We start from the raw sequence: 288,358 nt of genomic DNA, 5'->3' as shown, positions 1-288,358 counted from the left end.
CCATATCTAACTGTTCGTTCCTTTTTATATATTATTGGATAGGAAAAAGCTTCAATAGTAGATAACCATAGTGGAATTTTAAATAATATTGCTTTTTTTATCTTCTCCCAGTTTAGAAACAATGCTTCTCGAATATAATGTCTTCTAAAATACACCTGCGTTTTACTTCCCTTATACCAGAAGAAGGCATGCCACCGTAACAGCAGGTCATGTCCTTCTAAATTCAAAAGTCTAGTATTCCTTAGTATTATTCACTCCTTTACCCACATCAGACTTGTTGCTTGGTAGTATAATTCCCAATTGGGCAAAGCAAATCCTCCTCTTATTCTTGCATCTTGTAACAATTTAAGTTTTATTCTCGCTTTCTTCCCCTGTCAAATGTATCTTAGCACTATTTTGTTTAAATCATCAAAAAATTCTTTCCCTAATCTGATTGGAATTGTCTGGAATAAGTATAAGATTCTAGGCAATACATTCATATTAATTGTAGATATTCTCCCAATCAGTGATAATTGTAAATTTTCCCATTTTATCAAGTCTGTCGCAATCTGTTGTTTAAGTTTGAGATAATTGTCCTCCTTAAGTGTGCTACATCTTGGTGTTATATGGTGCTAAATACTTGGTGCTAAATACTTAACCTTGTTTGTGACCTGGATCCCCCAAACTTCCTCCAATTCTTTCTTTCGTTCTTACTAATAATATCTTTGTTTTATCTTTATTTATTTTCAAACCCGCTACTTTCTCATACTCTTCTATCTTTTCTATCAGTTTAGGTGCAGACTCCAATGGATCCTCTAATATAAATACCAAGTCATCTGCAAAATCTTGTAATTTATACTCTTCTTTTTTAATTTTCATTCCTTTTATTTCTTTTTCTTCTCTGATGTTCCTATTCAGCACTCCCAGTGTTAACACAAACAACAGAGGTGACAGTGGACAGCCTTGTCTGGTCCCTTTTCTTATATCTATAAAGTCTGTTAACTCTCCATTTATCATAATCTTTGCAGTTTGTTTATGATATATCGTTTCTATGGCTTGAGTAAATTTTTTACCAAAGCCCATTTGATCCAATTGTAACAGCATAAAACGCCAATTCACATTATCAAAGGCTTTTTGTGCATCTAAAAATATCAGAGCCATTTGTTTTTCAGGATGTGCCTCATAGTATTCCAGTGTATCTAAAATTATTCTTATATTATCTTTAATCTGTCTCTTCGGCAGAAATCCATTTTGATCAGGATGAATAAAATTGTTTAAATATCTTTTCAGTCTTTCTGCCAGAATTGAAGCAAAAATTTTATAATCTGAATTTAATAGAGATATAGGTCTGTAATTTTTAACTTGCTGTGGGTCTGTGTCCTCCTTCGGTACAAGTGTAATATATGCTTCTGACCATGTTTTGGGTATTCTCTTCTTTGTCATAACTTCATTCATAATTTCTAATAAGTGAAGATTCAATGTTTTTCTGGAATGTCTTTTTAAAATTCCACTGGTAAACCGTCCAGGCCTGGTGCTTTCCCAATGTTTTGCTTTTTTAAAGCTTCTGTTAATTCCATCATTGTTATATTACTTTCTAACATTGTTTCAATATCTTTGGGTATCTGGGGCAAATTTGCTTCCTGAAAGTATTGTTGAATTCTTTCCCCCTGAACATTCTCTTGATAGTACAGTTTTCCATAGTAATCTTGAATATTTTTGTTCTTCTCCACATTTCCATAGCATACATGTCCTTGTTCATTTATCAATTGATTTATTCTTCTCGAGTCTCTTTCCTTTCCAAATTTATATGCTAGCCATCTGCCTGGTTTATTTGCATCTTCAAAATAGTTCTGCTTAGCATTTCTAATTTTTTGTGCTATTTCTTCTTTTTCCATTAGCGCCATTTTATGCTTAGTTATGTCCATTTTAATTATAATGTCCTTTTTTTGTGGAAATTTCTGTAGTTCTTTTTCCAACTTCTTGTAGTTGTCTTCCAATATTTTAAAGATCTTTTTTGTTTTATTCTGTTCCCCTTGTATATCCATTATCAAACCTCTTGTATAAGCCTTCATCATGTCCCAGAGGTTCTGTAATGATGTATCCTCTTTTATGTTTTTTTTTTAAAGAAAAAAGTCAATTCTCTCTCAATTTTCTGTTTAAAGTCTTTTTCCTTTAATATCGTATTATTTAAAGTCCATCTAGATCTCCTTTTTTGTCCTTTCCATACAAGTGTTGTTGGATTGTGATCTGACTGGGGACTTGCTTCTATTTCAATGTGTTACATGTTAGAAAGCAATTCTGTTGACATCCATATCATATCTATTCTAGACCATGATGCATGTCCATTTGAATAAAAGGTATATTGTTTATTTTCCGCATTTCTCTCTCTCCATGCATCTTTTAAGTTTATCTCATCTACCATTCAAAAGAAGGATTTTGGCAATGTCTTTCTAGCTTTCTTTGCTGTTTTTTGTGTTTTATAGTCCAGTTTGTCATTTATTGTTCCATTAAAATCTCCCATCAGACAGATATTAGCATAGTCCAGTTCAATTATTTTCTTATGTAATTTCCTGTAAAAATCTTCTTATCATTTGGGGCATAAATTGCTATTAAAAGTGTCTTTAGATTATTGTCCATTATCTCCACCATCAAAATCCTTCCATCATCTTTATATATTTGTTCCGCAGGGTTTGTATCTGTAATGTATACCACTCCTCTCTTTTTACAGTGTGTCAACGCTGTAAATAATTTCCTTAATTTTTGTTGTTTCAATATATAATCATGTTGTTTTTTAATATGTACTTCTTGTAGGCAGATTATATCACATTTTAATTTCTCTAACTTATGAAATATTTTTCTTCTTTTAATAGCTGAGTTAAGCCCATTTATATTAATTGTAATCAGTTTTTTCTCATCCATTTTAGACTTTTTAAGAAGGATTTGTTGCTCTAGTAGATCTTGGTTCTCATTGCTCTCTGGGTAAACCACCTACGGCTCCTTCTTCTTTTTCAATTATTGCTGTACATTCCTCTTGAAATTCAATTAACGACTCTTCTCTTCTTGTATCTTCCTCCCTTCCTCTAAAATATTCTAGATAGAATAACTCCGCTTTTTCAACTGTATCAATTCTGTGTCTTTGTTCCTGCCAGGTAAACACGAGACCTTTGGGTATCAGCCATCTGTAATTTATTCCTCTCTTAAGTAACTCTTTGGTCAAAAATAAATATTCACTTCTTATCTCCTTCACTCTTCTGGGTACCTGTTTCCTTACCACTATTTCTTTATCTTTGTATTTAGTGTCTTTTCTCTTGCCGCCTGCAGTATTTGTGATTTAATTATTTTCTTAGTAAATCTGATATGAAGAACTCTTGGCAGTTTATTTCTCATCGCATATCTTGTATAAACATGAAAAACCTCATCCATTCCATCCATCATCTTCTCTTTAGTTACCTCTAATGCTTCTGCCAGAATTTCTGTCATTATTTCAGCAAGGTTTTCACCCTTTTCTTCTATATTTTGAAATCTAAGATAGAATTCTGATCTATCAATTTCCCATCCCAGTGATTGCAGATTTCTGCCCTTATCTCTTTCCACTTCACTCAATTGGGTATCCTTATCTCCAATCTTCCTATCTTTTTGTACAGCTTGTTCTTCAATTTTTTAAATTCTGTCCTTGTATTGCATCATAATCTGTTGAATATTTTCAATTTTTTGATCTGTCTTTTCAGTTCTTTGCTCAATGTTCTCCGTTCTCTTTTCAATATTATCCATTTTTACTTGTATCTTTTGAATTCCTTGCATAATCATCCGCAGTGTCACTTCTTTCTCCTTCTCTTGTTGTAACATCATCTGTATTGATCGTTGTCCTGCAGATGGTGAGGAGAAAGAAGTCAGAATTGAAGAATCTGAGGCTGGTATTTTTCTACTCATCTTAAAGTACAATAGAAAAATTGAAAAGAAAAAGCAAGTGGAGCCAATTGCCACTCCAGTTAAAAATAATAATAATAATTAAATAAAAGCAAAATATAAAAATAAAAAAGGGAAGGGAAAAATCTTCAGGCACTTGAATACCTTAATCCAATTGGTTCCAATTATGTAGGAAAAAGGAAATATATATATATATATATATATATATATATATATATATATATATATATATATATATATATATATATACATACATATATAAAATGGAAAAAGGATGAAAAATAAAAAAATGGAAAAATTTAAAATGCCAGAAATCTGTATATTCCTCTTGCTAAAGAGGTAAAACAAAGGGGGGAGTGGGGGAGGAAATAGTCTTATTCTTGCATCAAAGGACTCAAGTCCAAATATAAAAATCCAACTGGGGTGGGGGGAAATAGAAAAAAAAGGGAAGAGAAAATGCAATTTTGTCAATAAGCAAAGCACTGCCACTATATGTTCAAGGCTCTTTACTAAATCAAAAAAACAAAATTTCCAGTTCTCTTTTCAAGGTCACTTCAATCTTCTTTCTTCAATTTCAAATCCAGACTCCCGCTATCAGTAGTTCCACAGAAGAGCACCTGCAAATAATATACATGCTCTTCCCACTATCTTTTCAATGAAAAGCATGGAGTCCTTGAATGTAAGAGCAAATGTATCAACAAGAAAGAAAGGAAAACAATGTATCCAAGCCTCCAGGTGGTAGCGCTACTTATTTCCCTTCCCCTTCCCCTCTAATATTAAAATCAGGAATAAAAAAAATTAAAAGAATCTAAAATTATTAAAAAGAAAAAACAAGAGAAAAAAACTTTTCCAAAGAGTTATTTTGAAGGGAAAAAATAAAAATTTAAAAGGAAGGACCAGTCTTTTAACTTTTTTAAAAGTTAAAAAGTTTTAACAAAATCGAAAGTTCCAATAAGAAGAAAGAAAAGGTTTAATTTGTGCTTAATCTCACTGCTTAAGCACTTTTATCTTCACTTTTAAATTTAATTTTTAGTCTTTTAGGGTGTTCTCTCCAGAAAAAAATAAGTAGAAAATTATCTCACCAAACTGACAGGCTTTCTTTCCAGCTTTCTTCTGTTCTGGAGCTGTCCCAGCTTCAGCAGCTTTGATGGCTGCCTCTCCACTGCGGGAAAAGGGGACTTATCCTGGATCTACCAGGAACTTTGTGATGTCCCTGGGATCGACAGGATGTGCCTTCCTCAGTCACCGTCTCTACAGGATGGTTTAGGTCCGTTGGGACTGTCCTGAAATGGAGATATCAGCAGCGATCTTAGAGCTTAAAGATCGCATGCTGTACCGCTGTGACGCAAGCTCTGCCCTCCTCCAGCAGCCGTTTCTAATGGGAGGGGGGCTCCCATTACAAATGGGTGCTGGGCAAGCAGAGAAAGCAGGATTCAACCTGGCTTGCAGAGAAGCAAACCTGGTTGAATCCTGCTTTTCTCTGCTTGTCCAGCAGCTGTTTCTAATGGGGGGCTCTCATTAGAAACCCTGCCCAGCCCCTTCCAGGAGTCTCCACGAGGCCCGTCTGGCTACCAGGTAAGTATAGGATAGCCTCCTGGGAGCAAAAATGGGGAGTTGAGGGGGTCCGGCACCCCCCTGTTTTTGCTCCCAAGAGGCTCCAGGGAGGCTTGCTAGGCTGAAAATGGGGTGTGTGTGGGGTTCAGCACTGCCCCTACCCCATTTTGCTCCCAAGAGGCTCCAGGGAGGCTTGCTAGGCCAAAAACGCCACCCCCACCCCTTTTTTGCTCCCAAGACGCTCCAGGGAATCTTGCTAGGCCCCGTTTTGGGCCTAGGAGGCTTTCCTGCTGCCTCCAGGAGCATCCAGCCATCCAGTATGTAATATTCAGTGTTTAGCAAAAAGAACTTTGGAGCTAATATAGTATTGATTACTGCCTTGGGAATGTTCTGGGTAAACAAAACTATGCAGTCTCCTAAAACGGTTGGAGCCAATCTTCTTTCCTTCTTCCATATCCTCCTCTTCAAAACTTGTAAGTTGCTCTGCTTTTTCATGCCAGGTTTAGTGTGGTAAGTTCAGAGTGGGTTCTGTAGAGAACAGCTTATCTTTAGGTCTCATTCATTTGCTCAATTTCAGAGCATACATTACACAATTTTCAAAGCATAATTATTCAGCAGTTTGCCTAGCTGCTGCTTCATTATTTCTATTGCTGTCACAACCGTTATGGAGCATCCAATGGCCTTTTAAGTTTGACAAGCAAAAAACACAGTAAATATTTCTCACAAATATTTTCCCTCTTCCAATTTGTGGTTTGATGTTTAACATACAAAATTATGTGCTGTGTTACTATTCAGGCAGTTTGCAAACTTGTATTTTTTTGTTATTGGAAGGCAACTCTTTAATTTGAAGATGGTGGTAAATTTGATAATGAAATGGCAAGTAGAAAGGCTCACTTCTACTTGCCATTTAGAAAAGATTAGAAAGAATGAGAAAGTTAACCTTTGCTTTGTTTCCAATCTCCTTTTCTTGACTTGGAATTGTGTTAAAATATGCCATATATGTTAAATAAAATTCATTCTGTTTAAGTACAAGTATGCAAAAAGTTTCAAGATTAATCCAAGATGTTTAATGGCTTTAAATATCTGGCTGTTATACTAAGGTTTAAGTCTGAGGTCTTCAAACTTGGCAACTTGTGGACTTCAACTCCCAGAATTCTCCAGCCAGCATAGCTTAGTTTGGGGACCCCTGGTTTAAGTAGAAAATAGAGATGCTTTCTTTCTTTCTTTCTTTCTTTCTTTCTTTCTTTCTTTCTTTCTTTCTTTCTTTCTTCTTTCTTTCTTTCTCTTAAAAGGAAAAAAAAGAAAGAGGGAGGGATGGGAGAAAGAAAGAAAGAAAAAAAGAAAGAAAGAAAGAAAGAAAGAAAGAAAGAAAGAAAGAAAGAAAGAAAGAAAGGGAGAAAGAAAGGGAGGGAAGAGGGAAGGGAAAGTAATGTGAATTAGATATGGATGGACAGGTGGATAGAGGGAGGGAGGGAGGGAAAGAAAAAGGAGAGGAAGGAAGGACCACAAACTCTGGCACTAGACGCAGCTTCAGAAGATGCTTTGAAACAGCACCGCAATCCAGGGCTGAAAAGGACCTCAGAGGTCATCTGGTCCAACCTTGCACCAAGAGCATTGTTAAAGTGAGTACCACCCAGTCATGTGACCCCCAAGCCATGCTCAGCCAGACACATGACCACAAACCACTCCCAGCCAGCAAGCCACGCCCAGCCAGTCACATGACCAGTAAGCCATAAGCACAAATTAGGCCACTCCCACAGAACCAGTTGTTAAAATTTGAATCCCAGCCCTGGTTGAGACTCTAAAAAGAATGAAGAAAAGAGCAGCAAAGATGAAAACATATAAAGAACGGTTGCTGGAATTGGGTATGTCTAATTTAATGAAAAGAACTAGGGAGGACATGATAGAAGTGTTCTGATATCTCAAGGGTTGCCACAAAGTCAAGCTATTCTTCAAAGCACTAAAGGCAGGACAAGAAGCAATGGATGGAAACTAATCGAGGAAAGAAACAATCTAGAACTAAGAAGAAATTTCCTAACAGTTAGAACAATTAATCAGTGGAACAAGTTTCCTCCAGAAATTGTGAATGCTTCAACACTGAATGTTTTTAAGAAGAGATTGGATAATCATTTGTCTGAAATGGTATAGGGTTTCCTGACTAAGCGGGGTTAGACTAGAAAACCTCCAAGGTCCCCTTCAACGTTCTAATTCTAATTCTGGAATGTTATTAATGTCTAGGACTTCACACTGCCATTTCCTATAAAAGAAAAAAAGATTTCTATAAAAGAAATCTTTTATAGCCATTTCCTATAAAAGAAAAAAAGATGGGAGACTGAGCAGTGTTTATGAAACATCTTTGATAATTAATCTTTCTACCCCCCTTCAAATATCTGATATATAATTGCATGATGTCTTGATGTAACCTACTGTCACTACACAAATAGCTTACACACATCCCACATGATAGTCAAATCTCATAAAAATCTTTTTACATATATAATATTGCTATGTTAAGTATTAAGTATTAAGGAATGAGAGACCAAACCAGAGCATTCACAAGTAAAGGCTTTATTCAACAGAATAAAAGGGCTGTCATGTCTGCATACTAACAAGCAGACATGCTCCAGCGAACAGCGGCTGGCTCGACCTAGCAGCCGGCTTTTATAGCCGACTATCGAAGGAGCCAGCCAATGGGAGCTGTAAACGCCCCCGCAATATAGATGGACTTGATTGGGAACTTTGGTCAGTTCCAAAGGACATAACACCCCTTTCCCCCAGATGCGAACATGAATAGTCCTTTAAATATGCAGGGGTCTGTGCGGCGCCCGGACCAGCGCAGTTCGGGTGAGTCACTGAGTGGATCAGAGTTCCCGGGAATCAGGACTGGTGGGTACTGGAGAGCGGGGTTGCTCTGGAACCTGATCAGGCGCCTGTGAATAGTCTCTGCCTCCGGGTTGGGTTGCCGTATAGTCATTGTCCGGCAACCCGGTGGCACGCTGGTCGGCAAAGCTGGCGTCTCCGTGAGACGGTCCCGGTCTACCGTCTGTCCTCGCCGGCTCGGTGGTGACAGGCCACTCAGATGGTCCCCGATCGGATTCTGGTGTGGCGACTGGAGATCTACAGGAGTCCATGGTTCAGCATTGGCATGCCCACTCTGGCGCTTCCTTATCTGGTCCAGATGTCTGTGCCAGACTCGCCCGTCCTCCAGTTGAACTTGGTACGACTCGACCGGTGATGGCCACGACTCTTCCAGGTACCCATAGCGGATCGCCGGCGTAGTTCCTGACAAACACTGGGTCCTGCAACACAAAATCTCTGACCCTGCTGTCAGACCCGATAGGAGGAGTGTCAGGGCAATAATGGGGATGCAGCCTGTCTAACACCGTTTCTCAGGCGTCTGCCCATTAGGAGCTCGGCAGGCGACTTGTTTGTAACCGTACAGGGGTCGTCGTGTTGGCTCAAGAGAAAGCGAGAGCTTTAGAGTGCCAGTCCTCTTGATTGAATCTGGCCAACGCTCCTTTGTTGACCTAACGGCTCTCTCTGCCAACCCATTGCTGGCAGGATGAAAGGGGGCGTTAAGATGTGCCGGATGCCCAGGTTGGTGACATACCCGCTGAACTCTGTAGACGTAAATTGGGGGCCATTGTCCGAGACTAAAGTGTCAGGCAGCCCGTGTTACAAATAAACGGGTCAGGGCTTGGGCAACTGCCCGGGTGGTGGTCGTCAGGTAGAAGGGCCACATCGATCCACTTGGAAAACGAATCCACGACCACCAAGAAGGTCTTGCCGTGCATTGGCCCGGCTAAGTCAATGTGCAGCCATGACCACGGTGCGTTGGGCACTCTCCCACTTGGTTGGGGTGGTAACTGGTGGTGCTGGCCTGGATTCCTGACAGGGTCGCAAGAGCTTACCCATTTGGCGATCTCGGCGTCCATACCCGCCACCAGACGAATTTCGAGCTAACACCTTCATCCGACGATGCCTGGGTGACCTTCATGCAGCGCCTTCAGGACAGGTGTGCGCAGGAGCTTGGGATGACGACTCTGGTTCCCCACAACAGGCAGCCCTGTAAACTGGAAAACTCTAGCTGGTGGGTTTTAAATGGTGTGAATTCGGTTGTGAAATTAGTGACCGCCACCCCCTCCGTACCCAGTCCAGAACCTGGGCGATTGTTTTGTCTTTTTGGAGTGGAAGGCGATGTCGCCTGAGGTGACAGGTAGTTTGAGCCGCTGACATCGAAGATGGCGTGGACCAGAGCCGGGTCCTCTACAGGGTTGGCAGCGGGCAGTGGCTGAGGGCGTCGGGCGTGGCTTAGGTTTTTTCCCGGCCGGTGAACGAGTGTGTACGAGTAGGCTGCCAGGAATAAGGTCCACCTTGTCATCCTGGGTGACAAGACTTGGGGTGTTTGTTTGTCCTCTGATAGTAGCCCCAGAAGTGGCTTGTGATCAGTGACGAGTTCACTTAGACCAAAAAGAAATTCATGGAATTTCTTAACTGCAGCAACTGCGGCTAGAGCCTCTTTATCAATTTGGCTGTAGTTACGCTCGGTTGGTGACAAGGTTCTGGAAAAGAAAGCGATTGGTGCCTCGGAGCCGTTAGTAGTCTGTGTCTTAAGACAGCCCCGATCCCGAAGGGGGATGCGTCTGCTGCTAAGACTAAAGGGAGGCGCTGGTCGAATTGGATTAGGACAGCGTCTGAGGTGAGCAGCGATTTGACTGCTTTAAAGGCATAATCCTCTTTGGGTCCCCAATGCCATGGTGCATTTTTGTCTAGAAGTCTGTGTAACGGTTCGGCTACTGACGCTTTGTGGGGTAGGAACCTAAGCGTAGAAATTTATAAGCTTAGGAAGCCTGTAATTCAGCCTTTGTGGAAGGTGTGGGAGTGCCTCGTGAATTGCTTTGACTTTAGATTCTACCGGGTGGATGCCAGAGGCGTCTATTCTATACCCAAGAAAGTCCACCTGTTTAGTGGCGATGGCACACTTCTCTTTTTAGTTTGAGGCCATGCTGTCTGAACTTGTCTAAAACCGCCTGACTCTTGGAAAAGTTGGGGCCTGTCCCTGGCTGAGACCAATATGTCATCAAAATAAGGAACCACGCCAGGAGGCCTGGAGTATACGTTCCATTAATGATTGAAAAAATGCCTGGGGCAACACTAACGCCAAACTGGGACGCCTGCACCTGAATGCCCCTCTGTGAGTGACAATAGTTTGTAAATCGCCATTTGACTGTCAACAGGAAACTGCTGATAAGCCTGAGACATATCCAATTTGGCAAAATGGTGCCAGGCTCAAATGTGTGGAGTAAGTGCTGGATTACCGGGACTGGGTAAGCGCTAACCTGTAGGTAGCAGTTAATTGTGGTCTTATAATCAGAACAAATTCCTTAAACTGCCATCCTTCTTAAGGGTGTGACAATTGGGGTTTCCCATTTAGCAAAATCCGTGGGCTCAATCACCCCTGTTTAAGTAATTTGTCCAGTTCCGCGTCCAGTTTAGGGCGTAGCGCAAAATGGTACTCTCTACGCGGTTTTAAACGGATGGGAACTGCTTGGGGATCCACTGAAAAAGAAATGGGTGTGCCATTGTAACACCCTAATTCATTGCTGAACACATCAGCGTAGTCTGCAACAGGGAGTCGATGTCTGAAGTTGAGACAGCATGGACTCCGTTAAGCTAAGACCGAGATAGGGAACCAATCCAACCCCAACAGACTAGGGAGGGCACCATCAACAACCACTAAAGGCAGATGGCCTTTAAAGGATTTGAATTTAATGAGGAACTTGCCTTTTCCGAGTACTGGAATATTCTTCCCTGATAGTCCTCAAGGTGAGGCGGCTCTTCTGGAGCTGGTTCCTAGACAGGCTGGGCCGGATTTTCTTAAGAGTGTTCCACGAGATGATCGAGAGCGCTGACCCGGTATCGGCCTCCATGAGACAAGGTTTACCTTCTAAATGAATAGAAAGTGTGATTTTATTAGGTGTCAGGAAAGTGTGATTAGCTTGATAGCAAGTATAACAGTTTCTACTTGCCTTGGTGGCTCCGGAGGAGAGTAAGAGGACGCAGACCTTTGTGATGCCACGTAAGTCGCCGCTGGCAGGCTCTGGCAATGTGACCTTTTTTGTTGCAGTTGTTGCAGGTGGCGCTTGAATCTGCATGCCGTCCGGGCATGGGGACCCCCGCAGGACAGGCATAACAGGATGTGCTTTGTGCAATGCTGTTCCCGTGCTTTGCCCCCTACCTGTGATTTCCTCAAAGGTTTGAGACAATGAACTCCGAATGTTCAATGGGGTCTCTTCACTCACCGCTTCTTCGGAGTGAACAGTGGCAGAGCTGGGTTTGGGGGTAGTCCTTGGATTTCAGCGTGGCTGACTGGGTTGCTAGTTCCGCTGCTAAGGCTTCTTCAACCGCTTGGGGAGAGGTTGAGATCTTTTCTGGCTAGCAAACGCCTGTAGTTAGTTTTAAGTCTTTGACTCTACATACGAGTTGATCGAGTAACATGTCGCCCAGGTAATTTTTGAACTCGCAGTGGGGAGGGCTGCTGTCCTCAGGGCGGCCAAGTATTGATTTATGGATTCCCCATCGGCTTGCTTCCTCATCCGGAAGGCAAAACGCCGCGCGATCTCGCGAAGGTTTTGGGGAGTAATGATTTGAGAGCGCTTTCCAGCAGCTCTGGCCATGGAACGCCTTGATTTCTCGTGGAGCAAGGAGGGCTGTTGCGGTATCGAAAACTGCAGCTCCACAGTAGCTGAGGAAATATGACTTAATTCGGTGTTCCGCTGGCGTCAGCCAGACCGATGGCATCAATATAGTGATTGAACCGGCTTCTGTGAGTCCCACTTCTTTCATCCGGTTTAAAAGGCGGAAATGCTGGGTTAGCGTTCATATTGGCGCCTCAGACAAGGGTAGACTGCCCTCTCTCTCTGGGTATACGAGGCCCAATACGTGCTCACGTGAGTGCAGGCGGCTGTGGCTGCAGCGGTTCACCTGGCTCAATGACTTCAGCTCTTTGTTAGTGAGCGTTAGAGGCTCTAGCTGTAACGCGCTGTGACTATCAGCAATCTTTTTGAATCTCGCTCCCGGAAACGTTGGCGGATGTACTGACAGAGATTCAAATTTCTCAAGCGCCTTCTGGGCGCGTGCGCTGGCGGCTGACACAGCGCCGGCTTCGCTTTGGTTTCAATTCAAACGACAGCAGTTTGAATTCGCGCCTTTTTCCGAGCGCGGGCGTGCTGTAGCTTCAGCGCCTGACTTCACTCTCTCTCTCTGTAGCTTTCAGTGCGAGCGGCTACAGACGCTTCACTTTCACTCAGCTAACTAGCGAACTGACCGAGCTCTCTGCCTATGCGGCTGCAGTTCAGTTGCTATCGTGATTTCAGCTTCAATGGAATGCTTCTGGGTTAGCTCGATCCCACCCTCGCGCCAGTATTAAGTATTAAGGAATGAGAGACCAAACCAGAGCATTCACAAGTAAAGGCTTTATTCAACAGAATAAAGGGCTGTCGCGTCTGCATACTAACAAGCAGACATGCTCCAGCGAACAGCAGCTGGTTCGACCTAGTAGCCGGCTTTTATAGCCGACTGTCGAAGGAGCCAGCCAATGGGAGCTGTAAACGCCCGCAATATAGATGGACTTGATTGGGAACTTTGGTCAGTTCCAAGGACATAACATTAAGCATTACTCGGGAATAATGACAATTGTGTTGGAAAATCAACCCTACAAATGAGAAGGTGGTAGTTAGCCATTTGTTTTCTACATGTATCATGATTTACAGGCAAAAAATCTCAGACTGAATCCTCAGCATCTCCAGCTGGAGCTTAAAACTGCATCCAACTGTTTGCTAATCAATAACCTGGAAGGCAGCAGCAAACAGGCATGACTTCCATTCATGGGCTGGCAAAGATGGATTAGTCCCAGTTTTGCTTACCATCCTCTCATTTTTTAAAAGATAACTAATGGGACAGCTACTTTCATGCATACATAATTAAGGGTGTCCATTTTGTCAATATTACACCTTTTGGCAACACATTGATTCTTGTTCCAAAGAGATAAACAAGACTGCCAAAAACAAATTTCCCCTAATTCATTAAGGTGGTGTCCAAAATGAGCCAGCTACACAAGTTCCTCAAATCCTGGGTAATTGCTACTTATCTCTGTAGGCCAGAATTGGAATCTTTTAATGACTAAGGTGACACGGAATGATTTTTGAGAAGAGAAAAACCTGACTAGATAACTATGACAATAAGCTATTAGGTAGAGGTAGGATTTTTTTTTTGCTCCTCATGCAGGGGTAGTATACTTTTTTATTGTGGTTTTTTTTTAAAAAAAAACTACATAAGGCCAGTAGCATAGTGATTTATAACTGTTTTACAGGCCTTCTTTCCCTCAAAAGACATTCAATTTATTAAAGCCTATAGATACCACAAACTGAATTACAATCTGTGGTAGGTAGGAAGGATTTTGACAACTACATGCAGCATTAGAATCACAGCTAATATACTGTTGAAGTAGACAATCTTGGGCTGTTTGGACAATGATGTAACAGGCTATAGCATATCTTCCTTGGTGCTTATTTTTAAAATCTGCTTTTAGGAGACTCTACTTAAGAGGACTAGGTAGATGACATATATGACTTGTCTTTCCATCAGCAGATTTTATTAAGATTAGGCAGATTCAATATGTAGCATTGTATTAATCCAGGCAGATAATAGAGCTACTATCTTCAATTACAGGGATCCTTTGTTTCCAACCAAATAGGCATTAAGATACCTTATCACCAATGACACCACTTTAATCATGATTTCATACATATTGCCTTCTGGTTGTTTGGTACCTGCTGCTAGATTTAATTTCTTTGGGGTTTTTTTTGTTTCAGCATTTTATCTCTTTCTGTGCTTGTCATCTGTTTATTTACTCTTACATTATCAACCAATCTCAGCTGCACAAATTAGATTATTGTAATGACTGCAGTTTGATTGCATTTGATTACATTTTGATGTCAGCTGAATTTAATTCTAGTGAATTTAATTTTGATTCTTCATTGGCTTAATCCTGAATCTCGTTCTTGTTTTTAAAACCCAAATTAGACTTTGAGAAACCTGTTTAAAAGAGTTTCCTGCATTAATCTTGTAAAAACCTTATTGATTGTTAACATTGATATAATGACTCTAAGGTTAAGGGTCTTTATCCAATTACTTTTATGTGTTCACATTTCTTTCATGTTTATTGATGAAACTGAAATTTATGCATCTCTCTCCATATTTTTGCTTTGTATATTTAAGTAATAAGAGTTAGACTAAATAATGAATTTATATATAGCCTAATCAGGGTTTTTTTTTCTTTTACTTCCTAGAGGTTATGATTGTATTGAAGATATCCAGTTCATTGCTTAAACAATGGCTATTTATCATTGTATCACATAATCTGTTCAAGAAGTTGGCAAGCTATACAATGAGAGAAATGTTATCATTCTTTTAGTTTCTTGCAAATATGAATTGAAGGCAGATTATGGTAAAATGTTCATCTCCATGCAACTAATTGCTACAAACATCTGAATCGCAATATTATTTAGATTCAGGCTATTTTAACAATGACATGGCATATGGTCATATGTAACTGACCACATCTCTCTTCAGATTTGTGGCAGAACCATAAGCCAGACTTTTGGAACAGTGAGATCAGTAACATTGTGTAGAAAAATTGCCCTAGCTCTGAAATTATTCAGATAATTTTACATAGTAATTGATCTCTTGGAAGCAACTGATAGAAACCTCTTTGAAACAAGGATCCTAAGCATGTTTATACCATCACTGAATAATAATGTAATGCCCTTACATAGCTGCATTTCAATTAGTCCATAGTTTAGTATCTGTCACTTCTTCCAATTATATCTATTTCATTGTTTAGGTAATGGAGTATTGTATAAGAACTAGCAATTTTAAGCTTTTTCTAAAATGTCTCTTCTGTCTTAATGTGTATTTCATTATCAGGGTTAGCTGATTGGAACCAAGTGTACACACAAACACACATGTTCATTGAAGTAAATGCTCCAACACTGGAAATTTTAAATAATATGTTGGATAACCATTTGTCTGAAGTGATGTAGGGTTTCCTGCCTAGGCAGGGGGTAGGGGACTAGAAGACCTCCAAGGTCCCTTCCAACTGTTATTCTATGAATGTGACTGTTATACTATTTTAATAATAATAAAACATGTAGGCTTGCTTCCATTTATCTTTGATTATTAGCTGAGTACATTCACATTTTTGCAGAAATCATAATTTCTAATTCAGATAATAAGCATGTCTTAATCCAGTTATTTCTTAACAGTTTAGTACCAAGCTACACTATTTAATTATAAGAAGTTGCATCGATTACAAAAAGAAAAAGATATTGAAATTGCAAGAGGGAATATTAATAGAAAACATAGCTATTCAAACAGAGTCAGTTTGATCTAGTAATTAACTAGAAAGCGGGAGAATGTGAGTTCCAGTCTCATATTAGCCATGAACGTCAGATGAGTGATCTTGGGCAAGTTATTCTCCCTCAGCCCAATTCATCTAGTAGTTCCAATTGTTACAGTCTCAAAGTTTAACTCATATTCTTGTTAATCTCAGACTCAGATTTATATAAATCTGATCTAAATCTAAATTTATAATACATTAGTATCTTCATTTAATTATTCAACTTGACAGGCATCATAGAATTAGTCGATTTGACAGGCATAGGATGGATAGATAGAAACTCCGAGGAAACAGCAGTTGCTTTTGTGTTGTGTAATGTATTAATGGCAACAAATTGATTTTCCTTTTGCATAAATTTGGTGGTTCACTGGTATTTTTAATAGTACTTGATAATTCTATAATTACATTTTCAGAAAATTTATTATTTAATGTATTTTATTGTTATTGTATTTATTTTTATCCTGCCTTTATTATTATTATAAATAACCCAAGGCATACTTAGTATTCTTTCCTCCTCCTATTTCCCCAACAACAACAAGGTGAGATGTATTGGCCTGAAAGAGAGTGACTAGGCCAGTATATGGCCAGCTTTCATGCCTGAGATGGGACTAGGATTCAGTCTCCTAGTCCCAGTCTCCTCTAGCCTATTGCTTTAACACTACTAAATAAAGCTGGCTGTCAAAATATATTTGCCTGATTAGATTAATAGACCAATCTGTATCTGTCTGAATACAGATATTGAAAGAATGGAGCTGCTTATGTTGATCACATAATTCGTTGTGTCAATTGCACATCACTCATTATAGTCTTCAAATGTTAAATCTGAGATGTGAAGGAAAGTTATCCAATATTATCTTGAAATCAACCCAAGTGAACTTTTTTCCCAGTCTAAGAATGTACTTGTTTAATTAAAGATCCATATTACATGGAAAGCTGTATTGAAATGAACAGCTGTATTGAAATTGAACCTATTGGGCCTAAGGAGATGGACAGTGTTCCATATTAACATGCTTGGAATACCCTCTTCTGATTGGCCCAGAGATGCTGCACAGTGATTGGTTAAACTAACCGGCTCGGATTGGTTCACAAAGGATCGCCCGCGATTGGCCCGGCCGATCGCAGGAGATTCAAAGAGCCGTCATTGGTTGCAAGCCGCTAGCAATCCCTATAAGAAGGGTTGCCGCAGCTCGCAGGTCTAGCACAGATCTATACATTGAAATAAAGAGCTGAAAAGTCACACTGGTCTCCAGTCTCTTTTTCCCGCGATCTAACACTGGCGATGAAGGTGGGATTCTGAGACAAAGGAGACCAGACGAACACATGGCAACCAGGACTGACCAACCGATGAGATGGCCAGCAGCAACTTGCCACCAAGCAGCACCATTTGACCAAACCGCAGAGGACTGGGAATCGTATATCAATCGGTTCCTCATGTTCCTTGAAAGCAACAACCTGCAGGACACAACTGACCAGAGGAAGAGAGCTGTGTTCCTGACACATTGCGGGCCCACAGTGTTCAAAATGGCCAAGGCATTGGCCAAGCCTCGGGACGTGAAATAGATGGCATGGCCAGACCTGGACCAGCTATTACGGAACCATTATGCACCGGCCGTCCCCAACCTCATCCAGAGGCACGAGTTTTATAAACAGGACCAGAAAGAAGGGGAAAGCATCGGAGACTTCGTAGCAGCTCTGAGGAACATCGGAGGTGCGTGTGGGTTCTCCAATATGGACGAGGCCATGAGGGACTGCGTGGTTCTCGGACTAAGAGACCTCACACTCTAGAGCCAGTTGATGACCCGACCAGACATCACGGTCACCGAAGCCATCGCTGAGGCCACCGCAGCCGACGCCATGAAGAAATCAGCAGCCACAATGCAGCAAATGAACGTGGTTGCCTGGCAAACACCAACGGAAGCAAGCCCACCCCCGGAAAAGAGATCGGAAGTAAGCCAAAAAGCCATCTACACGACCACGCACCAAGAGGACATCGATTCCCTTTCCGAGACTGAGGAGGAGGAGGAAGAAATCCACAGACTCCAATCAGAAGAGGCAGACTGGAGCAGAGAGGTCGTAAGTCAGGGTTTCAGTGCACCGGGTGCGGAGAAGACCACCCCCGTTCAGAGTGCCAGTTCCTAGACACCATTTGCCGGCACTGTGAAAAATGGGGACACATCGCTAAGGTCTGCTGAAATAAAAAGCATTACAGCCCAAGGCGACGTGAGAGCACACACCCCCAGGACTAGAGACAGGCACGCAGAAAGCCGTTGGAGCCACGACGGCAGAAGCAAGCGGCTCAGCGAAAACCGCTGGAAGGAAGAAACCCACCAGATGGTCACCATCGGGCACTTGAGTGCAACCGATGCCCAAAAGGTACACATGCAGGTTGGCATTGAGGGCCAGCAGTGTAACATGGAGGTGGATTCCGGATCCTACCTATCTATGGTATCCTGGGACACCATAAAGCGTCTAGTACCCAGCATATGCAGACGGGAGCTAGAAAACCAAAGGCTGACCCTAAAGGACTACCGGGGAACAGGATCCCCGTAGTCGGAATCGGACACTTTCACATAACTTTTAAAGGACACGCAGAAATACTGTCATGGCACTTGCCTTATGGTACCTTAATTTGCCTTATGTGAGATTCCATCTCTTCTGACCTTCCAGAAGTTCTTTAAAACAGGGGAGTTAAATCAGGCCTGAGATCACAAAGGAACAGGACTTTGATCACTCATTGTTTATAATCTAAAGTTCTTTCTTAGACTTTTATAATGATATTTTTAATACTTTTTAAATATTTTAAAATTTCTTTTCTATGATTATCTGCACGCTGTCATGCCATATGAGATGAACAGCCATATAATCAGACATTAAAAATGAATGAATGAATGACAATGAATGACAGACTGAATGAATGAATGAATGAATTAATTAATTAATTAATTAATTATTCCCTTTGAACTTTTTTATTCAGTGCAAGGATGTCAGAAAAAGGAAGGGACTAAACAAAAGATAGTAGGAAGTGAATTACAACCTCTCTTTGATCTATCCCAAACTTGTCATACTTTCAGCTAAATGACTAAATAAAGTATAATGTGTGCATATTATTGCAAGAACCAATTAGAATAGAATCATTCAAATTCCCAGTTACCAAGAAGATTCAAAATTATGATTGCCACTTCACTTCAGTTGATTGCCTTGAGACAAGTATTCTTGTCCAATTCAAGACATCATACGGATATTTCCTTTGAGAAAGATAAATCAAAGAGAAGTTTGTAGTCACAGTTGCTGCTCAGTGAAGTGAAGTGGATCCCATTGAGAGAAGAGAGGTGAAGCCCACTATAGCTCCCATTTTCCATCATTTAAGGAAAAAAGATCAAGAATATATGGGCTTCTCTGATGCCATACACCTGGCTTCTGGCAATAAAAGTAGGATAATGGATATTTTATACAAGACACAGAATCTCCATGGGAGGCAATTCCTCAGGAAAAAGCAGTTTCAAAGAAGCCGTATCAAGACTCACTTTTTTTTTTTTTGCTAGAATAGCAGATGGCAGCCATGTCTATGATGTTTTGCTTATGGTCACTCATGCCCTTGTACCTGTATTCTGATTTACTGCAATGCATTCTACATAGGGCTGTCCTTGAAAAGTATTCACAAGCTTCAACTGGTGCAAAAAGCAACTGCATTGGTAATAAACAGATTTTTAACACATGTAATTCTAGTGCATGAGCTGCATTGGTTGCCAATATGTTTCTGGGTCTAGTTTAAGATGCTGCTTTTCATCTTTAAAGCCGTTAATGGTTTGGCACTGTATTATCTGAGGGACCATCTTCTTCCAGGTGGTTATACCATCCAGTTCAGGTCAGCAGATTGTACATGTTATGGGTCCCATTAGACAAGGAATGTCAGCTGGTAGAAGCTGGAAGATGTATCTTATTTCCCCTAGCCCTGGAATATTCTTCAGAGACCAAGATGATCCAGAGCCTGCTGGCCTTCTATAGACCATGAAGTCCTGTGGTCCCAAGTTTGTTAAGGATTCTGTATTAATATCTATGTCAATAGTTTTACTCAGCAACAATGCATTTTAATTGCTTAATGATTGTATGTACAGTCCATATTATGGAGATGGGAAGCTATAGTTTAGTTTACTTTATTGTCATTGCACCTCGTACAACAAAATCAAATACCATCTTCAGTGCAAATCATGACCATGACCATGAAAATAAACACAAACACACATCCATTACCTTTCACACATTGGATCGGAACCCCCCGACACCACACCAACACTCCACTATAGAATTCAAAAGAGCTACTGCCCTGGGATAGAAGCTGTTTTTCAGCCTATTTGTCCTTGTTTTTATTATTCTCTACTATATGACTTATATCAAAGTATATCTATGCATGCTGTATGGCTGTAGTATTATTATTATCCATCTCATCTTTTTTTAAAAAAACAACAAAGTTTTTATTTTTTACAACAAACATATGAACTGTTATAATGACGAGGCAGTCGAGTTGCTTGATCATGATCAACTGAATCATGATGAACTTTATTGGAGTCTAGTCTTGCATTTATACACATTTTCAGTAATCCTCAATCATTGGTTAACTTTGGTCACTGCTTAACTTTCGTTACTGTTTAGCATAGTAAATAACACAATTAATTATCTCTAGTTAAAGTCTAACATATGTTTACTTCCTCTCTCTAATCCTCCTTTACATTAGTGACTTTGTTTGCCTGAGTTGTAATTGCTTGTAAACATTCCTTATCTGAGGTTTGCCATCCAAGATAAGAACATTCCTGCAATTACAACTCTACAACGAACAAAACATAAAAACATAAAGCCCTCTTTCAATTCTATACATACAGTGTGTCAGTTGGTTACAATCTTTTTTTACCATTATTCACAAGTTATATAAATTCTCACCTTATCGATCTAGCTTGTGCTTGTATAATATCAATTATTAAACATTCATTTGACTATTTTTCCATCATTTCATACGAGATATTCTAATTTTCATTATGATTTAATCTTATACATTCATCCAATGGTTATATATTTTATATTGTATTCTATATCAATCTATTAACTTTTATTGTAAGGCTTACTAATATATTTCTTTACCATGTCTTTTTATCTAACCATTGATAAAATAAATCCCATATCATATAAAATTGTTTATCCTCTTGTTCTCTAATTTCAAATGTCAATTTACTCATTTCAGCACAGTCTGTGATTTTCTTAATAATTTCCTCCTGCATAGGTATTTTTTCATTTTTCCAATTCTTACCAAATACAATTGTAGCCGCTGTTAAAACATTTATAATAAAATATTTCAATTCTTTAAATATATTTCCAGTATAATTCCCAATAAAAATATCTCAGGTTTAAAGTATGTGTTGTTATATGTGTTATATCAGAGGAAGGCATGCCACCCTAACAGCAAGTCATGTCCTTCTAAATTCAAAAGTCTAGTATTCCTTAGTGTTATCCACTCCTTTACCCACATCAGACTTGTCTCTTGTTAGTATAATTCCCAATTGAGCAAAGCAAATCCTCCTCTTATTCTTGCATCTTGTAGCAATTTAAGTTTTATTCTTGCTTTCTTCCCCTGCCAAATGTATTTTAGCACTATTTTGTTTAAATCTTCAAAAAATTCTTTCCCTAATCTGATTGGAATTGTCTGGAATAAGTATAAGATTCTAGGCAGTACATTCATATTAATTGTAGATATTCTCCCAATCAGTGATAATTGTAAATTTTCCCATTTTATCAAGTCTGTCGCAATCTGTTGTTTAAGTTTGAGATAATTGTCCTCCTTAAGTGTGCTACATCTTGGTGTTATATGTATCCCTAAATACTTAACCTTGTTTGTGACCTGGATCCCCAAAACTTCCTTCAATTCTTTCTTTCGTCTTACTAATATGTTCTTTGCTAAAATCTTTGTTTTATCTTTATTTATTTTCAAACCCGCTACTTTCCCATACTCTTCTATCTTTTCTATCAGTTTAGATGCTGACTCCAATAGATCCTCCTAATATAAATACCAGGTCATCTGCAAAAGCTTGTAATTTATACTCCTCTTTTTTTTTCAATTTTCATTCCTTTTATTTCCTTTTCTTCTTTGATGTTCTATTCAGCACTTCCAGTGTTAACACAAACAACAGAGGCGACAGTGGACAGCCTTGTCTGGTCCCTTTTCTTATATCTATAAAGACTGTTAACTCTCCATTTTTCATAACCTTTGCAGTTTGTTTATGATAAATCGTTTCTATGGCTTGAGTAAACTTTTTACCAAAGCCCATTTGGTCCAATTGTAACAGCATAAAATTAGCATTATAATAGCATTAAAATCTCCCATGAGACAGATATTAGCATAGTCCAGTTCAATTATTTTCTTATGTAGTTTCCTGTAGAAATCTTCTTGATTATCATTTGGGGCATAAATTGCTATCAAAAGTATCTTTAGGTTATTGTCCATTCTCTCCACCATCAAAATCCTTCTATCATTATCTGTATATATTTGTTCCTCAGGGATTGTATCTCTAATGTATAACACCACTCCTCTCTTTTTACACGGTGTCAACGCTGTAAATAATTTCCTTAATTTTTGTTGTTTCAATATATAATCGTGTTATTTTTTAATATGTACTTCTTGTAGGCAGATTATATCAAATTTTAATTTCTCTAACTTGTGAAATATTTTTCTTCTTTTAATAGCTGAATTAAGCCCATTTATGTTAATTGTAATCAGAATCTGATCTATCAATTTCCCATCTCAATGATTGCAGATATCTGCCCTTATCTCTTTCCACTTCACTCAATCGAATATCCTTATCTCTTTGTACATCTTGTTCTTCAATTTTCTTAATTCTGCCCTCGTATTGCATCATAATCTGTTGAATATTTTCAATTTTTTGATCTGTCTTTTCAGTTCTTTGCTCAATGTTCTCCGTTCTCTTTTCAATATTATCTGTTTTTACTTGTATCTTTTCAATTCCTTGCATAATCATCCGCAGTGTCACTTCTTTCTCCTTCTCTTGTTGTAACATCATTTGTATTGATCGTTGTCCTCCAGATGGTGAGGAGAAAGAAGTCAGGATTGAAGAAGCTGAGGCTGGTATTTTTCTGCTTATCTTAGAGTACTTAATAAAAAATTGAGAAGAAAAAGCAAAAGCCATTCCAGTAAAAAAAAAAAGCAAAAAAAAGAGAAGGGAAAAAATATTCAGTAACTTGAATACCTTAATCCAATTTATTCCAATTATATAGAAAAAAGGGAAAAAAAGAAAAAAATATAAAATGGAAAAAGGATGAAAAAAAAAATATTAGGAAAAAATTTAAAATGTCAGAAATCTGTATATTCCCCTTGCTAAAAAGGTAAAACAAAGGGAGGAGTGGAGGGGAAAAGTAGTCTTATTCTTGCATCAAAGGGCTCAAGTCCAAATATAAAAATCCAACTGGAGGGGGGAATAGGAAAAAAAGGGGAAGAGAAAATGCAATTCTGTCAATAAGCAAAGCACTGCCACTATATGTTCGAGGCTCTTTACTAAATCAAAAAACAAAATTTCCAGTTTTCTTTTCAAGGTCACTTCAATCTTCTTTCTTCAATTTCAAATCCAGACTCCCGCTATCAGTAGTTCCACAGAAGAGCACCTGCAAAAAATCTACATGCTCTTCCCACTATCTTTTCAATGAAAAGCAGAGTCCTTGAATGTAAGAGCAAATATATCAACAAGAAAGAAAGAAAGGAAAACAATGTATCCAGGCCTCCAGGTGGCAGCACTAGTTATTTCCCTTTCCTTCCCCTTCCCTTCTAATATTAAAACCAGGAATAAAAAAAATTAAAAGAATCTTAAATTATTAAAGAGAAAAAACAAGAGAAAAAAAAACTTTTCCAAAAAGTTATTTTGAAGGGAAAAAATAAAAATTTAAAAGGAAAGACCAGTCCAGTTTAAAAATTGTAAAGTTTTTACAAAATCCAAAGTTCCAATAAAAAGAAAGAAAAAGCCTTCAAGTTTAATTTGTGCTTAATCTCGCTGCTTGAGCACTTTCATCTTCACTTTTAAATTTAATTTTTAGTCTTTTAGGGTGTTCTCTCCAGAAAAAAATAAGTAGAAAATTATCTCAGCAAACTGACAGGCTTTCTTTCCAGCTTTCTTCCGTTCTGGAGCTGTCCCAGCTTCAGCAGCTTTAATGGCTGCCTTTCCACTGCAGGAAAAAAGGGCTTCTCCTGGATCTACCAGGGACTTTGCGATGTCCCTGGGATCAACAGGATGTGCCCTCCTCAATCACCATCTCTAGGGGACAGTTTAGGTCCGTTGGGACCATCCTCCAATTGAGATATCAGCAGCGATCTTAGAGCTTAAAGATTGCATGCTGTACCGCCGTGACGCCAGCTCCGCCCTCCCTTATCCATCTCATCTTTAATATCATCTTTTATTGGTATCATAATGATACAATATTATTTATTATGATTGTTATTATTTGTTGCTTTGCATTACACTGAGTGATTTTGCACCAGAGACAAATTTCTTGTGTGTCAAATCACACTTATTCAATAAAGTATTCTTATTTTTATTCTTATTCTATTCAAATACTTGAGGTATATAGTAAAAGCAGTTCTACATTCTCAAAATCCCCTGGTTGGGTGTTATCTTTTATCTTCTAAAATCCAATGAAAAATGAGAGGAAAAAGAGAGAGAATATGCTATTTCATTTATTACTAAAGAAAGGGAATAATGTCCAGATAGGTTTTCCTCAAAACTTATTCCTGCAGGTTAGGAATAACTTTTTGAAAATAAGGAAAAATTGCAAAAATTGCAAAAGTTGCAAGACCTTCACTTGAAAGTTGATACATTGCAGAGGTTACAGTCATGCCTTTTCTTTTTAATTACTTCTCCTTTTCCCCTTTATCCACTTTGACAGTTTCCTTTCATGATAGTTCTATTTTTCCAGTTTCCTATAAGCTCATAATCTCCCATTCTTCTTTGGTCTGAGTCTCCTTTAGAAATCTATATTAATCAGATTATTTATGAAACAGTCTTAGTATCAACCTTGTAATCTTGCCTGATGATAGGTGATTTACACTCTCATATAAGGAAGCTGAATTGTATTATAAACACATATATACACACACACACAATTCCCTAACTATTATACATTGATAATATGTTTTCTAATTCTATTCTTTTATCTTAACTTTCTATCAGAATCCTTCTCTTAACAGCTAAACACTGTTACTCATATGCCAAGAATATTCAATGCTGTGACTTAAGGGATTTCCAGAATATGCTACATTCAACTTTTACCTTTGTTAGAATTTCTCTTAAGGTTATGTCTTTCTTCAATAGAATCCTTGTGGTGATTGTGTGAGAAGAACTTTATAAAAATGTGACTTCTTCCAAAGTGAGCAAGTACATTTTCCACTGATGTTAAGATATCCCTTAATAAATAAACAGGTTTGGTTTTGTAACTAATACTGATGCCTGAGTGCTGCTTCATAGAGGGATTCTTTATCACTTCTTAAGGGTGTTTTTTGTACATTTTAAATGAAAGGTGCCTGATGTTATGCAAGATGTCCCTGTGGGTCAGCCATAGGAGATCTGTTCCTTCTCTTCTGTCATGGGACTAAATCATTTAGCTGAAGTTTCAACGGATAACCCTTAAAAGTCTGCCTAACTAATCACCCAGTAATCTTGACTGTGTCTCTTTAATAAAGAAAAATATATAGCAAACTTACAAGGTGTGCCATAGTTCTTTATCAAAGAAATACCTGCATTATTCAAGTTACCTACATAGGTATGACTGCAGCCTGTTAAATTAAAATTGTCTCAGTGTTAAAGTTGCACTGCATTGCAAAAAGTCATGTTGATTTAAATTTAGAGCAATTAACATCAAATTGTGTGTCATAGAATGCAGTTACCATGCCTCTGAAATCATGGTTTAAGCTTGCTCCACCACATGCCTTATGATGTTACTTTTATCTAAGGCATTTATCCATCTTGTCTTTTGAGAAGGAAAGCTTTTTATAGCCATCTGATACATTGAGCTAATGCCTTGTAATAAAACGTGTTAATCTGAAAAGTGCAACAAACTCCTTCTGTTTTTGTTCTTTTAGCTGTTTGCTTATGATGACAATGGTCAACATAATTTTATTACAAATGGATATTGAGTTCTGAAGCAGAGATGGAAAAAATCTTTTTACATGAATTTACTGTGAGCAACTAGTACTTGCTTAGCAATAATTAATTCAACCACTCAAGATAATGATGGCATTGAAAAGGGAAGCTTCATATCCTCAAAATTGCAGCTATCAAAGAGACACCACAGTCATATAATCATTATTTGGGCATTTGGCAACAAACCTTGGATTTAGGATGGTTTCAACATCCTGTGGTCATGCAATCACCATTTGCAACTTCACACCCAGTTTCTCAAAAGCAAAGTACAACCAGAATTGACCTAATAAATTGGTACATCACATGACATTTCACCTTATAACTATAGCACTTAGCAACAGAGTTACTGATCCCTATTGTGGTTGGTAATTGAGGACTATTTGTATGTAATTCCTCAAACTCTGTTTGGACTACAGTATTTTTAAATATGAAGATCTGCACTATATAATTCATAACTTCATGAAATAAAAATAAAGCATACATAAAATAAAGATATGTTAGATATTCGTATTACAGGGAGTATGACTTCCAAAAAAACTTCTGCTAAGATAGTAGTAAATAAGTGTGTATGTTATGGGGAATATGCAAGAAAATAAATACAGTTATTTAACTGATACTTTTTGGAAAGTTCATGTAAAAAACAGCCTAAATAGATTTACAGTTGGGAAAATAAGGTTAGAGAAGAGTGAAATTGATGAATTTGTCCGCAGTATTTTGAATAGAAAGTAATATTATAATAACTGGAAATGCAATAAAATGCAGCAAAATAGTTGGATCAAAATAAAGAGGACTAAAGGCCAAGTGTATTTATAATTTTCTGCCCATTCCTAGAATTCAATTGTATTACCATTGAGCTGTGTATATTCTAATGTTGGAATAACCCAGTTTTCCTTTCTTTGATCAATGAAGTTATGCTTTTTTCCTAATATTACTGGGATTTCACATTAATTATTTTTATTCTTTTACAATCTGCTATGGCACATATTTATTTTAAATCCCAGAGGAAATTGCAAGTAGGTGATTAATAACCTGCCTTAGTATCCCTTTTGCCTTTTTTTGCTTTGTCAAGAAGTAATGTGACCTGCAGATGTTTGAACAACCAATACATTTTGTTAATGACAGCTACTGTTGGAACTTGCTCAAGGAAAGGCTGCTTATAAGCAGAACAAAAGGTATTCTTCATACTTTGTATTTATCTTTTTTTTTAAGTTTGGGCTGAAAATTTTGAGTAGTAATTCACATTGTTTTAGACAGCTTGGCAGAATTAGATTTGAGGAAATAAGAAGCTAATAGAAAAGTTCACCATGAGTTTGTGGTAGCAGTTGAATTGTGTTAAAGATTGCATGCTCATAAGTAAATCCATTCTTTTTTTTTAACAATTATAATGTATATCAGGATGTGTATTTATAATGTGTGTGTAATATTTGATATATACATACAGAGACACATAATGTCTTTGAGAAATTGAAATCTTAACCTCTGATCATCCAACAAGAAGAGATACAATATTTTAGAATATATCATATGAAAGGTTCATAGAAATACAGTAATTCTGTTTTAAACTTATATTTTGGAATATTTTTCTTTGGATGCAGCTTCAGTTATTTGATTCTAACAGCTACAGATTTAATTGCACCATCTTGTGCCAGAAGTTTCCAGACATTATGCAGTTAGGGATGGTTCAGGAAAAACATTTTTAATTTATGAAAAAAGAACGTAATCAAAATTATATCTAGTGAGTAGGAATGCATGTAGGAATGCATATTTCATGATACTCTCTTTCACACATTTACTCGCATTACTTTTCTGCTGCCTTTGATCTGGAAGCACAGATTTATAATTAGGAAGGGGAATTCAGCAATAGACTTAAACCTGCAAATCTCTTTTTCTCTGGCTCAGGATAATAATTTTCTGTGAACACGGGCAGATTTTCCCAGCCAGAATATCATAGAGGCATATTAGTTGCCTCAGTTTTGGTTTATCAGTTAATCACTTTAGCTTTGATCTCTCATGATCAAGAAAATCATTTTAGCCATGAGAGATTTTCATCCATTCCTGGTAGTTTTATTTTCTACATTTTTATATAATTTAGGATGGATTGAACACCCTTTTCAGTGGCTAAGTATTATTTTGCTTTCAGAATTATGTTACTATAATTGTGAGGTTCCTATGTTTTTAGTCTTCTGTAAAATTTATAGCACTATACTTCAGTTAAAGATATAAAAAGAGCTTATAATCAGTGTTATCCTTATAATCACAAGACTTTTAACACATATGGAATGATAATAAATAAAGCCAAGGCTAGATCCAGTATTGAACATTAACCAACCCATTGATGGCAATCAAGGTCACAGAATACAATTAGCAATACTAGGAATTGTTCCCTGTAAAGGAGAGCAATGTTTCAGTTTTACAGTGGACTAAGCTGTTTGGTTTTGGATTGAACATACGGAGTTTTTCAGCCAATGGATGCTTAGGCATCAGATCAAGTTGTACCAATATGTCAAGTTCTTTTTTTTTACTGGCTGGCTGGCTGGAACTTCTAAGAAACAACTAGGTACTTTACAGAGCACAGCTAGATAAATGTCTATACTGCATTAATAGAAATTTAAGTAAGTTGCTTGCTAACTGTAAGCATAAGCAATGAAGTCCCTTCTTATGCTCTTTGCATTTTAAATCTCTAACTACTCCTGCCAGTTCTTCCCACAATTTAACAAACACTTTGCTTTGCATTTTTTTTTATCATCTATAGATAACAGTTGGCTATTCATATATGAGACATTTTTTTTATCTTGGAAAATTTTAGCTTCCAATGTTTCACCCACACAATAGTACTGCTTTTTTCCTTGAGCAGTTGGCAAGGAATACATATATCTCAAATCTTCACAAATTTCCTAAACATGGCAGCACCACAGTCCTTAACAGTGCAGTAGAGTTAGCATATTCTGGTCTAGATTGCCCTGATATAGGTAGGCTACCAGTTGGAAAATATAGATACATGTTTTTCCCACTATCTACAGCTGTCTTCCCAAATTTCATGCCTTTCATATATATTAGACTGCAGTCATATTGGCTCTATTTAATAGACATTGTGCCAATTTAGAAAATGTGCATATCATACACAATGCAAAGTTGTCATTTTATCATTACAAATGATCACATAAAGAAACCACATAATCCTAGAAGATATGACTGCTTTAATGAATTGCAGACAGGTGCTGAACAACCTGTCCTGAATTAGATCTGAAGTATGCACTCTACACCATGGGTGTCAAACTGGATTGTGTCACATGACATGATGTGACATATCATGTTTTTTGCTTTTGTAGAGCTAGGGTGGAGGTGGCCTGCAGATGACACATCCTGCCCACAGGCCACCAGTTTGACACCCCTGCAATTTACACTATTTATCTCCCATTTGTGCACATAATTGGGAGAATTTAATACCTTTAATTTGGAGGTAAAAACACATCACTATTCAAGTTCTTTAGCTTAAGCAATTCATGTACCACTCTATTTTGTTCAACAAAGTTGCTTTTTCTCTACTACATTACATGTATTGACAAAAACACTGAGCTGCTTTCTGCAGTGAGGAAAGCAACATTAGTCCCTGGGGAATAACAGCAAACAAGGGGTGTCATGTTATTTTGACTAGTCTGGTATTTAATGACCTTTCAGATATATATTCTTTAAAGAGCAAAATAAACATAGTTGTCTATTTATGGGTTCCTTTAAGCTGCTTAAAAACCTAATTTGCTAATCCTGTCAGACTTGCATTACTGGCCCTTTTTTGTTTATCTAGACTAGTGTAATCAGTGTGTGTATATTTTTATTGTACTAATACTTGTAAGTAATAAATACAATCAGTTTATTGGGAAGTTTTTGCAAAGTATTTTGATTACACTTTCCCTTAACACTTGTGATTGGAACAATGACAGTGAAAGCACTTCAAAGGTTCACCGTATACCACATATTTGTTGTTCAAAGATTCATGTGGCTTCAGTTGGTTTGTTATGGTTTGCTTTACATACATACTTTAGGAATAGAGTATCATAGATCTCCATGGCAAATATAAACATTTATCTCCCATGATCTGTTCTTTGTCGTCAGAAAGAAACGAACTATTTTGAAAATGCGCATGAAATTGAGATCAGCTTAGTTTAGTAGTATTATGCCATATATAAATGAAATGCAATGTTTCTGAGTGTAGCAGAGACATTGTAGACAAAGAGTTGAGGAGTTGACTTACAAATAATAGAAAACAAACACTGCACTTTCCAACATTTCAAGAGTTTACTGACATTTATTCTTCCCAGTCCTTGACTTCTCAAAGACAGGGGTTGAAAATAGAAACAGACTCTTTAAAGCCTCAATAGTCAAAGAACTCCAAAATATCTATCCGAAGGAAATATATTGTTTTGTAGCAATAGTAGCAGTTTAAAACTTGTTCTATTATTCTCACACTAACAATCTCGATATATTCAGTTCTGAATATATAAGCAACTCCTGAGTTTAATAGTTTTGGCCTCTTCCTTCCTTCTGAGTAAGACTTCCCAACATCTGGAGTAAGCTTTCTTCTCTGCCTGGTCAATGAGTTAAGTTCTAGGAGGGTAGCATGGCTGCAGGAGATGGGACAGCCTGATATACCAGTCTGATAAGGTTAATCCTGAAGGCATCTACTCCAACTTCTTAAGTCTGCCATTCTTCAGAACAGACTTTATACTTAGTAAGCAGTGAGTCTGTAGACCAGAGGTCTCCAAACTTGGCAACTTTAAGACTTGTGGACTTCAACTCCCAGAATTTTAGCTGACTGGAGAATTCTGGGAGTTGAAGTCCACAAGTCTTAAAAGTTGCCAAGTTTGGGAACCCCTGCTGTAGACACTTACATTTTGGGCTTGTAACTACTCACTAGGAGACTGGTGTTTTCTTTTCTCTAGTCTAAAATGAGATTGTGTTATCTTGTATTAATTTTCATGGAGTTTAGATATATGCCATCCACATGCTAAAATGTTTTAAAAATTAGCCATTTTTTATCTTAAACATACAAATAGAGATGCTATAAAATTAAAAGTCATTCATTTTTAATTTTTCCATTAGAATTCCTAGAGCTGGAAAGAGCCGACCCTGTAATCAGTGCTGCAATCCAAGCTAATAGATGATAGACTCCCTAATAGATGATTAACTATCACTTGAACACATCAAATGAAAGAGAACCTATGACTTCTTTGGGCAATAAATTCCACTTGGAGAAACTGAAATAATGCCAACTGTCCATAATGAGCTTATTGATTATTTCAATATTTTATACACCAGTGGTTATATCAGGAGTTGTTGGATAATGTATTAATCAGCATATTGATAAGCAGTGGCTGCTTATTTAGTTATATCTCAAGATTTCATATAAAGGCACATATTTCTAATTATTTTAAAAGATAGGGATTAAAAATGAAAGCAAGCAGATATATGGATAAACTAGATTAGGTTAGAGACCATTATATTGAATTCTGAATGTAATTCTTATTGAGGTATACTCCTGAATTATTTAGATACTTGTAAAATTGATTTTGTGTAAACAATATTCTCAAAAACTGCCTGCTCTTTGCAGTGAACAGAAGTTATACAAAATGTATTGACCTATTGTTTGTGTGTTTTACTTTACTAGCATTTAGAGGTCTGTTTGGATAATTTTGTGTATATGAACTCCCACTGCACTATTCTGAGTGTTGGATATTGGTGGACACATGACTGATAAATTAATACCAGATTGTATAGGCATAAATAATCATTTTCTACTTTATAAGTCAATACAAGGCTTTTCTGACAAGCAAGACAAAGATAGCCTCTAACCATGGTTTTGGTTTTTGATCTGCTTCATTTGGTTAGTCAACATGTAAAACCAAGAAGTTTGCCTTGAATTAGATATAACTCTTCTGAATATATGCTATTTTGTGATTAAAAGCCAAGCAGCAAAAAATGTTTTGATTAAACTGAAATTGCTTTTTAATTCATTGATTTATGAGACCTATTGAGGGCATGTAATTTATAAAACCATACAGTCCATTTCTTATTTAACCATGATTACTTATTTAATTACATTTAAATAGTCCATATAAAGAAACGTATTTCTAATTATTTTAAAACATAGGGATATAGAAAGAAAGTAAGAGATATGTGGATAAACTAGATTAGATCAGAAGCTATTGTATATTGAATTCTAAATATGTGCTAATAAAATAGCTTCTAACTTGGTACTATACTGTGCTATATTTGATTAGGTATAATTTACCTTTCTATGACTAGTATGATCATTATTTTTTTAATTCTGTCTGGTCTTTCTAAAACCCTTCCTTAGTTTAACATCAGCATTTTGATGGGATTTGCTGGTTATGGTAACTAAAATGCCATTTTAAGAACTAAAAATTGTCTTCTTCTCTTGGATTTAAAGAGTTTTTCATATATCTTTCTGTTGACTCGTCTCTTTTCTTTGAGAGAAACCCAACACTTTATTCCAAAGAGAAAACATTGCTGTGATTTTCAAAGGAAAGTGCCTGTTTCTACCTTCTGGGCACAACTACAGGTATAAGAAGAATCAGCATAATTATGTTTTCCTGTCTTTCTTTTGTTCTGATATGTGGTGAATATCAGCTTTTATTTTTAGAAGAAGCCAGCTGCAACAAGCGTGCACTTGACTCATTTATACACAGATTATTTATGTTCTTTTGCCAGTTTTCCAAGAAAAACCTGCTTCATAGTTTAGTTCCTTTATGAAAATATTTTTCTGCCTTATTCAGTTCTTCTAGGATTTTAAATATTTTGAAATTCCAAGAATAATAAATCAAAGTAAAATCAATACAAAAAAAATCTAATAGGGAGTTGTAAATTAATATATAAGTATCTATAGAGTGAAAATTTCCTATATTTTTGTATAATACGTTATTCAGAAAGTCTTCTTTTTATCTAATGGCAGGAGGGAAGGAGAAGCCTGGCTGGCTTTCCTTTGGCATGGGGCTGGGGGGAGAAGAGACCAAATGCCCAGACCAAAAGAAGGCTGAGGAAGATGGGCTCCTAATAACCAGCCTGTTTGTGCAGGCGAGAGCTCCAGCTTTTCTGGACTTGACACCCGCCCCTTTAGCCTCCACACAGGGAGGGATCCTTCTCTGCTTGGAAGCGACAGGAGAAACCTGGAGCTTAGTCTCGAGGAGTCCTCTTCTTATGTGGAGGCTGAAGTGGGGGTGTTGCCTGGTTATTAGGAGCCTGTTGGCGATTCCAGCCCAGCCCTCCTTCCCTCACCAACTAACTCCAGACAGCCACACCTGGCAAAGGAGAGAGAGGTTTCTCTGACTTGGGGGAGATATGAGATGGCTCTGCTTTTCTTCCGTTTGAGGGGGAGTCCAGATCTTCCCAGCCTCCAGGCACCATGTGGCTTCTTAAATCCTCCCTCTTCCCCCCCGCAAGGATGAGAGAGGCCCCTCCTTTCCCTTCACTCTACCCCACAGTTATAATTAAATAAGCATTTCTATGTGTGTGTGTGTGTTTTTCTTAAGTTTTTGTGGGTATTTATGTATATGGTATTCAGCTTTGTTCGGGTATTTTCCCATGTCATTAGAAGCCTGTATAGAAGCCTGATGATGGCAGATGAGATTCTGCTGAAATGTTGCTACAACTTTAAAAGCACAACTCTAATGACGTGGGAAAATACCCGAACAAAGCTGAATACCATACATATATATATGAAAACATATGTTAAGAAAACATATATATGTATATATGTATATAATATAAATTTTAATATTAAATTTATATTTAATATAAAAAATAAAATGTTTATATTAAATATATTATCTTTTTAAAAAATTCATATTAGTGGTCCTCGGGATTTAAAATTATGAGTTTGGTGGTCCCAAAGGTCAAAAAGGTTGGAGACCCCTGATATAGGGTTGCCATGAAAGCAAAAAACAGAATAGCTTAGTAGGAAAAAGAATACTCTAATTTTCCAGTTGAAATAAATGTTTCGGTAGCACTCATTGCTGTAGTTACAGCAAAGATCTTTTTAAAAATAAACAAACTAATTTGAATAAATGCCAAAAGTAGATAGTTTTTTTTCATTTCTGACGGTGTCTGTTTTTTGGAATATGTCTTTGTTGCTCTACTTCCCTCACACATGTCAGCTTTGGAATTGCAATGGACTTTATCGTTACCTGAGAGTGGAGGGAATAAAATCATTTGGACTGTTACTGATTTATTCTCTAAGCAGGCCCACTTTACAGCCTGTAAAGGACTTCCATCTGCAAAAAAGCTTGCAAAACTGTTTGTGAAGCATATCTATAGACGACATGAAGTACTTCATAGAATAATATCAGACAGAGGGGAACAATTTGTCGCTAAATTCTGGAAGGAATTTTTAAAGTCTATTGAGCCCTCCCAAGGGTTATCCTCAGCATTCCATCTGGCTTGCAACAGAGCAGCAGAAAGGGCAAACATGGAACATTACATTAGATGCTATGTAAATTATCAACAGGAAAACTGGGCTGAATTATTACCATTTGCCGAGGTTGCTTATAATAATGCAGTACATAGCAGCACAGGATTGACTCCATTCCAAATCAACATTGGCATGGAATTTGTCCCTATGCCAGAATTATTTAGAGAACATCCTACACCCATGTCTGTAACAGAATGGATGAACTCATTAAAAAAAGGTTGGGAGAATATGAAAAAAGCTTTGGCTGAAGTTGCAAAGGATTACAAAAAGCAAGCGGACAAACATAGATCCCTCCAACCACCATTTAAAGTAAGAGACAAAGTATATTTGTCAAACAAATATCTTAGATTAAAACTTCCTAGCAAGAAGTTGGGACCTAAATTCTTAAGGTCCATTCCCTATTTCAAAAATAATCAATCCGGTCATGGTCCAACTGACTCTTTCCGGCTGTTGGGAAAAATTCACCCAGTGTTCCATAGTAGTTTATTAAAACCAGCTGGTACATCAGTGATAAGACCAATACCAATTGCTCCCCCAAGCCCTTTAATAATACAGGGTGAGACACATTATGAAATAAAAAAAAATCCTCGATTCTAGATTACACCAAGGACAGTTGCAATATTTGCTTTTATGGAAAGGTGCTACGTCAGATGCTACTTGGGTAAAAAGTTGGGATGTACATGCAGATAGATTGGTTAACCAAGTTCATGAGGAATTTCCCAACAAACCGAAAGATCCTCTTGGAGGGGAGAGAGGGGGTTAAGATGTAACATTAACCCCTGTTTGTATTTGTTTCTTATAATTTTTTTAGGAGGTGAATTTTTCAAAGGGGGACACCTGTAAGCTTTGGAATCCTTATTAAAAGCTGCCACACAGCTGCGGGGGATGGAAGGGGCTACTGTTGTTTGAGTAGCTTTCAGTAGACAAAATAGATATATAAAACCTTCAAGGTCATTCTCTATGGTGCATCAAGAATTGTAGCTGAAGGGTGATTGGTTCACTTGTTTTATGATGTGAGAAAAAAGGGATGGGTGTAGGTTGAGTCTTGTGGGAAGTCTGGGAGGAAACTTTAGTTTTGGAATTCCACAGACTGTTAGCTTTGAAATTCATCTGCTCAATATTTTTTAAAGAGAGTTGGAGGAGTTGAAAAGTTCAAGGTTATTCTGTATGGCGTATTAGGAAATTCCAGTGGCAGTTAATTGGTTCTCGTGATTTATGAAGTATAGAAGTGGGAGGAGAGAAGGTGGATTCTGTGTAATGCGCAAAAATTTTTCACTTTGGGAAATTGCCTTTGATATTCCAGATCTGTTTCTAAATAAATCAATTAAAGAGAAAATGTCTCGGAGTGATTGATATCATAGATACTTTCTGGATGCCTTACATATATTTCCCAAAGTCATTCATTCATTCATTTATTTATATATATATATATATATATATATATATATATATATATATATATATATATATATATATATATATATATATATATATTATTTTAAGACAAACATACACAGACAATACATAAAATTAAAAAAAAACATAAAACCATCTTCCATTTTGTACATACACTGTGTCAGTTGGTTTAAAATCTTTTGTGCAATCCTTTCATAATCATTGTTCACAATTTATATCAATCTCACATTTTCAAACTAACATGCTTATCTATTTATCAATTATTAATTATCCTGCTATTTATTTCATCAATATTATATTATGCTGTCATCCAATGGTTATATATGTCTACATTATATTTTGTATCTATTAAATTTCTATAACAAAATTATCTATTCTGTTACCTTACCATGTCTTTTTATCCAACCATTGATAACACAAATCGCATATCATATACAATTGCTTGTCTTCTTGTTCTCTAATTTCAAATGTCAGTTTACTCATTTCAGCACAGTCCATAATTTTTTAATAACTTCCTCCTGCATAGGTATTTTGTCATTTTTCCAGTTCTTCGCAAATACAATTCTAGCCACTGTTAAAACATTAACAATCAAATATTTCAATTCTTTATTGTATATGTCTGGTATGACTCCCAATAAAAAGATCTCTGGTTTAAAGTCTATATGTTGTTTTATCATTTTTTCCAACCATGCATGGATTTTAGTCCAATATTTCTTTGCATCTGAACATGTCCACCACATATGGTAATATGAACCAGGTATCTGATGACATTTCTAGCATTTATCCGTTGTATTAAACATTCTTGCAAGTCTCGTCGGGGGTAAGTAACACCTGTAAAACATATTATACAGTTGACATTGTCATTTTATAATTTTGAGACCACAATTTTTGCCATTTTTCTCAATCAATCCCATATCCAAAAATTTCCCCCCAAGCAATCATTGTTTCTTTAACTTGTTCCTCCAATTTAAATTCTAATAGATGTCCATAAAGTTTTTTAATTACCTTTTCATCAGTACCCATCAAAATTTTATCTAAATCAGTCAACTTATCATAAATACCTTCTGCTTTAGAGTCTTTATCAAACCTAGATTGGTTTTTTGCATATGAAAACCAATTCATTTTTACACCTTGTTCTTCCAATGCTTGCATAGATTTAAGTTCACCCTTTTCATTCAATATCTCACCATATCTAACTGCTTGTTCCTTTTTATATATTATTGGATAAGAAAAAGCTTCAATAGTTGATGTCCATGTTGGAATTTTTAAGTAATATTGTATTTTTATCTTCTCCCAGTTAAAAAAAAAAGCCTCTCGAATATAATGTCTTCTAAAATACCCCTGTGTTTTAGTTCCCTTATACCAGAGAAAGGCATGACAACCCCCAAATTATTCAACCCCCAGATTATTCCTCGAAGTCCATCAAGGGCAGATTTACATCAACAGTTCCAGAATTTAAAGGTGACAGTTTTGGTCTCACAGTCTGTTTGGACAGGTGGAAGCTTGAGACACCCATTTTCACTTACCCAAGTATCGTGAGGAACGAAGAGACTATACAGATGCCAGTTGGTGGAAGCCAGAAAGAAGCATCAACTGACAGAGGTATGTTGCAGCCCCCCCCCCCGTTAATCCCTTCATTTTCCAGAAGGAATTTTGCCCCCTGCAGAGAGTATCCCTCTAGGGTGGGGGTTTATCCAGAGCAGGGGTGGATTCAATGCCAATGGCAGCCAGCACAAACACAGCCCTGATCTGAAGGGGGGTTGCCCAGACAGCAGACAGCAGCCACTTCCCCTCCACCTGACCAGGGAACCAGGCCACACCCATCTTCCTCCTGGCAACCACAAATGCAGCCCCAACCGACAACGAGGCCACAGGGACCTCTATTCCAGAGAGGCACCACCCAGCCAGTATATAGGGGGCCTGCCCAGCCTACATACACCACCAGGCCAGTTTCTTTCATTCCAGTACAACCTACAGGGGCCTGGCCTGTGCCACCTCCGCAACCACAACCCAGGCCGGACCAAATACCCTTTAAGGCCATGTTTGATGGTCGCCATGAACATTTCAATTACTTCGTCACTCGAATCTGATCCCATATAGAACAATTTGGAGATCAATATGCCACAGAGTGCAATTTGGTTATGGCCATAACAAATGGGATGAATGAAGGAAATGCTTCAGACTGGGTGGCCCAACTAAACAACGAACAAGCCCCCAAATTATACGATGTAAACGGAGTTATTCAATTATTAAGACTCAGATTTGAAAATCCAGACAGGGTAGCAGAGAATGAAGAGAAGTTAATGGAAATGAGGCAAGGCAAGCAACCCTTGTCAGAATTCATTTGGGACTTTAGAAGGGTCACAAGCTACCTCATGGATTGGCCTGAAAGAATGACTTTACACTTTTTTAAAAAAGCCATTGATCCAGAAGTAAAGAAGGTCTGTGAAATTAGGGGAATCCCAGAGACCTTACAATCGTGGTATGTTGCATCACTCAGCTTAGATCGCAGCATCAACCCACACAGGAAACCCCTTCCGGCAGCCCCGACAAAGAGAATTATGATGAGGAGACTGCTGACCAGACCAGCCGAAACTGCTCGTACCCGACCCACCAGGGTGCTGAAATGTTACCAATGTGGCCAAGCCGGTCATAGGGCAGCAGACTGTCTGGCCCCTGCTCCTCTACCACAAGCTCCACAGTTGAAGCCTAATACAATTGTTAGAGATCAGAAGAATCAAGGAAGACCTCTGAGTAGGGGCAGGTTCACCAAACACAGCTGGAAAAGCCCCCTCTGCACAGATGGGAGTAAAGGACCATCGGGCTGACACGACGTCCCTGAGAACCCGACCTGCAAAGATGACTCAATGGTGAGTGATCCTATCATACTTTTTACAGTTAAGGTCAAGTTAGTACTACCAAACACAGAGGAGGCTGGGGAGTTAGAAGCTGTCATTGATACTGGCCGTTCTAGATGTTTTATCAGACTCCCCATCATTGAACAATTGGGCGTAAAGACTAACCTGCTAAAACGCCCAATCAGAATTGAGCAAGTGGATGGAAACTTAATTGGTGGGGGCAACCACACAAATGACAGAATTGATCAAGATGGAATTAGGGCCCCATCACGAACTCATACGCTTCATAGTGGCCCCCAAGATGTCAGAATCAATCATACTGGGACTTGCTTGGTTCGACAAATAGGCCCCAACGATCAAATGGGAAGATGGATTCAGAAAAATCCTCATTGAACTGGGCCCATTGCCGCCTCTTCCACCCACTACAAAGCCACCTGTCAGCTTGAACCCAGAGCCTGAGCCAACATCCATGGCATCCCACCTTCTCCCAGATAACCTCCAGGTACCCAACCAATACAAAGACTTGGCTGAAGCATTCAGTGAAGAAGAGTGTCATGTTTTTCCTCACCCTTGAGCCACTGATTGTGCCATAGAATTAGAGCCTGGGGCGAAATTATCAAAACCAAAGATGTATTCCATGATGCCTGCTGAAATGACTGAATTAAGGAAATACATTGACAGCAATTTGGAACAAGGTTTTATTGAGCCTGCCAAATCAAGATTAGTTGCCCCCATATTGTTCAAGGAGAAGAAAGATGGCGGGTTGATGTTGTGTGTTGACTTTAGAGGCATGAACACCGTATGCGTCAAAAACATGTAGCCTATTCCTCTTACCTATTCCTTACCTATACCTATTCCTCTTCGAACCACCTGTCGAAGGGCAAAGTATTTACCAAGCTAGATCTCAGGGAAGCTTACTACGGGTCCACATCAAAGAGGGAGATGAGTGGAAAACTGCTTTTAACTGCCCTCTGGGTAGTTTCCAATTCAAAGTCATGCCTTTTGGACTTCAGGGGGCTCCTGCAGTGTTTATGCAGCTCATCAATGAGGTGCTACATCCGCACCTTTACTGGGGGGTCCTTGTGTACCTGAATGACATTCTTATCTTCAGCAAAACCATGGAAGAACATGTTCAATTGCTCTGACAGGTTCAAGAAAAACTTCTAGCCACCAAATTATATGTGAAACTCTCAAAATGCAAATTCCACAAGGAGTTGCTGGACTACTTAGGCTACCGAATATCCTATCTGGGGATTAAAATGGACCCTGGAAAGGTGAAAGCAGTGCTGGACTGGCAACCCCCCAGAACCCCAAAACAACTTCAAAGTTTCTTGGGGTTTGCCAACTTCTATAGACAATTCATTCCATCCTTTGCTGAAGTTGCCCTCCCATTGACAGAGCTATTAAAAACGGGCCCATCACCCACCAAACTGAAGCCAAGTCAACTCCTGGCTTGGACTATGGACTGTCCGAAAGCTTTCAAGACCTGAAAATGCCTCTTCACAGCTGAGCCCATCCTCCAGCACCCAGACACAACTAAGCCTTTTATTGTCCAAACGGATGCAAGTGATGTAGCGGTGGCAGCTGTTTTGCTGCAAAAGGACTCTCAAAGCCGACTGATGCCTTGCGCTTATGTGTCTAAAAAGCTGACAGACACAGAGCTAAGGTGGGTGGTCTGGGAGAAAGAAACATTCACCATACAATGGGTTTTGTTGACTTGGAGGCATTTTCTAGAAGGGGCAGCAGAGGCCTTATGGACTGACCAGAGGCCATATGGACTGATATAAGAACCTTGAGGCCCCTAGGAGATTATCGCCCAAACAAGTCCGCTGGGCCCAATATTTCAAGTGATTCAATTTCAACATTAAATATATCCCTGGAGGGAAAAACGTACTGGTGGACGCTCTGTCCAGAAAACCTCAGTTTGACAGCCACCGAGAGGAAATAGTACAAGCCTTAATTTCAGAAGCTCAATCAGCAGGCCAAATGACCACTTGAGCCCAAGCCAACCGCAACCCCAAACACCTGGAAGATAAGCTGACTGCAGAATTGAAAATGGCCCTATTGACTGATCCTTGGTTCTGGGACCATCAAACTGAGTTGACAATGAATGATGGACTAGCTTGAAAAGGGACCAAGCTTTATGTACCCACAACCCTAAGACTACTGGTACTAAAGCATAGCCACGACTCCCGGCTGGGAGGCCACTTCGGATTCCTAAAAACCCTACATTTACTGAGAAGACAGTTCTGGTGCTCAAAAATGAAACCTGATGTCGAGGACTATGTAAAAAGTTGCCCAATTTGTGCCACAATGAAACACTGAACTGGAAAACCTCCTGGCCTCCTGCAACAAGTTGCTGAACCAAACCAACCTTGGGAAGAGATGGACTTTATCGCAATGGACTTTATTGTTGAATTACCTAAGAGCGAAGGGAATACGATCATTTGGACTATAATTGACTTATTCTCTAAACAGGCCCATTTTATAGCCTGCAAAGGATTTCCATCTGCGAAAAAACTTGCAAAGCTGTTCGTGAAACATATCTATAGACAACATGGAGTACCTTGTAGAATAATATCAGACAGAGGGGTACAATTTACCGCAAAATTTTGGAGGAAATTTCTGAAATCCATTGGTTCCTCTCAAGGGTTATCCTCAGCTTTCCATCCTGCTTGTAATGGAGCAGCAGAAAGAACTAATGCCATGATTGAACAATACGTTAGATGCTATGTAAATTAGCAACAAGAAAATTGGGCTGAGTTATTACCTTTTGCAGAGGTTGCTTACAATAATGTAGTACATAGCAGCATGGGATTGACTCCATTCCAAATCAACACTGGAATGGATTTTGTCCCAATGCCAGAGTTACCTAGACAACCTCCCTCATCCATGTCCCTAACAGAATGGATGAACTCATTAAAGAAAGGATGGGAAGATACAAAAAAAAAAGCTTTGACCGAAGCTGCAAAAAATTATAAAGAACAGGCAGATAAACAAAGATCACTTCAACTGCCTTTTAAAGTAGGGGACAAAGTATATTTGTTGACCAAGTATTTTAGGTTGAAACTGCCCAGTAAAAAGCTGGGTCCAAAATTCTTGGGTCAGTTCCCAATTTCAAAGATAATCAGTCCAGTCACTGTCCAATTAAGTTTTCCTTGAATATTGGGGAAAATTCATCCAGTATTCCATTGTAGTTTAGTAAAACCAGCTACTACACCAATGATAAGACCACCACCAATCGCTCCCCCTAAACTGTTAATGGTACAGGGGAAAACACATCATGAGATTCAAAAAATTCTCAATTCTAGGTTACACCATGGCCAATTGCAATATTTGGTCTTATGGAAAGGATACCCCCTCTCAGATGCTAGTTGGGTAAAGAGTTGGAATGTTCATGCTGATCAATTGGTTAACCAATTCCATAAGAATTTTTCACATAAACCTAAGTGTGGTGGTCTCTCATGAAAAGAAGACACTTCGCAAAGTTGTCTTGGGATGAGAGCCCAGAGAGAACTCCGAAACCCTCTTTTATTAGAAGCAATCTTGTTAACATAGCAATTTTGTTAATGTCCTATCACAAACGCATTACATCACACAACATGCACTGATCATTCGCATAAAGCATACAAGGCTGCAGAGTTTAAGTTTGCTACAGTTCTGGTTAAGAAATGGCAACAATTTGTCTTTGCTCCTTGCTTTGTGTTCCAGCCAACTACTAGAAGGTTCCGTTGTCCTAGCACGTACACAAAGAACAAAGAATCATAGTTCCCACATCTCCCCTGTTTTTCCTTTTTAAGAGACAGGGAGTGTTTTAGTCCCAACAACAGTCTTTGTCAGGCCCGTAGACAAGAGTGCTGTGCATGCTGATGTTATCCACGGCGTTCATGACTTCTTGTCCTCATCTGGGTCGTCACAGGTTGGCTCTCCTATCTCATTTTCGGATGGCAGTGGTTCATATGTGTTAGTTATTTGTTGATTCCAGAGAGCCATTACCTGCGCAGTGGCTTTTTTCTCAGCCAAGAAGGATAAACTGTTAGAAATAGTGCGTACAAAGATGGGTAATACACAAGGCAATACAACACATCCCGCAGCAATCATACCAATGAACGCTACAATAGCTTGCAAACCAGGCAATTTGGGGAACCAGGATCCAAACATGTCTCTAAAATCAAGACCTAAAAAACGATATTGTACCCCCTTAGATTCAGGTAAGTGAGTGTACAAGCAAATGGGATTACATTTGTCAGTGGTACATGAAGTAGAGCTTGATTTAACAGTGATATTAATATTTTGAGGGCCTCTTACTTGAGCGGAGTCAATAGGTGGGGTGTACCAGTAGTTGTAAACAGTGGTGGCCCCCACGTTAGTCCCAGACACCTTTTGAAAGAGATATTTCTTTTCCTGTAGATAAGATCTCTGCCAGCTGTGTGAGCTGCAGGTAACTCCTGCAGCGTCGTTAGGACCTTGACCTTTGCTGATGGCAAGGCAAGCATCAAAGCATACTGAGGTGTTGGTACCCCCCCGAGTGACATTATGGGTTATGTACCCATTTTTTGTTTGACTGGTAGAGAACATTCCTGCAAGATCAGAACTGGAGCCACCTTTGTATGCATAGACCTATAGGGATGCTGTAATGGGTCCCACTGCCTTGGGCTCATAGCACTGAATGCCTTCAGCCGTGTAACATCGCGCATATTGAGTGTTGTTATGCAGACAAGGGGAGACCGTCGTGGAGTTGCACTCAGGCTTCAAGGTATGATAGATCAGGTGGATTGGGTTTCGTTCCGCTGCGAGTAGTTTTGATGCAGGCGTCGCAGGAGGATGGGGTGGCTGTCGTATCAGCAGGAATGATGTGGAAACCCAGGAGGCAAATGATGAATGCAGCGGGCAGCTTCATGATGCTGATGTAGGCAAGGCTGGTTTGGGTAGAGAAGGCCTCACTTGTCATCCGGGGACCCAGGTGGTGGCGTTGTTGTAGGAAACAGCTGCGTACCCTCGTCCCCAGGTTATAAGTTCAGCTGGCCCATGCCATGTGGGATCTGGCAACTGTCGAAAGTAGACTGGAGGTCTAGGAGCATCCTTGGATGGAGAGCAAAAGTGTCGAGAGGCAGCAGAAGAAGCAGGTGTGCCAGACTCATTCAGGAAATTCAGTGTAAATAAGCACAAGTTAAGCTTGTTTTGCAGCATGGGTAGCCCTGAGGTGAGTTTCCCCATCGAGTTTGAACTTTGTCAAGAGCAGTCTTTAGGGTCAGATTGGCTTTCTACTATGGCCTGCCCTTGAGAATTGTATGGAATGCCAAATTTGTACAAAATGCCCCATTGTTTACAAAAGGTAGCAAAGTTGGTACTAGTATAGGCAGGGCCATTATCAGTTTTTAATTCCAAGGGCTTTCCCAGGCACGCAAATGACTGGATGCAGTGGTTAATGACATGTTTTGTGGTCTCTCCTCTTTGCAGGGAGGCCATGATGAACCCTGAGTATGTGTCCACTGAAACATGGATATATTTCCATGGTGCAAAAGGCACATACTGGGTTACATCCATTTGCCAAATTTGGCAGGCTTTTAAGCCTCTGGGATTTACTCCCATTGGCAGGACAGGGGCTTGCTTGCTGCAAGTAGGGCATTGTTGAATAATCACAGCAGCCTCTTGGGTGGTGATTTGGAATTCCTTCATAAGAGCCCTTTTATTTTGATGAAAATAGTTATGACTGTCCCAAGGGGTTAGGGGAGAAAGAGAGAAAGCGGATAGAATAGTAGCAGCGGATGCGGCTGTTAATTGCTGCAATGCAAGCAATTTATTTGCTGGCAATGGCCATTGATCAACCCAAACAGGAATGTCCGTGGTTAAGGTCAAGCGAAGGGGAAGAGGGTGAGTCATTCTAGCTGCAATTTAGCACCAAATTGAGAGAGCAAGTCCCTCCCCCACAAATTCGTGTGAAGGGGGAGGATGACGGGCTTTATTTGTGCAGTCCCTGTGAGGTTTTCAGAAGTCACAGGGAGCCAAAACTTACTGATGCGAGCCGTTTGAATCCCTCCTACACCTCTGACTGATGGGGAGGTCTCTGTTTCCCAGTCTGTAGGCCACTCGTCAGAGCGTATCACCGAGACGTCAGCACCAGAGTCCAGAAGACCGGTGAAGCGGCGACCCTTGATTAAAGCCAAGAGTCTGGGCTTAGTTTTGGTGATAGATCTAGTGAGGGCAAGCACATCAGAGGGAAGTTGCGGTACCATGATCATTTTTGTTATGACATCACCCTTTTGTAACTTCGTTGGAAGAGTGGATAGCACAGAAAGGTTAATGGCTGAGAGTTTTGAGGAAGGATAAAGCAGATCGGGAACCACAGAGATTCCTTTGAGGAGGGCATGAGGGTGAGATTGTATAAGAGCAGTTTTATCGGAGGAGAAGGAGGCAGAAGGAGAAGCTGTGCGCTGACCGAGAGTGGTAGATGGGGAAAGGATATGAGCACATCTTCTGCCACTGATAATTCATACACAGTGGATGGTATATGGGCAGCCTTGGGAGAGGGGCTAGCTGCCGGCCCCTCTACTCGTTTCCCGAGGGTTCAGTTTTTGATTGACATTGATTAGCCCAATGATAGCCTTTCTTACATTTCGGGCAGACTGTTTTGGTCAAACATCTCTACTGACAGAGGGCTTTGCTGCCCCCCCCAGGGGCTTCGACATTGTGATTTAAAATGGCCAGGCTTCCCACAATTGTAACAATTACCAGATGGCTTATTACCTCTGGTGATAGCTGCAGCCATCATTTGGAAGTGTATTGGTGTGTTCCCACCACCCTGCAGGCTTGTAGGAATTGGGCTAGAGTGGCATCTGGAGAATTAATCAAGGGAGTAAGCAAGGTTTTACAGTCTGCATTAGCGTTCTCATATGCCAATTTAAGAAGAATTTCCTGCCAAGCTGCCTCATTTGTAATTTGTCTTTGTAGGGCCGTTTGGAGGCGTTCAATAAAATTGGCATAGGGTTCATTGGAATTTTGTAGAATTTTTGCAAAAGATTGTGCGGAGGTATGAGGGTCATCCAAGCGAGAGAGAGCAAGCAGAGCGGCTTGTGCAGAAAGGTTAAGAGCATTAATAGGGCTATTATATTGAGCTGCGGGAGCAGCAAAGGCACCCTCTCCTGCCAGTTCATTTGCAGTAAGATTCGGATTTTGAGCTGCCAATAGGCGACAATGATGGAGAAACTCCGATTGCCATACAACAAATTGAGTCCCTGTTAGAGTCATATGAAAAAGGCTATGCCAATCAGCTGGGATCATTATATGGGCGTTAGCCATCATTCTAAATAATCCCATCGTAAATGGAGCCTGAATACCATACATTTGTACAGCTTGTTTGATATCCTTGATTGATTTAACAGGGATGGGTTCCCAGTGCGGGACGTTTTGTCCCTGCACGTTCTGCGCATAAACTAACGGGAATGCTGATGGGCAGTCAGAGTGATCTAACTTACCAGTTCTAACTCCTGCAGCGATGGCAGCAGGAACTGCACCCATAGGAGGGGGTAAGGCAGGAGAGGAAGGCACAGAAGGGAAAGCAAGAGAAGAAGAAGAGGGATTGGGTGAGGGGGGTCAGGAGAAGGGGAGGAGGTTTACCAACCTCATTTGCCTCCAAGGGGCAGTCGGTTTAAGAGACACAGGCGCCACAGCAGGGGCAAGAGTTGTACAGCAGGATTCACATAGGAGGGGGTCCAGAAAGGGGCCAAGTAGGGGTTGCTCTAGAGAGGAGAGAGACTCAAAAACCACCCTCCAAGCAATTAATATAGACGAAGGGGCCCTAGGACTTGCATGAAGGCATTTTCCAATCTCCTTCCATACTGTAGTTTTGATACTGCCTTTAGCCGGATAAAAGGGCAGTGTTGCCAAATGTATTCTAGGAGTTCCTCAATAGAGGTTTTTGGGAGGGGGCATGAAGGGAGCCCCCTTTTTAAAGGTAAAAATTTCATTTGGTCAATTCTCTGATTTCCTGAATGTGAGCTGCCTGCTCCTTAGAGAATCTACCACCCATACTCACGAGGGATCCGTTGTCGCCAGTGATTCAAGCGGATGAGGTGCACCAAGTCTATTCCAGACGATGAGAATGGGTGTGCCAAAGACATATCTCTTTTGAGTGGATCACGTCGGGGTCACCAGTTGTGGTGGTCTCTCATGAAAAGAAGACACTTCGCAAAGTTGTCTTGGGATGAGAGCCCAGAGAGAACTCCGAAACCCTCTTTTATTAGAAGCAATCTTGTTAACGTAGCAATTTTGTTAATGTCCTATCACAAATGCATTACATCACACAACATGCACTGATCATTCGCATAAAGCATACAAGGCTGCAGAGTTTAAGTTTGCTACAGTTCTGGTTAAGAAATGGCAACAATTTGTCTTTGCTCCTTGCTTTGTGTTCCAGCCAACTACCAGAAGGTTCCATTGTCCTAGCACGTACACAAAGAACAAAGAATCATAGTTCCCACACCTAAGGGTCCTCGTGGAGGGGGGAGCGGGTGTTAAGGACAATGTGTTAACTCCTCTGTTTTTTTTTTCTTTTAGGAGGAGGAGTTTTCAAGGGGGGACACCTGTCAGCTTTGAAATTCAGCTGCCACATTTTTTTAAGAGAGCTGGAGTAGTTGAAAAGTTCAAGGTTATTCTGTATGGCGTATTAGGAAATTCCAGTGGCAGTTAATTGGTTCTCGTGATTTAAGAAGTGTAGAAATGGGAGGAGAGAAGGGAGGAGAGAAGGTGGATTCTGTGTAACATGTGAAAAAATTTCACTTTGGGAAATTGCCTTTCACATGCCAGATCTGTTTCTAAATAAATCAATTGGAGAGAAAATGTCTCAGAGTGATATCATGGATATTTTTTGGATGCCTTACACAGACATGTCAAGTTTCTGTTTTAATAAAGCACTTTGAGATTATGGTTGTCTCGGAGTTACTGATTGGAATGCATAATTTCTGGAACCCAGACAACACACATGTATAGCAAGAGTTTTATAGGCATTTATTCAACCCCACCCCCAACCAGATCCTAAAAAAGCATTCCCAGTGTGTAGGTTCACGTTCTGAGCTCAGCACAGCCAAGTCCAACAGGCACACACAAAGTCCAGGAAAGCAGTCCACAAATTGAACAGGTCAGGATATATGACATGAGCACACAAGGCACAGAACTGGACACATTGGCAGCAATACTCAAATCCTTGGGGCCAGATTAAGTAGGCAATGCCAGTATAGCCTTCACGAGAGGCAAGATTGCTTCCTCACAAGTAGTCTGACTAGAATTGTGACTGTCTCTTCTCTGCCCTATGTGTCCTTGGGGGGAGGCGTAGATTCTACCTTCTCCTCATTGCTAATGGGTAGTAGCTGCTCCTGGTCCTCACCTGGTGCCTCCTGGCCAATTTACTGTAGTTGCCTTGCTCACCTTCAGCCAATCAACTCAGCTGAAGTTGCTCAGTTAGGTTGGCACTTTCCAAGTTCTGATCCAGGCTATCACTCGACTCTGCTTGACTCTGCTCTTTCCTCTGCTAACTCAAACTCATATTCCTCTTTTGAACTCACATCTAGAGGAGCGGTCCAGGGATGGATCCATAACAAAGTCAGTATGCCAAATTACATGCATTCATATTTTCATTAATGTCTTGTTTTGAATAGGAGCTAAGTTAAATCATAGCTGTCAAATTATTAAATAGGCAGTGGGAATAACAAAGGCTTCAGCTAACATTTATTTTTAAAAGAACAAATGGTTTCTGCAGCTGCCACTGACTAACAAAGCAGCGGGCTGACAGGCAACAGCTGATGCTGCTTGACAGCTCCCTTTTATACTCAGCTGTCAAGCGGCTCAGCCAATAGGAATGGTTTCCAGCTGGAAACGCAGACCAGAGGGAAAACTTTGGTTGAATGCAATACTCCTTTCTCCCAGAACGGAGCATGCATAATCTTTCAAGTAGGAGGGATGCTTTCGGAAACTCCCCAACCTAAACAGTTTGGCTTGGATTATCGAGGGAGGAGAATCTTCTGCTGGGCTCTTCTTCTCCAGAGGTGGTGATGAAGGAACCTTGGCCTCGAGCGACTCTGGACTTGGTGGGGACATCTCCAAAGATATGTCTGCCTCATGGGTCTTCTAGGCCTCATGTCGGCAGGCTAGAAAGTTTCTGGTTGGGTCTCCTTGGGCTAGTCACCTGTAGGAGTACTTCAATGCCCCCTTAGCTAGTCAATATGGCAACACCATATACAACTGTCTTGGAGTTGGACCCTATAGGATTTTGGGCCTATCGCCACCACTATTAGGCCTGGTACCCACTAGGGGTAACCAGCAAAATTTCTGGCATAGACAGGGTCATTTAAAATGAAGGGCCTGACCTGATTAGAGGAGGCTAAGGGCATGGCTGGTGAATAATTGGGATGCAGCCTGTCTAGGTTGGTTCACAAACTCCAGCCCATTAAAAGTTCTGCTGTGGTTAGTGACAGCACTTGGGATGGTATGCTGTATTAACAGGTACTTGGCCAGCTTGATATGCCAGTCAGTGGACCCCAATCTACCTAAGACTTCCTTAGCTGGCTGTCCATTCAATGCAGGGTGAAAGCGGGCTGTTAAGGCATGTCTGATTCCTTGAACATTTCAAACATAGTGGAAGTAAATTGGGGGCCGTTGTCAGACACTTAACAGGTCAGGTTGGCCATGGGTGGCAAACATGCATTACAAAGCCTTGATCATTACTTCAGAGGTTGTGGAAGGTATTAGTGCCAGTTCCAGCCACTTGGAGAAGGAGTCTACAACGACTAGGAAGGTCTGCCCTTGAAAAGGGCCTGCCAGGGCAATATGGATCCTTGACCAGGGAGTTCTAGAGTTTTTCCATTTCCCTGGGGTGGCAGCAAGAGGGGCTGGCCTGGTTGACTGGCAGGGCTGACAAGTGCCAAACCATTTGGATATTTGGGCATCCATAACAGGCCACCACACATAGCTGCATGCCAATGCCTTCATTCTAACTATTCCAGGTTTCCCATCATGTAAAACTTTGAAAACTACAATTTGCAGTCTTTGGGAAATGACTACTTCCACGGAGAAAACAACCCTGGAGGGAAGATAACTCTTCCTGGCAAATGTGAAATGGTAGGAATTCAGTAGCAAGAGGACCTTTTGGCCATCTCCTTCCTATCCAGTCAAGGACTTGTGAAATTACCTTATCCCTTGCAGGGTGGAGTCCTATATCAGCAGCTGTAAGAGGCAGATGGAAGTCATCTATCAGGAAGACCGAAGTTGTAGGTGCAGAATCTTCTGCTCAGGTGGACAATGGGCAGTGGTGAGATAAGGTGTAAGAATAAGCTGCTAAAAATAAAGCCCATCTGATCATTCAGGGGGATAAAATCCGAGGGGTTTGGCAATTTCCACAAAGGATTCCTAATAGAGGCTTATGGTCAGTAATTAAATCAAAATAATGACTGTAAAGAAATTTGTGGAATTTTTTCACAGATGCCACTGCTGCCAAAGCCTCTTTGTCGATCTAACTGTATTTTTGCTCAATCTGTGATAAGGTTCTTGAGAAAAAGGCAATGGGTGCTTCCTGACCATTAGGCAGTCTGTGGCTTAGGACAGCACCAATGCCAAAAGGGAAGCATTACATTCTAAAACTAATGGAAGGTCTTTGTTATATTGGATGAGAACATTGTCTGAAGTCAATAGGGTTTTGACAGCTTTAAAAGCAGAAGCTTCTTTGAGGCCCCATCTCCAAGGGGCTTGCTTGTCTAAAAGTCTATGCAGAACTTCTGCAACAGAAACTTTGTGAGATAAAAAGGAAGCATAGAAATTTAATAAACTAAGAAAGGATTGTAGCTCAGTTTTGTTTGTTGGTGTTGAAGCATTGTGGATGGCACGTATCTTTGATTTGATGGGATGGATGCCAGCAGCATCTATTTGATAACCGAAGAAGTCCACTTGGGTGGCAGCAATGGTGCACTTGTCTCTTTTGAGTTTGAGTCCTGCTCTTTGAAAACAAGTTAGTACTTTGCATACATGTTGTATTAATTGTGGTTTGTCAGTGGCTGATATGAGTATGTCATCAAAATAGGGGATGACTCCTGAGATGCCTTGCAGCAAATGTTCCATGAGGCATTGAAAAATTCCTGGGGCTAACTCCAAACTGTAGGTGCTTGCATTTAAAAGCACCTCTATGAGTGACTATGAATCTCGGCAGTAAGGTCATCAACAGGGAGCTATTGATAGGCTTGTGCCATATCCAGCTTAGTGAAAAGGGACCCTGGTCCTGAAGAGTGCAGCAAATGTTGAATGACAGAGACAGGGTAAGCACTAATTTGCATAAATTTATTAATCATACATTTATAGTCAGCACAAATTCTGATGGAGCCATCCTTTTTAAGAGGGTAATAATTGGGGTTTCCCATCTGGCGAAATCCACAAGTTCCAAAACTCCCTGAACTATTAGGTTATCGAGTTGTTCATCCAGTTTAGGGTGAATTGAAAAAGGCAGTCTGCGAGGTTTAAGGCAAGTGGGTGTAACTAGGGGATCCAGATTAAAAGAAATAGGGGTGCCCACATAACAACCCAGGCCATCACTGAAAACATCAGCAAAGTCACTAAACAAGGCATCAACCTCCTGGTCACTAATGGAGTTAATGCCTCCCACATATAGTTTTAGGGAGAGAAACCAATCTAAACCCAGCAAACTAGGAAGGGAACCATCCATTATGACTAAGGGCAAGCGTCCTTTAAAATTTTGAAATTGAATTGTAAACTTGCCTTTCCCAATGACTGGGATGGAACATCCCTAATAGTCTCGAAGGGATAGCTGGCATTCTTGAAGCCTTTTCTTGGCCATTTGTGTCAGGAGGCACTTCAGAGTGCTCCAGAACACAATGTATAGTGCAGATCCTGTGTCCACTTCCATTCTACAAGGCTTGCCTTCTATGGAAACAGTAACACATATTTTGTTAGAATGTTTAAGTGACTCAGGTAATAGGTAATAGGTAAAACAGTCTTCTATTGTTTTTGAAAATGTTGTGCTGGTTGGGAAGAAAGCTGGTTGAAGTTTCTTCCTGCACAACAGATTCTGGCTAGATGACCCTTTTTCTGGCATTTCAGGCAAATGGCATTTTGGAATCTGCATGTTGCCCTGAGGTGATTCCCGCCACAACTCAGGCAGATTGGCTGAGACAGTGGAGGTTTGTTTTCAGTAGACCAGTTTTTCTTCTGTGAGAGTCTAGGTTGCCTGAGGCAATTTATATCATCATCTTTGCCTAACAGTTCTTTTGGGAGAGCTTCTTCATACTGAATGTCTGCATTGTCTTTGCCAGTAAGGTTTCCCTGAATTTCTGCTGCTGAGAGCGTTGACAGCTCAGCGGCTTGAGCTTCTTCGATTGCCATTTTTAGCATAAGGTCGTCTTTAGCTAGGAGATGCCTCTGTAAACAGAGGTCTCTAATGCCACAGATTAGCTGGTCTAACAACATGTCATCCAGATCTCTAAACCCGTAATGAAGTTCAGCAGTTCTAAGTGTGGCCATGTCTATACTGATTGATTCTCCTTCAGCTTGGTTCTGTCTCTGGAAAGAATGCCATCTCACTATTCAGAAGGGCTTAGGAGTATAGTGGTGCTCAGGATTTCTTGAAGGTCATCCCAAGCCATGATTTTGACAGTCAGTAGAGCTAGCAATGCAGTGTTGGTGTCAAAGACAGCGGCTCTGCAAAAGCTTAAGAAATAAGCTTTTTTCCTGTGGCTGGATCGGCAGCATCTAGGAAACAGTTGAATCAGTTGATGTAGGGATGGAAGGGAGGGAATTATAGGGTTGTACTCATCTTCACTATTTACAGGTGCCAGAAATATTGAGTGACCTCAGCTCTGTGCTATATAGTAGCAATCAGCTTTTAAGATAGTGACTTCAGCTCAAGTGACTTGCAGCTCAGTTGCCTCAATTTGCTAATCCCATCCTCGCCGCCAGTATTAAATAGGTGGAGGAATAATGGAGGTGACATGAGTGAAGCTTCAGCTAACATTTATTTTTAAAAGAACAAATAGTTGCTGTGGCTACCACTAGCCAACAGAGTGGTGGGCTGACAGGCAACAGCTGATGCTACTTGACGGCTCCCTTTTATACTCAGCTGTCAAGCGGCTCAGCCAATAGGAATGGTCCACATTTCCTCTGGAAACGCGGACCAGAGGAAGAACTTTGGTTGAACACAACACAAATACTCCATGATGTTAAAGATACAGCTAGTGACTAGCTAATGTTTTTCTTCCTTAAAGTCAGTTTCCTAGAGAAAAATCAGCCTTATGCCTTTTTCTAGACAAAGGAAACCTTTGTGTTAACGGTGGATTTATAAATGTGGCCCTTCTGTTCTCATCTGAGGCCATCTGGGAAAATTGACATAAAGGCATCTAGCTTCATTCTCCCTTGTTTTGTTTCTCATGATACCTCCCCCACGTCATACAACATAAATGCTACTTACTTTTTAAAATAACATTATTTTCTGAATCTATTAAATGTCTTTCTTAGATGCAACATCCATAATCATATTTTTCCATTTAAAAATTCACATGTTCCATTTAAAAATTATCCTAGAAATTATTCTATTCATTTCAAATGTTATCCTTCTAGGATACATTTAATTAAAAGACTGCTTAATTTCATTTTATTGATAATCTTACTTTCTTCTGAAAGCCACAAAATGGCACATTTTTTCTCATTTGATTACTCAGCGGTTTTCTTAAACTGTGTTGGATTTCTGAAGTACCATAGTAGTTGGGATTAAAGAAATAAATTATGTTTTTAAGCCAGTAACTTGTGTTTTACCAATTTGGTAGTTATTTATGCAATTTCTAAAATTGCAACTTTGAAAGTTTTAGCCTAAAACACCAATAAAGAATTGTTTTATGTAATGTCAATGTAATTTCCTATTATGCTAAAAATGTTAATACAATACATTTCTAGTTAATTAATAATTGCAAGGATATTAAAAAGAATTTGTGGCAACAGCCTTGATTTTTTTTAGAAGCAATTTAGGAGTTAGTACATTAGTTCATGAAAACTTTGCTTGTCTATTATTGCCATGTTTGGGGCTAAAATCAATACAATTGTTAATACAACTCCAAATTGTGGTGGCTTAAGCCAAAAAAATTTGAACATAATATAGATTTGGATAAATGGCAAACACTATGGGAACGAAATAAAAAGATAACATTGCCCACATTGTATAAATAAAACTTATATAAAATGTTTTACAAGTGGCATCTCCCCCCCAGCAAGATTAGCTAAAATATATAAAAACCTGTCACCAAACTGTTGGAAATGTTCCAAGAACATGGAACATACATGGTGGTCTTGTAAGAAAACTCAGGAGTTTTGGCATAAGATCCAGATGTGGTTAGAGATGATTGGACAGAAAATAGATTATAAACCTGAATTATTTTTATTTGGGATTATGACTGAAAGAGGAGATTTATCTAATAGTACACATTATCATGGCCACAAGAATGACTTCTGTTCAATAATGGAAAGATAGAGAAATTTTTGACAAAGGTGAGGTGATAAAGAAGATATTGTTATGTACTAAAATCGATAGATTGACTCTGGAATTAGAAAATAAGGATGAGACAGAATACTACAAGATACAAAATAAATTTTACCAATGGTGGGAAAAGAAAGGAAGAATCCAGATTAAAAAGCAGGATTTGGAGAATGGGTAATTACGGATAGAAATGAATTGTACAAATGTATAAAATATGTATTATATATTATAACATATACAACAAAAAGGAATGTCAGGACAATCATACTGTGTCCAATGTTTTAATAATTAAATCAATCATGTATATGTATATATTAAAAAAACAACTCCAAATTAATCATTATATGTTAAATATGTGTGTCATTATATACCAGTATTTGGAATCTGTGGTTGTGGTCTTTTTATGCTTGAAATTAGCTGAAAAAAGTATTACACAGTGCTAGAAAGAGAAATCTATACCTAAACAAATGGCAACTTCAAATCTCAACAAATAAATGCTTTTTGTCTAACATATTGACAAGAAAAAAATCAGAAAATAAAATACAAGCTGAATAGTCAAGACCTTGTTGATGATCCAAACTCTGTCAAGGACCTTGGAATACTCATCTCTAAAGACCAAAGTGCTAGAGCCCACTGTAACTACATACCCTATAGAGTTGTAACTGCAGGAATGCTCTTATCTTGGATGGCAAACCTCAGATTAAGAATGTTTACAAGTAATTACAACTCGGGCAAACAAAATCACTAATGCAAAGAAGGATTAGAGAGAGGAAGTAAACATGTGTTAGACTTTAACTAGAGATAATTACTTGTATTAATTACTATGCTAAACAGTAACGAAAGCTGAGCAGAAACTAAAGTTAACCAATGTTAGAGGATTACTAAAAATGTGTATAAATGTAAGACTAGACTCCAATAAAGTTCATCATGATTCATTTGATCATGATCAAACACCTCGACTGCCTCATCATTACAACAATAGCCAAAAAGGCATTAAGAGTTGTTAATCTAATCCTACATAGCTTCTTCTCTGGTACTATCACACTACTAACTAGAGCATACAAAACATTTGCCAGATCAATACTCGAATACAGCTCATCAGTCTCATAGATTGCGGTGGAAGAATTGGGAAATAAATATTGTATGAAAGCCAGAAGGGACAGACACATCTGAAATACATCCAGGGGGAAAAAAAGATTATTGTGAAAAACGGTTTTACTAGCTGTACAATGTTCCTGGATTGTTTTATTTTCTACAGGCCTAAATTAATCATTAAGCCAAATAAGTAAGTATTTAGGGCAGGGGTGGGATTCAAATTTCTTAACAACTGGTTCTGTGGGCATGGCCTAATCTGTGGGTGTGGCTTGGTGGTCATGTGACTGGGATGGGAGTGGCTTGCTGATTGGGCATGGCTACGTGGCCATGTGACTGGGGTGGGTGTGGCTACATGGTCATGTGACGGGTGGGCGTGGCTACATGGTCATGTAATTGGCAACCCAAATTTAAGTGGTCCTCACTTAATGACCAAGTTCTCGCTTAGTGGCCAATTGGTTAGCAATTGCTTTTTGCCAGTTTCCAAGGCCTGGGGAGGCCCAGGCAAGGCCCAGGCAGGTGGCCATGTGGCTGGAAACCCAAATTTAAGTGGTCCTCACTTAATGACCAGATCCCTGCTTAGCAGCCAATTGCTTAGCAATTGCTTTTTGCCAGTTTCCAAGGCCTGGCAAACCCTGGAGAGGGCAAGGCGAGGCATGGGCAGCTACAGGGAAGGCTGCAGAGGGCTGGGCGAGGCCAACTCAACATCAAGTCTTTGCCATAATGATTAAGTATTAAAAAAGATATACCAAAACAAAAGGTAGTTTATTATGTCATGTGTTTAATGTTTAAATAATAAAAAGGTACACAAAACTATATTGTTACAACATTTTAAAATATTAATCAAAAACTATTACATAACAAAACTTTACAAGAAACAAAACTTATTTAAAGTACTCCCAAATTGCTTTTCTATTAACATCCTGAGTTACAGTTTTCTTGTGTTTAACACGAGCATCATCAGCTGTGTGATAATGTGCCCGTAACCACTTCTTTACTATAGGAACAGGGTCCCATTCTTGCACAGGTAAGCCAATTAGACTGATGGTCAAGAGGTTTGTAATATTGGAAAATGTAAGGTGACTTCTGCCTTCTGAACATATTATGCTCATCTGCGAGAAGCCCCTTTCTGCCTCTGCTGAACTGACTGCAATAGTTTTAATAATATCTCTAGCCTTTTTAATGTTTCAAGGAATTGTATAATTTTTAGAATCTTTTAGTACATTTTCTATGAAATCACGATAATCAATAATATTGATTTCATAATTGAAAAGTTGACCAAATGCAACCAATTGTCCTTCAGCTGCTCTCCATGGAACCACCACTTCTTCAATGTTCCACTAATCTGGCTCCAAATAATTTAGAAATTTTAATTGATCAATGTCTTTAAATTGGCAGCCTGTCTTGAAATGTTCACAATCCATCAATCTTTTCTTCAAATTAGTTACAATGCTTTGTATAAGTTTTTCACGAGGAAGTCCCACAAATTGATGATTTTGTATAAAATTTATATTTTTAAAGGTTTCTGAAGTAATTAATTCATCAACCTTATTTTCATATGCACCCTTTTCCTCTATAAGCATTTCAAATGATCTAATTGATCTTATCACAAGTTTTTCAGCCTTTATAATGTCTATGTTTCTCGCTTGCAATGCATTAGAAAGGAGAGATATTTCAGTTAGCACATCAACCATCAAGACCAAATCAGTGAGAAAATATGAGTTTTCAAGATGGGCAGCCATACTGGAGTATTTTTTATTTGAACAGAAAAACCGATGTAGCGCTGGATAAGCCTGCCACACAGCTAGGATTGATCTTAAACTATAGGCAGCCCATCTTGGTCCAAAAACTCTACCAATTTTTATAATTGCAATCTCATGTTGTTAGGAAATTTTGTTAAGTTCAATTAGGTTTTTATTCAATTGATGGAAAATAGAATATATTTTATCAATAAAAATTTGAAAATGATTGATTTGCTTTATTTCCCTAACAGAATCATCTAAAACAAGTTGCAGATGATGGTTTAAACAGTGCTATATTACAATATTTGGAAACTCTTTGGCTATCCTAGTGCTTACCCCAGATTTTCTCCCAAGCATAACACTGGTTCCATCAGAGCAAAATCCAATTAAATGTTTCTCCAGATAGTTTCTATTAAACCCACCTTTATTCAAACTTTCTATAACTGAACAACCTATCGTCTCTGCATCTTGTTTATCTAATTCTTCTAGTTCAAGGAAAATTGTTGGTGAGAAAGTTGGACCCTCAACTTTTAAGTACACTATAAGAGCTGCTTTGGAAGATATTGTTGAGGCTTCGTCAATTATCAGACAGATTTTGTGAGTTTTCTCAATAATTTTGGTAAATAAATGTTTCCTGATATCTTTTGCAATGAAATCTACTATTGCAACTGCAGTTCTACGTGAATGCAACCCTGTTCCCAAATCTACACCATTTCTTTTTTGTCACTCAATCTGATCTTCTATATATGAAAATGGTCTGCACGTTTGTGCCAGACTATAAACTGTAATAAACATTCTACATGTACTACCCAGATATTTCTCACTCATTTTCTCCATTCCTTAGCTTATGGCATCCTGCTCACATTGCTTTAACTTCTCTGTACAGATGTTGTGAGCCTTAGATGAATAATGTTCCTTCAATTTCTTTCTGAGGGAAGCTTGTTGGATTTCTTTACTCCTTCCTGATGATTCAATTTGGTAATTCTTCCACTCCTTAGCTCCATGGACACTTTTTTCTTCGGTTGAAATTTCAAATCTTCTGCAATACTTGCAACCTAATTTTTTCTGGGAAACGTCAAGTCCATCATATTTTTCCCTAAAATTATTGTATTGCTGCAGTGTCCAGCAGTTAGGAAGGTTCCCTTCAATGTCTGATTCAGCTCTTCCAGTACCTGATGATGTGCTGGCTCCTTCCTCTGGTCGTATTGTGGATGATGTGCTGGCTCCTCTTTTTTCGATGGATGATGTACTGGCTCTTTCCTCTGGTCCTGGTGTGGATGATGTGCTGGCTCTTTCCTCTGGTCATGGTGTGGATGATGTGCTGGGTCCGCTTTCTTCAATGGATAATGTGCTGGCTCTGCTTTCCTCAGACTCCAGTGGTTGTGGTTGTGACTCTTTTGGATCTCCTTTTGTTTTCTTGCCGAAGAAAGCAGACAAATTCATTTACCTTTTCATCTTGGCAATATGCTGCAAAAAAAATCAGCAGTGATTTGGACTCGATTGTTGTAAGTTGAGTGGTGAAGGCAGTGGCAAGCAAAGAAAGCAGGCGAGGAACAGAGATCAGTAATATTCAGTTACCTTTAAAAGTCCCTGACACTATAGCTAGTTAGTATTTAAAAGATGTTATGGAAGAGGAACAAGTTTCACTAGACAAGAATGAGATGGAATTGAAAGTGGATTTGAAAATGACAGTCTATAAAAAAGATGTTGTACTGTGATATTTTCATAATTACAATTGATTAATTGAAAAAGAAACACTTGAAATTGAAATACTATTAACAAACCAAGGGAGTTTGTTCTTTTGTGCCAGTAGTGGCACAAAAATCTTTCCTAGCCAAGACTACAGGAATATTCCCTGATGAGGTAGATTAAAGCCTGGCATCTTTTTTGTGAACTCATTTATATGTCTAAATATGTCTGGATATTCAGTGACCATTTTGCTTTCCATTGGGAATCAACATTAAAGATACTCTACAAGTGCCAAACAGGGCTTCCTGAATTTGCGTTTTCTGGCTGATAAATGAGAAAGTTGAGCATGCACTGGTAGGAGCATGCACTGGTAGGAATGAGTTGTTTATAATTTTTCTGTATTCTTTCATAATGAATCTTGGCTTCGTATAGCAGTGCTATATGACTCAAAACAGAAAGCCAGCCTGTCGTAGAAGTTTTAATACATTAGCTCAAACTCACAGCCCGTGGGCCAGATGCGTCATGCACTGGGCATGCCCATGCCCAGTTTAATAAAGGGGGGAAAATTGTGATATATCACGTGGTGATGCCATGACGCCATGAGTTTGACACTCCTTCATTAGCTTATAATCTTCATGACATCATTGAGTCTTGGATCTAATTTATTAGTATGGCAGCTGTTAAGCCATACGGAGGCATAGTAATATGCTGCTCAATAGACCAATCCTAGTATTGATAACCTGAGGGTGGCAGAGGAAGCTTTGCATTTAGTTTCACATAATTTCTGGAATATGTTGTTCCTAGTATTGATTTTTGTGACTGTATTCTCTAGGTGTATCTTATAGGAGAGAGATCCAATGTTATTCCAAGAATGGGGTTATAGGATGGGGCTATAGTAGGTTTGTATTTAAGTAGACCTTCAGGGCTTTAATGCTAGTTTGTTGTTAAGGGGGAAACATGTAGTTAACATTTTGCTGGTGTTAGGAATGAGCTTCTAGTCAGTGAAGAATTTTCCCAAGAATCTTTGACCAGAAGATTGTCTGCCATCTCCATGTTTAACAGATTTAACAGATAATCAGAGTTGGAAGGGACCTTGTAGGTCATCTACTCCAACCCCCTGCCCAAGTGGGAGACCCACACCATTTCTGACAATCTCTTCTTGAAAGTCTCAAGTGATGATGCTCCCACAACTTTGGAGGGCAAGCTGTTCCATTGGTTGATTGTTCTCACTGTCAGAAAGTTTATCTTTATCTCCAGGATAAATCTCTCCTTGTTCAGTTTCCATCCACTATTCTTTGTCTGGCCTACAGGCAGGGGTGGGATTCAAATTTTTTAACAACCGGTTCTGTGGGTGTGGCTCAGTTGGTGGGCGTGGCTTGGTGGTCATGTTATTGGCTGGCATGGCCAACTCAATATCACTTACATCGAGGCATGCATCTCCTCGCCTGGCCTCTCATGACCGTGAGGATGCTGCAACAGTTGTGTGAAAAATTGTCATAAATCACTTTTTTCAGTGCCATTGTAAGTTTGAATGGTCACTCCACACAAGCAAAGTACAAGCAAAGGTGGGAAAAAAAAACTCCAGAGAAGTTCCTGAAACAGGAAGTCTAGTCCTGCCAAGAATGTAATAAGGATTAACAGAGAGGCAGTTTCTGTAAGCAACACCAGAATGTTTCCTTCCTGTCTTCCTTACAGGATTAGGCCAGTAATTTCTTCTAACAACCAGTTCTCTGAACTGCTTAGAATGTTAACAACCGGTTCTAGCGAATAGGTGTGAACTGGTAGAATCCCACCCCTGCCTACAGACACTTTAAAAAATAGCTTGACCCTTACTCTCAGTGGCAGCCCCGCAGCTGTGTTTTTGTACTTTTATTGTGTATATTGTTGCCAGCACTTCTGATATGTTTAAGTTGAATAGTGAAGGTGTCATTTCAGAGCCTTGTGGGAGACCATTGTTTAATCTTCTTACCTTACTTTTGTTTTCCCTCATAATTATCACTTTGCATGTTATTCATTAGTTGAAATTTTAAAAGAGGATAATATGCAGATTAAACTCAATAAGGCAGATAAGGAGAGTTACAAAAATTCAAATGTGCCCTTAAATATTTCACTGCCACTTGGACTTTAGTCAAAATTTTTGTAATTGTCCTTTTTTATCTTGTTTACTTTAATCTGCATTGTTGAAAATACGGCTTTTGAATGATTAAACATTAAAAATTAAAAAGTATGCTTGAGACAATATAATAGGGGAATTGATATGAAAGTTTATTTTGCCTTATAACCTTTACCACAATGATTAAAAATAGCTTTCAAGTATTTTAATATCTGCAATTTTTCCTTATAACAGTTTTATTAAGAATGCATTCAAAGTATTGAAAATTTCTATTTTTTCATTGCTCTTTACAAATTTTTATTTATTTATTTATTTTATTTTTATTTGTCAATTGCTTACAACATAATAGGTATAAGTAAAAACAGAGTTATGAATACATGGATACATTTGAGAAAAAAAAGAAATAAAAGAAACAATAGGACAGACAGTAGGCATGTTGGTGCGCTTCTGCACATCCCCTACAGACCTCTTAGGAAAGGGGTGAGGTCAATAGTAGACAGTCTAAGGTTAAAGTGTTTGAGGTTTGGGGAAGAAACCACAGAGTCAGGTAGAGTATTCCAGACACTGACCACTCTGTTGCTGAAGTCGTATTTCCTGCAATCAGGTTTGGTGTGGTTAACCTTGAGTTTGTATCTATTGTTTGCTCTAGTGTTGTTATGGTTAAAGCTGAAGTACTCATTGACAGGTAGGACATTGCAATGTATGATTTTATATACTATACTTAGATTGGACCGAAGGCAGCGTAGTTCTAGGTTTTCTAGGTCTAGAATTTTGAGTCTGGTGGCATAAGGTATTCTGCAACGAGTAGAGGAGTGGAGAACTCTTCTTGTGAAATATTTCTGGATTTTCTCAACTGTGTTAATATCAGATATGTAATGTGGGTTCCAGACTGATGAGCTGTATTCGAATATTGGTCTAGCAAATGTTTTGTATGCTCTAGTTCTTAGTGTAATATTACCAGAAAAAACGCTACGTAAGATTAGGTTAACAACTCTTAACGACTTTTGGGCTATGTAGTTACAGTGGGCTCTAGCACTTAGGTCATTTGAACTGAGTACTCCAAGATTCTTGACAGAGTCTGGATCATCAATAAGGTCTTGACTATTCAGCCTGTATTTTATTTTCTGATTTTTTTTGCCAATATGTAAGACAGAGCATTTCTTTGTTGAGATTTGAAGTTGCCATTTGTTTGACCGTTCTGATACATAGTCAAGGTCTTTTTGAAGGGTAGCAATATTGTCTGTGGTGTTGAATAGCTTTACATCATCAGCGAAGAGAATGCAGTTGATCTTGATATGATCACAGAGGTCATTTATGTAGAGTATGAGAAGAGTTGGTCCTAGAACACTGCCTTGGGGCACACCACTTTTGTTGACAGGTACAGAATTTGATAGGACACTCCCAATTTTGACCATTTGTTGTCTGTTTGACAGGAATGCTTCTGTCCAGTTATGCAGTTGTCCAGAGATATTGTAAGATTTTAGTTTTAGGAGTAGTTTGTTGTGTACCACTGAATGAAAGGCTTTACAGAAGTCTATGTAGATTGCATCTGTTGCTTTGCCCTGATCGAGTTGTGTAGTCCATATGTTTTTGCAGTGTAAGAGTTGCAGATTACATGATATTTTTTCCCTGAAACCAAATTGTTTATTAGAGAGTAGATTGGTTGTTTCTAAGTGGAGGATGATGGATTGGTTAATAATTGATTCCATGACTTTACAGGTGAGGCAGCATAAAGAGATTGGTCTGTAATTTTCAACTAGGCTGGGGTCTCCCTTTTTGAAGATGGAGATGACCGTGGCTTGTGACCATAGTTTTGGCAAGGAGCTGGTCCTGAAAGATTTTTCAAAGATTATGCTTAGAGGTTCATCTATGGCAGTAGGTAGCTTTTATAAGAAGTAGGTACATATTCCGTCCAGTCCAATAGATAGGGATGGTTTTAGATTGTGCAGTTCTTTTTCAACAATGTCTTCTGTAAAATCGACATGTATTAGATCATTGTAGTTGTCTGTGGTTCAACTAGGAAATGGAAATGATCCATTGCTGTTTACAAATACTGAGCCAAAGAATGCATTAAAGAGATTGGCTTTAATAGTGTCATCGTTGCAGTTTTTACCATTAGGTCCTTTCAGGGGTGGGATGGATCTTGAATCATTTAGTTTGTTGTTTATAAAATTGTAGAAAGTGCAGGTGGAATTGGTGCATAGAAGGTTTTCTTCTTGTTTAATGTGATATTTGGTGCATTCAGTTTTTATCTGGTGGCATAAATTTTTGTATCAGCTTTTGAAGTTGGCAACGTGACCAGATTTGTTTTTCCACCAAAGTGATTTCTTTTTGGATTGAAGCTTCCTTATTGTTATGGGTAATTTGTTTTTTCTGGTTTTGGGAGTTGTTAATGGTACATATAGTTTGATGACTCTTTTGACTTCAAGTAAAAATATGTTGTAATGGTCTTCTATGGTATTGCATCCAGACAATAGAAATTGCCAATCAAGGGATGAGAGATCATTGTTCATAAGATCATAGTTGCCTTTTTTGAAGTGATAATTGGGGATTCCGTCATTGTGATTATTTTTGTGTGGACGTATGTTGAGACAAAAGTCAATCATGTTGTGGTCACTGTTGGAAAAGGGTTCTTTAATTTGTATTCCATAAATTGAATTCAAACTATTGCAGAAGAGAGGCAGTTGTTACGTCTAGTGTTGTTGGTTACTAGTTGTTCTAGTCCCAGATTTGTTACTGCACTTTAGAAGGTTGCATGTGTGGGTTCAGTTGTACATTTGTTAAGGGTCCAGTTAATATGAGGTAGATTGAAGTCACCAAGAAAGATAAAAGCGTGTGGGCAGGATGCTGCCCATGCTAGTAGTATATTTAGCTTGTTTGCATGTTCGATGTCAAAATCAGGGGCTCTGTAACATAGTAAGAACCGAAATGTGATATTTAAGGACAGTTCACAGACGATGGTCTCAGGAATAGCAAGCTCCTGGGTAACTTGGATGTTTTTTAGATGTAGGGACTTTTAATAAATAATTTGTTTATATTACTTTCTTCTATTTAATACATTTTACATTTTATAAATTGTAACCTTCTATATTAATGTAGTTGTAGGAAATGGCCCAGGAGAAAACTGAATTTTTAATCTCTTATTTATGTTTGTTGTAGGTCTAGAATAAGACAAATGCTTTATTGTGAAATAAATGTATTCTTGGATATTCTCCCCTGAAATGTTTAAATTATTGTTAATTCATATATTAACAAAATGAGAAATCTTTTTTCTTGTTATTAATTATTTTCTTCTAACATGAATGCTCTATATAGTCATTATTAAATAAAAGGATGTGGATGTTATATTTGAACTTTGGCTAGAAATCATTGTTTTATAATCCAGATAAATACAATTAATACCAAATGCAGTTGTTGTTTGATTGTTTAAATTTAGCTCTTTATTATAAAATTCTTGCAATTGAAGTTTGGAAGAAAACAGATAATGGAAAATGGCATGAAATAAGAACAAAAAGAATTTGAGAATATTTTTATCCATTACCATCTTTCAAAGGCATGACTAACCATAAAATATTCACCATTGCATTTAAATTAACTAAGGAATTAATTACTGCTTCAGTGTATATTCTTTATAATTATGACAAAATCTATATCTTTTAAATGGTTTTGGTTTCATGTGAAAATTTTCCACATTTTATATCATGTGTAATAATAGTATATGTGATTATTCAATCAGATACTTGAAAAAGCTTTCAATTTTCAAAGCTAAATTTAGCTAATTAATTAATTTGTAAAAATGAGAAGAAATACTAATAATTAACACCAAAATTATCTAAAGAATTAATGCATGTTAATTGCATATGGGCTCAATAATGAAGCATTAATTTAGAGTTAATTATGAAACATAATGAACTATGCAGTTAATCTGGATATATTATTATAAAAATGATATTTTTTAATTCAAAAGATATTAAGTTTCATTTAAAATATCACTGCAATATATTGGATAGCATCTTACCAAAATAGGATACAGTCCCTGAATTTTTCCCTAGTTTGGGCTTTTAATTGAGTTATAAAATGTATATTTGTTTTCTATTTGCCTTATACATTTTAATTTTAAAATTAAAAATAAAAGAGGAATAATTCCTCTTATTACTATTATTATTTTATTGTTTTTATTGTTTTATTATTCTGCAATAATCACCAGGGTGACCAATAAAATAAATTAATGATTATATACTCAGTATGCTTATGGAGCATCTCATGCCATCAGTTTATTATTTATACAACTTTCCCTCAACTTCATGACAGATATACTGTACTACAACTTTTGTCATAAGAAAGCTTGGGTAGCCAATGGAAAGCACCAAAGGAAGGCATTCTGACTAAATGGGAACCTTTAAAGGCATTCTGACTAAATGGGAACCTTTAAAGTATCGAAAAAGCTTGTTTTTAAAGCTTGTTTTTCTGAGAGTTTCCATGGAGTTTTCAGGGCTTCTAGATTTTTATGATCAGTCCAGATTTCAAAGGGGATTTGGTTTCCTTCTAGGAAATGTCTCCATGTGAGGACTGCCCATCACACAGCATTAGCCTCTTTCCCCCATCTTTGTTCGGTTCCTGTCAATTTCTTGGAAGTATAATCACATGGTTGTCCACATCCATTCTTTTGGAGTAGAACTGCTCCAACTGCGACATCGCTAGCGTCTACTTGGATGACAAATGGTTGTTCAGGTCTGGGTGTTTCAGGATTGGTTCTGCTGAGAACAGTTGTTAAAGTTTTTCAAATGCCACTTGGCATTCCATCATCCAGGGAAGGGGTTGCCTCGGTTTGGGTTTCTCCCCACCCCCTTTCATTTTTAACAAGTTCATGATGGGGAGGGCGATATTTGCAAAAGCTGGAATGAACTGGTGCTAAAAGTTTGCAAAACCCAGGAAGCTCTGCAGTTGTTTGCGACTATGGGGTGGTTTCCAATTGATGACAGCTTTTACTTTTTGTGGGTCCATCTCTATTCCCTCAATTTTTTCTTGATGGAATTCACATTTTGAGAGTTTTGCATATAGTTTGGCATTTAGGAGTTTTGTGAGTACTGCTTGGAGTAACTTGATGTGTTCTTCTTTTGTTTTGGTATAGATTAAAATATCATCGAGATAAACAAGGACTCCTTTGTACAAAAAAATCATGGAGAGTCTCATTAATTAATTGCATGAACACAGCAGGTGCTCCTTGTAGTCCAAAAGGGAGCACTTTAAATTGGAAGCATCCCAGTGGGGTGTTTATTTGATGTATATTGGCATCCCATGACACTATAAATTTTAGAACATATTTGATTCAATCAGTTGGCAAAACAATTCTATAGGGGTGTCCAAAAGAGCAGAGTCCACCCTATAATGATTTCCTGAATCTATGAGAAATTCACAGAAAAAAGTCAGTGGGTGTAAACTTTCAATCACTAATATGAACCCTAAGAGATGATAGTCAAGAAAACTTCCCACTAGTATAATTTATATATGCCTTGAGGACAGTTCAAAGTGTCAGAAGAATGAAGCATGAAAGGCAGCTATACTCACGTTTATTTGAATAAATTAGCATTTTATTACAGTCCAGACCAGATCATAAAAGTTAAAACAACTAAATATAATTTAAGAATATAATAAAACCTTATTAATTAAGTGAATAGCCTACTTATTTCATTATGAACAGAGTAAAGGTTTATGGCTTGCCACAGAATATAACAATTGTATATGTATTTAGGGGCACTTATATTTTGTGAGAATTCTAAATACCATTGGATCGGCAATTTCTATTCATTGGATGCAATACTGTAGAAGACAATTACAACATATTTTTATTTGAAGTCAAAAGAGTCATCAAACTATATGTGCCATTAACAACTCCCAAAACCAGAAAAAACAAATTACCCATAACAATAAGGAAGCTTCAATCCAAAAAGAAATCACTTTGGCGGAAAAACAAATCTGGTCACGTTGCCAACTTCAAAAGCCAATACAAAAATTTATGCCACCAGATAAAAAAATGAATGCACCAATTATCATATTAAACGAGAAGAAAACCTTCTATGCACCAATTCCACCTGCACTTTCTACAATTTTGTAAACAACAAACTAAATGATTCAAGATCCATCCTACCCCTGAAAGGACCTAATGGTAAAGACTGCAAAGACAACACTATTAAAGCCAACCTCTTTAACACATTCTTTGGCTCAGTATTCGTAAACAGCAATGGATCATGCCCAGTATTTCCTAGTCGAACCACAGACAACTACAATGATCTAATACATACCGATTTTACAGAACACATAGTTGAAAAAGCACTATGCAATCTAAAACCATCCCTATCTATTGGACAGGATGGAATATGTGCCTACTTTTTAAAAAAGCTATCCACTGCCATAGCTGAATCTCTAAGCAAAATCTTTGAAAAATCTTTCAGGACCAGCTCCTTGCCAAAACTATGGTCACAAGCCACGGTCATCCCCATCTTCAAAAAGGGAGACCCCAGCTTAGTTGAAAATTACAGAACAATCTCTTTATGCTGCGTCACCTATAAAGTCATGGAATTAATTATTAACCAATCCATCATCCTCCACTTAGAGACAAACAACCTACTCTCCAATAAACAATTTGGTTTCAGAAAAAAACTATCCTGTAATCTGCAACTCTTACACTGCAAAAACATATGGACTACACAGCTCAATCAGGGCAAAGCAACAGATGCAATCTACATAGACCTCTGCAAAGCCTTTCATCCAGTGGTACATGACAAACTACTCCTAAAACTAAAATCTTATGATATCTCTGGACAACTGCAAAAAACCAAAAATAAATAAATAAAAATAAATAAATAAAAATAAACAGCCAGGTAATCTATCAATTAAAAAATGGATTAGTTGGGCACAGAATGCTTTTTTAAAAAAAGGATTTTATTGCTTTTCTATTGTTTATATTTTGTTAGTGCTTAATAAACATCATTTTGTCTGGGTTATTTAATTGCTTAGCAATACAGATTACATTCTTAATCTCTGCCTCTTTTTTCCAACCACTGGTAAAATAAAGTCCATGTTTGATAATATTAGTTGTCTTCTTTTGTTTAACCTTCAATGTAAGTCTATCCATTTCTGCACAATCTAGTATCTTCCTAACTATTTCTTCGTCTCACAGTGTTTCTTTATTTTTCCAATATTATGCAAATATAATCCGCTGCTGTTAAGATGTGCCATATTAAATATATACTTTGCTTATCAAGTTTTTCTGATGTTGTAAGCATCCACACGACTAACCTGATTTTATGACCTTTTTGCAGTCGTCATTAAGTGAGCAACATAGTCATTAAGTGAGTCAGGGCATTCCTTTTTTCTGGAAACTGGCTGAAAATGTCAATTTCTGGCAAAAAAAAGTGTTGTAAATTGCATCCTATGATTGTGGAACACTGCAGCTGACTGTAAAGTTGAGTCTTTTGAAGTTTTTAAAGTCACCTCCCCCCTCCCCAAGTGGTACTAATGATCAAATTCTGGAGTTTCAACAGAGGCACATCCCCTAGTCACATGTCTGCATTTTAAAAATTCTGGAAATGGGTTGTAAGTTTCCTTTTGGGGAGTTCTATCATAATTTCAAACAGTCGCTAAGCAAGCAAATGTTTTCTGTTACACATCTTCATATCATTATGAAATCTCCTGGTAGCTCACTTTTTCAATATGAAACAGCAAGTAGAAAGTATTTTCTCATTAAACAATATAATTCCATTGCAGTTGTCTTCCTCCTTGAAAGTTATTTTGAAAGCAAACTATTTAATCAAATTGCATTAGCACTTAATGAAACAATGTAAGAGTATTTTCTTCTTTTATGGTACTAAGCAGTTGATCAGCCATTTTATTTCAGTCTCAGACCCATACAAGAAATAGCTCCTTAAGTTATTTGTAAGTAGTATAGAAAGTCTAGCTTAAGAAAACTGTAAATAAAAATTAAAATACAGTTATAAAACAATCTGGCTGGGGTTCATAAATGAAACCCCAAAGCAGTAATATATATCTTCTTCTCCTTCCTAGCATGTTCCCCCAGGTACAGGGTCTGCTTTTGGGATCATTGAATACCACTTTGCACGGTCAGCTATGTCTCCAGGACATAAGCCCACGGTTTACATATCTTTGTTGATGATGTCTTGCCACCTCAGTTTTGGATGTCTGTAAGGTCGCCGGCCATTGACTTCTACTTGGTAGGCAGTCTTGGCCACGGTGAAAGGTACTGCTCTTTGGACGTGTCCATACCAGCAGAGTTGGCCTTCTCTCATCTTTTCTATAATTGGTGCCACACCAAAATGTTGTTGAAAAATGTCATTTGTGATATGGTTAAGAAGGGAGATGCCCAACTGAATGTTTGCATTTCCATGGTATTGAGATAGCTTTTCGTCCCTGTTGTTGCTGTCCAGCATTCAGTGCCATACAGTGCAACAGGGCAGATGGTTGTCTTGTAAATCTTATATTTAAGACAGGTTGGCATTTGGCTGTCACATAACACACCAGTGAGTTTTCACCAATGCATTCAGGCCACATTGACCCATGCTTGCACCTCACCTTTGATGTCGCCATTGCCTTGGAGATGGGATCCCAGATACCGAAAAATGTCCATTTTCTTTAGTTTTTTCCCATTGATTTGAAGTGTTCTAGGGGTGGCAACAGTCTCTAAGTACTCAGTTTTCTTTTTTTAAAAAAAAACAAATTTTATTGATTTTACAAAACAATACACAAACGAAACATAAAATATAATGACATAAGAAATCTTTTTCTAAAAAAACCAATACATCTTATTTAAAGACAGAATTATTCCAAGTTATTACATTTCCATACAAACACAACTTAATATATATATTTACCTTATCTGTTCATCTTCATATCTTATCCCGAACTTCTCTTTATTACTTCCTTTCCTTCTATTTATTCAAATTATATCTCTTTAACTTTAGATTGTATACATTTTTTATATCCATCTGTCTTATACATTTTCATTATTCTCTTCCAATACAAAAACAAACAAGACATAAAACATAAAAACATAAAACATCTTTTCTGAAAGTTGCTTGATCCCGGGTTAAAACTCATCGTAGAGACACCACTTCAAAAATCATGTTCCTTTTATATATCATTACATATCTTATTACCGTTTTCCATTTTCTATATAGCTTCTTCCTTTTTTTTAACTCTCTTAGTTTTATTCTACTTATCTCATCTCAGTTCAAGTCATAATACTTATCATTCTTTGTCTGTTCTCAACTATCCATTCATTTTTTCTCTTTAAACAAAACCTCTCCTGTACACTAATTGGAGTATGATGCCTTTAACTCTTTCCCCTAACCTAATAATACTTAATATCACACATAACTTGTATTGGGATTCTGTTTAGCACATCCTAAAGTTATATTATATAGAGAGAAAAAGAAAAAAAAGAGAAAGAACAACAATAACAAAGAAACAAATTTATAAATATATAATATAGCTAGTACCCCTGTCAAAACCATTTTAATCATACATATTAATACTCATTTATATCTTAAACATTTTATTCTAAAAATGCCTATAATAACACAATCTTATGTACCTTACAGAATCCCTTTTTTCAATTAGATTTACCTATTGTCTCTAAATAAATTTTGTTTCTTTAAATCTTGCTTCCCATCGTTGAGACTTCTCACCCCTTCCTTTCTCCCTTGCTTATTCTTTTCCTTACCCTTTTTACCCCTTTGTCTCTCCACCTCCCTTTTCTTCTTCTGCTTTCCCACTTCCAGTTGTTTTCTAACCTTATATCCACCTTTCAACTCATTTTTATCTTTTTTGGTTGTTTTTTTAGGTTTTAAAATCCCTTTTTCCTTTTCCTCTTTCTTCTTCTCCCCAAATACGATCACATGTTCATCAAAAATAGTTTCTTCTTTGTCCCAATTATCCTGCTGCGCAATCAATTCTCCATAGGAACGCACCGCCATTTCTAGAGATTGAAAAATAATGTCCAAAGTATCTTTCCAGTCTTGTTCTTCCTTTTTATATTTTGGATATTCAGTTTTAGATTCATCCAAGGATGATGCCATTATAAAGAGGAAAAAATTTTCCCAAAACAACCACCCGAGTGTTTTTAAACAAAGAAAAAAAATTTCCCAAAAGATCCAAAGTCACCAAACAATCCAGATAGACTATTTCTTTTAGCACTTTTTCCCTTCTTCCATTTCTTTTTCTGGGGTTGCTATTAAATCACAAAATTCCAATTAAAATATGTCTTTTTGAAGTCTTATTAATGTTCAAATGGCTCTTTAAAATTCTAGGCAGTCTGCTCCTTATTTTCAACTTCTACTTCAATTTTTTTCCTCTCCCTTCCCACTCACAGCAAAAGAAAAATTTTTCTTTAAATATTTAGAAATCCATATCCCTTTGGCATTAGCATAGTCTTTAGCATTTAGCATACCTTCAATGCGGGTTTTCCGATTTCTCTCAAAGCTGTTCTATTTGGAAGGAGAGTGAAAAGAAAAAAAGTTTTCCCTTTAATATCCATTCGCTGCTTACTCAGTCTGGGAACAATGTGTCTTTAATAGGTGTTAAATACCAGGATACTTTCACTGTTCCTTTGTCCCGGTCAGCAAAATCACTTTCACTTCTTCACAAGCTCCTCCAGCACTTTCTTTTTCCAGCTGAGCTCTTCTATGTGGCGGCCATTACAGACCGCCGCTCAGCTGCCTTCGGAGAGGGAGATTTAGCCGGCTAGGGAAGAGAGATGCGATGTCTCTCGTCCCTGCCAGAACCCCCCAGTCTTCACCACCTTCTACAAAGGTGGCTTAGCCCCGAAGCCAAATGGCTCGGGGCACTCAGGCAGTGAACACAGGCAGGGACCACACACAGTCACGGATTCCTGCCTGCACCGAAGCGCCACAAGCCAGAAGTCCAAAGTACTCAGTTTTCTTGATGTTGAGGCAGAGGAGCCACGACGCCAAACTGGCAGGCCACTTTGGGTTCTTAAAGACTTTACACTTGGCTCAGAGGCAGTTCTGGTGGCCTGGCATAAAGAAAGATGTGGACAGTTATGTGAAAAATTGCACCATCTGTACCACAATGAAAAAATGACCAGGAAAACCCCCTGGACTGCTACAAACAGTAGCGGAGCCAACAAGGCCATGGGAGGAGATTTCAATGGATTTCATAGTGGAGTTGCCGAAAAGTGGGGGAACACACAGTGATCTGGACTATAATAGACATTTTCCAAACAGACGCATTTCATACCTTGCAGCGGACTACCCTTAACCCACCAGTTAGCCAAGCTATTCCTGAAGCACATCTACCGCCTGCATGGAGTACCACGGAGAATTATCTCAGACAGAGTGGTCCAATTCACAGCCAAATTTTGGAGGGAATTCCTGAGGTCTATTGGGTTATCCCAGGGTCTTAGCTCGGCCTTTCATCCGAGCACCAATGGAGGGGCATGGTAGAGCAGTATCTGAGGTGCTATGTTAATTATCAGCAGTCCAGTTGGGTGGACCTCCTGCCTTTCTCAGATGTTCACAGTAACACAGAACTAACCCCCTTCAAGGTGGTGAGTGGCATGGACTTTGTCCCAATGCCTGAGTATCCAAGGGACTCCCCTCCTCAGTCAGCCTGACCAATTGGATATCAACGCTGAAAGCAACTTGGGTGAATGTCAAACAAGCACTGGCAAAAGCAGCACAGACCTATAAGAGACTGGCAGACAAACACCAAGCTCCACAACAACCATTCCAATTGGGGGAGAAGGTCTTTCTCTATACCAAATATCTGGGGTTAAGACTCCCTAGCAAGAAATTGGCGTCAAAGTTCATGGGACCATTCCCCATAATAAAGATCATCAACCCAGTCATGGTGCAATTGAAATTGCCCCAATTGTTAGGGAAAATACACCCGGTATTCCATAGTAACCTATTAAAACCCGCGGTCGGATCAATACTGAGGCTCCTGCCTCGTGAGCCCCCAGATCCTGTGGTCAAAGGAGGCCAAACCCATTATGAAGTGCAGCGAATCCTCGATTCGAAGTGGCACAGGAGACAATTCCAATATTTAATCAAGTGGAAGGGCTACCACTTATCAGAGGCATCATGGGTAAAGAGTAGGAATGTCCAAGCTGATCTCTTTGTAGCAAGGTTCCGTGCAGAAAATCCAATTATGCATTCTGCCTATATTAACATTTTGTCAATAGCAAATGAAGAAAAGTACAAATTGTGAAAATGTTTCACAAGGAATTGCTAGCTAGCAGAAAATAACCTAACCTGCAATTTAGTGTAAATTGATAAAAACATAATTAATGAGAATTTGCAGGTGTCTAAAAACGCATCAGTGTGTTTTTAGTTTTGCTTCACATTAATTTCACCAAAGGGACTCTGGTACATGTTATTTTATTGAGCCTTCAAGTCAGAGTTGACTCCTCATGACTACCTGATCAAGGTCTCCTGGTTTCTGTCTTGTGTCTTTACCACTAGACTCAAATTCTTGGCTTACTCTGCAAAACTTTTAATAAAAAGACTGACAAAGAATTGCCATGAATTTTCATGAAGGTGATAGAATGTGTCTTTAATAAACAGAGGCAATTGTTTTTACATGGGGAAGAAAGACATTACTGTCAGCATTACCCCAACTGCCAATTGGACAAAGGGATCTCTTTCACAGTATATTGCTGGTTATACAACAAAAGCAGAGAAACACGAAGCAGCCAGAGCGAAATCAGAAATGCCTCTAATTCTGTTCTAAGTTTGCAAGTCCCAGTGCTTTGTAAATGCATTCTCCACTCCATTTTTCATTTCACTCTGTTCTGGCCACCGTTTGCTTTCTCTGTTTTCAGCCAGGAAACTGATTTCTATTTTGGCTATGATGTAAATGCATTTTGGTTTCCCCAGTGGACAGTCTAATAGGAGACACGTAGGTGTACAGAATGGAGCATGTAAGACAGTTTAAAAGCAGAACCTTGCCTTTATAGGAAAAGAACTTGGGAAAAGAATGTTTGCAAAAGACAGTTTTGCAAGGCAGATCTTATGCCTGTTTTATATCGTTGCATTTTTTAATTTTATTTTTAAAGGGAAGTTGCTTCAGTACGGGAGCGAGCACTTGCCTGCTACCTTGCCTTCCCTGCTTTATTCTGTAAGGCTGTTGGGAGTTTTTAAGCTGTGTGAGAATCCTGGGAGTTGGTGATGTCAGACGGATTGGGTCATTTGAAGGTTAGCAGCCTGGGAAGGGTTCATTGAAAGTTCACTCGCATATATTAAGCAATTCAATCTTTCATTCTCTGTGACACAAGTAGTAGGAAGTGAGCCGTTCGAAAGCAGAAGGATCTATTCAGCAGCAAAGGGGGATCTCAAGCTGATTTCAAAGCCTGTTTCGTCCGCAAAACTTCAAGGCTGCACGGGAAGCAAAAAAAATATCTTCGCTTCAGAACAAGGCAAAGTAGTTCGAAGGCTTCTGAAAGATTTGGGGCAACAGATTAATGGGAAATAGAATTTGGAATACTTCTTGTTTTCCCCTCCTCCCTTCATTCGACTGGATTGGCTGAGCAGCCTGGAAAATGGTAAATGATCATTTGGATCAATTACAGGCTTTTAGATGTGTTGTCTGTCATAATTCATGATTCTGGTCTGGGAAAAAGACCAACAGTTTTCGTGCCAAAAAAGGGGCAGAGTTTGATGGAGTTGGATGTACTTTTATATGTCATTTTCCCCCACACCTAGAGGAAGGCACTTTTGCAGACCTACTGAAGAGGGAATCATGTTTGACTGCATGGATGCCCTAGCAGTCAGCCCTGGTCAAATGCTGGATTTCTACACAGCAAGTCCATCTTCCTGCATGCTCCAGGAGAAGGCTCTGAAAGCCTGCTTCACTGGATTGACACAAACAGAGTGGCAACACCGGCACAGTGCTCAATGTAGGTCCTGCTATTGTTTTGTTGCACTTATTTGCTCTCTTTAAAAAATTGCATGCCAAAAACAGGAGAAAAATACTACCCAAAAGAGAACAGGGAAAATTAAAACAAGGTGTATTTTCCCCAAATCGATTTTTATGCAGATATATTGTGTATGCATACACATTTGGCTTTGCATTTTTTTAAAAAAAATACCACAACTTCAAGCACGTTTCACCTTCCAACCTTATTCCTCTAGTATATTTAAATAATTTGGTCATTAGATGTAAATGCAGTAATGCTTTTTATTAAATAAAATATCATGCAGTATACATGAAAAGCTGTTTCCTTTTCTGTATGTTTATTTGCATTTCATAGGCTTTAATTTTTATATATATATTTTAACTACGTTTTAGCATCTAAAATGGAGTATTTTGCAAAGCAGCAGTTTCTGGAAAGGTAAAATGAAAAGTTAAAGGGCTTCTGTAAATGTTTCTCTGACCAAGAAAAGAAAGAAGCAGCAGTATTTCTTTGCATTGAGGTGCTGCCACCTTTCTTTTCTTTTTTTTTACTTTGTTGCTCTAAAAAGTCCCTGTTTTTTTTCTAGAAAACTAACCCCTTGTGTTTTGCCATCAATTATCTCAGCACTGTCTTGTGTGTGAACAATTCAGTCTGGATAAGAAAAGCTATAGCTTGGTCCGGCAAAATTGTTTTCAAATGCCTATTATGTTATCAGATCTTCATCTAGTGTTAAAGGACATGGGTGTCAAAACATGGCATGCTTTTATAGTTTACTTTAAAGTTTGAGAAAGAGCAAGCAGTGCCAAAGTTCCAACACTGCACTGTCTGCAGGGGGAGGAAGACCCTTGAAGGATGATGCTTCATTGCTTTGACACTGATTTGGATAAATGATGACTATCTATCAAATTGTTTTAACATGCTCTTTGACACTTCAGTGGACCATTAACTAGAGAGTAAAGTTGACATTAGTGTGGTTCTTAGGCTTCTCAATTGCTTAAAACACACACGCTTTAAAAGGTACAATCTGCAAAGAAAGTAAACTGGTGTTTTTTCATATTTATAATATGAGCATTTTGATAACATGCTATAATCAGAAGTATTTTCATTGTGATTAGGTCATCATTGATAATCGCAAAAGAAAATGTGTCTCTGGGATAAAATATTGAGAATGCTTCAGGAATAAAGTTAAAAACAAGTGTAAAATTTAAAATCAACAGGCAATTGAAATAGTGAAGGAATTTCCAAGTATTTCCATGCTAGGTGGGGAGGTATTTAAACTGCATTAATTCAGCATTGCTGATTTAAAAAAGAATTGTATTTAACTCTGTCAGAACACCTTTGACATTTCTGTTCTTTTTTTAACAAGAATTTTATAATGTATAGTTTAGCTAAAATCATAGTATAAATATTTAAATGTTAAGGTGTTGCTTAGTGGAGCAAGAGCTTTTCTAGTGTCAATGTCTTAGAAAAAGCTAACATTGCAGAGTTCTACATAGATTGCTATGAAATAAATGTTTCCTTCTTTTAAAAAAGGCATGCCAGTTGATCCAGAGTAAGCTAAAACAGGCTTGTCCTGATCTGTGAATTGCAGGTTCTAAAATATGCCATTTAGTCGAAGCTGGTACAATGTTAATTAAATTACACTACTATACAGCAAAATGATTTCAAAATATACTTTCATGGATTGAAATTACTTTTCAATTTGCAAATTATGATTTTTAATTAGTGATATTTATAGCAATTATCGTATCCTGCAGTGTGTTTTATTTTATTCTGATATTTAACCTATTTATAATGATAAAAATATACTCTCCACATATTAAGCAGTAACTCCATTTGCAAATATTTTCTTTTGTTAACAAGAAACTACAGTTTTGCGTAATATATTGAGATAGACCCATTTTATAAGATAGAAAAAAAAAGGAACAGTCCAGTGCATTTTGTTTTGGGTATAATCATTATATTGTAATAGTTTATTTATTCCACAGTTTTTGATGCATCAATACTAGAAGTTGAATAAGTAGATAGTAACAGTAGTTATGATTTTTTAAAATTTAGTGCAAAAACACCAAGGAAAATATTGGCAGTTCTCTGCAATGCAAACTTACAAATAATTGAAATGTTACACCACAGTAATGCAGTATGTATTTGATAAATCCTAAAATCATATTTTTAAAGATTGAGTTGCCAATATTAAAATCATGTGTGTATGTGTCTCTGTGTTTGTGCACTTATTGTATATTGTTCTCAAATGTGCTAAAGTGTGAGTTTCCTTTCAAAATAAAACGAGTTTAAAATATATTCTAATCTTAGAGTCAGTATGCTAAAGTGAAATAAACAATTTCTGAGTCAATAATTTACAAATAACCTATTGTACTTTACCTGTAGCAAATTACTTAAAACAATTTTATAAAAATATAAAGGGCTTAGATAAAAACTTTGTATATATTTCTGATTTTTAAAATGACACAAAGTATAAATGAATAAAAACTATTTTATTTCTGATTATTCTTATAAGAAAAATGATAAACGAGCTTTTTCAATTGCTAATGCCCATTTTAGAATGCCCGTTTTATATTTTGTCATTGTTTTCAGAGAAAATATAATGGTATCAGCATTATTTTTTATTTAAATTAGATAATGAAATACATGTGTAATAACATATCCCTGTACATCTCTACTCAGAAGTAAGCCAAGTGAACTTAAATGTTACATACCTTAAGGGAACTGCATAGGATTGTAAGCTAATGATGTAATCTTGTTAATTCAGAAATAAGATTCACTATATTGAGTGAGATCTAATCCTTATGTGTGTTTAGGATTAAAATTTTGATCTCTTTTGCAATAGAATGTATGTATACTTGCTAATTTACACAAATTAACTTACAGCATAATAGTTTATAGATCTGCCTAAAATCTCTGAAAAAAATCTGGAATTGCATGACATTGCTAAAATATTGGCTATTATTAATGTTTAGATCTTACTGCATTCTTGCAGTAATCAGCTTCATAAAGTTCACAAACAACTGTTCTAAGAGAAACTCATTGTTTATTTTACGTATTTTTGGTCAGAATATAAAAACAAACATATTTAAGTATATGACATGACATCCACATTCCTAGGTATTGAATTTCAGCAGATGCTGTTGGAGGTTCTGCATTGCAACTAAAGAGAATATTCATTGTTATCTACGTTTATTTAAAGGTTCTAAGAAATTGCTGGTTACTAGAAAACTTATATTAAGAAGTTTTTATTTGCTGTAAATGGGTCTAAAATATACTTGCTAATTTATTATTTAATAGGGGTCCAAATTAATTTAGGGCCTTTGGAAAAACAGTGAATCTAACTTTCTGGATTTTTCCTGTGACATTTGACATTTCATTTAAATAAGACAACTTCTTTTTCAATATATTCTGCTTAAAAAAACAAAAAAAAAAGCTGGAGTTAATATATCTGAATTTGAAGAGGCAAGATAGCCTGATTATTGTTTATTCATAAACAGGAATTCAATTACTTTCATCTTGCCTGGAGAAAACATGAATTACCTCTGATTTTACCCAGTGTTATCTATCAAATCATTATAGTCCAGCTAATAAGATAAGATAGAGTCCATCTCAGATTGCGATAATATTTATATCATACAAACAATTATATTTTCAAAACTTCTAATTCATTGATTGTATTCATACATTGGTCATTTTTAACCATCTCTACTGAAAACTGTTTATTTGTGAACTTTTACCAGTTAAAAAGTGTTGCTGCTTCATTCATGTGTCTTGTGTCACTTCTTACAAAGTTGGCAAATTCAATTCATTCTTATGGCAACATGTTTGATCTCAAAGTAAAATGTCTGATGCTTAGCATCATTTCAACTTACTGTTAACTTCCACTAGCTGACAGAAAATAAAACTGATGCCAAGGACATTTTGGATCAAAGAGTCAGAATTAGTTGAATATAATTCTCCTTTTGCTCTGCATAGTACATTTGAATGACAAAAGTCTGAAAATAATCATATAAATATCTACTTTCTTTCCTTCCTTTCTGATTGATCTTGTCAAAAGAAAAAGTCTTGAAATAAGAACAGAAAGGGAAGGAAATTGAAAATATTACATTTGTTATTTTTTCAAAGCGCACATGGAATTAAATACATGGCATTTCAGGATTTTTTTGTCTTCCCAATTTTATGCTAATTATCATTGTGCATATATATTTGTGTATCCCAATTTAGCACTTTTGGAGAACTCTTCTGAGTATTTGATAGTTAACTAGATACATTCCCCCCATACAGTAGTAAGGAATCCAATCTTACAAACTTCAGCATTACATTTTGTCTTTTCTGTTCCATGTCCCTGCCATCAAGGGATATAACAGAAATGAAAAACAGCTTCCTGTGATCATAAGTGCATGCCAAACTATAGCACATATCATATGTATTGCTTCTGCCATTTCTGTAATGTTACTTCGGAGGTTTCTATATTCTGTAAAGATGGAACATTTGGAACTAGACAGTACAGTCACTTAGTTATTGTAATACAACTTTGGGTGCACCAATGTCAAATTAATGTTCATAAATTTCAAAACATGAATTTTTTTCAAGGATTTAAATGATTATAGACTGTTTTTGGGAAACCAAAATGTATTAATTAACAATTGAGAGGACTACTTTTGTGCCTTTGAAGCTATTGAAACTATTTAGGATTTTTTTGCATTTGTTTAAATCCAACAAAAAGCCTATGTCAGCATTTTTCATGCAAACAGAAAAATTCCCAGCAAGGCCAAATCATGCTTGAGAAAAAGGAAATGGGATATTGTACCACTATGGAATAGCACCTGGCATCATTAGGGCTAGGAATTGAAATTCATTTACTACTGGCAATATAATTGGGTTCCTCAAACCATTTGAAGCCTTGCAGTACTTTAAGAGGGCCCCGTGCCACAAATAAAGAGCAAGATAAAGAAGGGGAGAACAAGCAAAATGGTAAAAGAAGAACAAAGCTATAACATTTGTCTTTGGAAAAACAGTTTTGTTCAGTAAGAAAAACTATGTCAATGGTTAATCAAGCTGATAGGGACATCAAACCAACACCACCTAGAGTCATTTGCTGAGATGGGCAGCTACAGAAATCATTAAAAAAAACCCTTCATCTAATGCACCTGGCTATAGCTATTTGTTCTGTGATGAGAATGCCCCTGATTCAATCCTTTTTAGAAGCAACATGTTCTTAATTCATACAAAAGCTTCTGCGTTTCATTGCAATATATTGAATTGAAAGCAGAAGAGGAAGTGCAGCAATGTATTCCCAACAGAGACACATTCATGATTAGTATGATGCAAATGCCCAGCAAAAAGTTACTAGCCTGTGACCGGATAGGATGTTTTCCCAGTGGGCGTGTCCATTATAATTTTGCACTGCTGTCCAACACAAACTTTACAACTATGAAATATTTACAAGAGGAGATTGACTATTAGTTTACATATTTCTACAAGAAATATGGCTAAACTAAATTTAAATTTATTTAATTAAAATAAATTAAAATTTTAATATAGTCCTTGCTTTCTTGTTACTGTGCTTTTACATTAATCTTTTCCTAATAATTTTTAAAAGCCATCATACAACATAAACAAGGTATTCAATCTTGTTTTTAAAGCAGACACAAAAAGAAGGAATCACTGGATACTCTTTGAATTTTCCTGAGCATCTATGGTTTGAGTTTGCAGTTCCTAAGAATGCTTCCCTTTTTACAAAATGGGTTGTCCTTGCTTCTGATCAATATTGGCTGATAAAAACTTTATAAGGAATAACAGAGTAACAGAGTTGAAAGGGATCCTGAAGGTCTTCTAGTTCAACTCCTTACCTCCCCTCTCAATTTGTCTGCACCCTATACCAGTCCAGACAAGTGGCTGTGAAATCTCTTTTTAAAAATTTAATTATTTGATCTCATGGTCAGGAAATTTCTCCTTAGTTCTAGGTTGGATCTTTTCCTTGAAAAGTTTCTATCCCTTACTTCATGCCCTGCCCTCAGGTTCTTAGAAAGTAGGTCGATACCTATTTCATAACCCTTCAAATACTGAAGACTGCTATCATCTTACCCCTAATCCTTCTTTTTATTAGACTAGACATACTCAGTTGCAACCATTCATATGTTTTATCCCCCAGTCCGCTAATCATTTCTGTTGCTGTTCTCTACATGTTTTCTAGAGTTGTCAGCATCTTTTTTGTATTATGGGGACCAAAACTGGGCACAGTATACCAAGTGTGGTCTTACCAAAGGACCATAAAGTGATACTTTTGTTGGATTCAAGTCTGTCAAGATCTTTCTGGATCATGAGTCTTTCTCAAGTATTGACTGTTTTCTCCAGCTTGCAAATATGCTGTGCTCCCCTTTATGTCTATCCCTTTATGTAAATCATTTATGAAGATGTTGGAGTGCTGGGCCTAAGACTGAAGCTTGGAGTACTATATGCTTCCTTCCCTGTAGATCAGGGGTGTCAAACTCAATTTTATTGAGGGCTGATCGGGGCTATGGTCAGAGGCTTTGATCAGAGGCTTTGCATCTCGGGGTGGGGCTTGGGGGGCTGCTGGCATGTTTCTTCTTTACATTGGGTAAACCAAGCCGAAGCCATGCTGGCCCAATATTTCCTCAGTGCATTGGGTAGACAGGGCTGAAACCATGCTGGCCCGATGTTTCCCCTTCTCACCGGATACACCAGGCTGAAGCGACATGGACCGGACCCTACATTTTCCAGGATGGCCTCTTGGGCTGGATCTGGCCCATGGACCTTATATTTGACATCCCTGCAGTAGATGTAGTTCTGTTGAAGACTACGTGTTGACTGCGATTGATCAGCCAGCTATAAATCCATCTGGTGGAGATGCTGTCTATCCCACATTTTTCTATATTACCAAGAAGTAAATGGTGTATTTTATTTGTTGCTCATATGAGCACTCATATTTTTTTCCTGGAAAAAATATACTTGGAATTTCATTTTTAGCCAGAGAAACGTGGTATATTTGCAGTAAAAATACATGGAATTTTTATCCTTTATCACTGATAGAATATATTCATGGATATATACAGTGGGCATAATAAATAAAACTACAGCCTGTTAAAATGACAAGCTTTTGAGATATCAACAAATCAGATAAAAGACTTCAGATTTGTTTTCACTTTTAATACGGTGTAACATATAAGCTGTACATTTCAGTTGAAAAACAAACTAAAATCTAAGAAAAAAATAAATATAAAAAAATTAAAATAACATGCTTAAATTAATACTTTGTTAAAACACTGTTTGATTTTATTTACAACATTCAGGCTTATGAAGTAGGAGTCTGTCTGCATGACGCACCTTGCCTTGGGAATCTTCCTGGCAAAAGTGCTTCAAATCTGTCAGATTGCAAGGGCATATCATATGCATAGCCCTCTTCAGCTCACTCCATAGATTTTCCATAGGATTCACATCCAGGCTTTGGCTGGGGCATTCCAGCAAGAAAAATGATTTTTTTCATTGATCTTCTGGTGAAATCATTATTTTGATTTGGAGCTATACTTTGGGTCATTGTAATGTTGAAAGGTGAAATTCTTCTTTATCTTCAGTATTTTCATAGAAACCTGAAAGCTTTGTACAAATATTGACTATTTGTACAAAATATTGAGAATTGTTCATAATTCCCTTCACTTTCATAACACATTTTCCCATATACTTTTGTCAGGCTTAATCTAAGTTTTGGAAAATGTACCTGGGCTTGAATCTTTTCTTTGCATGACAAAGTTTTTCTCTTGCTATTCTACCTCATAGCCCAGATATAGGAAGAATATGGGAAATTATATAATCAGTACTTGGCCAAAAAGTTCTGCTAGTTTTTTCTTGTTTTTTCATCAATTTTGAGGGACATCCAATTCTTGTAATGCCACTGTTTTATCATATTTTCTCCAGTTTTGGTGACTGTCTTGAATGTATTCTATGATATATTCAGTGCCTTCGAAATGGTTTTGTATCCTCCAGACTGATAAATTCTTACAATGAGAATCTTTTGATGCTTTATAAGTTCTTTACAGATCATGGCTTTTCCTCTAAGAGGCAATTGTGTAAATATAAAAAAAATCCTACTATAACCGCTGAACTAGATGGGCTTGATCAGAATCACTTTAACAGGTATGTATTATTTATTTATTTATTTATTTTATTTGATTTGTCAATTGTTTACAAGATAATAAGTATAAGTGTATACATAGTTATGAATACATGAGATGGGTACATATAAGAAAAATAAAAGAAAAATAAAATAAACAATAGGACAGGGACGGTAGGCATGTTGATGCGCTTATGCACGCCCCCTAGAGACCTCTTAGGAAAGGGGTGAGGTCGATAGTAGACAGTCTAAGGTTAAAGTTTTTGGGGTTTGGGGAAGAAACTACAGAGTCGGGTAGACTATTCCAGACATTGATCACTCTGTTGCTGAAGTCGTATTTCCTGCAATCAAGCTTGGTGCGGTTAACCTTGAGTTTGTATCTGTTGTGTGCTCTTGTGTTGTTATGGTTGAAGCTGAAGTATTCATTGACAGGTAGGACATTGCAATGTATGATTTTATATACCATGCTTAAATCAGACCGAAGACGGCGTAATTCAAGGTTTTCTAGTTCTAGAATTTCAAGCCTGGTGGCATAAGGTATTCTACAACGAGTAGAGGAGTGGAGGACTCTTCTTGTGAAATATTCCTGGACTTTCTCAATTGTGCTAATATCAGATACGTAATGTGGCTTCCAGACTGATGAGCTGTATTCGAGTATTGGTCTAGCAAATGTTTTGTATGCTCTAATTAGTAGTGTGATATTACCAGAGAAAAAGCTACGTAAGATTAGGTTAACAACTCTTAATGCCTTTTTGGCTATGTAGTTGCAGTGGGCTCTAGCACTTAGATCATTAGAGGTGAGTATTCCAAGGTCCTTTACAGAGCTTGGATCATCAACAAGATCTTGACTATTCAGCTTGTATTTTATTTTCGGATTTTTTTGCCAATATGTAAGACAGAGCATTTATTTGTTGAGATTTGAAGTTGCCATTTGTTTGACCATTCTGATACAGTCAAGATCTTTTGAAGGGTAGCAGTATTGTCTGTGGTATTGAACAGCTTTACATCATCAGCGAAAAGAACGCAGTTGCTCTTAATATGATCACAGAGGTCATTTATGTAGAGTATGAAGAGAGTTGGTCCTAGAACACTGCCTTGGGGGACACCACTATTGACAGGTACAGAATTTGATAGGACGCTCCCAATTTTGACCATTTGTTGTCTGTTTGACAGGAATGCTTCTATCCAGTTATGCAGTTGTCCAGAGATACCATAGGATTTTATTTTTAGTTTGTCATGTACCACTGAATCAAAGGCTTTACAGAAGTCTATGTAGATTGCATCTATTGTTTTGCCCTAATCAAGTTGTGTAGTCCATATGTTTTTGCAGTGTAAGAGTTGCAGATTACAGGATAGTTTTTTTCTGAAACCAAATTGTTTATTGGAGAGTAGGTTGTTTGTCTCTAAGTGGAGGATTAACTACTACTTAACATCAGTTTGAATGTTGATTGGTTAAATTCATGTGAATTGGTTCAGAGTTGATTCCTAGTGGCTGAACCATTTGCCAGATTCCAAATTACAAGTCTGAGTTATTGCCAAATAGAGATGGTGCAATTTATGTAAGTGCTTGAGAAATTAAGTCTGAATATATCTTAAATTTGAGCCAACTTTCTTCCAAACTAGATTGTATTTCCTTGAAATATTAAAGAGTTTGGGGACTGAATTACCTTTGTTTCTTCATTAAAGTCGTAACTGTTAAAGGATGCTTTTCTTTGAGCCATTTCAGCTTCAAAAGATTTTTGAGGCTTAGTCTGTTGAAAAGCTTGAGGATATAATTAGCTAAAATGGAGGCAAGTTAGATTTAACTGCTGGTGTTCAGTTCAGTGCTGTTGCTATATGTTGTTGAAGAGAAGAATTTTTGAAAGCAAACGTAATTATTTTATGATGATCCTCCAAATGTCTTTATTGGATTTAATGAGAAGCTATTTCATATGGAAATATTCATTTTAATCAGTTTTTCCTTTCATTGCATCAGAACAATAACAAATAGATTTTAAAAAAGATTTCATGAATAATTACTTCACAGATACTTTTGATTATGCAAAAAGTTTAATTATCTAGGATTAGTATTGTAACAGGTCTACTCAAATATTATTTTCATGCATTATCTTAAATTCACAACGATTTAAGCATAATCTTTAGAAGCAAAAAAACCAAACCCATCTTCCTCATTTCTAAGGAGGAGAGGTATTTGTATGTGTGTGGTATTATACAGGTTTTGCTAATAGTTAGCATAAGTGTGCTTGTCTAGGAAGCTTCTACCAAGTATCAGCAACATTTTCATTTGCTTTGAAATTTCCTTGTTATTTCTGACCTAGAAGAGATTGTGCATGTCTCCATGTGTCAGTAGAGTGATTTTAACTTGCCTGAAGTACTGAAGGAAGTAAAGACTTTGTAGCTATAGATACAAGTATTAACTGTCAGAACATGAGGCCAGCACAACCACAAAAGACTGCTTATAAAAGCGGATTAGTTTATGTGCAAGTTTTTACAGGAGTAAAAACGTAGATTTATATAATTTAATCAACACAATTGAAATTAATTAAACTTAAAAATCATTTATACTATGAAATTAGAACTACTTAGATTAAATTCAAAAAAGAGTGTTAAAGTTAACCTGATTTTTTTGTCATTCTTTCCCAATCCGAGGATGTCTTTCTCAACACACTCAAACCACATGGCTTTTATTCATAGGGTCTGGAAATTTTGAAAGCATAATTTTTCTATCATCATCATCATCATCATCATCATCATCATCATCATCATCATCATCATTTTAATTAGCTCAGAAAAATAATTCCATCTTAGAATATCTATTTTTTCCTGATGTATTTGTTACAAATAAGTACTTTCCCTTTATTATAAGTAAATATTTTACAGAAAAGGATGGGTCTGGATATGTGAAAACTAACTAGCACAATTGTATTCATATTTAAAATTGTAAACTTTATTGTATTGCTGGCAAAACAAAAACCAAACCCAAAGCATAACTTTCATTCTTCATTTCTTTAAATGTATCCAACACTAATGACTATTGATTTTCAATTTTGCTACAATTACAAGTAAGTGAGATGAGTGGCAGATAAAAAGTAATAATCCATAGAATTCTGTTTCATGTGTTTCTGTAGTTCTTTGCATGATCAATAATAACTGTCCCACTGAAACTAACTGCTATATCAAATAACAGTAAATCAAAGGAATGTGCTTACAGATTATTTATTGAAGGGTTTAATTGTTCACTCTGGTCCAGCTTATTTGAGGAAACAGTAGAACGTTCGACAAACCAATTTGTAAATACTGAACTGTGATTCATACCTCCAGCTCACAAATTTTATATGCAGAGATCATAGGTAAATACCTCAACATTAAAAAAAAAACAGCTAGTCACGTGTCCTTGAAGCCCTGCAACAGCCATGAATCACTATGCTCAATATTAAATTGAATGTTCTTCCTTATAGTAAGATTTTATATGACACAGCTGATCAATGCATCAACAAACAAACATTCTGCAGAGAATAGGGGTGGGCAGGGATCATGAACAAAGACTGTTCAGAGAGGGCTACAAAGAATGAGAATTATGCAGAGGAATCATTAAGAGAGGCCATCTTGTTTATCAGACATCATGACATTCAAATGTAATTGCTCCATTACAGTTTCATGTTAAAGACTACCTCTATATTACATTGTAATATATTTTGTCCAGAGAACAACAGCTTCATAATTGTGATAACAATGGTGGTAAAAATAGTAGTAATAATAATAATAATACTAGTAGTAGTTTAGGCAATCATGAGGGATGGGAAGTATAATGAAAAACCTTCTAGCTCTAATTATAAAAGTTAGCATATCATTCAGTCTAATGAGTAAACTCAGTTACATTTTTTTCATCCTAAGAAAAATACAAGTTGCATCTCTTAGAATAATTCAAGCATAACTCACTTAAATAATTTTGCTGATTTCCTAATGACCTTTTCCAACTAGAACACATAGGAAGGTATATAAATCAATTAACACACATCAGTACATCTGGGATCCCAATAAATTGGGACACACTGCAGTTTTGAGACAGCGTGTTTCTAAGTTGGAAATAATTCTATAAGTCAGCGCATTAATTTTAAAATTTAACTGATGCAAAGTTTTAAGTTTAATTATAGCAACATAAAATTGAGAAGTAAAATGTTACATAAATATTACTTAAAAGGTTAATTATATTTCATATGATTATAACACTGGTGTTATAGCATGTTTTAGTCTGTTCACATGCTATTGGACAAATGTGTAATAAATTAAAGGTATTAAACCTCCCACATTCTCCTTAGAGCTGCTCGGAGCATCCAGAAGTGGGTGGTGCTTCAATCTCTGCACTGGTAGGCTGAGCTTAACTTTGAGGAACGCTCCTCCTCCTCCATGTGACTCCACCGTAGCGTTCCCCAGTTTTTTGCTCAGCCTCGCAGAGACAGGCTGTTTTATTAGTGGCTCCTGGCCGAAGCAAGAATTTTGGATTCCCTCAGCTCTCAATCAGCTTTAAATAAGCTTCTTTTCAGGTTGGATTTATCCTCTTCTCTAGCCCCGCGCAACTGTTTATTTGGGCCCCTTACCCCTCCAAGGGAAGCGCCCTTGCACCCCCAGAGGGAGGCAAACGGGAGGGCCACAGGTGCCTTTGCACCACCTCCCAAGGTCCAAATTTCCTTCCCTGCCTTATCTTCATGCCGTTCTTTATTGCGGTTTGATTTGCCTTTCGCTGTTGTCGTTTCGCTAATTCCCCCCCCACCGAACACCGTTCCTGCAGGAAAGGATGGTTCTTCCCTTCCCTGCCCCTCTCAGCTTTTAAAGCCTTGGCTCGCTCCCTGGGAGGGAAATTTGCCGCTGAGCGACCTGAGAATTGTTCGCTCTTTTGGTGGCTGCCATTTTGAGAGCCTCCTCGTGGCCAGATGCCATTTTTGTTTTCGCTTTCTTGCTGTGTGTGTAATTGGCTCAAGGATACAGGAGCCGTAGGCCTGTTTCAGAGCCATTCAAACCCATTTAGCCTGCTAGCACTGGGTTTGATCCTTCATTTGAGAATTGTTGACTATCCCACATCTTCTCAGCGGCGCAGTAATAGCTGCAGCAACCACCTAGTTCCGCCTGGGCTGAAGGCTCGTAGCAGCAGCAGCAACCACCCAGTTCCGCCTGGTCTGAAGGCTGCAGGCCCTAGTTTCTCCTTTATCTCGGGCCATAGGCATTCAAATCCGGCTGATTGGACTATTTGGTTAATTCTTTTTTGGCATCAGGCAGTTATTATTGGACCAAGGGGCCAATTTTGTGTTGCAAGATACCTACGTTATCACCCTTTCTGAGCAATTTTAGGGTGCTACGACTCAATTTTCTCACACATATATATTCATAGATAGATAGATAGATAGATAGATAGATAGATAGATAGATAGATAGATAGATAGATAGATAGATATTAAAAAAACAAACAAACAAGGGGGTCGTGGAATAATCAGGGCTCCCGGTCTTTCCGCAGATCGGCCCATGGGCATGCCAACTGCCTCAATCTTGATTCCTAATATATCATACAGTACTCATATTACTCACTGAAATGGCAAATGCTAACACCCCCAGAGCTCCTTCTTTGAAGGCAAAATCCAAAACCCATCATTTGCACAGACAAGCTAAGGAGACCTCCAAAGCCTCCCAGAGAGATGCCTTGAGACACCACAAGGCCCTGAAAAAAAAAAAGACACACCAAAGAGGCTCTTACAGTGCCTCCGGTCCTTCCGCCTTCTATTCCCTCTACTTCTGCTTCCCCCCCCCCTCTAGTTTTTCCCTCCTTATCCAGGTGCAGCTCGCCCTTGCAAGAACAACAGGCTCTGATTCCTGGAGAACCGGCTAGAAGGGCCTCTGAAGCCATCTTCACCCCTACAGCAGCCAGCCTCCGTCAAGAGGACTCAATCACAGACAAGGTTCCAGAGCGAGTAAGATCCTGGATGGAGCTGACTATCCGCCAAGGAATTGTGGCCGGACTCCAGCAAATAGCCAGGCCTGGTCACTACCTGGCGGTTGCTGATCACAAGGCTCAATCTGTAAGGTCCTTGCCCAGAGCGGGCCAACTCCATGGTCAGGTACTCTTCCAGAGGGATATCCCCCCTACAGATAGAGAGGAGGAGGAGGAGGAAGGGGAACTGGACCTGTTCAGGGAACATGTAAAGCTTGAGTTGGGGTCCAGGCAGTATATGAGACCCTTATCAGAGGCAGACCCTCTGGAAGGGGAGATGCCCAGGACGAAGGGCTTACACCCGACCGGCCCTCCTTCGTGTGCCTGTTCACATTTATTTAGGTCCCTCCTATTCAAGGCCAAGAATATCTCGAGCCTAGTCATGCAGTCACCATCTGACCCCCCTCCTACAGCTTCGGAGGGTCCAGATGACTCCATCTTCAAGCAGCCCGTGGTGGAGGCCGAGGTTATCCCTACCCCACCCACTTTCTCATTCTGGCATTAAACACTGGCCTCCTCAGCTGCCCTGTCTGGCCACGATAAGATGTTCTCCAATTGGACCCAGAATCCTCTAAATTACCGGTTATCCCTGAGGTTGGCAAGCCCATTGTGGGCCTAGTCACCTTCTCATCCACGAGTGGATTAGCCTCTGGATTAGGGTTTTGGATTAGCCTCTGCCCATAGGACCTTTACCAAGGTCCTCGCAGCGCTAGCAGCCCACCTCAGGATCCTTCCTGTGCATCTCCAGTATTACCTGGATGACATTCTCATTCTATCTCCCTCTGAACATCAAGCAGTGCAGGACACCCAAGTTATCCTAACTGCTCTCCAAGAACACAGCTTCCTCATTAACTGGAAAGAGAGCCAATTATCCCTATCCACCCAGTTAACCCACTTGGGGACGGTGACTGACACCCTGAAAAGGAAGGTTTTTTTCCGGTCCTCGGACAGACTGCTCAGTATCCAACAATCCGTCAGAGAGATCAGGCGACATAGGAGAACAACCCTCCTAGATTTGTCTAAATTATTAGGGAAAATGTTTCATGCCTTTTCCATTATCCCCTGGGCCCGCCTTCACTCCAGATCCCTCCAGTGGTTCCTGCTCCCGTACCAGAGATCCGGCAGAAGCAACTCAAAACACATGGTCAGGGTACCCCTAAGGGTCCTCACGTCCCTCCTCTGGTGGGACAGACCGGACATCAACAAAGGCCGCTTCTTCAAAGAGCCCCAAAGGCTCACTATCACCACAGATGCCAGTCTATTCGGATGGGGCGACCACCTGCAGTCACCCTCATCCCAGGGCAGATGGTCTGCAACAGAGCAATCATGCAGCATAAACTGACTGGAACTTCACACTGTCCATCTGGCCCTCCGCACTTTCCTAGTCCAGGTATGCGGACAACACATTCTCACTTTAGCAGATAATGTGACAGCCAAGCCCACATAAACAAACAGGGGGCACACAACCAATTTACTAATGAGGGACGCCAAGCGCCTTTGCCGCTGGGCAGTGAACAGTCTCCTTTCCATCAGGGCAGAACACATCTCTGGAGTATCAATTACTCAAGCAGACTGGTTTAGTAGTGCCATCATAGACCAGTCGGAGTGGCGCCTCCGTCCACCCCTGTTCAAGGAAACAGCATGAATATTCGGACAACCGGTGGTAGACTTATTTGCCTCCCCTCTCAATGCCCAGCTCCCGAGATTCCTCTCAGGATACTTTTCCCAGGGGGTGGAGAATTACAACACGTTACGCTGCCCCTGGCCCATAGGGCTCCTGTATGCATTCCCCCCCATTAGCACTGGTACCCAGGGTTATCCAGAAGTTGCTACACAAGACAGCGAAGCTACTCCTCGTGACTCCTTACTGGCCCACACAGCCATGGCTTGCAGATCTCCGCAGTCTATCAGTGGCAGCTCTAAGGAGAATGGGCGTTGGAACTTACCTGACACACATTTCTCTTCGAGCTGCGAGGAGCATCCAGCCCCACCCTAATCTTTCACCGTCTGGTGGGGTCTTGTTTCGGCCAATGAACCTTTAGCTAGTTAGGATGAGAGCACGAATTTTTTTCCTCTCGTCTTCGCAAAAACTGGGGAACGCTATGGTGGAGTCACATGGAGGAGGAGGAGTGTTCTTCAAAATTAAGCTCAGGCTACCAGTGCAGAGACTGAAGCACCACCCACTTCTGGATGCTCCTCGCAGTTCGAAGAGAAATGGTGTGTCAGGTAAGTACCAATGTCCATTTTCTCTGCTTTCAGCTAGGGCATAAAATGGAATAAATAATGTTACAGAATGAGTTCCTATAAAAGTACGTGAAGCACACTGTTATGGTCTGATAGGAACAAAACTTAATTTAAAATTTTATACAATACTTATTTGAAAATGAATACATATTCATTGGATTTCTCTTTGAAGCAGCCTGCCAAAAGTTAAAAAAAAAAGAATCAATCCTATAATGAAAAAGTCACTTGAGGGTGGGATAAATGCATAATCAATAGCTGAGGATCCATTTCTCAAGAAATATCTTTAGTAGTTTCCTATAAATGTAGAATACATTTAAAGCTTGGCATTATGAAGGTCCATATTGAGAAATGGTTAGGGTACATCCATTTCAATAAAGAGGGGGAAAAAACCATCCTTAAGAACCAGCGGAAACGGACCTGGAAGCCATTCCCTTCCTAGAGTTTGCATTTTTTATTTGCAGACCTGGACTCAATTGATCAAAATTATATTCACTGAGATACTAATAACAATGATTGACACTAAAAATTATTAAAAGCAACTGTATAAGGTTCTAATAAGATGTAATTGTAATATCTTTCCTTCTAGAAAATTATTCCCATGGGTACCGTCTGGTATTTTATTTCAAGTGTGTTGTTCTGTTAATGTATTCCCTATGGTAATTCTGTTGAATTGAATTAACAATAGTCCATATTATTGTGCTGATTGAGAGCTAAGGGAGAGAGAGCAAGGATTCATTCATTCAAAATGAGGGCTTCTTTAGAGCAGGGGTTGCCAACCTTTTGGACCTCAGGGACCACCAAACTCAATTTTAAATCCCAGGACCACTAACCTGTGGGTGTGGCCTAATTTGTGGGTGTAGCTTGGTCATGTGACTGGCTGGGCATGGCTTGTATGTAAATATTATAAATATTTATATAAATATTGATTTTTTTTATAAAAAACAACTTTTACCCAAAATCAGGCAAAGTAGGCAGGCAGATTGAGTTGCTCACAGAATCACAGATTCATTCAGAGATCTATCTATCTGCCATCAGCTAGCTTAATCTGTCACATAAAATTTGCTAGCAAGCAAACTCATAAAATTAACTCACAACACATCATGTATGTAAATACTGAATTTTTTTATAAAAAAAGAGCAACTTTTACCCAAAAGCAGGCAAAGCAGGCAGGCAGATTGAGTTGTTCACAGAATCATTCAGTGATCTATCTGCCATTGGCTAGCTCAGTCTGTCACGTAAAATTTGCTTGCCGTGAGTTTGCACTGAATAATAGAACCTTCAGTCCTAAGAGAGGTTCGGCTGTGTTTAAAAACAGAGCTGAAGATCTAAAGACTATCTAGAAAGCAAGAAATCCAACCATTTCCTGCTTCCTAGCTAAGCTAAATCTCCTGGCCCAGCAGAACAGCTGATGGTCAGAAAAATAGCAATTTAGCAGGCAAGTCTGCCGGATAAGGAGTGAGTGGGCAGAGAGGGTTCCCGCGTGGGCCATTTGGGCAGCGCAGTCTTGTGTTTCTGCGCAGCCTGGATTAATTACTTTGGAGGGGTGCTCTGGGGATGAGATTTCTCTGCAGCCCACCAACATTTTCTCACAGCCCACCAGTGGACTGCGGCCCACCAGTTGGTGACTGCTGCTTTAGAGTACCTAGAGTACCTGGGACACCAGTTCATTCTATGATCTATAAGAAATTGCAGCCATTTTCTAGATATAATTAGTCTGCTATAAACTTGTTCCAGTTTTCTGTCCTATGGGCAGTAGTGGGATTCTACCGGTTCTGTCCGGTTCTGTGGAACCCCTTGTTAACTTTCTAAGCAGTTTGGAGAACCGGTAGTTAGAAGCAATCTCCTTTTGTTTTTTCCCACCCTTATTACATTCTTGCCAGTATGCCTAGACTTCCTGTCTCCAGAGCTTCTGAGGCTTGACTTTCTTTTTTTAAAAAATAAATGTTATTGAATTTTTATTACATTAAAAACATAAAAAATATATCACTCAATTACAGCTATTTGTGGTGCTTATCATATAACAATCATTTGTGCAATATTTACAGGTATTAATTTGTGCATAATTACATTCTTATTCTATCTATTACTTATATTTAATAATTACCTATCCTTAATCTGTCTCTGATCTATCCAGCTATACCATTGTTCCCATACCTTATAAAATATTGAAGCTTCCCTATCTTTTAAACTAAGCATTAGTTTATCCATTTCAGCACAATTCATAACTTTTTGTATAACCAGTTCCTCTACAGGTGTATATGGCTGTTTCTAACATTGGGCAAAGGCAATCCTGGCAGCAGTCAATATGTGTAATAAGTATTTTGTGCTCTTTGCATATTTTTTTTGAAGATTCCCAATAGGAAGAGTTCTGGTTCTAGGTCTAATTGTTCATTGGTGATTTCCTGTAGCCAGTTTTGGATTTTGAGCCAGTATTTTCAAGCCTTTGGGCAGAACCACCACATATGATAATATGTTCCCTCTTTTTTTTTTACATTTCCAACATATGGAACTCATTTTAGGATACATTTTCGCTAATCTTGAAGGGGGATAAGTGCCACCTATAGAACATTTTATATGCATTTTCTTTGTATGCTGCTGATTTTGTTAATTTGTGATTTCTATTCCATACAGTCTCCCAGTCTGATAACTTTATGTTATGACTAATATTTTTACCCCATGTGATCATACATCCTTTCACTACTTTTTCTAAATCTACTTCTAGGAGATACTTGTAAATTTTGGTAATATTTTTTTTATCTGGGCCTAATAAGATTTTGTCTAATTGTTGAGGTTTCAAGTATATTTCGTACTCCTTTATGTCCTTTTTATATTAGCTTTCTATTTGAAGATAAGCCCACCAGTCTACTCTTAGCCCTTGTTCTTGGAGCTCCTGTATTGTTTTTAAGTTTCCGTGTGTATCCAATAAGTATTTATACTTTAACATTTTGTTCAGGTTTAATTATTTGGGTGGATCGTTGTTTCTATTGTAGATAGCCAGATTAGGATTTTTATATAGTGTTTTTTTTAAAACCTTGATCCAGTTGTATATCAGCGAATCTCTAATCAGATATCTGTGGAAATATTTTTGTTTAGTGGGTCCTGTGTCCCAAAGAAAGGCATGCCATCTTCTCTGAAGATCATGACCTTCTATAGCTAATATTCTTTTATTCTTTAAATTAATCCAATCTTTTAGCCAAACTAATGTTGCTGCACTATAATATAATTCCCAATTTGGAAATCCAAAGCTGCCTCTGCACTTCATATCTTGTAGTAGTTCCATTTTTATTCTGAGTTTTTTACGCTGCCAGATAAATGTTGCTGTCATTTTATTAAGATTATCAAAAAAGGTCTTTTCTAATTTAACTGGAATAGTTTGGAATAGATAAAAAATTTTTGGTAATATAGACCTTTTTATGGCTGCTATTCTTCCTAGTAATGACAGCTGCATTTTCATCCATAATTCTAAGACTTTTTTTGTTTGTTGTAATAGCTTATTATAATTATTCTCCTTTATCGCCTTACAATGTGCTGTCAGCCATATTCCCAAATATTTAATTTTTCTTGTTGTTTGGAGTCCGAGCACCCTTTCTAATTCTGCTATTTGTAGATCTGTTAAATATTTTACTAAAAGTTTCGTTTTCTGTCTATTAATTTTCAATCCTGCCACTGCTCCATATCTTTCTAGTTCCTTAATTAATATTTGCCCTTTTTCTATTGGGTCTTCCATAATAAAAGCCATATTGTCTGCAAAAGCTTGCAGTTTATATTCTTCATTTCTAGTTTTCAATCCTTTTATTTCAGGATTTTGCCTCGCTCTTAGTACTTAGTAATAGTACTTCTAATGATAATATGAAGAGCAGAAGGGACAGCGGACAGCTGTGTCGGACTCCTTTTTCTATATTTAAAGTTTGGGTATTCTCTCCATTTACTATGATATTTGCTTTTTGTACTGAATAAACTGCTGTTATAATATTCTCAAATTTGGTGCCAAAATTTATATCGTAAATTTGCTGAATCATAAATTGCCAATTAAGGTTGTCAAAAGCCTTTTGAGCATCCAAAAAACAAGGGCTACCTGTTTCCCCGGGTGGGCTTCATAATATTCCAGACTATCCATTATTATTATTAAATTGTTCCTAATTTGTCTATTTGGGAGAAATCCATTTTGATCTGGATGTATGTAATCGTTCAGAATTTTCTTTAATCTAGTAGCAATAATGGTAGTAACTATTTTATAATCTACATTCAGCAAGGAAATTGGTCTATAGTTTTGTATCATTCTGACATCTAAGTCTCCCTTCGGGATTAGCGAAATTAATGATTTTCTCCATGCGTCTGGCATTTAGCAGATAATAATATCTCATTATATAAATCCACTGTTATTCCCACTTGTTCTTCTATAGCTCTATAAAATTCTGCTGGGAAGCCATCAGGTCCTGGGGTTTTATTACTTTTCTGGGTTCTAATTGCTTGTTTTAATTCTGTCATAGATATGTCCTTCGTCAAAAATCTTTTATTTCATTGTTAATTTCTCAAGTTCTTTTTTTTCTTAGATATTCACTTATCTGATCTTCATCTACTCTCTCTTTCCCCCCATTATAATCTTTTTGATGATCTGCTACAGCGTTAAAATCCCCTATAATACAAATATATTGTAGACTTCAGTTCAGCATTCAGTGCCATCATTCCAGACACTCTTCTAAGTAAATTAAACCAACTAGCGGACGAACACACTTGTAAGTGGGTCATATACTTCCTAACAGACAGGAAGCAGCAGGTGAAGCTAGGTGGAATCACATCTGATACCTGTACAATCAGCACAGGGGCTCCCCAAGGTTGTGTGCTATTTCCACTTCTCTTCTCCCTATATACCAATGACTGCATCTCAAACAATCCATCTGTTAAAATACTGAAGTTTGCTGATGACACATCAGTGATTGGTCTCATTCGAGACAATGATGAATCTACATACAGATAGGAGGTTATACAACTTGCCTCATGGTATAACCAGAACAATCTGGAACTGAACACACTCAAAACCATAGAAATGGTGGTAGACTTTAGAAGAAACCCTCCCATACTATCACCTCTTACAATACTAGACAACACAGTATCAACAGTAGAGACCTTCAAATTTCTAGGTTCTACTATATCACATGACCTAAAATGGACACCTAACATCAAAAACATCATCAAAAAAGCACAACAAAGTATGTTCTTTCTGCGCCAACTCAGAAAGCTCAAACTGCCCAAGGAGCTGCTGATACAGTTCTACAGAGGAATTATTGAGTCTATCGTCTGCACCTCTATAACTGTCTGATTTGGTTCTACAACCCAACAGGACAGACACAGACTTCAGAGGATAATTAGGACTGCAGAAAAAACAATTACTACCCACCTACCTTCAATTGAGGACCTGTATATTGCAAGGGTCAAAAAGAGAGCTGTGAAAATATTTACAGACCCCTCACATCCCGGACATAAACTGTTTCAACTCCTTCCCTCCAAACGATGCTATAGAGCACTGCACACCAGAACAACTAGACACAAAAACAGTTTTTCCCCGAAAGCATCACTTTGCTAAACAAATAATTCCCTCAACACTGTTCAACTATTTACAAAGTGTACTACTATTACTGTTAATCTTCTCATCACTCCTTTTCACCCATCCCCTCCCAGTTGTGATTGTAGGACTGTAACTTTGTTGCCGTATCCTTATGATTTATGTTGACTATTTCCTACTATGATTTGATTGTTGATTGTAGCCTATGACTATCATTAAGTGTTGTACGTTATGATTCTTGATTCTTAACGAATGTATCTTTTCTTTATGTATACTGTGAGTGTTTACACCAAGACAAATTCCTTGTGTGTCCAATCACACTTGGCCAATAAAGTATTCTATTCTATTCTATTTTTCCTTTCCAGTTCAATGATTTTGGCATATATAGCATTATAGAATTCTTTTTTATTGGCATTAGGAGCGTAAATTACCACCAATAGAATTTTTTAAAATTTATCTGTATTTCTCTTGCCAGAACTCTTCCTTTGGGGTCTGCAAATATTAATTTTGCTTTTATCTCTTCTTTAATGTAAACTGCTATTCCATTCTTTTTTTCGTTATCTGCAGAAGCCATAAACACTGTCTCTAATTTTGGGCAGTCTAAATGTGTTTTTAAAATGTGTGTTTCCTGTAAACAAATAATGTCTGCATTTTGTTTTATCAACTTTGCCCGAATCCTTTGTCTTTTTATTTTTGAGTTTAAGCCATTTATATTAATGGATAACCTCTTTTTCCATAATTCTAGTTATATCTGTTTCTTTATCTCCTAATCGCTCTTGTTTCTGTTTACGTTATGTTTGTTAATTTAAAATCTTCCCTTTCTTATTGTTGCTGGATCATTTTTCTTACTTCTTGTTTTTCTTCTTTATTTTTCATTGGTCTTATTCTTCTTGAGAGTTTAAGTCTAATTAATTTTCGCTCTTTGCCTTGTAGTTACTCCAAGTTCTACTTGTGGTTGGTAATGTGCCTTAGTTTCTTCTTTTTCTTCTTGTTGCTGGTTGTTTTTCAAGTTTTCTGGGGTCTTCTGTCCCTTCTGTTGATGCTCTTGGTATTGGAATTGCTGGTCTGCTCTTCAGAGCCTACCAATCTTTCATAGAAATCTTGGGCTTTTTTTTTTAAATAAAGTTTTATTGAGTTTTAACAAAACAAATAAAACATCTTATTTGAGTACAGCATGGTTCCGGGTTATCACATTTCCATACAGACACAATTTCATATGCATATTCATCTTATGTATTCAACTTCATATCTTATTACTCTTTTTCTAACTTCTCACTATTTCTCCCTTTACTTCTCTTAATTTTCTTTTATGGTTATCTCATTTTCTTCTTATTCAATTGTATTTCTTTTACTTAAATTTCTATATCATTTTATTCATTGTACTTAGACTTTTGTCTGTCTTGTTTACAATTTCATATGTTCTCTTCAACATTCTTAAGAAGCAAAATTCCCCCTATGATTGCCAATCGAAGTGCAACACCTTTAAATCTTATTTTTATTATCATATGAAATCTCATTAAACATTGAATTTGTGCAACACCTTTAAATCATATTGTTATTATCATATGAAATTTCATTAAACATTGAATTTGTGCATTCAAAAATTATAACATTCAAATTTCTAATATCTACTTTATATCACGTGAGACCTCATCATTCAGACTCTGCTTGGTACTTCCCCTTGAAAATGTAAAAGAAAAATTCTAAAAACATAGCAAAAACAATATATATATATATATATATATATTTGTTTTCTGAGGTTCTCATGGTATTTGTATGTGGATCTTTGGTTGTTCGGGTTTTCTCCCGCGTAAGATTCAAAGTGTCTAGGCAACGTTTCGATGAAGTCTCATTCATCATCATCAGGCCTCTGTCTTTGGCTCTTGCTTTTCAGAGTGATGTGAGGTTGCAGCTGCTTTTTCTTTCTAACTGTCAGTGGGGTGGGATTTGAATGGGTGGGGGCTTGGCTGTGTTCTGATTGGGTGGGGTGTCTTCTCATTGGTGGGGGCCTGGCTGTGTTTTGATTGGTTGGGGGTTGGCCGTGTTCTGATTGGCTGGATTTCTTGCTGCCCGGCTTGAGTTCGAGGTCGCGCTGCATCTCCATAGTTGGTGTCGGCTTGCTTCATGTATGGCTCGGAGGGGTTTGGAGTGGGCAGTGGTGAGGTTGCAGGTATTCGTCTGTTCATGAGGCGGGTTTCCAAATGGCTGGGAGGCGGGAGGTGTCATCTCGTTTGTTCATGCTGTGTGGGCGTTTTCTATTTCTATGGCTTCTCTGATTATTCTGCTGTTGAAGTGTTCGGTTTTGGCAATAGTTCTGGTATTTTTAAAGTTAATTTTATGTCCTGTGGCTTTGAGGTGTTGGACCAGGGAAGAGGTCGTTTCTTCTTTTTGATTGAGTTCTTATGTTCTTCAATGCGTGCACTAATTCTTCTGTTAGTCTGTCCAATGTATGTGGCAGGGCAGGCAGTGCAGGGGATTTCGTATACTCCTTGGTTTTCTAATTCGACTCTGTCTTTGGGGTTTCTTAGGATGGTGGATATTTTTCTGTTTGTGCAGAATGCTGTTTTAATATTGTGTTTTTGGAGGATCTTGCTGATTCTGTCTGTAGTGCCTTTTATATATGGGAGGAGGGCTTTGCCGTTTTCTTGTTCTCTGTCTTGGATTTTGGTTGGGGTTTCTTTTTGGATTAGGTGGGTAATCTTGTGTCTTTGGAATCCATTGGCTGTAAGTACGTTGGTGAGGGTGTGTAGTTCGGCTTTTTGGTGTTGTTCATCGGCTAAGCATTTTGTTCTGGAGATGAGTGTTTTGGCTACGGAATTGATCTGTGCTGGGTGGTGGTGTGAGAGTGCATGTAGATAGCGGTTTGTATGTGTTTTCTTTTGGTAGATGGTGTGTCCTAGGGAGCCATTGGATCTTTTGTATACCAAGACATCTAGGAAGGGAAGTTGATTGTTGGTTTCTGTTTCCATGGTGAATTGTATCTTGGGGTGTAGGCTGTTGAGGTGTGTGAGGAACTTGTTTAGTTTTCTTTCCCATGTGGCCAGATTATGAAGGTGTCATCTACGTATCTGAGCCAGAGTTTGGGTTTGTGGTCGTATTTTTCTAGAGCTTGTGTTTCAAAGTGTTCCATGTAGAGGTTTGCGATGACAGGTGAGAGGGGTGATCCCATGGGTGCTCCTTCTATTTGTTTGTATTTTTGTCCATTGTAGGTGAAGTATGTATTGGATAGGCAGTGGTTGGTCAGATCTAGGATGTGCTTGGGGGTTGTATTTGTTTTGGATGGCTGTCAAGGCTTCTTTTATTGGTATTTGGGTGAAGAGGATATGACATGAAGCTTACTAGTAGGTCGCTGGGTTGTAAGTTTTGTTTCTTTATGATTTCGATGAACTGGAATGAGTTTCTTACATGTGAGTTGATGGATTCTGCATAGGGTTGTAGTTGTTTGGCGAGAAATTTGGCCAGGTTTTGTAGAGGTGAGCCTATGGAGCTGACTATTGGTCTGAGTGGGGTTCCTTCTTTGTGTATCTTGGGGAGACCATAAAGCTTGGGGCATCTGGATGATTTTTCTCTGGGTATGATTCTTTGCTGGATTTCTTCACTGATGGGGGAGGTTTTTATTTTGGATTTGGTAGTTTTTCTAGGTAGGTGGTGGGGTCTGTCTTTAGGGGTTTGTATGCGGGGTCTTGGAGTAGGTTGGTTAACTTGGTTTGGTAGTCAGATGTGTTCATAACCACTGTCGCGTTGCCTTTGTCTGCTGGTAGGATTATTATGCTGGTGTCTTCTTTCAGGTTAAGTAGTGCAGTTTGTTCTTCTTTGGATAAGTTGCTTTTGGGTGGTTTGCTAGTGCAGAGGATGTTGGTGATTTCAAGTCTGATTTTGTTAGCATCATCAGGGTTGGTTTTGGTCAGGCTGGTTTCAACTCCACATATGATGGTTTCTGTGGGGATGTGTTTGGGGGCGACAGCAAGTTGAATCCTTTTGAAAGGACCTTGGTTTCAGCTTCAGTGAGGATCTTGTCTGAGATGTTGTGCACTGTTTGTTTCATGTGTGGCTGTGGGGGGAGGAGTTGGTTTCTGGCGTTGTTGTAGTTTCTTGAGTTTGTTGGTGTGTGTGTTTGTCTTGAGGAGGTCTGTGTTTCGGCTCTCCAGACAGCAAGTTGTTTGGATTTGTCCCAAAGTAGGGGTGAATCTTGTTGCTGAGTTTCAGGTGGAGTGTGAGGAGATCTTTGTTGATTTGGTCTAGGAGAAACCTTTTTGTGTGAAGTTCATTTCTGATTAGGGCCAATTCTGTTCTTTTTAGGATGCGTTTGGTGGCTGCTGTGTTGGTGTGGAATTTCAGTTGGAAGCTTGTGGGAATTAAATTTTGATCTCGGCAGTTGCATAGGAATGCAAGGTCACATAAAATGGAAGCTCTTTGGACTTCAAGTTTTCATAAGTCCTGATCAGATGGTGGGTTTCCTCCCGTAGAGGTGTAATATTTGTTTTCTGAGGTTCTGGGTATTTGTATGTGGATCTTTGGTTGTTGGGTTTTCTCCGCGTAAGATTCAAAGTGTCTGAAAGCGTTTGATGAAGTCTCATTCATCATCATCAGGCCTCTGTCTTTGGCTCTTGCTTTTCAGAGTGATGTGAGGTTGCAGCTGCTTTTTCTTTCTAACTGTCAGTGGGGTGGGATTTGAATGGGTGGGGGCTTGGCTGTGTTCTGATTGGGTGGGGTGTCTTCTCATTGGTGGGGGCCTGGCTGTGTTTTGATTGGTTGGGGGTTGGCCGTGTTCTGATTGGCTGGATTTCTTGCTGCCCGGCTTGAGTTCGAGTCGCGCTGCATCTCCATAGTTGGTGTCGGCTTGCTTCATGTATGGCTCGGAGGGGTTTGGAGTGGGCAGTGGTGAGGTTGCAGGTATTCGTCTGTTCATGAGGGCGGGTTTCCAAATGGCTGGGAGGCGGGAGGTGTCATCTCGTTTGTTCATGCTGTGTGGGCGTTTTCTATTTCTATGGCTTCTCTGATTATTCTGCTGTTGAAGTGTTCGGTTTTGGCAATAGTTCTGGTATTTTTAAAGTTAATTTTATGTCCTGTGGCTTTGAGGTGTTGGACCAGGGAAGAGGTCGTTTCTTCTTTTTGATTGAGTTCTTATGTTCTTCAATGCGTGCACTAATTCTTCTGTTAGTCTGTCCAATGTATGTGGCAGGGCAGGCAGTGCAGGGATTTCGTATACTCCTTGGTTTTCTAATTCGACTCTGTCTTTGGGGTTTCTTAGGATGGTGGATATTTTTCTGTTTGTGCAGAATGCTGTTTTAATATTGTGTTTTGGAGGATCTTGCTGATTCTGTCTGTAGTGCCTTTTATATATGGGAGGAGGGCTTTGCCGTTTTCTTGTTCTCTGTCTTGGATTTTGGTTGGGGTTTCTTTTTGGATTAGGTGGGTAATCTTGTGTCTTTGGAATCCATTGGCTGTAAGTACGTTGGTGAGGGTGTGTAGTTCGGCTTTTTGGTGTTGTTCATCGGCTAAGCATTTTGTTCTGGAGATGAGTGTTTTGGCTACTGGAATTGATCTGTGCTGGGTGGTGGTGTGAGAGTGCATGTAGATAGCGGTTTGTATGTGTTTTCTTTTGGTAGATGGTGTGTCCTAGGGAGCCATTGGATCTTTTGTATACCAAGACATCTAGGAAGGAAGTTGATTGTTGGTTTCTGTTTCCATGGTGAATTGTATCTTGGGGTGTAGGCTGTTGAGGTGTGTGAGGAACTTGTTTAGTTTTTCTTTCCCATGTGGCCAGATTATGAAGGTGTCATCTACGTATCTGAGCCAGAGTTTGGGTTTGTGGTCGTATTTTTCTAGAGCTTGTGTTTCAAAGTGTTCCATGTAGAGGTTTGCGATGACAGGTGAGAGGGTGATCCCATGGGTGCTCCTTCTATTTGTTTGTATTTTTGTCCATTGTAGGTGAAGTATGTATTGGATAGGCAGTGGTTGGTCAGATCTAGGATGTGCTTGGGGGGTTGTATTTGTTTTGGATGGCTGTCAAGGCTTCTTTTATTGGTATTTGGGTGAAGAGGGATATGACATGAAGCTTACTAGTAGGTCGCTGGGTTGTAAGTTTTGTTTCTTTATGATTTCGATGAACTGGAATGAGTTTCTTACATGTGAGTTGATGGATTCTGCATAGGGTTGTAGTTGTTTGGCGAGAAATTTGGCCAGGTTTTGTAGAGGTGAGCCTATGGAGCTGACTATTGGTCTGAGTGGGGTTCCTTCTTTGTGTATCTTGGGGAGACCATAAAGCTTGGGGCATCTGGATGATTTTCTCTGGGTATGATTCTTTGCTGGATTTCTTCACTGATGGGGGAGGTTTTATTTTGGATTTGGTAGTTTTTCTAGGTAGGTGGTGGGGTCTGTCTTTAGGGGTTTGTATGCGGGGTCTTGGAGTAGGTTGGTTAACTTGGTTTGGTAGTCAGATGTGTTCATAACCACTGTCGCGTTGCCTTTGTCTGCTGGTAGGATTATTATGCTGGTGTCTTCTTTCAGGTTAAGTAGTGCAGTTTGTTCTTCTTTGGATAAGTTGCTTTTGGGTGGTTTGCTAGTGCAGAGGATGTTGGTGATTTCAAGTCTGATTTTGTTAGCATCATCAGGGTTGGTTTTGGTCAGGCTGGTTTCAACTCCACATATGATGGTTTCTGTGGGGATGTGTTTGGGGGCGACAGCAAAGTTGAATCCTTTTGAAAGGACCTTGGTTTCAGCTTCAGTGAGGATCTTGTCTGAGATGTTGTGCACTGTTTGTTTCATGTGTGGCTGTGGGGGGAGGAGTTGGTTTCTGGCGTTGTTGTAGTTTCTTGAGTTTGTTGGTGTGTGTGTTTGTCTTGAGGGAGGTCTGTGTTTCGGCTCTCCAGACAGCAAGTTGTTTGGTTGTCCCAAAGTAGGGGTGAATCTTGTTGCTGAGTTTCAGGTGGAGTGTGAGGAGATCTTTGTTGATTTGGTCTAGGAGAAACCTTTTTGTGTGAAGTTCATTTCTGATTAGGGCCAATTCTGTTCTTTTTAGGATGCGTTTGGTGGCTGCTGTGTTGGTGTGGAATTTCAGTTGGAAGCTTGTGGGAATTAAATTTTGATCTCGGCAGTTGCATAGGAATGCAAGGTCACATAAAATGGAAGCTCTTTGGACTTCAAGTTTTCATAAGTCCTGATCAGATGGTGGGTTTCCTCCCGTAGAGGTGTAATATTTGTTTTCTGAGGTTCATGGGTATTTGTATGTGGATCTTTGGTTGTTCGGGTTTTCTCCGCGTAAGATTCAAAGTGTCTGACAACGTTTCGATGAAGTCTCATTCATCATCATCAGGCCTCTGTCTTTGGCTCTTGCTTTTCAGAGTGATGTGAGGTTGCAGCTGCTTTTTCTTTCTAACTGTCAGTGGGGTGGGATTTGAATGGGTGGGGGCTTGGCTGTGTTCTGATTGGGTGGGGTGTCTTCTCATTGGTGGGGGCCTGGCTGTGTTTTGATTGGTTGGGGGTTGGCCGTGTTCTGATTGGCTGGATTTCTTGCTGCCCGGCTTCGAGTTCGAGTCGCGCTGCATCTCCATAGTTGGTGTCGGCTTGCTTCATGTATGGCTCGGAGGGGTTTGGAGTGGGCAGTGGTGAGGTTGCAGGTATTCGTCTGTTCATGAGGCGGGTTTCCAAATGGCTGGGAGGCGGGAGGTGTCATCTCGTTTGTTCATGCTGTGTGGGCGTTTTTCTATTTCTATGGCTTCTCTGATTATTCTGCTGTTGAAGTGTTCGGTTTTGGCAATAGTTCTGGTATTTTTAAAGTTAATTTTATGTCCTGTGGCTTTGAGGTGTTGGACCAGGGAAGAGGTCGTTTCTTCTTTTTGATTGAGTTCTTATGTTCTTCAATGCGTGCACTAATTCTTCTGTTAGTCTGTCCAATGTATGTGGCAGGGCAGGCAGTGCAGGGATTTCGTATACTCCTTGGTTTTCTAATTCGACTCTGTCTTTGGGGTTTCTTAGGATGGTGGATATTTTTCTGTTTGTGCAGAATGCTGTTTTAATATTGTGTTTTTGGAGGATCTTGCTGATTCTGTCTGTAGTGCCTTTTATATATGGGAGGAGGGCTTTGCCGTTTTCTTGTTCTCTGTCTTGGATTTTGGTTGGGGTTTCTTTTTGGATTAGGTGGGTAATCTTGTGTCTTTGGAATCCATTGGCTGTAAGTACGTTGGTGAGGGTGTGTAGTTCGGCTTTTTGGTGTTGTTCATCGGCTAAGCATTTTGTTCTGGAGATGAGTGTTTTGGCTACGGAATTGATCTGTGCTGGGTGGTGGTGTGAGAGTGCATGTAGATAGCGGTTTGTATGTGTTTTCTTTTGGTAGATGGTGTGTCCTAGGGAGCCATTGGATCTTTTGTATACCAAGACATCTAGGAAGGAAGTTGATTGTTGGTTTCTGTTTCCATGGTGAATTGTATCTTGGGGTGTAGGCTGTTGAGGTGTGTGAGGAACTTGTTTAGTTTTTCTTTCCCATGTGGCCAGATTATGAAGGTGTCATCTACGTATCTGAGCCAGAGTTTGGGTTTGTGGTCGTATTTTTCTAGAGCTTGTGTTTCAAAGTGTTCCATGTAGAGGTTTGCGATGACAGGTGAGAGGGTGATCCCATGGGTGCTCCTTCTATTTGTTTGTATTTTTGTCCATTGTAGGTGAAGTATGTATTGGATAGGCAGTGGTTGGTCAGATCTAGGATGTGCTTGGGGGGTTGTATTTGTTTTGGATGGCTGTCAAGGCTTCTTTTATTGGTATTTGGGTGAAGAGGGATATGACATCGAAGCTTACTAGTAGGTCGCTGGGTTGTAAGTTTTGTTTCTTTATGATTTCGATGAACTGGAATGAGTTTCTTACATGTGAGTTGATGGATTCTGCATAGGGTTGTAGTTGTTTGGCGAGAAATTTGGCCAGGTTTTGTAGAGGTGAGCCTATGGAGCTGACTATTGGTCTGAGTGGGGTTCCTTCTTTGTGTATCTTGGGGAGACCATAAAGCTTGGGGCATCTGGATGATTTTTCTCTGGGTATGATTCTTTGCTGGATTTCTTCACTGATGGGGAGGTTTTTATTTTGGATTTGGTAGTTTTTCTAGGTAGGTGGTGGGGTCTGTCTTTAGGGGTTTGTATGCGGGGTCTTGGAGTAGGTTGGTTAACTTGGTTTGGTAGTCAGATGTGTTCATAACCACTGTCGCGTTGCCTTTGTCTGCTGGTAGGATTATTATGCTGGTGTCTTCTTTCAGGTTAAGTAGTGCAGTTTGTTCTTCTTTGGATAAGTTGCTTTTGGGTGGTTTGCTAGTGCAGAGGATGTTGGTGATTTCAAGTCTGATTTTGTTAGCATCATCAGGGTTGGTTTTGGTCAGGCTGGTTTCAACTCCACATATGATGGTTTCTGTGGGGATGTGTTTGGGGCGACAGCAAAGTTGAATCCTTTTGAAAGGACCTTGGTTTCAGCTTCAGTGAGGATCTTGTCTGAGATGTTGTGCACTGTTTGTTTCATGTGTGGCTGTGGGGGGAGGAGTTGGTTTCTGGCGTTGTTGTAGTTTCTTGAGTTTGTTGGTGTGTGTGTTTGTCTTGAGGGAGGTCTGTGTTTCGGCTCTCCAGACAGCAAGTTGTTTGGTTTGTCCCAAAGTAGGGGTGAATCTTGTTGCTGAGTTTCAGGTGGAGTGTGAGGAGATCTTTGTTGATTTGGTCTAGGAGAAACCTTTTTGTGTGAAGTTCATTTCTGATTAGGGCCAATTCTGTTCTTTTTAGGATGCGTTTGGTGGCTGCTGTGTTGGTGTGGAATTTCAGTTGGAAGCTTGTGGGAATTAAATTTTGATCTCGGCAGTTGCATAGGAATGCAAGGTCACATAAAATGGAAGCTCTTTGGACTTCAAGTTTTCATAAGTCCTGATCAGATGGTGGGTTTCCTCCCGTAGAGGTGTAATATTTGTTTTCTGAGGTTCTCGCGGGTATTTGTATGTGGATCTTTGGTTGTTCGGGTTTTCTCCGCGTAAGATTCAAAGTGTCTAGGCAACGTTTCGATGAAGTCTCATTCATCATCATCAGGCCTCTGTCTTTGGCTCTTGCTTTTCAGAGTGATGTGAGGTTGCAGCTGCTTTTTCTTTCTAACTGTCAGTGGGGTGGGATTTGAATGGGTGGGGGCTTGGCTGTGTTCTGATTGGGTGGGGTGTCTTCTCATTGGTGGGGGCCTGGCTGTGTTTTGATTGGTTGGGGGTTGGCCGTGTTCTGATTGGCTGGATTTCTTGCTGCCCGGCTTGAGTTCGAGGTCGCGCTGCATCTCCATAGTTGGTGTCGGCTTGCTTCATGTATGGCTCGGAGGGGTTTGGAGTGGGCAGTGGTGAGGTTGCAGGTATTCGTCTGTTCATGAGGCGGGTTTCCAAATGGCTGGGAGGCGGGAGGTGTCATCTCGTTTGTTCATGCTGTGTGGGCGTTTTCTATTTCTATGGCTTCTCTGATTATTCTGCTGTTGAAGTGTTCGGTTTTGGCAATAGTTCTGGTATTTTTAAAGTTAATTTTATGTCCTGTGGCTTTGAGGTGTTGGACCAGGGAAGAGGTCGTTTCTTCTTTTTGATTGAGTTCTTATGTTCTTCAATGCGTGCACTAATTCTTCTGTTAGTCTGTCCAATGTATGTGGCAGGGCAGGCAGTGCAGGGGATTTCGTATACTCCTTGGTTTTCTAATTCGACTCTGTCTTTGGGGTTTCTTAGGATGGTGGATATTTTTCTGTTTGTGCAGAATGCTGTTTTAATATTGTGTTTTTGGAGGATCTTGCTGATTCTGTCTGTAGTGCCTTTTATATATGGGAGGAGGGCTTTGCCGTTTTCTTGTTCTCTGTCTTGGATTTTGGTTGGGGTTTCTTTTTGGATTAGGTGGGTAATCTTGTGTCTTTGGAATCCATTGGCTGTAAGTACGTTGGTGAGGGTGTGTAGTTCGGCTTTTTGGTGTTGTTCATCGGCTAAGCATTTTGTTCTGGAGATGAGTGTTTTGGCTACGGAATTGATCTGTGCTGGGTGGTGGTGTGAGAGTGCATGTAGATAGCGGTTTGTATGTGTTTTCTTTTGGTAGATGGTGTGTCCTAGGGAGCCATTGGATCTTTTGTATACCAAGACATCTAGGAAGGAAGTTGATTGTTGGTTTCTGTTTCCATGGTGAATTGTATCTTGGGGTGTAGGCTGTTGAGGTGTGTGAGGAACTTGTTTAGTTTTTCTTTCCCATGTGGCCAGATTATGAAGGTGTCATCTACGTATCTGAGCCAGAGTTTGGGTTTGTGGTCGTATTTTTCTAGAGCTTGTGTTTCAAAGTGTTCCATGTAGAGGTTTGCGATGACAGGTGAGAGGGTGATCCCATGGGTGCTCCTTCTATTTGTTTGTATTTTTGTCCATTGTAGGTGAAGTATGTATTGGATAGGCAGTGGTTGGTCAGATCTAGCACATCCTAGCGGGGTGGAAACCCACCATCTGATCAGGACTTTGGAAAACTTGAAGTCCAAGAGCTTCCATTTTATGTGACCTTGCATTCCTATGCAACTGCCGAGATCAAAATTTAATTCCCACAAGCTTCCAACTGAAATTCCACACCAACACAGCAGCCACCAAACGCATCCTAAAAGAACAGAATTGGCCCTAATCAGAAATGAACTTCACACAAAAAGGTTTCTCCTAGACCAAATCAACAAAGATCTCCTCACACTCCACCTGAAACTCAGCAACAAGATTCACCCCCTACTTTGGGACAAATCCAAACAACTTGCTGTCTGGAGAGCCGAAACACAGACCTCCCTCAAGACAAACACACACACCAACAAACTCAAGAAACTACAACAACGCCAGAAACCAACTCCTCCCCCCACAGCCACACATGAAACAAACAGTGCACAACATCTCAGACAAGATCCTCACTGAAGCTGAAACCAAGGTCCTTTCAAAAGGATTCAACTTTGCTGTCGCCCCAAACACATCCCCACAGAAACCATCATATGTGGAGTTGAAACCAGCCTGACCAAAACCAACCCTGATGATGCTAACAAAATCAGACTTGAAATCACCAACATCCTCTGCACTAGCAAACCACCCAAAAGCAACTTATCCAAAGAAGAACAAACTGCACTACTTAACCTGAAAGAAGACACCAGCATAATAATCCTACCAGCAGACAAAGGCAACGCGACAGTGGTTATGAACACATCTGACTACCAAACCAAGTTAACCAACCTACTCCAAGACCCCGCATACAAACCCCTAAAGACAGACCCCACCACCTACCTAGAAAAAACTACCAAATCCAAAATAAAAACCTCCCCATCAGTGAAGAAATCCAGCAAAGAATCATACCCAGAGAAAAATCATCCAGATGCCCCAAGCTTTATGGTCTCCCAAGATACACAAAGAAGGAACCCCACTCAGACCAATAGTCAGCTCCATAGGCTCACCTCTACAAAACCTGGCCAAATTTCTCGCCAAACAACTACAACCCTATGCAGAATCCATCAACTCACATGTAAGAAACTCATTCCAGTTCATCGAAATCATAAAGAAACAAAACTTACAACCCAGCGACCTACTAGTAAGCTTCGATGTCATATCCCTCTTCACCCAAATACCAATAAAAGAAGCCTTGACAGCCATCCAAAACAAATACAACCCCCAAGCACATCCTAGATCTGACCAACCACTGCCTATCCAATACATACTTCACCTACAATGGACAAAAATACAAACAAATAGAAGGAGCACCCATGGGATCACCCTCTCACCTGTCATCGCAAACCTCTACATGGAACACTTTGAAACACAAGCTCTAGAAAAATACGACCACAAACCCAAACTCTGGCTCAGATACGTAGATGACACCTTCATAATCTGGCCACATGGGAAAGAAAAACTAAACAAGTTCCTCACACACCTCAACAGCCTACACCCCAAGATACAATTCACCATGGAAACAGAAACCAACAATCAACTTCCCTTCCTAGATGTCTTGGTATACAAAAGATCCAATGGCTCCCTAGGACACACCATCTACCAAAAGAAAACACATACAAACCGCTATCTACATGCACTCTCACACCACCACCCAGCACAGATCAATTCCGTAGCCAAAACACTCATCTCCAGAACAAAATGCTTAGCCGATGAACAACACCAAAAGCCGAACTACACACCCTCACCAACGTACTTACAGCCAATGGATTCCAAAGACACAAGATTACCCACCTAATCCAAAAAGAAACCCCAACCAAAATCCAAGACAGAGAACAAGAAAACGGCAAAGCCCTCCTCCCATATATAAAAGGCACTACAGACAGAATCAGCAAGATCCTCCAAAAACACAATATTAAAACAGCATTCTGCACAAACAGAAAAATATCCACCATCCTAAGAAACCCCAAAGACAGAGTCGAATTAGAAAACCAAGGAGTATACGAAATCCCCTGCACTGCCTGCCCTGCCACATACATTGGACAGACTAACAGAAGAATTAGTGCACGCATTGAAGAACATAAGAACTCAATCAAAAAGAAGAAACGACCTCTTCCCTGGTCCAACACCTCAAAGCCACAGGACATAAAATTAACTTTAAAAATACCAGAACTATTGCCAAAACCGAACACTTCAACAGCAGAATAATCAGAGAAGCCATAGAAATAGAAAAACGCCCACACAGCATGAACAAACGAGATGACACCTCCCGCCTCCCAGCCATTTGGAAACCCGCCCTCATGAACAGACGAATACCTGCAACCTCACCACTGCCCACTCCAAACCCCTCCGAGCCATACATGAAGCAAGCCGACACCAACTATGGAGATGCAGCGCGACCTCGAACTCGAAGCCGGGCAGCAAGAAATCCAGCCAATCAGAACACGGCCAACCCCCAACCAATCAAAACACAGCCAGGCCCCCACCAATGAGAAGACACCCCCACCCAATCAGAACACAGCCAAGCCCCCACCCATTCAAATCCCACCCCACTGACAGTTAGAAAGAAAAAGCAGCTGCAACCTCACATCACTCTGAAAAGCAAGAGCCAAAGACAGAGGCCTGATGATGATGAATGAGACTTCATCGAAACGCTTGCCTAGACACTTTGAATCTTACGCGGGAGAAAACCCGAACAACCAAAGATCCACATACAAATACCCGCGAGAACCTCAGAAAACAAATATATATATATATATATATATATATATATATATATATATATATATATATATATATATATATATATATATATATATATATATATATATATATATTAGTGAACAAAATAGTTATTCAAATTCAATCTAGTACTGGTATGAGCCTTGTAAATCTTTCACGTTTCTTTTCAATATTTATCAATCTTTGAGAACAGTTAAAATGTTTCCCTCCTTCTTCATTATTACTTAACTGTTAATAAGCATACCATTTTATCTTATACATTATTTACTATTAATAAGCAAAATAATTATTTAAATTCATTCTAATAACTGGTATAAATTTCCTTATAAATCTTTCACATTTCTTTTCAATATTTTATCAATCTTTAGAAAAATTACAATGTTTCCCTCTCTTCTTTATTATTGCATTAATTATAAATAAACATACCATTACATAACAATACAATTTTACCTCATAGATTATTTACTTATTTCATTTCTAAATCATTACAGTATTCTACTGTCACAACACTATCTTTTGTACTTTTGCAGAATCCTCACTTTTAACTTAATTTGTGTTTTCTAGCTGAGCAAATACCTTTAATCCTAGTACGTTTCCTCTTCTTCTTTATTTCCTGTTTTTGTCCCTCATGAGTTCTTTCCCTTTCTATCTTCCCCCACTTTTTCTCATCCTTTTTTTTATACCCTTCTCTCTCTAATTTTCCCTTCTGTGGTTTTCTTTTCTGCTTCTCCTTGCTGTTATACTTCCTTTTCAAACTATTTTCTTTTTGGCTGTTCCTTTGATCTCAAACTTTTAACTCCTTTCCCCCTTTTTCCCTTATTATCACACTTTGCATTATTTGATCATTGAAAATGGCTTCTTCTTTGTCCTGCCCTTCTTCTTGCTCATGAAGCTTTTCCTTTTGCTTTTCATAGTTTGGGATCTCCATTTCAAGAAATTCAAATATGAAGCCAAAGGATCTTCCTCCTCTTTCTGCATCTTCTTTCTGTTTTTTAAGACTCATTTTCAATTCCTCCAGGAGTAATGCCATTTTAAACACTTTTCAACAACCACCCGATTGACTTTAAGTAAAAACAAAAAGAAAGAAAAACCAATGCCAAAAACTTTTTTTATATCACCAAATGATCCCAGACTGTTCCTTCTTGTTTCTTTCCTTTACTTTTCCTTTCTAAAATCTCCACTTTCTGTATCTTCTTTCTGTTTTTAAGACTCATCTTCAATTCCTCCAGGAGTGATGCCATTTTAAACACTTTTGAACAACCATCCGATTGACTTTAAGTAAAAACAGAAAAAGAGAAAGAAAAACTAATACCAACAACTTTTTAAATCACCAATTGATCCCAGACTGTTCCTTCTTGTTTCTTTCCTTTACTTTTCCTTTCTGTGGGTTTTTAAGAAGGCGGAGCCTCCTCGCCCGACAAGACGGTGAATCGCAACTCTCTGCTCGCGAGGCTTCTCGTCTGCTCTTTCGTCGGAGAGCCCCAATCATTTGATTAGGAGCTGAAACTGCCTTGGAGGGCAGCGGAGTAGAAGGAAACAGCAAGCCTGATTGTGGGGCCGCATCTCCCCCAGGCTTGGTTTGTTTTTTCCTCCGAAGGCGACTGCAGCGGTGGTCTAAATGGCCACCCTGAAGAAAACGACTCAGCTGGACTAAGATTTGTGCAGGAGGAAGAAAGAGGTGGATAACATCTGAACTGGGACAACTGGGCAATATAACTAAACAAAAGTACCCCGGGATTAAAGGTAACATAGAATTTTTAAGAAAAGAAAAGTGAGCGGCGAAATTACAAAGGGACAGAAAAAAAAAGAAAATATTTTTGACAGCTAAATGGGGCTTCGAACCAGGAAAGGAAGAAGCTAGAATTAAAGATTTAATAAAATTGGACTAAAATATTTTGGGAATAAACTGGACTTAAGATTGTCAAAGAATAATAATAACAGAGTTTACAAATTGGAGACTGGACTGTGCTGGAATATTGAGGTTCCAAAAACCTTAAATAAAAAAATAGGGGAAAAAGGTGAAGACTTTGTATAATGGAGAGTGTCACCTTTTGATAAAAATTTGGCTCAAATAAAAGGGAAAGCATCCTGTTTCTGAATGAACTGGTGTGGATATAACATTACAGAAATATTGAAACAAAGTAAGAATTTTAGAAAGTGAAAGCAGAACCAGAATAAAGGAAAAAACAAGGAAAGACTGTTTGTGGGACTGATCGACATTTTTTGTATAAACCCTGGACTGGAATAACAGAGAACCTTAAAAAACTGAAAGAAGAAAGAAGGAAAGTAAAAGTGGTTTCTTTTTGTGGACTTTAACGATCATAAAATATAAGAATGATGATATCTCTTCGGGAATTAAAAATGGAACTTAAAAATATGAGAGAATTACTACAGGAAAGAGGCGAATCACTTTGCTCTGTGCTAGAAAAAATGGAAATGGTGATTGAAGAACAAGAAAGATTTTCAGAGGAGGAGGAATCGACTCAAGAAGACATTTTAAATAGACAATTAACACAGAGAACGCTACAAAGAAGTGAGGAAAGAAGGAAAATTAAAAAGTTGAGATTTAAGAAGGCAATTAAAAGAGGGAATACCTGTGAAGTCAGGAAAGGCAGGAAGACTCAGCAGAAAAGGGGAAAGGAAGATATTAAGAAAGAGAGGGCTATAAACTGGAATGAGAAAAGATATGGGGAAAAGAGGGGGAGGAGAACCAGCAAGAAACAGGCATATGAAAGAAAGAAATACAGAACTAGTAAAATGTTGAAAAGAAATTGTTTTTTTAGAGATAATGGTTGATGAATTAAAAAGGGGTTCTGCAGGGTGACAAGAGGTAATAAGAATATTTTTGCAATTAAAAATATTTGGAAAATAGGATAATATAGATACTGATAACTCTTATTAAAGGGGGGGAAATATGCTGTGGAATCCAATTGAAAAGATGTAATGATTAATGGTTTATTGGGAATTAAGATGAGGGAATAAAGGTATATTCTAATCATTAAGGTGTCACACTCAAAATACTAAAAGGGGGAAACCTATACTTGTTCTTTTTCTTTGTGTGTGTGTGTGTTAAACTTGTATTAATCTAGAATCCATTAAAAAAAAAAGTGTAATGGAAAGGGAATATGACAGACTAAAGAACCAGCTAAATTAATAAGTTTAATATAGACTATTAAAAGCAAGGAGAGACATTGGTAACTTCATTATTACTATTATTAGGCAAATATATATTGTTTATTTTTATTTTTAAAATAAATATTAAAGGATTATATTTGAAATAATTGAAATGAAATAAAAAGATGTTTAGATTGAGATTAATGAAAGAATTTAGAATTAAACTTTATTATTATTATTACGCAAACACATTGTTTATCTTTATTTTCAAAAATAAATATTAAAGGATTATATTTGAAATAATTGAAATGAAACAAAAAGATGTTTCAATTGAGATTAATGAAAGAGGCTAGAATTAATGTGTTTGTTTCTCTCCTTACTGAAAATTTGGAATGGAAAAGGTAATAATAGAATTAAGTATGCATATATCAATGTATAATTGCTGTCATATTTGTATGTAAAGGTGATGACCCGGAAATATGTTGTCCACTAAAAAGAGATTTTTGTTTTTAATGTGAATAAAGTTTGTTAAAAAAAAAAAAAGACTCATCTTCAATTCCTCCAGGAGCGATGCCATTTTAAACACTTTTGAACAACCACCCGATTGACTTTAAGTAAAAACAGAAAAAGAAAGAAAAAACTAATGCCAACAACTTTTTTTTAAATCACCAATTGATCCCAGACTGTTCCTTCTTGTTTCTTTCCTTTACTTTTCCTTTCTGTGGGTTTTTAAGAAGGCGGAGCCTCCTCGCCGACCGACGGTAGATCGCAACTCTCTCATCTCATACCTTGGATAAATTTCAAAAGAAGCGATTCGATGGAAAATGCCTGTTTTTAGCTTGTTTATTTATTTCCTCTGTCTTCTGAGTCTAGAACAATATTCTTGAAAAACAAATATCAGTTTTGAAGAATATTGACCATAATTTTACTTAAAAGATTCCTTTGGTCTTTTTGCAAAAACAAAAAAAACAACCATCCAGTCAAAGAAAAGGCTTTTTTTTTTAAAAAAAAGAAAAGAATAACTTGAACTTAAAAATTTAAATAAATGGCAGAGTTTCAATGACTTTGCATGCACCATTATGATGTGGAGCTCTCATTGTCAGTATGTCAGCAGGTGATAAGGCACTCTGACTTTATCTTCTGACTACGAAAAATGGTATAGGTCGGTATTACAAAAGATACACTCCAATCACAGGATCAGGGTCAATATTCACATTAACTGTAGAGACTGCAATACATGATCCCAATAGTTAATGTTTTAGTATCACAATTGGAACACAGCCATTTCTAGATGAAAAGCGTTAGGAAAGACATTATCATTCAGCCCTGCAGAGCTTTCTAATAGGTAATGGAAAGCATTAGTACCATTACATTTTTAAAAAAGTTTAGGATGCATCCTGAAATACATTTCAAACAAGAATTTTCCATTTAAAAGTGTCATGTACTGTACTACAACTCAAAAGCTGAAGTGCAGTTAAATATGGACACAGAAGATTTGCAGATGCAGCTATACAATCTAAGACGTAGGGCCCTTCCATTTTGAAGGAAAAGAGCATCACTCATTATTAAATCAGTTGTTTTTGATACTGCTGATGCAAGTAGTCCTCATTATTCAAAGTTATGACTACTACAAAAAATGACTTGGCAGAGTTTCTTAAAACCAATCATAGTGTCCCCATGATCATATGATCAAAATTTAGACTCTTGACAGCTGGCATGCATTTATATAGCTGCAGTGTCCTGTGTTCATGTGATCATCATTTGTGATTTTTCCCAACCAAAAATGAAAGACAGATTCTCTTAACAAGCATGAAATTCCCTTAATTGTGATGACTTGCTTAGCAACATGTGGCCGTGACTTATGTAACCTCTATCTTGCTTAGTAACCAAAGTGCCAATTCCATTTGTGGTTATAAATCGAGGACTACCTGTACATATTTTGGAACATAATGTTCAGAATTTCCAGCCAACCAATTATATGAGAAATAATGTAATAGAAATATTTTCAAAACCACCCCTTTCTTCCCAAAGACTTCAAATATTTGAGTGTTTTTAATCATATATGAAAAGTAAAATGTTATCCTGAAAATAGTCCTGTCGTGTAAAATATTATCCTGAAATGGTCCATTGTTAAACATTTAACACTGTGTTCATATAAGAATAATTTTGACAATTGCCACAAATAGAACCATGTTGTGGGAGTTAGAGTTAGGGTTAGAAGCGATATATAGGTCTGTTTGCAGAAGGCTTCTTACAATAAATCCAACAAAGATTATATGTCAACTTAAAGACCAAGTTGCCTTAGCTTGTCTCTTTGGCTATCAATGCCCTTGAGTTAAGGAAATTCATACAGGAATCTACTTTGTGGTATAAACCTTTATAGGCTGGTGGCTATATTGTTAGATATATGGAAAATGTATTGTAACCTGCAGACTACAATAAGTAGAATAATCTTTATGATGATTTGTCTTTATGTTGTATAGAATAATCTTTATGGTGATTTGTCTTTATGTTGTATTCCTGTGGTTTTGAAAATTAGATAATATTTTCTCTTTCATAAAATGAAAATGCATAAAAACATAGCCAAAGAAAAATCAATGTAAGTATTTAATTTTCCAGATCTGCTTCTGCAATACAGATGAAGCCTAAATTAGTATTTAGGCTTCATTAAGCCTATCAGCCTAAATTAATATTTTTTCATCTTACTTTTGTTCTATCAATTAAACAGAGTAGAGAGCAATTAGCTTTTTAAAAAGAAGTATACATCTATTAAATAAAATCAGTATAGTAAATATGGGCCCAAATTAAAATGAAGTATTTCACAATATAATTGTTTTAAAGACAAAGCTGAATGTAAAAAGATAATAAACTCACTACTGCAGAAATATTTGAGAAAATAAAAAGGCTTGGCTGGACAATTATACTCCAGCTGAAACTGTTACCATTACAAATTTTCTTATTTAGCTCTCACAAATTTAAACTGGGATGAGTGAATTTTAAAAAATGAAGATGACAATGTCATGATGTCAACTCTGGTGCAGCAGTTGTTTTTCATGGGCCTTTAAAAAAATTGCAAAAATGTTTTTGTGGTTCATTTTATAGCAGCGATTGCGTTGGTTGATAATAATAGTTACTATTACTATTTAGCATATCTGGAGAACATTAAACTGAAGAATTAATGAAAAGGCATACAGAATATATCTGATTGTAGTTTTCTAAGTACTTTCCTGTGCTGAATCCTTTTGCTGCCTTTCCTGGCTTAATGCTTCCCAGATGTGTTGGGATGAGTGTGAGTTATAGTTCCTGCAGACTTAGAAGACCACCGGCTTGGAAATGTAATTGTAAAAAGATAATGGAATAAAAGTATATATCTTGAAGATTCTTTCTTGCCTTATTTTGTCTGGAAGGGGGAAAAAAGCTTGAAGAATGAAAAAAAATTAATCTTTATCATGCCAGTTTGTTTTCTTCGCTGTCCTCAGTGAACTGCACCTGTTCTAAAATATGTGTCAAGAATAGCAGGAAGCCATCCTTAAGCCAGCAAGAAAACTCAGCCAGAGCCTTCTGTGACCTGGTCACGTACAGTATACTCTGAGTGCAGGGTCGTGGCCAGGTTACCGGTCCAATCTGACAATCATCTGTGATCACATTTATTTTATTCCTGCTCTCACTATTTCTTCATATCTCTTTCCACTGTTACATTTTCATCTGGAATGTATATCCAAAATTTTTCTAAAGTGTATAACGAGCAAATCACATACTGTTTTGAATCTTTAAGGTATAGAATATCTTTGAATAAGCCATGAAAAGAAAAATAGAACACAAGCAAACAACTTAGCAAAGGCCTCTGTTCCAGAATAGGGATGTTTCGTCTTCTCTTTCACTGGAAGATAATTAAAAGCAGATTTTTTTGTCCCAGACTAGACATGAAAACTAAATAATACCTTACAAAGAAGAGTTTGGGACTTATAAATAACTTCTGCAATGAAGTACACATAGCAGCAGCAAAGAATTTGGTTCTAATTGTACTTTGGTTGAACTTTGGGTGTTTCTTTTTAACTTCTAATCTAAAGTATGTGAGATGTGCTCTTTGCATTTCTGCAATTTATTCACACATGGAGATGCACATATGTGTGCATATATCCCAACCCTCTTTCTGGTGCCAATAGAAATTAGGGTTAATAGAATGTTTTGACCAAATTCAACACTTTGCCATTCACTCTAATTAACTAAAATTGTTCCTTCTCTGGAAAAATTCAGATTAACAGAGTTGGAAGACCCTTTGTAGGTCATCTAGTCCAACCTCCGCCCAAGCAGGAGACCCTACATCATTTCTGACAAATGGCAGTCCAATCTCTTCTTGAAAATCTCAAGTGTGAAGCTCCCACAACTTCCGAAGGCAAGCCATTCCATTGATTGTTCTCACTGTCAGAAAATTTTCCTTATTTCCTAGTTAAATCTTGTTCAGTTTCCATCCATTATTCCTTGTCTGGCCTACAGGTGCTTTAGAAAATCGCTGGACCCCTATCTCTGTGTGGCAGCCCCTCAAATATTGTAACACTGCTATCATGTCTCACCTGATCCTTCTGTTCACCAGACTAGCCAAGCCCAGTTCCTATAACAGTTCTTCATACGTTTTAGTTTCCAGTCCCCTAATCATCCTGGGTTGCACTTCTCTGCACTTTTCCTAGAGCCTCTACATCTTTTTTATAGTGTGGTGCCCAAAAGTGTATGCAGTGTTTAGGCTTTATAGAGTGGTATTAGTACATCACTTGATCTTGATCATATCCCTCTGTTAATGCAACTTAGGATTGCATTGGCTTTTTTGGCTGCTGCTGCACACTGCTGGCTCATATTTTATTTATTTTTATTTGTCAATTGCTTACAAGATAATAGGTATAAGTAAAAACATAGTTATGAATTCATGGATACATATAAGAAAAATAAAAAAATAAAAAAGAAAGAATAGGACAGAGATGGTAGGCATGTTGGTGCGCTTATGCACCCCCCCCACAGACCTCTTAGGAAAGGGGTGAGGTCAATAGTAGACAATCTAAGGTTAAAGTTTTTGGGGTTTGGGGAAAAAAACCACAGAGTCCGATAGAGTATTCCAGACATTGACCAGCTCTGTTGCTGAAGTCGTATTTCCCGCAATCAAGTTTGGTGCAGTTAACCTTGAGTTTGTATCTATTGTTTGCTCTAGTTTATGGTTGAAGCTGAAGTATTCATTGACAGGTAGGACATTGCAATGTATGATGTTATATACTATACTTAGATCGGACCGAAGATGGCGTCGTTCTAAGTTTTCTAGGTCTAGAATTTCGAGTCTGGTGGCATAAGGTATTCTGCAACGAGTAGAGGAGTGGAGAACTCTTCTTGTGAAATATTTCTGGATTTTCTCAACTGTGTTAATATAAGATACGTAATGTGGGTTCCAGACTGATGAGCTGTACTTGAGTATTGGTCTAGCAAATATTTTATATGCTCTAGTTATTAGTGTAATATTACCAGAGAAAAAGCTATGTAAGATTAGGTTAACAACTCTTAATGCCTTTTTGGCTATGTAGTTACAGTGGGCTCTAGCACTTAGATAATTAGAGATGAGTACTCCAAGATCCTTGACAGAGTTTGGATCATCAACAAGGTCTGGACTATTCAGCTTGTATTTTATTTTCTGATTTTTTTTTGCCAATATGTAGGACAGAGCATTTATTTGTTGAGATTTGAAGTTGCCATTTGCTTGACCATTCTGATACATAGTCAAGGTCTTTTTGAAGGGTAGTGGTGTTGAATAGCTTTACATCATCAGCGAAGAGAATGCAGTTGATCTTGATATGATCACAGAGGTCATTTATGTAGAGTATGAGAAGAGTTGGTCCTAGAACACTGCCTTGGGGCACACCACTATTGTTGGCAGGTACTGATAGGATGCTCCCAATTTTGACCATTTGTTGTCTGTTTGACAGGAATGCTTCTATCCAGTTATGCAGTTGTCCAGAGATATCGTAAGAGTTTAGTTTTAGGAGTAGTTTGTCGTGTACCACTGAATCAAAGACTTTACAGAAGTCTATGTAGATTGTGTCTATTGCTTTGCCCTGATCGAATTGTGTAGTCCATATGTTTTTGCAGTGTAAGAGTTGCAGATTACATGATAGTTTTTTCCTAAAACCAAATTGTTTATTAGAGAGTAGGTTGGTTGTTTCTAAGTGGAGGATGATGGGTTGGTTAATAATTGATTCCATGACTTTACAGGTGACGCAGCATAAAGAGATTGGTCTGTAATAGGCTGGGGTCTCCCTTTTTGAAGATGGGGATGACTGTGGCTTGTGACCATAGTTTTGGCAAGGAGCTGGTCCTTCTGGGGGTGGGATGGACCTTGAGACTTTTAGTTCGTTGTTTATAAAATTGTAGAAAGCGCAAGTAGAATTGGTGCATAGGTTTTCTTCTTGTTTAATGTGATAATTGGTGCATTCAGTTTTTATCTGGTGGCATTAATTTTTGTATCGGCTTTTGAAGTTGGCAACATGACCAGATTTGTTTTTCCACCAAAGTGATTTTTTTTTGGATTGAAGCTTCCTTATTGTTATGGGTAATTTGTTTTTTTCTGGTTTTGGGAGTTGTTAATGGTACATATAGTTTGATGACTCTTTTGACTTCAAGTAAAAAAATGTTGTAATGGTCTTCTACAGTATTGCATCCAGAGAATAGAAATTGCCAATCAAGGGATGAGAGATCATTGTTTATAAGTTCATAGTTGCCTTTTTTGAAGTGATAATTGGGGATTCCGTCATTGTGATTATTTTTGTGTGGACGTATGTTGAGACAAAAGTCAATCATGTTGTGGTCACTGTTGGAAAAGAGTTCTTTAATTTTTATTCCGTAAATTGAATTCAAACTATTGCAGAAGATGAGATTGAGGCAATTGTTAAGTCTAGTGTTGTTGGTTACTAGTTGTTCTAGTCCCAGATTTGTTACTGCATTGTAGAAGGTTGCATGTGTGGGTTCAGTTGTACATACGTTAAGGGTCCAGTTAATATGAGGTAGATTGAAGTCACCAAGAAAGATAAAAGCATGTGGGCAGGATGCTGCCCATGTTCGTAGTGTGTTTAGCTTGTTTGCATGTTTGATGTCATAATCAGGGGCTCTGTAACATAGTAAGAACTGAAAAGTGATGTTTAAGGACAGTTCACAGATGATAGTCTCAGGAATAGCAAGCTCCTGGGTAACTTGGATGTTTTTTAGATGTAGGGACTTTTTATAAAACATAGCAACACCACCTCCTCTACGGATTTCATGATCTGATTGGTAAACATGATAGTCTCTTACTGTGTTAATGGAGTCAGGGAGAGATGTGTTGAGCCATGTTTCACAGACAAATATAATGTTGAATATAGCCATATTTAGTAAGAGGAGAAATTCAGGTAGTTTATTTACAAGGCTTCTTGCATTGAGTAGCTTGCATTTAAGGCCAGTTGTGGTTGGAATAGAGGTAGCTAGGGGGCGTGCATGCCTAGGTTTGAGTGATTGAGTGACTGGTTGTCCACTAAGACTTCAAGATCCCCAGTTACTGCTATTAAGCCTGGTTTCATCTAGTCTGTATGTGTACTTTTGGTTTTTCTTGCCTAAGTGTAGGACTTTACTTTTCTCTACATTGAATTTCATTTTGTTAGACAGGCCCCAGTGTTCAAGTCTGTCAAGTTCCATCTGGATCTTGAACTTATTTTCTAGGTTGTTAGCTATTCCTGCCAGCTTAGTATCATCTGCAAGTTTGGTAAATTCCCCTTCTATTCCCTCATCTAAGTCATTTATGAAGATATTGAAGAGTACTGGGCCTAAGATGGAACCTTGACACCCCACTGTTTACTTCCCTCCATGTAGACTTAGATCCATTAAGGACTAGTTGTTGAGTACAGGTTTTCAGCCAGTTGTGAATCCATCTGGAGGTGATGCTATCTATCCCACTTTTTTCTACCTTACCAAGAAGTATGTTGTGGGCTACTTTATCGAATGGCTTACTGAAGTCTAAATGTATTATGCCCACAGTATTTAGCTGGTCTACTAATTTAGCCACGATGTTGAAAAATGAAATAAGATTGGTTTGGCAGGATCTGTTTTTAACAAACCTGTGCTGACTGCTATTTATTACTTTACTTATTTCTGGATGTTGGCAGATCTGTTTTTTAAATTATCTTTTCCAGTAATTTCTCAGGGTGGTTTCCTGGGTCTGTTTTTTTTCCTCTCCTTTTTTGAAGATGGAACCACATCAGCTCTTTTCCAGTCATCTGGTAGTTCCCTGGTGCTTCAGGATTTTTGAAAGATGTGGTGTAGTGGTTCTGCCAACTCCTTTAGAACTCTGGGATGTAATCTGTCAGTTCCCAATGATTTGTGTTCATTGAGATCAGACAGGTGTTCTCTTACTATTTTTTTGCTTATTTTAACTTTTATTTCTAGTCTGTCTTTTACAGCTATGTTTTTGGTAGGTTGGTCTATAGTTTCTTTTTGCATGAAGACCTAGGCAAATAATTAGTTAAGCAGCTCTGCTTTCTCTCTGTTGCCTGTTACTTCCTTGCTGTCTTCTCTTTAGTGGACAGATAGAAGCGTCTGGTGGCGAGGTGTGACTGCCCATGGGGCACTCCTAATGGCTGATAGAAGCGACCTGGTGGTGAGATGAGTCTGCCCGCGGGCCACTCCTAACGGCCGTTAGAAGCAGCCTGGTGGTGAGGCGTGGCTGCCTGTGGGGCACCCCTGCCCTTCCCCCCCCCCCATTTCTCTTCACCTTGTGTTGTTCAAGCAATGTTAGAAATGGTGGGGAACGCATGCTTTAAATAGGCCCAACTTTGGGGGGCAGGACTTAATTTCACCTGCATGCATATAAAACAGTGCTGTGCCTTCCTATGCGGGGGGGCGTATTGTTGGAGAAACACGGTAGTATCCAGAACTTAGTGTTCCCACTTCCCTAGGGGCGCCCCAGAAAATGCCATTTGCTTTACAACTACTGATTCTTTGAAAGCTCAGCTGGTTTGAAAGAAGTGCATTACATTTCTGCATGTAGTATTGTTTTTAATCAGCCACAACATTAAAGTCCTTCAATTTACCAAAATATATGCACTGCAATGAAATTATGCCCTGTAAAGCCCAATTCACTTCCTTAAATATCTCATCTACCATTTGAGCTAAATATTTTTTTAAAAAATACTTTAAAAAATAATAATCAATTATTAAAAGTAAAAATTGTGGTATTGTTTGAATATAGTTCTCAGTGAATCAGACTGGAAATTGGAAAAAAGAAACCAATTAACGAGTAAAAAGCATTGCTTTTGATAGTTGTATAGCACTAGAATTGCTCAAATATAACAGCATTAGCCCATTAGGTATACATGTTACATTCTCAAACCTGAGAAATTTATATAAAGAATTATATTGGATCTCGATACAGATTGAGGCTTAACTCTGTAGGCTGAAAGTAAAAATGGGATTAATGTATATCAGCATGTCATTGTAAAATAATGCAATGTATATAATTTAAAATTTAATTAGTTTATTTGCAGAGTATGTAAGTATATGCATGGAATCACAAAGCTGGGGTCAGATCCCTGTATCACTTGCCCCAGTCTTAATAGAAGTTAAAAAATAAGGGAAATAAAATTGTATAAAAATGAAACAGCTCAGAAGGAAAATCATTTAACCCAGCCAAATTATGCACAATAGTGATCATCCTGGCTACGTATATCTTAAACATAGCTGAAAGACGTAAAGGCGAGCCTCCCACAGCCATCTACCCACTCTGTCATATCATATCTTTGGCTTGCCTGCAGCCTGCGTATCACATCTGGATTGCCTGCCTTGGTCTGCTGCTGGTACTGCGGCGTAAAGATGAGCTTCCTGCAGCCGCCTGTCTGCTCTGGCCCACTGACTCTCGGCTTTCCTATAGCTTGTGAAGCATGTCCGGGTCGCCTGTCTTCTCCCCATATCTCTGTCCGCTGCTTGGACAGGTAATCAACTCACATTCACTGTGCAGGCTGCAGCTGATGCCAGACAATGTTGGCCCCCGCACCCTTGCCGCCTCCGGTGCTGCCCATAACTACCCACACCGCCGGCTGATGACGATGTTAGTGGGCTTATTTGGGGGGGTAGGGCTTATATTAGGAGCATATTAAAAATCAGGTTAGGGCTTATTTTCTGGTTAGTCTTTCATATATCACTACATATTTACATTGATATATTTATCACTGTAGCCTATTGTGTAATGATAATATTTGGTCGTTTTCTTTCAGAAATAGGGGTGAAGTTTAAGAAATCCTTTTGGTTCAGTAACTCTTCAAATAAGTGCTATGGGTTTCTATTTTCCTGCAGTGGATAGAATTAAAGAACAGCTTATTTTACCCTTAGTTTTCTTTGAATCTTATCAATTTGAAAACTGTACTTACAGCTAGCTCTGTGTTTTTGTTTAATGATGTCAGCAGTTTGAAAACTCTAGTTGGAGGGCATTGAAATGTTATTTGGGACAGCAAATTTATTTATTTCTGTGCCTCCTACCGCTATCATAAAAATAGCTTTTGAGAGCAATACAGAAATTGAATAGCTTTCAGAAAAAAACATTTTATCTGGTTTTAGACTGATTTGGAGATAACGTGTGAATGAAATAAGAAGAACAAAATGCTTTGAGCTTCTCAAGGGCATTTGATGAATCTAATTTTAATTTAAAGGGACTAATAGATTATTGATCTAACTAGGAACACTCTCCTGCAATCTATTCTCAGAACACTTTGTGCCTATCTTACATAGCAACAAAAATTACTGTAGAGAATATTGTACTCCTACCTTTCTTTCATAAGGAAGTGTAATTGTAAAGCTTGGAGTTGGAGTTAGATATTTATATTTGAATTGGCTTGTTGATTGATAAATATGACCTTTTGTTGAAGCATGTGCTTCGTAATTTTCCTGTTCTCCCACCAATAAATATTATTTACTAAAAGCTAAAATAGTATCTTTGTATCTCCACAATAATAAGAATGGATTGTAACTATTTTTATAAGTAATTCAATTTCATATTGGGGTTTTCTTATTCACTACAAACAGAGCTGTCTAAACTTAATTGCTTTATTTAGTAATTTCTATATTACCAAGAATAAATATTGGAAGTTTTAGAATACATGCATCTACAGACAAATATCCAAAAATTCCTAACCCTAACCCTACAAAAAATGGAAGTGGTGTTTCCTATCATTTTGAGACAGGAAGCAAATGAAAATCATAACATAAGCTCTACAGTAGTTTTTTTTCTTTCTCCATCTGTGTCTAAGATAACAACAACCCATTACCCAACTTTCCCCAAAACACAGAAAAGTGAGAAATTCCAGCCATGCCATATATATAGTTCATTATACCCCTCCTTAGGTACAATTTTTTAAATATTTTCATTCACTTGCATCTTTTCCCTACCCATTCAGGTTCTCATAATATTAAATTTGTACATAATTGTTATTATCTTTACTGTGGGGAACAAAAAACTCTGATGCATTTCACAATTTAAAGAGTTAAAATTTTTGAAGAATAGAAATATGGGGTTAAGAAACATGGAAGATATTCCATATAATATATCTGAATCAGTAAGCTGTTTTTTTCTAGAAGAGTATTTTGCGCTTTTATTATCATGTCCTCCTTTCCTCCACTAATTCAAAGGCTGTCTCATTTCCCAATGTGCCAGAGAGAACTAGAAACTTTTGCCTAAGGATGTTTTATTTCATGCTTGAGTTTTACATCAATTTGTGATTATATCAATGTATAATGCAGAGATAAAATATGCTACAAGATATACCTAGTTCTCTTTCATATTTGCACGATACCTATTTGGCAAAATAAGTTTAAATGTTGCTTTTATTATGAAGTAGAAATAAAAAATAACCAGATAAAAATAGATGCTTTATATCTATAATAAATTAAGAGCTATAATAAATTAAAAGAGCTATAAAATCTACTAGAATATATATTGTGAAATATAGCTTAATTTTCCGCATTACATAGGATAGGCATATGATAGGATATGACATGCCCAAATATAAACAATATCATGCGATTAACATATTTAGATATTTGTACCTGTGTTTTAGAACTTGTGCTTTTCTGTAACATTATCTTTGAATTAATTGAGCTGTTTTTGCTAGAATAAATAATTATTAATGAAAAGGTTTTTCTATCTGTTTTGATAGGTTTTTAAAAAATGGTCTATTTACATGTTTTTCCTTTAAATTGCAGGAAAAGAAGTCCCAGAGGAGGAGATTACTTAGGGAAGACAGCTAAAATACATGGCTGACTTAATTATTTATGATTATTGAAGGCATTCTGTTTTCATATTTCTGTTCTGGAGTGGGTGAAAAATATCTGAATATTCTAATGTATGGTGCCTCTCTGAGTCTTTAACTTCTTAAGACAGATCATTCATTGGTATGGGGTGAAGAATGATCAATATGCCTATGATATCAAGTTTTACATCCCTATACTGGGTTGAATAGGAAATGCTGTGGAGGTTTTGATGTCATACCTGAAATTGTGAGGGACTGGATCGAATAAACAGGCTTAAAATGAATCCCAATGGGATAAAATAGGTGGTCATGGAACATCATTTCAGGATGTTCATCTTTAGTTCTTACTGGGATTTCACAACAACTGAAAGAGCATGTAGGCAATTTGGAATTCTCCCAGACTTCTCTTTGATCACTAGGTAGAAGCTGTAGTAGTAAGGAAATCTTTACTCAGTTTCAGATATTGCATGGGTTTTAGTTTCACCTACACTTGTAATTCATGCTTTCGTTTATTATTTGATTTGTTGCAATTCATTTTAGATGGTACTGCTGCCCTGAAACTATTTGGAAGTTGCAGCTGACTCAACATTCTCTCAGGAAGGACTTATTTACTAAAGTACCATCATTTGTTTGTTTTTTAATGCTGCCAGTTGGCTTCTGGTAGCAGTTCAAAGTATTGGTACCAAATAGTTGTTAGTCAAAAAAAAAATCCATTAGGCTTGGATCTTTATTAGCTTCAAGCACCTCTGATCTAGGTAGAATCAATCCATATTATGATCTGCTGTGGCTGTGAGGGTATGCTGGGGATTTCCCTCTTACTTTTCTATTCTTAGATTCATTGCTTTCAGCATCCTGCCTGAAGATCAGGTTGTCCCATTTCTTGGACCATTTTTCAAGAGAGAGAGAGAGAGAGAGGGAGGGAGGGAGGCAGGCAGGCAGGGAGTGGGAGGAAGAGGGAGAGAGAGAGAGAGGGTGGGAGGGAGAGAGGGAGGGAGGGAGAGAGGGAAAGAGAGAATAATAATAACAATAATAATAAATAAAATGGGAAATTAGGGAAAGAAAAAAGAAAGGGGAAAAAGGGGAAAATACAAGAGAAAATAAAAAAGGTGTGAACTTCCGACTCTCTTAGCACAGTACAAGATAAAACCACTCCAGCCTCAACGTTTCGCTTTTACACATTATTATATAACTAGCCATTTCTATAATGACAAATCTATCTCACCCGCAAAACCAAAGTTAAAAGTTTTTTTTTTCATTTCACAAAAATCAGGAATGATATGTAAATGAAAAACTTACTTAAATATATTCTCCTCTTTAAATAAATAATCAATTTAACCATTTCTGCTTTATCTTCCTTGGTGTGGAAATAATATATATTTATATTTGCACCTAATAATCTTTGTAAACTATTACCATTTATACTAAGAAGGTTCACTATATTTTTTTCAGATTCTTTGACCTTACAGGGAAAGATACTTCCCCCCCAATCCTTTTTAAGGATGGGGGAAACTTTTCTTTAAAGGTATTTCAAAACTTTCTACTATATCTTTTTCTTTTAATTTCTTTACACACATGCTTTAAAATTCAGTATTAAATTTAAATCCCTTGCTCCAAATTATCCTCATAGAATACTTTTTTCTTTTGTACTTTTTTCTTTCTTTTAAAACTCTAAAATAAACTTTAAACTAATACATCATTTTAACTTTCTCTTAACACAGATACTATCTCAAATACATTTTCAACAACATTTTGCATATTTTAGGGATTACTTTGGCACTAATAAAAAGTTACATTTTCAAATTTTAGATTAAGACTTTCTTTCCTTTACAAATATCGAGCAGATTAAAAATCCATCCTAATTCCAGTTAACTCTTCCAGTTTGTCTTCATGGAGTAAAATCTTTTTCTTCTCTGGAAAGTTTATCAAGTAGTTAGAAGCTTCCCTTTTTCTCAAGGGATTTCTGAACCTTGTTAATGTCCTTAAAGAAAAAGTTTCAAATTTGTCTTTTTAAAAGTTGCAAATTTTCTTGGCATTCTTCTTTCAATTGTGTTGAGAAATTTATATTTAAACCATCATTATAATAATTGGTGTCAGGTTTGTATTCCAAAGTTGCAATTCACTCCTCTGCATTTTCAGCTACTTGTGAAAATGGCTGAGTAGTTTGGTAATTTTCTACACATGTTTGCATCTCTGCAGTAGTTTGAGAACTTTTTTTTTAAATCATCCTTGGAGCACAGATGATCTACAAACTGGTGGATTTTATTTAGAAAATTTTCAAATACCTCTCTAATAATTTGTTCCTCCATCTTGACTCCCTTTTTGGTAAAAGAGATTTTTTTTATTAAGTCACTTAAAAATTTCTAGCCGTTCAGAAATCATAAAAATCAGAAAGTTTTAGCCACCCACAAGACCAAGCTACAAATTACTACAAATAATAAACTGTGACAAGCTCATAGTTAAAGACCATCTCTTTAACTTAGTAAAGATTGATAGTCCATGGGGACTTCCGGTTTGCAGGGCTTCGGCAGCAGGCAGGAATCCACGATCGTGCGCGGTTTCTGCCTGGGCTCGCCACTGGACTGCCCCGAGCCAGCTGGCTTCGGGGCTAAGCCACCCTGTAGAGGTGGTGAAGAGGGGGGAGATCACCAGCAGGGTCGAGGAGAGCCGCATCTCCTTCTCAGCTGGCCAAACTCCCTTTCCCGAAGGCAGTAAGAGCAGTGGTCAGAAATGGCCACCTCAAAGAAGCACTCAACCGGATAAGAAAGTGCAGGAGGAAGATAAGAAGTGAAAGTTTTGGCTGACCGGGATAAAAAGCAACAACTAAGGTATCCTGGAATTTAAATTTTATAAAAGATACATCGCTCCCAAAGAAGAGTCGGAAGCAGCGAAAGAAAGTGAAAGGGAAGGGGTTTTTTTTTCTTCACTTTCCTTCCTCACATTGACAATGAAGAGAGCTGAATGAGAAATCAGAAAAATCCGCTTTGGCACCAATAGGTAATTAAGCTGAAAATATAATTAATGCTAAAGGGACAATAAAGATTTCTGGACACTTAAAAATCCTTTTTTTTGCTATAAGTGGGAAGGGAGAGGAAAAGAATAAGGGCAGGATTTGGAAGGAGGAGACTGCCTGGAATTCAAAAGAATCTAAAGTTAAATCTCAACAAGACTTCTAAAAGATACATTTTAACTGGAACTTTGTAACTAAATAGTAACCCCAGGAAAAGAAAGTGAAAAAAGAAGAAAGTGTAAAAAGAAACAGCTTGTGTGTATTTGGATTGCTTGATGACTTTGGGATTTCTGGAAATTATATTTGAATGACTAAAAACAATTGGGTGGTTGTTTAAAAAATTCTACAATGGCATCACTTCTGGATGAACTGAAAATGGAATTTAAAAAATATAAAGAAGAGACACAAGAAGGGAAGGGCTCTTTTGGCTCCTTTTTTCAATTCTTAGAAATGGCGATCTGCGTCTACAAGAAACAACAAGAAGAGACTGTGCAACAAGAAGATTGGGACAAAGAAGAAGCCATCTTTAATGAACAAGTAACTCTGGGGAAGAAAGGGGAAAGGGGGGAAAGAGAATGGAGAAGTTAAGACTTAAAAAAACAGCCAAAAAAGGGAAAAATAAGGTGAAAAGTGGATATAACGTTGGAAAGCAACAGAAAAGGGGAATACAGAAGAGGGAAATGGAGGTAGAGACACGGGGGTAAAAAGGGGAGAGAGAAGAAGAAAGGGAAGAAGGAAGGGAAGAGAAGCTATAAAGATTTGGAGCAAGATGTAAAGAAACGACTTATTCAGAGATAATAGGTGAAAATTTAACTGAAAAGGGGATTCTGTAAAGGTACATAAGATTGCATTGTTATATTTGTAATAGAAATAATGTTCGAAAATTGGAAACAACATATGATTAATAAGTGGGATAAAATAGTGTAATTTAGTGAAACTTTTGTGAACAAAATAAATAAAATAAAATAAATGAGAGAATTGAATTAGGAAGGAATGGGAACTTTTTAATTACTCAATGTTTTATAAAATATAAGTGAAATGGGGGGGAATTAACTATGGAAAGTTTATAAGTGTTCCCATAGAAGTATGATACTTATTTGAAAAGTAATGTGTAAAATGTTAAGATTTAAATGAATATTAATATTAATGATAGAATTGAATTGGTATGGATTGTTGTTTTAATTATATTATATATTTATAATTTTTTTCTTTTCAAAAGACAGTGTGTAGTTTTAGAATGTACCAAGCAGAATCCGAACGGAAGTTATGTATTATATTACGTGTTATAAATTTAGGGGAAAGAGATAAAGGCGTCATACTCCAATCAGCGATTACAGGAGAAATTTTGTTTAATGAGAAAAGATAGTAGACAGTTGAAACAGGACAGACAAAAAATATAAGTACAATGATTTGAATTGAGATGAAATAAATGAAATAAAATTAAGAAAGTTAAAAGAGGGGAGAAGCTATATAGAAAATGTAGAATAGTAATAAGATATGGAATGGAATATAAAAATGAGCATGAACTTGAATTTGTGTCTGTATGAAGAGATGTAACCAGGGATCCTGCTGCTTTCAAAAAAGATGTTTTATGCTTTTATGTTTTATGTTTTGTTTGTTTATGTTTGTTTTTAAAAATCAATAAAAAAAATTTTTTAAAAAAGATTGATAGTCCGTAAAGTTGATTAAGAAATGAAAGGCACAACTTACTGTCGATTTGAAAGTAAATTTCAAAATGGTTATTTCTTCAACAGTGAATAGATTGCAGCCTCTCCCCCAGCTTTCAGCACAGTTGCTTCTGAAGCTACTTGCAAACCTCAGCTGTATCAGAGGATCTTAAGGGGTAATTCTAGGACTCTCCCTAAACCAGGAGAGTCATATAAACTGAAGGAATGCCAGTTCCTTCCATTAGTAGTTGAAGAGGTACAGCCCAGGGAAAAACCAAAGGTGGGATTCTACTGGTTCAGCCCCATCCTATAGAACTGGTTGTTATGGTTCCTGGTAGTTCGGAGAACCAGTAAAACGGGCCCCTGGCTGGCCCCGCCCCTCTCCTCCCACTTATCTGCTCCCTACCCAGTCAGTCCTTATCGCACATGTGCAACAAGCTGACTACATTCTAACCCCGTCCGCCCCGCTCCTCCTTATCTTGGCCATGCACCATTGCTGCCTGCAGTCTGCCTTCGCCCACCTGCCAGTGCTGTCTGCCTTCCACCATGGTCTTTCTAGGTAAGTGAGGCTCTGCTAGCCCCAGTTGCCTACATGCTGCTGCCGCCACCAGCCCCAGTTGAGTTCCGACTCCTGGGACAGCCTAGGCTGCCACCACTACACTACTGCTGCCGCCACTGCCCTTGCCACCACCGCCGTCACAAATCCCGGTTGAGTCCTGACTCCGAGGCTGGCCTATGCCGCCACCACTGTGCTGCCGCCATCCTCAACACTTGCGGCCTAGATAGCTGTTCCCATCCCTATCTGGCTTGCTTAGCCACAGGGGCTGCCCATGTGGCCTAGTAAGGTTACCCCCCCACCCCACTTGCCTAGCTTGCTTAGCCACAGGGGCTGCCCATGGCTGTTGCGGCCTAACAAGGTTTCCCCCAACCATCTCCAGCCTCCAGCTTATCTGGCTCACTGGTGACAGGAAGGCGAGCTAGGGCTGACCCGTCACCGCTCAGGTTCCCACCAGCCTGCATCTTGCCTCCCCGCCTGGATTCTCCACAGCTGCTTGGCCTTGTCTGCTAGGGGTGGGGATGGGCGACCAGGGAGCCCCTTTACCTGCCACCCCTTCCCTCTGCCGCCTGCTGGCCTGCGCACTTTGGCTGAATGTGGGCTGCATTTTGTGGGAAAGTCAAGCCTTGCAAGAGCAGATCTTCCTTGGCGGCCCACACTCAGCTAAAACGTTAAGCTGGGCGAGAGAAGGGCGGCTGACAGAGAGGTAATGCAGGCAGACGTGTGCTTTCTGGTTGCCTCCTGCATCCTCTCTGGCAGACATGAGCCCCAGCAGCTGCGGAGAAACTGAGCAGGGGACGAGATGTGGCCTGCCCACCTGCTGGCCCCCACCCTTTGTCCGAGTGCAAACCTGCAAAAAGCAGTGCAGCCCTTGCCAGCCAGGACGAGGTAATGGTACTGTTGCAGCAAGAGGGGGCGGGCAGCACAGGCGGGCTGAAGCAGCGATGGAGATGGCCGGAAGGTGCAGGAGCGCTGTGCCACTTGCATTTGCACAGCACTCCTGCACTTTCCAGCTTGTCTCTCCTAGCCTGACCTCTTCCTTGATGGCTGCAGGCAGTAGGGACTGCCTAGGGCAAAAAACGTACCATCTGGTAGTGGTGGGAGGGGGTGGAGTGTGCAAGTCTGTGCTCACCATCCAGTTCTGAGATCCAGAATGGGGCGTCAGTGTTAATGTCAGTTTCCTCGTCCTTCTTGGTGATCTGCTCTGCTGCCCTATCCCATGGCCCCACCCATCTTTGCCCAGGGAAAGCCCAGGAAAAGTGAGCAGAAACATAGCTCTTGCTGGGGCGAAAGAGCTGAGATCGAGGAAGGCACAGACAATAGAAGACAGAAGCTGCCGCTTTGAAAAGCACCGCTTTCTGTTGCCTTGCCTTCCAATTTCTGCTCTTTTGTCCCAGCGAGAGCTATGTTTCTGCTCACTTTCTTTTCCTGGGTAAGGGGGGCAGCAGGGGGATTGGGCGTTGAGGTGGGATTGGGCGTTGAACACACACTAACCACTACCTCAACGCCCAATCCCACCACCACCCAGCACAGATAAACTCCGTGGCTAAAACACTAATTACCAGAACCAAACGCCTGGCAGACAAGACACACATTAAGACTGAACTATGCACCCTGACTAAGGTACTGACAGCCAACGGCTTCCACAAAAGCAAAATCACTGGGTTGATCCACAAAAACACACTGAGACATAATAGAGACCCAGAAGATGAACAGACCTGTGGAACAGCTGTCCTGCCCTACAAAAGAGGTACTACAGACAAAATTAGTAAGAAACTGACAGACATCACATCAAGACTGCCTTCAAAACAGACAGAAAAATAGCAGCCATCCTTAGAAACTCCAAAGATAAAATCGACCTGGAAAACCAAGGCATATACAAAGTCCCCTGTGCATCATGCCCGGCCACATACATTGGACAGACCAATAGAAGAATAAGTACCCGCCTGGATGAACACAAAAATGCAGTCAAAAAGCTGGAACACACTTCCTCACTAGTCCAACACATGGAAGCCACAGGTCACAGCATCAACTTCAATGGCACCAAAACCCTAGCCACTATAGAAAACCCCAGCCACAGAATCATCAGAGAAGCCATAGAGATTGAAAAAAGACCAGGAAGCATGAATAGAAGAGATGATTCCACCAGACTGTCAATCATTTGGGAGCCTGCACTCACAAACAAAAAAATCTCCACACCACAAGCCAGGCAGACACCTGGGCACAGACAGATCTGTGAGGGTGTGAGAAGATGAGACACAACCACGGACCAGAAGCCGCACTGCAGCTGCATCACTACCCGCTTCAAACCCCTCCAACCCATATATGAAGCGAACTGACGCCCACCATGAAGATCCGGCACGAACGCGAAGCCAAACAGCAGGATCACAGCTCACCAGCTCAAATCCCCCAGCAACTAAGGGCACAACCAAGCCCCCAACTGAACAGAACACACCCCCAGCCATTCAGAGCACAGCCAACCCCCCAGCCAATCAGAGCACAGCCAGGCCCCCAAACAATGAGAACACACCCCCACCCAATCAGAACACAGCCAAGCCCCCACCCAATCAAGTCACACCCCCCACTAGCAGTTAAAAGGAAGAAGCAGCTGCAAGCTCACATTACTCTGAGAAGCACAGAGCTGAAGACACAAGCCTGAAGATGATGAATGAGACTTCATCGAAATGTTGCCTAGATACTTCCAATTTTACGTGGGAGAAAACCCGAATAACCAAAGATCCACATACAAATACCCGCGAAACCTCAGAAAACAGATTATATATATATATATATATATATATATATATATATATATATATATATATATATGTATATGTATATGTATATGTATATGTATATGTATATGTATATATATATATATATATATATATATATATATATATATATATATATATATATATATATATATAATATTAAATTTAAATTTAATATAAACACATTTTTATATTAAATATATTATCATTTTTAAAAAATGCATATTAGTTTTCCTTGGGATTTAAAAGTATGAGTTTGGTGGTCCCTGAGGTCCAAAAGGTTGGTGACCCCTGCTCTAGGAGACCAGCTGAGAAGAACGTAAGTTAACAAGCAACGTTGGAAGCATGTGTTTGTGTGTGTATATGTGTGTGTGTGTGTGCTTCAAGTGGGTCTTTTAGCTTTAGAAGAAGGGAAGGAAGGAAGAAGGGAATGGCAGAGAGAGGTGGGAAGAGAGAGGGAGGGAGGGAGAAAGAGGGTGAGAAAGAGAAGGAAAGGTGGAAGAGAAAGGGGGGATACAGAGAAAAAGAGATGGGAGAAAGAGAAGGAAAGAAAGAAGGAAGGAAGAGCCACAAAAGAAAGAAAGGGGAAAGAAAGAAAAAGGGAGAGAAAGGAAGGAAGGAGGAATGGAAGGAAGGGACAGAAAGAGAAAGAAAGAGGGAGAGAGGAGAAAGTTAATGAGATATATGGGTGGAGAGATAAATACATGGAAGGAGGGAGAGAGAGAAAAAAGGAGAGGAAGGAAGGACATAAACCCTGGCTTCAGAAGACTCCTTGAAGTAGCACAGCAATCCAGGGCTGGCCTGCAAGGGATCTCGGAGGTCATCTAGTCCAACTCCCTGCTCCAGCAAGAGATCCTTACAGAATCAAAGAATAGCAGGGTTAGAAGGGTGTGTCTGTGTGTGAAAACTCCAAAAACAGGTCAAGTAGCTCTGGGGAGATCAGTCATAAATTAGAACACTTGCTAAGAAACTGGCCATTAAGCAAGGACCATTTGTATTTGGTTTGCCAGTCACATGGCCATGCCCACCCAGACACATGGTCACCAAGCCATGCCCATCCAGTCGCGTGACCACCAAGCCATGCCCACCTAGTCACATGCCTACCAAGCCACGCCCACAGAACCGGTTGTTACAAAATTTGAATCCCACCCCTGGGAAAACACTTCAGGGATCCCAACCTGGGTATGAATTCAGTTGGCCATCTTCACCGGAAGTCCCAATTTTATTCCAGATTATTTTAAATTCTCAATCTTGAGATTTCCCACTTGGAATTTCCTGTGCATTTGAAGTGTAATCCAAGTGTAACCCTGCATATACTGTTTTTTTCCCCAATATCACTATGATGAGATAGGTGCTTCTGCTTGCTGGCAATTGTATGCTTATTAGGCACATAAAAAATAATATGCAACTGAAAGATTTTGCTTATCTTGCTTAGGAGCTCAATGTGATAGATCACAAATGATAATTCTAGGAGGAAAAGGTTACTTAAAGATACTGGTAACTCTGTAATGTAGTTTCTGGCCAAGATAACCCAAACAATTTTTTTAAAATCATCAAAATGCCCCACCTACTGGTAGTTATATACATATTGCAGTACTATAAATATAAAACTAATATATTTTCTCTCCTCTTTTGAGATATTTCTTTGCAATGTTGTTAGGATTTTTTCTTACATTATAAGACTCTTTCCTAACTTCTGTATCTTACAGGAAGAGTTTGTTCTCCAGAGAAAATTTTCTCTTGTTCTTTCTGTAATGGACTTGTCAGAGCCTGGAAAGAACATCATAGATTTGCAAATACTATACTTTCTGAACATCTGCACATTCCTCCTTTATCTAGAATCCCTCCCCCTACTGCATGATCAGGTAGTAAGCAAAATGATCAAGAAATCCGCACCCTAACTAAGATAAATTAGTGTTAAGGTAAATATATCAGATCACTCAATTTCTGTAATCTAAACCCTTTTTTCCCTTTCAATGTATCTGCTTAATAAAACAAGAGAATTTAGTTTTTTTGATGGTAAGCAGCTGCTTGGAGTTGACACCATTTTATAGTTTTATAGGCTTTTCTTTCCAGTTAAACCAGAATGTTGTCTTGTGTCCCTCATATCCAATAGATCTGATAGGTTATTCATTCAGACATGAAAAGCAGAGAGGACAAGGAGACAGAAACAAACCATCAAGTTTATAGCCTTTCAGACTTCAGAATAGCCTCTGACTTCAGGATTGTTTCTGTGCTACCATATGATAAAAAATAGCCATTCAGAGTGGCTTCTATATGCACTATATTTTGTAATATCTGTATTCACTCCTCATTAGTATTGTTTTTAAAAGTGTTATATTCCTTTTCTATTTTAGCAGAGAAATTTTGGCAAATTAAGGTGGAGGAAAAGAATGGTATAAACAATTTATTATATTTAACTTTTGTATATGAAAATTTTTATTCACTCAGATTCTTTGCAGAATTGTGATTAAATGAAAATTGATGGCAGCCATTATGTGATAGACATTTAAAAAGAAAAAGGTTTGTTGCACCATCAGATAGGCCATTTTGATTGGGTTTTTTTATTACATTGTAGATATCGCTGAATGGATGGGATCAGTGAATTGTTTGTTGAAAAGTTTGAGGTAGTCTGGGATTATATTGATTGAATGATATTCTGTGTGTGTGTGTGTGTGTGTGTGTGTGTGGTTATAGTGCTATAAATGTCGGCATACATAAAAAAGGAAACACTTCAGGTGTTCTCTGAATTACACAAGACAAATTCCTTGTGTGTCCAATCACGCTTGGTCAATAAAGAATTATTATCTTTCTATTATGTGTATTTTGAAGACTTGGAAAAGGACAGGCAGTTAATGAAAGTTTTAACTTGTCTCTGCTATTAGCACTGTACCACATCAATGTCAATAGTTAAATGCACTAAAATTCTCTCTCTCTTTCTCTCTCTCTCTCTCTCTCTCTTTCTCTCTCTCTCTCTCTCTTTCTCTCTTTTTAGTAATTGAAACTCAGAGCACCAGTTCTGAGGAGCTTGTTCCCAGTCCACCTTCCCCGCTTCCTCCCCCTCGTGTTTACAAGCCCTGTTTTGTTTGTCAGGACAAATCGTCTGGATATCACTATGGTGTCAGTGCTTGTGAGGGGTGTAAGGTGAGTGTCCAAACATCTGAGTTAAATGTTGCTGTTTGTATTCCTTTCATGGTGACAGAAGCCTAATAATATGATATGTCAAAATACACAATCATACTGAGGCAATGGGAGGGATTCAAGACAGAGAAAAAAGTCCAGTCTATAATAGTGAAGCCATTTAATAGTAATATAACATATGGCTAAAAGGATGAGAATTCTAGATTAAATGAATACATCATATGCTATAGATATTATTTTAAGTACTTTGGGAATAGAGAGTGTGGTCTTACAGTAGTTGGGACACTATATATATGCCATGTATGACAACAAACAAAACTGTGACCATAGAGAAGTTTGTAAATAGATAGTGGAGAAGAGGAAAAAGACATTTGAAGCAGACAGACCTTCTGTATAGATAGATTCCTATAGAATATTTGATAGTTATATTTTTACTTTTTACCTTTAATGAATGATCAACTTTAAAGAATATATTCTGCACTGCTGAAATGCTTATTCTTCCTAATAATCAAATTTTGTATGGCTTTTCACTTTTCTTTAAGCGTTTAATATTGTACTTCCATCCTGCTTATTATGGTGAACCACTGACATAATTAGTTAAATTGTTGCAGATCTAGTGCTGTTGAAATTATATAGACTCAGAGGCTCCTTAGGTCCTTTATGTCTTTATTTTGTGCAATACACAGAATTTGGCAGGACACATGAATAAATCCACAACTTGAAGTATTGTGACAGCTGAAAAAGAATTACTTAAAGTATCACGGTGCAGCCAGAATGGTTTACTGGCTTAAAAAAAATACTTTGAATATTACATGTGAAGGAAACTGATATCAAAGAATTGTGCTTTTATTTTCTTCAAATGTTACCTTTATAATATTGCTTTTCACTTTATTAATAGTTTTTCAATCCTAAATTGCATCTGTGTGTAGGTCTATTTGGTTATATGTATATTGACCCACAGTTCTTCAAGTTGATTTTAGCATCCACATGGACTAAATTATTATATTTGTGAACTTTTTTAAAAGTAAAGTTCTGATACGGATTTTAAAATATCCAATTGTTTCATTTTATAGATACCTCCCCCAGGTGAATTAATCTTCTTTAAAAAAAATCCTTAATAATCAGCTACATAATATTAAGAAATAGGAAATATAATTCATTCTTTTTTCATGCAATATCCTTCAGGTATCTGGGGGCAATCTTGCAACAGTTTTCCTCAAAAGTTATTTTTACTACAGTATAATCACATTTATCCTGAGACATGTATGTACATACATATGTATATACCATCATGTTTTTATCACTTTGATTTCACAAACTTTACCCTAATTTTATAATAATTAATTCTTGGTTAATGATCTAGATTTTTAGCTCTACTTATCTTAGATGCTTAATACAGTAGTTGAATTATGTATGCATCCATTCTAAATATCCAGGAGGAGGGAGTGGTGGGGGAACTGCATGAGGAAAGGCTTCCCCAACAAGCCAGCATGCTTACCACACATGATTGGAAACGGATTCCCTCATGCCTCCCTCATGCAAGACTGCTCCCCTGCTGCCTCCTCTTGCTCTTCAGAGATCTGTCAGAAGTTGAACTTGGGGGAAATTGCTTCCTGCAAACTTTCTCCTCCATGCTTCGTCATGCAGCAGCATCGTCCTCCACCTCCTGCTTTTCTGGAGGGGGCACAAGATAGGGAAATGCCAATTATGTCTGGATTGGGAGAAGAATGTCTTCTTTGGCATGCTATGCACACATACATACACACTATTCCGAGCTTGGAGATTTTTATCCGTACCTTACAAATTGCCAATCATGCTTGGGCTTGGGGGAAAAGGAAATGTGTACTTGTGTGTGTGTGTGTGTGTGTGTGTGTGTACACATGTGCTTGCTGCTAGTACTTTGGGGACATGAGGGATTTGTGGGGCAGCAAATTGTCTCCATATTGAGTTAACCGGTGCAACTTGTTCCATCCTAATCCAGCTGTCCCAAGTCAGCCACATGCATCTAAACCCACCCATCTTCCAATAAAAGAGACCATATATGTAGATTTGGATGTTTTATTGAAAGAACAGGATGGGCGAATATAAAATAAGTGGCGTTGAGTTTGCTGGTTAATATGACAATGATAAATAATAAAGATTGGTATTTGGTTCTGGTCGCTAGAAGGGGACAGAAAACAACAGCAGTATATATACAAATTATATGCTTGGGGGCATGACAATACCGATGCCTGCACTTCAAGAGAACACTCTATTAAAGTATTGAAAACCATACAGCAATTGTAGGCCTCATTCGCGACAGTGAGTCTGCATATAGATGGAAGGTTGAACAATTGGCCGTATGGTGCAGCTGTAACAATCTAGAGCTGAACATGTTTAAAACTGTAGAGATGAGATTGGACTTCAGAAGGAGCCTTTCTATTTTATCACCTCTCACTACATTCAACAGCATAGTATCAGGAGTGGAGTTCAGCGAAACCCAAAAACTTGGGTTTTGCTGAATACCTGATTTTCACAGTGCTGTCTAATGTCTATATGTATTAACACATGTAGTATGGGTGTAGTATTTTTTTCCTTCTTTATTCTCCCCTCATATTGGTATTATTGTTGTTAATCTTTAATCTTCAATTTGATTCATAGTCTGGGACTGGTAAAATGTTATTATTCTTCTGTTGCACTAAGAAGTTCTGAACTGGAGACAAATTCCTTGTGTGTCTAATCAAACTTTGACCAGGAGTGGGATTCTACCAGTTCGGACTGGTTCTATAGAACCGGTTGTTATGATACTGCACAATTTGGAGAACCGGCAAATCATGCCCCTGGCTGGCCCCACCCCTCTCTGCCAGCCCCTCCCCTCCCCACCCAGTCATCTCGCTTGCATAACATTGCGCACATGCCCAAGTTGACTGCATTCTTTCCCACCCAGTCACTCCTTAAGGTATTTCTTTTTTTCCCCTCCCGACCATCAGCTATTCCTATGATCAGTGCCAGGAGCAAAAATGCGCATCCAGGAGGCTCTCCTGAGACGTAGGAGGCCCCAAAATGGAGCACCGGGGGTTGCTGCATGCCCCCATGCTCAGTTTTTTTTCCTTCCTGAGCCCCAAGAAGCTTCCTGGGAGAAAAAATGCCTCCAGGAGGCTTCCCTTAGGCCCAGAAGGGGATGTGCTGCAAAAAAGAAAAAAAAGAAGCCATGCCCACCCAGTCACGTGGCCACACCTACCTAGCCATACCCACAGAACTGGTTGTTAAGAAATTTGAATCCCACCCCTGACTTTGACCAAAGAAAGTCTTTTAAAAAATGACATAAACATAAAAATGTTCCTATGATTATGATGGATCTTACATTGAGGAAAGTTCTCAAAACCTCACTTTGCTTGTTTACCTCAACCAACCTATGTGTAATATGCACTCTTTATACTTGCACTTGTTTTGCTTTTTTATCTACACTTTTATCTACATACAATTTATGTATAGATAACATCACGGAAAAAAACAGATCCTTGGCTTTGATTTTTGCAGAGAATTCTATTAGCTTTTCTCCTTGTCAGCCTTGTTGTTTTATTGATATACACCTGTAATTACTTTTAAAACCTAGTCTAATGTTTATTGTTTGACTACATATAAGGTTACCATTGCTCTCTTACTCTTTATCACCAAATCCTTCTAAGCTGAACCACTTTACTAAAATAGTTTAGTTAGTTACCGCTCTTCTTGATTAACATAACTTTTAAATATTTGTTTTCTTCCCTATAACTTTTTCTAAGAGTCTTCATGTTGGAGAAAATTTCCTTCTTTTCCTTTAGCCTTTCTTAATCCCATATTTGCCAACCAACATTTTGCCAGCTGACCCCTATTATTCTTTGCAGTCTGATTTTTTGTATCTCAAGTCTTCAAGCTTGGATAATTTTAAATCATTGTAATTTTAATCATAATATGGTAATATTATTTATTTAAATATATAATAATATATTTACATATATTGCTTATATAAAGTTTATAACAGATTTTTCAGTTTGTTGGGAGAGATAAAAGCTATATTTCAGTTAGGACTCCCATCAGTACAGCAAGCTGGAAGAAGAGGAATTTTTGTGACTTGCTGTATACATTATATCAAACGCCACAATCTCAAATCTTTAATCTCTACCCACACTGACAATAAACAGGACCAGTTCAACTGGATCAACACAAAGCATGCCACTACCACCATGCTTATGAGTTCATCGAAGCCTGGCACTCCACAAGCAATTCCATCAACAGACACATTAACCTACAATCAGCCTACGAACTCCTCAGAATCCAAATGAACTACACAGCCAACCAGAAACAGCATCAGCCTTTAATCACCTCGTGCAATTTCCCCCTTCCACTCACAGACACCAGCAATTTACCTCCCAACAACCCTGACCTGAGGTAATCTCCTTAATCACAAGACCCATCACAAGACACACAGCTCGTCACAAGACCTGTCACAAGACCTTCATTTGACCACCCACACCTAAGCCCTTATAAACAGAACACTGACATCCCCTAAATTCCACTGAAGATGTTACCTAGGCTGGTAATGAAATGTTTGGAAACCAACCCACAAGCTCAGAGAACGCACCTTTACCCTCACATTACATAGTTTCATCTTATGCTGCTTATTAAAAGTGAAAATATCCCCATATGAGAAAACTGTTGTAATATCAATCTTGTTCACTGTCACAATGTTGCACATTAACAGTTAGGTCCTTAAAATCATTATTTATCAGATAGTATGCTTTTTAACAAAAAGACATCCTTTTTATAGAAAAGTTTGGAGCTCAACCAAGACCCAAAAGCTTTTTTTTTTTGCCGTGCTCTTGGCTCCCATGTGATGATTTTGTCTGAATCTACAATGTATCCAACATCTTTAGTGCTTTCCTTTCTCACTATTTACATTGCTTCTTTTTTCTTTGTTATTTTGATAAGCATTTATATCTTTTACATATTTTAATGGGTTATCAGCCTTTCAAATCAAAAGTCTTATTTCTCAAACATGGACAAACTTTGTATTCCTGCCTTAATGTTAGTCAACTCAACTCATTCAGCCATTTAATTTCAAACTGCAGAAATTAGAATTTTTGAAATTGATTGCATCTTTTCCTCCCTGGTTCTAGCTTTTCATTTTTATTTTTTTTTAACAAAATGCATTTCAAAGGGTTAGGGTTAAAAGATAGCAGTGTGCTGTTCATTCTTATGGTGCCACTGAAACCGGAGTTATATAATTTGTTCATATTAATTTTCCCACAACTAATTACCAGTTTAGCTTGGATAAATTTAGGCCAAAATAAGTCAAAATTAAATAATAATTTCGAGGTTGTGGTGTTACAAAGCATGTAAATAATCTGAAACTGGTCACATATATGAAGAAAGAAGTGCTGAGATTATAACACTAGAGCCATTATTTTTTTAGTTTATTTTTATTGTTGATGTTCTATTTTCAGAAATTTCATTATGTACTGTATTATTTACCACTGAGAACCTGTATTATATACCACTGAGAACCTGTATTATATACCACTGGGAACCAAGAGTTGAAGATTGGCTAAACAATATTATTTTATGGTGCACATTCTTTCTCCTATCAAAAGGAATGTTTGAATCACAATAATATTGGGATAAATATATATATATTTGCAGATTACTTTCTCTGGCCATGAAAAAGACTTAAAGTAGGACTGGGTACCATTTTCTGTCATTTCCTACTGCCAGATCAGCTTAGAAAAAGCCATAAGTTGCAATTCACAAGTCACTGTGATAGTGCAGGCTCCATTAGTTTTAATGGGGTTTATGACAGAACACACTTTGAGGATTGACACTGTTAACATAAATAGCTTTTCTCATGACCAGACGTGGCAAATTTGTTTGCACTTGAAATCCATCTTAAATAGCAACAAATCTAAGTGTTGGAAATGTATTTGGTGGCTTTCTTCTAAATCAGTGAAGCTGAATTATTTTATAAGTGGCCATAATTATATGTTTCAGCTTACTAAAAGTTTTGCCTTAAAAAGTTAAAGAGGAAGAAAATAAGAGATAAATGTAGCTGAATATGATTGTACTTTTTGTATCTGTCCTGTAACATTTAGATTACATATCTATCCTACTCTTTCAACAGAGAATTCAACCACATAAATTCCCATTTTGGGACTGATTAGAACATGACCTGAGGCAATAAATTATATTCTTTCTTCCTAGGTACATAACAGTTTCCCATCCTGGCATTCTCCAAATACATTGTAATCCAATTCTTTTAGCCAACGTTCCATACAAAGAATAGAATACCAAATGACTATTATGAATACTGAGAACCAGTTGTTCTACACCTGTGATGGTGAACCAATGCCACACATGCCAGGGTGGCATGCAGAACCCTCTCAGTGGCCAAGCACGCTGTTGCCAGCTGCTCTTCTGATTTCTGGCACACCATCCAGCTAGTCTTCGCAGGGGCTAGAGCACCAGAAAATGGCCTGAAAATCAGCCAAAAACAGACCATTTTGCAGGCTGTTTTAAGTTCTTTTCCAGGCTAGTTGGGGGCAAAAACAGCCTGAAAAACACCTTGAAAACACCCCAGAAAATGGCCCAAAACACACCATTTGGGGGGGCCATTTCCAGGCCATTTGGGGGGGCATTTCCAGGATATTGAGTGTTTTCAGGTTGTTTTTCTGGCTGTTTTCAGGCCATTTTTGATCTAAAAAAACAGGCTGAAAGCAGCCCGAAAAATGGCCTGCAAACACTCCCAAAACACCCTGAAATTGGCCCCAAAATGGCCTGAAAATGCCAAAAATGTCCCCCAAAACAGATCCCCAAATGGCCCCCAAAATGCCCAAAAAATACGCATGCACTGGCCAGCTGCACACACGTTCCAGTTTGGGTACTCGGTGCCGAAAAAGTTTAATGGTTAAGATACCAATTTAGAAAGCAGGAGCATGTGAATTCTAGTCTCCTCTTAGCCATGAAAGCTAGCTGGGTAACCTTGTATCAATCACTCTCTCAACCCAATTCATCTGATAGGGTTGTTGTGGAGAAAATAGAAGGTGGAAGATGTATTGGATGTGTTTGTTGCCATCAATTATTTATAAAAATAATAAAGGCAGAATATAAATAAATATACCACCTACCTACTACCAATTTATGGAGTGCTCTAAAAGCAACAAATTATTAGTTCGTTACAATTTGTTATTGCTGAATTTTTACTGGCAGTGTGTGAAAGGTAATTTCTGCCCAAGGGGGCACATTTATTTAGTTGGCATTTGATACTGTACTTCAGAGTAGAAACTACATGTCAAGACTGTCCAGCTTTTGTATTTGTTGTATTTATTTCATCTGATTTTACATGTTTAATGTCCTGCCATTCTTCCTGGGAAGGATTTCGTAATACTGTTTACCAAATAATGTATTGCCAATCTCCTTTCATGCCTTCTGCTTCAGAGTCATGTCCCCCATGCATTATTAAGCACGCAGAATGTGTGATTCTGTGTGTTTAATAATGTGGACAGAAAATTAAGCAGAACAATTCTGTAATTATTAGTTGGAAGTTGTTCCAGTTGAATTCAAAGAAATTTATTCCTATATGGAGTTGAAGTACATCAGTTAGAAGTTCAGTTCACAAAAATCTCTTTATTCAGTCTGAAAATCTTTTCTAGAAATTGCCTAAGAGAAAATAAAACTTTTAAATAAGGAAGTATGTGTTCATTAAATGTTTAATTGGTTCACTGGATATTTATGTAGAAATAAGTCTTTTCTCAGGGGCTTCCAGTATTCTTCTAATATGTTACAGGGCCTTTTGGGGGGAAGAAATCTATCTTGAACAGAAGATGAGCACTTCAATGGATACATGAAACTTTGTCTTTGTATCATTTGATTTTAGGTATCATTCAACCAAGACAGTATCTTCTCTTTACCTTTACATGATAGGAGATAGAGTAGGGTTGTGCATCATCTATTCTTTGCCTTTCTTATAAACGTCTTTGTATGCAAGTGGAATAGTTAATATCTAATCAGGATAGATTTTAAAGTGCTAGATATAGTACTCTAAACAGTTCTGAAAATTGTTTTCTCCTTCCCTTCTCTCTGTCTCTCTCTTGCTTTCTTTTACATATTGATTTGTATCCTGCCTTTATTATTTTTACAACTAACTTAAAATGGCAAACATATCCAACATACCTTCCACCTTCTATTTTCCTCACAACAGCAATCCTGTGAGGGCTGAGAGAAAGTGACTGGTCCAAAGTCACCCGGATGGCTTTCATGGCTAAGGCGGGACTAAAATTTACAGTCTCCTGCTTCTAGTCTGATGCCTACAACTTTTTCTCCTTGATAGTTAAGGGCGGAGGAAAACAAGGATTTTTCTTGAAGATTGTTTTTTGAACTTCACATAGTTATAGAAATTATGTCTGATAAAAGAAACTGTGCTTTCTCTACAGCTCTTTAAGGTAAGGAAGCCATTCTGAGATGCATAATTGACAACAAAGAAACAGTTAAGTTTCTTCACAAATATTTTAAAAAGAGTAATGCTCTTTCAAGTTCAGTTTGATTCCCTGCATCTATGTGGACAAACTCATGCAATTTTCTTACTACTGCAGAACACTAGAAAAGTGATTTGCCATTGCAAAGGATGTTCTTCTTCTCCTTTCTTGGTCATATAGCCCAGAATTTTCTAACTAAAAAGCAGCCAACAATGAGCCTGCTTAGCTTTTTCAAGATCAGCTTCCCAGTGTTATTATATATGTAACTTAGCAAGTATTAGCGCTGCTGAGCTTAGACTGAGCTTCATCTTCCTTGGCTTTTGTGTTTGACTGTTTTATCGGGGTAATCTAAATGGACCTTATCAAAGTACAGTTCTTTGAAAAAGAGTGCCTGAAGTATGTATATATTCTTTGTACTAACATTGTAAAAGAGCATATTATATGTCATTTGAATTAGCTTTCTTTTTGGGTAACTGCAGAGAAGTCAGTCTGGAAGCTTTTATATACAAAAGCTGATACTTACAGTTAATGAAAATTGGTTGAATGAGCTGTTCCCATAAAAGTTCTCAGCTAGCACTGGATCACTTTTTTGTTTCCAGTGCTTAACATAAACTAATTTGCAAGTTTAGTTTTCTCCTTGTAAATTTGTGCCTTTGTCAATAGGAGGCATGCATATAAGTAGGCAATGTTATGCATTTTCATGTTTTTAAAAGAACATACTATGCTAAGCTAAGGCTTTCTCCTTTTGAGAAAACAGTGGTTTATATGAGTAGATTTTTTTCTCCAGTTTTCAGCATTACCTATTTATTTAGCCACACATTTTGCTTTAAGGCTGAATATGATATGCTGGTATAGATGCCTCTCTTTTCATCATTGGATAACAAGGCAAGATTTTCCAAAACATTTATGTTGGTTTAAATGCCTTTGAATTTTCAGCAAAAAACCATTTGGTTTATTATCAAAAGGGATGTGATTATAATGACCTCCTTTATATCTAGATGGCATTCAAAAGTTCGTTGTGATGCTACTTGTTAAATCCTTTCAGATCTTCTTGAACAATCTATCTCTGAACTAAACTCTTTCATGTTTGACATAGTAATAGACAAGTATTACAAAAGTAAATAATAATAAGTTTTGTCTTTTTTCTCTTCTTTTGTTTCTTTTTTTTAGCATTGTGCTAGAGTAATATTGTCTAGATGGCATACTCTGGCTTTAAATAATGGACTTAGGAACTGTCTTTATTTGTTCTTGGGTACATGTGGTTTCACATACCATTCTCCACTTTCAATGGAACAGATAAGCTATCAACACAATTAAATGTGAAAAATAATCTATCTGCTTTGCCAATGGTGAACGCTCAGAGAACACGCGTTGATACAGTCAATTTTGAATTATTTATACTAGGTGTTTTTTGTCTTGCAAAAAACAATCTGTAAATGAGGATATCTAATGCAACATAACTAAGATGATACTCTATCCAACAACCTTTAAGAGAAATTATTGAGGAATGGGTTGGAGAAAGGAGAACAAATATTCTGTTCTAAAGAATTTTGAATTGTAGAGCTTTGGAAGAAAGGAGGAAAAGAAAACGTAACATGTATATAGATGTAACTGATGAAAGTATTTTTTTCCAGAAATGGGTTGCTCACATTTTTTATCTATTAACTAAATTAAAATAGAAATATTCAAATTTATTTTATAATTTGTTAATGCACCTGGAATTAGGCTCAGACAAAGCATTTCCACTGTTTATTCCTCTTCTACAAGCCTACTTTAGATGTCAAATAAAACACATGCTGTTTGGAATATACTGCCCTCTGAACATACAATATTTTGCCTGATGAGTAATATCTTTCCTGTTTATTTTGTCACTCTGATGCTTCTATCGCAGAGGGTTTATGTAGGTATTGAACAGCCATTAATATTAATGAATATTGTTCATATAAATTCCTTATGCCTCACAGGCATAATATGCTCTCTTATAACTCTTGTACTCAGTGCTAATAAATAGAGTGAAATGTGGGCAAATGAATTCTTGAAAAAATAACTTAGATAATTCATACCCTGCTGACTATTAATTTGAAGTCATTACATTATTGTTATTGTTATTAGAGATAATAAATTATGTATCATCTTAGGATATATATAGTTCTCTCAGAGGGAAATGCTAAATGTATAAAGACTGCTATTAAAAATCCTTTTCAAGAAAGATGTTCCTGATTTTAGCCTGTATTCTGTTAGTATTTGGTGGAAGTGTCTTGGATTGGGAAATTATGCATCCTTTATATCTGGGATTAAGATATCTTGTCTTGAATTACAGTTCCTAGTGGTCCCAGTCAGTATGAACAATTCTAGTTATAGCTAGCAACAGGAGACCATAAGTTCCAAAGTTGAGAAGTCTTCTGCCAAATGTAAGGATTTCAGCTGCATGCTTGCTTTGTAAAATTAGTATTGAAGTGGGACCACATTTCCAGGAAAATCTTTGTTTGTGAGATTATATGGGTGATTTCCTACCAGCTAATTTTCTGGCATGCTCTTTCTCCACAGCTGCCCTAATTCTTCTAGTGCACTCTCTTCTAGTAGCTTCAAAATACCTGTATTGTGATGGGCAACTTTTTTGGGTTGTAAAAAATATTTTATTTTGGGAAGATGCCAAGGCAGGGATGGGAAACAAGGTAAGCATGTACTAATACAATCCTGTTCTGGGCCTTCTCATGTTCTTTCTTCAGCAGTTGTAATAGGACCCTTGGGTTAAAAGGATCGCCTAGATCAGTAGTGTAACAGGACAACTGTCAAACAGGTGACCTATAAATGGAAGTCAAATGGGTAGAGTGTCCTTCCTCACATTGCAGGTTTTGTTTCTTTCATTCCATGGATAGATAGCTTTTTAAAAAATGCATTATTCTTTAATTATCCCATCATGAGAGTATCTGTATTAATTTGAATTCAGATAGCCCTTTGCACAACATGGAACTTCTCCTATCCATGTTATCATTAATACTTGCTAATTATCTGTCTTTGTTTGTTCTAGCTGCAGCATCCATAATGTTGGTATATCTGTTTCTGGAAGAACTTCCAACTTCTAGGAACTGTCTTGGAAGCCTATTTCCAAAAGCTGAAATTTGTCTGGTATTTTGCATTCAAATAGTGATGGTTATTCAGGATTAAATTCATAATTTTTGCATATCCTTTTCCATTCAGAAAACTAACTAATTTAAAACTGGCACCAAGTTCACTTAATGTATGTTGATATGTGTTTGTGTGTGTATATATATGGGTGTACATACACACACACACACACACACACACACATATATAATACCCGAACAAAGCTGAATACCATATATATAGATACTCACGAAAATTTAAGAATATATATATATATAAAAGCACAACTACTATGACGTGGGAAAATACCCGAGCAAAGCCGAATGTCATACATGTAAGTATGCGCGAAAACTTAAGAATATTTATTTATTTGTTTGTTTGTTTATTTATTTATTTATTTCGGGTATTTTCCCACGTCATTGTAGTTGTGCTTTTAAAGTTGTAGCAACGTTTTGGCCGAATCTCATCTGCCATCATCAGGCAGAATACAGAAGCCTATACAGAAGCCTGATGATGGCAGATGAGATTCTGCCGAAACGTTGCTACAACTTTAAAAGCACAACTATAATGACGTGGGAAATATATATGGTATTCAGCTTTGTTCGGGTATTTTCCCACGTCATTGTAGTGGTGCTTTTAAAGTTGTAGCAACATTTTGGCAGAATCTCATCTTCCAACTACAATGACGTGGGAAAATACCCGAACAAAGCTGAATGCCATACATGTAAATACCTGCGAAAACATAAGTGTGTGTGTGTGTGTGTATATTATATACACACACATACATACATATGTACACACACAGACACTGCTCAAAAAAATAAAGGGAACACTTAAACAACACAATGTAACTCCAAGTCAATCACACTTCTGTGAAATCAAACTGTCCACTTAGGTAGCAACACTGATTGACAATCAATTTCACATGCTGTTGTGCAAATGGAATAGACAACAGGTGGAAAGCATAGGCAGCTAGCAAGACATCCCCAATAAAGGAGTGGTTCTGTAGATGGTGACCACAGATCACTTCTCAGTTCCTATGCTTTCTGGCTGATGGTTTGGTCACTTTTGAATGCTGGCGGTGTTTTCACTCTAGTGGGAACATGAGACGGAGTGTACAACCCACACAAGTGGCTCAAGTAGTGCAGCTCATCCAGGATGGCACAGCAATGTGAGCTGTAGCAAGAAGGTTTGCTGTGTCTGTCAGCGTAGTGTCCAGAGCATGGAGGCGCTACCAGGAGACAGGCCAGTACACCAGGAGACATGGAGGAGGCCGTAGGAGGGCAACAAGCCAGCATCAGGACCGCTACCTGATGCAAGGAGAGACAGGAGGAGCACTACCAGAGCCCTGCAAAATTACCTTCAGTGAGCCACAAATGTGCATGTGGCTGTTCAAACGGTCAGATACAGACTCCATGAAGATGGTATGAGGACCCGACGTTCACAGGTGCGGGTTGCGCTTACAGCCCAACACCGTGCAGGATATTTGGCATTTGCCAGAGAACACCAAGATTGGCAAATTCACCACTGGCACCCTGTGCTCTTCACAGATGAAAGCAGGTTCACACTGAGCACATGTGACAGACGTGACAGGGTCTGGAGATGCTGTGGAGAACGTTCTGCTGCCTGCAACATCCTCCAGCATGACCACTTTGGAGTGGGTCAGTAATGGGGTGGGATGGCATTTCTTCAGGGGGCCGCACAGCCCTCCATGTGCTCGCCAGAGGTAGCCTGACTGCTATTAGGTTCCGAGATGAGATTCTCAGACCCCTTGTGAGACCATATGCTGGTGTGGTTGGCCCTGGGTTCCTCCTAATGTAAGACAATGCTAGACCTCATGTGGCTGGAGTGTGTCAGCAGTTCCTGAAAGATGAAGGCATTGATGCTATGGACTGGCCTGCCTGTTCCCCAGACCTGAATCCAATTGAGCACATCTGGGACATCCTGTCTCACTCCATCCACCAACGCCATGTTGCACCACAGACTGTCCAGGAGTTGGGGGATGCTTTAGTCCAGGTGTGGGAGGAGATCCCTCCCATCCGCCACCTCATCAGGAGCATGCCCAGGCATTGTAGGGAGGTCATACAGGCACATGGAGGCCACGCTACTGAGCCTCATTTTGACTTGTTTTAAGGATATTACATCAAAGTTGGATCAGCCTGTAATGTTTTTTCCCACTTTAATTTTGAGTGTAACTCCAAATCCAGACCTTCATGGGTTGCTAAATTTGATTTCCGTTGATAATTTTTGTGTGATTTTGTTGTCAGCACATTCAACTACGTAATGAACAAAGTATTTAATAAGAATATTTTGTTCATTCAGATCTAGGATGTCTTATTTTTGTGTTCCCTTTATTTTTTTGAACTCTGTGTGTGTGTGTGTGTGTGTGTGTGTGTGTGTGTGTTATGTTTTTGCAGGTATTTAAATGTATGGTGTTTAGCTTTCTTCGGGTATTTTCCCACGTCTTAATATTTGTGCTTTTATTATGCCTAAGGATGGCAGATGAGATTCTGCCGAAACATCACTATAATAAAAGCACAAATATTAAGATGTGGGAAAATACCTGAAGAAACCTATATATATGTGTGTGTATGTATGTATGTATGTATGTATGTATGTACACACACATACACACATACACATACATACACAAATACACATACACAAGTTCACTTAAAGGTTGAGATATACATACATAGAGAGTTGTGTGTGTGTGTGTGTAATGTGATGAAGTATTTTTTTTCTAATTTCACTGATGCATAGTGGCAGGTTAAAAATATATTGTGGTTTCACTATAGCTGCATATTAAGTCCTATGAATCCAGAATGAAGGATTGGATGTATTTAACCTTCAGAAAATACTATTATGGAAAGTATGATAGCATCTTCAACTAACTATGTGACAGATTCTATCTTAACACGGAGATAAGTACAGTTTGAAGTTTGAACTGATAAGTAGGTAAGGTAAGGTAAGGTAAGGGGTTCCTTCCTTGAATATATGCAAGTAGATGACTGGTGATATTTTAATTTGATTCCTCCAATGAGCAGAGAAATGTATCAAAACTGTGATTTTATGTATAAATGTGTTCATTAATTAATTATTAAAAATAATTAATTAATTTTATTAATGTTCACTGCATTAAGGATACTCTTACTGTTTGGATGACAAAAATACTTATTTGATGCAGGGTTGGCTTTTTTAAAGAAAAGGCAGTCAAGGAAATCCATTTTTTAAAATGCATTTGTCAGATTTATCTAATATTTTATTCAAATACTCAAGTGATACATGCTTATTCTCCACTATGAGATTCCTTGAACTGAAAAAGAATGTCTGGCCTCAACTCACATTTCCACATTTGTAGTCTTTTACATGGATCTTAGTCCAGTCCAACAATTTAAATACTATTCAAGTATTTTACTAAATCCTAGCCATTGTAGCATTACTTCCTTATCATACTATTCATTGCATACAATGTGCGGAAAAAGATGGAGAAGTAATGTATACAACACATTGGGGAAATTAAACCAGTCTACTGCACACCAGTGGTTGTATTTTAAGATGCAGTGATAAGTTGTTAATGTTTCATAAACTTACTGAAGTTACTTTGTCTTTTCTTCTTCCCCTCCCCCATTTTTCTTTTGGGAATTTTTAAAAACTGTTATTAATATTTTGTTTTCTCTTTTTTAAAATGCATTTTAAAATTAGGTTCTTGCATTAGTTTTAACTATTTAATATAATTCCTAATAACATTTATTGGAAAAAAAGAATAAAAACCAACACAGCATGTACATTCACCATGTTTCACTATATCTTTCTTTTTTTGGTTCTGCTGGGTCCATATATTGCTGGGTCTTCTCTACTTTTAACATTCTTACTTTTTCTCTTTTTGAGAATCTTATCAGTTCCAGTTATTCCAGTTCTCTTTTCTCTTGACCCTTCATTTGTACATCACTTATTATTATAAAGGGATAGCAAAAGTATGCCAGAAAATGTTTTGCTTTGTTTCATTCAATCTTTCCTCCTCCAGGTTGATACAAGACAATTCCTAAACATTATCCTTTGTTATCCTTTAATAAATCGATTGATCGATTTATTTATTTATTTATTTATTTAAGCAATTATAAGATAACAGGTATTAGTATAAACATAGTTATGGATACATGAAATGGATACATATAAGAAAAAAAACAATAGGACAGGGACGATAGGCACATTGGTGCACTTATGCATGCTATTGTTCATTTTAAAAAAACAGTTTCCTATTGTTGAATGTTGAATATTTTTAAAGCTTGAATATTATCAAATTGCATCATGATGTGACACTTTCTATCACTTAACAGAACAATTGAAAGACAATAATAATTTTCATTTCACTCATTTTTCTTTTTTGCTTGATTGCAGGGCTTTTTCCGCAGGAGCATTCAAAAGAACATGGTTTATACATGTCACCGAGATAAGAACTGTGTTATTAATAAAGTCACTAGGAATCGCTGCCAATACTGCAGACTACAGAAGTGCTTTGAAGTGGGAATGTCCAAAGAATGTAAGTAGAAATGCTTTATCTTTCTGTTCAAATCATAATGACATTCATGGGAATCTAGCTACTTAATTGGAGTAATTGAGATCAAATGTTGGAGTGAAAACATCAAATGTCTCCTTTTTCATGAGGCTGTCATGTACTTTACATTTTGTTGGCAGTTTCTGCACAGAATTTAGGTAGCTTGAATTCTTGCAGCGCTTAGCATCTCTCATTGCAACTCAGTACTTTGTTACTTTGTAATATGCAATCTAGAGGAAAAATTATGTACATATTTAAAGATCCTAGAAAAGAAAGAGGTGAAAAAATTAGAGAACAGAGCACAATAAATGAAGCCATAAGAGATACAGTAGAAGCACATACACATGCAAAAAATCCAGAAGCTAAGTTCACTTATGAAATATGAATCTATTAATAGTAAAAATGGACTTGAAGCTTTAAGTGGCATCTCTTAGGTACAAACAAAATATGTGCAAATGAGAATAGGCAATAGTAAAAACTGTTAGCAAAAGAATGGAGAGTATAATCAGATTTAAAAATTAATACAGGAGAAATGGCCAACATGAGGAGAGTATTCATATAGTGCAGGAGGAGAGTATTCACATAATTACCTAAGTGGTCTTTGATGTTGTTGCAGGATAAGCAAATGTATCCAGTATATTTTTCCTCCTGAATTACAGTTACTTGATAGTTGCAGCAGTACAGAAAAACACATTGGTAACTGGATATTTCTTATAGGAAATGTAACGTTCCTGTTTCAATACAGTGGAATCAGAATACTCAATATGTCTGATTAAATTCTAAAGTATGTTGAAATAGGAAAAAAAAAACCTTTGTAACAATCAACACCCTAAAACAAAAGAAAAACTGTCGTGTGAGAACTGAGCCTGCTCAATGGCTTTGCAAGAATCCTGGAGTAAAGAGGATGGTAGAAAAGAACCATGAAGGAGATAGTGAGAATAGTTTGATTTAGTATTGTACTGTAGTAATATAGAGAAAGATATAGTTGCTAGGAAAATAATGGCATATAGTAAGAGATTGATAGCAAGGTGTCACATTTTGCTTTTTCTCTGTTTGTTTTATATATTTATCAAATAACTAATATTTGAAGAATTATGGATTTCAGAAAACCTTCCTATGCCTGACCTTCTCTACTGTTAGTGGGTCAGATAGTGAACATTAAGTAATTAATTGCATTTTAATTCCTCTTTTGATTGCCTATTCTTAAGCCTATATTTTTCTACACTGGAAAATAAGAAATAAGACTTCTAGGCAAACTGTGACTTAATCAGAAGACTCAATTAAATAGCCAATTTTCTTCAGTTACAATGGAATTTGTAAATTAATATTCAGTGCTTAGATGTGAAAGCAAAATGGATAACTGTTTTTTGTTTACAAGCATTAGCCACAAAAGGAATCTGAAAAGCAAGATTCCCTGAGTGAAATAAGATATTCTTGCACCTGTCACATGAAATGCTTATTAGAACAGGAATTTCTCATATAAACTAGCCATTCAGTTCTTAAGAGTATTGCAACAGAATTTTGAATTGTGGATGTTAATTGCATTGGTAATGACAAGAATTGGGATAAAAGTAATAATAATGTACGTAACACACTCTAAGTAACAGATAAGACTAACATAATATTGGTTATGAGAAGAAATACAACACAGGGCTATAAATGACATTACTATAACACTATGCATGTTTACCATGGAAAACGCTTCATTGAATACAGTTGAACTGTGATAATATACAACATTGTATTGTATTAGTTCTCTTGGATCTTCGGAATCAAGGCTTTTGGGGTTCACTCTCATATCCTAAGCTTTGCATTTCAGTAGCAAATTATCCATTTCAGAGAAAAAATGAGAAGGCAAACCACTAAGACTCAAAATATAAATCACATAAGGAGATAAGACTGCAATTGTCCAATCACATACCTGCTCTGGTGAAAATGCCCAGAATTTTCCCTTGAAAAATAAAAGCAAGCAGGCAGAATAGTATACATCTCCAATTTTTTTTAAAAAAAAACTTGCTAAAACATTTCAAAATGTAGGCTTACCCCAAAGGCCCTAAATGACTTCCAGGCCAGATGTTGCTTTTCTGCAGTTTGGATTAGATCCTTGCAACCTCACAATTGAATTAAAGAGTGGTGTGAACCAAGGCTTGCTGCAATTCATTCATGTAATGCTAAATATATCTGTTCTTGATTAATCACTACAATTGGGACTGACAAAAATTGTTAAAAAAGCAATCAATAAGTGAAACTTCATAATTTTACAGTCTTACTTCAGCATTCCTTTGCTTTACAGACATAAGTGTGAAAATGTTTCTTCATCAGTATCCTACCTGCAAATGGTTTATAAAAGAGGCAGTCATGCTTCAAAGACTACTTGTAGTATTATGCCTACATTGATCTCTACTTTCTCTTTAGAAGCATCTTTATTCCTTATTGAAAAGTTTAGGTTGGAAAATCACTAGTCTTATAATTGTTATGAGATAAAAGAATAATAAAAGAACAAGAACCCCGGAAACTTAAAAAAAGGGGGGAAGAAATTGTAGTAAGAGAATAAACAAATGCAGTATCCTGGGACTGTTGGGTGTTGATTGTGATAAAGATACAAAAGGATTAATAAGGGCAATAGAGACAAAAGGAGACTTTTGGCAAGGATCACAACAGAAGACTTTGAAATTTAATAACTCAACTGATTTTAAAAAATGGAAGAAATAAGCAAAGACTTTAAGTCGGAATTGTAAACTGTAACAGGAATGCTGAAAGAAAGAAGGGAATTATTGGACATACTGGCAAAAAAAATAATGGCGATGCAGTCTGTAGAAGAACAAAGAAATCTCAGAGGAGGAGTTAAAGGAAAAGGAAAGTAACTCAGATGAACATGGAAAACAAGAGATTGCCAAAGACATCAAAGGAACTAAAACTATGACATTGATGACAGAGTTAATAAATAAAAGAGAAAACACTCCCAGGATTAAACAAAAGAAGAAACTCTACAAGAAGAAACTTCAGAAAAGAGAACAGGAAAGAGTGAGGGAGAAGATGGGTGACTGGCAGATGAAAATAAAAAGGAAAGATCGGGAAAACTTAGAAAAGGAAAAGCTAGCCAAAACCAAGAGAAATGACAAGGCCGAGAGATTTGGAGATAAGAGTTAGATAGGATATAAAAGGTGGATGCCACATGGGAATGTATTTGGGTATTTTTTTTATTAGAAACTTAAAATGGGGAGATTTGAAATTCAAAATGTATTGGGAATTGCCCTAATAGTATTATATAACTATATATGAGAAAAGTGAAGATAAACTAAGAGATGTTAAGAGGGTTTTATTATTATTAATCATATATACATACATACATACATACATACATACATACATACATACATACATTCATAGATTTTCACGGGTACAGGTATGTAGGTCTAGGTGTGTTCGGGTCTTTTCCCGTGTAAGATTAAGAGTCTCTTGGCGACGTTTCAGCGAGGTCCCACTCACCATCTTCAGGCTGGTGCTTTCAGCTTCGTGCCAGTGCAAGCAGTGTGTGATCGGAGCTGCCTTCTCTCTATATTACTGGTGGTGGGGGCTGGTGTGCTGGGCTGGTTGGCTGTGCTGCCTCTTGATTGGTTGATGGAGTTGATGTTGGTATAATGGGCTGTGTGATGGCCTTGTGAGTTTTGTTGTGGAGATATCCTGGAACTTGTGCTGTAATCTCCTGGGTTTGTTATCTCCTGGGTTTGTAATCTCCATTTGTTTTGTAGTGATCTTTTTTCTATTAGCTTCTCATGTTTTAACAGCTTGGGTAATGGCTTGTGTGATGACCTTGTGAGACTTATTGCTGTGGTATCCTTGATCTTGTGCTGTGATATCCTGGGTCATTTACTGTGTTGCAACTTCTTGCGTTCTTGTGGTGTAATTTCCTGAGTTTTCTGATGTGATATCCTGAGCGGGTGGCTGTGATGTAGCATTCTGGGTTTTAGTCTGGCTTCAAGTTTGGGGTCTGGGTTTGTGTTCTTGGCGTGTGTCTTGTTTGGTTTTGGGGTCGGGAGGTGCGACAGCTGGCGAGGCAGCCGTGGTCTGTTTTATGGATGGTGGTTGTCCTTCGTTTATAGGATGGGCTTGGGCCTGGGTCTGATGAGGGAGATTGGCTGTGGTGTCCTGTGTTGTTTCGGGTCTGATGTTGGTTTTCGTGGCTGAGACTCGTTTGTTGGTGAGGGCTAGCTTCCAGATGTCTGGTAGGCGGGAGGTATCGTCCCGTCTATTCATGTTATGGGGGTGTTTCTCTATCTCGATGGCTTCCCTGATTATTCTCTTGCTGGAGTGTTCAGTGTTGGATATATTTGGTTCCTTCGAAATTAATTTCATGTCGTGTGGCTTTAAGGTGCTGGAAGATGGAGAAGTATTTTCTTCTCTTCTGACTGTGTTTTTGTGTTCTGCGATACGTGCATTTATTCTCCTGTTGGTTTGTCCAATGTATGTGGCTGGGCAATTGTTGCATGGTATTTCATAAACTCCTTGGTTTTCTAGCTGGATCTTGTCTTTGGGGTTTCTTAGGATGTTGGCTACTTTTTGGTCAGTGCCGAAGGCTTTCCTGATATTGTGTTTGTGCAGAATTTTGCTGATTTTGTCTGTGGTGCCTTTGATGTAGGGGAGGAGTGTGATACCGTTGTCTTGTTCTGTGTCTTGGTTTTTTGGGGGTATCTCTTTTCAGATTAGATTGGTGATAGTGTTTCTTTGGAATCCGTTGGAAATTAATACATTAGTGAGGGTGTGTAGTTCTGTTCTCAGGTAGTCTTTGTCAGCTAGATGTTTGGTTCTGAAGATGAGGGTCTTGGCTACGAAGTTGGTCTGTGCAGGGTAGTGATGAGATTGTGCATTTAGGTAGCAGTTGGTGTGTGTGTTTTCTCCGGTAGATGGGTGTCCTAGGGAGCCATTGGGTTTTTTGTAAATTAGGACGTCCAGGAAGGGAAGTTGGTTGTTGGTTTCTGTTTCCATGGTGAATTGTATTTTGGGGTGTAGGTTGTTAAGATGTGTGAGGAAGTTGTCCAGTTTTTCTTTCCCGTGTGGCCAAATTACAAAAGTGTCATCTACATATCTGAGCCAGAGTTTGGGTTTTTGTTTGGATTTGTCTAGAGCATCAGTTTCAAAGTGTTCCATGTATAGGTTAGCGATGACGGGTGAGAGGGGTGATCCCATGGGTGCTCCTTCTATTTGTTTGTATCTTTGTCCATTTGTTTTGGATGGCTATCAAGGCTTCTTTGATGGGTACTTGGGTGAAGAGGGATATGACATCGAAGCTCACACCAAACAACTCCAGCCCTACACAGAATCCATCACCTCACATGTACAAAACTCCTTCCACTTCATAGAAACAATAAAGAAACAAAACCTACAATCCAGCGACCTACTCGTGAGCTTCGATGTCATATCCCTCTTCACCCAAGTGCCTATCAAAGAAGCCTTGACAGCTATCCCAAACAAATACAACCCCCCCAAAACACATCCTAGATCTGACCAACCACTGCCTAACCAACACATACTTCATCCAAAATGGACAAAGATACAAAGCACAACTATAATGACGTGGGAAAATACCCGAACAAAGCTGAATACCGTATATACATAGATAGATAGATAGATAGATAGATAGATAGATAGATAGATATAGATATAGATATAGATATAGATATAGATATATAGATACGTATACGTATACATACATACATACATATATACAAACATATATATGTATATATGGCAGATGAGATTCTGCTGAAAACATATATATGTTTTCTTAAGTTTTTGCGGGTTCTTATATGTATGGTATTCAGCTTTGCTCGGGTACTTTCCCATGTCATTATAGTTGTGCTTTTAAAGTTGTAGCAACGTTTCGGCAGAATCTCATATGCCATCATCAGGCTTCTGTATTGTGTTCGTCTGTGAGTCAGACTTTCACAGCCTTTCTGTTTTAAATTTGGGGCTAGCCTACTGCTGTGCCAGAATGGTTTTTCTTCATCCTGATTGGTGTTTTTAATATCTTCTGTCTGTTTTGTAGCTTTTTTTGTCTTAATTGGCTGGCAACATTGTGTTTCCTGAATTGGAGGCTTTTAGTGCGGCTTGGCTCCGAGTAAATGGGTGGCTATCATTTATTAGGAAGCTAGGTTTCATCTGGGTGCCTGGTTGGGTTGTGTTTGAGCTGGAGGTATCAGGGGGGATCTGTTTGTGCCCAGGTGTTTGCCTGTCTTGTGGTGTGGAGATTTTTTTGTTTGTGAGTGCAGGCTTCCAAATAATTGACAGTCTGGTGGAATCATCTCTTCTATTCATGCTTTCAGGTCTTTTTTCAATCTCTATGGCTTCTCTGATAATTCTGTAGCTGGGGTTTTCTATAGTGGCTAGGATTTTGGTGCCATTGAAGTCGATTCTATGACCTGTTGCTTTCATGTGTTGAACTAGTGAGGAAGTATGTTCCAGCTTTTTTACTGCATTTTTGTGTTCATCCAGGCAGGTACTATTCTTCACGCAGCTTAGTCAAACCCAGTGGAAAAATTAATCATAGCGGACAACTAAAATAGCAACTCAAATGGCTGTTCAGAGGGCATAGAAAGAATAAGTGCCCAATTTGAGTAATGTGAAATTCTCTGTACTGGGTCTGTGGATGTCTTATAAAAAGGCAAAGCATATATATTCCTATGGCTAAATGCTGCTCTAGTATGAGGTTCTAGCATCTGATTTTAAAATAGTCATTAATATATAATATGCCTCCAAATAACTAGAGAGCTATTTAAAATTTCAGTTGTGTTAACAGTGAAATGCAATTAATCCCTAGATTTTAGATAATATTTATGTTTCTGGAACATATACCAGAACTATTTTTTATGTATTTCCCCCTTCTCTGCAGAGTTATTAACATTAAAAAAAATCTTTTGATTCAAATCTACCAGACTAAACTTAAATAGGAATTATAATACACGAATCAAGCAGCCTTCATTCTATAAGTACTTTCACATATAGGTACAAGAAGCTTTGCATTGTCAATTCCCCCCCCCCCCACACACACACCTTAGGCAAAGTATATTCTTCATAGTTGCTTTAAAAAGTCAAATCTTCAATAAATTGGGCTTTTCTTGGCATGAATTTCAAGGACATAGAAAGTTGATAGTAATTCCTCATGTAAGGCATCAGTATATTTAAAATATACAAGTCCTACTTTTGACATCACTGTCTGGCAATATTCAGGGCTTCATCCCATACCTGGTTCATTAATGCTAGTGTTTACAGAGGAAGATCTTTTGCCTGGGATACTTGTGCACAGTGTCCACATGCTGACCTGTTGAATGGTGATCTATAAATTCATTTCTAAAAAGGGATAAAGGAGAAAATGAAAAGCATCTAAGACGCATTAATTTCTTCCTTCATTTATCCCAGGTTAATTAACTACTCCAATTAACTACTAGATCAAGAGCTCTTAGTTATGAAACAAATCACTAGATCAAGAGCTCTTAGTTATGAAGCAATCATATAAGTGTCTCTCTATATAGAATGGCGTTTATCACTTTTGGAATATGCCTAGTCTAGATATGGCTTAGAGATTTTTGATGTGGCATAATATAGAATAATCTGAATTTGGATTCCTTGTTGACTTTCATGAGATTAAACATCACTGTATTATATTCAGTGTCATCTATGATCTTGCTTTGATCTCTTTTTCTCAGATTTCCTCTGCCTTTCTACTTAAAGCATTTTAAAGCAGAGCAGTGATTTAAAGTATATAATTAATAACAGGATTAAATTATGCTCTATAATTAAGATTGTATAGCAGCATCAATTAATCTAAACTCTTCTAATAAACTTTCTTCATATCTATGAATAGTACTTCTATAGCCAATGGAATAATCTGTAAGTCACTTTATTTTAGAAAATTGAATCAAGTAAGGAACAAAAGTCTGCTGCATCCAGTAGAAATTAATTAGGTTTGGGAAACATGCTGCCTTTTAGATCATTTGGAGCAGCTCTCATCCATATCTGATGAATGGTCAAAGGACTATGGAAGCTGTAGTCTGGTATATCTAGAAGACAGTCACTTAGTCCTCTCTGTAATAAACACAATACTACCAAATCATACCATGTTTTCCCCCAAAATAAGACCTGGTCTTATTTTCTTTTGGGCTTGAAAATAAGCACTCAGACTTATTCTCAAGGAGGTCTTATTTTTTTACATGCAGGAAGTGGTGAGCACGGGGACCACTAGCCCCACTGTCTGTTTGCCCATGGCTGCAATGGGCCAAGCTCTTGGCATGCTTCGGCTTTATTGGCACCACAAATACCATTAATTCTCAGTGTGGAAGCAGAGGTGGGGGGAGAAGACAAGTGATCCGGACATGATGCGTGGCTACATGACTCACAGGAGGCTTGTGCACCCGCAGCAAGCAGAGGCACCCCAGTGGGGCATCAGGCATTGGGATTGCATGCCTCCCATCCCCCATGCCTTTGCCTCCACCTGCTGCTGGTGCCACTGCACAAGCCTTCCACAAGTCTCCTGTGAGTCAGCAAGCCACGCAGCACCTCCAGATTGCTTGCCTTCTCCCCCCTCTTCTGCATCCACATTTGGAACTAACGGTATTGCGCTGCGCCAAAAAGACAGTTGCCAGAGAATGTTGGCCCCCATGCACTCATTGCCTCTCATGCTGGCATGCCCATCCGCCCCAGCTTATTTCCAGGGTAGGGCTTATATTAGGCCTACCCAAAAAATCAGGCTAGGACTTGTTTTGGGGGTGGGTTTTATTTTCAGGAAAACACGGTATTTGTCTGGAGGTCTGCCAGTGAATTTGCAAAATGGTATCTGAGAGGTTTTGTTTTTCAGGTGACATTCGATTGCTAGATAACTGTCAGTGAAGGAAATGTAGGAAAACAAATAAGCCTTCCAACCTTTCATTGAAGACTATTCTGTATTTTGAATGAATACTGTATAGAACTTTTTCTTTGGTATCAAACTTTTTTATTGGTTTATCAAAATATAAAATACAAAGAGAAATTCAAAAAAAGTAATAGAGAACTAGAAGGGGAAGAAAAAGAAAAAAGATATGGGGTAAAGAGGGAAAAGGAAAGAAAAAGACACCAAATTCCGATTCTCTTTAGCATAGTAAAAGATAACATTACAACTGCAAGTTTTTACTAATACCGCCATTTTTATAACAATAAATATGTCTAACTAGCAAAAACAAAGTCAAAGTTTCATTTTTTTTCATTGTGAACACAAACTCCAGAAGCAATTTAAAAATAGAAACAAGGTTAGATATATTATCTTCTTTGGATAAAAGAATCAGTTTGACCATCTCTGCTTCTCTTTGCTATGGGGAATAATATAATACTTAACTCATTAATCTGTGTCATTTAAGAGAATCCTTTATATTATTTCAATTTTTTTAAACCCTAAAGAGAGAAAACATATTTCTGGTTTTGATATTTTACTAACTTTAAAAAAATACTCAAGTATTTATTTATTTATTTATTTTGGCAAGCAATTAACAGGTAACAGGTATAAGAGTAAACATAGTTATGAATACATGAAATGGATACATATAAGAAAAATAAAAAGAAACAATCGGACAGGGACGGTAGGCATGTTGGTGCGCTTGTGCACGCCCCCTACAGACCTCTTAGGAAAGGGGTGAGGTCAAGGTTAAAGTTTTTGGGATTTGGGGAAGAAACCACAGAGTCAGGTAGAGTATTCCAGACATTAACCACTCTGTTGCTGAAGTCGAATTTCCTGCAATCAAGTTTGGTGCGGTTTATCTTGAGTTTGTATCTGTTGTGTGCTCTTGTATTGTTATGGTTGAAGCTGAAGAATTCATTGACAGGTAGGACATTGCAATATATAATTTTATGTACTATACTTAGATAAGACTGAAGGTGGCGTAGTTCTAGGTTTTCTAGATCTAGAATTTCAAGTCTGGTGGCATAAGGTATTCTGCAATGAGTAGAGGAGTGGAGAACTCTTCTTGTGAAATATTTCTGAACTTTCTCAACTGTATTAATATCAGATATGTAATGCGGGTTCCAGACTGATGAGTTGTATTCAAGTCTAGCAAATGTTTTGTATGCTCTAGTTAGTAGTGTGATATTACCAGAGAAAAAGCTATGTAGGATTAAGTAAACAACTCTTAATGCCTTTTTGGCTATGTAGTTACAGTGGGCTCTAGCACTTAGATCATTAGAGATGAGTACTCCAAGGTCCTTGACTGAGTTTGGATCATCAACAAGGTCTTGACTATTCAGCTTGTATTTTATTTTCTGATTTTTTTTCTGCCAATATGTAAGACAGAACATTTATATATTTATATTATATATAAAAGGAAAAAAAGAACCCCTTCATTTTAAACCCAGAGTCCAAAACACAATACTACATTAGAGCTTTCATTCAGTTATAATATAAGTCCAATTAACTCCAATTAGCTTATTGAATTCAAAATCTCTCTCTCAAATTTATTCTTATGGAATAGATCTTTTTCTTCTCTTATTTCAAATTTAATCAATAGTATTTTACAAACCTGGGGAATTATTCAGCACTACAGAAAAAGACAGAAGATTTATACAAACTCATTTTATCAATATAAAACTACTTTAAAGCTTTCTTTTAGTGCATATATCATCATATATCAAACTTATAAAAATTCATTCTAACTAATTAAGTCATTAAATTTAAGTTACTACCTTCAGTTTATCTTTATAGAATAAATCTATTTCTTCTCAGGAGTGTCTACTAAGTCCCTTTTCTTCAAGAAATCCTCAGCATTATTTATATCCAAAGTTGTTCTGTTAAACATTACAGATTAACCTGGAGGAAATCTTCCTATAATAAAATCTCTTTGTCCAAGATGTCTATCATATTTTTTAAAGAATTCTTGGCCTTGTTAATATCAGTGAAGAAAAAGTTCCAAACTTGACTTCTTAGGAGTTGTGACTTAGGAACTGTGACACTCTTGTTTCATTGCACTGTGAGGGTTATATTCAAACCATCATCTTAATAAAAACTGGGGTCAAGATTTATATTCTAAAGGTGCAGTTAAGTTATTTGCATTGTCCAGCATTTGTAGAATTGACACAGTGGGTTGGTAATTTTCTACACCTATTTGTGTCTCCTATTCTTTTTAAATATTCTCTGTATAATTAGTATCTTTGGACCCCTAACTGTTTTATGGTATAAATGATTTTCTGTAAGCACTTTTCAAAGTTTCTTTGAGGACAAACTCCAGTTCAGAGTTAAACGTCTTTGTAGCTCCCTCTAGTGGTCAAAGAATATTCTTTCTTTCTTTCTTTCTTTCTTTCTTTCTTTCTTTCTTTCTTTCTTTCTTTCTTTCTTTCTTTCTTTCTTTCTTTCTTTCTTTCTTTCTTTCTTCCCTTTTCTAGCCCATCAGAATTCATGAACATTGGAAAATTTCAACTACCATAACAAAACAATATAGGGCTACAGGTTATTTTAAAAGTAGTTAATTAAGACCATAACTTTTATACTTATATTTCAAAAGAAAAAATATTTCACACTTCCTTATTTTAGCGGCCACCAGCAACCCTCTTCCTTGTCATTTAAGAATAAAGAAGTCTCAAAAATGGCAATAGCTGTGAAAAATAGTGATAAGTTGTAATTAAAGAGCGCCCCTTTTAGCTAATAGAGATAATAGTCTCATGAATTGATTAAGAAATGAAGGGCAAAGCTTCTTGTCCATTTCAAAAATAAATTCCAAAACAGCTGTTTTATCCAACAACAATGTGATTTTAGCCCCTCCCCCAGCTTCAGCTCACCAAGTATTTTGAAGCATGGCTTCTAAAACTGCTTGCAGACTGTTGCTGTTATTGGAGGATCTTGGGGGTGATTGTAGGACTATTCCCAGCCACCCAGTGTTCCAGTTTCTGATATGCATGCGCATGTGAAGATCAGCTGGCCAGTATGCACCGGAAACAGGTACACCAGGTGGCCGGGAATGGTCCCAGAATCATCCCCCAAGATCCTAGCGTGCATATGTGCAGCGGGCAGCTGCTCTTCCAGTTTCCAGTGTGCTCATGCACACTGGGCAGCTGGCATGCATGCCAGAAACAGGAAGACCAGATCAATGGTGCACATGCACGTGCCAGAAACCAGAAGAGCAACCGCTTGGTGCATGCATGTTCACTGGGTGGCTGCTTTTCCGGTTTCCAGCATGCTTGTGCTCCCATTTCGGCACTAGATGCCAAAAAGGTTCACCAGTACTGTTCTAGGTCATATGACTTCATGGCTCAGTGCTAAAAATAACATCTGACTTGAGTGTTTTCACTCTTGAACTGTTTTTTTTTTAAATCTCATTTGAATAAATTTATTTTCTAAGTTCCATTTTTTGAAATAAAAATGGATTTGCAGTTCTTAGTTTTACAAATAACTTTGTGTAATAAATGAATTAAATAGAAGTGAAACATTAGAAGGGCCTTAATTAAGACACTCATTTAATTGCTCTAAAGCCTTAAAGTTCTAATCACAATCTATTCAATTTGGGCTTGATCCAATTATCACTGTACAATATCCAAACCAAGAGGACTAAAGCATATTCTGTTCTAATCAAAGAAACAGCTGAATATAGTATCTGAAGGGATATAAGTCTACATAATGGTTTATCTTGGACATATATGTTTTTGTATGTAGGTTTAAATGTAAGTATTTTTTGCATATTTCAAATTCTCAGGAATGTTTAGGCAATTTGTAATAAAAATGTGAAATTTATAAAATATTTAACATAGACCAGTTCATAATCAGGTACTTTAATTCAAAAATTGCCTCTAAAAGGAAAAGTCGAAAAATATTTCATTTCTTGTAAATTGAGACATTGCATATGAAATTTTAATCTGTCACACCATTTATAAAAGTGAAATTATCACTAGACAATTATCTTTACCTTGCATAACTTTTTGTAAATAATAAACCAAGTCAGATTACATTAAAAAGAAAATATATGTGTAACTTTAAAACCTGTTTTGTGTCTTGCCTTGACATTTTTAAATGTATTTTCTTCCCACTACAAAAAAATGGTATTTTTGTTTGTTTATTAAAGTTAGCTCTAGAGAGAAAAATATGAGATCTTAATCTTGGTGTAATTACTTGCTTTGATTTATTTTTAAATAATGAGGTTTATGATTGTACCACTATGAGATATAAAGCAAAATTTGAATACTGTTTAAGAGTTGAACAATGCCTATATTTTATGTATATATTTGCTGTACATATTCTATAAACACATATTTTTATATGTGATTTTGCTTTTCATAAAACTGGAAAATAATTAATTTTATTTATTTAGTTCTCAAATGTACACACACACACACACACACACACACACACACACACACACACACATCCACATCTCATTTGAAGTGACTCTTAGGATAGAATAGTTATGTCCTAATATTCACATTAATTTGAGGTCAAAAAACATCATATTGCTTTATAATATGGATTGGATAAAATTATCAAGAGCATAATGTTATAAATAGAAAATATTTTATCTACTTTATGTTGTATATCCAGACCCTTTTAATGGACTGGGTTTCCCTGATAAAAATGTGGTACTTTCCAGTTCTGAGTGGCAGGAAAACAAAATTATTCTGTCTTGAGACTGCAAGAACAGCTGTATGTTCTTTTGTGAGAGTATGAAATCCCAACTATGTCACTTTATACAAACTGCACAATTATTTGTAATGTAAATTTTAGCAAGCTTGGGTGTCCCTAAGGGCCACTACACTCATCTAATGAGAGACAATTTATTGAAACCAGACAGAGGGACAGAGGCCTGCCTTCAGTGAGCTGGAACACCCAGGCCTTTCCTTTCAGATCCATATAATATCCAAGTTTCATCTTTTGTTTCCCATTCAAGAGTCTGGAAAAACTGGGTCAATCCAAGTAGAAAACATTTTATTGAATTAACTCTATGATGAACTGCTGCTGTTTTGCTTTATTGGAGAAATTTCCTAATGTACTGTAATTCTTGACATAGAAGTTATACAGCATCTTTAACAATTACTTTGATTTGAAAGCATTACAGCCATACCTTGTTCTTTAGAGAGAACAGTGTTTTTGAGAAACAAATGTTCTCTGTTTCCTGCCTTTTGCTAATTCTTTTATCATTAGACAGACTTGCATGGTACAAAATCATTTACTAAAAATAATTAGGTGTTATACAAGGTATCTGTAGGAGGAAATAAAACCAAAACAAATCAAGGTGATAGCTGTGGCTGTGTGATTACAATACCAACCCTTTTCCCGACGTTGTTTGCATCTGTGTGTATGAGATGCATGTAGAAAGTGAAGGAACGTTAGTGGCTACACATCCATGGATGCCATTTTGACTTTGACATGCACTGTAGAATGTTGTAAAGTGATGAAGGCATGAGATAGCACTATTCTTTAAGAAGCAGTTCAATCATAAAATTGTGATAACATAAATATTGAAATAATCAACAAAATAAATCAGTTTTGAAATCTATTAATAACATTTTCATCTAAAATTCATCTTTTGTAGAATGAAACAAACAAAATGTTAAAAGGTTATGATATTTATGTACGTCGTTATTTACACAGCACATCTAAATTATATTAAAGTAACCCAAATATCTTTACAATCTTCAAGGTGTGTCACATTTGAGCATCCCTAATGTTTGTAAATTGAAAATTTAAAAATTTGACATGCCCTGCCAGTCTGCCAAGCTGTTTCGACCCACCTCTGTTGCCATGCTTATCCAGTTTTTGACTCAGTCCCTCATTGGGGCTGGACGTGTATGGGCTCTTGCAGAGCATAACTTCACCTTTTCAGCTGTTTTTTGACAAAAATTGAATATCACAACACGGCTCCCGGGGATCCTGTGGAGTCAACACCATTGCGGGAGATCTGGGCTTCACTGCTCTCTCATGTTAATTCTAGCACTGGGACTTTGGCTCTAGGCACTGAGGGTGGTGTCAGAGGCAAACAGTGAGTAATCCTAGCTCAAGAGCCTCAGCTTGTGCCGATGGCTCCCAGCGTCGGCCAAGACCTTCCTAGCAGCCTCTCTTTCTACTGGTACACAGGGCTCCACAGCATCAAAGATGGGCTTTCAAGCACCAGGGAATGGCTCACGGCTGCTTTGTGCTGTTCAGCTGAACCACTGACAGTTCCCTCCTGGATTTTTAAAGGAAATGGAAGGAGAGACCTCACAGCAGTTTTTCCGCTCACCTGGCCATAATTTTGGGGAGACAGTTTTCAATGTGCCTCATTCCAACAGCTGAAAATTCAAATTGGAGGATGCGCGGGACAGGTCAAATCTATCAGTCCGCATGGAGACCCATTCACCTAACAACTCAAAGGCCTCCAAAAAAAAAGGAAAGGGCATGCCAGGCACCACTCTGCAACTCGAGATGCGGTAGCCAAACTTAAGGCCAAGGCATTCACTGGTAAGAAAGCCTCCAAAGTGGAGGAAAAAGCTGAGAAGCAAATGCATAAGGCCCTAGAAAAACAGTTTGTGAAGGGTCTAGAAAATTTAGAGAGGCAGGGCCAACAATCACCCCATTCGATGAGCTGCAGGATTCCCGCTGAAATGTATTGACCTCAAGGGAATCAGAACAGCCCTGATTCAGAGTTCCCAGGCCTGGTCACCAGATGGGACTGGTGAGACAGATTTCTCTCTTTGCCAAGATCTTAGTAGAGCAGGCCCTAGCAACAGGCCTGCACTCTGGGCTACGGAAGCTTCTACTGTATGTAGGAATCCACCCAAGAACTGGAAGAGGCTGGTAGCTCAGGCCACCTTTACTCCCACTGCAGCAGGCCTACACCCTACCCAGGGACAGATGTACCAGACAATATGAAAAATGTGTCTGTGGCCGTTAGGCAGGGGATTGCTGATGGTATCCAGCAAATTCTAGGGTTGGCTGGGTTGGCTCCTGGATTGTACAGGACCCCAGTCCAAGCCTTCCTACAAGAGGTCGGCCCTTCTGAGAGGGCAGAATATGCCAGCTCTTAAGTCTTGGCCCTTCTCACAGTGAATGGCTGGAATACCAGGAAAGGTGTTCCATCGGTCAATCCATTTGTCTGCTTCGGAAGAAGAAGAGGGGGTGGTGAGAGACTCTAATCTATCCAATGATAAAGGCTTGAAGCCAGAACAGTCAATGTTCACGTGTCTCTTTAAACCCACATTGTTCAAATCCCTTTTGTTTAAAGCCAAGAATACAGCCCATTTGGTACCAGATGAGGCTGCTGCAGAGCCTCCCATAGAATCACAGCCCCAGGGTGACTCCTTCTTTCTATAGCCGACTGTACAGACAGAAGTGCTACCATCTCTTAAACTTTTCCTGGACATGGTGCTTAACAGTGCATGTCCCCAGGTACGGATCCCAACCCTGCCTCAAATGACAAAAGTTCTATAATGTGGGCCCTGATCTGGCTACAAATGCCTGTGATGGATACCCTTGTGGCCACTTCAGCATCCACTTCAGGGACTCCTATGGAACTGGAGGATGTGCTAGCCTTAAGGGGATGACAAGTGGTCTGAGCAGACTCTGCAAAGGACCCATCAGGCTGCTGCCTGGTCGGTCCAAGCCTTGACCTCAGCCTTGTTTTTCACAAGAGCATCGCTCCACTGGTTACGACAATTACAGGAAGGCATACCGACTGGAGATAGCCGATTGCACCAGGATATAAACAAACCATTGCTGCTGCAGAGTTCACAACAGACGTTACCCTCAATGCTGTAAAGTTTGCTTCCAAGGCGATGGTATCTTCAGTGGCAACGCAATGACTACTATGGCTCCGCAACTGGCAGGCAGACTCGAGAAGAAAATGGAAGATCGCTTGCCCCATTCAAGGGTGCCCCATTCAAGGGTGACAAGCTTTTCGGGGACTCTCTGGAGCCTTTCCTGGTAAGGTTCTTCAGAGAGGTGGAGAGCAGTTCTGGACCTCAAATGTCGGAACAACTATATTCTTTACAGGCACTTCAAATGAAGCCGCTCCAGACTATCATAGAGAGCGTTCGGGAGGGCGACTTCCTCACATCAATAGACCTGACAGAGGCATACCCCCATGTTAATTACCTGACTTCACCATCACATATTTCTCCATTTTCATTACAATGGGCAGCATTACCAGTATCAGGCCCTGCCGTTCGGGCTTTCATCAGCCCCAAGGGGTTGTTGAAACTTTTTACAAAGTTTCTGGCTGCTCTGATGGCATATTTACACACCCTGCCAGTGAGAGTTCAGTGTTACCTGGATGATATATTAATCCAATCGTCCTCGGATCTCACCGCCAGGAGAGACCTTCAAATTACCTTAAAAATTCTGCAGGCACATAGATTTTCTATAAATGCCAGGCAGAGCTGGCTGCTCACAACCACCCACCTTCTACATCTAGGGGCAGTCAGATATGGTCTCCTGTGAGTACTTCCTCTCTCTGAAACACCAGGAGAGCTTGCAGTCCTTAGTGAAACAGACTCAATATCAGCATACAGTGCCCCTGTCTCTGCTCTCGCAGATCCTGGGCAAGATGGTATCTTGTATATCCATTGTCCCATGGATTCAATTGTGTTTTCAGTCTCTACAGTGGTTCCTCCTGCCCTATCAGAGGTCAGTCAGGAGCCATTCATTGATCAAGGTCCTGGTTCCTCAATCGATTACCCGATCCTTCCGATTGTGGCAGTTCCAGGCCTTAACAGAGGCCACCTATTCAAGGAGCCCAGCTGCATGATTATTACCATCAATGCCAGCCTTTATGGTTGGGGAGCGCACCTACAATCACAGATGGAGCAGGGTTGGTGGTCCCAGTCAGACAGCAGATGACAGATCAACTGGCTGGAACTCAGGGCTGTCCTAGCCCTCAGGCAGTTTCAGGACAGAATAGCAGGTACTCATGTCCTAATACTGATGGACAATGTAGCCACCAAGCCCATATCAACCTTCAAGGGGGCATCAGATCTAAGAATCTCAAGGAAGAGGCAGAGAGGTTAGGTCTTTGGGCAGAGAAGCATCTTCTGTCCCTCAGGGTGGGAACACATTTCGGGGGTCAACAAGTACAAGCTGATTGGCTCAGCAGAGCCAAGAAAGACCACTTGTAATGGCGTCTCCACCCGTCCTTATTCAGGGAAATGACATAGATATTTGTTTGCTTTCCGTGCAATGCCCAGCTGCCCAGTACTTCACCAGATTTGCCACGCCAGGGCGGAAGGGATCAATGCCCTTTGGAGCCAATGGCTATGGCGTCTCCTATGCCTTTCTGCCTCTTCCCCTCATACAGGCTATAATCAGAGAAGACAGAGATTCTACTCCTGCCCCCCTCCATTGGCCCAGATATCCCTGGTTTGCAGATCTGATGAACCTATCGATGGCTTGACCTTGGAGGATTCCACCCAACAAGAGGGGGCCAGGTCCATCTGGAGCCATAATGGCTCCAGCTGGCCGTCTGGCATTTGATGGGGATCTTTAATCAGGGAAATTTACTCTTCCAAGGTGACTGCCACAATCCAGGCCTCTAGGAGACCATTAACAAACTGCATATACAATGTCACTTGGAGAACCTTTTGTCTGATGTGTACCAAGACCACCTTGGCATCTATTGGTAAAGTTATGGAGTTCTTCCAGGATGGGTTGGACAGAGGATTCTCACCCAACACTCTTTGCAGGCAGGTGGTGGCCTTGATGTCAGTTTTGTCTGCAAGGACTTTGGATTCTCTTTCCCACCATCCCTTGGTTCATAGGTTCCTCAAGGGGGCTACGAACTTGCAGCTAACTGTGGTCCACAGGTATCCTACATGGGACCTGTCAAAAGTCCTGCAGACTCTTACGGGGGCTCCCTTTTAACCATTGAGATCTATTGGCCTGCAGTTCCTAACAAGATGGCCTTCTTGGTGGCCATCATGTCGGCTAGAAGGGTTTCTGAGTTGGCAGCACTCTCTGTTAGGGAAGACATATGCATTTTTCACCAGAGCAGGGGGATAACTGAGGTTAGACCCTACTTTCATTCCAAAAGTTAACTCTTTGTTTCACAGACCACAGGAGTTGGTATTGCCGGACTTCTGCCCGAACATGCTTGAAAAGAAATGGCACATTCTTGACGTAAGTAGAGCTCACTGCATATATATCAAAAGGACCTCTACATTCTGGAAAACGGAACTTTTTGTGTCTTTCCAACCTGCCACATTAGACAGTAGGGTCTCTCCATCAACAATGGGCAGATGGATTTGGTCTTGCATATCTACAGCTTAGGAGACTTGAGGTCTCCCAGTGCCCAGTAGACTTACAGCTCACTCCACAAGGAGTGCAGCTACAATGGCAGCTTCAGCTATGCAGTCCTCCATAGAGATCTGCTGGGCTGCCACTTGGTCATCGACTGCCCTGTTCATCGGTCACTACCGTCTGGACATTTTTGCTTCCACTGATGCTGTCTTTGTCAGAGGGTGCCGAAGAGTGCTCCAGAGGGGGCACATGGAGCAAACAGATACAGACCAGATCTAAGCCCTCCCAAGGACACATCGGCTTTGGTAAGACCCTGTTGTGGACGCTCGCAGTAGTATAACAGAGAAAGGGCATTGGCTTACCTGAGATGCCCATTCTCATTAATTGCTAGAGAGTCCAACCCCACTGTAGGGATGTTCTGGTCAGTTCTGGGTGAAAGTATTATTTTTTTTACAGAGACATATCACGTCTGTCAAAACTATTTCGCCGAAAGCTGTGTAACCATGGCAACAGAGGCAGGTCTAAATAGCTTGGGTAGACTCTGTCCCAAGATGAAGGAGGCAGAGTTTAACCCTGTTCTGGAGTCTCTAGCAATTAACGAGAATAGGTGTCTTAGGTACCTTCATTATGTTTTATTATTTTTCAAGCATGGAAAAACTTGATAGATTTTACCTGAAGCTTAAAACAGACAAATATAGAAAAGGCTTTAAGATTTTGGCCTTAAATACAATAATAATTATAAAATCTCATATTGACCATGTGTGCAATATATAACCAATTAATTACAAATTATACAGAATACAGAGTGGCTATTTCAATGCCATTTAAAATAAAATAGGATATAAATCAAGGACTTCCATTTTCTTACATTGTGTGCTTATTTGAATTTTTATTTTATTGGTAAAATATAACAATTACATCAACAAAATACCTTAATGATTAGACATTATAGATTATATATTATAGCAATTAAAATAAATTAGACATACAGGAAGAAAAAGAAAGTTAATATTAAGGGGAAAAATGATCCACATAATATCAATATGAAATTAATGTTAATAATCCTACAGTTTAGTTGTTGTAGTACTTTAGAAAAAAATAATAAAAATACATCAATATGAAAAACAAAAAAAGCTTGTTTGGTTTTGTGGTTAAGTTACCAAATCAGAAATCAAGAGGGAATTCTAGTCCTGACTTAAGCATGAAAACTAACTGGGTGATTTTGGGCCAATGACTTTAGCCTCAGCCCAACTCATTCCACAAAGAGGAGGAGTATAAAAGAATATTAGGTATGTTCACCAATTTGAACTATTTATTAAAATAATAAAAGCAGAATTAAAAAATGTTGAAGAAAACAAACTAAACAACCTTTATTAAAAAAAGTTAAAAGCCTTTCTTAAAATATTACAGCTGAATCACATCATAGAACTTCATTCAAAATCCATAGTTTACCCTTCCTAATAAATTAGAGTGAGAAGCCATAATTTGTTCTTGGAATTTTAACAAATGACTGAAGAGCTGTAGTGGCTCAGTGGTTAGTACGCAGTACTGCAGGCTACTTCTGCTGCCTGCCAGCTGCCTGTAATTTGACAGTTCGAATCTCACCATGCTCAAGGTTGACTCAGCCTTCCATCCTTCCAAAGTGGGTAAAATGAGGGCCCAGATTGTTGGGGGCAATATGCTGATTTTGTAAACCACTTAGAGAGAGCTGTAAAGCACTCTGAAGCAGTATATAAGTCTAAGTGCTATTGCTATTGCTAGTGCAACATATATCTTACACTAACAGTAGTTAGTCTAAAATGAATTTCAAATCAACTTTATTTGTTTAAATGTAAATGTTATAACACACAATTCTAAATGTAACAAACCATAATTATCTTTTTAAAATGCAGTAATATGCAGCTAATTTTTCTGGCTTTCACAGAACTGTTCACATACTTGTTTTGGGAATTTAAAAGATATTTACTTGTCTCAGTTTGAATTATTTGACTGTTTGTATCATATTGCTAAGATACAAATAATATATGCTACTTAGTCATCTGATATTTATTATGTGCCCTCAAGTCATTTTCAGCTCCTAGTAACCACAGAGATAGATTTTCTCCATGATGATCGATCCCTAACCTAATCTCTCAGAACTTCCAACCTGCACTGATTTCCATTGTAACTGAGCCCATCTATTCTGCTGCAGATGGTCCTATTCTTCCCTTTTTTTCACTTTTAGAACCTTTTCCATAATTTTATCCTGGTCATTTGTGTATCAAATGAGAACTTAGTGTTGATTTGTTTGATGATCCATTTATTTTATTTTTAGTTCTTCTATAAATGGTGATTTCTTCAATTTTTTTAAAAAAATATTAAAGTATTATAAATATTTTACCCCCAAACAGTAGCATTGTTAAATACTATTTATAGATGGTGTTTTTAATTATCTTTGGAGCAATATATTTGACACCATCAATATTTTACTTTTTAAAAAAACCAAAAAGATCTGTTGATCTGAAAAACCCCATTTCTCTACATTATGGACCATTTTCCTGAGTTACATACAACATCAATGCAATATTCATATATTCTTAAATTATTAACCTCTAAGAGTTATAGGTCAAATCTAGGCTATTTATTTATGTAAAAATCTGTCTAAAGGAATTACTGTTACAAATTCCAAGGCTCCATCCCTAAAGGTCACTTGTTCGAAGAAGTTAGCTCTCAAGAATATGTATACACCAGGAATGACACAACTTAAAGATCATCTTTTAGTGATCACTGTCTGAAGAATCTAAAATTGATACTTAGATATTTCAAAATTTACAATAGAAATCTTTGTTTTTTCATTTTTGATAATCCTTTTCAAAGAAAAAAATGAGTTGTTACATGTTGTAATATGTGTTGATATTGTAGTTACCAATTATTCCACAATAACAAATTATACCTCTATGTAGATTTCTGGACCCAGCAAACATAGAGGTTTTAATTCTAAATCACTCTTCTTTTACTAATAGTAGCATAACAGTATTAAACACCATTAAGAAAACAAATATTAATTTTAATTAAACTTAATTTTTTCATTATGTTGGCCCTATCATTTGTCTTATAAGATTTAATAAAGAAAAATTAACAGTTTTTTTTTAAAGCTTATAACAATTGTAAAAAAAAATAGTAAACTGTTGACCGAAAGTGAACAGGAAACAGTTAAAGCCCCATAAAGGCATAAATGAAGATTTCTGCAAAAAATTCTGACTTACCATGCTGAATGCTTTGGATAATTGAGTTAAGACACTATTTAAATTTCCTGTCATATATTACCTTTTTATAGTCCTATGAGAAATTAAAATAGTGGCTGCTCAGTGCTGGACAATATGCCCTGCCCTTCCTTTACCAATATTCCCTGGTAAAGGAACAGTCTGATCAAAAGTGTTCTTAGAAGTTGGCTTTAAGTTTGTTTTTTAACTTTGGGTAATGATATCTGAAAGCAGATTCAAAATAATATACTTGCTAATTTTAATGGTCACTGCAGACAGTATATAAAGTGAACACCAATATTGCCTTATTTCATCTTTTATATACTTTTTTCATTATAGAAGATTTGTGTCCAGATTTTGATCAGAAGTTAAGAGAATCTAATCTCTCAGCTGCTAAAAAACAAAATCACTTTCTTCTGCATACACCTAGTCTTTAAAAATGAACAATAGAGGATTAGATTGTTGACAGAAATTCAAACTATGAGATGTTTTCTTACAATTAAGTAAAAATAGAGCAAGATTAAATACATTTTGATGGAAAAATAAAGCCATATATCTAAGCCTTTAGGTAGGTTTATCATCATACTTCAGAAATCCACATTTTATTTTTAATAATTAGGTTCCCCTCCTAAAAAAAAGCATTGCAATAAATAAGACCTTCCCAATGCACATAATGGTGCAAAAATATCCAGGATACAATCTACCCAAACTTTGTGTGTGTCTCATAATTAATATGAAACTGTTTATTTAATAATAAAAGTATTTTATTTAACAACAAAAACTCAATTTTTAATATTTCGGTTTTCAATGTATAAAAAAAAATCTGTAGTCTGTGAAAGAGATGAAACTGCTTATGTTCCTCTCCCTGAAGGTGGAATCAATCATTGTGGCAGAAAAGACTGACATTTAGAAAAGAAAATTCTTAAGGAAAATGTCATGCTTAAAAAACTAGATTTAAATGCCCTGGTTCCTGATTGGTTTTTATTGCCCAGAGATGCATACAGTGATTGATTATGAGACTTACAGATGTTTACACTTTTTTTATTTCTCTGATAAGAATAATATAATTTCCAATATTATTCAGTGTACAGTATCAAAGGTTACAATAGATCACGTTTATAGTGGTAGCAACAATTATCTAATGTATAAGTATATTGAAGCCAGGCATAGTTCAGACTCACACTGCTGTTGGAATAATCTAATAATTATTCCATTAATAATTCCAACTGCCAAATGCAGTCAATGCATAAATGAATGTGCTTAAAATACTATGAAACTTTTAGGATACCTTTTAAACCAAATAGTGTATCGCAGAGGATGGTTGAGATCCCAAAGGAAAGTAATAAATTTATCAGCATTTTGGTACTCGCCTGAAATAGTTTTATTTTATTTTGATTTGCTACACATTTCTTTCCATTAGTCATAAGGTGAACAGTAAGTAAAACATTTTGTTTTACTTTCTGTTAATTGAAACTATATCAATTATATATAAATTTGAATATATTCATTAGAAAAGTCATTTAAGATTGCTGAGTATATAAAAATTACAAGTAGTCCTAAACTTAAAATTGTAATTGAGCCCTGAATCATGATTGTAAGTTGTACCAGTTCATTGTTTGCAATGGGCATTTTTTTGTTGAAAAGAATAAGTAAATGACAGTACTACCAAAAATTTAAATTGTAGTCCCATGATCACATGATACTTTACAGCCATGGCCTAGAATGTGCACTTGGGAGCGCCAGAAACTGGAAGAGCAGCTCCCCAGAGCACATGTGCACACTGGCCAGCTGGTCCTTGCACATGCATGAACATTAAAAACTGGAAGACCAGGTGGCCGGCACGCATGCCTGCTGGAAAGTTAAGTTTCCAGCACTCCCACGCATGTGCATCAGGGAGCTACTCTTCTAGTGTGTGACGTGTTTTGGTACCCAGGGCTGAAAAGGTTAGCCACCATAGTTATAAAAGATAGGCCTTTCAATAAATTGGCTCCCTATGTCAGGCTTTTAGATTTATTTTAGAGAGAAGTTTTATCCTCTTCCCTCCTAGAAATGTGTTAAAAGTGACCATATTGGAAATTAACCATGTAGAACCATATAGAAATATGTTTCTATATTAAGAATAATCACAGAAAAAGAACTGTCATTCTTTAGAAACAATTGTTTAAACTCCCATGGATTATATACAATAACATGGTGCATATCATTTTATTGGTTATCTCAATAAAAATAAATAAAAGCATTGCTGAAATGTCAGGAACAATGCACAGAATATTTTTTTGTGTAACATTGGCATAATTAATGAATTTCCTCCAAGATGTTATAAAAGTGTACAGCTCTTTCAATGAGATCTTGCAAACTTTTGACCTATATTTATTTATCTTTTGCTAATTATTGTTTGAGAAGCAATAAAATTTGTATCTGTGAACTTGTAGTCTAGGTTGTCAAATTCCCTGCAGTGGAACTTTGATTGGCCCATCTCTTTCAATGTTATAATACTTACTTAAAGTATTTAAATTTGGGAGGACATTTTAATTTACCAAGATGAGAATTTTACTTTGGGTTAAAGACTTCATGTCTTTAAATTTGCCGCTAATGCTCATATTTAAAATGATATTCTGTTAGTTTTCTTAGGTGAAAACTATAGTGAAACAGTCATATTGAGGAACATTAAGAGATTATTTTTAGAAACTACAGATAGTTTTAAAGCATTATATTAAGAAACTATGGAGCGACGGATCCTGATTATTTTTATTTTCTTTATATTAAAAATATGCTTAAAATGAATATATTGTATATTTAGCAATTCTTAAAACTACTATGAATTTTTTTAATTGAAGGATGTGATAAGTATAAACTAAATAAATGGATGAACCGATAAATACTTACAATGTTGGATTCAGCTCAATAGTCTTAAATTTCCTAAGATTAACCTTAAAGATCAGTTTTACTTCCAAGAATGTATCTTTAGACATAGAGCAAATTGTTCTGTTTTTCGGAAGTGTTTCCACATGCTCAGAAAAAATCCCTGTGTGTTTGTGAGAGAGAGGAGGGGAGGGGGAGGGAGGGAGGGAGGGAGGGCGAGCAAGAGCGCATTAGATTGAAGCAAACTGGTAAGTATGTCATCGCAGACAATATGTTCATGTCATCATGACAATGTTAGCCATTTTGTTAAGGGGTAGGATTCATCAGCAGTTGTGCTGGCCAACTATCCAAACATTTCCTGAAGTCTAAATATAGCCACTAGCGCCAAAAGATTAATAATCAGCATTATAAAGTAGCAACCTTGCAGTTCAGAACATGAAACATGAGATACAACAGTATACACATGCACACACAAGCAACTGTATGTAATACTTACATTAAAATATTTAATGAATAAATGCCAGAATTCCTCCTTTAATATATTAACATTACAATTGATAATTAATAAGCACATATAAAAGGATGGCATACAGCAACATCTGAATTTAATGTTTAAAGATATTCTTGTAATTTACAATTCTGTTTCGTAAAAGGAAGTTTTTTTTCATCAACATTCCTCTAGGCATATTACCTACAATGGTAGAATTCAGTTGTTATGGCTTCATTTAGATTCTGTGATCTTACATTTGTGCAGAAATAAAAATTTGAGAAGATTCATAGCGTGTCTATTTCTACATAGTTAAATTATTTTGGAAACCCTACTTTATAATATATTGATTTTTTTTACTTATTTACTTAATTTTCTGGTTCTAAGATTCTTAATTATTAAGTGTGCACCTAATTAATTATATTCCTAAATATGTACAAATTCTTTACTATTTAGCAAAAAGCATCACCTTCTTCTCTCCAGCTGTGCAGCATATTAAACAGTGCAATCCTGGTCAAGTCTGCCTAAAATGAAACACTACTTTTCATTATATAGGATTGCAACCTTAAGCTTGATTAATACTAAAAATGTAAACATTTTTCAAGAAAATTGCATCTGATAATTTTTTTCTTCAATTGTGGCCAGTTCTCAGGAGACTGCTTAGACGAGTTCCTGCAGTTTTCTTGGCAGACTTTCAGAAGTAGTTTGCGATTGCCTCCTTCCTATGGCTGAAATAAATTGAATCATCCAAGGTTACCCAGCTGGCTTTATGCCTAAGGTGGGCCTAGAATTCAAGGTTTCTATATTTCTAGCCTGGTGTCTTAACTACTAAAATGGCTCTCCTAATAATTTAGTTACATATAAAAGATGAATAATACTTCTCTTAATTTATGTTCCCTATAATATTTTTTCTCAGGAGAATATAAACTATATGGCAAAAAAGTAATTAATTTTGAGTATCAGAAAAAGAACAAAGGGAAAGAAAAGTCCTTGATATGTGAGTCATCTTGTAGCTTTTGCATTTGGCAGCTTCTCCTAAAATTTTCTGAAATAAGACATTCACATTCACTCAAAGCTGTTAAGTGGCCGATGAGAACTTAGGCTGAGCAAAGCATTTTAGTCAGTACTTGTGTATTTAGGCAAGTAGAGCTTTGCAAAAAAAATTTGTTGTATTGCATTGGAAGATGATTAAAAGCAACTTTTTGCTTCCCTAGAATTATCTCTATTCTATAGGAGAATATTTGTAGCTTAGGGGCCTTAGTGCTATCTGAATTTGTTGCAGATGTTTTCTGCAGATTTGTTGCATAGCTTTCTTGCAGATGTTTCATTACTCAAATTAGATAACATCAATGCTAGTGTTATCAGTGATGTTGCCTATGATATTGCCTAGTTTGGATAATGAAACATCTGCAAGAAAACTATCAAGCTCAGAGGACACCAGATGCCTCTTTACTTCTCTGTCAGACTGATATACATGGAAGTTAGCCTAGTAGCTAACTTATTATCTGTTGCACATTCAAGAAAGATGCAAAAATTAATACAAGAAAGTGAGAATCCCTCGGTTGTGTGAGAAATATCCTTTCTTCTGTGACAATGAAGTTGCTGGCACAAAAAAGAACTCCAGCAAATACAACTGCAAATGAGACGAGTACTATTAACTAAGACTAATTCCACATGCCCATTGGCGGTTTCTCTGGATTTTTGTGTTTGAAAGTTTCATTTTTGGGAAATATAATGGGATCCTAACAACATTGTCCAGTCACCAAGTAAAGGGGCTACTATGGAGACCTCACCCCTTTCCTAAGAGGTCTGTAGGGGCGTGCATAAGTGCACCAACGTGCCTACTGTCCCTGTCCTATTGTTTCTTTTATTTTTCTTATATGTATCCATGTATTCATAACTACCGTATATACTCGAGTATAAGCCGAGTTTTCAGCACATTTTTTGTGCTGAAAACACCCCCCTTGGCTTATACTCGAGTGACAGATTCCCCTCTGAAAAAACCCACCATCATGTGAGAATGCTCAGACACGAAATCTATCCGCCCGAAAATAAGTGTGTGTGTGTGTGTGGGGATTTTAACAGAGGGAAGACGTAGGGAGAAGGCAAAAGTGACGGAAGATCCTTCAGGGGAAACTGAGGGGGAGACTCACCCTTGGTCCAGATGAGCCCCCTTCCCCGCCCCTAAGGAAGTAGAGGCAGCCAGCAAGGACAGGCAAGCCCCACTTTGCGGACTCCGTCCATCCTCGCTCCGTCCCACCCACCCACCCAAAGCCACGAAGTCCCCCAATCGCACAGCCCAGAATCGCCCTTCCCTCAGGGGGCAGCAACGATGCCCGGCGTTTCCTGAGACAAGAAGCTTCACTGTGCAATGAAAGCGCCCTGGCTCTAGGCGTGCGGGCTCAGAAAACAACGCGAGCCACCACCACCACCTCCTTCTCCTCCTGAGTGGACTGAAAGCAGCTGGGGCTGAGGAAACGAAGCCACCTCGGCTTGCGTTGTTTTCTGAGCCCGCAAGCCTAGAGCCAGGGCACTTTCATTGCATGGTGGAGCTTCTTGTCTCGGGAAACGCTGGGCATGGTTGCTGCCCCCTGAGGGGAGGGCGATTCTGGGCTGCGCGATTGGGGGACTTTGTGGCTTTGGGTGGGTGGGTGGGTGGGAGCGAGGACGTTGACTTTAAGCACTGCCGATCGAGTGTTTCACAAATACCAGTGGGACCTCCGTCCACCACCACTCCTCCCTCTTTTGCCTCCTTCCTTTTGATCAATCAGGTTTTCCCAGTATTTGCTCACAGCTGTGTTTTCTCTTCTGCCGTGCTAGGCGTTGAACGCGGGGATTTCTGATTCCCCTTACATGCGCGTGGATATGTCACGGGGCATTTTCTTCCAAACGCCCCACAGGCAGAGAACACTGACTTTCATGATAGTGAGATCGTTTCCCAAATTTCCCTTAAATCAGGGAAGAAATCAGAAACAAACCTTTGGACTGAGAATAAGCATGTTCCTATGATGCCATTTTTGTTCACTGCAGTGTGAAAAGTGTGAAAAAACACACTTCTTTTTCTTCATCTTCTTGTTCACTATTTACTGGTCTCTTTCAAAGAGGAAATTGTGAACATCAAACTTATTCTCAACTGTCCTAGTGAAAGTTTTAATTAGATAATAATTCCCTCCCCGTGGCATTTTTTAATGCCAAGAGTGAATGAAGTTAACTTGCAATTGAGTATTTATGCCATGTTAATTCATGCCATCTTGACACTAATGAAAGCAACATGCCTTTTTAGTTTAACCTACTGATGCCTCAATTAATGTAATTTTATTGGTATCTATTTTTATTTTTGAAATTTACCAGTAGCTGCTGTATTTCCCACCCTAGGCTTATACTCGAGTCAATAAGTTTTCCCAGTTTTTTGTGGTAAAATTAGGTGCCTCGGCTTATATTCGGGTCGACTTATACTCGATTATATACGGTATGTTTTTACTTATACCTGTTATCCTGTAAACAATTGACAAACCAAATAAAAAAAATTAAAAAAATCTGATTAAACCAAATAAAAAAAATTAAAAAAATCTGATTACTCTGCTTATGAAAAGAATATTAATGTAAGTGATCAGCTGCCTACATCTTCCTATAATATTGGTGAACCCAAAAGATTTTTGAGTTTGTAAACTAAATACTATTAGGAGCATTAGTTCAGTGTTTTGAAGCTGTGAGATGTAGCTGTTTTTGATTTTAATTATGTATAAGGAATGGCACATGCTATTAAACTTTTGTTCAGTATCTGCTGCCCCCAAATGCTAGGTTGCTAGCAGCGCTCATAATGAAAACAGTATATTCTTATTTGAACTTAACCAGTTTCCAGCCCACGACAAGCTTGTCTTGTCAGTATCTGCCTAAGTGTGCCAAGTGATAGCATTGACCTAACAGTGGAAGGAGAGAAAGAAAATGTGTCTGTTAAATTGATGCATTACTGCAGGTCTTACAAAGCATGAACTTAACCATATGCTTTAAATGTTCTTTCCAGTCACAATAAACTTCATTAAAGATTAATTAATTACAAATTTTGTCAGCAAAACATATAGAATATTTTTTGGAAGAACTTTGAACATTCCCAATAGTATTAGTGAAATTTGAAAGAACTTCCCACTCCTTTTCTATATGAGTATAGATTTGAAATAGACAATTGACACCACAGGACTCATGGCTGCTTATTGATATTGTCGATTCTTCTATGATTACCATCATACCAAATGTTAGTTTGTAAAATGTACAGGGCAGATTTTTATATATTATTTGTTTATAAATAATTTCTTTACGATACATCATTCTTCATTCATGCAATATATACAGACACTGTTGATATTATCTTCCCTGAAAAGTTTAAATACATGTAGTATCTACTCTATTGCAAACCTTTAGTTGACTGATTCAATGATTCCTTAGCATATTTTCAGTCCACTTGAGGCATAGAATGTTTTTCTACAGAAGCACTTAGCCAATTAACCTTTGTCTCAGAAGTATCACAAACGTTGATGTTCTGATGTTAATATGTTCATAAATGGTCTCCAAGAAATATAATCCAATATACAAATGGAAATATAAGTAAGCATAATAGTGAAATGGGATTTGAAGGTAGCTATCTGGGGTATAGTATCATATTTATAGAAACTTTTTCAATCTTTTGTCCAATGTACAGTACATGCTCACTGGGAATTTGGGGAGTTGACACCCAGGAAGACTCTAGGATAGAGTAGTTTCTGTCAAAAAGGAGTCTATTTCCAGGTGGAATAGAGAGAGACAAAATATAGCTTATTTTCAGATTGTGGCAAAGCAGAACTTTTGATGTATGGAGAAAGAAGAAGAAAAACTTCACTCTGTGCGATCCTGGGAAGAAAACTTTTTATGGCCAGTATGTCTCACAAAGGCATACTTGATCAACACACAGAGGAAGAATCTGAAATAGGCAGTTAGGACAGCAGGAACTATATAGTGGAAGGTGCCCCAAAGGCAAAGATGGGGAAAAAACAAACAGGTTGGGGGACTTGAAGCACCCTTGGAGTCGTGAATGTGGGCAGGGTATCAAGTGTCTGGATTTTGATCATGAGATTGTAGCAGCACTCCAGTGGCAGTAATTTTGGCACCAGTCTTTTTGTTTAGCCATAACTTAAATAAGTCAAAAACTAACTGTAATCTAATGGACACTTTTAAAAATAAGCTATTAAATTACTAATTTCCTCTCTGTGTTCTCTCTATGTTTGGCATGTGTAATACTTATTCAAGATCTGTTGAATTTAGGTAATCAAATAACCAAATTTAGATAATTAAATAACCAAATTTGAATTGCTTTTCCCTGCCTCCAGCTGTCAGAAATGACAGGAACAAAAAGAAAAAGGAGACTTTAAAGCAAGAGCTCTTGGAGAATTATGAAATGACAGCAGAACTGGATGATCTCACTGAGAAAATCAGAAAATCTCACCAGGAAACATTCCCTTCACTCTGCCAGCTAGGCAAATATACAACGGTAACAGCTATTATAAACTTTTATGTCATGTTATGTTTGTTTCATTTCATTTCATTTTATTATGAGGACTGGAAGATTAGATGGGATCTCAGAATTAGAGAAATTAATTGCTCTATAAAAACTCTGGCTATTTTAGTACAATCACATGCATTAAAATAGAATCCTTTTACCCAACACTGATCTATCTTGGATAATCCAGTAAATAACTGAACAATAGTATTTAGTTGATGGACCAAAAATAAATAGAACAAATTTGTACTTGTAAACAAATTTTTGCAATTGATAATAGTAAATCAGTTAAACAAAAGTATCTCTTGGGTATAGCATATTGTTAGAGTGGAAATAGGAAATTTCCATGGTTTTATTTCATTTTACTGGAAAATGGTAAAAAAATAATTAATCTGGATGGGTTGTACATCCTTTTGATAAAAGAAATACCATTTTTAAAGTGGAAATGTAAGGAAGAAAAGTAAAAATTTAGGTGTTGAGCTGCAAAGTATAATTCAGTGTCCAGTGGATAAATAACAAAGTAGCGAATTTCCCAATAAGAATATGTATACGTACCCATAATTGAAGTTAGTAATACACTTTCAATATACAATATTATATATACATACCCCGTGTTTCTCCAAAAAAACAAACCTTGTAAAGAAGCCCTATCATGTTTTGAGCATATGTGATTAAATTAAGCCCCATCCACAAAATTAGCCCTAATTAAGACCCTGCCCACCCCAGGGTGCATGGGGTGGGGTGAAGCACATAGGAAAAAAATAAGCTAGAGTGGGGATGGGGGTGTGGAACTGCCCTACTTACCAGGCCTCGCACACTCTGACATCTGTCTCGCCTTCTGCGGCCGCTTGCTGCCACTCAAACACATAGCCCTGCCCTCTGTTTCATCTTCAGATTATTGACTCACCTTGCGGTAGTGCCATTGACAGCCCCGTCCAGCAGGAGCCGGCTGCTGGCCCACATCTTCATTGCCACCACTCGCATGCATCTCCCTGGTCTCAGATGCCTTCCGGAAAGCCCTCTGCACCCGATAATAGAGCTCTGGATTGATACTCTATTATCAGCTGCAGAGGGCTTTCTGGAAGGCATTTGCAGCCGATAACAGAGCTCCGGATCAATCCGGAGCTCTGTTATGGGCCGCAGAGAGCTTTCCGGATGGCATTTGCAGAACTCATTATCGGCTGCAGAGGGCTTCCAGAAGGCATCTGAAGGCGAAACAGAGGCTGGGGCAGTGCGTGTGAGTAGCGGCAAGGGCTACAGAAAAGTTAGCCAACAGCAGGCTTCTGCTGGGCGGGGCTATCAGTGCAATTGCCATGAAGTGAGTCAATAATTAGGAACCTCCAAAAAAAAGGCCTAGCTGTTTTGGGGGGAGGTCAAAAGAAAATAAGACCCGGCCTTCTTTTTGAAGAAACACGGTATTATAGGTATTTTGCCAGACTGCTAAAAGTTAGTAGCAGAGTAGGATACTATATAATCAAGTCCGTTCAAGAGGATAAAATGAAATAAATACTGGGAGTCAAACAAGGTAAGAATTGAAGATCAAAATCTTGAGCAAGTAAGAACTAGGAAGAAAATAGGAATCAATTAATTAATTTTTATTTGGTAACTAGCAAATAAAACAAAAAAAATCACAGTTAATTAAGATAAAAAGAAAAACACACAACCTTCTAAAATATTTAAGAAAAATTTGGAAGAGGTGCTTAGGTGTACTGTACAATCTGTAGACCTGTGATGGCGAACCTATGGCATGCGTGCCAGAAATGGCATGCAGAGCCATCTCTCCAGGCATGCCAGCCATCTCCTGTTGCTCTTTTGGGTTCTGGCATGTGCATGCGCACCAGCTAGCTGGTCTTCCCATGTGCATGCATGCCAGAAACTGGAAGATCAGGTGGCTGGCAGGCATGTACGCTGGAAACTGGAAGATCAGCTTCCCAGCACACACATACGAGCTGGGGAGCTGCTCTTCCAGTTTACCACGCTCCCCTGCGTATGCACTTCCGTTTTGGCACTCGGTGTCAGAAGGGTTCGCCAACACTGCTATAGATCAATACTTAGCTGTGGACAATAAAATGAAATCAGACTTTTAAGATAGTAATAACACAAGATAGAATGAGTCAGGATGTTTAGTGAAAAATGGACATCATTATGCATGGTGAGCACCTCCATAGACAGAACAATATGAAATAACATATTCCATCATTTCAATTATTCCTCCACAGATGAATCCAGTCTTTGTTCAAAAGGGATATTTTGATATTTCTCTTTGATGATTAGCTGCTTGGAGGAAAGTATTGGTTCTGAAAGGATTGAATCTCTTTATGCATGTTACATATACTCACAAGAAATATGGTTCTATAAGTGAAATATGTTATTTATTTATTTTCAAAAGGCAACTGAACATCACAAATGTGAACATTGTTTCACCCGATTTGTACACGAGCATCAGTGTTTTGTGAGTTTTTATTAGGTTTTGTTTTCTCTGTCTGATTCAACTGTGGGAGTCGGAATCTCATAGGGGAACCAGATCTTTTCTAGCATCTTGAAGCTTCTTTTTGACTTACCAGCCTCGTCTTTCTCTAATAAGGTGGGGTGTATGTTTGAAAAAACAGTTGAGAAGCACACCTGTTTCTCTAATGGATTGTGGTCTGTGATTAGTTGTCACAAAAAAGATGAATTTCAGAAGTCCAGTTTGATGTACAGATAGTCCTTGACTTATGACCATTCATTCAGTAACTGCTCTAAATTATGACAGTACTGAATGAAGGGACTTAAGACCTTTGTCTAAAATTAAGACTATTGCAGTGCCTTTGCACACATGATAAAATTTGAGGTGCTTTGCAGTCAGCTCACACTTACATTTCAAGGGTGCTACAACTCTCCCACATGCCTATCTTTGCCCCCATATTGGCAAATTAACCCGGCTTACTAGCATGTACAAAGCTGATAGAATTGGAAGGAACCTTAGAGGTCTTCTAAGCCAACCATTTACTCAAGCAGGAGACCCTATACCATTTCAGACAGATGGCTGTCCAGTCTTTTCTTAAAGTTCTCCAGTGGTGAAGCATCTACAATGTCTCAAGAAAAGCTATTCCACTGGTTATTTGTCCTCGCTGTTAGGAAGTTTCTCCTTAATTCCAGATTGCTTCTCTCCTTGATTAGTTTCCATCCATTGTTGCTTGTTTTGCCTTCTGGTGCTTTGGAAAATAAGTTGACCTCCTCTTCTTTGCTGCAGCCCTTTAAATATTGGAATACTGCTATATGTCATCCCTAGGCTTTTTCTCTAGACTAGACATATCCATTCTTTGTATGTTTTCGTCTCCAGGCTTTTAATCATCTTAGTTGCGCTTTGCATTTTTTCTAAATTCTCAACATCTTTTTTATAAAGATGGTTTATAAAATGGTGACCAAACATGGTTTTATACAGATGGTTTTATAAAGTGGTTACCAAAACTGATAAAGTATTTTAGGTGTGGTCTTACAAAGAATTTATAAACAGTACTAATGCTTTATGTGACTTTGATTCTGTGCTTCTGTTTATTCAATCAAGGATTTGTATGAGCTTTTTTGCTGCTGCCATACACTGCTGGCTCATGTGTTTAAGTGATTATCCACTAGGTCTTCAGGGACCCGCTTACTGTTACTGTTTCTTTAGCTGGGTTTTGCCTAATCTGTACTTGTACCTTTGGTTTTTCCTGCCTAAGGGTAAAACCTTGCTTTTCTCTGCATTAAATTTCATGTTGTTGGATAGGGTACATTGTTCAAGTCTGTCAAGATTTTTTGGATCCTGAGCTTGTCTTATGGGTTGTCCTGCCAGCCATCTGCAAATTTTATGACTTCTTCTATTCCCTCATCTAAGTAGTTTATGAAGATATTGAAGAGTACTGGGCCAAAAATGGAACCTTATGGTACCCCACTGCTTACTTCCCTTCATGTAGATGTAGTACCATTAATCATTAATCCATTTGATGGTGTTGCTGTCTATCCCACATTTTTCTAGTTTACCAAGAAATAGGTTGTGGTCTTCTTTGTTGAAGCTTTGCTTGAAGTCTAAGTATGTAATATCCACAGCATTTTGCTGCTCTACTAATTTAGTCACTTTGTCAAAGAATGAAATAAGATTGGTCTTATTTATTAATTTTTATTTTATTATTTATTTATTATTATCCCCTAAAATTGAATCTCCTATCATCATTATTTGCCTTTTTTCCTTATGGGAGTCTGGAAGTCAGGATCTTACATGCCACATAACATGGGATCATGGTCTGATTCAAAAGAAAATGAGACAGAAAGTTCTCAAAGAATGGATGTACTGTCTTTTGGCTCTGACCCTACTTGTGTCTTGTTTCAGCCCTACTGATTATTCTATTCCCAGCAGGTCATTGGACAGTTTAAAAAAGGTTGCTCAGGCTTGGCTTACAGATTCAGAAATCTGTATCTCCTCTTAATGTAAACCTCAGTGTGTTTCATTGGGCAAGTTCAAATCAGTAAAGAAAAGTTAGTTTGGTCTAATGGTTAATGCACCAAACTAGAAACTGATAATTCTAGTTCTGTCTTAGTCATGAAAGCTGCCTGGTAACTTTGGACTACTCATTCTCTCACCTCATCTCACCTCATAGGGTTGTTGGGCAAAAACATAGTTATGATGCAACTAACAATTTTCAGTTGGAGTCTCTCCTGATTTAGCAGGGCAGTAAAAGCAACAAGGTAATTTTGTGCTTTATTCACTGTCTTTTCTTTTCAGTTTGCATAATAGTCAAATTATATTTATGCTTAGTTAGAGCTAGTCATTGGCTCAGACATAGATGCATCTAACTTTCTTGCAGGACTGGTAGGGAAGCATGATAAAGAGATCTGGGAAGCCACTGCTGAAGAGTTCATCCCCACTAGCTGGTTTCATGCAATTTTTTTTCAGATGGATGCCTTATTGTGGAATAAATTTCAAGCTCTAGGCTCTGCTTTATTCACATCTTCATTGCCGTTTTTCTAGGAAAGTGGATATAAATTGGCTATTGTATTTAATAGCAGCCCAAATCACTACACATCTTGATTTTACCTCCCACCCTTCCAACCCGCCCCCCATGTACAGCATTTCACCAAGGTCCTTGAGGTTATAAAGTATATCTTTATAGAATGCAGAATCCTGAAAAGGGAATGTACCAAGTCATCAAAACAAAACCTATTATCTCTCTCACACACACACCCCATGTAATGTTGTACCTCTAGAATACAGTCTGCTAGATAAAATCCAACATTGGAATTCAATTCTCTGTACAATATATGAAGGAAACTGTAGAAGTGAAATGTGGAAGTATTTAGTACCATTTTATCTTACCTTCTGCATAGGTGTCATTTATGTTTCCTGAATATGACAAATGGTTTGGGTTATGTTTAAAAATGAGGAAAAAAAGAACTAAGAGATAGCTCAGACATGGACTCTCTCTCAATTTACTTTAGTGTAATGCAATACATATAGTTTATTGTTATGGTCAAAAGACGAGGATAAGGAATATAGAAAAATAAACACACAGAAAAAGAGTTCATATATAACCAGAATTAAATAAATTTATAAATTTTCTGTTTTAAAATAGTTCTTGTGTCTCAGACTGTGGTTCATCGTTAGTTGTATTTGTATCTTTCCAAGTCTTTCAAACCTGTCTGATCACAATTTTTATTGTTCAGGTATTTGTAATTGGTGCACTTCTGTGTTAATCCTGTCCTGTCTCTAAGGGGCAGTTGTGACATTCTTAGTCTTTCACTGCATTTAATGCTCTATATCAGTCCATGACTTGTTAGCAACCGGGCTGCACAATTGGAGATGTATGGCAGCCAAGTGAGCAAAACCAAAACCATCTCCCCAAAGTCTGTGGAAAAGTTGTCTTCCACGAACCTGGTCCCTTGTACTAAAAAGGATCACTACTCTATATGGAGCGAGAGATGATAGAAAGGAATCTCTTGCTGCATTTTAGGAATTGCTGCATCTCTTTGCTGCATTTTAGTTTCTTGACCTCAGTACTTTAGGAGCAGATGTGGGAACAACAATCCCAACATCCGTCCCTGCTGACCATGCTGTCTTCAACCCTTGAGAATATAGTTATGATCTAACAGTTTGGTTGTATCTGTCCTCCTTACTCCTGTTAGGTTCATTTCCATAATAATTCATTTTCAAAAACAAAATATTTTTGTTTTAATTGACTTTAGTCAAATTTGGAAGCTATTTTTATTTTGCAGGCGCCGACAATATCTGGATAGATCACAAAACTGTAATATTCTTCGTAAGATGCTACTTGTGCATATTACCCAATTTTTCAACATTTATAACACAGACTGAGACCCAGGGCAATATAGTTTCTATAGCTTTGGAGGTAACTGCTAGACCCTTCTCAGAACTTACTGTCAAATTGTATACTTTAATCAAATGGAAAAATATATTGAAGAATAACTCTAGTAACTATGATTACTTGATTTAATTTTCATTACAATAAATGTGTATAAATCAGACTTGGCTTTTATTCTAGCCTCACCCACTTGGGGATATGTGTCATCCACTATGCTCTCCCTCTCTTATGCATCCTTGATTTAAATTCAACTGGTACAACTTGTATCAACATATGCATAGTACTAAGTAAAGGTCTAGCATATATTTTCTCAGTGGACAACTGTTTGTAGATGAAGAACTTTGGACCCAGAGTAGAAGAGATTATTATCAAATGCCATATTTGGCAGGGAGAAAGGAAAAGGAATTCCTCATTGTTTTCTTCTGCCTAATAAATGGTTCTTCTCTGTTCATAATATTAAAAGCTTTTTGAGCTATAGAGAAGAAAGGCTAACTTGAACTACTAATTTGCTGAACATATAAACGCGAAAAGAGGTCACATTGCATGTAAAATATACTCTGCAAAATAAAGCTGTTTTCCCCCACACATGAAACCATTCTTCTAATTACACATAATTAATTCCTCAGCTCTAACAGTAATGGGTGGGATTTCAGTGTAGACCTAATGGAAAAAGAAGATCTGTAACCTTTAGAAATGCTGTTATTTATTTTACCCATTGGACAGTTGTAGCTTTAATCTTAAGCAAAAGCAAGTATATAAGGAAAGACTTGACAAGATTTTTTTTAAAAAGTATTTCAACCACAAATCTCACTGATACTGAAATTGTTAAGATAAGTTGCTTTCAGAGGGTCTTTGTTTCAACTACATTTTGTCACAGCAATTGATTCATTTTGTTCTTTTTAGAACTCTAGTGCGGATCATAGAGTTCGTCTGGACCTTGGGCTCTGGGACAAATTCAGTGAACTTGCAACAAAGTGCATTATTAAAATAGTGGAATTTGCTAAACAATTGCCTGGTTTCACAAGTTTGAGAATTGCAGACCAGATCACACTACTTAAGGCTGCTTGCTTGGACATTTTGGTATGTAACTTGTCTCTTTACAGTATTCTGTTGACTTTTGCTTCCAATGACCAGTATATTCAGGGGGAGTCTTGCTGATCATTACTGGTAATAGAAAGATAATGGGCACAACAACCTTCGGAGAGGGATGGGTTAGGGTTAGGGTGCTCATACTTTGCTCTAGTAAACAAAAGCTGCTCAAAAGAGCTGTGACTAGTCATTTCCCCATTCCCCTGTATCTATCCAATCAAGTTTTAAGGAGAGACTGTGTCAATTTTAAACAATTGGAAATGGAAACTGAGTGCCTTTCCTCTTTCCTCTCCCACGATTAGAGGCAAACCAAAGGGTCAGAAAGAGAAATACTGCAGAATTGAAGAATGTAGTTTTTCTGTTCAGAATTTGTAGCACTAAGATCCAAAATATTTCCCTTTTTAAAGTTCAGGAATTTTAAAATGTGGAGCTTATAAATTTGTGATCCCTAGTAAATGTTGTGAGAGTTCATGTGTATGTGATTCATCATTTTTTTAGGACAGAATGGAGAATCTGTGGCTCTGCAGATGTTCCTGAACTACAATTTCTAATATCATTAGCTCTAGCCAATGGTGAACAGTGCTGGGAGAGTCCAGCCACAATTAAAGGACCATACATTCCCTATCTTTTTTTTAGGGTAAAGTAAATAATACAGAATTAATTCCCCAATATCTCGCTTGCCTCAGAGTTTGGTTTGTACAGGAATATTGCCCACTAAAATAATTTATGTTACATACAGAAATCTATAAAGTTTGGTTGAAAACAAAATCCTAGGGAGGGGAATATGATAAGTACTGTAGCTTCTTTTCCTTTTCTTTTTTTATTTAAAGATTTTTATTTTTTAAGACAAACATCTACAGACAAAAACAAAAACAAAACCATCTTCCAATTATATACATACAGTGTGTCAGTTGGTTACAAATCTTTTGTGCTATTCTTTCATAGTCTTTACTCACAAGTTATATAGGTTCCCAAATTGTCAATCTAGCATATGCTTATATATTTATCAGTTATTAATCATTCATTTGACTAAACTATTATTCCATCATTTTATACGAGGTATTCTAGATTTTATTATAAATTTATATTATACATTTATCCAAAGGTTATATATTTTGGGCATATATCAATCTGTTGATCTTCTATTACAAAACTTAGTCTATTTCATTGCCATGTCTTTTTATCTAGCCATTGATAAAATAAGTCCCATATTATATAAAATTGTTTATCTTCTTGTTCTCTAATTTCAAATGTAATTCTTAGTAAAAATATCTCTGGTTTAAAGTCTATGTGTTGTTTTATCATTTTTTCCAACCATGTGTGGATTTTATCTTTTTGCATCTGAACGTGTCCACCACATATGGTAATATGAACCAGGTATCTGATGACATTTCCAACATTTATCCAATTTGTTCTTAAACATTCTCGCAATTCTCGTCGGGGGTAGATGCTGCCTGTAAAACATCTCATACAAATTTTCTTTATAAGCAGTTGACATTGTCATTTTATAATTTTGAGACCACAATTTTTGCCATTTTTCTAAATCAATCCCATATCCCAAAAATTTCCCCCAAGCAATCATTGTTCTTTAATTTGTTCTTCCTCTAATTTAAATTCTAATAAATGTCCATAGAGTTTTTTAATTACCTTTTCATCAGTACCCATCAAAATTTTATCTAAATCAGTCAACTTATCAGAGAAACCTTCTGTTTTAAGATCTTTGTCAAATCTAGATTGTATTTGTGCATACGAAAACCAATTCATTTTTATACCTTGTCCTTCCAATGCTTGTATAGATTTAAGTTCACCCTTTTCATTCAATATTTTACCATATCTAACTGTTTGTTCCTTTTTATATGTTATTGGATAAGAAAAAGCTTCGATAGTGGACATCCATAATGGAATTTTAAAATAATGTTGCTTTTTTATCTTCTCCCAGTTTAAAAACAATGCCTCTCGAATATAATGTCTTCTAAAATACCCCTGTGTTTTAGTTCCCTTATACTGGAGAAAGGCATGCCATCCCAACAGCAAGTCATGGCCTTCTAAAATCAATAATCTACTGTTCCTTAGTGTTATCTATTCCTTTACCCACATCAAACTTGACGCCTGGTAATATAGCTCGCAATTGGGCAAGGCAAACCCTCCTCTTATTCTTGCATCTTGTAACAGTTTAAGTTTTATTCTTGCTTTCTTTCCCTGCCAAATGTATTTTAACACTATTTTATTTAGATCTTCAAAAAACTCTTTCCCTAATCTGATTGGAATTGTCTGGAATAGATATAAAATTCTAGGCAATACATTCATCTTAATTGTAGATATTCTCCCAATCAATGATAATTGCAAGTTTTCCCATTTTATCAAATCTGTCGCAATCTGTTGTTTGAGTTTAAGATAGTTATCCTCCTTCAGTGTACTGCATCTTGCTGTTATATATATCCCTAAATACTTAACCTTATTTGTGACCTGGATTTCCAAGACTTCTCTAACTCTTTTGTCTTGCTAATATGTTCTTTGTTTTATCTTTATTTATTTTCACACCTGCTACTTTTCCGTATTCTTCTATTCTTTCTATTAATTTAGGTGCTGTTTCTAGTGGGTCTTCTAGTATAAATACCAGGTCATCTGCAAAGGCTTGAAATTTGTACTCTTCCTTTTTAATTTTCATTCCTTTTATTTCTTTTTCTTCTCTAATGTTCCTATTCAGCACTTCCAATGTCAACACAAACAACAGAGGTGACAGTGGACAGCCTTGTCTAGTCCCTTTTCTTATATCTATAGAATCTGTTAACTCTCCATTTATCATAACCTTTGCAGTTGTTTATAATATATCATTTCTGTGGCTTGAATAAATTTTTTACCAAAGCCCATTTGTTCCAGTTGTAGTAACATAAATCGCCAACTCACATTGTCAAAGGCTTTCTGCATGTCTAAAAACATCAGAGTCATTTGCTTTTCAGAATGTGCCTCATAATATTCCAAAGTATCCAGAATTATTCTCATATTATCTTTTGTTTGTTTCTTTGGCAGAAATCTGTTTTGATCAGGATGAATAAAGTTATTTAAATATCTTTTCAGTCTTTCTGCCAAAATTGAAGCAAAGATTTTATAGTCTGAGTTTAATAGGGATATAGGTCTGTAGTTTTTAACTTGCTGTGGGTCTTTATCTTCCTTCGGTATAAGTGTAATGTATGCTTCTGACCATGTTTTGGGTATTCTCTTCTTTGACATAACTTCATTCATAACTTCTAGTAATTGAAGATTCAGTGTTTCCTGAAATGTCTTATAAAATTCCGCTGGCAAACCATCTGGACCTGGTGCTTTTCCAATGTTTTTTTTTTTTTTAAAGCTTCTGTTAGTTCCATCATCATTATGTTCCCTTCTAACATTATTTCAATGTCTTTGGGTATCTGGGGTAAATTCACCTTCTGTAAATATTGCTTAACTTTTTCTTCTTGAATATTCTCTTGATAATACAATTTTCCATAGTAATCTTGTATAATTTTTTTCCTCATTTCCATAGCAGACATGTCCTTATTCATTTGTTAGTTGGTTTATCCTTCTTGATTCTCTTTCCTTTCTCAATTTATAAGCTAACCATCTGCCTGGTTTGTTTGCATCTTCGAAATAATTCTGTTTAGCATTTTTAATTTTTTGTGCTAACTCCTCTTTTTCCATTAATCCCATTTTATGTTTAGTTATATCCATTTTAATTTTAATGTCTTTTTTGTGGAGATTTCTGTAACTCTTTTTCCAGTCTCTTATATTCATCTTCCAGTGTTTTAAAAGTTTTTTTTCTGTTTTATATTTCTTTTTCTTGTATATTCTATTATCAAACCGCTTGTGTAGGCCTTCATCTTGTCCCAGAGATTCTATAAAGATGTATCCTCTTTTTTATTTTCTTTAAAAAGGAAAACCAATTCTCTCTCAATTTTCTGTTTAAAGTCTTTTTCCTTTAATATCTTATTATTTAAAGTCCATCTAGATCTCCTCTTTTGTCCTTTCCATGTAACAGTCATTGGATTGTGATCTGCCCAAGTACTTGTTCCTATTTTGATTTCTTGTATGTTAGAAAACAATTCTGTTGACATCCATATCATATCTCTTCTAGACCATGATGCATGTCTATTTGAATAAAAAGTATATTCTTTATTTTCCACATTTTTCTCTCTCTCCATGCATCTTTTAAGTTTGTTTCCTTTATATCATTTGGAAGAAGGATTTTGGCAATGTCTTTCTAATTTTCTTTGTTGTTTTCTGTATTTTATAGTCCAATTTATCATTAATTATTCCATTAAAATCTCCCATTATACAAATATTAGCATAGTCCAGTTCAATTATTTTCATATGTAATTTCCTGTAGAATTCTTCTTGGTTATTGTTTGGAGCATAAATTGCTATTAAAAGTGTTTTTACATTATTGTCCATTATCTCCACCATCAAAATCCTTCCATCATCATCTGTATAAATTTGTTCCGCAGGGATTGTATCTCTAATGCATAAGGCTACACCTCTTTTTTTACATTGTGTCAATGATGTGAATAATTTCCCTAATTTTTGTTGCTTCAATATATATTCATGTTGTTATTAATATGTACTTCTTCTAGGCGGATTATATAAAACTTTAATTTCTCTAGTTTATGGAATACTTTTCTTCTTTTAGTGGCTAAATTAAGACCATTTATATTAATCATAATCTATTTTCTCTCATCCATTTTAGACTTTATAAGAAGGATTTGTTGCTCCAGTAGATCTTGGTTCTCATTGCTCGTTGCTCCTTCTTTTTCAATTGCTGTTATACACTCTCTTCAAATTCGATTAGCAACTCTTTTTTTCTTGTATCTTCCTCCTTTTCTCTAAAATATTCTAGATAGAATAGCTCAGTTGTTTCAACTGTGTCAATTCTGTGTCTTTGTTCCTGCCAGGTGAACATGAGACCTTCTGGTATTAACCATCTGTAATTTACTCCTCTCTTAAGTAACTCTTTAGTCAGAAATAGGTATTCCCTTCTAATCTCTCTCACTCTTCTCTGTACTTGTTTCAATACCCCAATTTCTTTGTCTTTATACTTTAGCATTTTCTCTCTTGCCACCTGCAGTATCTGTGTTTTAATAGTTTTCTTTGTAAATGAAATGTGCACTTCTCTTGGTAATTTATTTCTCATTGCATATCTTGTGTGGGCACGGAACACTTCATCCATTCCATCCATCATCTTCTCTTTAGTTATCTCTAATGCTTGTGCCAGGATTTCTGTCATTATTTCAGCAAAGTTTTCTTCTATGTTTTGGAATCTCAGATAAAATTCTGATCTGTCGATTTCCCATCCCAAAGATTCGCTCCTGTCTCTTTCAACTTCACTCAATCGAGTATCAATATCTCCAATTTTCTTATCTCTTTGTACATCTTGTTCTTCAATTTTCTGGAATCTGTCCTCATATTTCATCATCATCTGTTGAATATTCTCAACTTTCTCATCTGTCTTTTCTGTTTTCGGCTCAATATTCTCCGTTCTCTTTTCAATGTTGTCTGTTTTTACTTGTATATTTTAGATTCCTTGCATAATCATCTGCAGTGTCACTTCCTTCTCCTCCTGTTGCAACATCATCTGTATTGAACATTGTCCTCCAGATGGTGAAGAGGAAGATGTTGGTATTGAAGAAGCTGAGGCTGCTATTTTTCTATCTTCTAATACTAAGAAAGAATAAGAGAGAAGGGCAGACAACTGCCACCCCAATAAAAAATAAAAAGAGAAAAAATAAAAAAGGGAAAAGGAAGAATCTTCAGGCACTTGTATACCTTAATCCAATTGGTTCCAGTTATAGAAGAAAAGAAAAGAAAAAAAGAAGAGAAGGTGAAAAAATAAAATAAAAAATAAAAAAAAGAAATTTAAAAAATAGAGGTCTGTGTATTCCCTTAATTAAAAAAAAGGTACAACAAAAGAAAAGGAAAGGAAGAAAAATATATTCTAATTCCTGGATCAAAAGGCTAAAGTTCAAACATAAAAATCCAGCTGGAGGGGAAATTTTAAAAAAAAGGATAACAAACAATTCTGACTGGAAGCAAACCACTGCCACTTAAATGTCCAAGGCTCTTTGGTAAATCAAAAAACAAAATTTCCAGTTCTATTTTCAAGGTCACTTCAATCTTCTCTCTTTCAACTTCAACTCCAGACTCTGGCTATCAATAGTTTCACAGAAGAGCACCTGTATAAACAATCTACCATGCTCATTCCACTATCTTTTCAGTAAAAGGCTCAGAGTCCTTGAATGTAACACCAATGCCTAAACAAGTAAAAAAGAGAAAAAAATAATGTATCCAAGCCTCTAGATGGAAGTTTAACTTATTTCCCTTCACTTTCACTTCCCCTTGTATATCCAAAGCCAGGAATAAATAAAAAAGTAAAGTCTTTAGAAAAAAGAAAAGAAAAAGGTAAACCTCAAATGAAAAAGCTAAAAAAAAAAGTCCTAATCAAAAGAGACTTTCAAAGAGATTATTTAAAAAGTAAAAAAATAGAGAAAAAGACCAGTCCAGTTTAAAATTGTGAAGCTTTAACCAAATTCCAAGTTCCAATAAAAAGGAAAAAAACCCTTCAGTTTAAATTTAGCTTAATCTCGCCGCTTAACCTCTTTTGTCTTCAGTTTTAATTTCACTTTAAGTCTTTTAGGGTGTTCTTTCCAAAAAATAAGTAGAAATTTATCTCACCAAACTGACACACTTTCTTTCCAGATCTCTTCTGTTCTGGAGCTGTCCCAGCTTCAGCAGCTTAAATGGCTGCCTCTCCGCCGCTAGCAAAAAGGGTAGATCTCCTGGATCTACCAGGGACTTTGAGGTGTCCCTGGGATCAACAGGATGTGCCTTTCTCTGTCACTGTCTCTACAGGACGGTTTAGGTTCGGTGGGACCGTCCAACAGCAGAGATATCGGCAGCAATCTTGAGCCTCGAGATTGCACGTCGTACCACCACGACGCCAGCTCCACCCTCCTCCTTTTCCCTTTCTTGAAAGCTCTACCACTACTACAAGCTGATGAGAAGAGGCCAAGAGGAGATTAGTGTGCACTTCAAAGATGCACTTAGCAGGGTCCTTTTTCATACAGGCTTTCAGATTTGTTAGTCTTCTTTTCATTGTGTGTGCTCTTCCTTCAAGGCAGAGCCATCTATTATCAATTACATGCCTGCCATAGTTAATGCTGCTGTAACATGATATAGTGAAGTAATGTCATGCTTTATAAAATCTAGCATAGTTCCAAGTATGCTTGACAAAGAATTCTGAGAAGGAAGTTGAGAGACAGTTGAGAGACAGAATAGATTAATAAATGGTTAATATATTACTGCTGGTATGGCTTTTTTAAATAAAGGTTAAGAGAGAGTTTTCATAATAACTTCTCTCAACTCTTCACTCTTAAGAGGCTGCTTGATATTTTCAGCTTGCCATTCCCCTGGAACATTTATCGGCAGCCAGACATTATCATCTATAATCTCTCTTGCTTCAAGGACCATCCTAGATCCCAGACAGGATTGGATCAAGCTTTTGTACAGGTGGTAATATATCTCATGCGGATATGTGCCATCTTTAGCATTCTTGACAACTTTTCCTTGCTCCCCTGTCTGGAGCAATGTAGAGATTTCTCTTGTGTGTATCTGATCATCATGGGATCCATTACGTTCTCACTGTTTGGGTGGGGTGAAAAGTAGAAGTGGTTAGGTAGGCTTGGCATTCTTATTTTTTTTAATATCCCTTTATGATCTTCTTATCACTCCTTTTTATTTTTTGTTCTATGCTTGCTTTCTCTTCCCTTGCCCTATCTTCTTCTTGCTGAGAAGTCTGAATTGATTGCTGTCAGGCCAACAAATACATGAAATGAAACTATGGTCCTCTTTCAAACTAGGTTTCAAATTATCCACCTCTGCATTATGGGATTGATTATGGTGGAGTTCTTTTTCTTGCAGGACTCTCTCTAAAGATAAAAAGTTACTCTTGATTACAGATACAGTGCATTCAGAAAGTATTCAGACTCATTTCCCTTTTGTCGCGGCAGCTTGATTCTACTGTTGTTGAAATTCATGTTTTTCTCATTAATCTACATTCAGCACTCCATAATAACAAAGTGAAAACAGAATTTTAGAAATGTCTGTAAATTTACTTATTTCAGTTTAAGAAAAAATTGAAACATCACATTTACCTAAGTATTTAAACTCTTTGCAACAACATCTGTAATTTAGCTTTAATACCTCCTATTTCTCTTGACTGTTGCTGACATGTTTCTACACCTTGAGTGGAGTCAACCTGTGGTAAATTAAATTTATTGGACATTATTTAGAAAGTCATGCACCTCTCTATAGAAGGCATCACAGCTGACAATGCATAATATAGCAGACCAAAAGCCATGAGTCAAAGAAACTGCCTGCAGAGTTCAGAGACAGAATAATCAAAAGGCACAGATCTCGGGAAGGCTACAATAAAATTTCTGTTGCACTGAAGGTTCCTAAGAGCACATTGCATCCATAATTCTCAAATGGAGAAGTTTGGCACAACCAAGACTCTTCCAAGAGTTGGTTGCCCGATCAAACTGAACAATCTGGGGAGAAGGGCCTTAGTAAGAGAAATGACCAAGAACCCGATGGTCATTTTGACTGAGCTCCAGAGATCCTGTGTGGAAATGGGACAGAGTTCCAGAAGGACAACCATCATTGCAGCCATCTAGCGATCTGGGCTTTATGGAAGAGCAGCTAGATGGAAGCCTCTCCTCAGTGCAAAACATATGAAAGCCCTGTTGGAGTTTGTTCCTCACAGTCTGAGAGTCATTCAGGTGCTTTTTTGCAAACTCCAAGTGGGCTTTCATCTAGCCACTCTTCCATGAATCCCAGATTGGTGGGCTATCACTATGAGGAAAACAATATATTTATGAATACAAGCCATAAATGGTTCCTCCCACAATGAGGAAAAAATCCATTCATTTATCAATATGAGGTACCCCAAATAAGTCAATGTATTCATTTAGAAATAAAAATTAAACCAATAAATATTTGAAGTCTTTAGAGTCTCCATTGTCTTACCATTCTTTAGAATTGAATGTTCTGTTTGGCCACTAAGTGGTTCGTTAGGATGCATTATTTTATTTGGAAACGAATTAATAATTATTGAGAATACCTAATAAATTACTGTCTCAGATTTTTTAGGAGATGCAGGGAGCCACAGGATGGAGTAGTACACATGGAACCTTTGTATGTTCTTAAGAGCTTGAGTGCTTCAGAAGTGAGAAAATTAAATAATTTGAGCAAAAGGATCACTTTATGTGTTAAGTTGGAGCACTTATGAAAGTAGATAGCCTTGTTTCATTCTCGCTCAGATCAAAAGGCTTTTACATTTCTGAAGATGATCTTTTCTTATGTAGGATCAACTTTAGCAACATTCCTTTCTCACATACTACCCACAATACTATACTTCCACTGGACTATATGGAAAAACTCCAAAAAGATTAATATGCAGAATGAGGAGCTATTAGCAGGACAGGCTACTACTTTTTTCTGCACAATTAGAAGTGTTCCAGTACCTAAGATGCTGCCACAAAGAAGAAGGAACCAACCTGAAGCACCTTAGGGTAGGACAAGAAGCAATGGATGGAAACTAATCAAGGAGAGAAGCAACCTAGAACTAAGGAGAAATTTCCTGACAGAATAATTAATAAGTGGAATGACTTGACTTCAGTGACTTGTGGATACTCCAACATTTGTTTTTAAAGAAGAGATTGGACAACCATTTTTTTGAAATATTATAGGGTTTCTTGCTTGAGCAGGGGTTTGGACCAGAAGACTTCTACTAAAGCTCTTTTATTGTGTTCCATTATTCTGAGAGGACTCAGATTTCAAGCTGCCAAATTCCAGCATCAATGTGATTGATTTATCATATAAATTCTAGCAAGATTCTTAAGAGTGTTCAAAATTAGAATGAGTCACTGGAACTTCAACTCCAAATCCTGTCCTGTAAGGCAGGGACCTCCAACCTTGATGACTTTAAGACTTGTGGACTTCAATTGGCTGGCGAATTCTGAGAGTTCTTAAAGTTGTCAAGTTTGGAAACTTCTGCTATAAGGAATCCAGAACACAACATAAGGGCTGACTAGTTTCTATTTGAATACATTTGAGCAATAGGAAGTAGACTATTTCCTTGGTTATCAGTTAGGGTTAGGGTTGAACTGCTCTTACTGTTGGAAAGATTTTCTTAACATTCAATCAGGATATACATTGCTATAAATTAAATGTATTGCAGTATTTTGTTTTCCACATAATAATATTATTTTACCTGTATTTTTAGTACAATTTTATTGTAATTTTATATGCTTAGATATGTATTTATGGTTTCATTTTGATGCTGTAAATCATCCAGAGGTGCTGCAATATGGCTGGCAAACAAATTTAATAAACCAACAAACAAAGAGAGAACAGACTTGATCAGTTCCAACCCTGAATGGACAGAGGCACTCCATTGTAGTCTATGGTACATCTTCTTCCCTTTCTTGACTCTAAAGAAAAATTGCAATAATTGCAGGCAGAGAATTTGTACTGCTTATTAAGGCATATGTGATACATATTAAAACATTTGTTACATAGAAAAGATAGAGAAAAAAGTGAGCATTTGGCCTAAAACATCTAAACTATTTTGCTTCAGACAAGTATTTCTTAGGGACTGCAATACTTGTGTCTTAACTTCTGAGTTAACATTTAGTATTTGGTGGCATAAGATGTACACTATTGGATTTTTTAAAAATAATTTAGTTAAGTGATGGCTCCAAAATTTTAAAGAGATTTTGGTCTAGTCGAATCAATTGATGGAGGCAATAACTATAAGGAGGATTATTTCCAAAACTCATCATTTTTAACCTTCCTGAGTTGACCTAACTTTTCTTTCTTCCTTTCCTTTTTTCCTTCCCAGATTCTCCGCATTTGCACAAGATATACTCCTGAACAAGACACAATGACATTTTCTGATGGCCTTACGCTAAACCGAACTCAGATGCATAATGCTGGATTTGGTCCCCTGACAGATCTTGTGTTCACATTTGCCAATCAGCTTCTGCCATTGGAAATGGATGACACTGAAACTGGCCTGCTTAGTGCCATCTGCTTAATTTGTGGAGGTGTGTTTGAATACATCAGCTTAAATATTAAATGAGTTGAATAGGCTAGCATTTCTCCAGATTTTGCCGACAGGATTTTACATTTGATGCAGTTAACATGGAAGTAAAAGGAAGTTTGTTAGCTATTGCAGGACATTTCCTGTCTTATTAAAATCAGATGTTAGAAAAACCTTATTGTTAATATATATTCAAATTATAAGCTGCCCAATTCTCAGCAACTTCATAGTTTGGCACATATTTAAAACATGACAGTAAAAACAACAAGAAACAAAAAAAGAGCAGAGCTGGTAAAATAATTAACTGGATTAATAAAAGAAACTTTACTTTTGGCAGTGCAATAGTTTACAGCTGGAAAAGAGGAAATAAATAGTTCAATTGTTGCAGCCTCACCAGTTAGAAAAAAAACAAGTTGTGCGAAGAATGTTACCACAAGGATGACAAGTAGGAATTGTTTTTTTGAAATCTTCAGAACAAGTAAAAGGAAAATAGAAAGCCAGCGTAGCGTGTGTTTATAACTGTTTAATGTTTGAGTACAAACATTTAACTATTATACCTTCTCAGATCGCCAGGACCTTGAAGAACCAGCAAAAGTAGATGAACTACAGGAGCCATTATTAGAAGCTCTCAAAATATACATCCGAAAAAGAAGACCCAACAAACCTCACATGTTTCCAAAGATCTTAATGAAAATCACAGATCTACGCAGTATCAGTGCAAAAGGTGAGTTTGATAAGTTTTTAAGGAACATGGAGATGTATTGTCAACAGGAGATTGTTGACAATTGCAATTGTTGACCTAGCTGGATAATGCTAAAAGAATTACAGAAATGCATTTTTAGAAAGGCATTAGTAGAAAGGCATTACAGAATAACACCGTTAGAAGGAATCTACAGTAGATTTCCTGTTCCTGCAGGAAATCCTATACCACAGGTGTCAATCTTACCACGTCACATTGCCGTCATGTGGCATATCGCAAAGATTTTTTTCCCTTCACGGATCTCGGGTGGCCTGTGCGTGATGCATTCAGCCCGTGAGCCATCAGTTTGATACCCCTCCCCTATACTCAGACAAATATTTGTCCAATCTCTTCTTTAAAACTTTGTGTTGGAGCATCCACAACTATTGGAGGGAGCTTGTTCCACTTATTAATTGTTCTATGAGGAAATTTCCTTAGTTCTAGGTTGCTTCTCTCCTTGATTAGTTTCCATTCATTGCTTCTTGTCCTGCCTGCAGGTGCTTTGAATAATAGATTGCCTCCTTCTTCTTTATGGCAACTCTTAGATATGCTTGTTATGTTTGCATAATTTCAGTTTCCTTAATGAAAAAAAAATACCGATCCTGAACTTCTTGACTTATGTAAATTTCTGATTTACATGATCATGATGAACTTTATATAAATTTGATTTATGTAAAGCTCATCAATAATCAAAGTTATCATTGCAGAATGACTTTTTAAGTAAAGTAGTAATGTTTAGGATCTCCATGTAGATATATAGAGCCAGGTAAAGAGATCTGCTATCATATCATCCTAGTCCTTCTTTTCATTAAATTAGACATACCTTATTCAGTAACCATACTTTATATGTTTTAGCCTTCAATCACCTAATCATTTTTGTTCTTCTATGTACTCTTTCTAGTCTAATATATTTTTTATATAATTGCAACCAAAATTGGATGCAGTATTTCAAGTGTGGTCTTACAAGGCATTATTAGAGTGGCATTGGCCTTTTTGGCAGCTGCAGCACACTGCTGTTTTATATTTAAAGTGATTATTCACTAGGACTCCATGATCCCTTTCACAATTACTACAATTGAGCTATGCATTTTGTTAGATAGAGCCTATTGTTCAAGTTTGTCAATATCCTGTATCTTAAATCTTCTAGAGCAGGGATGTCAAACTCACAGCCCATGGGCCGGATGTGTCATATGCTGGCCACCCCCACCCCCAGTTTAGTGAAGGGGGAAAAGTTGTGATATATCACATGGTGATGCGTCATTGTGAGTTTGACACCGTTGTTCTAGAACGTTGGCTATTCCTGCTAGCTTGATGTCATGTGCAAATTTGATGAGCTCCCCATCTATCCTTTCATCTAAATAATTGATGAAGATATTGAAGATTACTGGGCCTAAGACAGAGCCTTGGAGTACTCCACTGCATACTTCCCTCCATGTAAATAAGTTCCATTGAGAACTACATATTGAGTGCAATTAGCCAGACAGCTATGAATCCATCTGGTGGTGATGTTATCTAACCTGTATTTTTCTATCTTATCAAGTAGTTAAGTTAGTAGGTTGTGGCCTACTTTATCAAATACCTTACTAAAGTCCAAGTAAATTATATCCATAGCATTTATCTGGTCCACTAATGTCAGTTTATCAAAGAATGCAATAAGATTTGTCTGGCTTGATCTGTTCTTGACAAACCCACGCTGGCTTTTGGTTATGACTTTTTTGCTTCTAGGTGTTTGCAGATTGATTGCTTGATTATCTTTTCCAGAATCTTTCCAGGTATTGATGTCAAGCTGATAGGTCTCAGTTTCCTGTGTCACAGAATAGAATAGAATAGAATAGAATAGAATAGAATAGAATAGAATAGAATAGAATAGAATAGAATAGAATAGAATAGAATAGAATAGGAATAGGAATAGGAATAGGAATAGGAATAGAGCTGGAAGGTCTTCTAGTCCAGCCCCCTGCTTAAGCAGGAGAACCTATACTATTTCAGACAAGTGATTGTCAGGTCTCTTCTTAAAAACCTCCAGTGATGGAGTGCCCACGATTTCTGAAGGCAAGCTGTTTCACTGGTTAATTGTCGTTACTGTAAGGAAGTTTCTTCTTTATTCCAGGTCTTTGGTTAGTTTCCAACCATTGTTTCTTGTCCTGTAGTGCTTTGTAAATAAATTGACCCCCTCTTCTTTGTCCCTCAAATAGTGGAATACTGCTATCATGTCATCACTAATCTTTTTTTCTTTAGACTAGCCAAACCCAAATCCTGCAGCTGTTCTTCATGTGTTTTAGTATGCAGGCCTTTGATCATCTTAGTTGTTCTCCTCTGAACTTTTTCCAAAGTCTCAACATCTTTTTTGTAGTATTGTGTCCAAAATTGGTTGCAGTATTCCAGGTATGGTCTTACTAGGATTTTATAAAGCGGTACTAATACTTCATTTGATCTTGACACTATGCCTGTTTATATCATCCAGGATTGTATTAACTCTTTTGGCTCATATTCATATTCATCTACTAGCATTCCAAGGTCCCTCTCACTGTTTTTGAGCTAGGTTTTACCTAATCTGTACTTATATCTTTGATTTTTCCTGTCTAAATGTACAACTCTGCTTTTTTCCACATTAAAATTCATTTTGTTAGGATATGGCCCATTGTTCAAGTTTGTCAAGATCTTTTTGAATCCTGTCATTCTTTTGACTTCCCAATGAATCAATGGATCTTTTCCCCATTTCTGTGAAAATACTGTCCAAAGGAAATTCTATGTTATCTCTGACTGTTTCTCCTGCTAGCTCAGCTCATTCCAAAAGCAAATATGATGTAGTATATACTTGGCTAGGATTGTAATGCCACTAATTCTAATTGCATGATCACAATATTTAAAAAAAAAATGGTAAGAAGAAAAAAATAAAGTAGGAAATTGAATTACCAACTTGTTTTAGAGTTGTTGGGATGGTTGGAAAAAAATAGTTAATTGAGACATCAGATTCAGACTTCTAATATGATGAGCTACCAGTGCACAGATATATAGATCAATTAGTAATAGGTATGGCTAAATCTACTATATTGGCTGAGGAATACCATTATTTCATGAAAAAATCAAAGATTGAGCATTCAGTTCTGAAGTGTTCATGAGAGCTCAAAAAAATAAAAATGGCAACTGTGCCTGCATTGTCAAAACTGTACCCCTTTTTAAAATAGAGATGACCCTGGTTTACTTAACATGAAAATGTCAAGTGTCACATCTCAACCAAAACATGTTTTTCTTCATGACTTGTGCCTAGAAATTAAAACATATGACTGTAAGTGGGTAAATTTGATTTTCCTTGAAATTAAGGCAGTTATGAATTCAACACATTAATAATTATATCTTTTAGTATAAATTGATATGCAAACAAAGGGGTTTTGCCATATTTTTGCTAAGAGGCTCAATTTTGTTAGTAGATCTGTTGATTCTGAACATTTTTCAGAAAACAAGAGAAATCCAAAATGGCTCCTAAAGGTTGACTATATTAGCAAAAGATTCATTGAATTCAACATAAATATTTTTCTGCTAGTTAAAATGAACCATTGCAGTTTAACAAATAGAAAAATAAAATAAAATCGATGTTCTGCATGACTGCATGACTTTTTTTTCTTAATACCAGTGAAAGAATTTAAAAAATTCCGAAGAACTGTTGGATAGACATTTTCTAAATTAAAGACTCCATGCTTTGAAATGTTTTTTCATCTTAGAAATTGTCCTCTTTCCCAATACAGGATTTCTCTGTAATTTGTTCTTTCTTTCTTTCTTCTTTCTTTCCTTTCTTTTTCTTTCTTTCTTTCTACCTTCCTTCCTTCCTTCCTTCCTTAGCTTTCTATTATATGGTTTAAATTTGCTCAGATATGGCACTAAGATAAAAATACACAGCTACGATTTTATCTTTTTCTTTGTCCTAGCTCTGAATAGATAGGAAACACTCTAATAAAATACCTGAATAATTTTTCTATTGCTGTTACCCAAATATAGACATAGTTTACTGCAATAATCTACGTAATAAGTGGGTTATTCTGTGTATTAGTTCTAATATTGCCTAAATTTCTTTCATGAAACAAGTGAAACATGACTGGAAAAAATACTAACTTTTTACATTTTTTTCTGTTCTGAAGGTGCTGAACGTGTTATTACACTGAAAATGGAAATCCCTGGATCTATGCCACCTCTTATCCAGGAAATGTTGGAGAACTCAGAAGGACATGAACCATTGACACCAAGCTCAACAGTGACAACAGCAGAGCACAGTCCAAGTATTTCCCCAAGCTTGGTAGATAATAGCAGTGTCAGTCAGTCTCCTTTGGTGCAGTAATAAATTTTCTCTAGTGAAATTCCTAACTTCTATGTACAAGGATGACATGGCATATTCTCTCTACGGCTGCTTATTTTTCTGGAATTTTACAGACACTACAATCCAAAAGGACCAAGAATTGTTTATATGTATCTATATTGTGAAGATATGGGTATGTTTATACACATAAAGAATAATAATGTGCAGCTTAATTTGAAACATAAATGTTCAGTACACTAAAATTACAATCATGTTTATGTGGGTGTGCGCATACGCATACGTGCACACGCACACACATGCACACACACACACGGAGTAAATTCTATTATTTCTCTACATTTGTAGGACTGTGCTCTGAATCTCTGATTTCATGAAATAAACAAACTGATATGTTGCTATTGCTTCTTTTGAATGGCCACAATTGCAAGTGACAAGATTGATCTTGAGGAGGTTTAAAATTTGTGGTTATACCATTTCTGATGACTTTGTACATATAAAATATATGAATATGTACTTTCTATCCTGGATGTTCGATGCTTTCCCTTTTTAAATGTGTACATGAAATGCCCCAAACTTCCCTTAGAAATGGATAACATATTTGTCTGGATAAAAAACGTTTTAAAAGACACAGTCTAAGGATGAAAACTTATCATTGCTCTTTTTAAAGACCTCAGTGTATTACTTCTTTCCCAGCAAAAGATCAAAGAATTTCACAGCATTAGCAGAATTTTTGTGGGAGTGTAACTGCCAGCTCAATTATTTGAATATAATTTGTTCTATTGTTAATGTCACTTTAAAAATATACAAAGAATTTATTACTTTGACTTCTTTACTTTTAAAAATACTGAAATTTTACTTCGTTTATAGCCTTCAAGGCAAAAACACTTTACAGTGTTATATTATTTTACTTGTTCACAACCTACTAGGAAAACTTGGTGAAATAACAACCAGGCATAATCACTACCTCTGAATCGATGGCACTAGTGGGGAAAAAAAACCCACTCTGGATAAAGTGTTCCTCAGTCCTATCATTCTCTTCTGTGACATCACAGGGCTGGCACCAAAACACCTTGAAACGGATGATGGAATCTGTGTCTATGACCTTGCTAGTCACCATAAAACAGCAAAAATGTGGTAGAATGGTTACAATTTTTTAAAGTGTCATTTTTTTTAAGGTTTCATTAAAAGCACTAGTGGATTTTTTTATATATTCCAGCAAATCTGTGATGTACTTTCACTGGCTTTGTTTGTACATTGAGATTGTTTAACAATGCTTTCTATGTTCATATGCTGTTTATCTTTTTCCATGAATTCTCTTGGCAAAAAATAAAATATATTTATTTTGACCCTGTGTAAACAAAAATTATTTAGAGCAAACTCTATACACAAGTAAATGGTTTTATATTTTTAATGTTTAAACTTCATTTCAAAAAGGTTTGCTGTTTGCAACCATGACAATTAAAATGTGTGCTTTTGCACAGCTTTCTAGAACATTTCTACAAGCCGGTCAGACACATGACATTTCAATGAGTAAAAAAGAGCATAAAACTGTAAGTTTAAGAACAAAATGTTAAAATGCCTACACACAATAATAAAATCCATCAATTACATCACATAAAATAAGTCAAATGTACAAAAAGTCTGCGACAGAAAAGGACAAAAGGACAACTTAAGAAATTTGTTGGAAGTTTGTGTGCTCTTTCCGCACTTAATTAAAACATAGCAAAATCATCATCTTCATCAGACTCTGCAAAATACTTCACTTCTTTTCTTGCCCGACCTGTCCGTGGCCTGGAAGTTGTTTCAGAAGCAAAGTCAGATGGGAAAATGTCTACATCAGAATCTTGATCAAATGCTGTTTTCTTCAGTTTCTGTTTTAAAATAATTATTAAAAGTTACTGGTGATGAAAATCTCAATCATGTAGCTATTTAAAGCTACTAAGATGCGTTTTTTTAAAAAAAGAATTCATATGTAAGCTAAGCCATGAATTATTTTACAATGCTTTCATTATGAGGACTCAGATTGTTGGGGGCAATATGCTGACTCTTTAAACCATTTAGAGAGGACTAAAAAGTGGTGTATAAGTCTAAGTATTATTGCTAGTGCTATTAACCATTAAATGTATCTAGCAGTTTGTTAAATTACCTTGCTTGCAATTGACTTGGGTGGTTTTCTTCCAGGGTTATATTCACCTTCATTTTCAGAACCAGATGCTTTCCTTTTTTTTGCTCCCCTGCCTTTTCCTATTAAAAGATTGAAGGGAGAATCTATCTCAGTTCACTGACTATATTTTACCATAATAAAATATAAAACTGAATGATATAACTGAATAGATAACACTATCACCATAGTAAACAAATAAAATTTAAATAACATTTTAAAGAGAAATCATTAAATATAAAATTGTTTAGAATTACTATTACTTTCAGATAATTTAATAGAACCAAGATTCCTTGCTATTTGTTACTGTATAACCAATTTCTCAAAGCAAGGTCCTTGACTGAATGACAGACAGAAGCTGTATGATTTTATTCTTGAGAAATTGTGTATCCAAATTTAATTATTATATTAATAAAAAGTAAAACTTAGCAGATCACTATCCTTAACAGGATATTAATAGATGAAAATATCATAGACAGAAATCTCTTAAATGCTATAGCAACCAATAGTTACATGAAACCCCTTTTTTCTGATAAGTTAAACCATAATCGTTAACCCAAAATCTATTATTTGCTATTTAGTCTGGCAGAATTTTTTTTGTTTTTGTTTTTGTTTTTTTAACTCGGCTAGATTCTTAATAATCAATAATAAATATAGTTTGAACTTTTAGTTGGTATATGTAGCTGGTTTTATTTTGTGTCTTAATTCTGCTTTTTCTTTTACAGTTTTATACTTTGCCTATGGAAATGCTTACAGATGTTTCTTGGAGTTTCCAAGCACTGGGGCATTGAAGGAAACCCAGGTTTTTCCTTATCATCAAAATGTAAAGAATCCAATCAAACTTTATTCAAATTGGCTAATAAGTAAGAAGTTAAACATAAAAATGGAAGCTTAATCTAGAGAAGACAAACATTCAATTGATTTGCTTGTTTCCCTCTGTCACAGATTGAATTAATTTGTAGATTTAATTCTAAACATGAAAATAACTTTTCAGTGGTCTCCAGAGTTCATTTATAAAATTACAATTCCTGCAATAACTGTAATTGTTCTTGAAATTGTAATGTCTGGCCTTAAGGATATCAGCTGTGTTATTATCACATGCAAAGTATTTGTAAAGTATTCCATATTTTAATTTTTGAAAGCATTCACAAACTATATTCACAAAGGTCAACAATTTCATTAAGTACAAAATACTGTAGAAGTTGTTGGCCGACAGATTACTAAACAAATTGAAATTGAGTCAAATCTGTCTTGTGACCTCCATATTTTCTTTACCTCTGCCATGACAAGAAATTAAGATCTGGATGTTTTAGTTGCTGTTGCTGGATTGTTATGTGTTACTATGAGACACAAGCTAGTTTCATTTTTTGTTCTGCCAAAAAGCAGATTCAGGCAAACTTTGCATTTATGTTGATTCCTTTCTGAAATACATGTTGATGAAGTAGGCCCAGATACTTGATGGAATTCCTCTTCCAGAATGAACCTTCTTGAATATTAAGGATAGCCAAGAAGCACTTTTCTGCATCTCACTTTGGGAGGGCTACATTTTGCAAAATATAAGAGCGTATGATATTTGAACTCTTTTTGTATAAGTAGCCCTTGACTTACAACCACAATTAAGCCCAAAATTTCTGTTGCTAAGCGACACAGTTGATAAGTGAGTTTTGTCTCATTTTAAGACCATTCTTGCTATAGTTCAGTGATTGCAGTCGTTAAGTTAGTAACATAGTTGTTAAGTGAATCTGGCTTCCCTGTTGACTTTGCTCATCTGAAGTTCGCAATAATCACATAATCCTGGAACACTGCAACCATCATAACTATGAGTCAAGTATCTGAATTTTGATCACATGACCAGGGATGCTGCAATGGTGTGAAAAATGGTCATAAGTCACTTTTTTCGGTGCTACTATAACTTTGAACAGTCACTAACTGAAATATTTTAAATCAAGGACAGCCTTTATTGGTATTGAAGGTAGTTCAAATTACTTTTTCCTTTCTATTGTGTCTGTTTTCAATATTGATTTTACATTGTTCTGAGATCTTAATATTAAGGGGTTCTTTAATAAAATAAAACTAACATACTTGCTTTTGTTTGATGAATATAAATTCAGTAAATATTTTTAATTTTTTTTCAGTGTATATAAACATTAAAAATACATATATAAGAAAAAGATGTCTTAGCAAATTTTAGCTACTGCTTTTAACAAAAAAATCAATTAATGTTAAATAATAAGATTAGAAATGTGTATCACAGCGTTAAGACAATTGGAAGTTTAAAACAACAGCTTTTTTTTTTTTTTACCTTTGGGAACTATGGACTTCTTTGGAATACCAAATTCAGTTTCTGAATCAGAGTTTATTAGTTCCATCTTCTTAGGTTTAGGAGACCTTTTCAGCTTAGAGGGCATATCTGATGATAGTTTTGCTGTTAATTATGTAAATAAATATTAAATTGTATCAGCCATTTAAGAAGCATCAACAGATTAGATTTCTACCAATCCTTCTTTCCCTGTCCCATACCCTAGCACATATAAATATGTAGGAAGGGTCAGTACTTGTTTTTGGTCTTCTATTGATAATGGGAACAAACTTTTAACAAATTTAATTCTATTTTTCAGGCAGTATTTTCAAAACTATTACAAAAAGATGGATTTTATGTGCTAGATTGTATTCGGTACCATACCAGTGTTTCAGAAGGACAGAGTTTTCTACAGGTTTTATCAGAGCAATGTTTAGCATGTTCTCATCTTAAGACATGAAAGTATTATTTTTTATATTTTTATAATAATTATCAAGAGCATTGAATTTAGAAGAGCAAGTAAAGTAGTAAATATAACTAGTAAATTTCAAACACTTGCCTTTTTTAGTAACAACTGTTTTACTTGAAAGTGTCTCTGTTTGTTTTGGAATAAAAGATGAAGAAAAGACTGGTGTTGAATCTTCTTCATCACTGTCAAATTTTGATGTATCTAAGAATACAAAATGTTTTTAATGCCATACAAGCCAACTATTACCTTCTAAAGACTAAACAGAAACATTTTTTTCATATTAAAATGATATAACACAAGTTAATGAATTAACAAAGATGCTTAAAATATTTCAAATGTTCGGCATGCTAAATATGTCTAAAATTTATTCCAAAAAATCTCAGAACAGCTTATTTCACACCTCAAAAAATTAGGGTTTTGCCTTTAAACTGAGATCATTTGTGAAGTGAGATGATTCAGAATGAACACTTCTCTACCAGCACCTAACTATGAGGAAAGTACAAAGAAGATATCAAATGATGCTTTTTTCCTGCCAGTGGATTATTATGATATGCCAATAATGGCAGCAAAACTAAAGCTGACATATAAGATCAATACAAAACTATTAAAGCCATTACTCAGAACTGACTATGCAAAGAAGACTGATAATTGATGAACAGTTTTATTGTTGTTGTTGTCACTGGCTAAGTTAGTTTTTTCTTTAAGAGCTTAACATGCTATATATAGCTCTCTCCACAATAAGCCCATGAAACAGATGGGCTAATGACTGGCCCAAAGTCACCCATGAACTTCTATTGTTAAAAGTAGACTTGAACCTATTAATCTTTACCACACTAGCCATTACTGAGTGGAACAGAGTGCCTATGTAGGTGAAGGTAATTAGCATAACACTAATAGTAAGTGGTTATCAATGTTCCTATCACTGCCTAAGCCCTCAGGCAGGGATATATAACATTTCTCTTTAAGATGTATGTTGAACCATTTTAAAATAATCTGGTGGTTTTCTTTTAATTACAATTAAATATAATTTATAAAATTATTAACTAGTTATATTTGTAATTATGTAAATAATTATATCAAAAATTACAATGTACAGTGTAGAACATTTTGGAAAGTCTATGAGGAGCATACCCAAGACCGAAAGCTCAAATAATTAACTTCTGCTTTAAGGTATAAAAAGCAAAAAGCACATTTGGTTTCATTGCAGCTGTTCAGTTTTCTATATGATCAGGGTATGATACGTAATAGTAATTAAACAGCAACTTTTAAACCAGAAGATATTTAATTCAACAAAATATTCTTCTGATTTATTTATCATTTTATATGATTTTCTAAGGCACTTTTGCCTTAGAATTAGCAACATCTCATATCATTATATGTTATTTTATACTTATTTTCAAAAAACAGAATTCCATTTTCTGGCATCTAATGAGTTTCATTAGGAAATAAGAACTTACGTTTTTATCATCTTAACATAACTGTCTTATGTACTAAATTTTTAAATGCTTGGATATTTCCCAGGAAAAGAATATTTTCTGAGATTCTAGAAGAGATTCAGTGACAATGGGTTTTAAACAAAGGTTCCTTATTCAATAATGCATTGCCTACTGAGTTGAATGTTTGATATACATACCAATATTGGCTTTCCGAGAATAAGAAGGAAACGTGAACAGGTTGCCAAAATCTTGATTAGTTTTGTCTTGGGAAACCTTCCTACGATAAAAAGAATTTTATTTAAAAAAATTTCCTCTTCCTAAGCTGCTAAAAAAAAACTGCAGAGGAAAGGCATTTGATTTTGTCCAGGACTGCAATACAAAGTATATAATAATACATAGATTAACCTATACAGGAAATATATAATAATATATAAAATGAATGATCAAATGGCTAGTTATGTTTCATTTCTATGTGTTACCTCACTTCAATAGCCAAAAAATTCACATACTCCAAATAATATATATATTTAACATCTGAGATACATAATATGTCTACCTTAGACACATAATATGTCTACAAATATGCCTCATCTACAGATTTGTAACAATTTACATTTTGTTCATCTTCATACTGCTAGTTAGAGACTAAGAAGATACTATCCCAAACCTATGACACTTACTCTGGAGAAGGCTTTGATTTAATTGGAGAGAAATCATATTCATCCTTTTCAAGGCTATCTGAGGGCACAAATTCATTTTCTCTGTCATTGATGTTTGGAGATGTTTTTACTTTCAGTTCATTAAGATCATTGTTGTTGGCATCAGCATCATCAGCATCATCTTCTTCTTCTTCTGAGAAATCAAAGGTGTATTTGGGCCTTTCAGCTGGAAAGGTAGACACAACCATAATCTCTGGTTCATGTTAAATGTTATACTTTGCATTTCATACTATGAACATTTGAGGATTTCTGGAAAACCTATAACATTGCAATATTTTTTTTGCAATGTATCAGTCTAGGACAATAAACATTGAATAACAAATCAATACTGTAATTAAATATAGATAGGCTACCTTTCTGCAAATTTGATTGCATAATTTGTTACACATTTAAAAGACGATAATTGTGGATATGGTAAGTGAAGAAGTTTGGATTACTTTTGGTTGTTTTTTTTCCACTATAAACTTGATAAAATCCAAAAGGGGATTGACTTCTAGATCTTATAAGTAGCCTGGAAAATGCAATTCCACAGATGGACAAATACATCATTTGCACTTTGAAATGAAGATAATTAGTTCACAAAGCAAGCTAAGGTATAAATACAAATGTTTTTAGCTAAATAATTTCACTGGTGAAAAAGTCTATTAAAAGTTGTGCTGTATGGAACTGTTGAAGTTGAGACAAGAAGGAAAAACTTTGATAAAACAGTTTCAAAACTAGTCATATATACAAAGGAGAGGCAACAGATCATTGCAAACTTATTGAAAAGTTTAGCTGACACTGGAATAATTTTAGGCAAAATATTATTATTGCATAGAACAATGATCTGCATGATAAGGATGTCAGAAGGGAAACATTTTATCTGACAACAAAAGCTATTTTCAAAAGTATGAAAAAAGCCTTTTTTTAAAATGATTTAATGATTAAGCACAACATTCTTACTGTAAAAACAATGGTCAATTATTAAAACTCATTTACAATATAAAACTAAACAATTTTGCTACATTATAGATATTGCCTTTGCTACCTGCAGCTCTTCTAAGTAAAGAATCTCTTGGAATAATCACAGGGTCATTTTCTTCCAAGTCACTTTCAGATTTTGATTCATCATCTGACCATGGATTTCGTTTCTTTATTTTTTTTGCAGTAGTCTTTGTGGTAGATGGTGTTCTTCTCACTCTAGTACCTAAAACAAGCAAACCATTAGTAGGATAACAAATAATCTTAATTATATTTTCTCTCATTTAACATTGATAACTTCCCAAATTAATGAAACGGGAATTAACACAGGTAGTCCTTGATTTATAACCATGCAATCACACCAGTTTTATCTGACACCCAATACTGTTATCTCTCACAGATACAGCCTGATGACAAGGCGAGGTGGGTGACTTGATAGTCCTTAAATCAAGTTTGGGCTGGTAATGATCAGGTTGGATGCTTCCTTGCCCCATAGATGTCTTGTGATCTGTACAATGTGATTTTTCATTATACTAAATTAACTTAGATATTCAATTTGGTGTAATGTTAAGACATCAGTTTAGAAACTATGAGGCTGTAATCCTGATTTAGGCACAAAATCAGCTGGGTGACCTGGCACTTTCTCTCACCCTGAGGAAGAAGACAATGACAAAGAAAACTGCAGGGATTGTTCAGTCTCTAAGAACTGGACACCACTGAACAGAAGAAAAAAAAACTAAATCAGGATCTGCAAAATTTTAAAGAAAATTATGTATTGATATTTATTTATATTTATGATTCAACACACATGGATGTTAATCAACTGCTTAATGCTATTTTAACTATAGTACTGGTAGATCACATTAAACAGATAAGTCACTGGTCAGTGCTACTCCTGTAATTTGGGGAATTTGCACGTTTTTTTACTATTATGTTAGATGTCACTGGTGAAATGTTTTGTTTATTTGATTGGGTTAAAATTGGGTTTAATTTTAAAGTAAAATTAAAATTGCACTGAAGGACTGCAGCCATTATTACTATACTAATATGTACTTTGTGCCCAGTTCCTAAAATATAATACTCTTTTATCTTTATTATCCAAAACTCATACCAGGGCAATTCAGTTCATGGCCATATCATTCCAAGTATAAATAAATCAGTTGCTATTGTTTTACCATTTTTCCTGAGGTAAGCACCCTAGCTATTATTTTGAATGGTATTTCTCTTGAATGTAGATCCCATGTTCTATTTTTGTTTTTAATGCTTTTAAACCTCAATTTACAATCTCTTTTTGCTCTTGCATTACTGGGGAGCAATTACAGGACCCAAATTTATTTCTATATATACTGTCACATGGGACGCATCTTCATTCCATATTAATATAGCAATCTTTTGCACTAGTATTAATCTGTAGTTTTATAGTTTGTTGACCATTTTCTCCTAATTGCACATGGTAATGACACTGAAAATCCTATTGTACTTTTTTGCCATCTAGCAGGTCAGGGACACAAAACTAATGTGTAGAGTTGCAATTTTATAAAACTCAAATTCTCTATAGGGGTTATTTGATTTCACAGATAGGTGTCAATTTTGGCGGGGGGGGGGGCAGCGAGGCTATTTTGTAAATGCTACTTTCTACCAATAAAAAAGAATTGTATTCTCTTCAACTGGTGGGAATTTTGCCATTTCTGAAGAACCAACTATGATTTTCAAGTTCAATTATAATGATTGATGCTCTCTTTGTTTGTTTTCTTGCAGGTTCATTATTACTCAAATCAGATAACATCATCAGTGCTAGAGTGCCAAAAGAGTACCAAAGTGCCAAAGAGAGTACCAAAGACCCTCCACCTCCACTTCAACCCTGAGTTAGAAACATTTCCTTTTATTTGTATCCATTATTATAGTTAACAAATGTCTCTTTTATTTGGACTCAGGATCATGACAAATTTTCTGTCAGATGAAGCAACACTGGCTTCTGCCCTTCTTAGTTTAATTATTCTTTAACTGTTAACCTGTTATGCCATGAACATGATAGTCTAACCTCTGGTATAACTTGTTCAATCTCACGATGATTGTTTTTATCCAGTAATATATTACTAGTCACAAGTTGGATGCAATTACACTGATATTTCCATTTTGTCTCCATGTTGAGCAACCTATTGCCTTCTTAGTCCGCAGTCTGTTGGGAATTGAGTGTGTGAAACTCCATTTGCACAAGTGGCAGGCATGTGTGCAAAAGAACTCCTCGCCTACCAGTCCTCAGAGCCAGAAAGATTGGGGACGGCTGTATTACAGGACTGTCCTCATTGTATCTGTTTTTCACATAGTGATGACTCTACTATCTCAATATGTTGCCTTGTCCTTGATTCCCCAATAGCTGGACAAATTGAAAATAATACAAATAAATAAATAAATGGTTCTTAATTTTATCTTCTACAAGCATGATAATGGAAAAGGTATGGTTATCCAAATATTTTTTTTTCAATTTTATTTTTATCAGTAGATCTAAATATTATAGTTTTAGCCTTAAAAAAGTCACAGTGCATGTGAGGCAAAAGATTTTTTCAAATACTACAAATACATGACACTGGTGGTACACCTTTGTAATGTTTGAGCTTGAATAATAGTTTATGGGCAAAAAACCTACTCTGGGTCTCCACAAGAGATATCCTTCTGTCACACTATTACTCACCAGGCTCCTTCTTTTCTCTCTTGGGCTTAGGTGTCTTAATCACTGGACCAGAGGTATTAAGCAACTCTTCTCCAGGACCTTCTATTGGTGTACTACCAAATTCTTCATCAAATTCCAACTTTATTGCTGAAGTATCAAGGTCCCCCTAAAATTAAAAAAAGAAAACAAATGAAGTTAATGTTATTATTGGGAGAATAATGCAAACTGAAAAATACGCTCAACATGTAGCTTTGGAGATAAACCTCAATTTTCAAATTCCACTTCCAACTTAGAATTTGAAATTACATATATTGTCTTTCCATTTCTCAAAGCTATATAAGGCAACTAGCAATCAATTAAACTAAAACATAGAATTAAACTATATTAAAACACATACATTATAAATAAAAAATACTAAAAGATTAATCAATTAAAATTTAAAATTTGTGTTTTAGCCTTTGGAAACTAAAGAGACAAGAATAACATTCAATTTCCAAAGAAGTGCTTTCTACATTTGGATAGTACTACAGAAAGAAAAGCTTATATTCTAGTTACTTTTTTGTTAGGTTACTATTAAAGAGCTTTAAATACTGCTATTCTAAGGAAAATCCAAAAATATTCAGATAGTCTAGAACAAACTGGATAATCATTTCATAGTTTTACTACCCTTTCCTTTTTGATGCTTTTTAATCACATTGTTATATAGTTTTGCTATATAGTTTTTTTTAAAATATTTGCGATTTTGTATTTGTTCAATAGTTTTTAAATCGCTTCCAATAAAAAAGATATAAATTGTTTTTGGGAAAATGTAAGATATATGCTAACCAAAAATATTTTAAAAGATGTATTTTACCTTCTTTTTTTTTAGCAATTTCTTGCTGGCATCAGCTTTCATAGCTGATGTAATTTGTGGAACTATTCTTCTACCAAAAGGTGAAGGCATAGTCTCTTCTAAATGAAGTTTTTTCACCTTGGGTTTACCAACTTTGCCTTTTATGGGTTTGCCAGTCATTCCTGCCAGTACATCCTCTCTTTCCTGAGCTTCTACTTTCTAAAACATGCATAAAAATAAAAATTAGATATAAATAGCTTCTAAACTGTGTAATAACCTATTCTAAGGTATTATATTAATACACATATTTTTATAATTCATGCAGTTATGAGAGTAGCTTTAAATATAATATAGCTGTATTCTTTCACTACTATTCCTATAAAAAATAGATTAGACAATTACATCAAATTCCTTACCAAATATTCAGTTTGAAAATCAGACAAATAAAAAATTAAAAGCTCATTAGTGTACATTTAAAGAAATGTTATTAGATTTTCAAGTTGCAAAGTAAGAAGTCAAATATGTAGAAAAATTTAGGAATAATTGAGGAATTTATTCAATCCAAAACTGTCTGAATACGTCCCAAGTCTCACCGAAACCAGGACTCTACGTTTCCTTATTGTAACATTTGCAGCAAATAGAAATTTGAAAACACAATTCAGAAATGAAATTACGCAAATTTCATTCTCTTATAATGAACATAGTTATCTGAAGATAATTGCCTCCAAATAAGTCTAATATAAAACTTGATAGTATACATGAATTTTAATATGTCAGCATACTTCAAGTTCTTCTATAAAAGCTGCTAAATCTTCTTTCCAAAGGTCAGAAGATGATTTTCTCTTGAGATCACCGAGGTCCTTTCCCTACAAAACATAAAAGAATAACAAAATAATTTGTATTAGAGAAATGTTTTGAACACTTAAGGTAAGCCAATATAAGAACATAAATATAACTGGATAAGGCCAAGGTCCATCTTAATCCAACATTTTGTTGCTGACAGCGGCTAGAGCCCTGAAGTATTCAGAAGTAGAAGTTTGAAATCTATCTCCCTCCTTCTAAAGTTGTCCTACAATTGATATTTGGAGGCAAGGCTCTCACAATTGGGAGATAATATTAAGACTTCAAAACAAATAGGATTTAACAGACCTAAAGGTAAAGATTCTCCTCACACATATGTGCTAGTCATTTTCGTCTCTAGGAGGCGGTGCTGGAGTAGGTGGTGCCATCTCCATTACAAAGCCGAAGAGCAAGCGTTGTCCAAAGATGTCTCCATGGTCATGTGGCCAGCATGACTAAATGCCGAAGGTGCACGGAACGCTGTTACCTTCCCACCAAAATGGTTCCTATTTTTCTACTTGCATTTTTACATACTTTCAAACTGCTAGGCAGAAGCTGGGACAAGTAACAGGAGCTTACTCCGTTACGCAATGCTAGGGATTCGAACTGCCGATCTGCCGACCTTTCTGATCGACAAGCTCAGCATCTTAGCCACTAAGCCATCATGCCCCTCTGTAACAGACCTATCCTGGGTAAATTTATCCCAGTCACCTTTTATAACCATTCAGATTAGTGGCTATTATCTTGTTTTGTGGCAATGGATTCCACACAATAATTATGAACCTTGTAAAGTTGAGCTTTGATCTTCTATGTCAATATTATCAAGGGATGCAAAAATTATGTACATTTTGTTAGATTATATTGTTCATTAACAATATAATAATGCTATTAAATTATAATTTTGAGAAATAAATTTAATTTAAAAATAAACATGTGTTAACTTGCAATTTTGCATTTTTTCAACATAAAGGAATATTCTCAATAGCATATTGGGAAATACCTTTATCTTCAAAATTCAGAAAATACCTACTTTTGTATCTCGCTGCTTAATGATTTCCTCAACTTTCTCTTTAGTAAGACACCATAAAGACATATTTAAGATGTAATTGAAATCTGGACCTGAAGTAGATCCTGAAGAAGATGAATTATCATCATTCAAGTTCTGCATTTCTTCCTCTTCTGCAGCCTATTTAAAGATAAAATTAGTTAAAATACTGCACACATATGAATAAATTGGGAAACATAGTAAAAAAATCTAATAATGGTGAAAAGTAATTTTTAATATATTAGGTAGGAGATTGTCAAAATATTTGATCACTTTTTTAAAAGAGTAAATATAATAGCAATAGCACTTAAGATTTATATACTGCTTGATAGACCTATCTAAGCAGTTTACAGAAGTCAGCATCTTGTCCCCAACAATCTGGGTTCTCATTTTACCGACCTTGGAAGGTTGGAAGGCTGAGTCAACCTCGAGCCAGTGAGAATTAAACTGCCGAACTGCTGCAGTCAGCAGAAGTAGCCTGTAGTACTGCATTCTAACCACTGTGCCATCATGGCTATTTCAAAAATGCTCAAATTCAAAATTTCAAAAATACTGGCTTTTCTCTTCAGAGAAAAGCAAAAAAATATTACAATATGAATAGCTGGCTTGTTTATATATAGATATTAATAATAGATGCAATAGATTATAAATTATCCTGAAGACTGTTACAACTCAGGCAAGGCAAAATAGACTCTCAAAGGCTAATAACACCTATAGAATTGTTAAAAATACAGTGTGACTCGGACTGACTTCTATCCAAAAAAGGACCATTTAAAAAGGGACTTTTAAAAAAAGTCTTTACTGTGAAAAAAAAATTATTTTCTCAAAAGGCAAAATCACTGTATATTGAACATTCCTCTAAGACTTTGTTTTCTTTCTTGCTTATTTTTCTTCATTCCTATCAATATATTTGCTGATGAATTATTCAGTAGCAGGAATGAGAAAAGGATACTGGCCCTGATTTTCATACATTGTACAAAATTCTAAAAAGAGCCTTCAGTTCTATACAATTAATAGTACATCTTCCAACAGTCAATTTGCCTAGGCTTAAACTCCTTTTTTAAACTCTACTGAAGAAATCGATGTGCTTATCCTGTTGAAATGCATGAATGTGATGGTGATTTTCTCAACCAAGTAAATTAAAAAGACCAGTAGTAGAATTATGACTTACTTTTTCTTGCGCTTCCTTCCAGGCTTTGACAGGGTCAGATTCATAACCTCTCTGGACTAACATCTGAATCAAATCTCTCTTTGATTTGTTTTCTAAGGGGGAAAAAGAGATTGTAATAAAAAATATATATGCATCAAAGAAATCAATTCAAGAGAAAATTATAATTTTCCTTTAATTCTTTATTGTTCTTACCTATGGCAATTTTGCCTTGTATTTTTTCTAAAATAAAGCGAGCTTGATTGTTAAGCTTTGTAGATTCTGCCCCTAACATTCCTATAAGCCACTCCTTACGCAAACCATAATAATTTAAACGCAAGTCAAAGAATTCTTTTAAGATATCTTGCACAGTTTCATATTTCTTCAGACATCCCATATGATCAAATAGTACCTGGAGAATAAAGAAAAAATGGATTAAAAACTATTTCCACTATTCCACAATGTTAAATAAATGCTATTATTTCTAAAGGAAAAATAAAATTATTATAGAAAACTAGAGTCTTAAAATTTCTCAGCTTTAAATTCAAAAATCAAATTTCACTTGTTTTACCTGATATTGACAAAGCTGTTTTTTTAATTAATAAGAATGTACTAATCTTTGATACATATACATGAAGTTTTTTATTTTGTTTTTTTCAGAAGTATCAAATATTAAATTAAAATCAAAGAAGCATTTTATTTTAACTTACAACTAGTCATTTTGTTTGCATATAGTATTAGGTAACCCCTTCAGTGTAAGCTGCATGTGAAATCTGGACAAAAATGACCAATGAGTAAAGAAAAACAAATAGCGGAATGCAAATTATATACATATCCAGACACACATTTCATACATTGTTATCCTGTTTATTATATGTTTTATATGCAGTACTAGTTCGATACCCGTGCATCTTTATGAAACTATGTGGTCAGGCTGTTCGGGGGGAGGAAAATAAGGAAAAACAAATTCTGCCTCTGTGTACCAGCATCCATCGGTATTCATCTGGCTAGCGTCCTGTCAGTGTGTGAGAGAGTTGAGGGCTGTTTGGAAAGTGAAACAGTATTTGCTGTGTGAGCAAGGAGACAGCAAGGAGCCTGGGTGTGGCCTAGCTGAACTGATCTGTACTAAAGCTGCTTAGTGCTGTGAAACTAAAACTGAAACTCTCCTCTCTGCTTGTTTTTTGCATTTGGAACAGATTTCTTTTCAGGTGGGGAGAGGGAGTAGAACTCTTTAGCATCAGAGTGTATTAATAATAATATACAAAATACTAATGCTCTGATGGTCATTTCAAAAAACCCTTTCTTAGTGAGCACCTAGAAGCCAAGAGGAACATACATGCCAAATTTCAAGTTTGTAGGCTTCACAGTTTCTGGAGATTTTGTGATGAGTGGTATTTTGCTTTTATATATATATAATTACAATGTTATTGCTTGTGGCTAGCATGAGAGCAAAGGGCCAGAGAAGAATGTGCAGGTGGGGAAGACAGAGCCCAGTACCTTCTCTATTGACTTCAGCACTAACTTTCTGGAGAAAATGAAAGGAAGACTGCAAGTAGCTATAACATGATTGTGGAGTGCTGCAACTTATAAGTGAAAACTATTTACTAAATTCCCAAATCATAATCATATGGCTATGGGGGTGCTGGGAGGGCTAGAATTCTGAGGATCAGTTGTAACTACCATTAATTTAGTGGTGTCATAACCTTGAATGATCTTTGAATGAATGGTGATAGGAAGCAAAACTAACCAACAGTGCAAAATCTCAGTAACTATCCATGTCTCAGTAATGTATTTACACAATTTGGGAAGAAGTTCAAACCATATTATTTCAGTCATAGACCAGCATAGAACAATTAACAATTATGCTAAAATATAAATAAAAATGTTATATTGATAGAATTAGATAAAGATAAAATTACAAAGTATAGGTATTAAAATGCAAAAGAACCTGATGAAATTACAATTAATTTTATAATCACTAATTTATTGTTATAAATAACTAGAATAAATAAAATGATATATTATTGGAATTTAAACAATGGTGGGATACTTTAACAAAACGTTTCTCTGCCCTAATGATTTGTTAGGAATCTTTCCACCAATTAGTTGGGTTGGCAATGTATAAACCAACAATATACGTTTGTAGTTTGAAGACAAGGTTACTGGATTGATTTGTATTCTATTCCGATTGGTTGATTGTATTGTGAATTGCCATAAGAGGGATCTAGAGATCATGGCTTGCTCTCTCTGACATTCTGTATCTCTGACATTCTGTTGCTATCTCACTTTGACTCTGAGTCTGTTGTATTTATGCTGTGCTTATACTTTGATATTTTTGTTTACTATAAATGACAAAGGCAACCGATAAGAAGACTTTGTAATTGGATATTCTTTGGACTGTTAAACGTATATGACCTGGACCGTTTATTGGACTGTGCTATTTCTTAAAGTAAACTTTAACTCAATTTAGTGTATCTGTGTGTGGCTGGATAATTATTCATAACTATTCTCATAAACGTTTCCATGTGCATATCCTTGTTACTCAAGGATTACTCTGTACATATCATAACATTTCTTCCAACAACCAGTTCACCAAACTGCTCAGAAAGTTAACAACCGGTTCCCCCGAAGTGGTGCGAACTGGCTGAATCCCACCACTGAATTTAAAAAGAACACTGTGAGAATATAAACCTATGCTCAATTATATTAATTCTAATATCTGCTGTAACCCTGCTAGGGTTTGTTAGGATTGTAGCCATTATATTCAACCAACTTTAACAAAGAAATAGCAAAAGAAAACATAAAGTGGTATGTGTATATTTAAAAGGAGAAGAGGGAAAATAAGTAAGGCAGGGGAAGGGAGAAGTGGAGTGAAAGGAAGAGAAAATATTTTATGGAAGCCTAGTAATGCTTAGAATCACCTCACTTGGAAGACTTGTTGTAAAGATCATTTTTAATCATAACTCTTACAGAGAATCAGACTACGTTGTCTGAAATTTCTGCCATATGGTCACCTAGCAAAACTAATTAGCTTGCCCTGCCCAGATATTGTGTCATGAGGAAATATGATCCATAGTTTCAATTTCTCCTGACCACAAGGACTGAAAAACATCACACCTTTTCTCCAAGACAGCAGAGCGGAGAACATTATAGTGAGCCAGAGTAAAAGCTCTTTTGATGTTTTGAGGACAATATTGTAGAAATAATGTGCAGAAAACTTTTTTATGGGTTCACCGAGTATATGATGCGGCCTATTTAAGTTGATTTTGCAGAGCTATATCTCTGGCACATTGCTTTAAAGATGCTTTGACTTCATCAAATCCAAATGGAAACAATACAGCAGAGGTGGTATTCAGCAGGTTCTGACCAGTCCTGGAGAACTGGTAGTGGAAATTTTGAGTAGTTCATAGAACAAGAAAATACCACCTCTGACTGGAGATTTTACAGTATCCTTCCCCTGCCACGTCTACCAATCCACGCCCATAGAACCGGTAGTAAAAATTTTTGAATCCAACCACTGGTTAGAATACATAATGACTTAAAGTGACACAAAGTAATTTATGCCTTGAAATCTGAAATTTATCTTGGAGAGTCAAAAAAGGAACAGAACACAACAAGAAACCAAAGCCAAATTCCTTATGAATATTTCTTATGAATTCCTTGTGGAGCTTTTAATAGTTCTATGTTCTTCTATGTACATTTTGAAAGTCATAGGACAGCTGTGATATTATTTTGTCCTCAAATACTTTTAGTCTGCCAGGTGTATGAAAACAAATCTTAATATGGAAGCTTCATTTCTCATCTTCTCATTTAGGAAGTAAATTTGTTGGTGCATGAAAACAATCCCAAGATATTTGAAGACCTAAACTTGTTCAATATCTTTGCCATTGATTTGCCACCTATGATTATGTCCAGAAGACTTATTTGAAAAAAATAGCTTTTTAAATTATTAATAATTAAATTATTCTCTCTGAAGTAGAAAGCAATTGATTTTACAGCTCCTCTCAAAACAGTGGATGAAACAGAATTGGTAGCTAGGCAAAACTTATTGGAAATTATTTTATTTTGTCTATAAATTGATAGCCTATTCTGCATCCTCATAGAAGAATTTAAAGGTGTTTAATAAATCCTGTTATGAGGAAAAATCATTCTGCATCTTTAACAACAATGTGTTATTTATTATTAACTTTAAGGCTGCAATCCTAAGCATATTAGTTGATTGCACGCCTTGCCGAACAAAATACTGTAGTTTCCTTCTGAATAAACATACAGCATGTGTTTCTGTAAACCTACATATATATGAAATAATTACTTATTTAGTCACTGTTTTAGGAATCAGATGCTAAATAAAATGGCCAATTTTGAATTTTCAGTTCATTTAAATGCTGATTAATATCTTGAATAGATAAATAACTATAGGCCAAGTACAATTTTTTATTTTAAAATACCTTGAAAAGAATTTCCCAGCATTATTTTAAATAAAGAATTACTAGGGAACAGATGACCTGAAGTAGACAGCAAAAATAGGAATAAAGCCAGACAAACTAAAGGGACTTCTAATCAACAGAAGGAATAGGCTGGGGACTGTAATTAAATCTCTTTGAAAGATTTACTCCCTTATCCTAGGATGCCACTTTACCTTTAAAAGTTGGAGGTGATTAGGAGTGTATTATGTTCAATGCATGAGCTGCGTTATTGGCTAATAATCTCTCAACAATTCTTCCTACCTTGGTTATATTACATTTATATTGTATTATATTTATGCAACCCCTTTTTTACAGAACTACTTTTGAAGAGTACTAGTAGAACAATTCCTAAGCTATTTTTATTCAAGTATTTTAGGACTATTTGGATCTATTAAAATCTATAAATTACACTGGATAACAAATACTTTGCTTTCTGAAAATTTTTGGATGTATCTTATAAATTTTTGGCTGCTAATCCCAAAAATTATTATACAGGTAGTTCTTATTGAAAGTACACTTGTTCAGTGACTATTCTAAGATACGATAGCACCAAATGAGCAATACTTATAAGTTCTGAAAGTTTCAGTTTTCACAGTATTCACATGATTGTAATTCCCATGATTGCACGTGCTCAGCAACAAAACCAATGGAAAACCCAATAGAAAGAAGCATCTGGCAATCATATGACCATGGGATTCTGTAACATCAGATTTACCTAACGACTGCAGCTGAGAACTGCACCATAAATTTGTGCAGTCACATAATGTCAAACCTTATGACAACTTCACTTAGCAACAGAGTTCCTAATCCCAATTGCCATGATCAACTGAGCAAAGAGAGAATGCTACTTTTTGTATAAAATATACAAAGAGAAACATTAGTCATGTGCTACACAGAATATATTACTAATATAACACTGAAAAATGGTAAACAGCTACTGGTCTGGAGGTCAAACATAGAGGAAAGTTACCATAGAATTACAAGTTAAACTTGTTTGAAGCTTAAAAACTTTGTGGAGTCCAGCAGCCTCTGCTTGAGCAAGCTTTTCTTCTGTCATTTTTACAACAAATTTCACAGTTGTATCAGTATGATATTCTTTGTAATCAGAAATTAATGCTGGTGTTTTTTCAGTCCCATTCAACATTGGTTCTAATACTTGTTCTTTATAAACCTGTAAAGACATTAAAATGAAAATAAAACGCAAAGAAAATAGTTGACATATTTTAAGTTTAAAATTGCATCAAAAATATTTACCTGAGTCCATGTTCGAACTGGAAGTTCTGTAATTTCTACTGTGTTCCTATCAACCACAAATATTTCTCCACTCACTACATATTGATTCTGACCAAGTTCTTGGATTGCTCCTTTAAAGTTTTTGTAGTTTGGAAGCTACAACATTAAAAATATGCATTAATTATACACATCTTAAAAAGTCTCATATATATTTTTATAATTGTAGATAACAAAAAGCATTCAATTAAAATCGAATCAGTATCTAAGGCTAAAATAACATTGATATAGAAATGGCATGTTATTTCTGTAGGAAACTTCACACTATTAATTTTTCCATACAAATGAGCAAACTAATATATAACCACAGAGAAAGGACAAAAGTGAGTGTGAATCACAGTGTATACAAGGGTGCTTTTTTCTGCATAAATATGACATAAATGTGATATTTGTAAAAAAAATAAAAGTCCTAAAACTAAAAAAATATTAAACAAACAGGTCAAAAATATTATATTTGTTCACTGATTTATTAAGGAAAAATTTCCAAAACTATGTATTTGTGTTTGGCAAAGGTATTAGATGCATTGCAGGAAAGTAACTCTTTCATCTAGAGCAGGGGTGTCAAACTCAATTTCATTGAGGGCCACATCAGGGTTGTGTTTGATCTTGGGGGGGACAAGGGGCATGGCCAGGGGGCATGGCCTGCTCAACATGACCTGTGGCGGACTGAGCACTCTGCCAGCAAAAATGGGCTCCCAAGTTGCGATGGCTTTCTGCAATCCTCTGCCAACTAAAACAAAGCTTGGAAGGACCACACACAGCTCTCCCTACTTCTGTTTTTGCTGGAAGAAGCACTGCAGGCTGGTCTTTGCTGTTTCCAGGGTGACCCTGCGGGCCAGATCTAAGCACCCTCTGGGCCAGATCTGGTCCCCAAACCTTGAGTTTGACACCCCCTGCTTTAGAGTTTGCTGAACAGAGTAGGTAGACTGTTTTTGGTTGAGGGTTCTTTTTTTATTATTTCAACACAAAAGTCTGGTAGTGTCTTTCTCGTGCTTGGCTTGGGCATGGCAAGGAAGAGTTCTCTTAGTACTGCTGATAGTTGCACTCTAGGTGTTTCTTGCTAAAACAAAGGTTCTTAACCAGGGGTGGGATTCAATTTTTTTAACAACTGATTCTGTGGGCGTGGCTTAGTTGGTGGGTATGGCTTGGTGGTCATGTGACTGGCTGGGCGTGGCCAACTCAACATCACTCACATCGAGGCACGCATCTCCTCACCTGGCCTCTCGTGATGTGGGGATGCTGCAACAGTCGTAAGTGTAAAAAAAACGGTCATAAGTCACTTTTTTCAGTGCCACTATAACTCTGAATGGTCACTCCACACAAGCAAAGTAACAGCAAAGGAGGTGAAAAAAATTCTAGAGATGTTCCTGAGACAGGAAGTCTAGTCCTGCCAAGAATGTAATAAGGGTTAACGGAGAGGCAGTTTCTGTAAGCAACACCAGAATGTTTCCTTCCTGCCTTCCTTACAGGATTAGGCCAGTAATTTCCTCTAACAACCGGTTCTCCGAACTGCTTAGAACGTTAACAACCGGTTCTAGCAAATAGGTGCGAACCTGTACAATCCCACCCCTGTTCTTAATTATCAACCACCACTACTGTGATGGCACAGTGGTTAGAATGCAGTACTATAGGCTACTTCTGGCTGCCTGTAATTTGGCAAATCGAATCTCAGCAAGCTCAAGGTTGACTCAAATTTCCATGCTTCCGAGGAAGGTAAAATGAGGTCCCACATTGTTGGGGGCAATATGCTGACTCTGGGAGCAATATGCTGACTCTGTAAACTACTTAAAGAGGGCTGTAAAGCTGCAAAGCACTGTGAAGTGGTGTATAAGTGCTATTGCTACTGCTGTCTTATTGTAAAAGTCCATATTGAATAATCTCTATAAGAATTCCCCCTCATCTTCTTGTCCTCATCTAACAAACAGATTATTTCTCTCTTAAGTCTCTTATGTTCTCCCCCAGTGAAGGCATTCCACTCTTCTATATCTCTAGCTAGATTAGATCTACTATGTTGCAATCACTTCTCTGATCAGACAAACTTCCCTGATGATGTTCCTAATCTTGCTATTCATCATGCTGACAATGAGAAGCAAGAAATCCTCTTTCATATCCAGTAGTTCTTTTAAATATGGAGATCACCTCCTCTGTTGTTGTGAATGTGAGTTCCCACTTGATTGTATTAATTTATCTGGTCACATATGTTCTGTATGTTCAGTCATGCTACTTTGGCACTATCAGGGAGAAGAAGAGAGAGTAGGGAGCACCTTCACTGCCACTTCTGAGTGGAATAGAGAGATCTGGGATGGAATATTGGTTTGAATCAAAGAGAAGTAGAATGAGAATGTAAAGTCATTACAGAGATTTATACTCTGGGAAAATATAAAGCACGACAAAGAAACTCAACTCTGATGTAAGTGTGTTAGGTGTAAGTTGAACTAGAAAAAGGCTTTGACAGGTTTGAAACTGTCAAATTATTAAGGAGATTCTAATACTCCTAATAATTTCATTTCCTGACCTTTCCTATCTTGAAGGGATGAGAAGATATCTAAAATTCTCCAGAGGGAAAAACAACAACAATACTGCTTCCAGTGAATTATTCATCTGCATGTGTATCACAGTTTTCCCAGCTTGGAAAAAAAAGGAAGAAAACCATAGTTCTCCTCAAGCCATTTCTTGGGCAAAACAAAAGGAGCTCAGCTTTTGTTCTCCTGGTACTGATTGTTGTAGCTTCTTTTACAAGCCATATATGTTCCATGTGGCTGAAGGTTCTTTGTTCAAAAAAAATAAAGCTCAGCTCTACAGGAAAAGTTTATATTCTTATCTTTCTTTCATTATTTTCCTTCCTTCCTTCCTTCCTTCCTTCCTTCCTTCCTTCCTTCCTTCCTTCCTTCTCTGTTTCTTTTTCTTAAAGCCTCTACTTAGACAGGCCTGAATAGAAAAAAAAATCCTACAACATCTGCAGAAAGCAGAACTAAAACTGAAAATGAGGATTTTCCTCCATGGGATAGAAAAAGTAAGCATTGGAAAAGATAGGCTTAATCCTAATGCTTTCCAGGCTATAGATAATGGCCTATCCATTTCATCCACAATGATGGATATAATAAAACCTAAGAATTAATACAAACTTCTAAATATATGCAATATTTCTGTGCAAATGACACTTTCATGAATAGAGGTAAATTGTTTTATAATTATAGTTAAAAATTGAGGCCAAACTGTCCTTTAAAAAAGATTTTTAAACCATTACTAATCAATCAAACATTGATAAAAGAAGCCCCAAATAATATTATCTTACTTGCACTGATTTTAGCTGCTCAATTTTTTCTGCTTCATTTCTCTTTCCACAGTTTCTTTAGTGTGATTGTGAACCAGATTTGTTTCTCTCTTAACAAAAGCTTAAAGCCTTTGTTTACTCTTGCTTTCTGATTTCTGGCTTAACTGGCATATCACATAGACTATAAAAATATTTATAGTTTACTTAGCGTCTTCTTCTTCTTCTATCCAAATTTTTCTATACTGATTCACAAAACATAAGTTTATCCCTCTGTAAATAAACATTTAGCCTCTTTATAAGAAAACTTAGAATACATTAATCTGCAGTGAATATTGCATTACCATGGGATGAGGATCCAATCCATCCAACATTCGTCTGACATTGTTCACAATCTCCCTGGTATCATAGTTTGGAATCTTACATGCCCATCCTGTACCGATGCCCTCAGCTCCATTTATTAAGACCATAGGAATTATGGGAATGTACCATTCCGGTTCCACACGCTGATTATCATCATACAGGAACTTAAGAAGATTATCATCTACTGCAGGAAAAAGTAGTCTTGCTAAAGGGCTTTAAAGAAAAGACAAATAAAATGTTGAGATTATTTTGGTTTGTAATTAAATAAATTGTTAAGCTGAATTGCTGTAGAAGTTACAAATTGTTAAATTATACAATTTAGTTATTTTGCAAATGTACATAGCTGCCCATCTCATAAAATGTGCCTTTTATTCTTTTTAAAAATGAACTAGAAGGTTACAGGTATTCTAAACATTATACAATGCATCTAGTGGAAAGCCTTCCTCAGGCATTACAATATTAAAGTAATTTTCAATAGGGGTTAGAAAACTTCAGTTACTATCCAGACACCTTATGCAAAAATTATCAGGTTGCATGAAAAAGTACCCTTTGATCCCAACTGTATAGGTAGATAATATTGTTCAAATCACACTGTGGTACTATTATTCATACTTATTCTTAAATACTTCCATTTTTCCCTTTTACTCTAATTACTCTAATTTCTCCCCATAAAATAAAATCCATGTACTTGGGCATCAGAATTACTGTCTAGAAAGAAAGTGAAAATATAGGTTTGTATTGGGACATAATTGTATTTCCAATTTGGTTATAAAATCAAAAGCTGAATAATAGAAAATAAAGCTGTGGGTTTTTTTAACTTTATAAATCCAAATCTCTCCTCTCTGTCTCTCTCCCGTCCTCCCTCCCTTTAAGTCAATGTTGACTCCTAATGGCTGTCTAAACAGGTTCCTGCAGTTTTCTTGGCAAGATTCCAGAAGTGTTTTGCCATTGTCTCCTTCCTAGGGCTGAAAGACAGTGATTGGCCTAAAGCCTTCCTGTCTAATAAGGCAGGTCTTTAATTCATTCTGGTTTCCAACCTGGTGCTTTATACTACATCAGCTTGGCTCTCCCCTTCTCTTAGAAAAAATACAAATTAAATGAAGGTGTGATGTTTTTCATTTTGGCAGGTTATGTGTTTTGTGTTTCTTCCACACTTCTGAAGGACAATTTTCATTGTGTTCTGTCATATAACCATTGAGTTGACCAAAATGTTGCACTTCTGGACTAAGAAACTGAAATACTTACATATTCTTTCTAATATGTAAGTTGTCTTCCACAATAACAATAACATACTTCACAATTCTGTATTATTTAGATTTATGTTTTGAACTACACTTTACCTCAACATGGTGAAGATGTAACGAGGACTTGCAGCATCCTTGCCACCATGAAGCCTAGTACCAAACTGACCAATAGGCTGTAGCAAGCTGACATTATTACTTCCAACAAAGCTCTGAGCCAAATTGACAATTGTCATCATTAATGCTTGCTAGAAGAAAATATTAAAGTAATGTTACTATCAAAGGGAAAAATCCAACATTATGAGTCAGTATAGAATAAACTGCGGACAAAACTACTTAATGCTCTAACTATGACAGGGGCTAGAAAAAATAATAAATAGCCCCCTCCATTTTGAAAAGACATTTATTATCAAGTTATTATCATTTTATACATTATTACAAATAACAATGTTGACGATGATCATGGTTATAAGGAATTTAGATTTCAATTGAATGTTTTTCTCTCTCTCAAGCTTACTATAGGTGAAGCAAAAAGAACTAACTTTCAAATCTGCCTACTTTGCTTTGCAAAATTATTCTTCCAAAATGGTCAAGATAAAATGGATATTTTTTTCTTTCTATACCCACCTCTCCATGGTGATAAGCAGACATTTCTGCCACAGAACCAGCCAACTGAGCAACTTTAACTTCACGTTTATCATTTCTCTTAAAGCAAGTATACAAAACTTTACGTTGCCCTGGTTTAAAGCCTTAATTAAAACAAAAAGAAAAAGAAAAAAATCAAACTTGTACTCTTTCAAAGTAAGAAGAGATACTTAATTAAACTGCACATTTAATCAGAATATCTAAGTTAATTTATATATGTTGAATGCAGCAACAATTATCTAGTAAATATAATAAATTGTAAATTTATGAATTAGATTTCTGATACATACCATAATAAAGTTAGCAAATTTAAGGGTAGTTTTATTAAAATTTCATTTGTAAAGAAAAAGAAGGTTGGTAAAATAAGAATAAAAATGTTAGGGGCAATGTGCTGATATTGTCAACTTACTTAGAGAGTGCAATTGCTATTGTTAAAACAACTAAGCTTCTTCTAGATAAAAGGCTAATGATGAAAAAAGAACAGAAAAATGTAAATAACAGAATTCTGTGTTCCAATATAATTATATATTTAAATCACAAAAAGAAGATACTATATACCATAAAAGTACACTCACCATCAACAAGAGATGGGATGGATCGCTCATTATCAGAGTTGGAAAAGAGAATCAGCTCTTTGTTGATAAAGTCATTGTAAGTGAGATGCTTTGTGGCAGTTCCATACAGAAATTGCTAAAATAAATAACAGTTATTATTACTTTGTAACAAATAACATTATTTGTTTCTCCTTAATATTCCAACATTACCTCTGGTAATCCATGCAACCGACGTTGTCTTCTATCTTCCATGAAATTTGTCAACCATTCTTTTCTGTCATCAATTTTTTTCTTACTGAACGCCTACAAAAATACAACATAAGACTGCTCACGACTATAAAATAGATCAGGGTGGCTATAAAACACCAAGTTTTAATCAAGGCCCAACAAAGATATAAACTAGAAATAGCTAATAACTGCCGGTATAAGCTATAAACAGAGTAACTATACACATGACCAGAGGCCAGAAAATAGTGTTTTCTATTATATCTATTCCATGCTACAGTCTAAAATATGCAACATAAGCTAATAGATGACACTTTTTTTTTAGAAAAAAGTCCCAACTTGAAGGCAATTTAGTATAAGACTTGTACACTTAAAATATGTAGTAATTATTTAAATTAAATGTCCATATTTTATTATTGTTTATAGTTTATTTTTATTCCCAAATAAAGAAGATAGAAAAGAGAAAATGGCCATTTATTTTGTGCTCTTTTTTCCAAATAAAGAAAAATAGTAAAAGGAAAAAGGACAAAAAGGAAAAAGCAACAAAACATCTCTAAAAAAACATTTTTAAACCTTGAATCACAGGAAAAATATTGCTCATTCTTTCCATTATGTTGACAAAGAATTTAGACTATAATACTAGAATGGCAACATGTCTTTGCAGATTCTCAGTCATCCAGGTCATGGTTGTCCCAAAGGTCCTTTTTCAAGAGACAACTGGACCAATTATAGCTGAAGAAGCTTCTTGGATGAAAAGCAAAACATCTTCAAAGAAAAACAAGGAAGTCCAGATGCCTCTTAAAAAAGCACCTTTGGGATAAGAATGACAACTTTTTTCTGCTTCAGAGAACACTCTGTCCAGTAAATTTATAGTAATCCATGTAATTATTTATATCATATTGAAATAACCTTTACTTAGCAGGATCCAACTTTTATTTAGATCTAAAATATTTAAATCTAAAAATAAGGCGATAATTTATGAACAAGTGTGATAAAGGATTTAATAAATTTGGAAATCAGTATCATAGATGAAGTTGTTCTTGTTTTTCCCTTCCTATTCACAAGATCAACACAAACGACTTTCACTATACCCGCAAAACTTTATATGTTTTCAACTCAGATAACACAAAACAGGTAGTCCTCGACTTATAATCAGTCACTTAGCAACCATTCAAAGCCATGGCAGACTCCCCAAAAGGTATTTATAATCTAATTTCAAAGTCCCACAATCATTTGCTTTTACAATTGATTGCAGACATCCTTCAGCACAACTCCCCCTTCCCATCCTACCCAGAAATTTCCACACAAGCATTGGGTCTCTTTTCGCATCCCACCAGGTTCTACACTCTCTTCCCAATCTTGGTCCCAATCTATCAATTATATTTAAAAGTTCTCCAGAGCAAAGGAGATCAGGATAGGGAAAGGAGTGGACTACTGTTACTGGGCCTCTTCATTTTGCTCTGCTGGCATTAGCTGAGCAAAGAAATTACTAATGCCAGCAGAACAAAACAGAGAATAGCAAAGAGCCTCTCCATTTTGCTCTCCTGGCATTACTTAAGCAGAATTCGCTATTGCTGGTGCAGCAAATAGGACCTCTCCACTTATGGAAAGTTTAGCTTTTCTTCTCAAAACACAGGCCTCAGTTGCTTGGAATCCACAGGCAGATGTCATTTTCCAAGCTGGTGCTTCTGTGATCATGCTAGGCAGCCACAAACTGCTTCTTTGGGCAAAAGAGTTTGTAGCTGGGCTCAGAAAAAGATAGCCAGTTGTGAGATTATGGCATCTGTCTCCTTCCCTATCTCAGCCACCTGAGGTCTGTAGATTTTCAAAAGGCAAGTGTGTGATTGTGATGAATATGAGTGGGAAGCAGGCCCAAGTAGCTGTGGGGATCCCAAGGGTCTAGAAGTGAAGCATGGGGTAACTCCTGGGGTGGGGAGATCTTGGGAGGCCTGAGGGCCTCCCATGATCTCCCTATCTGGGACACACCACGCTTCACTTAAATATCTACATGTTTGTTAAATCAATGCATTCAAGAAAGCAGGAATGAGGAATGATTAAGGAAGGCAGTTCATTTAATGGGCTGGCTCCATTACAGTGATAACTCGAGGACAAAGACAAGACAAATACAGCACCTCATAAATAGCTCCATATTGAGAGGATTCAGTTTTTCCTAATTAAATCTTTTCAATGTAATACATTTATATAAAGGTGCAACTGATGAAAACTACACTTGATTTTAAGTTTCATCAGGAAGTATATGTAGTTATTAGATAAATTCCAATTTGCTGACTAGGTCCTAAACAACATAGATGTAACATATTCTCCTTGTCTGAAGAAAGAAACAATTTAAAGACTCTAAATGACTGGCATTCACTGTCATTTTATAAAACTGGGGAAAGTATTCAGGAAAGAAAAGGAAAAGGAAAGGATCAAGGAGAGCAGATAAGGAGAACATTAAAACAGAAGGCCAAGATGAACCCTCTGCTGTCATCTTCTTGATAATGAAGCCTGAATATATATTGAAACCCAAGACCTTACTCCTTGAGTAAAAATAAATAATTTAGCTAAGCTGGTTTGATTAAAGTACTTTGGAAATTTTTCTTGGTGATCCTGCAATTCCTTACATTCCAGTGTTTCCCCAGTAAATTCCTTTCTTATATCTAATGGTACATTGGTTTTATAAAGAAATTTTAAATTAAACATTTAATTTATACCTTACCATTACTATTTCAGGATTAGTACAGTTTGCTTAATTTTGTGTTTTTACCTTTGGGCATATTGGGCATGCAGTCCTCTTTTAGGATTTAGTTTTTAGATTTTCCTGTTCACCTAATTTTTAAAATTTAAATAGACTGACAACATACATATACAATTTTTCATCCCATGTAATTTTACAGATGGCAGAAGTCCATCTTATGACATTTTATTTTATTTTATTTTTGTATGATTAGAAAGTCACCCTCATCAGAGTTTTCTTTTACTGTGGTCTCTTGCAGATTTTTGCCACATAAATGTATATATCACTGCTTAATTATCAGATAAGACATTGTATTTTGTCACTACGAAATACAATGATTTCAATTGGTTTTAATAATTTAAATAATTAGAATTAGAATAAATATATATTCAGCTGATATTTACCAATGTAATGGCTGCATCATCTTCAGGACCAGCATATCGAAATAAAATCCGATGTCTTTCCATATCTGCAAAATATTCTTTTGCTTCTTTAGCAGTGCTAGTGCCTAAACCTAGTTCAATTGGAAAAAAAGCTTGACATTTCAATCTATAGTTTTTCTCAATGTATTACACAATAATTTAATAATCAGCCAAGAACACTAAAAGTATAGCCAAAATAGTTTAATATTGATCCAATAGTGATTATATAAAGATTTAATTTTTTTAATCAAATTAGTATTGCAAACGAGAAATCAACTAAATTTCAATTAATTCATTTTAAAGTGTATTTTGGATTAAAAATATTTTTGAGAAAAGAGAAAAGGAGTTTAGTACAAACCTTTGTAGTATTTTATTTTCCATGCTTTATGATTCTCCATATGTTTTTTCCATTCATCAAATTCAGGAATACTATAGAAGGAAAGTTCCTGTTTATTTTTACTTGCCTTAAAATAAAGAGAATTTCAATTAGATTTTATTTCATAATTTTTCCTGTGTATTATAAAAAAATTACATATGATACTTGTTATGTTTATTTCAAATATGATTTGGACCAGCAAAACATCACCTCGACTTATAATAGGTTAATCCAAATGCAGCTCAAAATATTTGACATGTACATATGCTTGGCCATATATGCCATGTCATTAAAATGAATAATATATTTATTTCAAGATTTTCAAGGACTGGATATTGAATAATAAAATTAGGACACTTGAATGAATAGTGTCATACACAAAAGTTTCCATGATTCTCTAACAGATTACTATTTCATACAATAAATGCTGACATTATACAAAGAAATAAAAGCAATAAGTTTATATTAAGCTTTATTTCTGTGCAATAAAGGATTGTGCCTATGATATACAATCTAAGCCAGAAACACAAATGCTAAGTATTTTATATACAACTTTTGCTGAAGCAAAAAAAAAAGTTATTTTCTTAAGTCTTGAATCATTCTTAAATGTAAAGAAATATGCTTGAATATTGGATGAATTATATTCATACTTCATTTCAAATATTAAGACATAAATTTTACCTAAGATTTATTACATATAGCATGTACACTGACTATATTACCTTTACAATTGGAGTAATGAATTCTTCAAGGAAACCATGTTTCAGAAGTGAAGGCCAATTGTGATGAATAAAATTGATTAGCAAACCCTTAATATGTGATCCATCTTGATCCTGAATAAAAAAGGAAAGATGGCTAAATATGATGAATCCTGAATAAAAAGAAAATATGACTACACAAGGGATAACTTTTAAAAATGATTCTATTTTTACTTTATAATTCAATTAAAATTCATATATCTATAACAGATAACAGATAATCAGAATTGGAAGGGATCTTATAATTCACCTAGTCCAACCCCCCACCCAAGCGGGAGACTGTAAACCATTTCTGACAAATGATAGTCCAATCTTTTCTTGAAGGTCTCAAGAGATGGCGCTCCCACAAATTCCGAGGACAAGCTGTTCCATTGGTTGATTGTTCTCACTGTCAGAAAGTTTCTTCTTATTTCCAGGTTGAATCTTTCCTTGTTCAGTTTCCATCCATTATTCCTTGTCTGGCCTAGAGGCGCTTTAGAAAATAGCTTGACCCCTTCCTCTCTGTGGCAGCCCCTCAAATATTGGAACACGGCTATCATGTCTCCCCTGGTCCTTCTCTTCACCAGACTAGCCAAGCCCAGTTCCTGTAACAGTTCTTCATATGTTTTAGTCTCCAATCCCCTAATCATCCTGGTTGCTCTTCTTTGTACTTTTTCTAGAGCAGTGGTTCCCAAACTTTTTCAGTCCACCGCTCCCTTGGTGCTACAAACTCATCCTCAATGCCCACCACCCAGGGGCGGGATTCAAATTTCTGTGGGCATGGCCTAATTTGAGGGTGTGGTTTGCTGGTCATGTGATTGGGTGGGCATGGTTTGCTGGTCACATGACTGGGTGGGCGTGGTTTACTGGTCAAGTGACTGGGTGGGCGTGGTTTGGTGACTGGCAAACCAAATACAAGTGGTCCTCACTTAATGGCCAGTTGTTTAGCAAGTGTTCTAATTTATGACTGGCCTCCCCATAACTACTTGACCTATTTTTGGGATTTTGAATAGAATCTAATCAGAGATGCTTTGCCGATTCTTGTTGATTTGTTTTATTTGTATTTCTTTATTTTATGTTGCTGAATTGCATTGACATGTGTGTCCCTTCTTGTGCACAGACCAGAAGCTTTTGTAATTCTTTGCAGAAAAATTACCAACCTCTGGCTTTGCTCTACTTTTCAAATGTACCGCCACTGCCGCATTCTAGGTGCCGGTCCCGCAGGTCCACCCCATTGAGCCCGCTGCACTGGAGGACTTGCCCAAGCAAGTCTGAGCGGAGCAGTGCACCAAATCAATGGGGTGAGCCTGGGAGAGGGAAAGAGACAGAGAGAGAAGAAAGAGAGAAAGAGAGAAGGAAGAAAAGAAAGAGAAAGGGGAAAAAAAGAAAAAGGGACAAAGAAAGAGGGGGGATGGAGGGATGGAGAGAGGCCTGATGCATCAGATTGAAATTAGGCCTAATTTAGAGGCCCTTTTCCACATTGAAACATCTTTGCCAGCACATTGAAACATCTTTGGCTTCTATTAATTAAAAGTTTTGTGGATGAAACATGGCCAAGACTATCAGGAAGCTCTCACATTTTGTTGAGGCTTTAAACAGGATCCATTGGACCAGACCTCCACCCTAAAAAATTACTTTTCCCCAATGTATTACAGTATCAATTCTGAAGAAGGCAGAACCAAAATATACTGGTAAATTACAAGGAGAACACACACAAACACACACACTCCCTTCTAATCCTGCTGGAGAAGGTGATTGGACTAGAATAGATATCTCATTTATATTTCTCTTCCCTCCCTCCCTCTTTATTTCGTTTTCTTTCTGTCCCTTCCTTCCATTCCCCCCTCCCTCTTTTTTGTCTGTCCCATTTTCTTTCTATCCCTTTTCTCTTTCTCTTCTTCCTTCTCTCTTTCTCTCTCTTTCCTCTCTCTTCTCCTCTCTCAGGCTTACCCCATTTACTTCGTGCACTGCTCCATTTGCACTTGCTTGGGCAGGTGCCTCCGGTGCAAGGGGCTCAATGGGGTGATCCTGCGGGGCCTCGCTCCGAACGCAGTGGTGGTGGGATGTTTGAAAAGGAGAGCAAAGCCACTCTGGCTTTGCTCTCCTTTCCCAATGCTGCGTTTGAGGCGAGGCTCAACATCTTTTTTATAATGTGGTGACTAAAACTGGATGCAGTACTCTAGGTGTGGTCTTACTAAGGCTTTATAGAGCGGTATTAGTACCTCACTTGATCTCAATTGTATCCCTCTGTTAATGCAGCTTAGGATTGCATTAGCTTTTTTGGCTGCTGCTGTGATCACTTTGTGATTCACTTTGAAAGCTACTTAGACTATATTCAGATAAATATGCTTATTCAGTGTTCTATTACTTCTCTATATCTATCTATCTATCTATCTATCTATCTATCTATCTATCTATCTATCTATCTATCTATCTGAGGGAGATGAGAAATTTAGAAAGATAAATAATATTTTTTCTGCGAGTCATGTGAATGTTAGTTTTAATAGCAATATCAACCTATATACTGCTTCATAATGCTTTACAGCCCTCTCTAGTTGTTTACAAAGTCAGCATATTGCCCCCCACAATCTGAGTCCTAATTTTACCGACCTCAGCAGTATGGAAGGCTGATTCAACCTTGAGCCAATCTGGATTGCACTGCCGGCAGTCAATCAGCCTGCAATACTGCATTCTAACCATTGTGCCACCATGGCTCTTTAAATACAGTTTTTTTTCTTTTTATAGATCCAGGATTCGAGCAACATATGCACAATTCTTCTCTCTCTCTCTCTCTCTCTCTCTCTCTCTCTCTCTTTCTGTGTGTATAATATATGAATGCTAAAAATACAGTGTATAACTGAAAATATATCAGAAAAAAATAATGGCAGAAAACTATAAATATATAACCTATTAAAAACTTTAAAAAATTGAAGAAGCTTCTTAAAAATGATCAGAAATCTTAATATCCAGAATCAATCACTTCAAAAACTAAAATCAATGGAAACTTGTTTATGATGTTTATTTTAATAAATAAAAATAATATCAATGTAATATCAATAATATCAATATATTAATAAATATATCAATAATATCAATTAGTATAATGTACATAGGTTGTCAAGAAAGATGTCAGCAAATTAAATAAAGTCTAAAGGATAATAAAGGCAGTAAATGTAAATGAGGAGCAATAGAAAGATTCTAAGCAAAGAAAGGACTGCATGATGGATAATTAATTTTAGAATTCAACTGACCTGATCAGTCATAATCATAATTTTGCCATATCTTAATGTTTTCAGAGACTCTGGATCTTCATAACTTTTCTTATATTGTAGACCAACTATTTTTATAATGTTATTAATTTCTGCATTTTCCATAATCTGTGTAGAAATGTAGAATTAAAACAAGCTATATTAGTGAATACATGCATATACATTAGCTATGCACTCAACAACTCTTTAAATGACATATTTTACCTGTTTATGAGATGCCTCACGAACGTTAAGAATTTTTCCCCTGAGTGGAAATACCCCATATCTATCTCTTCCAATAACACCTAAACCAGAGACAGCTAAAGATTTGGCAGAATCTCCCTCAGTTAAAATTAATGTACAATCCAAAGAATGCTTGCCACCTACAACATAATGAAAAGAGCCAAAAAAATCAAAGTAAGGGGATTGAAGTAATCTTCAGTTAAAGCCTAAATTCTTAAAATAGAGAATAGCACATTTTCAGAAAAAAAAGCCATTTTATTAAAAAATACAGATGCTTGATATGAACTTGCTTTTTAAATAGCATGGCTCTTTAACCATGGTATAACTATGTTCAGTATTAATCTACCTATGCTGAAAAATACTTCTTTCTTCCAAATAAGTTCAACTTAGCAAGAGTATTACCTGAAGCATGTTCGTAGTCATTAATTAATGACGTTGGAGGCATTTGTATTATTATAAAAAGTATCCCAAATGATTGTTAGCTCTTACCAGCATCATTAGCATCATCAAGTTTTGGAATGCCTTTAATTTTACTATGTTTCACCGATGAACATTTTTTGTTCAGCTGCGTCTGTGCCTTGAATTTCACCCAATTCAGTATACTTTCTACAATGCCACAGTTAGAAGCCTATAAAAATTGAATTCACAACATATTGAAAAATACCAGAAAAAGGCTTATATTAAAAATAAAGAAATATATCAAAGCACTAAAATCATTTTTTTCTTTAAAAATATCTGTAAAAGTAATCTGTAAAAGTTTATTCTTTACACAGCTTGATATTTCCTTATTTTTATTCTCATAATTAACAGCAATAACACTTAGACTTATATATCACTCCACAGTACTTTATAGCACTCTTTGAGCAGTTTACAAATATTAACATATTGACCTCAATGATCTGGGTCCTTATTTTACCAATCTCAGAAAGATGGAAGTCTGAGTCAACCCTGAGCCAGTCAGGATCAAATTCCTGGCTCTGAGCAGCCTGCAATATTGCATTTTAACCATTATGTCACCAGGCTGTTTCACATACCACTCAGAGTCACAAAATTTATGAACTGAATTGTTCGTTATATTCCCAAAACTAGATAACACTTTGCAAGATAGTTAATAAACACCAGTATTTATTATTAATTAAAAAGGAAATGCATTTCAAATATTAGAGCATTATTGTTTTATTACTTTTCATTTAGTCATATTAAGAATAATTTCTGAAATGTAAACCATATCAGGGATTTTACTTTCTTTAAAGTTGGTCAATGATTCTTCAAATGATTATGCTTATGAAATAAATATGCAATACTTACTGCTTTAAAAAACTTTTCTGATAATTGACATTTGGACCCAAAACTTTTTGGCTGGAGTGTCATATTCTCTTTTGTTTGAGAATCGAAAGAAGGGTTTTCAATAAGACAGTTAATAAAAACCCATATATGGTTCTTTACCTGTTCAAAAATAATAATAACAAATAAACGTACAATAAGTGAAAATCAGAAAACAAAGATATAGAAATAATGAAGCAATCTTTTTTGGGAAATTATTTCAAAATATGAGCATCAGCTTACCTGGAATGGTTTTACTGAAACACCAGCTTTGTTCTTTTTTTTAACCACCTCTATCAATTTTCCAACAATTTGATCTACCACATAATCAACATGCCTACCTCCCTTAAGGTAAAAAAATAAAAAAAAGTTAGCAACAATAACAAAACAAAATTGTGTTTTAGAACTTTGTGTTCTAATAATGAGAACATTTTCACAATAGGACCAAAGAAATATCAAATAATCAAAAGAATGCCACACACCCTGAACACATTAGGAATGTTACTACTCTCACATTGAAATATTTTTAATTTATATGTGTTTACCACATATAAAATGTATATGTGGTACACACATATGTGAACATATTTTCATTTTTACAAGTCCATAAACTGCACAATAGAGCTTCACAACTATATTGAAGTAAAAAATGTTGGGAATATTTACTGTAATACAATAGTTAAAAACCCAGTTTTCATTGCAAAAAATTATGAAATGGTTTGCCATTATATTCTTCCTAGCCTGGCTTCATGCCTAAAGTGGCACAAGAAATCATAGTGTCAACTACTATACCAAACTGTGTCTCAAGGGTTGCAGCATGGGTGAAATTCTACCAGTATGGACAGATTCTATAGAACCAATTGTTACTGTGCAGTTTGGAAAACTGGCAAACTGCACCACTGGCTGGCCCCTCCCCTCCCCCTTGCCCCACCCAGTCACGCCTTATCTCACATGCATGCCATCCAAATTGCCTGCATTGTGCCTTTGCCTAATTTTTGGTAAGTTGGTATTTTTCCTTCTTTTCTCCCGATAGTCAGCTGTTCTGACTATCAGTTGTGCCGCACTATTTAGATTAGCTAGAAAGCAGGAAATCTTTGGATTTCTTGCATTCTAGCTAATCTAAGTTGCTGTTGTACTGCTTCGCCTTCGCCCAGGAGGCTTCCTGAGGCGCAGTCAGGGTGGTATTCAGGGGGTGGGTGGGGGGGTGGGGAGAAGTGGCCTGAGAGCAGAACTGAACCTTCCTTAGGACTGAAGCTTCTATTTTTCAGTGCAGACTCAGGCAGCAGATTGCAGGAAGGTAGATCTGTGAGTGACTTTGTGATTCTGTGAGCAACTCAATCTGCCTGCCTGCTTTGCCTGATTTTGGGTAAAAGGGTCGTTGGTTCTTACCTGATACAACCTTTCTCGTTTGGTGGAGATAGCATCCAGGATTGGGTTGTCAGTTGCTGCTGATTGGACTGAGTCTGTCAGATCTGTGAGGATACTCCTCTGTTGCCAAGGGTGCCCCAGAAATTGGTGAAGGAATAGTGACAGACTGACATATTTTCTTTGTTTTTTAAACAAGTTTTATTCAGTTTTCCACATTTTAACATCTCTTTTTAGTGAACAGCATGATCACAGGTTTCACATATACATACAAATATGACCACAGTTAAATATTCAAGTTTTGTATTCTATTTCTTATCTTAACAATGCTTTTATACATTTTCTATTTTATTATATTATTCCAAATGCTTATCTCATTATTTAATTCACATAGATTAACTTCATAATTATTATACTTTAGTACTTTTAACTGTCACATTTGTATATTCCTCTTAAATTCTGATTAATAACACTCCTATAAATTGGTTTCCCACCCTAAAATACCAGTTTAAGTGCACCACCTCTAAGTTATATATTAATTATCTCCCCTTTTAAATCCCATTAAATGCTTAACATTTTATTACCTAGAACATTAAAATTAATAATCCCATTTAAAACTACATAACATATATCACTCAGATTCTGCATGGTTTCCTCTTTTTAATTTCATAAAGTTTATCTACAATTTCAGAAAAAAGGACATATTAATCTACTCATTTAATCCTAAACCCTGATGTTAATTCCATTTCAGCTCTCCTTCTAGATAATTTCATTTATTTCAGTATATTTAAAATATTTCAAGATATTTAATAAACATATTCCATTATTTGTTACAATTATCTCTATGCATAAAGGAAAAGAGCATTGAATTCCATTATCAAAAATTAGTAGTTCTATTTTCCATCTTATCAATCTATATGTCTCCATTTCACAACTACAAATTTATTTGTTACCCCCCAGCACCTTGCAGAATCCCCTTTCCAAATATCAATCAGCCATTATCTCTATGTCTAATTAAACAATTTTTCCCATTTTTTAGAATTCCCATATTTCTTTGTTCCCAAGTCGTTTCTTATCCCTTCTTTCCCCTTGTATTTTCCCCTTTATTCTTTCACTCCAGTTTTTATCACTCTCTCTATTTATAACCCCCTTCCGCCCTTTGAATTTCTGCTGATTCTTTTTCCCTTTTTTAATTTTCTGAATATTCCCCTTTATTCAATTCCCCAAATCTCCAATATTTATTTCCAACTCTTTTCCTCTCTCTTTCCAGAGTTCTTTTTCTCAATGGTAATTAAAGATGGCCCCTTCTATGATTTGCTCCACCTCCTCTTCTATCCTTTCTTTGTTGTTCATACGCCGCAATTGCATTTTCAATGAATTTTGAAGCAAAGCCCAGCATTTCACCTAATTCTTGTAATATTTCTTTCGTGTTTCTAAGTTCCATTTTTAATGCCAGAAGAGATATCACCATTTTACAGCTTTCTAATTAGCAATTTAGTCCAAATAGCGTCTTTAAAGTTAATTTCCAACAGTCAACTTTTATTTTCTTCCTCTCAAATTTTAATCCTCAGATAATCCAATGCCTAATCCATATCAGAATCAACAATTGATCCAATGGCAGAGTCTTTCTGTTTCTTTGTTTCAATTTTTCAATTTTTCAAAGTTATTGTTTTATTGTATCAATCATCCTTACAGGTTTTGAGAAACAGTCTTTTGAAGGAAAAACAAGTTAGATTTAACTCAGATGGCACTCAATCTTTGTTCTGATAACTCCCCAACCCCTTTTTTCTTCCCAATTATTCAGAGCTTTTAAAACCACAAACCACCAAAAAGGTCAAATCCAATTGATATTAAATTTTCTCTTTAACAATCTATAGTTCATCTTTATTAGTGCCTATATAGAATCAAAATATACTTGTCCAAATTGATTAGATGATTCCTTCTCCAGATTCTACCTTTTTCAGTTCAAAGCTCCGTTGCTGTCAAAAGCAATTCACACCTTTTTTTCCCTCTTTCTATTCACCGCTTTAAGTCCTTTCTTGAAAATTCTTTGAAATGTTAATCCTGGGGTTACCTTCCATTTAATTATATTGTCCCATTCCTCCTGCTGTTCGCTTCTCTCTCTCTCTCCTGCACAAACGTATTCCAGTCTAATCTTCCCCTTCAGGATGGCCATTTTAGACCACCGCTTCAGGCATCTTCAGGAGGGGACAATTCCCAAGCCGGGGAGGGGATTTGCGACTCCCCTCTACCCAGCTGACGGTCTCCCCTTCCTCCGCTGCCACTACGAGATGGCTTCTGCCCCAAATCTGGTTGATCGGGGCTCCAAAGCACGGACCAAAGCCACACTCAGTCACAGTCAGCAGTCCATCTTCGGAGAAGCTCAAAACCAGAAGTCCAGACTGACATATTTTCTTGTTGTTGTTGTCATGCTCTACTGCAGCGGTGGCCAACCGGTGGACCATGAGAAAATTTTGGTGGCCTGCAGAGAAATCTCACCCCCAGAGCACCCCCGCCCATAGCAATTAATCCAGGCTGCGCAGAAACACAAGGCTGCGCCACCCACATGACCCACATGGGTACCCTCCCTGCCCACTCACTCCTTACCCGGCAAACTTGCCTGCTAAATTGCTATTTTTCTGACCATCAGCTGTTCTGCTGTGCCAGGAGATTTAGATTAGCTAGGAAGCAGGAAATGGTTGGATCTCTTGCTTTGTAGATAGTCTTTAGATCTTCGGCTGTGTTTTTAAGCACAGCCGAACCTACCATAGGATTGAAGATTCTATTATTCAGTGCAGACTCACGGCAAACGAATTTTATGTGACAGACTGAGCTAGCCGATGGCAGATAGATAGATCACTGAATGATTCTGTGAGTAACTCAATCTGCCAGCCTGCTTTGCCTGATTTTGGATAAAAGTTGCTTTTTTATATAAAAAATTCAATATTTACATACATGATGTATTGTGAGTTAATTTTATGAGTTTGCTTGCTAGCAAATTTTATGAGTTTGCTTGCAAGCAAATTTTATGTGACAGACTGAGCTAGCCGATGGCAGATAAATAGATCTCTGAATGAATCTGTGATTCTGTGAGCAATTCAAGCTGCCTGCCTGCTTTGCCTGATTTTGGGTAAAAGTTCTTTTTTTATAAAAAATTCAATATTTATATAAATATTTATAATATTTATGTACAAGCCATACCCAGACAATCAGATGACTACCAAGCCACACCCACAAATTAGGCCACACCCACAGAACAGGTTAGTGGTCCCTGGAATTTAAACTGATCAGTTTGGTGGTCCCTGAGGTCCAAAAGATTTGTGACCCCTGCTCTATTGGATTCAGAACGGACTTCCATCGGAGTGGGGCTGGATGCTATCTCCACCAAACAAGAAAAGTCGTATCAGGTAAGAACTGATGACCCTTCTCCATTATGGTGGAGATAGCATTCAGGATTGGGACATGCCAAAGTTGGCTGTCCTACGGGCAGGACTAGTTCGGTCCGAATCCCTTAGACAAGGTGGACCTTTTGAAGAATTCTCTGTCCAAAAGCTGCCTCCAGAGATGCAAAGGAGTCCAGTTTATAATGTTGATGAACAGAGAAGATGAAGCCCAAGTTGCCACCCTGCAAACCTTCTCCAGAGAGACCTGAGTGGCCCACACTGACAATGTGGCCTCACTTCTTGTCGAATGGGCTGTTACTCTTGAAGGAACTGCAAATCATTGGGATTGATGGTTTTGAAGATGCACAGTCTGATCCACCTCCCCACAGTCATTGGAGTGACCTTACAACCCATGGTAGAAGGTTGAAATAATACAAAAGGAATTCAGACTTCCTGAGGGGAGAAGTTTGTTTTAGTTGTTTAGTGTATATCTAAAGTATGGGCAGGCTTTGAACAGAAATCAGGTAATATCAGTTCCTGGGCCCTGTGGAACCAAGAGTTCACCTTTGGCATGAATGAAGAGTCCAATCTCAAAACAACTCGGTTGGGGTGAAAAATACAAAGATCCTTCCTGACAGATAAGGCAACCAAGACCGAAATCCTTCTGGCCAAGATGATGGCTACCAGGAAGGCCACCTTATAAGACAAAAATTGCAGAGAAGTAGATCTCAGTGGTTCAAATGGGGCCTCAGTCAGCGGATGCAGTACTTTAGAGAGGTCCCATGTGGGGTATTGATGGACCACTGGAGACCTCAGATTTGTAGCCCGTTCAGAAATCTGTGGACATTACGATGCCTAGATAGGGATTCTGAGCCCCCCAAAGAAAGTACAGAAGAGACGGCCACCCCTGCTGCCACAATGTGTTGGGTGACAGGCCCTTGTCAAGTCCTTCTTGAAGAAAGTCCAGCACCTGGGTGACTGAGGCCTTGGTAGGGCCCATCCCAGATCGAGAGCACCATTCACAGAAAGCCCTCCAGGTCACGTCATAAATGCGATTGGTGGAAGGCCTCCTGGAGGCCTGAATGGTTTGTATCACCTTGGAGGAGTAATGGTCCTGGATCAGAGATCCCCATTCAACTTCCAAGCAATCAATTGAAGTCACTTGGGTTAAGGATGTAACAAGGGTCCCTGGTTGAAACATACTCTGTCCGCCGACATCCTCCAAGGGCTGGTCACAGATAGGTTTACTAAGTCTGCTAACCATGGCCATCTGGGCCAATGAGGAGCCACAAGTATGAGCTCTGCTCTTTCGCCCAATAGCTTTTGTATCACCTTCAGGATCAGAGACAGTGGAGGAAAGGCATAGAGGAACTCCCGTGACCAAGGACTGTGTAAGGCATCCATCCTCTCCGCCCCCGGAACTGTAAACCTGGAGAAGAATCTCAGGAGTTGTGCATTGTCCTGAGAAGCTAAGAGGTCTACTGCTGGTCGTCCAAAGCACTCCGACAGTTCCTGAAACAAATCTGGGTGTAAACGCCACCCTGCGTGGTCTATAGTGGCTCTGCTAAGCCAGTCTATTTCAACATTGGATACACATGCAATATGTTCAGCTCTGAGCAATATATGATACCTTTCCGCCCAGAGGCACAGCTGCTCTGCCTCTAGGATCAGGGGCCTTGAATGTGTTTCCCCTTGGCAATTTACATGTGCCTTAGTGGTCACATTGTCAGTTAAGACCAGGACATCCCTATTAGCTACTATGTGTTAGAATTGCCTCAGGGCCAGGTGGACTGCCCTAAGTTTTAACCAATTAATGTTGTGATCAAATCTGCCTGGGATCACTGTCCCTGGACCATCCTGGATTGGATATGAGCTCCTCAGCCATAAAGGCTGGCATCCGTGGTCAGCACCAGCTGGTTAGGGTCCTTGAATAGGTTTCCTAAGGAAGGAACCCCAGATAACCACCACCAAAGCGACTTGATGACTTCCGGGTTTAACATGACTCGGAAATGGGAATAACTCCTGCCTGTCCTTTGATAAGGAAGAAGAAAGCATTGGAGTGCCCTGGCATGCAACCTAGCCCAGGCACTATATTAATGCATGAGATCCATTTTCCTAAGAATCTAGAAAATGTAGCCAGGGGTACTCTGTTCCTAGATTTCACTTGCCCAATCAATTCTGGTACTCTCCTGATGCTCCTGGGACAAGAACACCTTGCATGATATGGCATCTATTACAGCTCCCAGGTGGAGCAACCAATTGTTGGGAATGAAGTGACTCTTGGCCTTATTGACAGAAAAACTATGCTCCTGTAGTACCTGGATGGTGAGTTCCAAGTCCTCTGCTGCTTGAGATGGCGAGGAGGACTGGACCAGGATGTCATCCGGATAACACTGGACTCTGATTGGGATAGCCCTAAGGTGAGTTGCCAGGGCTGCTAACAGCTTCGTAAATTTTCTAGGAGCAGATGAAACACCAAAGAGCAAGGCCCTGTACTGAAAATGTCTGCCATTATAGCAGAACCTGAGGAATTGTCTATGGGCAGGTATAACGGGGACATGAAGATAGCTTCAGTTAAATCTGTGGAAGTGAGAAGTAATTTCCTCCAGAATAGACTGGAATGAATGCATCTTAAACTGCCTGTATCTTGGTTGGTGGTTTAGATGCTTTAAATCCAGAATTGCCCTCCAACCTTCTGAGGTCTTTGGTGTGACAAACAGGATGGAATAAAATCCCATCCCTTGTTGGTCCTCAGGCACCAGCTGAATAGCATGGATTCCAGCCGCTGTTGAATAGCTATTTCCATGAGGATCTTCCTCTCTCTGATCTTAGAAACAGGGCAATGAAAGAAAAACCTTGGGGGTAAGGAGAGGAACTCTGGAGAAAGGCCTGATCAGACTGTTTCCAGGATCCAGGTGTCTGTGATTACTTCCTCCCAATGCCTGGCAAACAAGTCCAGACATCCCCCAATTGGAGGGTTGACAGCAGATTTCTCTAGGGCATTGGAAGGGATGATCCCCTCCCCTCGAAAGGACTGCTTGTTCTGGAACTGGCAGTTTCTACCTATCCTGTCCTGCTGTTGTTCCTGCCTGGGGATGAGACTAGAAAACTCCCCTCCAGCTTCAGTCGCCCTAAAGGAGGGGCGGCGAAAATAAGGCATTGAGCGGAAGTCACCCTTTCTTGACCTGGGGGCAAAATCTCCCCCTTGTCTTTGGAGTACACCAGATCTTGTCCAGTGCTTCTCCAAATATTTTCTCCCCCTTGAAGGGGACAGTGGTCAACTTCCATTTATGCCTCATGTCTGCCTGCCATTACCTGAGCCAAAGCAGACTTTGAGAGGCTACAGACGATCCTATTACCTTTGAAGGATACCTGGCCCACACTGAAGGTAGCATCCAGAGATAGTATTCAGCAGGTTCTGACCAGTTCTGAAGAACCAGTAGCGGAAATTTTGAGTAGTTCGAAGAACCGGCAAATACCACCTCTGACTGGAGATTTTACAGTATCCTGCCATGCCCACCAAGCCATGCCCACAGAACTGGTAGTAAAACTTTTTTAATCCCACCACCACTGGTGGCATCAGCCAAGAACTCAACAGCTGCTAGAACTTATTAATGGGCTAATGAGATCTGACATCATTTGTTGGAATTCTTTCCTGCAGTTCACATAGCCAAAAGAGTGATGCCCTATTGAAAAAGGGTGCTGCAATGGAGGCCTTCATTGCCCAGGCTGCTGACTGATGAGACCTCTGAACTATCTGTTCCGCCCTCTTGTCTTCTGTTCTCAGTGGGTTTTCAGACTCAGCAGGAATCTCAGAATTGGACTGCAGGGCAGCTACCGGGGCATCTACTGTGGGTACTTCCAGAGCTCTGGAGAGATCAGCTCCCACATTAAACAACCTCCAATCAAGGAAAGAAGGGCTTGGACCTGACCCAGGAGAAGACCACTGCCTCAGGATGACTGTTGTAAACATCTTTGGTGAAGGGATGACCTCTGCAGTTATGGTCTTCTCGTAGAAGCATGGATCATTGGGGTCTTCAGATGCATCTGCTGGCTCAGGTGGTGCAGAAGCCTTGCCTTGCTCTGTGGCATTCTTTGCCTTGAAGAGGGGTGATTTAAATAGGGCCGGTTAAAAAAGCCCTGAAATTACAGGATTCTCAGAATCCAGGTCTTCAATATCAAAGATCTCTCTCTCTCTCTCTCTCTCTCTCTCTCTCTCTCTCTCTCTCTCTCTATCTATCTATCTATCTATCTGATCTCCCATGCCAGAATAGGCAGAGTGATCACGTAGAGAGGGAGCGTCAGAATCAGCCTCAGAATACAATACCTGGAAAGGTCATCAAGAAATGGAGACACTTGTCTCAAGCCCTGTCTGGAAGAAGAGCAGGAAGCTACTGAGGGAGATGGTCTAGGCTGCTTTAGGGCTGCAGATACCCCTTGTTTTACTGCCTCCACTAGCAAAACCTGCATGTTGAACTGAACATCTGGATCTTGCCCCACTGCTGGGTGGAGCACTCTGGTTCTTTACACAGTTGTTGCTAGCTGTCCTGTTGCTGGACAGACCGAGAAAAATTCTCTTCCCTTAGAGGTGTCAAAAGAGACTTCAGGCTCTTGCAATCCAAACTGCTCTCCAGCTCCTCCTGTGGCCAGCACCTGCAAATGCCTCCTGTCACTTTGTTTAGCACCCTGTCCCTACAATACTTATCCCGCTCTGCTGCCTTGGAGCCCCTGCAAGCCTCTACAGCCTTGGCTCTTGGCTTGGAGTCTTCTAATGAGGCTAAAACATTTTGTTGTAGGGCTGAGAGAGCTAAACGGCCAGCGAGCCGTTTCCTCCACTCTCATATTTGTGTGGCCAGCATTTACTGTTGAATCTGCCATTTTAAATAACTGACAGGCAGCCTAACTCCCCTGGGAGTCTGCTGACCTGTGGATTTGACGGCTCAAGGAATTAAGCAAGAACCTAAAACAAAATTTGGCAGAGTGTTAAAGCTGTCAACTCCAGACTCTGATAACAGCCGTTTTCATGCCCTTTAAAAAAAAAATAGTTGCCACAGAACAAACAGGCTTAGAATGGCCATTTAAAGCCACACAATAGCCCTCCCAACCCAAGACAGTTAGGGTGTGGAGGTTTCCTCTACACACCGCCCTGTCAGCCACTCTTACTTGAAGAGAATCGGCCCTCAGCCAATCTGTCCACGTCGCTCCAGACCGAAGCCCAGAAAGATCGCTCTTTTGACAGCTGCTCAGTTGGTAGACTGGGAGGTGGCTGTCACTATGATAGCATTCAGGATTGGATTTTCTCTGATCTTACCTAATTAATCTCGAATTTGTAGAGCACTAAAAACACGTCCAAGCTGCTTGACTGGGTCAATTTCTGGGGCACCGTTAGCAACAGGGTAGTGTCCTCACAGATCTGACAGACTCAGTCCAATCAGCTAGCAGCAATTGACAACCCAATCCTGGATGCTATCTCCACCATAATGGAGAAGTTGCTCTTTTTTTTTTATTATAAAAAATTCAATATTTACATAAATATTACAATATTTACATACAAGCCATGACCAGCCAGTCATGTGACCAGCAAGCCATGTCCAATCAGCAAGCCACACCCACCAGTCACATGACCACTAAGCCACACCCACAAATTAGGCTATGCCCACAGCACCGGTTGTTAAGAAATTTGAATCCCATTCCTTGGTTGCAGTAATACCAAAATAATCTAAGTTTGCAATCTTAACTGCCTATCACTAATGAGATTAAAAAATGAAAAGTAAGTAACAATTATATTATATTGAAAATATAATATCTGATGTGCTTATCCAATCTTTAAATTGGATGACTTTTATTAAGAAACCACTAACAATGGAATTTTTAAGACAAACTATTTTTCTAAGCAGTCTGCTCAAAAATATTCAGATGCAGAGTTTTAGAAATAAATAAATGATATGCTACATACTAAAATTTCATAATTCTAAGGCATGTAAGAGATGTTGATACTGACAAATCATATACAGCAACTCTTACATTTGTTTATCTGACATCAATAATCTGTTTGAAATTACTTTCACAACTTATTTTAAAATATTTGCCTTACTTTTTTCAGGTGTATGTATGAGCAATACCAAAATTAGCCCAGTGACTTGCATTTTATGTTGTTGCATATATCAATGCTCGCCAACTGGTGGTCTGTGGCCCATGGTGGTCCGCAAGAAAATTTTGGTGGTCCACAGAGAATTATCACCCCCAAAGCACCTCCCAAAGCAATTATTCCAGGCTGCGCAGGAACACAAGGCTGTGCCACCCACAGGGCCCATGGGAACACAAGGCTTGTGTCGCTTGCATTGCGAACAACATGACGTAGTGAGGGGAGGGGGGAAGGGAGGGAACTTGCCTCACGTGCCTGGCCTGGGCACCGGCCTGCTTCTTTCTGCTTCTTTCTTCTTCTGCTTTTGACTGCACACAAGGAAAAGTCTTCCTTTCTCTCCCCCAAACTCTGTCAGAAATTAGTCTTTGGGACCCTGCAAGGCATCCTGCTCCAAGAGGCTGTGTCGGCAAAGACTCATTTCTAGTCGAGTTTCGGGGAGAGAAAGAAAGACTTTCTGCTGCTTCTGCTGCTTTCCTTGTATAAAACCAAGTCTCTCTCTCCCTCTCCCCCAGAACGGAGCTGGAAACGGTATCCTATGATCCCAAAAAAAGAACGATCGACCGGTAGGAAAATGGGGTGGGGAATTTTCTTGCAGACTTTTTTAGTGATTCTCTGCAGACAGAGACCCTGGGAAAATCGCAAAAAAGGTCTGCAGGAAAATCCCCCACCCTGTTTTTCCTACCGATCAATCATTCTTCATTTGGGATTGCAGAATACCGTCTTTCTCTCTCTCTCTCTCTCCCACTGGCAACAGAGCTGAAAAGCAGATTAGGAATGTGGCTGCCTTGGAGAGGATGTGGGGGTGTGAGGGACCTGTGTATATGGGTGTGAGAGAGAGAGAGACAGAGAGAGAAAGAGAAATAGAGAGGGAGTGAGAGAGAACATCACAGCCAGCCCTCCTAGGCTAGATCAGATCTCTCTCTCTCTCTCTGAGAATGGAGCCGAAAAGCAGATTACGAATGTGGCTGCCTTGTAGGGGTGTGTGAAGGACGTGTGTGTGTGTGTGTGTGTGTGTGTGTGTGTGTGTGTGAGAGAGAGAGAGAGAGAGAGAGAAAGAGAAAGAGATCACAGCCAGCCCTCCTAGGTTAGATCAGATCTCTCTCCTCCCCCCCACTATCAGCAAGCCACCGTCAGTCAAAATTCATATTAGTGGTCCGCGGAATTTAAAATTATGAGTTTGGTGGTTCCTGAGGTCCAAAAGGTTGGCAACTCCTGGTTTAGAGGATGCCAGTGTCAAGTGTTCTTTGTTTATAAGGGCTTAAGACAGGGGTGGGCAAACTTTTTGGCTTGGGGGCCTCATTGACTTTTAAAATTTGACAGATGGGCCGGGTCAGCACAAGATACGATACATATAAAAAAACTGCAAAATCTCCGCAAAATCAAGTCACTGCGCCTAATGCGCCACCCGGTGTCAAAATGCCTGTCATTACAAGTCAAAATCAAATGAATGCAATCATTCAATCATTCACATCAAACCTTAATTCTGCACCAATCTTCGGCGGGCCGGATTAAAAAGTCCAACGGGCTGGATGTGGCCCGCAGGCTGTAGTTTTCCCACCCCTGGCTTAAGATGTAGGTGTGCCAAACAAGGGTCTTGTGATAGATCAATTGTGATGGGTCTTGTAATAAGGAGATTACATCAAGTCAGGGTCATTGGGAGGTGAACTGCTGATGGAGGGCTGCATGAGTTGGCTGAGGATTGGTACTGTCTATGGTTGGCTATGCGATTCATTTGGATTCTGATGGCTTCATAGGCTGGTTGTTGTGTTGTGTTGTGTATTATTTTAATCACTCTTAAGTATGTAAAGTAACTCACCTTTGTGGTAGCAATACTGTTCACAAAACTAATTTGCTGAAATCCTTTTTCACTTAAAGTAAGACAGACATCCCATCGTTCATTAGCAAGTTCATGAATAACTTTTAGAGCAAGTCCAGTTTCATCCAACTTATCTTTTACATAAAGATCAACGTAACTACGAAAGCCATTCACCTAGGATTTAACAAGAATAATCATTTTCTGTTTTAAATACATAGAATTTCATTATATAAATATTTTACTAAAGTTCTTACAGGTAATTTCTTTCCATTAAGCATAACTTTGACTCCTTTGCATGCTCCTGCCAAATCATAAGCTCTTCTTGTCATAAGAGCTACTATATCTTTGTCAAGTTTTTCCATTTTAAACTTAGAAAGATCTGGTTGGAATGTCACACATGTATAGTCATCGCCTTCAAAATGTTTAATCTTAGGATCTGAAGTCTTCATCATATTATTCATCCAGGTCTTCATTTAAAAAAAAGATAAGCAACAAGCATATACATTAATAGAAAATTTCTGACAAAAACATAGCAGTAAACAAATACGTTTTTCATTCAGTCATTCTAAATTAGATGTTTCTTTTTTTCAATTCCCATATAAACTAAAACTTTAAGGATATGTTAAATACTATCACATTTTATTTATTTTATATTTCTCTTGAAAAACATAATCCATGTGTTCACAATATGATATATTAATGCATTGAATATGTGATTAATTCCCACATCATCATTAGATTAATTTATGATATACTGACTGAATGCTGAATAAAGTGGAAAAAATAAATCAGGGTTCTGACCAATAATACTTCTGTAGTACTCTATTAAGAATAAGACTAACTACAGGTATACACTTATACAATTATATTCATTTGAATAAATTCTATTTTTCAAAGTTTCAATCAGAAAAATCTCTTGTGAACTTATCTTTGAATATCTTGTCCTATCATCTTTTTAAAAACTGTTTTAAAAGGTTTAACTACATAAGAGATAAGTTAAAAAAGCAAAGGGAAACTATCATACCTGCTTAAAACTATGTTTGTATTCTTTGCAAGCAGTCTCAACTGTAAACTTGGTACTGAATATATTACAAAGTTTTGCACCATAGCCATTGCGACCACCTGAAAAAGTAGGAAGCATTAATCTCTTGAAATGTTTTTGTTTTTACTATATCTCTCCCACTGATACATGCCATCGATCTGCAAATGGTATACAGATAGTCCTTGACTTACAACAGTTCATTTAATGACCATTCGAAGTTACAACAGCACTGAAAAAGTGACATAATAATTTTTCAGACTTACAGTCACTGCAGCATCCCCATGGTCACATGAACAAAATTCATATGCTTGGCAACTGACTCATATTTACAACAGTTGCAATGTCCTGGGATCATGTGATCATCTTTTGTGACCTTCTGATAGCAAAGTCAATGGGGAACCCAGATTTAACAACCATGTTACTAACTTAAAAACTGTCGTGATTCACTTAACTGTAGCAAGAAAGATCATACAATGATGCAAAATTAATAAACAACTGTCTTGTTAGCAACATAAATTTTGGGTTCAATTTTGATCATAAGTCAAGAGCTATTTGTATTGTGTTTTAATATACAAATACTTTAGCACTTGATTTAAAATTTTGCAGCAGGAATGTAAAATTAAGTCTTCCATTTATAAATCTCTTAACTAACACCAGTTAAAGCATCAAATATCATGAAATTGTTATTACTACTTAAAATTATCATTTAAGTTATACTGAACCTGTAACTTTTTTTTCTTCATCATCATAATTACTGGATGTTAATAGCTGTCCAAAAATTAAGGCAGGAACATACATCTTTTCCACTTTATGTTCCACAACAGGAATACCTTTTCCATTATTCCAAATACTTATAATGTTTGACTCCCTGGAAGAGAAAACAGTAAATATTTTAACCGCAGAAAATTACAGTTGCCTTTATAGTTTTCAACAATGTAAACAAATGCTTCAGTGTATCATACAGTTTACAAATTCACAAGTTACCCGATTAGCAGTAAGTCAGTCACTACACCTACCAATATCTTATGCTGTGTTAGAGCAATTAAATAGTATGCAAGACAAACATAACAAACAATGATATCACTGGTTGAACACCACACAACGCATATCTTTTCTCCAATGCTGAGAGAAGTGGTGGCTGCAGTTACAATTTTCAAATAAGAATCTTGCCTATATTCTAGACTATCTTTTACTTAAAGTAATATTAAGCTTACAAGCGTTTCCAATCCCCACCACATCTATTCTACAACTACACATAATCTTCTTCAGTGTAGTGGGATTCCACAAGATGGAAACCAAAAGATGGACATGATAACTCCTCCTTGTAGATAGAATATTTTAAAATTGAAAAATGGGAATTTAAAACATCTTTTACCTGAATTAATGTCCCTGATAAAATATTCAAATATTTTACGGATATCTTAGTATTAGGAAATCTTTGTCACACAGCTCAGCTTGGTTTGTTTCACTATACTACACATTAATGCAGTGTACAGTGATTAAATCCTGATCTTGATCTAAGACATACAATCTTGGTGTGCTATCCAACAAATACTCATCCATGTCAACAGATCAATACACAAAGGACAAAAATGTTGTCTTAGATTACCAATTTGAAGCTGCAAACACCAAAATAATATTCATATACAATAGAATTGCTTAAAAAATCTATGCTAGAAAATACATGAATTAGAATCCACAAGATTTAAGAACAGGAAATGAAAAAAGTGGGAAATAATATTGGGATAGCTATAAAGTGTGACAAAATAGCATATTTTGCACAACAAAATAGCATATTTAAAATCTATCATTTATATTTAGAAATGTCATAACAACTGCTACAATTTAAACAATCAAATGTAAAATCTGTGTATCTTGAACAGATATTTAAATTAAATTTCTTCATTGAAGTATTTTCATTTTATATATATTCAATTCATATTATTTTATTATGAAGTTATATTCCTGTTTTAATTTTAATATTTAAGACAAAGAAGCATCTTATCACTTCTATCCCAAAATTAATTCAACAATAAAAAGTACATTAAAAAAATAAAGATATTGACCTTCAGGTATCATAATTCTTTCTTAGACAGCCAAATACATATTTATTTATTTAAAATATTTCCATATTTTATTATGCATATGCAATAGTACAACACTAACCTTATGACTTATTGGATCATTTTTTGAGAAAAAAATAATACAGTCTGATTGACCAAAATGAACATTAAATTTTAGAGTGACCACATCTTTTTTAACCTCAATGCTAAAAAATTCCATGATCATCTAAGAAGAAATATATCATAAATAGAAAAATAATTGTAGGTGTGAATGAACATTAAAAATAAGTCAATATTTACTTACCTACAGAAAACAGAAAAACAGAATGACTGTGGGTGGGCAAAAAATAAGTGGTAGCGGGAGTGATGTTGCTTGTGGGAAGCTAGCAAGGAGTGCAGAAAATCATGATCATGTTACTGAGAGAAGCATATGAACACTGCAATAACCACAATTTTGCCAATAAAACTGATTTGAGTATCATGAAAATTTCAATTCCACAATAATGGGTACTGGACTTTTTATGCCTACTTTAAATTAATGAATTTTAGGCAGCCTGATTCAAAGTTGCTGTAGTATAAAGTTGCTGCAGTACTGTTTGAGCTAACTTGAGAGTACAAACAAGAAACAACAATAAGAGTTTTAGTAAATATTGTTATTATAAATGAACAAACATCTTACTTACGGATCAATTGATATTTTGATGCATGTCATATTCTTATCTCTTTGCTTATTGTCAGCTGCATTTACTAGAATAAATAAGCATTTATTAGAAGTAATAACTTCTATTAGACAATTTTTAAAAGTTACAAATAAGAGAAATGCTATACTTTTATATGTGGTAATTACAACAAACCTCAGCAATTGTGCAAGAAAAAGTTACAGGCCACAGAGTTCAATTGGATTTTTTAATATAATGATTTAGAATAGTATCATATTCTTCCTCTATATAAAAAAAGCTAAAGGGCACCTTGTATGTTATGTTTATGTCAGTTTTCCAAGGTGAAAATGCTAACAATCAAGTTTTAAAATCATCTTGTGTTTTGTTAAAATATTTTAATCTTACATATTTTTATACTTTTATCAACTGACATATTTCAACATCCATTTTTCCTTTTATTATATAATCATATAGAAAAAAGTTAAATTTCTAAGCAAGATTCATTAAAAGTAAATAAACTTGCTAAGAAAATGTAGTAATTCTCTACATGAAACTGCAGGAAACATCCTGTGTTCTGCTTCACACCCCTTGGATTGCCTCTCCCACCAGGTCCTTAAAAGCCTTTTCCCTTCCTCCTTCCTACCCGGTCCCTGTAGGTTTTACTCTCCTACTGAGTACCTACAGATCTTTTACTCATTCTTTCAGGCTAATTCCCCCTCCTACCAGGACTTTGCAGGCTTTTCCCTCCCTCAACATGTCAATGTGTTTTGAAAAGGCCTGTGGGAGTTTGGTGAGAAATTAGGGAGATAGGCGAGAAGGGGCTAAAGTGTCTCTGCAGTTGGTTGTAAGAGTGAATGACCACTGGGGTGCTGCAATGGCCATAAATTTGGGAACAAGTTGTAAATAAGTTTTGGGAGGTCCACTATAACTTCAAATGACCATTAAATGTTAAAAGACTAGTCATAAGCCAAAGATTATCCATGCAACTCTTAATTTGTAATACTTAGGAAAATTCATAATTGATTTTCAGGATATTGTAAATATAAGAATGTTAATTGAATAGTGAATCAGGTTGATGTTCCTTGTGATTCAAATCAAGCTGCTGAATATTTTTTAAAAGCATATGCTGATATTTGATATGAAATTGTAATAAGAAAATATGAAATAAAGATGTAATACAAAGTTATCCCATGTTAGTAGCCGTCTAAATTAGTAGCAGATTTAATTACTATTTAGTTAATTCCTGCTGTAAAATTATCACTGATTGGTATAGCTTCCCACTATTAGTCACCAGGATTTTCATAGAAATGTGTTTTTTTTTAAATTTCTAGATCACAGATAAATAACATGAGTATATAAATATCTGTATAAATTAGGAATAAATTCATAATTCATTCCGAAAGGAAAGAAAACATGGTACCTTGGTGTCTTTTCATCTTTTTAACAAGTTAACACATTTACTATTAATAACAATGTATTCACAACATGCCAAAATATACCTGAATAATTCTACTTCAAAATAATTTTCAAATGCTGTTAATATATTATTGTTATACTTACCAAGAATTTCATCAAATATTTTATATAAACCAGGAACAAAAGTGACTTCTCTACAATTCATTCCTGTATCTTCATCAAACACCCACATCAACTGTAAATAAAAAGTTGTCATAAACAAAAAAAATGTATTATTTTAAAATATGCTTATTTTTTTTAAAAAAGAATCCTAATTATATTTTAGAGATTTATTTAATTGATTTATACTACCACTCACTCACCAAATGACTCTGAGCTACTAATAAATGTTAAAAAATAGGAGTCCAAATTATCATTTGTATTTAATTAAAAAAAGTCCAAATTATCATTTGTACCATCCAAATACAAGTAAGATTTGGTATATTCAATAATACTGACTCTTCAAATAAAGAGAAAATGAAATTACCTGAGTTAAAGGTTCTACGGAACCAATGTATGTATCAGGACGGAGAAGAATATGCTCGAGTTGTGTCTTTTTTTGATAAACTCTCTCAACAGACAGCTTTTTTGAATCATTTTTATTTGTGTGTTCAGGTTCTTCTTTTTTTGAAGCATTGTTTTGATTATCAAACAGTGTCTGTAATATATATAAAAATAATATAAGTCCCAGTTTTGACCTATTCAAAAACTTTGGAAAATGTGTTACTGGTACAACAATACCTATAATTTGGAAATTAATCGAGTCTGTTACTATATAATTTTAAATAATCTTTTTCAGGCTATGGGCTCCTTTGAAATCCGGAGGGACATACAGATGTTGTTGAAAAATAACTATAAAGAGAAAAGGCTGCTAAATTTAAGAAATGCTTGCCAACATGAACGTGAAGACAACTATGCTACATTTTCCCATTTTATTTAGCACTTGAAGAATCATGCCAGTTTACTCATATAGCTTGGTAAGCCTACATATTTCTAAACAAAATATTGAGTTGCAGATATCATTTTAATATTTAGATAATATTGGGCCTAGATGAGCTTACAGTTATTTGTGAAGATAAAATTGTTAGCAGCTAGTATTTGCTTAAAATTTATTCATTTATGTTGTAAATAATAAGATAAGGTAAGTCCAACAATGACAAGAGATGTTGCCTATAATACTATTTTTTAACCTGCACAGGAATTTATAGTCTCTTCAGTTTCACTAAATGGCTATCATAGATAAAAATCCCATTCAAGAGGAATGCTAAATAGATACCTTCTGAGGTAATAAAATAACATTTGGAATTATATTAATAATCCTTGGATTCATGCATTTCATTGTCTTTAGTTTGCCAGTTTGCACTGACCATAGTTTGTTGTTTAACTATAAAGACAACTTAAGTTTTGCCACAAACCAGGAAGAGAGAGAACTGTACAATAAAGAAGATCAGGTTTCTTTAAGGTTCAAATAGTTTAAAACCATTTTATTTATTATCCAGTATATTAATCAGAAGAATCTAGAAAATTTGTTTTTTTTAAGGGTAAGTTTTTTCTGTATGTTATGTTAAATGTTAGTCTTTTGTTATATTAACATATCGGGATTATTATTTGTGAAATATGGATATGCACCTGTGGATTAGAATGGAATATGGCATGTATATTCAAATGGGAAAAGTTACTATTTGGAATATTGTGTATTAGAGTTTGTCTTTTTGTAAAAGAGAAATTATCCCTCTTTGTCATGTCAAACCTGGGTTTTCTTTTACAGACATTGCAAAGTTGCAAACCTTTGCCTATACAAACAAACCTACCCAAAACCTACTTCTTGGTAAGCTAGAAAAATGTGGGATAGGCAGCATTGCCACCAGATGGATTTGTAACTGGCTGTTAAACCGTACTCAGTGAGTAGCCCTTAATGATACTACATTTACATGAAGGGAAGTAAGCTGTGGGCTACAACAAGGTTCTGTCTTAGGCCCAGGATTCTTCAATATCTTCATAAATGACTTAGATGAGGGAACAGAAGTGGAATTCATCAAAATTGAAGATGATACTAAGCTGACAGTAAGAGAGAACACCCCAGAAGATAAGTTCAGGATCCAAAAAGATATTGACAAATTTGAATACAATTAAATTTAATGTAGAGAAAAGCAAGGTTTTACACTTAGACAGGAAAAATCAATGGTATAAATACAGATTAGGTGAAACCTGGCTCAAAAACAATAACTATGAGAGGGACCTTGGAGTCCTAGTGGAAGGTCAACACTAGGTATGCAGCATTACCCCCCCAAAACTAATACAATGCTTGGTTGTATCAACAGATACAAATGATACAATACTATATAAGACTTTGGCATAGAACCAGTCACATATAGTATTAGTACTGCTTTATAAAGCCTTAGTAAAGCCATACCTGGAATGCTGCATCCAATTTTATTTTTATCATTACAAAAAAAGATGTTGAGCCTTTGGAAAAAGTGCAGAGAAGAGCAACTAAGATGATTAAAGACATGGAGACTAAAACATATGAAGGATGGCTGCAGGATTTGGCTAGTCTAGAAAAAAAGACTGCGGGCAAATGATAGCAGTATTCCCGTATTTGAGAGACTGCCTTAAAGAAGAGGAGAGTGGTCAACTTATTTTCTAAAGCACCAGAGGGCAAGATAAGAAACAATGAATGGAAATTAATCAAGGAAAGAAACAACCAGGAATTAAGGAGAAGCTTCCTAACAGTGAGAACAAACCAGTGGAACAGCTTGCATTCAGAAATTGTGGGTGCTTCGTCACTGGAGGTTTTTAAGAAGAGACTGGAGACTACTTGTCTGAAATGGTGCAGGGTCTCCTGTTTGACAAGGGGGCTGGACTAAAAGATCTCCAAGGTTCCTTCCAGCTCTATTCTATTCAATTCAAAACTCCAACCCTAGAAGATCCTGAAGTTGGAAAATAGTGGGAAAAAGTTAGTTTCTAGTGAACTGTTATGTAGGTGATGCTCTAGTCTAGAAATTAATCCTTTCCACTTTTATTTTTCTGCCTTCAGCTGACTTCCTTTTGCATAATGTCCACAGATCTGCTTGCATACTATAAGGCAAGAATTGTGTTGAGCATGTTGAATTTGCAAATAAAATAGACCTCTTGAAACGTAACTTGTTCATTCATAGAACAATATACTTGTTTACATTGGATATTGAAACTATTTTCTGCCTTCTACTGTTGAAATCCGGAATGTTGAGTTTTATATATGTTATCTAATGTTAAAATCTTAGATCTTTGTTTGGATCTTTTGCTGGTTATTAGACTGAAGAATGAGGAATTTATTTATTTGATTTGCCTATTATGAAATGGGTTTTATGGTTCTTAGTTAAGAGGAGGCGAACAGTTTATGGAGTTATTTATACATGCCATTACTTTCTTAGGGATGAGACAAAGTACTTTTAATTTTTTATTGCTTTTTTCTTCCTTTTCTTTTTTTAGTTTGCATCTTTTAGTGTTCTATTTTAAACCATTAATAAAATCACTAAACAAATATTAATTTAAAATTATTGAAATAGTAATTAGATTAACAACCACTTTTAAAAACTCACATTACTGAATAATCGGTCAGTCACAGAATGCCAAATTTCTTGTATGTCTAAACACACTCAGTGAATAAAGAATTTATTCTATTCTGTTCTGTTCTGTCCTACCCTACCTTATTTAAACCAATGGGACAGAGAGAAATTTAGAACCTAGAGTTAATTGTGCTTCCATGATAGAATAACTCAATATTTCAACTGCTACAACTGAAAAAAATATATCATTGCTTCTCCTTCCAAGCCTGACACCATTTGTATTAAATGGGAATCTCCTTTTTAAAACAAAATAAGCAAGATATCCACTGTATTAAATCTTTGGAAAGTATAGCAATTCATTTTTGAATAATTATTCCTAAAAGTAAAAATGAGGCAAAATATTATTTCTATCCACTCTGAGTGATATCTGTGTCTCTAACTATGATTATTGAGATTTCGAAAAGCCTCCCAAACACAAATTATCTACCCCTTCAAAAATACCATCCATCCAATATACAGACTTTACTTGAAACATAGGAGCAGAAATTCTGAAAAGCATTTTTCAGTATACCATTTTAAGTTCCTATTAATTTTTAGATCATTCAACTTATTTCAAATATCTTGACATTTAAGCAGATAGACTGTTATGTGAATTATATATGTTATTATGCTCTTTCCTAACAGATCGTTTTCCTAGATTTGTAAATGCTTTTTGGTAAATGCACACAATGAGACTCATTAAGCCATCTCTTATGTTTTTTGAAACATGTGCAGACATGCACATAGCTCCTGACAAGAATATCTTAACAGAGACATGTCATTTCCTTGGCACATCTGTGCTCTGGAAGGACTATGTAAACTTGGGGAAAAAATAGGCTTAGTTTAAGGTATTCCCAACAAGTATTTTACATTTACCTATGCATACCCTGAATCACATTTTAATTTTTCTTGCTCAAATCAAGAAAGCTTGTAGGTAAGCAATACAGATGTAGATTTGATAGAAGAGAATCACTGTAACCTTTAATTTTGATGGGAGGCAAAATTGATCAAAATCATGTTTACATTAATTTTCACTACTTCTGTATTCTGTATGCAGCTTATCCTAATCAAGCTGACAGAAAATTTAATTTCTAGATTGGAAATAGGGCACAATATAGTTTTATATATACATAGTTTCAGAATTTTGGAATTGAAGGACAGCTTTTGCTTTCTGAAAACTAGTATTTAGATACTTAAAGACTATATATTGTTAAGAGTTACAATTTCCAATCAATTTCCTCAAAAAGATTGCTAGTGACAATTTTGTGAAGATATAAAAATGGATGCTATCCTTTCAAAATATAGATTATTAAATCATACATTGTCAAATAAACCCAGGCTGGTAAAATGTTTTGCAAATCTCTTTCGATTTAAACTTTAAAAGTATAAATTTAAGGAATTTCTGCAATTTATTCAGAAAGGGTCAGAAGGTAGCTACAGTAGAATACATACAAGAAATTACGTTAGTGTATTAAATTATCTAGGGTCAATATACTGTTAATCAGCGAATACATTGTGTTTTTACAGAAATCAAAACTTTTATTCATTTACAGGAATTATCCAGAAGAAATGCTACAAGTTATATTTTATTCATAATAAAAAGTTTATTTTCAAAAATGCAAATCAAACTTATATATTATCCAAATTTAATTGAAACTATCATTTATGTGCTTTATTAAAAATTATGATTCTTATAACATTCAGGTACAGGGGTAGAAAATTCAAGGCATAACCTTGTTGCTGAAGATGTAGTGGAAAATAAGGACAGAAATAATTTATTAGCAAATAAATATGAAGATTATGAAAAAAGATTAATTAAAGGTTTTTGGAAACCACCAAATGAATATTTTTACATTCAGCCCAACTGATATTTTTTTGCAATTTCAGACTATTTATGTTTACCATTATTATGAAAAGTAACGAAGTTAAATCCATGCTTTAACGGAGCATTTATGAAGAATTGCATATTATTAAAATGTCTGTTTAATCCAAAAGTTAATCAATATGAGTCATTCCCATCAATTTTATATTTACACAAATAATATATTTTTCACTACCTTGTATCAATTTACATTATTTGCTTAGATATTATACAAGTAACATAAATTGGCACAAAAGATGCAATTTACATGAACTGTCCAAATGTCAGATAAAGGAGACTTTGTCTATTGTTTTGGGATTATTTTAGGAAAAAGTTTGGGGATTATATCCAGAGTCCTATAAATTGACAATTTGTTGTATTTTTAAAAAGCTGATATTTATCATTAAGGCATGCACAAGTCTGTGATAGATTTTTATTTAGCTGCTATGAGCTATGAAGTTCTTGAATTTAACTATTTTCTGTTCTAGTTTTCATTATATGAAGTCATATTTTTCTATTTTATAGAAAAATGTAGAAATACCAAATAATCAAAATGTTAATTGATTGCTTTTAAAATCATTTAATTTTAATAAAATTATTTGCTTATATTAAACGTCCCCAACCTTACTATCTTCCAGGTATGCAAGTTTCAGCTGCCTAAATTCTTAGTCTTTGTTAAACCATTGCTAATAACTATGAAGTTCACAACTCGTAGAAGGCACTTAATAAGCTAATAACATTTTATGATTGAAAAGGGAACTAATGGCTTCCAAATAATAATAGTAATAACAATAAAATGCCATCCATCAATTATACACTGCTTGGATCCACACATATACTATGTCAACAAATTATGAATCCTAGATTCTTGAGAAAAACTGAATGTGTATGAAGGCAAACTGGCTAAACAGGCAATTGTGATTTTACTTTACAATACAAAGAAAGCTAATTTTAAATCATTACTGTTAAATCTTGTTTGGAAGCCATTGTAGATATTATTTGAATTATGAACTTTAAAATTATGAACTTTTGCAAATACTAACCATTCCAACCTAGGAGCTACCAGATAAAATATACCATAAAATAAACCTTTCCCATCTTATCAGAACTTCGCTCACATGCTGTCTGGGGATGTGCATAAATACCATTCACTGTTTAGAGGTATATACTATAGTGACTGTGCAAGCCTGAAATTAAGTGCAAGAGTGATTTTTATGTTTGTTTGGACTTATGAACAAAATGGATTTACAGTCTCCTGGAATATAACCTGTTTATAAGTATGGGAACATCTATCTATATTTGTTTGGATATAACGACTATAATTATCTGTGGATTCCTTGCTTATTTCACAAAGGAAATGATGATATATGTGTGCATATTTCATGCCTAGTTGTTTAAAAATGAAGCATTTCATTGCTGAAATTTGATTGATTGCAACATTTTTCACTTTCCAAAAACAGCTGGAGCCTTTTTTAGGGTATTTAATGTTCACAGTAAGTTCTTTTTGAGGTTTGTAGGTAATACATTATTACTTATGATGATGTCATTATCTTTTTGTGAGCTGCTGACCCTACAATTCCAGAAAGATATAAATTTGATTAAATAAATAAATAAATCTAGCCAGAGAATCTATTCTAAATGTTTTGTTTAGACAGATTTTAGAACATACAGGAAAAGCTCACATTTACATACTGTACCATCTCAAACAGTATACAGGTAGTTTTTACTTAATAATGGGGATTGGATTGACAACTCGACTGCTAAGCAACACAGTTGTAAAGAGCAATGTCATGTGATTGCAGTAACTTAAATGGCAGTTGTGGCAGTCTCACTTGCCATTGTTAGACAAATCCAGTGAAGTCATGTGATCACCATTTGGATGTCTTGCTGGTTTCTCCATTGAGTTGGCTTGGTGGAAGATGGTATTGAAGTTTGCAAGTTGTAAAAGGTTACAATCAGTGATCACATGACTATGAGACACTGCAACAGTATAAGGTGACTACCAGGTATGAACTGGAATCACATGATCTCAGGGACATTATGATGGTCCCAACTACAAAGAGCAATCAGAAGTCCCATTCCTTCAGCACTGTCACAACTTCCAATGAATAAGTGATTGTTCAACAAGGTTCATTATGGGCTTGCCTGGGCTACACTGAGTGAAAAGGAATGCCTTGGGCTACCTCTAAAATATATAACTGTATATAAATCAAATAATAACATTAAAAGTTCATGATCTTTTAAGGCTGCATTATTAGCTGTCAAGCACCACATGCAGCCTATGGGCCCTGGACTGGACATGCCTGATCTATACTTAAAACTGCACTTTAAAATTTTTCTTAAAGAAGACAATTAAGAAAACTATCAAAATACTTCTGAATCATTGCTACTCTGAAGAGTAAGCTGGAATCATTCACTTGTAACTTAACCTACAACATGTTTGTAATGTTATTTTAAAAAAACGTTGGTTTGCTTATGAGAACATGGCCTTTACTGTCATAAAAAAAACAACAGGTTAATGCATTTCCCAAGTTACAGGCCCACTTATAGAATCCATTTTATTGCCCCTTCTGCAACTTTGCAAATGTAAATCACTTTTGTATGAAAAGCAAAGGAATGAACTTTGTAGGTAATACATGATTTTTCTATCAGTCCAATGCTGACACAATCTTAATTTATAAGACTGTAGTCTCAGTATCCTTTACTTTTAAGATGCAGCTGCTTCTGTAAAAACACATTCTTCAACACAAAAGACATGTGACTTTATTAGTTTTACAAAGAAACAGCAACATTAACATGAAAAGTAGATTTTAAATATTTTTTTCAGCACCACTTCAAGTTCTAGCATTCTATTGGTTCATGCATCTGTAGAATAGCAGCAAGCCCTTTTGATAAACACATGAACTGCTTTGCTATTGTTGTGCTATGTTGCCTTTTTATGGTCAGTTACAATAAGGAAGTGACCCTGTTTGAACTTTCTGTGGAACAAGAGAAATAGAAGTTAGTAATAGGCTAAAGAAATTACAGAAATTAAGAAGTATCCATTCTATTGTCTCTCTCCCCAACCCCAATCTTTCAAGAAAAAATGATTACTCTTAATTAGCCTAAAATAACATCTGTAATCCTAAATACCCACACTGTCTAATTTTCTCTTATACTGCACCTTAAATACTCTCCCCCAACTAACTCTATTTTATTCTACTCTAAGATCTAAGATTGAAAAGGCTATAGTTTCATTATTTTATGATAGGAGAAAACTTAAAAACACATGTAAGTGTAGAAACTGGACTGGTTTTCATATAAGTGAAATTATTGTTCAGAAAGCTTCTTCCTTGGTCTAAAGCTAAACAAATCGAAGAATTGTACAGTCTGGGAAACCAGGAAGAGGCAAATAGGTCTTCTCAAACGAAATTCAGTGAAAGAGATGTGTAATTTAACGGCATGAATACGAACGAATACAAGGCCCTCCTGCTAAATATGTGGATGAATCTTCGCTGAAGCAGCAAATCCTGCAGGCCCAAACCAAACATGTCAGCTCCCCCATGCCATCAAATCCACATTCCCGTTGCCTCCATTCCTTTCGCGGGCCGGAATAATCGTCCCCTGCCCCAGTTCTTCGAATTGTCTTCCCGCATCTCCATCCTAATAAGCATCTTTGCTCCTCCATTATTCCCTTGGGGCCTTCCACCTCTCGTTTCGGTCTGGACTGTTAGGAAAGCATCAACAGCGGGAAAGGGAGAAAGAAATAGGGAAAGAATGCCAGGCAACTTACCACCCAGGTTAGACCTCCGCTGCCGCCGCCGGCTCCTCCACCACTGCCATTTCCGCCGCCGCCGCCGCCGCCTCCTGATTTTGCCATTATTTTATAGTCGTTTCAGTATAAATAGTTATAAATATAAAGGTCTAAAAAGGGGGCGGTGGAAGGGAGAGGAGAAAAAGCCACCCAGAACCGGACTTGGGCTACAGCTACACTCACACCCTCGTTTCCTGCACCGCAGTTTCGGGGGGCGGGAGGTGATCCACAGAGATTCTTCACACCCAGGTCGCGCGCGCGCCTACACACAACACAAGAGAGACACGGAACCCAATGTTCCGTCTCGTGCGAATGTGTGCCCACCCTCCTTCCCCCACAGCCCCTAACTTAGCTTCGCGCACCTAAGAGGTGTGAGCTAGTACAACCCTCCCCCCACGTTTCACCGTGCACGCGCCCCTATACAACTCCCCTCAGGCGCTGTATAGAACGGTCGCAACAGCGCTGCTTCTTCCTCTGTTTCTCTATTCTGCGTTTCAGATCACAAGTATTTATTTAATATTTTAGACAGAGCTTTGTCTTTTAAATACCGATAAATAAAAACCGTTCTGCGGTTGAAAAGAACGACTAGAAATCAGCAGGCGAGGGCCCAGAGAAATCCGCAGATGGGGGGAGGGGAAGTCTGTTCCGATGACGTTCCTGACACCAACGTTGGGCGGCGGCGTAGCAGATTAGGCCAGCTTGGAATCTTCTGCGTAACTGCGGAGGTGTGGGCCACCTTTTTTCTTCGAAGTGGGATCCGAACTGCCAAGAGGCCGAATTAAAAAACGGCCTGGCAAACCTCCGACCGATTTTCCGCCCGCGGAAAAGCCCTATCTTCAGACAATAACTGCACTGCCCCCGTCCGGCACAGCTACCGCAACCTCCGAATGCTCCATCTCTCCTCTCCTCTCCCCACCCCGACAGGCCGCCATCAGCCAATTATAATCAAACGACAGCCGCGCAGATCTCGTCTTCCACCAACCCCGAAAAAGCCATTCTGAAGGCAGATCTACATGACTACGGATGGCAACGAGAGAACTCTTTCGGAATGAGGATTTCAGGGAATCGAGGATATGTTGCTGAGTTAAAAGAGAAACAGAAAGAAAATTCTTCAGTTTCGAAGTTCAGGCCACGTTGGTTCTTTCAGACGTAGACGGTTAGCAGTGCCTAAATTAAAATCGCTTTGTTGTTCTTGATTTTGGATACTCTAAGTGCTGTTTGATTATTTGAAAAAATACTGTTTATAGAAATAAAATCTTACTGATATTTTCTGATAAACATATTTAAGCCCAATTTAAATAGGCTGAATAATGTGCCTTAAAATTGTATTAAAATTGTAACCTCATTTCATTAGTAACCTTGAGAGACTAACAACCATTAAATTTTAATAGGATGTCGGTAAATACGCTAAAACACAATCTAAAACAGTTGATTTCTCCAAATTTTAAAGTATGCGACTGGAATACTTACATGCTTAATTGCTATCACTTTTATTGCCAGTTTTACCCAAATAAGATATTTTCTCATATAAAAAGATGACGTATTTTTTGGTTATTCAAATTTTAGAATAATTTTCTGTTCATAGTAATTTACATTAAGTAAAAGTCCACATTATTTAGGGTATGACATATCATACATGGATTAGCAATATAAATTAACATTTCAACGAGATTAGTAGAACCCAATAAAATATAAGTATTAAAAAGATATATGTTCAAATATTAATGCCTAGGTCATTTAGCCATTGAAGCACAGCATAGTTTATATTAAAAAAACCAACCACTCAACTGGTATAGGTACTCATTTTACAGCCAGTCATGATGTGATCTAGTTTGATGTGGAAGTCTACAGCCATACTAATGGGAGCATACTATGTCCCATTTAGAGTCCCGGCAAACTGAGCACTCTTAGCAAAAACAAGCTCTCATGCTCTATTCCCGATTGTGATCGCCTCCTGCAACCCTCTACCAGTGAAAACAGAACTGGAAAGTGTTTGCTGGCAGAGACACTGTGAGCTGGTCCTTCACTGTTTCCAGGGTGGCCCCACAAGCCAGATCTAAGCACACCATGGGCTGAATCTGGCACACGAGCCTTGAGTTTGAGACATTCTTTAACCCCTGCTTAAAAATTGTCCATTGGTCCACCTTTTTTGTGGGGTCATTTATATGTATTCCTATAACTGGGCATTTAGCAACCCATTTGGCTTTCCATTATCTAGAATTAAACATAAACAGCAATTTGTAAAACAGAAGTTTACTTAGAAGTAAATAATATATGATTATCCAAATCTTTCTTTCCTTGGAGAATTCAATAGGATATATTAAATTACTCCCTATGACTGTGATGGCAAACCTACGCCACACTTGCCAGAAGTGGCATGCAGAGCCATCTCTCCGGGCATGCCAGCTGTCTCCTGTTACTCTTCCTTTCGTTAACATGCATGCTACCTCCTAGCTGAAGTTTATTAACCATATTTCATTATGAAATATATAATACTGAAATTCAGGTAGTTCTCAACTTACAACCACAATGGAACCCAACATTTCTGTTGTTAAGTGAGATGTTTGTTAAGTGACTTTTGTCCCATTTTATGACTTTCTTTCTCCAATTATTAAGTTAATCACTGCAGTAGATAAATTGCTTATCAGTTCATAAAATGGGATCACATGACCTTGGAATACAGCAGTGGTCATAAATATGAACCAGTCACCAAGTATCTGAATTTTGATCATATGATCATGGGGAGACTGCAAGGTCGTAACTATAAAAATGGTCATAAGTTATTTTTTAGTGCTATTGTAACTTTGAACAGTCACTAAATCAACTGTTGTAAGTCAGACTATCTCTATAATATCAATATTGCTGTTTCAGGCCTATCTGTACCTGTGCTTGATTGTTATGCAGAACACTGGATTAGAGTTTTATATTCTTAAAATATAGCCAATCACATTAACATTACCTACAATTAGAACTATTAATACACCAGCAAGTTGGGAATGTAATCCTTTAAAGATTGTATAGTCAATTATAAATGTTGAATTTTGCCTCTAAATATTGACTTTAGCCTCCACAGCTTGTGCAGATTCTAAAAACATTTAAAATGCAACTTTCTTTGGAGCTGAACAGAATAATGCCCTTTTGGAGATCAGCAGCTGTTATGATATTTGGTGTAATGATGAAGACAGGCTAAAAGCTAGAAGACTGTGAGTCCTGTCATCTAGTCCTGTCGTACACAAAACAACGGTTGGTCTGTGTCTTTCTAGCTAGTCCTAAAAAGCAGGCATTGGCAAACCACTTCTGAAATCTTGCCAAGAAAACTACAGGATTAGGGTAGGTGTCAAGAGTCAGTACTGACTTAAAGGCATGTGTGCATACAAAGGTGATAACTGCCATGTAAAATGGGTCATTAAAAAGAGGATATAATGAGAGCTAAATCAATATGGTGGTTTAAGGCAGTGAGCTGGAAGTGGATGATCCTGAATTCTAGTCCTGATAACCTAAACAAAAATCAGCTATACTTTATGTGGATAAATTCTCTTCAGTTCTATCAGCATTGCCAATGGCAAAACATTGTGTCTGCTTCTAGGCATAATAAATCCAAACTTTTTGGAAACAGTATCTTCTATTCTGTAACTAGCTAACAGAATATATTTCACAATCTAACATAGGTAGAAAATTGGCCTATTGAGTTCATAGCAATCCCTTCCTAAATTTATGTTATATAGATTAAATCCTAGGCTTTTTCTACTGCTTTTCCAAACCAACTGATGCTTTGCCATTGTCCACAAAGTGATCAGAGACAATTGCAAGTGAAGTACATTTATATGACTCTTATATAAATTTGTATATCATGATTATTTGAATGTATAATAGCACTGAAAAAAACTGACTTATTATAGGTTTTAATACTTACAGCTGTTGAAACATTCCCAAGATCACATGTTGAAAAATTGGGTGTTTGGCAAATATTTATGATAGTTGCACTGTACTGAGTCATGTGATCACCATTTGTAACCTCAGCTGGCTTTCAACAAGCAAAGTCAATGAGGAAAAACCAGATTTGCTTAACAAATTCACAATTCATTTAACAACTGCAGTGATTCTTTTAACAACTGTGACAAAAAAAGTAAACTCATGCAAAACTCACAACTGCCTTGCTTAACAATGGAAATGTTGGGCTAAATTGCAGTTGTAAGTCCAGGGCTACTTGTAATTAATTCTAATGTAAATCATTTCACCTGCTTCATATAGAAAGAAAAAATAGTAGAGAGCATTTTCAAACACTCGCAATTTTAAAGCCTTTTACTAGAAAAACTGATCGATGCAGAAATATTTACTTATTCTTGATAACAGCCATATTTTTAAAAAAAATAATTATATGAATAATAGGAAAAAGTCCATCAAAAACAGATGATTTTTTTAAAGAGGCAGTTGGGATATTATTTAATTGGATATTTTGAAGATTTTCTGTACCAGTACATGCTCTGTAGAATATTCCGCCCTCCAAGATTGGATTTTCCCTAAACCCTAATGTCCTTCAATTTCTGATTGTGTTCCTGAATCTGGGATATATTTATGAAACATAAATATGTTTCCTGGCTTTATTTTTAATTGGCCAAGTATCTCAGCTATTGAATATAACATTTTACAACAATAAAATATCCAAAATAATTCAAATATTTTTATTATTTAAAATGTTTTTTTAAAATTTTAGAATATAATAGAATAACAGAGTTGGAAGGGACCATGGAGGTCTTCTAGCCCAACTCCCTGCCTAGTCGGGAAACCCTGCACCACTTCAAACAATAGTTATCCAACATCTTTTTAAAAATTTCCAGTGTTGGAGCATTCACAACTTCTGAAAGCAAGTTGTTCCACTGATGAATTGTTCTCACTGTCAGGAAATTTCTCCTTAGTTCTAAGTTGCTTCTCTCCTTAATTAGTTTCCACCCATTGTTCTTGTCCTGTCCTCAGGTGCTTTGGATAATAGCTTGACTCCCTCTTCTTTGTGACAGCCCCTGAGATATTGGAACACTGCTATCATGTCTCCTTTAGTCCTTCTTTTCACTAAACTAGACATTCCTAGTTCCTGCAACCATTCATGTTTTAGCCTCCAGTCCGCTAATCATCTTTATTGCTCTTCTCTGCACTCTTTGATGGAGATGTTGAAGAATACTGGGCCTAAAACAGAACCTTAAAGGTACTCCACTGCATGCTTCCTTCCATGTAGATGCAGTTCCATTGAGGACTACACATTCAGTGCGGTTGGTCAGCCAGTTACAAATCTATCTGTTGGTGATGCTGTCTAACTAACTCACATTTTTCTACTTTATCTAGTAGTAGGTTATGGTCTACTTTATCAAATGCCTTACTGAAATCCAAGTAAATTATATCGACAGCATTCCTCTGGTCAGCTAATTTTATTACTTTGTCAAAGAATGCAATAAGATTAGTCTGGCATGATATGTTTTTAACAAAACCATGTTGGCTTTTGGTTATTACTTTGTTTGCTTCTAGGTATTCGCTGATTCATTGCTAGATTATATTTTCCAGAATCTTTCCTGGTATTGAGGTCAGGCTGATAGATCTGTAGTTTCCTGGATCTATTTTTTCCCCTTTTTTGAAGATGGGAACTACGGTATCAGCTCCTTTCCAGTCCTCTGGCAGTTCCCCAGTGCTCCAGGATCTTTGAAAGATATAGTTCAATGGTTCTGAGATCTCATCTGACAGTTCCTTTAGAACCTTGGGGTGTAATCCATCTGGTTCTGGTGATTTGAACTTGTCTAGGGTAGATAGGTGTTCACTTACCATTTTCTTCCCTATTTTAACTTGTGTTCCTGTTCTGTTTTTTGTGGTGCTATTTTTGATAGGTTGGACTGTTTTTCCCTTTCTATAAAAGCAGAAAAAATGAGTTAGTTCTGCTTTCTGCCTGTTGCTTGTCACCTTTCCACTTTCTCCTAGCAATGGACCAATTGTTTCCTTGACTTTTTTTTTCTTGTTTTTCACAGGTTGGAAGAAGCTTTTTAATTTTTTACTTTTGTTGCAAGCCTTTTTCATTGTGAGCCTTAGTGTCAGGATTCTGGCAGTTACTCCAATGAAATCATGAGCCTCGAGCCACACTCCCCCCTTCTTTCTGTTGTCAACTATAAAACATGTATACAAAATGTTTTATGAGTTGACACTTAACTTTCCTCAGTTCATCTTTACAGGCTATTTGCTGATATTCTGCCTTAGTTATTTGCCCCTCTTTCCACTTTTTATACTTGTCCTTTTTGTCTTAATTTGTCAGAGAGCTCTTTATGCAGCCATGCTGGGTTTTTTTGAGAACTATTATTTTTCTTCTTCATCGGTATTGTGCTAGACTGGGCTTTTATACTCTCACTTTTCAAAATTTTCCAAGCTTCTTGAGTTGTTTTCCCCTTGAAAATTCTCATCCAGGGAAGCTCTCGAAGTTTATTGAAATTAGCTCTCTTAAAGTCCAAGACTGTAGTTTGACTTTGTTCTACTACTTGTGCTTGCATAATGTTGAATTCCAATATTGCATGATCACTTGCCCCCAAGGTTCCTGTAGCTTCAACACCTTCTATCATTTCATCTCTGTTAATGAGAATTAAGTCCAATATGTTCCATTCTCTACTTTTTGGGAAACAAGTTGTCTGCTAGGTTTGTTAGGAACCTGTTGGATCTTCCACCTGGTGCAGAGTTTGTCTCCCAGTTGATGTCAGGGTTGAAATCCCCAGTTACTATTGTGATGTGCTTCCTACACACCTTAGTTAACTGACTAGCAAACACTTCATCTATTTCCTCTGTTTGGTTGGATGGCCTATAATATAGACCTATGGCAATGTCATTTCCCCCCCCCCCTTTAATGTTGACCCAAATGCATTCAAGATAATTTTCATCATTCTTGTGCTCTATTTCTGTAGAGATGTAGTTATTTCTTATATATAGTGCAAGTTCACCTCCTCTTTTATTTGGTCTATTTCTTTTAAATAATTTAGATCCTTCTAGCTATATATTCCATTTGTGAGCTTCATCTCACCAAGTTTCCGCAATGGCAACAATATCATATCTACCTTCATTTACTTGAATTTCTAATTCACCCTATTTATTCCTCATACTTTTAATTAAAGTATTTTTTATAGTTATTGTAGTATTTTTTTTAATTATAAGCTTCCCATAGTCATTGTGATGGATAGCACTAGGAACTGAATAAATAAATATTTTTTATTGACATATTACAGAGAGCCGACATTTTATTGTTTTATATTTATTGCTAAGTTTGAAGTGATTGATATCCTTATTTTTATTTATTGTAAACCAACCAGAGTCACATACTGTAAGCTGGGCATTGTAAAATAAATAAGTTTACTTAATCTATTTTACATTGAACATGATTCATCATAGATATATTTTCATATCTTAATACTAGTATATAAATATTTATTCAAGAGATTTAGTGTCTGCCCAATTCCAATATGGGTGGCCTACTTAAAAAATAAGATGTCATGCCCCTGTCGGAATCTGATTCCGAGGGGGAAACCGAGCAACTGACAGGGAGTAGGAGTGTAACTCCATTGGCTATGGAAGAAACTGGTGAAAGCCAAAGTCTGGCTGGGCAGAGCAGGGGAGAGGTAGAGCAAGGCGGAGGGGATTTGGAGGAAGACCCAGGCCCACCCCATCTTCATCCTAGGGCACGCAGGGAGAAACGGAGAAGGGAACAATGTGAGTTGCATGGCTTATGGAGGAGGAAAGGGCTCTGATTCCCTTCATTAGCTGCAGCTGGGAACACAGTGTTTAAAAGGGGGAGTTGCACACAGCCAACTGTTGAGAGCAAATTGTGAATTATCTGGTATTGTAGAGGATTATCTGGGTTCCTGGCTTCTTTTTATCTGTGTATATTTTTCTGGCCTTCCAAGTCTGTAATTCCTTCTCCTGCCTTGTCAAATTAATTACTGCAGCGAGATTTGTGTGGATTTTTATTTACAGTTTTTATGTACTTTGTTTTCGGACTAAATTTCCTCCACTTAAAGACTGTTCTTGGGAGAATTTTTTTCCTCCAGCTGAAGGTAACCTGGACATTGGGAGCAAAATTGGAGGTACTAAAGGGACTTTTCTTACTTATGTGACTGTGTTGCCTTTGTGCCTTATGTGCCGAGTCATCACATAAGAATAGAAAAACAATAAAAAGGCAGTTCAATGCATCTTAGCAACAATACCAGATAAAGCATCTCTAACAACAATAAAATCACCAACAGGATGCCACAAACTTCCGACTCAAGGCCTGGGAGAGATTCTTTTTCCACAAGCATGGAAGTGCGATAGATCTGGGTGGATATCATTATCAGATGGCAGATACTGTGACAATGAAGACATGTCTCCTGTGTCCAGCTAGATGGAATGTTTTGATTGAAAAGACCCAACATGCATCAACTCTGTCCAATCTTAACTAGATAAGAAAGAATTATGGATAGGCGATCCCTCAAATAACCTGGCCCTAACAAATAATAAGAATTTGTCTTATTTAACACTAGAAAATAGGAAATTTAGAATATAAATTTGTATACGCAACACAAACATCTAAACACTGATTCAAATGAGACTTTGGGTCTAGGCTGCATTTGCTTTTGGGCCCATTGAAGCCTTCATTGCCTTAGATCCTGGGTGAAGTAAATCTTGATCCATGATACCTTGAATAGGCTCATTTTCTAAAGAAATAAATCAATAAAGAAACAGAATATTGTGGTATTTATCTGTTTCAGGCTTGTCTTGTAACCATTTTATATTTTTAAGCTGCAGTATTTAATATATTTTTATTATTTTCTTGGATCATACCAAATGAACTGAGTATATTCATAGCTTAACCACCATCTAATATGGATGTTTTACTTTGAATTCCCAAATAGAGCTGTTAGTTGCGCCTAATGGGTGAGTGATCCCTTCCAAGTCTATGATTCTATGATTTTTTTTCAGTAAGACTTAGTTTAAAATCAATACGTACATTATAAATTCAGCAGTTACCATCATGCATTTGATCCAGACTTGGAGGCAGCTCAATTAGTAATGAGCTGTTGTTGTGCAGGCAAAGACAGTTCAATGGTAATATGAAAAGGGAATCTTAATGAATGTGTGAGAATCCAGTTGTAGCTGTCACTTGACACTTTGTGAACTTGTAGATCTGAAAATACTGGTTTGACAGGGCAACTTAGAATTGAGTGGTTGGCTAGTATAAAGCTGCTATAATCCCACAAATAGAGCACAAATTCTCACAAATTCATGAGCATGTCTCATCATATTCCCTTCATGACCTGAGGCGATGGGCAAATTAATTGCATTTTGAAGCAAGATTTGTTTAGCAACTGGAACAGTTGGAATTAGTCTGGCCTTATCTTGCCTTTGATTTAGAATGCTTTGAAACTAAATTTTGATGCTTAATATTTCTAAATGCTAGAAATTAACAGTTCTTATATATTATTACAAGGCTTAATGTTAAATTGTAAAGCAAAATAAACACAATTGAAAACTTTAAATTATCGCCATGCTTCCTTATGTAATGCTATAAACATTTCGTTCAAATTGTCTCTACTAATCCAACCCATTAATTGTGTTAGTCAATCCAATGAATAAGCAAATGTACATTCTTTAATGCAACTGTAATTTCTTAAATCATAATATGTACTATGAATAGTACAATGAAAAAGATGTGGGTCATTTTTCCACTGAACTTTGTGTAAACCTAATCAAGAACTAGCAAAACTTTAGTAGGTTTCAAAATAAGTAAGCAGAAAATTCTGATTTAGAATATGACTGCACACACTGGGATATATTGATTAAAAAATCTTGTTTTAGGGTTGAGAAAAAGATGAAATATTTGGGGGCTATGTTAACAAACACAAATACAAAACTGTTCCAAAACAATTATGTACCTCTCTGGAATGACATTAAAAAAGACTTATTAAGATGGGATAAATTGCAGTTATCACTATTGGATAGAATCTCTGCAGTTAAGATTAAAGTTTTATCAAAGATGCTTTTTTCTGTTTCAGACACTACTAATACTTGAAATTGCTATTCCATTTAAACAATGGCAGAGAGATATTTCAAACATCACATGGCAAGGAAAAAATCAAGAACTAGATACAGACTAGATCTGTGATGGTGAACCTATGACATGTGTGCTGCCTAGAAGAGCCCCACTGCACCTGTGCACGTGCGCCACCACCTGACAGTTGATTGTTGGGTATCTGGCACGCATGCGTGGGACAGTGGTGCATGGGAGACATGTGCAGAGATACTCAGTGCGTACGGGGGGTCTTGCACAATGTGCAGAGATGCACAGTGTGCATGGGGGAATTGCACGTGCATGTGCAGAGATGCATGGTGCGCAGAGGAAGTCACATGCACATGCGCAGGGGGCGTGGGAGCCCCCCAGCAAGCATTGCCTTCTGGGTGCTGGCACACGAGCGCACGCAACGTTCGGCATGGGAGCCGAAAAAGGTTAGCCACCACTGGACTAGATATAGCAAGATGCTAAGGAAAGAAATTGAAATTGTATTTTGATGCCTGATGTTTTATCTGGTTAAAAGAATGGGTGAACCTTCAGAATAAAAGCCTATTGGACTTAGAAGGCCATAAATTAATATTTGGTTGGTATGGTTACCTATGGTATGATAAAGTTAAAGTAAATGTTGATTTCAACAATTATTTTGTCAGATGTGCTATTTTGAGATTTTGGGAATAAATATAAAATATGGATTTCCATGAAGGTGCCTCTTTGGGTTTCCTCACATGAAGCTTTTTTAAGAAAAGAAATGATGAGACCTAACTGGTGGACTTAAGGTAAAATAATATTTTTTAACTCAGGGGACCCTACCCTCAAATCTAAGGAGAAGCTAGAATCAGAAGGTCATGTTTGTCATTGGTTTACATATTTATAACTGAAAGATTTCAATTAGATAAAATCATGGGTTTAACTTTGTTAAAAATTTCCATAAGATGATGTATCATTGGTATTTAACTCCAAATAAATTGTCAAGAATGTATAAAGGTACCTCAAACAAATGTTGGAAATGTATATGTAAAGAAGGGACTTTTATGGTGGACATGTAATAAAGTAAAAAATATTGGAGTAGGATTCACATTTTAATACAGAAATCCTTGAAGTGAATATAGAGAGGAAACCAGAGATTTTTCTTTTGGGTTTAATGGAACAAGACTGGGGGAAAAAAATTAGAACTCTGATGTTATATTTGTTGACAGCAGCAAGATTACTCTTTGCACATACAGCTAAGTGAAAAAGTCCTGCATGGTTTACGGTTTATGACATTTTTGGATAGGCCATTGATTTTGATATTTTATGCTAACTGCTATGCAAATGTTGTTATGTTTAAATAAATACTGGTGGTTTTAAAGTGAAAAGCATAAGCTTTTTGCAATTTGGTGCTGTTTGGATGGGGATTGTGAATTTTCTTACATGCTTACAATGCATGCTTACATGACTATGAAAACAGATTAACTGATGCATACTCGTGGCATACGTGTTGCAATAAGGCCGATGCTAGTGTTTTGTTAACATTTTTATTGTTTGTGGCCCTGAAAGAGTCTGTTTAGGTAACCAAACATGGTTACTAATATGAAATTGGCCAGCCCTTATTGCTTATCACCAGGTGGCACCGCTTCGGCATAGACTGTATAAGCCTTTGCACGTGATCTTTGGTGACAGTGATTGGTGCCAGACTGCAATAATGGATTCAATCAGCTCCTGCTTGGTTTTCAGATGCTTCTTGCTTATTTTGTAACCAATCTTGGCCCACAAGTTCTCAATTGGGTTCAAATCTAGGCTCTGAACTGGCCAATCCAGGAGTTGAACACCATACTTCTTCATCCACTGCTAGATGGACGTGGCTCGATGACAAGGAGCATTGTCATCCTGGAAGTAAAAGTCCTTCCCTACAAGTTGCTGAGCTGAAGGAAGCATGGACTTCAGCATACTGCTTGGAATTCATGATTCCTTGCACGATTTGTATCCAACCAGTACCAGAAGCAGCGATACAGCCCCAGATCATCATGTGCAATGGATGCTTCACAGATAGATTCAGGCAGTACGACCTAAATTCTTCAGCTGGAAATCTTCTGACATGCTTATTGCACTGATTCCCAGTCAAGTAGAAATTGCTCTCATCACTGAAGATGACCTTAGCCCGCTGTTCGTTGATCCACTTGGCATACGTCTTGGCCCACGCACGTCGAGGAGTGGTGAGCATCTGTGAGCAAAGGTTTACTTCGAGCCCTGCAGCCTTTGAGCCCTCTGGCAAGCAGACTGCGACACACTGTGCTTGTGCACATTTTTACATTACATGTTTCACCCCAAATTCTTGTAATCTGAGGTGAGGTGAGCTTCCTGTCAGCCATTGAAATGCGTTGCAGAGCCTGATCTTGCCGTTTTGTTCTTTCTTGGTCTTCCAGAGCGGAGCCTGTCATCAACTGAACCAGTTATTTAGTATTTTTCAACCACTCTGCTCACTGTGGTGTGATGGCATTTCACTCTCTTGGCTATTTCTGTACAGGAGTATTTCTCTTCATGAAGCACAATGATGTGATGCCGCTGCTCAGTACTGGTGAAAGCAAAAGCCTTCATCCTTGCCCACAGCCAGAGCTAAATTAAATTTCTTGATGCATTTCATGCCTATTTATAGTCAGAGAGTATGACAACATTGATTGGCTCATAGATTTAGCCTCTGTGCATTTTGATTGGTCAGCCAAAGCTCGCTGCTGATTGGCTGCTTTCGATCCTAACATTCTCAAAAATGCAAGTTGTGTTTGTTTTAGCACATAAACTCACTCAAAACCTTTAAAAGACTGTGGTTATATTATTAAAAATTATGCACCTCAATTCGACAGAAATTTTCATCAAAGTACTAATTTTGCGTGCTTTCTATGAGTGAAAAGGATTAAACATGTAAATACAACTTAAAACTGAAAGCGTGCACGACTTTTTCCACACAGTTGTAAAAGGAATGTCACCTCAATTCTCTTCAGAGCTGCTCAGAGCATCCAGTAGTGGGAGGTGCTTCAGTCTCTGCATTCATAGGCTGAGCTTGAATTGAGGAACGCTCCTCCTCCTCCACGTGACTCCTCCACAGCGTTCCCCAGTTTTTACTTAGCCTCGTGCAAGACAGGCAGTGCATTGACTAGCTCCTTGGCCGAATCAGGATTTTTTTCTTCTAACTAAAATCATTTTGTTCATTACCAGGTTGGATTTATTCTTATCTCTTAGCCCTGCGCAACTGTTTAATTGGGACCCTTATCCCCCCCAAGGTAAGCGCTTTTGCGCCCCAGAGGGAGGCAAATGGGAGGGCCAGAGGTGCCTTCGCACCACCTCCCAGAGCCTAAATTTCCTTCCCTGCCTTTTCCTCTGTGCCGTTTATACTGCGGTTTGAATTGCTTTCGTTTTTTGAGTCGTTTCGTTAATTCCCCCCCCCCCACCGAACGCCGTTCCAGCGGGGAAGGTCTGATCTTTCCCTTCCCTGCCCCACTCAACTTTAAAGCTTCGGATTGCCCCTTGGGAGGGAAATTCGCTGCTGGGAGACCTGAGGATCGTTCGCTCTTTTGGCGGCCGCCATTTTGAGAGCCTCCTCATGGCTGGACGCCATTTTGTTTTTTCATTATTTTCGCTGTGAGTGTAATTTGCTCGAGGATTCAGGACCCGTAGGCCTGTTTCAGAGCAATTCAAACTCAATTAGCCTCCTAGCACTGAGTTTGATTCCTCTTTTTGAGATTTGTTGGCATTATCCCACAGCTTCGCAGCAGCGCAGTAGCAGACAGCAGCAACCACCCAGTCCCGTCTGGGCTGAAGGCTACTAAGGCCCTTTCCTCTCCTTTTATCTCCGTTGGAGAGCGTTATTGCTCCGGGCCATAGGCGTTCAAATTCGGCTGATTTGGACTATTGGTTTTCTTTCTTTATTGGCTCCAAGCCTCTGTGATTATTGGATCAAGGGTTCAATTTTTGTGCTGCAAAGATAACTGTTTTTTTTTTTTTTTCATATAAATTTTTATTGAATTTACAATTAAAAAAATAACATAACAACATTACATAAGAAACAGAGAGAGAAAAAGAAGAAAGAAAGAAGAGAAAGAGAGAGGAAAAAAAAAAAAATGCTCGGTCTTGCGACCGAAAAAGGAGAAGAAGAAGTATAAAAGAGAAAAACAAAAAACAAAAAAACAAAGAGACAGAAGAAAAAAAGAAAATACGTTAAAACCAGACTAATATTCTTTTTGACAGTCTACAAGATCCAATTCTCCTACCTTACTTTAAATATACACATCTTATCGCTATTTATGGATATTTATGCTTATTTATGCTCATTAAACAGTTTATCTCTGATATAACCAATTATACCATGCATTCCAATTATTATCAAATGCTGAAGACTCTTTATTTTTAAGAGCTATGGTTAAATTGTCCATTTCTGCGCAGTCACATATTTTCTGAATGACCAATTGATCTGTAGGTAAACGGGATGATTTCCAGCACTGGGCAAATGCTAATCTGGCCGCAGTTAGAATATGAATTATTATGTATTTCGTCTTTTTAGGAAAATGTTTATCAGAGATCCCTAGTAGGAAGAACTCTGGTTTGTATTCAATTTGATCTTTGGTTATCTCCTCCAGCCATTTTCTAATTTTTGCCAGTATTTCTGGGCTTCTTTACAGGTCCACCACATATGAAAGTAGGTTCCCTCTATGTTTTTACATTTCCAACATTTTGGACTAGAGTTTGGGTTCATTTTCGCTAACCTCGAAGGGGTAAGTGCCATCTATATAACATTTTATACATATTTTCTTTGTACGCAGATTTCGTAATCTTAATGATTCTATTCCAGATCTTTTCCCATTCTGTTAATGTAATGCTTCTTCCAATATTCCTACTCCACATTATCATGTTCCCTTTCACTATCTCTTGCTCTAATTCTACCTCCAATAAATATTTATAAAATTTAGAAATATTCTTTTATTTGATCCTAATAAGATTTTATCTAAGTGTTGTAATTTGCTATAAATTCCAAACTCTTTGATATCTTGTTTGTATCTACTATGGATTTGTATATATAACCACTGATCAATTTTAAATCCCTGTTCCTGTAAGTCCTGTCGAGTTCTTAGTTTCCCTAAAGGATCTAATAAATCTTTATATTTAGTCATTTTTGTTATATCCAAATTGTTGGGATGAACCATTGCCTCCATTGTTGAAAGCCAAATCGAATTTTTAAATAATGTTTTTACATATTTTTTTCCAATTAGTTAATAGTGAATCTCTAATAAGATGTCTATGAAAGTACGCCTGTTTAGTTTTCCCACATCCCATAGAAATGCGTGCCATCCTCTCTGAAGGTCGTGCCCTTCCAAGGCTAGAGTTCTTTTATTCCGTAAATTGACCCAGTCTTTTAACCATAGTAAGTTGGCTGCCCAATAATATAATTCCCAGTTTGGAAGCGCTAGCCCACCTCTACTTTTTGCATCTTGTAAGGCCTTAATACTGATTCTAGCTTTTTTCCCTTTGCATCAAGTGGGAGGACAGGAGATCGGAGGTGAAGAAGTCTGGTGCAGGCTTCGAACACCTTTTCTGGCGTCAGGAGCGATCCCCAGGGATACATGAACCCCGGAGAGGTTCGTGTCAACGTGGAGATCCTCGAGCTGCAGAGGGGGAAGGCAACTCCCCAACAGTGAAGAGGGAAGCTCCCGAGCTCGGCGCTAAAGAGTAAGCTGTCATTTTATGGCGGCTTCCAATCCGGTCTGCCACTTGAGTGAATAAGCAAAGCAGTGACAGCCTGCGAGATCCAGTAAGAGGAACAGAGAAACGGTTTATATCTTGGATTCTTTGAAGTCTGAAGGGAGTAGAATGACAGAAGAATGATAGCATAAATTCTTCTCTCCTGGTTGTGATAAGCACCTCTTGGAAGTCGGGCGGAGAGCGGCCAGAAAAGCAATTGGGGAAGCTTTGGGGAAAAAGAGAGATTGCTAAAACCTGGAGATTGGAGATCCGGAACTGGTCTGAGCACAACATGACTATTACTATTACATCTACTTAATATTGGGGAGAAGATAAATTGAGCATTATATTGGACTTTGGAAGATTTGTATGTGGATTTAAAAGTTGGAAAGCAAAGAAAGAAGCAGCAGCAAGAGGAAGAAGCCAGAGGCGAACAGAACGCTGGTAAAGACGGTTTTGGGACTGCAGATTAGTCAGCACTTTTCACCATTTGCTGATTGGAAGGCTGAAAAGAAACCTCTAGCTGGAAGATGGAACTTTAGCTCACCCAATTTGCTCTCTTTATTACGTGGTACTACTTAAGTTTACTAAGTTGGCACTATTTTCTCTTTAAGATGACTTCCTTGTGGTTGTTTGTTTGTTGATTTTCTGAAGCTGTGGTAATCTCTCTTCTACCCCTTCTCTTATTATCTTGCCCCTTGCCTCCCTATTGTATCTCCTAAACACTTTACATAATTTTACTTACTGGGGGGGAAGAGGAGGATACACTATTATCAAAGAGTTAAGAGTTTACTGTTGTAAGTATTAATAGTAAAAGGGATAAACTTTGTTGATATAATCTATTTATAAATTATTTAGACTACTTACGACATTTAAGATTAATTCCTTAAAGTGTTAATTGATGTACTATTGTTGACCAATTTTCTTATTACATTGACTAGAATAATGTTGCAGATCTCTATTTATGATATAGGGAAAAGACTGTGGAGTGAGATATAAAATTGAAATACGTGAATAGTCTTTCAA

The 288,358-nt window shown here is 37.2% G+C and overlaps 2 protein-coding genes and 1 pseudogene across 4 annotated transcripts; 1 reads left to right on the top strand and 2 right to left on the bottom strand.

Annotated features, from left to right (window-relative positions):
- Positions 1-56,278: 56,278 nt before the first annotated feature.
- Positions 56,279-69,662, bottom strand: LOC148123993 (E3 SUMO-protein ligase KIAA1586 pseudogene; annotated as a pseudogene).
- A 4,616-nt stretch (positions 69,663-74,278) lies between these two features.
- Positions 74,279-210,014, top strand: RARB (retinoic acid receptor beta). 3 transcript variants are annotated; one of them, XM_026708151.2, is made up of 8 exons: positions 74,279-74,951; positions 137,446-137,594; positions 153,587-153,728; positions 184,899-185,059; positions 192,307-192,483; positions 203,423-203,627; positions 204,189-204,347; positions 208,499-210,014. In XM_026708151.2, exons 1-8 carry the CDS (start codon positions 74,723-74,725, stop codon positions 208,693-208,695), a joined length of 1,419 nt encoding a protein of 472 aa, XP_026563936.1. In that variant the 5' UTR covers positions 74,279-74,722; the 3' UTR covers positions 208,696-210,014. The 3 variants fall into 3 exon arrangements, with proteins under 3 accessions (XP_026563936.1, XP_087771646.1, XP_087771647.1); XM_087915520.1 differs by lacking the exon at positions 192,307-192,483; XM_087915521.1 differs by lacking the exon at positions 137,446-137,594 and having other exon boundaries at positions 74,865-74,951.
- Positions 210,015-210,064: 50 nt separating this feature from the next.
- On the bottom strand, positions 210,065-272,472 carry TOP2B (DNA topoisomerase II beta). The gene is made up of 36 exons (XM_026708145.2): positions 271,543-272,472; positions 262,810-262,980; positions 262,428-262,518; positions 260,892-260,955; positions 258,868-259,013; positions 258,128-258,225; positions 257,358-257,570; positions 257,104-257,277; positions 244,638-244,739; positions 244,380-244,517; positions 243,561-243,699; positions 243,054-243,211; positions 242,832-242,957; positions 239,566-239,676; positions 238,826-238,931; positions 238,450-238,559; positions 235,294-235,386; positions 235,105-235,219; positions 234,512-234,633; positions 233,984-234,132; positions 232,625-232,856; positions 228,974-229,108; positions 228,690-228,890; positions 223,470-223,665; positions 223,278-223,369; positions 222,092-222,247; positions 221,004-221,087; positions 220,243-220,440; positions 219,411-219,555; positions 216,786-216,944; positions 215,720-215,924; positions 215,237-215,316; positions 213,694-213,804; positions 213,138-213,260; positions 210,821-210,918; positions 210,065-210,545 (listed from the first exon to the last, which is right to left on the bottom strand). Exons 1-36 carry the CDS (start codon positions 271,627-271,629, stop codon positions 210,387-210,389), a joined length of 4,887 nt encoding a protein of 1,628 aa, XP_026563930.1. The 5' UTR covers positions 271,630-272,472; the 3' UTR covers positions 210,065-210,386.
- Between the last annotated feature and the right edge of the window lie 15,886 nt (positions 272,473-288,358).

Source organism: Pseudonaja textilis, chromosome Z (genome assembly GCF_049901715.1).
Source record: "Pseudonaja textilis isolate UNSWEBS1 chromosome Z, rPseTex1.2, whole genome shotgun sequence".
Lineage (NCBI taxonomy): Eukaryota > Metazoa > Chordata > Lepidosauria > Squamata > Elapidae > Pseudonaja > Pseudonaja textilis.
The sequence above is the reverse complement of the archived record's forward strand: the minus strand, read 5'-3'. Positions and strand labels throughout refer to the sequence as shown.

What these genes read in the sequence shown, in the direction of transcription:
- RARB (XM_026708151.2), top strand. Translation starts at nt 74,723, where the DNA reads ATGTACTTTTATATGTCATTTTCCCCCACACCTAGAGGAAGGCACTTT. An exon ending in AGCTAGGCAAATATACAACG is followed by an intron (nt 185,060 to 192,306) that starts GTAACAGCTATT and finishes TGTTCTTTTTAG; the next exon opens with AACTCTAGTGCGGATCATAG. An exon ending in ACGCAGTATCAGTGCAAAAG is followed by an intron (nt 204,348 to 208,498) that starts GTGAGTTTGATA and finishes TCTGTTCTGAAG; the next exon opens with GTGCTGAACGTGTTATTACA.
- TOP2B (XM_026708145.2), bottom strand. Translation starts at nt 271,629, where the DNA reads ATGGCAAAATCAGGAGGCGGCGGCGGCGGCGGCGGAAATGGCAGTGGT. An exon ending in GCGGAGGTCTAACCTGGGTG is followed by an intron (nt 262,981 to 271,542) that starts GTAAGTTGCCTG and finishes TATATATTACAG; the next exon opens with ACACTGTTTGATAATCAAAA. An exon ending in CTTTTATAGAAGAACTTGAA is followed by an intron (nt 220,441 to 221,003) that starts GTATGCTGACAT and finishes TGCATGTTTTAG; the next exon opens with AAAGTAGAAGCTCAGGAAAG.